At 39.4% G+C, this 258,616-nt stretch overlaps 1 protein-coding gene and 4 pseudogenes across 3 annotated transcripts; 4 read left to right on the forward strand and 1 right to left on the reverse strand.

Annotated features, from left to right (window-relative positions):
* The first annotated feature begins 12,741 nt into the window (after window positions 1-12,741).
* GLRA2 (glycine receptor alpha 2) lies at window positions 12,742-180,683 on the forward strand. 3 transcript variants are annotated; one of them, XM_016119133.2, is made up of 10 exons: window positions 12,742-12,963; window positions 13,400-13,578; window positions 15,737-15,870; window positions 54,880-54,947; window positions 62,846-63,069; window positions 79,912-79,994; window positions 82,608-82,745; window positions 84,344-84,558; window positions 143,144-143,293; window positions 180,294-180,662. In XM_016119133.2, the coding sequence occupies exons 2-10, from the start codon at window positions 13,511-13,513 to the stop codon at window positions 180,570-180,572; spliced, it is 1,359 nt and encodes a 452-aa protein (XP_015974619.1). In that variant the 5' UTR covers window positions 12,742-12,963; window positions 13,400-13,510; the 3' UTR covers window positions 180,573-180,662. The 3 variants fall into 3 exon arrangements, with proteins under 3 accessions (XP_015974619.1, XP_015974607.1, XP_015974635.1); XM_016119149.2 differs by lacking the exon at window positions 12,742-12,963 and adding an exon at window positions 14,463-14,531 and having other exon boundaries at window positions 13,286-13,578; XM_016119121.2 differs by lacking the exon at window positions 12,742-12,963 and having other exon boundaries at window positions 13,042-13,578; window positions 180,294-180,683.
* LOC118608007 lies at window positions 117,633-117,751 on the forward strand (annotated as a pseudogene).
* On the reverse strand, window positions 130,983-131,101 carry LOC118608302 (annotated as a pseudogene).
* LOC118608022 lies at window positions 178,538-178,649 on the forward strand (annotated as a pseudogene).
* Window positions 180,684-187,873: 7,190 nt separating the features above from the next.
* Window positions 187,874-211,897, forward strand: LOC107497620 (annotated as a pseudogene).
* Window positions 211,898-258,616: the final 46,719 nt, after the last annotated feature.

Here is a 258,616-nt window from a genome sequence, read left to right on the forward strand (position 1 = left end):
TATCAAATTCTCCCCCTATTCATATTTAGCAATTTATCTAAGTTAAATATACTTTTTACTATTAAAGTTAGCAACTTAAAAGTTGAATTCAGTTTTCTTTCTAGAAGCTCATATAATAATTGCCCATCTGAAAAATAATATGATCTTGTTTTCTTCATTCACATATATTTTGCATATACAATTAATCATCAGTAAAAATTACTAAATTAGATAAGACTAAATGATACTGTAAAAGTAAATCAGTTTTTTTACTTTCCTAAATAAGAAATGTTAAATTATAATCCTCTCTTTAGAAGTAAGGAAATAATTAAGGAGGCTATGACATAAATAGCCTCATATGATTGTGATAATGGAAGCATTTATTCAAGAATAACAACTTACATTTATTGGAGTCTTGGAAGTTCAGATCGCCCTGTAGCCCATGTCATTGCATCTTTGTTACAACCCAGGGTGACAGACAAGGAACGTGATATTATTTCCCATTTTACTGAAAGGGAGACTGGAGCTCAGAGCATTAAAAATCTGTCTGTTCGTGGAGCTAGAACTTGGATACACATCTTGTAAATTCTCAATTAATATCATGTACCATAGACGTAAGCCTGGAGGGGAGCAAGTGAATTTATGACAGACTCACGTGTCTTTTTAAAAAGCCTGGGTGGTAAAGATTCCATCCAGTTCTTCCTTGCCTGGTCCAATAGTCAACCACTTAGCAGGCATTCCCATCATTTACGTATTGTCGATTCATGGTGCCTATATGGTTGCCCTGAGAAGAGTTGAAGATATGCTGGCTTGGCATATTTTAGAAAACAGACTTTATATTCTTGACAGCAACAGTTCAATTGTCCTTTAACATTCTCACATCAAGTGAACTAATTCCAGCATGTTGGTCTCTGAGAAGGGGCGGGAGTTGAGAGAGCAAGAACAAGTGAGAGCGATGGAGTGAGGGGCACAGAGTTTTAAATTTTCCAGTTGGAAATGTTAATCGTATTTAACTCTTTTTTTAAGCATTTAAAAACTTCTCAGGATGCCCTTCTACTGCCTCTATTCTCTCTGCTCCTCTTCATCCATCTTCCTTGATTTTTCTTTCTGCAGATATCAGTATAGCTCTAATGAAATTGATCTGGATACTATTCCTAGCTCTCCCTAGTAAGAATTTTTTTTTTGCATTAAACCTACTTTTGTCTGAATATATACTGTTATTATTTATTCGTATTTACCTGTTTGTATAACAATTTCTATATTCACTACTTTTTCTTGCATCTTTCCTTCTAGAGTCATTTCCTTTTTCCTGAAATAGCTTTCACTCTGAGTTTTATTTTTCTTTCATTCCTTTCTTGATGTTCCATTGTTAGTAAACACTCTTAGTTTTGTTTTCCTGGAAATAGATTTATTTTACTCTTTCTTTTTTAAAGGAAATTTGGAGATATATAACCTTAGGTTGACAGTTGTATTCTGTCAGTATGTTGAATAGTAATTTATTTCATTGTCTTCTTGTTCTTTTATTAAGGCCAAGAATTCAGTTGTCCATTAATTGTTGTCATTTGGTAATTTTTAAAAAATCAATTCCTGACTGATGTCAAGTTCTTTTCCTTCTTTTTAGTTTTTTAGTTTCACTTTTGGTACAATTTATTTAAGTGGGGGTAATCTTTTTATTTATTCTGCTTGAATTTCTGATTCTGATGATTCAAGCTTTTCATCAATTCTAAAAAATTTTCTCCATTGCCTCTTTAAAAATCACTGCTCCTGAAATCTATCGTTTCTTTGAATTATCTACCTGACATGTGTTGGATGGTTCTCTCCAACCTCTGTGTTTCTTAACTTCTCTTTCATGTTTTCAAATTCTTTGTCTCTTTGTGTTCTTTTCTGGATAATGCTTTTGGCTTATTTTCCAGTTTAATAGTTATCTCATAAGTTATACCTAATATAATATTAAATCATTAATGACTTGTAAATAAAAATTATTATGCTTTTAATTTCTAGATATTCTGTTTGGTTCTTTTGAGTCATTTATTTCTTACCCATTCTTTGCTTCTATAATTGTTAAACACGATTAATACAATTATTCTAATTCTGATCATTCTAATCTCTGAAGTAGTTGAGTGTCTTATTTTACTCATTGTTTCTCATACTTGTGGGGCCCTTATTTTGTCATATGTTCTATGATTTGTGTTTGCAAATCATATCCATTATAGCTTTAGCGGAAGGAAAACTGTGAGGTGTATGTTGAAATGTTTCCTCCAAGTGGACTAGTTGCTCCCATCACAGATACAGAAGTTATCAAGTTAGAACAAGTCCAAATAAATGCTCAGTTTGCAATGTTTGCGATCCAGAGTTGGGAATGCAATTCCACATGGCGTTTTCCTGTGGTTACAAGTTCTGATATGTTTTCATTCCATTTAGAGTTAAGTTTGGAATATGCAAATACTTCTGTACTCTCTCTCCTTTTGCATGGCTTATACAGAAGGTCTCCAAATAGATCATCCCTCTGCCTGGGCTCTATGGTTTCTCTGTCATTCTCCTTGCCCCACCCAAACCGAGATGCCATTAAAACTGAAGTCAATGGTCTTGGGGATCTAAATATAGCCTATGGCATTGCTTGATTTTAGCATTTGAATTTCACTCTGGATTCACATTCTCTTGTTTTGGATCTCTGAGAATTTCTCTTAGTTCATGACCAGTTCAACTTTGCTTTTAAAAACATTTTAATGTACAAGTTTTAGGCGTTTTGTATTGAGAAGTTTTTCAGTCTATCTAATCTTCTTTATTGCTTGAATTAGAAGATGACACGATACTCCCTGTGAATATTAATACTGGAGATCCTTTGACATGGCTGTTATAGTTAATCTTCAAAAATGACTGTCCAATGAATCATACTTTCTAGTTTTTGCACCTTAGAGAAGTCCCCTTCCATACTGAAACTGAGCTGGTCATGTGTAACCAGTAAAATGCAGCATCCCTATGTCATAAGAATCCCTGTAGAAGTATCTTCCTTGTTCTCTTGTAATGCTCACTGTTGGGATATACCTTCTCAGAACCCAGGCACCATGGTGTAAGAAGTCCAAGCCCAAGGGAAAAGCTATGTGGTTGACTACCCCAGCTAAGTTCCCATCCAGTATCCACAACCAATATCAAATACCAATCATGTAAGCGAGCCATCTTGGAAGTCATAACCAATTAAGCCTTCAAATGAGCCAAGCCTTAGCATCCATATAACAGCTTGAGAGACCCCAAACAAGAATGCCCAGATGAACCCACTCAAGCTACAGGACTTCAAGAGACAGGAAAAAATTATTGTTTCAAACCATAAAATCTTTTGGATAGTTTCTTATATGCCATACATTACCAGAGCTCCAGTCAAGTCTTTTTAAAATAGAAGTCGTTTTAGCTCTTTGAAGTGACTTGGCAAATATATGTTTTAATATGCTATATTGATATTATTGGGCATTTTAATTTTCAAACCCTTAGAAGGAGAGCACCTAATTCTTGTTTTCATATATGATCTACACACATCGATTAACAATTTTTAAGTATATGACATCACATAAGTAATTAAAATAGATAATATTTACTCTAGGTATTTTTTAAATATGAATGAAATTTTAAAAACCACAAAAGGTAATCCAGGAGCACATCTTCATAATCTCAATATTAATACTTATATTACAAGACAAAAATACTTATATTACAAGACAAAAATCTAAAGGAGAAAAATTAATAAACGTGACATTAAAAATATGAATAAGAAAGTGAAAAGCCACGAACTGGGAAAAGATTTCTAGAAAACACACAACTAGCAAAGGATTGCTATAAAATCATTTTTACACGTAAATAAAGAAAAGAAAACAACCTAATTGAATACTTTTACAAAGAAATAAACAAGTATTTCTCAGGTAAAACACAAATGATCGGTAAACATATTGAAATGGTATTGAGACTCATTAGAAATTTGATAAATGCAAATAAAACAAAGAGATGCTTTTTCACATTCTCTAGACTGGCAAAAACTAAGAAGTCTGACAACACCAAGTGTCAATGGGGATAGAACAAAATTAGAAGTTTTCTACATTATGATAACAGTAAATTATTACAGCACTGTAGAAAACAACTTGGCATTATCTAATAAAACTGAAGCTGTGCATACCTTAGGACTCAATAATTCTTCCTCTAAATATGCACATGTACAGCTAGAGAAATATACAAGAATATTATGAAGAATTATTTATCATAACAACAACAACAACAAAAAACCTGGAAACAACAAAAAAAGCCCATCGTCAGTAGAATGGATGACTAAATTGTGGAATTCTCATAGATTGAAGCAATATAGTGTGAAAATGAATGAATTCTTGCCATGTGCAATGACAGGATATTGACCAAACAAAAGCAAATCAGAGAAGAACATGAACAATCTCAGTCAATTTATCTACAGTTTAAAACATGAGAAACTAAACAAATGTGTGTATTAGGATAATAAAGCAAAGCAAGAAAATGATACCAAAATAGTCAAGATCAGAAGTTAACCCAACAGATGAGATAGTGGCTTGGTCTTCAGGGGGCTTCAGATGTGCCGGTGATTTCCTGTGTTTTATGCTATATGTGGTTTCACAGAAGTTTGTTTTATTATTATTATGTATGTTTTATATATATTCCACATGTACATTTTTGTAAGTATGTAATATCTCATACACCATTTTCAAAAAGCAATGAATATGTCAATTAGCAGTGGAGGTGACTGGAAAGAGAGCACACAAAAGAGAAATCTGAAAGGTCAATCAAATCCCAATCCAAGAACCGAGTAATGAGAACAGATAAAAAATACTTCGCTTCATGAATTGGTATCATGAAGTTGGAGATGTTTCCATCACCCTATTTGAGATAGTTTCTACTTCACTTTTTTACATTTAGACCATAGAGTCAAAACCTAAAAATTGTGCACCTGAAACTCATATAATGTCATTAACCAATGTTAGCTCAATAAAATTAATTTAAACCATTTTTTTAGAAAGGATTGTGACCTTTATTTTAAAATTTACTTATTTAAAAAATTGTTTAACAAACATCGATTGAGCATTCCTATCTGAAAAGCACTGTGCTAAATGCTGGAGACTAGAGAAAGAATACCACAAAGTCGAATTAGGCGTTATCATTACTTCACAGGAGGTTATAATGAAGAGGGAAAGACATGACGGCCTGGACCCAAAAACAGAGGATGAAAGGGATGATGCTGAGTGAAGGTAGCTTCCAAATGGGACCATGGGTGTTGGGATACCTGCTACTCTAAACACGGCCCCACAGACAGAACAGAGGCGACATATTTTATAGGACATCCAGCTCTTTACTAACACATGCTGTGTGTGCTGTTTGCTCCTTATACGTACTCATGTCCCTGTGGACTCGCATGTGTCCTCAGTTGTCAGTCAACACATTTAAAGTTACGACTAATAAATAGCACACTCACCAAAAAGAAATGACCTTTCCAAAAATAACGTATTCAAACCAGCAAACTTAGAAAATACAATTTTAAAATCCTATTATTCTAATTTCATGTTTATCATGAAAGCTTTCCAGGATGTGTGTACCTAAGAAACTTATACGATGCACAGCCTACACGGGTTACTTGGCAGCCTGATAGCTATGTTTGTTCTGGTTTATATGTCAGGCTCTTAAGTATTACAAAGTTAATATGTCACATTCCTGATTAATGACTTCTTTGGGGTACTGACAAGATATTGTGAACCTGCCAAGAACCGGAGTTTAGACTCTAAAGATTACATAGGTGAATGCCACATTTTGAGATCTTGGGTGTCAGTAAGCTAATCTCCCCAGAAGATATCCTGACCTAGAGCCCCACTTCTATAATATTTATTTTTCTTATCTTAATACATTGATCATAATTCCCCGGAGGGCAGAAATGTCTTATATCACTTTGTCTCATCTTCTGAGAAATACACAGTACTTTGTATGTAGTAAATGCCCAATTAATGTTTGTCAACAGGTCGATTGGCAGAACTGTCGATTACATATGCACTATCCTGTTGGCATCTACATTACGCTTTAGAACAATAATAACAATGTCACAGGTGAATATAATGAATGGAACTCCACTTTAACTACCAAGACTAGCTTACTTGCAACCGTAAAATTATTGCTACTGTTCAAGTTAAAATAGTTCATTCTTTCAAAATCAGCTCCTTTTCAACCTTACGTGAGCCAAGAAGAGATATTTTATGGGAAGGAGGGTATAAATATTAATTAAATCAACAAAACTTTACCACCTGAGAATTCTCCAAAAGAAACTTTCAGCAAGAATATCATGATAATAAAGGTGATGTCGAGACAGTTTTCACATCAGTTGCAGAACCGAAGGTAGGAGATTCTAAGACAAGTGATACACAACAATCAATCCTATTGTTATTCATTATTTTCAATCTTAGAATTGTAGCAAAGGAGGAAGATTTCTAATACAAGCAAGTTGTATTACATTTGATTTACCATCCAAGTTAATGTTTGCCCACTTGATGTTTATGAAAAGAAATGCTGCATTTCTCACATTAACCAACAAAGAAGCAATCACTTATATAAATCATCGCTAGAAATAGAAATTTTTTCAAGTGCTGGACACACATGTGGTCTATGAACATTAAACACTAATAAACAGAAGAGTCCCAATCCTAAAATGATTTTTCTGACTTCTAAGTAATTTTTTCCAGAAATATTCTGGACAGACATTTCATTGTCTGCATGGAACTGGAGGAGCAGTGAATTCACAATTTAGATTTCGTAGCCTTGAAGTTGCCTCTCTGCATGCTGAGCATCTTTATTCATTCCGCAAGATGAAGAGAGAAGCAAACTAGATTTCTAAAAATGAAAGGAAATAAATGCAGGGTGACATCAGCTCTTTAGGCATCTTTCTCTGTGGATAATGCTGGCCATTGAAAATAGCTTTAAATTCATTAGTACTAGCGCTTGTAGCTGCCTGCAAATATCAACATGCAGGAACTATGCTTCGTTTTTCATCATCCTTTTAAAATTTTTGTCCTCCTGGCAACTTATTTAATCCAACACAGGGGGCTCTATAGTGTGCCTTTTATTTCCAATACAACCATTGCAAAGAGATAAAGGACATGTGGGCCAGTGAGCGGTCATGAAAGCTGAGAGCCATTTATTGACTCTGCAGTGGTAGCTTGGAGATTTTGGATTTATTTAAGAGATAGACTCTCCACCTGATCCCTGAGATATTATGTACACTCCAGGAATGGCAATTGCTAACCATTAATCTCACAAGCCACATATTTTAACAAATCTAACAATGACCACACATTCTCATGTCAGAGGGTTCTCTCACCCAAAGATCCATTCTAACCTCAGGCCCTACCATACAAGGAGGGTCTGTTTGAGGTAGGAGACTCTCTCCTAAAATTCAGAAGGTGGAATTTTTGAAGATGAATTTGGCTTTATTGTTCTCAGTCAGAAGCATCCTAAAGCAACTAAAGATTTAGTAAAACAACTTCTCGTCCTCTCTAATTTACCTTGAACCTCTACTTCTCAGTTGGTGTCAACCATAAATTAATAAGTTCTTTCTTAATCTTTATCTTTTCAAGTAGAGGAAAGAATGCCCATATTTTAGGAAGACAGTTTCTCTGCTAGAAGACCCATAAGAGTTCATGAGCAGACCTGATACAGGATGTTGATATCTTAGACATTTTTCAACTCTTTCCCTAAGGAAATTGACTTTGAGACTCTTAATAATAGGCTTTCTATTTATCGTTTGTGTGTATGTGGATCTCAATATAATGGAAACCAAAGTGCTATTGAGAGAGGTACTTACTGCAATGGAAATATAAACATAGTTATTAAAAAAAATACTTCTGGGTATATACTAGGTTTTCGGTGACTTAAAAATCACATCAATCATACATATGATGAGAATTAAGTCTATTTACTTAGGTAGTACACATAAAAAGTATGACTTTGTCAGTTAATAATCATGTGGGCTTAAGAAAATTGATCAACTTACATGGACTTTACATTCCTCAATGGAAAAAATATGGTGATTAATCATTGTTCTACCCACCACTTCGTGTGGGTATTTTGAAAACTGTAAAACATTATGTATATGTTAGAGGTTTATTAGTGTCAGTAAATGATACCGATGATCAAATGACACTTATGTTCATAAGAAACGTCTCTATTTGTTTATATTTAGAATTTTTTAAATGTGTAGCATCGTATTGACCAAATATTGTTTTGACCCTTATGAAATTATAGGATGGGTCAGAAGCTTCTCATTTCTGGTAAGAAGAGTACAAAACGAGGGTGCCACATGCCTCAATCAGTTGTAATTTAGTGAAGTAGAAGCACAGGTGAATTTCCCTTCAGGATTCTAGTGCATTGCATGTAAGACCTTTCCAAGCTCCTGAGACTGTATTTACCTGCAAGTGCAATTGTTCAAGAGACAACATCAAAACATGAATTTTAGCAGTCAACAGATGCTAAGAACTGACATTAAGAACCTAAAACACAAGATATGTATACCCTGATGTTCATAGCAGCATCATTCACAGCGGCCAGGACATGGAAGAAACCAGTGTCGTACGATAGATGACTGGATAAAGAAGCTGTGGTACATGAATACAATGGAATATCACACTCAGCCATAAGAAGAGATGAAATACTGCCATTTGTGACAACATGGATGGATCTTGAAATTATCATGCTAAGTGAAATAAATCAGACAGAAAAACCTGAGAACCACATGATATCACTCATATGTGGGATATAAACCTAAAAGCAACAAAAAATCATGACAAATAGAGACTCATGGACAGTGCATTAGTGGTTACCAGAGAGAAGGGGGAGTGGGGGATGGGTAGATACGGGTACAAGGGGTCAAATATGTGGTGACAGAGGGAAAACTAATTCTGGATGTTGAACACACAACGCAATATATATGACATATTGTTGAATTGTACATTTAAAACTTACTGGATTTTGTTGTTCAATGTCACCTCAATCATTTTTAATAAAAAAGAACCTCAAACATATCTTCAGCTATGATTTCACATGACTTTTAAGATTATTCCATAGAGAAGTATTTTATGTAGCAGTATTAGCATCTGTGTTCTATATATTACAAAAATGAGGTTCAGTGGGATTAAATGACTTGCCCAAGGTCACGTAATTGATCAGTGTTTGAGGTGGAATCTGAATCAAGGACATCAGTTTCATAGTCCCCTACTTGTATTTTCATCTCATGCTATAGACTCCTGAGCCGCTGAGCTTAATTTCCTTTCAAATAATCATACTTCTTAAATTGTTAATTTCCCTAACAAGTAATTTTTGACAGAAGTACACATACTTAAGCATATTCTGTTTAAGCAGCACTTCTGGGTACACTTTAGAAACTATATCCTAATCAGCGTCGATACCATTGTGATTATTGTCATTATCACTGAATGTATGCAGATATGATGGCGAACCAAAACAGATGCTGTCCCTGTCCATTACAAAGCTCATTATCTAAGCAATTAACCATACACATGTATATATGCAACGCTGACAAGCTCTTTCAATCACAGTTGCTGCGTACTAAGGGAGTGTGTCATGGGGAGAGTTGACAGAGTTGTGCAGGTCAGGGAAGGCCTTCTTGAGGAAATAACACTTGAGCAGAGAGATTTTTTTTTAAGTAAGCTAAAGACAACAAGACAAAACAGGAGGCATGGCATGTTATGGGATTAAGAAATATGGCAAGCACGAGGGATTAAGAATAGACCAATATGGCTAGAGGGGAAGGAATGAGATAAGTAGGGGATGAGATGAAGGACAACGTAGGCATGGGCCAGACCATGTGCAACTTTTAGGTGATGTTCAGTAGTTTTCTTGTTCTATCCAAAGATCAATGGAGAGTCACAGTGTTGACCAGGGAGTATGAAAGAATTAGGTTTGGATTTTTGAACAATCATTCTGGCTGCAGTGTAGAGAATGAGGTAGAGGGTGATCAGCTGTTGGTCCAGGTAGACTAGTAAAATAACCATTGATGCAATACAAGCAAGAGACAAGGATACCCCAACTGGGGTTGCGGAGGTTTAAATGGAGAGACTGGGAAATATCAGAGATAAAATCAATAGGACTTGGTGAAGAACTGAATATGGTGAGTGGTAGAAAGAGAGTCTTAGGGATGATGACTTGGGTTTTGGTTGGAAACAGGTATAGTATGACAGAAACAGGATTCGGAAGAAATATTAAAAGGTTCAATTTTGACATGTGGAGTTTGAGAAGTGTTTGAGACATCCAACAGGAATTGTTTAGGAAGCAGCTGAATGTACAGGTCTGGATAGAAATATGTATTTTTGTGTTATCTGCACAAAAGGATAATGGAAATTATGACATACATAATATTGTCTAAGTGAGTGTAGTGTGAGAAGAGAGGGCCTAGAATATAGGCTTTAGGAAATCCAACTTTTATATGCAAGGCAGAGGAGGAAATGCCTACAAAGGGGACAGAAGAAGAGACAATCCAGGAGTAGTACACTGTCACAGGGTCAAGGATGGAAAGTGCTTCAGGAGATCACAATGGTGGTTGCAAGAGACAGAGGAGAGGGGAAAGTGGGATTATTAATCATTGGATATAAAATTTCAGTGATGCAAGATAAATAAGTTCTAGAGATCTACTGTACAATATTCTGCCTATAGTTAACAATATTGTACACTTAAATATCCGTTGAGAGAGTGTATCTCATGTTGTGTTCTTATAACAATAAAATAAAAATAAAACTTTTGGAAAAAAGAGAAGAGACTGGTGATGTTCAGTGCTATGGAACTGTCAAGTAAGATGACAACAAAAAAATAACCTCAAGTCTTAGTTATAAGGAATTCATTGGCAGCCTTAGTGAGAGCTATTTCTGTGGACTGACAGAGCTGGAACCCAAATTGAGGAGAGCTGAGAAGTAAAATGAGGCTAGACTAGATCCTCTCTGAAGCCTCTTCCAACTCTAAAACAATAAATGTTATGATTTCATGCTGCTAACCAGAGTCTCCCTTAGTCACAGGTTTCCCTCCTCATCCTACTCCTGGCTAATAACAAGACTGCTGTTGAAAGAAATGATTTGCAAAGCCTGTATTAATTTAAGCAGTATTATAACCTCAAACGAATTTGGGACAAATCATTTTTTTCTACTTTTCCATATGTATTTTCTTCTTTCGGAAAGAATCTTGAGCACAAAAAATCTTGTATGATTTTCCATAGCACCAATTGAAGAAACGTATTTCTAGAAATTGATTTTATTTCGTGGGTCAGGACTGCAGGGATAAAATCAGGTCTAGAGTTTCCATGTGTACGAATCTGGAAGTGAACAGATTCAAAGCTGCAGGCCAGGGATGTCTTACACTACACTATACTCTCTTCTTTTTAAATTGAATCGCTCTATCTGGGCTTTGAAAGTTAAGAGAACATATCCAAAGAATTGATTTTGTATGTAAGCAGAATGCTTGGGCACTGCTGCTTGTCATTAAAGAGAAGTTCTTATATTCTCACCGTCTTGGTGGGGTAGAAATCCGATAAAAAGGCGTACAGACTATTGCTACTCGAAGTGTGATCAGTGGATTAGCAGCATCAACCTCGGCTACGAACTTCTTAGAAATGCAGAATCTCAAGCACCACCTCAGACCTACTAGATGCAGTTCGATAAGATTCTCAGGTGATTTATAGCAACATTAAAAGGTGAAAAGAACTTAATCTTTTTCTCAGAAAAAAAATTTTCTACTATTTAAAAACGTAGAATTCTTTGTTACTCTGCCATGATATTTAAACTGACCCAAGGGCAGATTCATCATTTATGGACTAAAAGTTAATCATATTATTTGCTTTAAAATGAAGACCTGCAGTGGTGTGCCAAGGTGACTAATAAGGTATACTGTACAAACAAAAATCCTGGTTGAACATGCATTTTTTTATTTCCCTTTACTAGAAGCTACTAATAACTCGCATTGAACTATTTACTTTTTCTTCTTTTATTCTGACTAATATTTATAGATTTAGTTAGAAATAGCAAGGTTACCTGTCATGCTTTTGTACAGGATTTATAAACTTTCACTACTTTCTATCTCTTTAGTCAATCTAGGAAAAGAACACCCACATTTATTACATGATCTTCTCTGGTGATCGACATTTAGAATGGGCAGAAGAAACTCAACCAGCAGTCTCACCCTTCCTTGCTCCATTTTTTAGTGGGAGCCCTACTCTAACCTTTAACCAGGGCAGGAAAAGATTGCTACTGCCCCCTTCTGGCCCATTGTATTTTTCTTCCTTTACAAATCTGCGCCTTGAAGAGGATGCCCAGGGATTTTGAGCCACTGAAGAAAGCTCAGCGGAAAGGGCTTTCCCTAGTAGAGAGGCAGAGAGATCCTCTGGGGACAGGAGGCTGAAATCAAACGAAAACACTCAAGGGGTGAGGAAGGCTTTATAAAGGGTTCCTAAATTAATTTATCGATACTCATGAATCTTTTCCCACACGCGGGCTTCTCTATGCTACGGAAATGTCCCCTCCTCTTCCGCACAGGACTCCCCTTTTTCCTCCAGGTCTCACTCTCTTGTTATAATGTCAGTACTCCAGATCCTGTGCTCTGCTTCTCCCAATTTCCTTTTCCCACGCCTAGACTTTATTCTCTTCTTTTTTCCGGTTCAAACTCCCGTCCCGCCCACCCACGGACAGACTTGCATTTCCAGAAGCTCAGACCCTAGACTCCTTCACCCTCTCCATCTACTCTGACCTCTGCTCTTCCCTGGTTGTCATCGCACTCACTTCGGCACCCCTGTGCTGAACGACCAGTCAACTCTTTGCCTTTGAATGGCAGGCAGGTCCCTTCCTGAATGCGTCTCCTCGACCCCCGCCCCAAGCGACTGAAAAAGGAAACATGCGCACTTCAGAGCTAGGAGCTGTCCGAGTGCTGAAATTTATAGGCTGGGTAAGATCACGTCTCCGTCTCTTTCTGTAGCCCTCGTTCCAGCACTGGATCGCAGCATTTCTGCCCTCTTCTCCCTACCCACTCCAGCGCACTGAGTCCTTTCTTGTCCCTCGTTTAAAACTTCTTTTAAAAAAACATTTTTCCTAGATAAAAGGGATTTGCTTAACAGAAAGGACTTAAAACAAAAGCCACAGCAACCCGACTTCCAGCATGGCATTGTCACCAGTCCCCTTTGCATGGTGATGCGATTAAGGTAGCAGCATTTTTATTATTCGGGAAAAGCAGCTAGGGGATCCGTCAGTTCTTAGGCTTTGTCTTTCCTGGGTTAACTGATGGTCCTGAGCCCCGGTCTGACCTGACCACGATGCCTAGAACTGGCACTTTTTGTTTTTTCTCAGCAAACTGTACAAACCCAAATCTCTTTTTGATTTTCAAGGAAACTAGATTCCTGCCAGATTTTGAATTTGGACAATAGATAGATACTTTGTCCTAGCTTCTTTCTGGAATCATTTTGGGGATATTTTCCACAAGCATCACAGAAACAGGAATGAACCGGCAGCTAGTGAACATTTTGACAGCCTTGTTTGCATTTTTCTTAGAGACCAGCCACTTCAGGTAGGTGAAAAGACTTTGCATGCTGATATTTTCCCCATGAAAACTGTTTGAAAGCGAATGTGTCGTGCAATTTTTATCTATTTTCTATACTCTGGCCACATTATTTTAATTTTATGGAGGAGAGTCAGATTTCTTTTGTTCTTTTAAAAAGCTTAATTATGGTGGGAGGGTGGTAAATTTTCACAAAGGCAAGTTTTATGATGCATAACCCAACTCTGCACTTCAACACATTTTCACAGCCAATGTAATATTAAAGTAGTCTGATGAGTTGCATGCTCTTTACATTTCTATACAATGGTGACTTTTTTTTTTTTTTTTTGCTTTCAAATTCTTCTGGAAGTCATTTAAAGGGATTATTGGATACATTGCTTTTTATATGGTGGAAGTGACTGGATTAATTTGCCAAGATCATGCTCATTTTATAAAAGATATAAAAGAGTCCTAATTCTTAGCCAACTTGGGACACCAATTGTATTTAAAAAACTAGGTGCATACTATGAGGACTATAATTTGGGAAATTTCTTGAAATATCGGAAATGTTTAAAATCTCCTTTTGCCACTATATTCTCCTGTTCAGTATATTTGGAACTTAACTGCCTATTAAAATGTAATTAATATGACATCTTTGTATTTATGTATGCATGAGAAATGGACTATACATAATTAAAATAAGTGAGAAATCATTATTAATATGCTTGCATTTTCTGCCTAATTTACAAATTGTCAAATCAATTGCTACTTCAAAATATCAGATTACCAGTATGTGGAAAAGCCATTATAATGCAATAAGTTCTAAAACAAAATAGAGATAGGAGATGTTCATATAACAAAGTAAAGGACTCTTCATTTAATTTTAACCAAATTTTATGGTATTCTTTTCACAGAACCAAGAGAAATGGAACATATAGCAGCAATGCTATGAGTACTGGGAAAACTCACTATGTTCCTTTCAGGTTCACATCTCCTACTATGATTAAGAAAAGCTGTAGGCTGGGTTTTATTAGAATCATCATCATCATCATCATCATCATCATCATCATCATCATCATCTTCACCACCACCACCACCGCCACCATCATAACTAAATGTACTTCATTATTCAGATGATACTGCATATGGGAATGTGAGTATTCCTGGATGATTTTATCAATTTTTAACTCCTACCAAATGTTTACACCATCGTTGTACTGACATTTAGTACTACTTCTTTGAAAAACTGGAAAGAATGTGGTATTTTCTTAGTTACAGAATTAAGGAGATAATTGCTAAACTATTGAAAAGAAAGCTTGTAAAATGTTTACTTTAGGAAAGAAATCAACAGTAACCACTATGTGAACAAATTCATTTTCACTACAAACTAAATATGCTCTTTTTATAAGCCCTTTAAGGAAAATAAGAACCCCCAAATTTTTCCAAGCAACATTTACTGTTTTTGATAATGAAAAAGATAAAATAATTGAGAAGTTCTTTTCCATGACTACTTTGAGTCAACTATTTAAATGCTAATCTGTAGATCACAACTGATAAAATAATAGAAGTACAGACATGCTCATTGTCGACCTATTTTAGAATGAAGTTAAATTTCCAAGTGTAGATTTTCTTTTAGACAACACATTGTAAAGTATTTATAGTTGATAGCTGGAATAAAATCTAGTGGGTGAGAAAGGAAGCAATGAGATAATTCATGTTTACTTTGTTCTGTTCATCTTACTAAATATTTCTTATAAGAAGTAGAGGACTTATATTAAAGGCTCAAGTGCTAGAAGAATTTTTTTTTAAAATTCATGGGGAAATAGTTTTAAGCCGATCACATACATTTTAGAAATTATCATCTTCATTTCTCTGATGACTCTAGAAATAGCTTTAACTATGAATCCATAAAATCTACAATCTAAAACTATGCATGTTATATCATCTTAAACACCTTATGTATGGCTGCAGTTCAAAAACTTAGAAGATATGACAGGATTTACACCTCTGATCATTTAAAGTTAACTCTAGACCATGCATAATTTCAGAAGTTGGCCAAAGAGTTTGTAATTTTTTTTTCTTTTTGCTAACATATCAAATATATTTATAAAACATGATGTCATATATTCTGTGAGCTTAGTTCTCAGGCAATTAGAATTGTTGCTAAAACACTTAATGATGTGTTTAGGTCAGCTTTCTGCAAAGACCATGACTCCAGGTCTGGAAAACAACCTTCGCAGACCCTATCGCCTTCGGATTTCTTGGACAAATTAATGGGAAGGACATCAGGATATGATGCAAGGATTAGGCCAAATTTCAAAGGTAGGTTTCAATTAAACTTATGTTAAGTTTATGTTAAGTGGGAAATCTTCTAGACATTTAAATATGCAAAAAAAAAGTTTTCAAGGCTTTTTATTATAAAGTGGAAATAAGTATAGTATTCATTTCATTTTGGCATTCTTTTGAATTGATCATTTTAATAGCTTAAATTTTACATGTTGCTTGCCACTTCTAAAAACTTGCCTCATTTGTGTTATATTCCACAAAAATACCTAATGTCAGATATTACTGTCACATTTCCTATTTTACCTGAAAGTAAGAGTGTGATTGGAAATGAGTACAAGAGAAAATGATGAGCTTCACTTGTATGAATGTCTACTAGGACTCATAGTAAGAGTCAATGGTTATGCCAGAATGGTTTGGGTTTAGAATACCTACTCGCAAAGTGAAGATTAAATTTCAATATAAAACATACTATTTTACACACTTTCAGGTTTCTCTCATTTTAAAATATTGTGAAAAGAGGCACTAGTAATACATCAGAAATTTTTGGTTTCCTGTTTAAATATTCTAATTGTTTATTTAAAGTTATTTATCTGAAATTAACAACGAATTAAAATAATAGAATTGTAAAGTGCTAATGTCAAAGATGGTGAATACTTTCTTTGTTCAATTAGAAACAAACTGAAAATTTGGTGTTTTTGTTAACATTACCAAAATGTTATTAATAGTCTGTAGAAATTAATTTTTAACCATTTGGTTTATTTTTATTCTGAATCAGAAAAATACCATAACAAGAATCAATTATTAATAATTGAATTATTTTAATGCTTTAATTTTTAAATACATATTTTAAATGACAACTGCATTTTATCTTATAATTTAATTTGATATAATGCATTGTGAAGTGTTTATAATATTTTATAAAGAGAGAAGCCTATAATATTCTAAATGTTATGTCATAATTCATGCATTGCTTTGGTTTTGCTTACTAACAATTTAATTGGATTGCTTTCCTTGAGTTTTTATTAATTTTTATTATTGACAAATATGAGCATGAAAACTAAATTCTAAATTGATTTCTTTTTTAAGTGCTACACCTCTGAATATACCCAGCTAAGGGCACATTTCATAAATAAATACATCAGAATTTTGGCAAAACAAGTTGTTTTTTTTTTTTTTGATTTACAGGGATTTCCAAAGAGACTAAAGAACTAAGTTCAGAGTTCAGTTTTCCTGAAAACAATTTTCATGTTCATCCCATTTCATAATAATTTTGTGATTATTGTTTTGGAAGTCAATAATTAAAATGAAATCTTATGAATAACAAGTCAAGAATTAGCTTTCAATGAGACTGCTCACTCATTCATACATTTATTCACTTAGCCACTCAATAACTCTGGAGTCTGAACTATATGCAAAATATTAACTACTGCATGCTTTAAGCAGTTTAAAGATGAAACAGGTTTGAGTGCTACCATCAAAAGTTTCAGTGGGGAGAAGAGATGTTACGTGAATACTTATAAAATATAATAACATATGTTATTAGATGGAAATAGTTAAGTAGTTAATAGTTAAGTAACATTAGGAAGTACGGATAAAATACTACAGGATTCCAACAAATAGAGGGAAGGTTTTCCATTAAGCTATTTATGGAAAGTGTCATAGAGAAGGTCCAGAGATAGAAAATGTTTCAAGTTTATGAGCATCTTGTTTGATAACAGCTATTATTTTCTAGACATAATTTTTCAAAAGGATATGAAACTGCAAAGAGTAATAAAATATCCATGTTGCCATTGCTACTTTTAGTGACCGCACAGAATAATTATTTCCGCACACAGTGTTTTTTTCTGGTTCTTCTCGGGATGTTGCCCTTTGGGAATGAAATTTCTCACAATTCCAAAGGATACATAAATGAGAATATTAAGTATAGTAAAGCATGGTCATGTTTTTGAGATTAATCCACTACTTAAAAAGCTGAGCACAGGATGTTTTAAAGACTTATGAAAAGGGAATGGGGTGGATATCACTTAAGACTCTAACATTAATAGATTTCCCTGAGTTTTGTCTCCCTTTCTCTTTACCACTCCACTTCAACGAATCCTGATATTTTTATACATTTTCTTTTGCACGGACCATTTACATCAGATCAATTACCTAACAGCTCCCACAATTCTCTTTACTCTGAGTATCTTGGTTTTTCCTGGATGTAAAACCTTTCCCACTATTTTAGACTAAAACAATTTTCCCTTCTTCGTGTTCCCATGAAACTTGGTATGTCTAATATGGTTCTTCTACATATTTATGTTTTATCAACCCACCCCCACACTGCATCTGACAGGGCAGTGAGTTACATTATTTATATATGTTATTTATATATTTACATATATATAGTGTAAGGAAAAGAAATTATCCTTTCCTCCAGAATGAGGAAATAAGAACTGAGTGAGGAAGGAAAATGCAGATCAGTGATGAAGATTAGTGCATCCAATTAGCTGTAGCAGAGTTTGAGAGTAAGAACGTTTGAGGGACCACTAGTGGTCGCAGTGGCTAGCAAAGGTGATCTTGCTGAGATGAAGAGAAAGAAATAAAAGAAAGAGATAGTTGGAAACTTGTAACAGTGAGGAGGCTAGGAAAAACACTATAGCACTAACTATAGTCTGTTAGCAATGTATCAAGAAGAAATTTTATATAGTAGGTGGAAATGAAGGATGATTAGGAAATATGATTATATCTGGAAGAGTGACAGGTTTCCTGTAAATACCAAAAAGCAAACTGCCTATGATAATGATAAATACAATGACAGTGATGATAATGATGTTGAAAATGACAATAATAGTGGTGAATAAGAAGGACGAGTTTTGACCACAGGAATAAAAGAGCCAAATATGGACTGTTGCGGTAAAAGAAATGGCTTTCCTAGAAGTCTTACAAATATTAGCACATTTGTCTGTTTCTTTGCTGCCGAACATTGGCGAGGGAAAAAGAAATGCATATACATAATTTTTCTTATTGGAAGGCATTTTTCCTGTGTACTTTCAAGTCAGTAAAATATTTCATGTCTATTCCATGTCCCTGATAGACTCTGAAAGATGTCATAATGGGCATATATACAAGAAAGAAGATGGACGTAAGCTAGAAAAGGGAACCAGAAATGATTCAGAGTTAGGTCTGTAATTGAGAGCCATTCTTAGAAACTACAGGGGAAAAAAAAGAGCTTTTCTGATGTGCTGAAGCACAAGTGTATAAACAAAGTCGTGAGTCAGAGTTGCCAACTGCATTCCATCTATAAAATCCAGAGAGACCTGGGTCAGATCTTGTCAAAACACAAATTTTCAAACTCTTCAGTTCAGATAAAAACACAAGCTATGTCCATTCACAAGTACCTGGGTTTGAAACCATGGTAAATGCTGATTCTATGTCAGCAAAGGAGTCTCTTTCCCCACTTGGGTGTTTTGCCTCATTGTCGGTTGATTTATCATGGTGTTAGTCCATCATTCTATCGGATATTCCTTTGTCGGTATTATTGTATCTTGAAAGTGCCACTTTAAATATTAGGCTTTTAAAGAAGCCAAATGAAATGTTCAAACCTGGGCAAAATGCATTAGTTCTAATTCTCTCTTTGAAACAAAGCCTTTATCTATTGTAATGAAATTTTCTTTGAACATAAAATTAACTTAGAGTTATAGCCTAAGTTTCATCCCAATGTGAATAAATACATTTCAACATAACATTCATTTGGGGATAGGATCTGGAATAATGCCAGAAGATAATTATTCACTCCACTTCTTTGTGCATGCCATGCACACTAATTTTTTTCCATGTCTGGAGACCTAAATTTGAAAGTGTGATATGTGACATTAAAACCTACATTTGCATGCAATATGGCTTCCCTCATTTTCTAAGGAGTTATCAGCTCAAGAGGTGTTTCAGATTAAAGTAGAAATAGATTCACTTTCAAAAAACTAGGGGTCTTCAAGTTTCTCCCCTTGGAAATCCTCTTGTCTGTAGCCCATGGAGCTCAAGCTCAAATGGTGTGCTTACTAATCCCTGTAGGGGATGGCTTGAGCACGAATGTCCAGCAAGGACACTTGGGAAGTGTGAGTTTCTCAGTTCATGATAATGCAGCCCCAACGGGATCACTTCTTTAATCACCCTGGTGGATGTGGGTAGCAGATATTACTATAAATCCTGAGAAAAACAGTAGAATGCTTGCAAGTATCAGAAGTATCCGACCCGACCTGAGTACAGAAAGCAGCAGAAGCCCTCAGGCACATGAAAGGGTACAGCCATTTTAGAACAAGACAATAGGAGATAAAAGGAGGGGGAAAGAGGTTATTGAAAGGAAAGGCCCAGGGGTGACAAAAGGAAATTTGTATGTGACAGTTTTGTTCATAGATGATACTGAGGAAGATTTTTAAACACCCTAAATCCACTACATCACAATTTAGTTTGGCTTTTGTGTGCTGTATGGACACAAATAAGCACAGTCGTATGTGCTAGGCTACTACGATGGGCCTACAAGGCACTTGTCAAGAATTTGAGGTGACATTAAGAAAAAGGCAACTACAGCATTCTAACATACCCTGGTAAAGTATAGCCCAAGAAGGTCACCTTACTGGAATATGTCTTCCATTCTACGGTGACAGCGTAGTATAGCAGAAGGAGCCCTGAACTTCGATTCAGAAAACCCAGGTTCATGTCCTTGTTAAACTCTCTATGCCTCAGGTTTTCTTCTGCCTTTGTCACCTCACTTGGGTTGTTCTGAGCATCAAATGAGATCATGCATCTGAATGATTTGTTTTCAACTGAGAAGGTTCCAAATAATTTGAATTACTACGAGTCCCCCATTTCTCTTTTATAACTGACACTGAGTATGTATTATCAAAGCTGACCCTTCATGGTGACCGGGTCTTTGTAGTAGATTGATTTCTTTTTTAATGGAAAAAAAAGTCGAAGACATTTTAGCATCTTAGAGTAACCAGAGCATAGATGCCATGTGTCACAGCTGGTTCTTCTTTTATTAGTTCATTGAGGAGATTTCCAACCTGAAAGGGCTATTTCTATTCCTAAATATGAAAGAAAGAGGAAGCCATTTGTGGGAAGGAATTTTCTTTATCCATTTAAATCCTATCCCTGATTAATTTCTTGCATTCTTTTTATATGAACTAAGTAAAAGACATAGAATCAATTATACTTGGTCCTAAAATGGACCTTAAATTTAACTGAAGATATATGATTGTCATTTCTGATGTATTTTCTTATCTGATTACTGCAGTTGCAAGGGTCACTGTACAAAAATGTTGAACTGGTTTCCTATTTTAGAATAAGTATTTTAAAAAGAACATTTGGTCTCCACAAACATGGCAGGTTAAGAGCACTGGAGATGGAAGCCTGTAATTTACTTTTTGAGAATGTATTGCATTGCCGCTTTGTTGATTTGGGGTGACTTCACAGCTTTCATTTTCAATATTGAAAGAGCCTAAACATTTTATCCCGAATGCTATAGTGCTTGCTATTCCTCCCTATCCTGAAAGACAATTCAGCTCATTCAGCTGATAATCTGAGACTTATTTTTTTTTTTTTTTTAAAAAAGATAATGGCATAGATTTCAAGGTATCTCAACATTTAATGAGTGGACATTATGATGATGTGTCCAGTTGGGGCGATCGGTTTTAGAATGACAGAAAAAGTCATTAGTTTGTTCTTGGTGGTACTGGATATTTTTCTTGGTGTGTTAGATCAGTCCCATTTGGAATAGGGTCTTAAAAATGAAAATGGAGTTGATTGAGCCTCATAACAAGGTCATCAGGAGCAATCTGGGTTCTCCTTGGAGTAAACACCCAAGAATCTGCCTTAACCATGGCATGCAGCATCTGTGCATTGACTTATTTCTTGAGAGGGCTACTTTCAAGACTTATGACTGATTGCAGACACTTTCATCTATGTGAAAGCCACCAAAGGAAGGACATGAGCAAAAGGAATAGGTCTTTAAGTGGGATTCTTAAATGTGCAAGATGTTTAAGAATTAAGTCACTAGGTCACCCTCTTGGAGTCCAGTCTGGCTAGCCAACCAAGTGTGGTCATGGGGCAAGTACCAGAGGAAAGCTGAGCATCCTTTGACTTGGGCCCAGGGTTGGACACTCACCGTTCCTTCATGAACATGAGTGGACCAGATGGTGGCTCTGTTTTATTAATACATTCATCCAAGAAGACAAAAAAAAATCTTGAATTGAGTCAAAATATGGAAAGTCAATAGGCAATTATCACAAAAGTGATAACAAGACTGGATAAGTCTTGTTTTCTATTTCTTCTTTTTTTCTGATGGGAAGAGGGTCATATTTTCTTGAGAAAAATAAGCTACATTTGCCCATGCATTATCAAAGCAATGGAATAAATTTGTGACGAGGGAGTACGTATGCGGGTAGAAAAACTACATGTAAAGAATTTACGTTTTTATATTTGAGTCTAAACACACAATTCATTTGTTTATTCCTTTATGAATAATTAGTAAACAATTACTACATGCCGAGCACCATGTTACTTGCTAAGTATATAGTGGCAAACAGAAACTTAAACTTTTAAATGTCAGTTCTCACTTCAGTAAAAACAGAAATAGAATCTCTAAGTTGAATACTGTATCATCTAGGATTCTTGAAGGTAAGAAATGGCAGATTCCAGTGGGGTGCGAGAGGAATGGAAAGCCACTCTCTGGAGGGAGAGCGTAGTCCCACCTGAAGAAGCAAAGGATAGAGCGGCCACCAGAACCAAGAGAAGGGGGCCATACAGAAAAGCCATCTAATGAGATCTGTGCAGCAGTGTAGTTGATCTGTGCTGTCCTAGCAGGGAAGAAGCTAGGGAATAAATAGCCTGATTTCACTGTCCTCCTGCTTTCCATTTCTTGTGGGAGCCTCTCATTGACCAAATCCAACCAAAAGTCAGAGGGGAAGGCGGAGGGCAAGCTGAATGATGCAAACCCAGAGGGTCCGCTTCCTCGGGGACAGTGAAGAACAGAAAGGAGAAGAGAGTATCTCTGGAGGGAAATGGAAGATAACCAACGCAAACGTGACCTATGACAAAGCCCCTGCTCAACCCTCAGGTGCTCAAGCAGACATCTCCAAAATTGACGATCGGTTTCAGAAGCCTTTCTTTAACATTCTTGGGAAAGAATGGAAGTGGGGAAGGGATATCATTTGGATATATTATCCCAATAGATAGATGACATGTCGAAAAACAGAGAGGAGAGAGGAAGGTAATGTAAAATGATAATTCTGTCTCCTAAATAGACAAGTGGAAGAGGTACAACCAATGAACTGGTGAGAGAGAGAGAGAGAACATGATAGAATGATCTTTCTATGAAGTATATGAAAACAGGTAAGGTAGTTTCCTATCTGATTTAATACGCTTATACATTTGCTAATACGGCCATACTTCCCCACAGTGGGATGTGTTGTGGGCTTACCTTTGAGCACAAGACAATGCCAAGTCCCTTTGGAGCAGCACGTCTGAGACACATTCTTTCTCTCCATGCCTTTCTGTTCTACACAGAGCTGAAGCAGTGTTAGGAGGAGAAGTGGTCAGGTAGGGGGTTAGAAGAGAGTGAAGATCTGAGCAGAGGAGTGTGCAGTTCAAGGCAGTGCCAAGTCTGAGGAACAGTTGCTTGTTTCCACTCTTGGCTGGTTTGATTACTGCACCTGAAATATAGCTACTTATACATGGCAATTCTGCTACTTTTGGAAAACTTCAGAACCACTTTACCACATAGTTTTTCTTTCATTTTTTTCTTTCATTTTTAAAACCCAAGGTACAGGGAAGATAATTTATTTTCTTCTGATTTATTTACATTTAAGTACTTCGAGATGCTGGTCTCTAAGAACTACTTCATTTCCTACAGGCAGTTGAGATTCCTTTTATCAGGCTTTCTCTTAGAAAAAGCATTCTTTGCCCCAAAAGAGAATCTGTAAAGCAAACGGTCTGTTTATTTGGCTTTGAACCTTGAAATCTCTGAAAAGTGAATCATACAGACACTTAGCAAGTCATGCTGTAACAATGAACACTGGATGATGTGATTCAGGATAATTTGTAAATATATTGTGCAAGGTTCACAATGGATTTCTTATATTCTACTTTTTCCTTTGAAATAACTCTGGCTTTAGAACTCGACCACTGTATAGAGTATGCCAAATAAAAGGACTTAGGATTTAATACTGAACCAAATTAGCAACCCACTAGATGTTTCTTAAACCACAATTTTCAGAAGACCTGCTTCATAGCCAACTGAGAGTCCTATTAAAAAAGCACATATGGGGCATAGAAAAAAAATGGCGTAGATGATAGAGGCTCTGTTCATCCCTCTGGAGACCAAATCAAAGTTGTGCTGGAAACAAGGAGCAGCAGCAGCAAGGAAAAATCGCCTGAGATCTAGATAAACAAGCCATACAACTAGGGAGAAATCTAAGAAAGCACCCTGCAACGGCAGAAGGTAGGACGGAGTGAGCACATGGGGCTGCCCAGTGCCCAGCAGCTGAGTGAGATGGAGGCTGCAGCTGCAGATTCCTCTTAAAGGGGCTGCATCCATGAATGGACTTTGGCAGTGATGGACCTGCTCGCTTTGAGCACCAGTGCCGATTCAGCTATGCAGAGAGCACCAGGGAGTTACAGACAGACATGGTCGGAGTGAGGGCCAAGGTGAGACTAGGTGTGCACAGATGTGCCGGCGCTATCCATCGTTCCCTATTGAGCCCTCCCTGTTCCGTGTGTGCGGACTCAGTGCCACCATAGCCATGATGTCATCGAACTGGATAACAGAGGTGGCTCTGCCCAGAGGATTCCCTAAAAACCCACCTCCCCTAACTCGCAGCCCCACCCAAGCCACATCCAGGTGTATCCTCAGCAAGTCAGGTGCTCCTTGCTGAGACCCACACTGGAGGCAGCTGGCCTCGGTTTCTGGCATGGCTTTTTGAGGCAACTATAAGCTCAGCATCTGTGGACTGCTTGCTGAATCTTAACAGGTGGCCCCGGAGGGGCACAGGCTGGGGCTAAACTTGGCCTGCGGTGGAACCGCTCTCAGGACTGTGCCACTGGACACCCACCATACAAAGCTGTGCTAATAAGACTGGGAGACCTAGGAGCTTTGCTTATACAGAGAAACAGACATGGAAAGGCAGCCAAAATGGGAAGACAGAGAAGCAGAATCTGTGTGAGAGAAGAGAACAGAGATCCAGGAATAATGGAGTCAAGCAATCTAACAGATGCAGAGTTCAAAACACTGGTTATAAAGATGCTCGATAAATTTAGGAAAAGCATAGATGAATTCAGTGAGAACTTTAACAAAGAGATAAACATAAAAATGGAAATGGAAATTATAAAAAGGAACCAGTCAGAAACAAAGAACATATTACCTGAGAAGTATATTAAATGGAATAAATAAAATGAATAAGAGGATCTAATAACCTACATAGAGGACAGGAAAGCCAAGAACACTCAATCAGAATGGCAAGAAAAAAGAAGCCAAGGCTATAATAATAATTTAAGGAACTTATGAGACACTATTAAAGGTAAAAATATCCATGCCATAGGGTACCTGAAGGAAAACAAAATGTTGAAGAGCTATTTGAAGAAATAATGATGAAAAACTTCCCTAGCTTGGTGAAGGAAAAAGACATAAAACCCCAGGAAGCTCAAAGAGTTTCAAAGGGTTCCAAAAACCAGAAACCCAAAGAGGCCCACGCCAAGACATATCACAATTAAAATGCTAAAGGTTAAATACAAAGAGAGAATCTTAAAAGCAGCAATAGAAAAAGCAGTTAGTTACCTACAACAGAGTACTCATAAGACTGGCAGCAGATTTCTCAAAAGAAACTATGCAGGACACAAGGGCTTGGCGAAACACATTCGACAGGATGAAGACTCAGGATCTACAACCAAGGATATTTTATCCAGCAAAGATATCATTTAGAGTTGAAGGACAGATAAAGAGCTTCCCAGACAAAAACAAGCTAAAGGAATTCATCACCACCAAGCTGGTATTACAGGAAGTGTTGGAGGGACGTCTTTAAGAAGAAAAAACATATATCCAAAACAGGAATAAAGAATGGTAATAACTACATTCCTATCAACAAGTACCTCAGATGGAAAAGAATTAAGTGCTCCAACCAAAAGACAGAGTGGATGAATGGATAGGAAAACAAGACCCCTACATATGCTGCCTACAAGAGACTCACTTCAGATTAAAAGACACACAGACTAAAAGGAAGGGGACGGGGAAAGATATCGCCTTGATGGACCTACAGGGTATTGCACTGAATGAAATGGGTCAGACAGAGAAAGACTAATTTCGCATGATTTCATGTACACGTGAAATCTAAAGAACAAAATCAACAACAACAACAAAAGTGGAAATAAACTCATAGATACAGAGAATATTTAGAGAGATACTAGATGAGGGGGAGTTGGGAGGACAAAAAAAGGCAAAGGGATTAAGAGGTACAACTAGATAGTTGCAGAATAGACATGGAAATGTAGAGTGTAGCATGGGGAAAATGGTTAATAATGTAATATATATGTAAGGGGGAAGAGGGGTACTAGATTTAGTGGGGTGATCACTTTGCAAGTTATGTCGATCTCTGGTCATTATGCTATACAGCTGAAACTAGTATATTATTGTATGCTAACTATAATTGAAAAAAAAAACCTCACTGAATTGTACAGTGTAAATACAAGCAACTAATTGTCTATTATGTTTCAATAAAGACAAAATAAAAGGCACATATCTGGGCTCCACAATTCTCCAGCTCTCCATTTCCAGAAGGGCTAAATGATGGGATCTTGAAATAGTCACTTTAACAAATTCATTACTCCCTGCAGTTTCAGAACTACAGGACTAGAATGAGAAAACGTCGCCACTGTATTTGAAAGATAGTACCTTCTTTATAGTATTTGCCCAAAGATCCAGTTGCCTTACCAAACAAAGGAGATAAAATCCACATGAGATAAATAAATCTAAACTGAAACTCATGAGAACTGGTTTTAATTCCAGTTTACCAGCTGTGATCTGGTACATACTTCTGTCTCCAAAATAAAGAACTTGGACCAATATGTCTACGTCACTTCCAACTTTGATAGTCCCCGTCTTTATCATTTAAATGAATATATTTGGGTGTACCTTTTTGTAAATTACTGAATTACCCACAGAAGAACCTGGATGTATCCAATCTTCCTATAGAATTAGTCTCTCCTCTGAGAAATTCTTAATTCTGTCCAGAATTTTTTTGCAGTTGCTCATAATTTATTTCTACTGCCAGTTTGTCAAGGATGATCATTATTCTCTGGGAAGAATTTGGAAACTTATGAGGGAATTACTAAAGAAATAGGCCATTTATAATTTTTGCCCTGCTTCTGGTCTTGAGGTAGCAAATTCAAGTTCAGACACTGTCTGGGAAAAGTAGCTACCATGTATTTTTAGTTTAGCATCTGGCTAAAGATGGTTCTCAAAACAAGAGTCCCGTGAAATGTTCTCAGATATAAAGTTTAAAATGTAAGATAAGAATGGGAAATTCTGCAAAACATCCTCTGAGAGAGTCCCGATGTTCATTAGCATATTAAAAGGTTTACAGAAAACTTGCAGTAAAAATACACAAATAAATATTTTAAAACCTCTTTTACAGAAGTGCTTATCCTGTACTTAATTGATCATAGCTTCTTTAAATGAGTAACATTCTGGGGAACTGGTGTTTTATGGAATACACTTTGGAAAATGTAGTCTTGATAAAATATATAAACCTAAAAAAATTTTGCCATTAAAATACATGATGATGGTGGGAACCTAAATATACATAAAATATGATCATCTGCTAGAAAGATAATATTCTTAAGAGAAGGCCCCTGCATTTAATAAATGAGGCTTTCATGTTGATATGTGGTCAGCATTAGCATTCCAATGCCAAAAGAGAATTACTCTATAAGTTAGATTATTATTGCAAGCTATTTACCTCCTGCTTTATTTACATGAACAAATAAGCAAACAGTGGTGCTTTAGAAAAACAAACATTGAAGAAAAGAAAATACATTAGTCAATACAGCAAAATACTTTGATCTGATAAATCACCTTCTGTTTTAGTCTTTATGATTCTTGAAAGTTGAGTGATAAATACATATTTAAACAAGTGACCTTTAACCTTGAACTAAAGACATTTCTTAACCAGAACATGACAAAGTCTTATGCCTGTATGAAGAATTTCCTTTTAGATTGCTATCTTCTCTTTCAGGCAGTTTTCCAAGATGGATAAATCTTGTGGTTGTATGATTTCCATTCAAATGTTTGTTAAAAACATTTCCCATCACTTCCTTGAAGTGAAATTTTTAAAATTTGAATCCGTACTATAAAAATCTCTCATTTAAAAATTAAAATTCTGCAATATTTATCTTAAATAACTTGTGTAGATTTAAGATTAAGGTCTTTATTTATTAGTATTAAAATATATCCTAAGTTGGTCTGCTCAAAGTTGATCATAGTTCATATGCTTAGATATATAAATTCCCAGAAAAAAAAACTACTGAAAATTGTTTTCAACGGATGGATGCAGAAAGAAAAATATCTTTGGAATACCACAAATGTCTAAGGAAAAATATCCATATATTCATATATACATCTTCTTTATTACTTCTTCTCCTATGTTTTCTCTGAGAGAGTTTGTCGAATAAGCAAGTAGGATTTTTTTCTTCCTGTTTCTTACTCCAGGGTCATCAGAAAATACAGAGAACAAAGTAAGGGGTGATAAAACATTAAAGCTACCTTAGACTTAACCAAAGGCTCATGATTCATGTCATTTATTTACTATAGTACATGAAGACACACTGATGATGGAGCCAAAACACATTTTGTATCAAACTAGCCCTTTATTTGAAACATTGCTTCACAGTATCCATAATGATGGCAGTAGTATTGCTGATATTCCACTGTACAAACCACAGATAATGGAATACCAATTTTAAAGTTTTTCTGATGATCAAAGGTTGGCAGTCTGAGATATACCAGACTCCGAAGAGGAACTGAGTGAAGATTAACCATAAAGAAGTTATTTAGCATGAGCACAGTTTGCTTACTCTGTCTTCGAATTTTGTTTTATACAGTCTGCGCGCCTGACTCACATTCCTCATTATCATTTGCTACTGATGTCGCTGCTTCTTTTCCACCTCGAGGACACAGACAGTGGCATTAGGTATGGGAGAATAGGGATACGGCTTTGCTGAATCCTCAGTTATAGAAGTCATGTAATACAAGAGGATAACGTTTGCTCCAGGATTCTGAGATTTGCTTTCAAGATGAATAGTATCTTCCCAAAATATAAAAATTTAAGAAAAGATCATCCCAGTTTGAAAGGAAGTGTCACATAGCTCAATGTCATGCCTTGTGAATAAGAAGCCCTGGTGTCCAAAATTTACTTTTTTTTTTTTTTTTGGCAGGATTTTTTTATAGATAAAATGGTACTCGGCTTGTTCTGAAAGTTTGAAGTTATAGCTTGTTAGCTGCAAAGTTGCTATTCTATTCAGTATTTATTTTCTCTGGAATATCCTTATTTCATTTTCTGGAGTTGGTGACCAACTTGTGACTGGTGGCATATTTGGCATGATCCTTACCAAAGTAAACTTATATTATCAGACATTTTTTCTAGCTGTCCAAAAATAGGGAGGAGTTATCTACCGTTTGGAATATGTGTTCCTTTATTTTCCCCAAGCACCTACATTTCCAATATTCACTTTTGTTTATTGTGCACATATGCCTCATTTAAGCTCATCCTTTATTCGACTCTTCTGAGCAAATATTCCCAGTTAAAACCCAGCAGGCGTCTTCCTGTTCCATAGATCTCCTGATGCCAACCAAGTTTATAACATGCAGGGCTTTCGGCAAAGTGTATAAATTTGTGACTTGGGGCAAATATCCCAAAGCCCATTAAAAACCAGGATTACCTCACCAAGAGAATACACTTATCTCAAGGACAAAGAAACCCACATTTCTACCTGTCAACCAGACTCTACAAACAGAATGATTACAAGCACATTTTTTATTTCCTGCCTGCTTCTGAAACTGGGTTTGCATACGGCCCCTGGGTGAAGTATCTTTTTCATAGTACCCACTCACCCCAATAGAGTTTATTTAAGAGGTATCAATGTATGGTTAACCAAAATATGGCTTGGGTGAGGGAATCTTTGTTGAGCTCAGTGGAAGTGGGTTGATATGTGAAGCTTCCATGACTGAGTGGTGAGTCCTTCACTGCGGGACCTTTCTCATTCCTCCATACGGTAGAAGAACATAATCATTATATAAGAATCTGGAAGCAGATGCTAACAATATGTGCTATAATAAACTGTGCATCCATAAAGTCTCGAGGGAGCAGGTATCCCCTCAGTGTCTAACTTTTCATATAAATGTCAGAATAAATTATATGCTTCAGCGATAGAGCAAAGCAGTTGAGGGTGTTAGCAAAGTGTCCGTCAGTGACGGCATGCAATATGCCATATAAATTGCAGAATGATACCTTTGAAAAAGTTATTGACTTCTGAGGGGTGATGTGGCAGGTGCAAAGAAGGCAAAAAAATTATATAGCGTGGATAATAAATAGATCCCAAAGGAAAGCTAAGAGCAGAAAATAAACTCCTGTACTATTTTTAGAAAATCCATAGTGCAGCTGCTCTGGAGTGCCTGTCTGGCTATGTCTTTACCCAAATGCAAAGGAAGAGCAAGCTGAGCTGTCACCCAAGGGAGTGTAGAGCTCAAAATACTAGTATCCTTGCTGCTCTAGGCCTCTCGTGACTCTTGAAACTCCTGGGACTTCTCATCATTTTCTGATAAAGTTCATACACCTGCAAATAGCTCATGGGGGTCTTCGTGGGTTGGTGTTTTTACCATATCTGTCTGAGGTTAGGTTTCTGCAAAGCAGACCTTGTGTGCCAGTGACTTACTAGGGATAAGAGAACAGGGAAGACACATGAGAGTGATGAGACGAGAAAATGCTAGAACAAGCCCAGCTAGGTGTGATCTCTGGTGAAGTCCAACAGAGGGTGGGTTGACCTATTCCCTCGGGGGAACTCTGAAGTGTAAACTACGTCCCAGAATTGCCCTAACTGTAGGCAACAGATTTGGCTTTTCATATTCCCCTCTGTCAGTTACTGAGTACAGATTGGCCTCAGGGTGTGTGTGGGTTAGTGGGGAGAGTAAACTCCCAGATGCTTCCATCTATCACCACGTGGGTAAAGCTCCAGTAGCCCCACGACAGTCCTCTGTGAAAGATGCTATGTTCTGGCTACCGGAAGCAAAAGCGCAGAGGTGAGAGGCACAAACAGGTAAATGGCATCCAAGAAACCTGGATGGAACACCAATACTGTTCACATTGACATCATCACTCCACATCTCAGCCATGCCCTCCTGCTCAGTTCTAGTGTCAACGGCCTGTTTCCTGTTTCTCAGACATTTTATTTCCGGTGCTTTGCATGTTCATTTCCCTTCACAATGCCTGCCTTTCTACCAACCTAATTCCTACTCACCCTAAAGAACTCAGCATCGATATCTTCTCCTCCGGAAAGCCTCTCTTAAACCACTAAATCCATCCTCTCCTGATACTCAGTCTACAATCTCTATTGTGATTGGCTGCTTCCCTGCCACTTTCCCTCCTAGACTAGTTCTAGGAGGCCAGAGACTGTGCTTATGTCATTCTCCATTGTACCTCCAACATCTGACAGTAGGTAGGCAGCCAATAAACATCTATCAAGTGAAGAGAAAAACATATAATACTATTTTTTCACTTTTATTGAAATAATTAACATACATCACTGTATAATTCAGCTAACATCCATCTTGTCATATAGATAAAAAGAAAAAAAATTCCTTGTGATGAGAATTCATGGGATTTACTCTTAACGACTTTTCTGTATATCAGACAGCACTGCTAGCTGTAGTCATCATGTTCTATGTTACGTCCCCAGGACTTATTTATCTAATAACTGGAAGTTTGTCCCCTTTGACCACTTTCCTCCAATTATCCTCCCCCACACCCTCCACCTCTGGTAACCCCAAGTCTGACCTCTTTTTCTATGAGTTTGAGTTTTTTTAAGATGCCACATATAAGTAAGATCATATAGTATTTGTCTTTTTCTGTCTGACTTATTTCACTTAGCATAATGCCTTCAGGGTCCAGCCATGTTGTTGCAAGTGGTACACTTTCCTCAATTTTTATGGCTGAATAATATATATCTGAATAATGTGTGTGTGTGTGTGTGTGAGATATATATGTGATATATACATACATATATATCTACCATATGATCTAGCAGTTCCACTCTGGAATATATATATATATATATATATATATCATTCATATATATATATCTCACATTTTCTTTATCCATTCATTCATCAAGGGACACTTAGGTTGGTTCCATGTCTTAGCTACTGTAAATAATGCTACTACGAACATGGGAATGCATATATATCTTCTTGAGTTAGTGTTTTCATTTCCTTTAGATATGTTCCAGAGCGGAATTGCTAGATCATATGGTAGTTATATTTTTACTTTTTTGAGGATTCTCCATCCTGTTTTTCTTGGCGACTGTACCGATTTACAATCCCACCAACAGCGCAATTAGTTTCCTTCTCTCCACATCCACCCCAGCATTTATCTATTGTCTTTTTGATGATGGCCATTCAACAGGTGTGAGGTGGTATCTTGTTAAGATATTAATTTGCATTTCTCTAATAACTAGTGATACTGAGGATCTTTTCTTGTACTTGTTGGCCTTTCATATATCTTCTTCGGAGACATGTCTATTCAGGTCCTTTGCCTATTTTTAAAATTGAGTTATTTGGGTTTTTTGCTATTGAGTCATATGAGTTCTTTATGTATATTGGATATTAACCCCCTATTAGATATATGATTTGCAAATTTTTTTCCCATTCCATAGTTTTTTTCACTTTAATGATTGTTTCTTCTGTTGTAGTCTCACTTTTTTATTTTGTTGCTTGTGCTTTAGGTTTCATATCCAAAAAAAAATCATTACTAAGACCCATGTCAAAGAGCTTTATTCTTATGTTTTCTTCTAGGAATTTCATTTTTTCAGGCCTTATATTTAACTCTATAATCCATTTTGAGTTAATTTTTGTGAGTGGTGTAAGATACGGGTCCAGTTTCATTATTTTACATGTGAATATCCAATTATCCCAGCACCATTTATTGAAAAGACTATCTTTTCTCCAATGTGTATTCTTGGGTCCCCTGTCAAATATTAGTTGACTGTATATCATGCATGGATTTATTTCTGGGTTCTCATTTCTGTTCCATTGGTCTATTTCTCTGTTTTTATGTCAGTACCATAATGTTTTGATGACTATAGCTTTATAGTATAGGTTGACATCAGGAAGTGTGATGCCTTACTTCCTTGTTCTTTTTCCAGAATTCTTTGGCTATTTGGGGGTTCCATATAAATTTTAGAAGTGTTTTTTTTTACTACTTCTGTAAAAAAAGCCATTGGAATCTTGATAGGGATTACATTGAATCTATAGATTTATTTTGGTAGTATTGACATTTCAATAATATTAGTTCTTCCAATCTATGAACACAGAGATACCTTTCCACTGATTTGTGTCTTTGATTTCTTTTATCAATATCTTACAGTTTTCAGAGTAGAGATATCTAAGTATTTTATTGTTTTTGATACTATTTTAAATGGGTTCAATTTCTTTATTTCTTAGTCAGGAAATTCATTGTTTTGTATAGAATAATACTAATTTTTGTATCTTAATTTTGTATAATACTAATCTTTAAATCCCAGAATCTGTACTAATGCAAAGTTGGATGAGTAACCAAACTAAAATAATAAATTATTAACTGCTAATATTTGTTATTCTTTGGAAATGCATGCAATCTTTTCTCACATGTTACTTCATTTGATTCCTTATAAATTTCTCAGAATGGAAAACGGCTGGAATTCTGTTTACCATTTTTGTTATTTAGGGGGAAGCAAAAGTTATTTTGCTGCCAGACAGGACTTAGATCAACTACCTCTCCAGATTTATAAAGCTTAGGATGGAGAGGAATGCAGGTCATCATTTAGAGACTGATAACAAGGACACTCATTCTCAATCTCCAATACTTTCATGAATGCATTTTTAAACATAGCTGTTGCCCTCTTTCGATTACCAAGTGAGTCTAGTTTATCTTTGAAGTCTCAGGTTTTTGTGTACTTTGCCTTTGTGGTAGCTTAATAAATATTTAATGCTGAAGGAGTGGATTCATCCACATGCAGATATATATCAAGGATTTATATAAATATGGCACTGTAGTAGGCACCAAGTAGGGGAGAATTAAAAAAAACAACTGTTTACTTAGCAACATTCTAATCTCTAACCATTCTACCCCTCTTCCTTCTATTTTACCACTATTCCAGGGCCAACATCCCAGACATAAAAAGCTTTATTTTCCATGCCCAGAGGTGTACAGTTGCATTGAACTTACCCAAATAGAATCCACTGTCCTGAGGCAACTCTCTCATTCAGTACCTTCAGTGTTGAATAAATAAAACCAATGGACTCAAATCATACTCATTGTTAATATTAGAAATACCTGAATTACCAGTAAGTTCCAACTGCTAAAGTAATGTCAGATTTACTTCATGTGCATAGCACTTAACTCCTTACAACCAATGAGCCAATGGCTGATTCTCCTCTAAAATTCTCCTTTTGAGCCTCATCTTCCAGGTTCACTAAGAATTAAAGAGTGATTGTCAAGATGCAGGATTTTCGCAGATTATGAAGCAATGGACCACAAATCTTTACAAAGCTTGGGAGGCCCAACTAAAGCACCTACTAATAACAATGAACTTTATATTTCTCTGGAGAATCCTTTATATGTGAGAGCTCAACCTACAGAGGAGAAAAAGAAGTAGCTCTGGTCTTCATAAAAGAGGTGATGTTTGAACTGGGTCTTGAGAGAGAGGTAAAGTTGTTCAATGAATGGAAAAGGGAATTTTCGGTAGAGAACTCTCCATTTCTGGAAATGATATGGCTAGTTTGGGAGATAACACAAGATGAGTCTACCTTGAAGAAGCAAAAGGAGGGAAGTCATAGAAGGCGAAGCTAGAGAATAAAGTTAGTTAGGGCGAGAATCTCCTTAATAAGGAGATTATTAAGGCATTAAGATTTAACCATAGGTTAAGTGATGTTTTGTCCTGATAGCCCTCTCTACCATCAGGACAGACCATCCAGACATTCGGAAACCTTTTATAAAATTTAAATGCATCATAATAACAGTGTTTCTACTAAAAATATACTTCTTGTTAGGCTTACTGAGTAGGGAGATTTTTGAAATGTATTTTAAAGATAAAAGTACAAGATGAAGCCAGAAGATATTATGTGTAATAGTCAGACAAAGATGAGGGGAAGTTAAAAGGGTTCAGTGTCCAAGTTATCCATCATCCGCTCTCTTGGCCAGCCTTTCACTCCTCCCTGCATCCATCCATCTATTTTATACCATTTTCATTGTAGGGGGCCAGAAAGACTTAATAACATTATTAGTTTATATTACTTGAGTCTTTACCATGTCCCATGCATTCTTCTAAGCACTTTGTAAATTAATTTATTTAATTCTCTCAACTTTATAGAGAAGTACATGCATGTAATTATTACCCCTATTTTACAGATAAGGAAACAGAAAAGAAAGCTTATGTGGTTGCTCATGGTCATGTGGCTAATAAGGTGCAGAGCTAGCATTCAATCCCAGACTCTGGTATGAGCCCACCCTGTTATCATTAGTAGGATCAGAAAGGCCTAGAGGATTTGTGTTGTCATACAAGTTCATGACTTAGACTGGTATCCATTTCTTAATTAAAACACCATGCTAAGGGCTATGAGTTCAGAGGCCTGCAAGAGCCTTTGGAGTGTTTTGCCTCAGAATCTGTTTATTATTCAACTTTGTATGCTCAGAGTTGAGCATGTTTTTAATCCTCCATAAATATTTGACAAATAATTAAATGAATGAGCAAAGCTGATTTCTCTCCTATCACCCAACAACTTTTTTCCTGGATCGTAGTAGAACTAGCTTGAAAATCATAGGGAGAAGCAGTAGTGGCTGAGGAAAGGAGACAGGACACAGTGATTGCTACCTTCTTGGGTCACACATTCTGTGATCCTGTGACTAATGAATGGTATTTTGTAGTCATTTTTTTACATCTTCTTTCAGTACAAACTTGTGATGCATTTAAATATATTCCAAGCAAATGCTGACTATGACATACCAAGCATGCCCTTCCATCTGGCATTTTCTCTAGTCCTATAGTCTATTTCCTAGAGTTGTTTACTATCTGGGCTCTGGGAATTTTTTCATTCAATAATCTCAGTCATTTGGGCATAGTGGGAGAAAACACTAAATCTGAGACTTGAAGACACAATTTGATTCCTTTTTCTGGTTACTTTCTAACCTATATGAAAAGCCCAAGTTTGAAAAGTGAATAGAGGAGAGAAGGTTTTGTGTGCCGCTTGCTAGGGTAGTATTCTTTAAGAACCAAGGAGACTGTCTCTGAAATAATGTACCTGGTCTTTTCTGGGGCAAGGGAAGCACTTACTGCTTATGTACAAAGTCAAATTTACTTCGTAGCAAGATACAAATTAATCACAAAGTATGTGAGAGAAACACTTATGATGTGCCTCACTTGTGAGGACTAAGGGAACTTGGTGAAAGCAGTAACGGACAACCCCTGTCTTCTACCAATGTGTTATCTTGCTGAGCAAATGAGATAACACATAAAACACATGAGTCAATTCCGTCTATATAAACATGTAGCTATGTATGAAATGATGTCATAGAGACTAGGAGTTCTGAGTAAGGGGAGTTGATGATGGCTGAAGCATAAGGAAGAGGTGGAAAATGATTAGGACTTGAAGTATAGATTGGTTTTATAGAAACAATGTGTCTGCCTGATGATGTGCCAGGCAACATATTAAGCGTGTTACATGTGTGATCTCATTTCTTCCCTACAGTATTGATAAGGACTAGCGTTATCAATTCCCTTTTGCGGATTCAGAAATTAATATTCAGAATCCTTACAGCTGGCACAGCTGTGAGAGGCAGAGCAGCTAGTCAAATCCAGGCTATCTAGTTGTGGAGTCCACATGCCTACTGCACTGTTTCCTGCGGTGGCCTAGGCACTCGATGAGAGTTTGTGTTTGCAAATGCCTATACGTCTTATTGGAAGGGGACTTTTGGAGAGGTAGGCATCCACCCAGGCTAATCCCCAGAAAGAAAACTCTCTTACAAAGATTCTTGCCTTTTAATGTGGTAAACTTCCTACCTCCATTACCTGAGAGTTTGGGAATGAAGCCATTTCTCATCAAAGGACATTTTTTCCTACAATGCTGCTCTGTTGTGCTTGGTACAACACACAAAATTAGAGCCCATTTACTCTTGGAGGAGAAGCTCAACTCAGCTCAGCGTCAGAGATCCTGTCACACTAAGATGGAGGTAGAAAGGTATGATATTAGAATCCAGACATAGAACAGTTCCTCCATGACTTTAAAAAATGTGTAACAATGCAAAAGTTGGGGGGATTTGAATTTCAGGGAAAATATGCAATAAAAAAAAACGGAGGTTCGACCTTCAGTTACTGATTACATTTTGGCTAGTGATACATACTTTCTATAAAATAGAGCCATATCTTCCCTCTGCTCTCTCTCTCTATATAAAAAATACTTCTACCTCCTTACAAAGAATCTGTCCTCTCCTTTCCTTTTATCCTTTTCCCATGTACAATTTGTTGCCATCTCTACTATATTCCTTTAAACTGTTAGTCTTATTATCATATACATTATAGTTAGACTAATTCATGTCTTTCTGCCATGACAGATTGAGAATGCAAGGATCAAACACATTTTGGTATTCCGGCACCTTACAGGCCCACTGTCGACACCCAGCCCACATCCCCAAGCCTTTGCATCATCTGGCTTCCAAATGCCAACAGTTGCATTTCTTTGCTTGAGGGCTTTCTCTGACCTAAGCCACCTTATCCACCCTTGTGGCAGACCAGAAATGAAGACGAATCAATGTCCCCTGAGACTATTCTCATCTCATGACTGATGGGAGTTGATATACAATACCCCAGCTTCTGCTGCCCTTGGGCAGAATAGCTCAGAAGAGTGTGTCTTGCAGAGTTGCTCATGGGATAAAGCTTCATTTGCCCCCAGGAGATGATGGACTTGCTAAAGCACCTTTTTGTGATTTCCTTCCCTACCTACCCTGTCTCTGTTCCCCAGTTCCAAATTAGTGCATCATTCACCTCCCTAATAAACTACTTTCACCTGAATCCTTGACTTGAAGGTAACCCAACCTAATTAAGCATCCAATATCCAGATGAAGTCCAGTAAATGTCCTTTTAATTAAACTGAATTACAAAGATGCATAGTGTCAGATAAGAGACAAGGAAGCACTATGCTACGTAAGTACTAGGGTCCTGTTAGTCAAATTTGAGCACATGTAAACACGACAGGCATCACGATTTCAGGGTTTCCCTCTGCAGCAGGGAAGAGGCTGTCCTAGTTGTTAGTAGAGAGAGTGCATGTCAGGAACTCTGGCTCCTATTTTTAGATCTCTTGCTGACATAGAAAACCTCTGTTTCCTAACAGTACAATGGTGACCTCCCTACCCTCAGAGAAATGGTGCAGAATGCCTAATGAGGAAACAAGTCCCCATTTGTGGAAGCCACAGAGAAACAGAGGAGGGAAATGAGAGCTTAGATACTTTTCATTGGCAGATATGGTGCTCTAAGATCTCCTCTGACAGTGAAACAAGAGCTGAGTTGCCCACCAGTGCAGTGGCCTTGAACAGGATTTAGGTCTCCAGCTTCCAAAGGCTGACTCTGAGTCTCACATTTCCAAAGGTTAATATTTTTTTTTTAAAAAAAATCTCGCATTAAAAAAGAATTAAAAAAAAAAAGGTAAAATCATGACTCATGCAGATATAAAATGAATATGTATGTGTTAAAGATTTTATTTAACTCATCAATCAATGAGGGAACTGGACAAATGGCAATAATCAGTTTTAAAAAATTCAAAGAGTCCACACATTTATAGATCAAGAATATTGAAATAAATGTGCAGATGGAGGCAAAATTAGCCTCTTCCACAGTGGGGAAAAGGAAGTCACTTGAACCTCAACAGGACAGGACAGAATTTACATTTCTCTAAGTAGGAAATATTTTACATTTCTATCAGTTATACACTTTACAGACTTGTAAAATACCTCCCATAGAACCAGAGTCAGATAACATGGAGGGATGTACTACAGACAAGGCATAGTTTTCCATTAAAGTACAATTATTCTCTACACTCGTGATTTTTAGGTTTAACACAATCCTTTGCCAGTAAAGAGATCTTTCTTATTTCCTAGAGCCAATTAATACTTTTAAAATCCAGTTCTTTTCCTTAACATTGTGAGGAGGGGCAAATGTAATAAAATGTAGGGCAGAGATATGGTGCTTGAAAAAAGTACATTTGATTGTCAAATAAAGGGGTAAATTTCAAGGTTTAGGAGGAATATCCTTTGAAAGAAGGAAATGGTAAGAGAAAAGAAATAGGTGGCATTTCATACACACTGTCACATTCAGTCTTCCCAACGAACCTGAGAGTTAGGTGAAGATATTCTTTTACAGATGAGGAAACTGGAGCCCAGAATGATTAAACAACCCATGGAGGGTCACACAAATAGTATGGAGCAGAAGCAGGAATTAAATCCGGTTCTTCTGTTTCTGAAGTTTATGATTTTTCCCATTTTCCCATGCTTCGCTGGTCAGGGATGATGTCAGGAGGGAAGACAACAGTCAAGTTTCCCAACTCCCACCTCAAAGAGGCCAGTTTAGTAGTAGTTTCGAAGGGCCATGTTGCAATGCTACTCATTGGTGACTGTCACGGTTTGCCATATTTTATCATTGTGTTGAATGCTCTGGAAAAATAAACGATTCACTTCTGATTTCACAGGCTGAGATGAGATGATTGATTTAAACGAATGACCTTTTGAATGAACCCCATTGAAACTGCAAGGATAGAGGCTGACTGATGGGGTTTCAATGCCTTGTACTGAAAGTTGCTCTGAAACGAAATAGAAGTGTAGATTTCTTAGGATGCCACTAGCATTTCCTTACCAAAGAAAGCTTATATTCTGATCAACAGCATTCACGGAGTATTTATTGTCTACTATGTGATCAGTACTATACTAAAGCATCTTGGGGAACATTACAGTGAATCGGATCTGAACCATACCCTGTCTACAGCACACTTGAAAAGATTAGACATTTTAAAAACTGACTATAATACAACATGGTAAGGATTATAGGGTTATGGAAGTGCCAAGAAAGATGATATTCAAGTGGGGGAATCATGGAAAAATTCACTGAGTAGGTACAGGTATCATCTGAACTGGATTTTGAAGGATGAGAAGATTTAAACATGAAAACATGTGTATATGTATGGATTTCACTAACCAATTCCATGATTATAAGCCCAAATATAGCACAGTTCCTTCTTTAAAAATAATTAATGCAAAAAATCTATTTCCAGTTTGTCAGAGCCTAACAAGTTGATGAACTTGCTATTCATGTTGCTATGTAGTAGAGTCTTTAATTCCACTTTTGTTATTTCCTAAAATGAAAGAAAATATCATTTGGGTTCATGAGAAATTCTCAGATCTCTTCATTTCAAAACTAATTCTAAATGGCATTTAAAATGGTCTTCTTCTAAAGTTAAATGGGCCTTTATTTATTATCCACCCAATCCCAAGATAACTAGAATTTCTTGTTTGCCAGCAATTCTCCATCTGATGACATTTTATTACAGCATCAGTAGGAATATATGTGGATTACATTTGCAAATTACTCCCAACATGAAGGTTTCCATTTACTCCCTGAGATCTTTAAAATAGGAAATGAACCTTGTCACCACCGGCAGAGTGCCTTAAATCCCCCAGAACATAAACTCCTCACTTTAAGGTTACTATGATCATGCAATGAACAAAAAAAGCAGCAGTTCACTTGTATTAGAAAGAGGCTTAACAAATATGTCTTTTCCGTGATGCTTGGTTAAGTATACATGTTTTGTTTCATTTGACATTTCCTGCAGAATGACTCATGGGCTTTTCTGCAAATTGTTTCTGACTCGTCCTTAATGACTGATTTTCTTATATTTAGTCCCACAATTCACTATCTCTTTATAAACGATAATTAGACCAAGCATAGACCAGGCACAAAATGGGTACTCAATAAATGTTTTTGACTTAATGACTGACTGAAGGTTTATAAGATGGAAATGCACAGAATTCAGCAATTACCTGCAAAGAGGGACCAAATTAAAAATTCTGATGAACATACCCAAAATAGACTATAAGTTCAATGATACTGCCATCTTTCCACCCGAAGTATGTTTAAACATTTTGTAAATCCACATTTTTCATTGAAATATATGGAACAGATGACATCGTTATGATCAAAATATTTTAATATAGTATTTAACATCATATTCATAATTTGATTGGCTAAGCAGAAAAAAGAATTTGAAGCTCATTTCTTTCTTCACACAACATGTAATCCTTGTTGAATAACCTTTCTACTCATCCTGCCATTTTTATCTCTTTTTATTAATTTAGTGGTTCTCAACTGGGAGTGACATTTTGTCCTCCAGCAGACATTTGGCAATGTATGGACATATTTGTGGTTGTCACAACAGGGGCCATAGGAAATGGAGTATTACTGGCATCTAGTGAGTAGACACTATGGATGCTGCTCAACATGTCACAATGCATAGGACAAGCTCCCACAACAAAGAATGATCTGGCTCCAAAGGCCAGTAGTCCCAAGGTTGAGAAACCCCATTTTAAATAAAGAAGCTACCAGCAATTACCTCAAACCCACGATGCTACGTGGTTGTTCAGACACAAAGAATGTTTACACATCATTTTTAGAAGAAGGTTATAAAAGGTGATTGGATCCTGCTAAAAAGTTCTACAGAGCTGAGAACAAAAAAAAAACAGTTTATAAAGAGAAGAGAAAGGAAATTCGATGAGATGCTTATTATTACAGTAAAGATGAGGATAGAAAATGTTGGGATATCTAAGTTATAGTCTCAACATTTCAGTTTATATCAAATTGTGTTTAATGATGTACCTTCTGCATAAGCATATTTTAACAATCCAAAGAACTTGTACTAATGATAGTAATACTACAACTATTACTATAAATATTTTTTATTTTTTTAAATAATTTTTTTTAAATCCACGTTCTTTGTTGAAATATATGGAACAGATGATCTTATAACTAAAATATTTTAATATAGTATTTAATATGATATTATTAATTTGGCTGAGCAACTATTATGGGCTTTCCATATATCACTACGAATTCTCACAATTAACATCAAAGTAAGCATCATCATTCTCAATCTACAGAAGAAGTAACAGGCTCAGAGAGTTTCCGTAATCTGTTTAAAGTTCACAGGTGGTCATAAGCAGAGCTAGTGGCAAAAACAAGACAGACTGACTAGTAGTTACCCTACTTCAAATACATCTTTGAGAAGTATGACCCAAAAGTCCGGGTCTTCTCAGGACAGTCCTGGTTTATGCCTGGTATTTCTGTATAATTATTAATAGCACCCACTTTCTCTCCTAAAAGTGATCCTCCTTTACCAGTTAATGGCCCCTGTCTTATCCCCTCTCTTTAAATCATGAATCCACAGCATGAATGGAAACTTGCCAGCATTCTCAAAGCTCTGTGATATGGATCTGAGCTGTGTGCACATCTGTACACTCACTCTTCCTTGTGTGAAGGCAGTAGACAACTGGGAGCCTTGGTAGGAAGGATTTTCACAGAGGCTGACATATTGTTCTCTATATTTAAGCTACCTTAGGTGCTGATTAATCCCTTTGGCAATTTTGTCATTTAATCAACATGGCTTGTCCAAAGCAAATGGTTTGCCAATCTCATCAGACGGTGGGAATCAGTAAGCATTCAATTTCTTTATTTCTCTGATTATTTTGCTCTTTGCACGGACCTAAATGTCAGCAACCAAACAGAACACAGTAGGACTGATAAAACCATTCTGACCTTGTGTTGGGAAGAAGAATCAATGATATAATTCATTTGTGGTGAATTTTCAAGAAGATTAAATTAATGCAATGGGCTAGTTGCTGTGACTACTTCTAATTACAATCATGATGTTTAGAAGAACTTTCTACATTCTTTCAGATTAGATGACTCAAATCACCCCTCACAAAGGGAGCATCACCACAAACGGCCATTCCCTCTCCTTGCAATACTCCCATTCTCCACAGTTTTCTCATTAATGGGCATCAAAGAACTGTGCAACACAGAAAGCCATCATAAGAAACAGTGCTTCCTCATGTTCAAAGAGCAGGGTTGTGACCCTGAACTATACATATTCTTGCTTCCTCCGTGTGCTTGATTTCTCCCCTTCATCTCTTGAGCTAATGGCAAGAAATCTTCATGCTAGACAAAAATCTTATTCCAAAGGAATTTAATTTGTGTATAAGTCAAACGCATATACCTAATATTCCACTCCGATCCAAGGGCCCTATACTAATGCCATTGTGCTTGAGAACATATTAAATTATTTATGAGGAATAAAATGCAAAATGAAAATGCCATTCTTGTCTATTTTTGACAAGAGAGAGAAAAAAATAACATTTTCTTCTTGGAACTCAAAGAATGCCCCCTGCTCTCAAATCCTTTGTCTTAAAATGATGTTGGAAAATAATATTAATTGAGGCCAAACTAATGAATAGTGACTAGTTGTTTTGATGTTACACAGATCCCCTGTTTTTTCCTAATGCTTATTTTTTGTTAAATCTTTGCAGCAGCCCTCATTTAAATTTTTTTCAGCTTTATTCAGATACACTCAACATACAACACTGTGTAACTTTAAGCTGTACAAAGTATTGATTAATACATTTATATATTGTAAAATGGTAGCCACCACAGCGTTAGAGAACACCTCCGTCGTGTCACATCGTTACCATTTCATTTTTGTGATAAGAACATTTAAAAACTACCCACTTAGCAATTTTCAAGTACACAACTCAGTATGATTAACTACAGTCACCATGCTGTACATTAGACCCCTAGAACTTCCTCACCTTATAACTGAAAGTTTGTGCCATTTGACCAACATCTCTCCATTTCCCACACCCCCAAACTTTTCTGTAACCACCACTCTGCTCTCTGTTTCTATGAGTTTGGCTTTTTTAGATTCCACAAATAAGCGATATCATATAATATTTGTCTCTGATACTTATTTTTTAAGCTGAATTCATCATGAAGCTTTTAAAAAATAATATTTATTGTTACTTTAGAAAGCTTTGGTCTATACATATATGCATGTGTGTGTGTGTATGCATACACACACATGTTTATTTTAATATAGTCACAATGAATAATAGATAAAATTTTCATTACTGTGATAGAAGTTGTAACAATTGGTTCCACGTTTTAAATATGCAAGATACAGAATGCTCTTACCATTGATTCATTTTTGTGAGCAACACCTGAATTATATTAAATATAACGGCTGAGTCAAATATATTAGTTATTTGTTGTTCACATTATCCGGCCTGGCCCCATTTTACTTACATATTCCTCCTAGCTCTTGTGATAACACAGTGGTCTCATTCAAATTAGGTGGCTTTCACCTGAGACCACTATAGTGAAGCTAGCTCGAAGGACATCATTTAACATCCAAATTTTCTGCTAAATTGGATTTTGTTCATGTCACAAAGCACGATATCAAACTCATTGTAGACAGTCCTACAGAAAGTCCCTATGCTCCTCCATGTTCATGACTGGTCCTTACTTCTCTGGATAGAAAGATCATGGAATTCCAGAACAACTTCTGTTGTTCTCCAACCCTCTACTCCGAAATTCCAGAGCAGAGCTCAGCAAACATGGCACATGGGAAAAATCCAGTCACTGTTTTTAAATCCACCTCCTGTTCTGTAAATAAATTTTTACCGAAACACACCCACACCTATTTGTTTACAGATTGTCCATGGCTACTTTCACTATAAAGACAGAATTTGGTAGTTGTGACAGAGACTTTGTGGCCCACAAAGCCTAAAATATTTACTATCTGGTTGTTTTCAAAAAATATTGTTGACCCATCACCTAGGGCACTAAGTTTTTAAGAGAACTTATCTAGATTTTAATACTTTTGTCAAGTCTGATTACTAGCAGAGTTCTCTATTTGCATCTGAGTTATAGCTCTAGACTACAAGATCATTACATAAATTTAGTCTTAGATAAATAACTTGGAAAGTTTAAACTGATCTTTATGATTCTTTGTTCCTCTTTCATTACCTCTCCATCTCAAGCACCTACTCTACAGTCCCTAATAAAACATTTCCTCCTTGGCAGGAGAATAGGGTTTTATAATAACCCTATGGTTGCCTTTAGTCTTATTCATAGGTCTAATATTATCATCTAACATATTTATTGTCCAACAAGAATTTATTAATCGAATTAGTAAATAATGTGGATCAGCATTTACAAAACTATGTTTTACAGAACACTTACCATCTTTGTAATGGGCTCCATGAAAAGGAATATTTTTTTTAAAAAATCTCCTATAGTCAAATAAACTTGGTAAATGACAACACATACTATGTTCTCCCCTTCAGGAGCACCATGATTCACATTAACGTTTTGGGGAGGAGGAGGCCGATGTCAACAAAATAGCAGACTAGGAAACTCTAAGCTCTTGTTCCCCAAAAGAAATATCAAAAAGTAAATATAAACTGTCAGAACTAACTTGATTAGAACTCTGAAAAACGGTCAAAAGTTTACAGGAATCAAGAGACTACTCATATAAGAAAAAGTCAAATTCAAAATAATAAAAAAGTTTTGTGATGTTTTTACATGCCCTTGCCCTATACCCTTTCAGCAGTGGTTTTGGTTTAGAATCAACAAAAGCATACATTCTCAGTGTGGAACATGGGTCCCTGGTTCCAGAGCAGGCAGAAAAAAGATTATTAGAAAATTACTTTGTCTATTGTAAGATGTCTATGTGAGTTCATTACAACTAGACCTGCCCTGCAATAAATGATCAAAGGAGTCCTTGAGGTTCCTTTTATAAATAAAAGGATGCTAGACAGTAGCCTAATGAAGAAATAAAGATCTCTGGTAAAGGTGAATACATTGGCAAATATAAAAACAGTATTATTATATTTTAGGTTTGTAACTCCACTTTTTATCTTCTACAGAACTTAAAAGACAAATATATTTAAAAAGTTATTAATCTATGCTATCGGGCACAAAATGAAAAAAGATATAATTTTTGACAACGACAACATAAAGGCAGAAGAATTTAGCTATACAGGAGTAGAGTTTCTGTAAGTTATTAAAGTTGGTATCGATTCAAGCTAGACTGTTATCATTTGAGGGTGTTAAAGCTCATCCCAATGGTAATCACAAAGAAAATATCTAAGAAACATACAAAAAAGGAAACTAAAGAGAGTCAAAATGGTGCATTGCAAAAATCAGCTACACACAAAAGAGGGTAGAAATAGAGGAAATGAGAGACAAAACCTATAAGATATACACAGATAAAATACCAAATGGCAGAAGTAAGTCATTCCTTATCGGCAAGTACTTTACGTGTAAATAGATTAAACTCCCTAATTAAAAGGCATAGATAGGAAGAATGTATAAAGCAAACTATGATCCAACTATGTGTTACCTACCAGAGACTTACTTTAGATCCAAAGACATAAGCAGAGTGACAGTGAAAGAATGGAAAAGAACATTCTTTGCAAATAGTAACCAAAATAGAGCTGAGGTAGTTATACTATCATCAGGCAAAATAAACTTTAAGTCAAAATCTCTTTTAAAAAGACAAAGAATGACATTATATATTGATAAAAGGGTCAAATCACCAAGATGATAGCAATTCTAAAAATATATACACCAAACAACAGAGCCAAAAATATATGAAGTAAAACTTGACAAAACTGATGAAAGAAATAACACTTCTATAATAATAGTTAGGGATTTTAATGTACCATTTTCAATAATGGAAAAAATGGTATATTTTTGGAGATCAGTAAGGAAATGAAGATGAACAACGCTATAAACTAGACCTAACAAACATATATAGGATGTCCCATCCAACAGTAGCAGAATACACATTCTTTCCAAGTGCACATGGAACATTCCTCAGAAAAGAGCATATATTGGATCACAAGACAAATCTTAATAAATTTTAAAAGATTAAAACCTATAAAAAGTATCTTTTCTAACCATAGCGGAATAAAGATAAAAATCAATAATAAAAGGAAAACCAGAAAATGCAAATATCTAGAAATTAACACAATTCTAAACAATCAATAGGTCAAAGAAGAAATCACAAGGGAAATTAGAAATGAATAAAAACAAAAATGCAACATGCAAAACAAAATCTATGGATACAGTGAAGGCAGTACTTGGAGGGAAATTTATAATGTAAATCCCTGCATTAGAAAAAAAAACAAACTAAAATCAATAACCTAATATTACATCTTGAGGCACTAGATATAGAAGGGCAAAACAAACCCTGAATTTCTCAGAGGAAATAAATAATAGAGATTAGAGTGGAAAAAATAAAAATAAAATATAAAACCAATAAAACCAAAAGTTGATTCTTTTAAAAGATCAAAAAAATTTACAAACCTTTAGCTAGACTGTCAAAGAAAAAAAAAGAAGATTCAAATAACTAAAATTAGAAAGTGGAGAAATTACTATTGATCTTATGAAAATAAAAGGAATTGTAAGAGAAGATTATAAACGAATTAGATAAACTAGATGAAATGGACAAATAACTAGAAAACACTCAAATTACCTTAACTCACTGAAAATGAAACATAAAAAGTTAACAGAAGTGTAGTAAGTGAAGATATTGAATGAGAAATCAAAAACCTTTCAACAAAGAAAAGTTCAGGACTTTGCTAGGGAATTCTTCCAAACATTAAAATAAGAATTATAACCAATTCTTCTCAAACTGTTCCAAGAAATAAGAGGACAGAATATTTTCTAACTCATTCTATGAAGTCAACATTATCCTGATATCAAAGCCAGATAAAGACCACAAGAAAATTACAGATCAATATTCTTTGTGAATATAGATGCAAAAATCCTCAACAAAATGTTAGCAAGACAAATCCAACAGCACAGTAAAAGAATTAGGCACCATGACAAACTGGGGTTCATCCCAGGAGTGCAAAGGTAGTTCAATATAATAAAATCAAAATAATACCCCACAATAATAGAATAAAGGAAACGAAACACACGATCATCTCAATTGATGCAGAAAAAGTAGTTGACAAAGTCAAACACCTTTTCACAATAGAAAAAATAAAACCACTCAGAAAACTAGGAATAAAAGAAACTTATTTGACCTGATAAAGGGCATTTATAAAAAATTCGAAGCTAACAACATGATTCAAATATATGCCATCTACGAGAGGCATACTCAGTGGTAAAAGACTAAAAGCTTTCTCCCTGAGATTAGAAATAAGACAAGGATGCCTCATTTCACCATTGTTATTCAACATTGTATTGGAATTTTTATCCGGAACAATTAGACAAGAAAAAGGAAAGGCATGCAAATTTGAAAAGAAGTAGTAAAACTATTTGCAGGTGACATGGTCTTCATACTCCAAATAATCCAAAGAAAACTATTAGAGCTAATAAATGAATTCAGCAAAATTGTAACACACACGATCAACACTCAAAAATCAGTTTTGTTTCTATACAACTGCAATGAACAATCTGAAAAGGAGATTAAGAAAACAATTCCATTTACAATAGCATCTACAAGAATAAAAGACCTAAGAATAAATTAAACCAAATAAGTGAAAGATTTGTACACTAAAAACTATAAGGCATGGCTGAAAGAAATTAAAGATCCAAATAAATAGAAAGACACAACATGTTCATGAGTAGAAAGACTTCATACTGGTAAGATGTCAATACTACCCACAGCAATCTATAGATTCAATGCAACCACTAGAAGAATTCCAATAGCTTTTTTTAAAGCAGAAGTGAAAAAGACAAGACTCAGCTTCATATGAAATTGCAAAAGTCCCGGAATAACCAAAACAATTCTGAAAAAAGAACAACAAAGTGGAACAATTCACGATTCCTGATTTTGAAACTTAAAGCTACAATAATCAAAACAGAGTGATACTGGCATCAGCATAATCATATTGATCAATGGAATAGATTTTATAATCCAGAAATAAACCTATATACATCTACGGCCAATTGATTTTGACAAGGATGACAAGTTCATTCAAAGAGGAAAAGACTAGTTTCTTCAACAAATAGTGCTGGGACAACTGGATTTCCACATATAAAAGAATGAAGTTGGAACTCCATCTCACACTATATACAAAAATTATCTCAAAATGAGTCGAGAGCCTAAATATAAGAGCTGAAATCATGAAACTTTAGAAAGAAAAACATGGGTAAATCTTCATGACCGTGGATTTGGTAGTTATTTCTTTATTTTTTTTTTCTCTTATTTTGATGATACCATGCCATGAGCAGCAAAAACAAAGTAGGTAAATTGGACTCCATCAAAACTAAAAATTCTAACTTCCCCTTCCATTTCTATAAATACACCTACATCTTAGCATGCAAGCCAGAGTATGTACATGGCTTGCCATGTCTACATGCACTGGGTTGCAATCCTTTCTTTTTCCTGAATAAATTCTTTCTGGTCATTAAAAAAAAAAAACTAAAAACTTTTGTGCATCAAGGGACATTATCAAGAAAAACTAAAGACAACCTATAGAATGGAAGGAATATTGCAAATCATATGTCTGATAAGGGTTTAATACCCAGGATATATAAAGAATTCCTGCAACTCAACAACAGAAAGACAATCTACCTAAAATAAAAATGTGTGAAGAACTTGAATAGACTTCCAAGGAAGATGGTCAATAATTACATGAAAAGATGCTCAATGCCATTATTCATGGGGGAAATGAGGATCAAAATCATAATGAGATACCACTTCACAGCTACTAGAATGGCTATAATCAAAAAATAGAAAATAAGTATAGGTGAAGAAGTGGAGAAATTGGATGCCTCATACTTTGCTTGCAGCAATGTAAAATGGTGCAGCTACTGTGGAAAACAGTATGGCAGTTCCTTTAGTCATTACACATAGAATTGGCTTACGATCCAGAAATTCTACTCCTAGGTACACATCCAAAAGAATTGAAAGAAGGAACTCAAACATCTCATTACAGCTTTACTCACAAAAGCCAAAACGTGAAAACAACTCAAGTGTCCACGAACAGATGAATAAATAAACAAAATACGGTACATACACATGATGGATTATTATTCAACCATAAATGGGAAGGAATTTTGATGCATGCTAAAACATGGATGGACCTTGGAAACATTATGTTAAGTAAAAGAAACCAGACACAAAGAACAAATATTTTATGATTGCACTTATATGAATTATTTTAATAGACAAAGTCATGGAGATAGGAAGTAGATTACAAGTTACCAAGGCCTGAGGGAGAAGAGAATGGGGAATTATTGATTAATGGTTACAAAGTTTCTGTCCAAAGTGATGGAAAACTTTTGGAAATAGATAGTGGTGATGGTTGCACAACTGTGGGGAAACCTGTGCCAAAGAAACTTGCCTAACCTTATCCCCAAGTGTTTTTCAAACTTGTTAGACCTGACACAAAGTACAAGTGATCTTGATCTTGAAAGAGGAAACAAATAATCTGCAGCAACAAATCCCCCTTGTTAAAGTATAGACTGCTTCAGCAGGATGCAAATGGGGCCTGAGGTTCTGCATTTCCAACAAGCTCCCAGATGGTGCTGATGCTGCTGATCCTGTCACTGCAGTCAGAGGAGCAAGAGATATAATACTCGGATGCACTGTTTATCATGAGCCTATTCCCTCTTACAGCCATCTGATCGACTGATCCACAGTGAAAATGTTAGTGGACAATAACTGATAACTCTATGATCCCTTCCAAGTAGCTTAACTGTAATTTTACCTGGGATACCAAGACAAATGCCTTGTTAGAAGGAAGATAACCTGAGAGAGTGAAACAGAGCACCAAAAGTTCAGTATGAGATGAGGATTGTCATACTTTGTGCTGGGGATCAGGGAGAAGAGCCATTCTTCCAAAGATGTTTAAAGTATTCCAAATCGAGATTTTATTGAGGTGACATTGATTTATAATATTATATAAGTTTCGGGTGTACAACATTAGAAATCGACATTTGTATGCATTACAGTATGCTCTCTACCAAAGGCCTAGTTTCTACCTATCGCCACGCAATTAATTGATCCCTTTTACCCATTTTCTCCTCCCCACATCCCCTTCTCCTCAGGTAACCACCAATCTGTTGTCTGTATCTATGAGTTTGTTTTTGTTATGTTTAGTTTGGTTTGGTTTTTATATTCCACATGTGAGTGAAATCATATGTATATCTTTTTCCATCTGACTGATGATGAGATTGTAAATTGGTGCAGCCACTGTTGAAAACAGTATGAAGGTTCCCAAAGAAACTAAGAATAGAACTACCATATGATCCAGCTAATCTACTTCTGGGTAACGATCTGAAGAAAACAAAAACATTCTTAAAAAAATATATGGACCCCAATGTTCATAGAAGCATGACTTACCACAGGCAAGATATGAAAACAACCTTAGTGTTCAATGATGGATGAATGGATAAAGAAGATATGGCACAAATACAGCTACACACACGGTAGAATGCTACTCAGACTTAAAAAAAGACAAAATCTTGCCATCTCTGACAACATGGATGAGGGTATTATGCTAAGTGAAGTAAGTCCAAATCTACTTTATTTCACTTTATATTTGAACTAGATACTTGAGTTATGGAAATACCACTCTTCCTCATAAGAATAAGGCAAAAAATAAAGTAAGGAAGAAAATGAGAGAACAACAAATGAGAAAAAGAACGAGGGAAGAAAAGAGAAAAGACAGGAGATGGAAAACAAGGAATTGGAAAAAGGACGGGGTGGATAGTGATATGAGAGATTTAATGTCTACATAATTCTTTCTCCTAGTCCAATTCTCATCCAATTCACTTTGGAATATCATAACTATGTTGATAAACCAATTAGATGAGGTTAACTAGTGTTAACTATTTCTTTCTACAGTTTACAGAACACATTCATTCACTGGCAATCACATCTAAGAATGTGTCCTTGTTAATTAGAACACATTAGTAGATTATTGGGCTAAAACACAGATGAGAGGTCGGGCTATCACATATCAGGATAACTCCGAAAAGTGAAAACACAATTCAATCATTCAACCCGAAGGTCTCACAGGCTGAGTCTCATATTTAACTAGCTCCTTTCATTAGGATAATTCTATTGGCCACAGGCCTTTTACCCCTGTAGTTAAAAAAAAAAAAAAGTGTCCTTAGAGATAGGTAATTTTTACTTCTTACAAACTTTGTGATCTTGGGAAAATTAATAAATCACCTTTATGCCTCAGTTTGTTTATCTATAAGATGGGAGACATGGTAGCACCTAATTACTGAAGAATGAAATAAGGCACTCACGGGCACACAGTGAGGTTTTCATGGGTCGGTTCTTATTATATGCATGCACTAAGCCCTCATCAAAAAACACTTTTTTTTCTTTTGATGATTTGAAATCCAAACGCAAATGAATCTTGAGACAAAGCCCAAGATTGAAGAGGTCAGACATAAAGGGTGAAATTATCCCAGAAATGTACAAAGCAATGGAAAATACCATGGTTGGCTGGTCAGGAGGGAGAGAGGATATCGTGTAAGAATGCAGCAAAGTGGTTGAAAGGTTAAGTTTCTGGAATCGGAATGATAAGACACTGTCTCAGCTTTTGTAATTACTGTGGCATGACTTTAAGCAAATTACTTCACCTCTCTAATCCCCAGTTTCCTCATCTGAAAACATTTACTGGAGCAGTAAAACAATTCTTTTGTTAGGATTAAACTAGATAAATTTTAATATGCTTAGTACAGTACGTCGATATGTGGTAGCTTAAAAGTATTTTGAGTTCTAGTAATATACTCACACTGCCAATTAATGGGAAGAAAAAAAACAAATATGTGATGGTATGACCCAGCCTTCTAAATACTTCTGAGTTAGTTGGGGAGGCCATAGAAGCAGAAAATGCACAGTACAAGACAACCTGCCTTTGAATTTTCCAATTTCTCCTATTAAGATATTTCTTTTTCCTGTTTCTTCCCCATTGCCCTCATAATGCAATTTCTATCTTGCATATAAAAAATTCATGACAGTTTTCCATCCTGAATTGGACTATCTACAAGGAAACGTTTCATTGTAAAAAGAACAAAATAAAGCAAACATACACAATTTCTCATGACTTGCCTTCTACCTTGTCTAATTCATTTCTTAGAAGCAGAAAAATATATTTGTTAGAGAATAGAATTTTATGGTCAAGAAAGACTCGTTTTTGTTTTGTTTTGTTTTGAGTAACCAAAAAAGAGAAACAGAATCAAGCAGAGTAGGAAGTGACCATGGAGAAGTCATCTTGGCAGACGCTGAAATAAGAGGAGAGGGGGTGAACTACAAGACTTAGTGGTGAAAAGTGTTTGGGTCATATAGTGGTGCCTGTAATTCCATGTTTGCAAACAGTTTTTTTTTAAATAAACACATTGAGATTCTTTCATTAAATACAGAAAAGTTATTTATATTAAAAAGAGCTTAAAATATATTTTACCAAAACTCCTTATTCCTTTTACCAAAAGTCCTTCCTGGAGATTTAATTTAGATGTTTAATCCCAGTTTCCTTTCCTTATTTTGAGAACCCAGCGTGGACTTTTAGTTAAAGACATGATGCTCAAGTGCCCACCACAGCTATGTTTTGCCACCAGCGTTTGAGGTTTGGTGGGTACAGAACCAATTGGATGCATCTTGTACCCGGTTGCTGAGCCTCTGTTGAGTGAAGAGAGACAGACTTCCACAGGGGAAAGAGGTTGAGTGAATAGATGGTTCGTGGCAGTATGTTCTTATCTCAGAAAGCATTAAGGGGAAACTACATGAGGGCAATAAACATATTTCCCAGCAAAACATAAAACCGGAAATCATCAGAGTGATTTATCTATTGTCAAGTAGCGAAGTGTCTGTGGCCATGCCTCCTGAACACACCTGATCTCATCTGATCCCTGAAGCTAAGCAGAGTCTGGCCCGATGAGTGCTTGGATGGCAGTCAAAGGGCAAGAGGGAAAAAGAGCTAGTCCCTGGGTCTCTGGAGAAAAAAAAATAGGTTATTTGCTCAAAGTATACCTAGTATTAATAACTCTCGCTGTATGCTATATTTAAACCGAGACAACAATCTGGACATTAAGTGACATTTCTGTGTTTATTTCTTAAAATGAGCTTATTTTCTTTGTTTTTGTATTTCTGTACATCATTTTTCATTGGGGTTAAAAGGATTATAGAAGGAATGGGGTAAATTCAGAGGTATCAAGAGAATCCAACTAGACCTACTGATTTTTCAAAGGGTGACATGCAGAAGGAGGTGAACGTTCCTGACCCTTCACAGTTCAAAATGCAACACCATTTGAACTCATGACCCGGGCTATTTCATCACTGTGGGGTGCCCACTGTTGATGTCTATGATGTTCCTGAGCCGAAGGTCAAGGAAAGCTACCCACCCAAAAAGCATTTATGAGAGCAACTACTGACAGTGAATTCAGTCTAACGGTCTTCAGCTTATGTATTCGAAATCCAAAATTCTTCGGGGTAAAAGTTATCATTGCTTAACTGTCATTATTCAAAATACTGGTAGGGATGTTATCGCTATGAACCTCAGGGTAAAACTTTTTTATTTTTTTGCAATCTCACATTAATTTCACAATCTCATTTTAATTTTGTTTTCATTTCTAGTCATTTGCACAGATGTTGATGAGGCTGTATTTTTGCTTCAATGTCTATTGCAATATTCTTATTGCGTTCTGCAGGTCCTCCAGTAAACGTTACTTGCAATATTTTTATCAACAGTTTTGGATCAGTCACAGAAACCACCATGGTAAGTGCTACAGTGCCACTGGCAAGAGAAAAACGTGACTTGATTATGCCATGAACACAACCTGTCAAATTTTCTATTTATTGTTCAACTTGCAGGGCCTCCTGTAAAGGTTATCTGCAACATATTTATCAACAGCTTTGGGTCAATAGCAGAAACTACAATGGTGAGTGGGACTGAGCATTGAAGCCGTGGTGTGAAGGAATGGGATGTGTGACTGAAGAGCATCACTGCATATTTGAGGGACATTTACTGAGTACCAATTTCCAAGCCCACTCACCTCTAGAAAGCAATTGTTTATACTCTTTCACTTTTAAAAGTCATTAGTCAAGTGTTCATGAGTTAAAACTCAATAGTCTTATCTATTGTGCCAGAGAAATTTTGAAAACACTTGATGTTTGGTTAGATTTAGGTAGAATTATCAGTAATGAGCAAGGGTATTTTAAAGATTTATATCTCCAATGTTGCAGAAATATAAATTTCAAAGTTTTGGAGATATTTTTTATAGCCGGTCTTTTTCATATAATGGAAGTTTTAACATAGTTAAGCCTCGGATATGCAACATTTAAGATATATGCCAAGGAGGCTGACTTTACAATAAACACACACATGCAGTTTTGTTGGCAATAAAAAGTAGTCCCAAGTCCACAGCAATTACATCACATGCATGGCTTAAAAAACATAAAAATATTAAAAGCTCGTCATAACGTACATGCAAACATATTTCATGTACATGAAAAAGATTTGAGATACTACAAAATTCACCAAGATTTTTCATCAATGTCATGGTATAATGTTGCCTGTGGCACAGCCTATTAGATAAGTAGCGTTACAGTGCTAGAATATAGTGTGACAATCACATTGTTTATTTAGATTTTTTTTTTTTTTAAAAATCCTATATTGGTTACGTTAGTTTTATGTGTACGATATAGTGATTTGACACTTTTACACCTTACAATGTAATCACCCCATTAATTCTAGTAATCATCTGTCACTACATATATTTATCACAAAATTATTGATTATATTCCCCTTTCAATCCCTTTCCCTGCTGGTAACCATCCATTTGGTCACTGTTTCTATGAGTTTGTTTTTGTTTTGTTTTTCTTAGTCCCCATATAATTTATTATAAGTCCTAAGTCAATTGCCTGGCTTTAATTTTCGTTACTATATAAAGCATATACCCATATTTTGGATGAGGTCAAAAGAAAATATAGTTGAGCTTGAGCAAGTACTGTGATTGCTGATGTCCTAGAAACACTCAAGAAGTGAAATAATGAGCATTATGCCGTTGACAAGTAAAAAATAGTGTTCCCCTGCTTTTATGAATTTTCTCTTTTAGGCTACTAGGATCATGTTTAACAAATTATTGATCTTTCTGGTGTCCTTCATGCTAGAAATAATTTCTCTTTTATCATTCCTTTCCACTGGCAAAATTAGATATAATGCAAACCTACTATACGCATTTTAATATTACTATGACACAGCAGTGTCCAGAAATGAGACTTCTGGGGCTCTGACAGGATGTAGCGCATTAACGATCTTACCCAGATAGTTTTGATAGGGTTATTAAATAACTCATAAGAAAAACTGAACATGAAAAGAATAATCTAACTCTAGGCTTGGCACTCAGTATCTGTCTCTCCCCTCTTGGTTTTACTCCAATAACAGAGGGGCAAATCTTCCAGTAGCCCAAATCACTGTCACCAGCTTTACACAATGGCATTCAATGACAATATTTGCACGACCTAATGCTGATTGCATTAATTAGACTTCTAAGTTGCTTTAATTAAATCTCTTCATTGCATTTTACCCTCAATCAAAAATGTAAATGTACACCTTTTCAATGTTCATTAATGCAAAAAAAGCTTAATAGTTAAGGAGATGAACATGGAAATTAGAGCTATTCTTGTTTTCCTATGTCTTTAATAGCTACTCAAGGTGTTTAATAAATGGGTTGCTTAGGTGCTCCCGTGGTCACTTATTAAGGTGTCCTTTGTCATGTTTTCTATGAGAAAATTTGGAAATCATTGCTCAAGTGTAATATCAATGACCTGTCAATTCTGCTGTATGAGATACTGAATTGCATGGTCAGAAGAGTACTGCATATTATGCTTCTTTTATTTCTTACCTTTTGACGTAATGACAAACTGCATCTGGCTTTTAAGTTTCTTTGATTATGGCTTTTCTATAAAACTAAAAAAATATATTTTTTGAAACACTATTATGCTTAAATCAAAGAATAGATCCTCATGCCATATAGGGCAGGGACTGGCAAATTTTTTCCTGTAGAAGGACAGACTGTGAATACTTAAGACTTTGAAGTTCAGACAGTCTCTGTCACAACTACTCAATTCTGCCCTTTTGGCATAAAAGCAGCTATAAACAATAGTAAGCAAATAGATGTGGCTGTATAAAAACAAACAAACAAACAAACTTACAAAATCATGCTGTGGCCAAATCTGGTCCTCAGGTCATAGGTTGCCAACCCCAGATCTGAGGCATTGATATTTAAATACTCAGATGCTCATAAGAACATGAGAATTGCTCCACCTTGAAAGGGTCTTATCTTCCCAGATCCCCGAGGCCCTGCCTGGTAGTCTATCTGATACAAACACAGGGTCATCACAGCCCGAGTTTCCTTTACCGAAATCCTGAAATTCTACCATCCATGAATTTACCCACACTTTCATAAAATTTGACTCAAAAAAAAGTTGAACAGAAAGAGATGCTTCCTGAACTGCCTTTGGGAGGAGTCCAAACATCAGAACTTTTCACTTTCATGTACAGGAATGTACGCACTCATTGAGAATGTTGATTAGTACTATTTTGGGGGAATAACAGTTTGGCTTTCTCTACATTTTCTAGAATGAATTTTTCCAAGAAAATTTCAGAACCCTCAGTTTCTACACATGATTTTCCTGTCTTCCCTCATGTCCCACTCTTACCCCATGACACCGATACCATTCTTGGAGACTTTAGTTTGGGGGTTTGTTTTGTTTATTTCTAAATAAGAGACAATGATGATCTGTTTTAAGAACTCAACATGGCTTTCCTAGGGTGCTATTCGATCTGCCCTTCTTATGTTTGATGAAATCTCACAAAATTATTGTTGGTACTACCTGCCTACAAAGTATAGGCTCACTTAGAGACTCAAAACGACCTCGAACTCTTTTGCTATGTGAGTGTTGAAGATGTGTGCTCACAGGACAACAGATTTGTGTTATTCTAAGAAATATTTTGATGGATCATTATGATGATATACATTATTCCAAAATACACACTTTTGTTCAGTAAGAGTCGGGGATTTGTTGAAGGTCATTGCTAACTGACCATGTATTAAGAGTATTCAGTAGTTTTTTTTTCTTTTGTGGTTCCAAAAGAGTAGGAAGGAATATATAATGAGACAGCTTATATATTGTTTTTAGAATGTCAGTTTACCATTTCCTTTTCTTTTCCCCTTTTCTTTAGTTGCTGATGGCAAATGAATTTAAAGAATGAGTGTATTTGCAATCCCTTCTTTCCTGATTTAAAGGCATAGTTTGGGAATATTAATGTCAGTAAAGTCAAGAGTATTTGCATGCCATCTGCATGCGGTTCTCCCCAGGGCTGGGCCAGCAGAAAATGGAGAAGAGTCTCCTCAAAGCGTCCTAATGACTCTTCGAAGTATGTGGGTGGATAGAGTGTGATTTGGACCTGTGCGTGCTGGAACACTGCCCACGCTACAGCGCCAGATCCTGACGCCCTCCTCATTTAAGAGATTTGGGGGGAGGGGAGGAGCAAGAGCTGAAAGTGTACAAAATTTGACCACTCAGCGAGGATCCCCAGAATATGATTCTGGCTCCCCAAACTCAGCCCCAAAAGATAAATTCCACATGCTCTGCCAGTTACTGCTGCAGAGTGAAGAGTTGTTTCATCTCTGATCTGAAATCACAGTCCTGAGGAACTGGATAAGAGGTAGACAGCTCCCTGTAAGAATACATGCTGTGCTGTAACTGCTAAAATGACACTATGGGCTCCCTTTCATTCTACAGCTGCATAAGCAACTCATAAGGAGATGCTAACTTATCGGGAATAGCAGGTAGCTACATTGCTTATTTCTGACTTTTAAAGGAAGAACCAAGGATCTACCACAAGCCTGGCATTTTGTTAAACTGCGATATAAGGTGACCTTGGTCTCTAAATTAACAATGCAATGTTAAAGCCGGAATTCGTCATAAAGTAACCGCCTCCCCATAATTTCAAATTCAAGGCTAACTTCCTGTATCAAAGCTGGCAGACTAAAGATGAAAACTGTACTGCTGTGTAACCAGAGGTTAAAGTCAAAGTGCCACACAGGCACGGCGGGGAATCAATAAAGCATTCCCTTGTCTTTGATAATTTTATAATCTAATTGGATTAAAAAATGTATACATATAAAAATAATGAGAGTAACAGGAAGGTTTAATAAGAATAGGTATGATGCAGAGTGGAACTCTGTCTACAAATATCAGACTAAATATAATAGTTCCGAAATCCTTCAATTTAAGGAAACAATCTTTGTGGCATCAACATAGTATTAGAAGACACCAGAAAAAGTGAAGCTTTAGAAATTCTAAAATTTTATAAGTAATAATAGTATGTAATGTAGGTACTTGTGTAACCTGTGTTAACAATAAAGATTGTATGACTTATATATAGGTTTTGAAAAAATAAGATGTGTGTGTGTATAAACACATATACACATATACATATTTGAATGCTTCCATTATCTAATCCAATACCCAGATAGTCAATTATAGAAGAACAAATCTTGATACGAGGAAATATTTATTTGAAGTAGAATCTGCCTCTGGAGAGAGGAGACAATGTAAAAAAAAATTCAGTCTTCATTTAAGCATGTCTCTCAATAATATTTACTTCCCCTTTAATATTTCATGAAACCTAGAAGCAAAAATTAAGACAAAGAAAAACTACAGAACGACATAACTATCTCCTGTGGTTTGGAATATCATTAGAGGATGAACCTATTTGTAAATAAAGAGATGATGAATAGATAAATCGCACATGTGAAATTTCTACCTTACATTGAAAATAAAGAACTGGAAAAAAATCACAGAGGCATAGCCTCAGAAAATCTTTTCTCCGGCTATCTACTATAGATCCTTGGGTGTCTCCTTCTACTCTAATAGGTTTTAAGGTTTCTTAATTATTTTAGAATCGTGTATATCATCATAACCGAAATTATGAAAAATTTTAATTCCTACGTATTACAGAAAATAACTCCAAGAGATCTAATAAAGACCTTATTTCATATAATTGCTGCCATTTTTTTATAAAATATATTTTCTCCTCTTAGTTTTCTACTTATCCTTGTTTACAAATAGGATTAACTTATTTTCAATTAACTGTTATGCATTTAACGGTTGTATTATGCTATGATAGATTCAGTGATCTTTTTAAAGTTCTAATACTGCGAAAATCTGTTTTATCATCTGTTTAAAATTCAAAATAGAAAACCAGGAAACACTGGAAAATACTCATGGGAAAGACTTGTTAAAAAGATATAAATTAACTGGGAAAATTTATATTGAGATTTTTTTTAAAGGTCAATGTTTTCATATTGTATGCCGCAAATGTAAATTCTCTAGAATTTCTCAATACGTATCTTTAAATCATTCTCAGGCTCAAGGGAGGATCACAGCGATGTTCTCTTGGTGATTCTGCTGCCAGATACTCTGGCTTGTCAAGGCCTCTCCCATCCTATGATTACTTGGGGGGACGGGCTTGTTTTCCTCCCAATGGTCTAAGATATTTAACCCATTCGCCTGTGTTATTTCCAGCTGTTATTACATCCCGTACTTAAGAGTTTCTCTGCCTCCAGAACTGGCTAAGGGACGAGGTCCTCTTCTCTCCTATTTCTGATTAAAACAAGCTCATAAACCTCATGCACCAAAATCTGTTACAGATAACTGGTCCTTACTTTAAGGAAAATAAAAGGAGTGGGTGTCAAACTGGAAGCTGCATTTTTTTTTCCCCATCAGGAAACCCTAAAAAAATCTCGTAGTTGATATATCCAGTTTACACTTATATGGAATTATTATATTTTTGATAGCTCCCTTTTTTTTGATTTTCCACAAATGACACATTCTTTTCTCACACAAAACTCCAAAGCTTTCAGTAACTCCTAGTGCCAGTGAAACACAGACCTGGTCATCTCTTTCCAGTTACAACCTTCTGGTCTCTTTGGACAACTCTAAAATTCATGATGGGGTGAACTTTGAGGTTCTTCATTCCCTTGGTTCACTCACGGGTTGGGGGTGGGCAGAGTGGGGAGACCCAGTGAACACAGAGGATGGGAAGGAACCACAGCTGGACTCAACAGCGCCCTCTTACATCTGAGAATGACCTGTGCAGACCCGGTATAATCCCAAATAAAAATTAGCTCATAAAATTTTCCAAGTCAGAAAGTTCTTATAGTGTACAATGGACAAACTTAAGGTTTATATGTATATATGTGTGTGTATGTATACATATTTCGGCCTTTCCAAACAAGCTGGGTTTTGATGACTGATTTTCAGAAACTAGTAACTATTTGATTATTAGTGTTCTTCAGGCCTACTATATTGGGCACTCTAAGAACTGCCACTTTCAAAACACGCTATCAGCCTGATCATCAGGATGGCTGTATTTGAAAAGAATTCGTGGGAATTTGGATAGTTTAGTAGTAGGTAGAAGGAACTGGACTGAAGCTCTTTTCCATACACCCTGATCTTTTTAACTGCCAGGGACTGAGTACGTTCCCTGAACATGGAACTTTGGGGGCTAAAACTAGGTAGTTCTCAGGCAAACTAGGACAAGTTAGTCACCATTACAGGAAAGTAAACAAGACTAAAAATCCAGGTGCCAAAGATTTGGAAATGGAGCAAATGAAGATGAAAAAGGTAAAGGAAAGAGGATAAGAAGAAATGAGCATATATTACCCCAAGTGACAACAGGCGGAAGGAAGGGACAACTATTATCTCCGAACCATAGTCCCTCCCGATTAGGGAACACTGTTTAAGCCTCTGTTGGAGTCCACTCTGTCAAGTGAACTAACAAGCTTCCATGAACCTAAAGACCTTTGAGTAGAAATCCCCAGAAAAGCAGTCACTACCCCAAGCAGATTCATTAGCACAGAAGAAAATTATCAGACCAATTGGAAATGACAGGGTGTACCTGAGGCTCCCACAGGGAGAAACACTTTCGTCAGAATGAGCTCAGATTACAAGAACATGAAAAAGATCTGTTTCGATGAAGCATTAGGTCAACTACTATAGATACGACCCATTCAGAGAACTGATAAAATATTTAGGAATTTTAAAAGTAGCTGTGAGGGAATTATTTTGTCAACATAAAGCATTTAACATTTATGTGGATAAATTTAAAAAATATTGCCCCATCATGTCAGAGTTTTATAAGATTTTCACTACCAAAAGTACAGAGTGGGTTTTCTGCTGCCAAGAACGTCTGAGCAGAATTAGAAAAGAGATCATGTCATTTCTCATTCGGAAAATGAATTAGTTCTATTTGACAATCCACCATCACAGACTGCCTTCTGTACTCATCATTAACTTTTTCTAGAACAAAATCAGCTTGAGTTAGTATTATTTCCTTCCAGAATGAATAATTTAAACATGAAAATAATTTTAAACAAGTAAACCTGTTCGATTAGTATTCTGGTTTGGTCGCGTCTTCTTCCTTTCTCCTCTCTGTTCCCACTCCTAGAACTAAGTGGTTTATTTTTGACCAAGATATATACAGCCTGGTTTACTCAGACGACAGCACTGCACCACATCAGGGAGAAGAGTGAGGGGGGATGCAAATGGGCTTCTTGGGCCAGAATGCACAATAAGTAAGTCTTATGCATGGCATTTCTGTAGGATTACCGAGTGAACATTTTTCTGAGACAACAGTGGAATGATTCACGCCTGGCATATAGCGAATACCCTGACGATTCCCTGGACCTGGACCCATCGATGTTGGACTCCATTTGGAAACCAGATTTGTTCTTTGCCAATGAGAAGGGTGCCAACTTCCACGATGTCACTACTGACAATAAACTGCTTCGGATTTCAAAAAATGGCAAAGTTCTCTACAGTATCAGGTAAGCTTCCGTTGGCTGTACCTGTTCACTTTTCCATTTTTCTCCTGGCCTACCGCTGCCTGGTTCTGCATGGCAAGATGTATGTGAACATTTGGCTTTCGTGGTCTCTTGTTTATCATTTGAATCTTACAGTTGGTGAGAGTGCTGGAGAATCCTTGGCCTCAGAAGTGTGATTCTCTATGACAAACATACATTTGGTAGGATGGTACATGGGTGATGGTGTTGTGTAAATACCTGCACACATATGTTTTTCATTGATTCAGTTAAAGGAAGGGCCCTTTAGTTCAATTATCATTGAGCATAATGTACAAATTCTCATCTCAAACTATTCTGCCATTCTATAACATTTAGGCAACTCCCCTACCCGCACATACAAATGTCAATGCCTCGGCATGGTCACTGACAGCATCATTTGGGCTGGGTTAGTGGAAAACTGGTTCTAATCCCGTATCTGCCTCTAACTAAACATGTGAACTTAATCTCTGAACTTTTCTGGGGCTTGAGCTTGGGATAGACAATTCCTGAGATCCACTTTTACTTTTATGTTCAAATACGATCGTCTCTAGAATCTTTATCACTCCACGCTCAAAATAATCTTGTTTAAATTCTAGTAACGGTTTCTCTGTGAATCTGTAAGGCTCTCATTTTTTCCTACCTCATTTCTTGACTATTTCTGTACATGAATATAGCATTAGAACGTGGATTTTTGGGATCAGACAAATCTAAAAGCAAATCCAAGCTTTGCCACTTAACTCAGTTACATAACCTATAACCCTCAGTTATTTTACTTTAAAATGGGAAACACCACATTTATCTCTGAGTATTCTTGTGAGATTGAATGATATAGAGTAGAGGTCAGCGAATATTTTCTGTAAGGGGCCAGATAATACACATTCTAGTTTCTCAGGCCAGACCGTCTCAACTGTTTCAACTACTCAACTCTGCCACTGTAGCACTGAAGTAGTCATAAGCAATACTCCAAACCATTTCAATAAAACTTTATTTACAGGCAGTGGGCTAGATTCTGTCTGTTGGGCAGTGTTTGCTGACCCCTGATATAGAGTACATAAAAGTACTAGCCATGATACATGACACAGAGTATGTGCTCAATAAATGAAATGATGCTGTCTGAATTTTAAAGTTAATACATTTTTTTTAATTAGAAAGCTCTTTAAAGGCAAGATATTTGGATTTTGCATCTTTTGTAACCCCTCCCAAAAGGCCATGCCAGTGTATCAATATGAGAGATATCTAATATATTGAATAAATACTGATATTTTAAAGATTCTTTATAAAATTCTCCCTTTCTCTACAATTTTATTACCTTCCCCCTCCCCCCAAAAAGTAGCTAGTGTCCTTGCGAGTCATTTTCACAAGTCTGCAGGCTCACCATCATTAAAACTTCATTTCACAACCCTAGATACAATTTAGTCTGTACTGCATATTCCATTCTTAACCTGGTAATTTCACAGCTCACTGATGGCTAGCAGCCCCTATTCTATGTCTTGTAGAACAAAAGAGGCACCGCATTTGTAAAAAGTAGCAGAGTCACTGCTTGCACAAAGAACCAGGAAATCCCCCTACTTTATTTTCAAGAAACTTTACTATTTAAAATAATTTTTAAGAAAACAGAATATTTCACATGGTGATGCATTTGGTGTAAGATGCAGTATTGGACGCAACCTAAGATGATGTGTGACCTGATGAAACAGGACATATGTAGAGCATGGTACAGGGATGGAGAGTTATAAAAAGCAGCACGGGCATCAGCTGCTCCAACTAACCCTCTGGGCTTTGGGTGGCATTTGCTCCAGTAAATACCTGGTATCTTGCAGTGCTGAAACAAAATCAGTTTTTTTTTTCCTTCTGTTCTCTGAAGGCGTTTTCATTCTAGAACCATGAGGAATATAATGCTCCCCAGATCTAGATGCAGAGGCAATTCTTCTATTTCGGGTAACAAGTGTAGCATATTACAGGCTCTGAAACACCATAACAACTGTTTTGGATTGAGTGGACTTTGTCCTGTGGCAGGATGGTTCAGCTTTCCCTTCACTGTGGGTATTCTATGAATTTAGAGGAAAGATCCTTGGTGTAGGAGAACCGGGCGCGTCATTTGAGGGAGACACAGCTCTTGGCATGTTTGAACTGCAGAAATCTAATTATTTGTCTGGATGGGTTTTCAATGGGCCAGACACTGTCCTGGGCCTAGAGATCCAGAGTTGAATAAGACGTGGCACCCATCCTGGAAGGGCTCCAGTCTAGCGAGGAAGGTACACGAGATAAATTAAATAGTAGGAGTAAATACAGAAGGAAAAGAAAAGTAGTTCTAACTGTAAATGAATTGTTACTTGAATATTGTTAGAATTTGGGGGTTAGCATCCACACTTCTAGTTACTTGAGTCACTAGACTCAATTTAACTAGAAGACAGCGAGTGATTAGTGCTAACATTTGCCCAGGTCAAATTCAAGTTTAAGGCAAAGCGGGCTACAGTTTCTGACATCTGAAAGGTGCTGGGAAGGCCCTTCTGACGTTCCACTGCGAAGGACTCCCTCTGCTTTCAGGTTTACAATACGAATACCCCTGGGAGAGGAAACTCATTGGCTTCGATTCATACTAAGCTGTAAAAAAAAAATTGATATGAAAATATCTTTCTGATAGTACGTTCGATAGCCATGAATAATGGTGAGGAGAGGAGAAATCAAATAGAACAAAGAGAGTGAAGAAAGATACGAGGAGGGGATATAACAACAGCACCAAAGATAAAATCATGAATTATTTCCATCCTCGCGTTTCAATAATTACTTAAACATCAGTTCACGTTTAAAAAAAATGTTCTGTGGCGATGTTTTATGTTTGCTTTTACCTGAAACCTAAAGCAAATGGCTGATAGCATTCCATCCAGAAACAATGCCATGCATTCTAGCTTTGTAGGAACAGAGGTCGAACTAGCTCTGCGTGGAAACCAAAGCCCAAGGCTTTGATGACAAAACAAAACACAGAGAGAACTATGCAGTCCGCTGACTTCATAACCAGCAAGAACACACTTCCAAGATTTTAGATATGTTTCCCAAAAGGCAGGGGTTAAAGAAAAGAGGGGGCAGTAGACCAGAATTCCATAAGTGTCCTGAAAATTCAAACTTGGGGTACTGTATAAAATTCGAACAAATCTTTCAAACAGGAACCAAAGGGCTTGGCTCAGTCGAAAATTTTCTACCCAGTGATGCAGGACAGTCTTTGCTGATCAAAATGTATCCAATCTATTACTGTCCAAACCTCTTCTCATTTCTTCTTTAATATTCACTTCCCTAACATGTTTGATCCTGCTCTGTCTTTTTTTAAAGTTTTTTGTTTGACCCACCCCATTAAGTATTGATCATCAATGCTGAAAGTGTAAACAAGGACACACATCTTGCTTTGTACAAATTCTAAATTTGAAATTTCTGTTACTTTAAATTCTAAATTCCTGTTACTTTAAAAGGCTTGAGTCCACAGTGGTATAATGAGTGAGCCTTGAGTTTCGTACATGTTATTACTCAAACGTTTTCGATTTGAATCGAAAATAATAAACTGCAGCAGAAGTCAGGGCATCTTGACATATTGTGCAACATGAAAAGAAAAAGAGAAGGTGAGCATTTTTGGAAAGAACTAGCTTGTCTCATATGGCCACGTGACAAATATTTGCTAATATTTGTTTTTTCCCCTTCGCTTCCCATGTCTTCTTAGAATTTTCTGTCGGAATTCTGATTTTTTTAAATTTGAAGGTATTGCCTTGAAAAATATGTAATCTAATGCCCCTGTTTTACTGATGAGGAAGTGGCTTCTTTCAGAAATTAGGAGAGCTAAAATAATGGAGCCCATATAAAGGAAAGGTAGGACAAGAAGCAAAGCTCTTGATTTCTATTACAGTGCTATTACTTCCTATCCCACTTTCATTCTTCATTTACTTCAACTCAAGTCCAAAGACAAAAACAAATATAAATCTGAAAGCATGCTGTTTTGGAACCAACCTTTTCGAGACTCAATTTTTAAAGGACTATCAGAGGAAAGAGATAGGATTTAAGATGAGCACATAAAGTATCCTCAAATTTTACAAATGTCTGAAAAGATTGTTTAAATTAGGTACAACAATTGACTTTCAAATAGGAAGATCTACTCGATAGTTTTATATAGCACATGTAGCTTATATAGCATATCTATTATCTGAAATTTTTTACTATGCCAGGCATGAAAGGGCTAAAGAGAATCATTAAGTCAACTCCCTACCTTCAGGCAATGTGTTGAAAAGTCATTCTATTTTTAAATATGTTCAGAGAAGGAAATTTTATGTTCTCTCTTTGGAGCCAATGTTAATAATATGACTAACATTGTGCAGAAATTCTTCCCTACATAGCTTAAATCACGTTTACTACAACTTAGTCACCTTTTCCTCCATGTAATGTGACAAACAAAATGGCTACCATTTGAGGAAGGATGTTAAGGATTACATCACTGTTTTTGTCCCATCGGAGGCAGTGGACGTACGTTTGGTCACCAGCACTGTGCCGCTGATTTCATGTTACTTACTGTGTACTCCACGTCAGCGCCAAGGTGGTCTTCATCTCACAGTTTTCAGCTTGCTGTACAGCTGGGGCCCAGACTCTGAATCTTATGATGGTCAATGTTGTCCTGGTTACTTCTGACATCATAATAGGCATGTGTTTTAAAGTCAAACACCCTTGGGCTTGAGTCTCTGGCCTCAGGACTAGCTGCGTAACCTCGGAAAATTTATCAGCTCTCTGAACCTCTATTTCCTCAGCTTTAAAAAAGAGATGAGTTTGTTAAGACTATTAGTAGAATGTAATATATGGATAGATAGTCAAAAATGGTACTGCCATTTTACTCTCGGGCCCCTTGTTATCTTCTTATAATTTAATGGCTGTACTTTCTGTTCTAGACTCTTAAGACAAAGAATAAACTGACCGAGATAGATCCTTATAAACTCCAGACATTAAGAATGGGACTGAGCCACTACTTGAGGGGTGCTTAATCTGAGGGCTAGGTGCAAACTCCAGGGGTCCTTGAGTTCCCCTGAAAGCATATGCATATTTTATGTATTACGGAATTAAATTCTTTTTTGTTTGTTTAGAGGAAAAGGTCTTATCTTTCTCAAGGAAGCTATGACCTTCCAAATGTTAACAGCTGCTGCAAGGTTTATAGCATGGCTCCAGAATGGGTATGTCTGTAGCCAAGTTAGTAAGAAAAATATTGTTCGCCTTCAGTGTCCTCTTATTTAAATGACCAGAGGGCCTTATGCCACTCTCCAACTGCAGAAAGTCCTCCAAACCATAAATATTTACGGGACTGTCACTCCACAACAGTACCCAATATCACCAAGGTATCTGCTCCCCTCATTATTAAACTGTATCTAACCTGACACTTAGTCCTTTATGGCATTTGGGGATGATCTGCTTGCAAATCCTGTTTGAGCCCATTCATCATTCCAGGTGTTGAGGATTCAGTGCTCTGCCTTCCCAGTCGTACCTGGGTTGTAATAGAGAACTCGCAAGGATTAGCATGGCTTCTCCTGCTAGTGACAGACTACAGGCAGTACTGAGAGGAGGTGGGGTGTAGATTTCTAGACAGACATCCAACAGTGCTCTCCAAATGACCCTGTCTAAGGCCCACTGCACCCGCGCACATGAAAAGCCAACTTTTCTCACACAGCCTCCCATCCTTGACTCAGCCTAAGGCCTGATGTGAGAACTTCAAAAGATTCTAACTTTAGTTATAGAATGATTTTTATGGCATAGGAAAAGAGCACATTCTCTATTTAGACGTCAGAGCCAAAAATAAAATGCACAGTGGACGAAGCCCTGCCTAAACGTTACCAATGGTGATACTTTGATTATCTTACTCTCGGTTTTGATGAGACACATAAGCCCATATTTCTGTTAGAAAGCAACTATGAAAAGCTATGATTTCTTCTCTCTCTGCTTATTTGGACCATGTTTATCTTTATATCCTATAATCCAGGCAAAATTACATTCTCATTTTCCATCTCTGTGTCCAAATCCTCATTAGTTTTGTGACTTGATTTAATGCAGTAATTAATGACTGTAACATAAGCACCCACATCAGAATTAAGCAGTGAAGCTTCAGAGAAGTGCTAGGAAATGCCATGGAAACCACAACGATTCCACTCTTCCTAGAGGCGAGCATGATCGGGAGGGTGGGAGGTGCTGGCATGCACACTCACTGCTGGATTCAGCGAGAACTGAGCTAAGTGGTGCAGAGGGGGTATTTTTGGAGAGTGGCTTTCAAAAAAGGTGTGGCTGAGGGTTAAAAGTGTTAAAGTCTAGAAAGTGTGTTCTGTACATGACAGACTCTCTTAAAGTGCTGAAAAGCTCTGGAGCTCCTGATTGGGTTCAGAAATACACATACACTCAAGGGCATAATATTGGTTCAAAAGCAAGAGAGTCAGGATCTTACCCTTGTTGAAGGATTAAAGGAAACTGCAAAGAAATAATGGCAGCTGCCATGACCACCTGTCCTTGACTGTTCACCTTATCGGTAGCAACCAGGAGGTCTGCCTCTGGTAACTTCCCACTGCATTAACATCCATCAGAGTTTGCTCTAGAAGTAATAGTGCAAAGAACAGAATACGAAGAAGGTAGCTTAAGGGCATGGGGAGGACCATATGTCCCTCCATCACTTACTGTATCTTGTGGCCTTAATGAACAGTCTCTCTAACCCCATCAAGTTTACCATTCTGAGTCTCAGCTTCCTTATCTATAAAATGAGACTGAACCAGGAGATTAGACAAAGTCTGAGGCTACGTCTAGCTATACCACATTTTAAGTCTATCAGTCTAAATGATCTCCTTCCCTAATCACACAATTCCTTTAGGATGAGGAAATAAGAATGGGTCCCTCACATCCCTTAGGGCTTGGGAATAAGTAACAGGAGACTTAAATTTAAGATGTCTAACTCAAACTACTTTTAGATCTTAGAACATTGCTCTCCCAAAGTGAATATCCAATTCCTGAGGAGAAGAACTTGATTTTGGAATAGGGTAGGGAAGACTAGACTACCTGTAGTTTAAGAGGCAGCCTTCCATTCAACATAGAGTTTACACAAGGACAAGTACTCAGTACTGAACACCCTACTGAAAAATGTCCTAATCGCAAAGTGGGTCATGTGTACCCTCTGATTCAACCAGTGGCAGTATCCATGAGATATTATTTTAGAATATGTTCATGAATTATGTGTTTATATACTTTTAGACAATTATAGAAAACTGGCTGACTAGAACTATTATTAATTAGATATGTAGGCAGATTAGAGCCGTCAGAGTCACAGGGCTAATCTATGACTTGTTACCTGAGTTTCCTTGTGGCAAGAAGCCAAAGGACATTCAGAGGTCCCAATGAGCCTGTTCAACTTATGTTGACATGGGCTCTTTCCTGGTCCATAGTGCTGCTTTTGAAAGGCTCCCTGGGTGGCTATAATCCCATAATAAAAACATAATATCACCACGGCTCTTATGAGATGCACGAATTACTTTAGTACATTCTCATAGCACATAATCCAAAGGAAAGGTGCTCCATTTTAAATGGGAAAAAACTGTCCGTCCTCAAAGCTCAGTGGTCTCTCCAACAAGTCTATCCTTGCTTGTGGCATTCGAAATTGCAAACCAACATCTGCACTGAATAGGGTACGCCATTTATCAGTGGACAGTCATTTAAAGACAATTAAGGACATATAATTATGTGACGCTCCACACGTGACACACACTCAGAGCAAGGCCATCCCATATCTCTTTGCTCATTCCTTTCAAAGGACAATAAAACAAATGTTTTATTTGATATTTCATTTCTGTAGGGATATTTTGCTAAATTTAAGCAGTTAGATGAAGGATAAGAAGCATTAAGTAAACTAAGTGAACTAGGAGATTAAAGGTAGAATGCTATAGGGGTATGGCAGATACCAGTTCAGAGGTGCGGGAAGATTGGATTCAAATGCCATCTTACTTAAGTGACCATGAGAAGACACTTGACCTTGCTTTGATCTGCAGTTTTTCTCCATTCCAATTCATACTACACATTCAATGAATGTTGAAATCACCCTGGGTTGGCTGTAGGGTAAAGAGGAGGAAAGGGAAGAAACAGTTCTCCATATTCTCCCTAATCCATACACACACAGACATTTCCTTCCTCAGTACCTGAATCACTCAGGCCTCGCTTGCCCTTCAGGCTTAGTCTCAAGTAGATGGGTTGCCTTGCTTTGGGTTTTCTCCCTTCGGGAGGCATGTAGGTCATAACAGAAGTGATGGTTGAGACTTCTTTCAGATAATGGCTTGGGTGTGACCTCTTCAGCTGCTTGTTAAGCGTAAACTAAGGACTTGTGCTTCATTTCGATGTGTTATTGAATCAAGGATGGACCATCCTAGTATCTGACCAGGACTCTGCTCTCTCTCCAACCCTTGCCACCAGAAACAGAGCCAACAACTCTCCCCCAGTTACCACAATAGAATTCTCACTGCAGCAAAATATCAGCAAAGTAACACAACTTTGCTCTTTGGCTGTCGGCAGACACAAAGTTACTTTAGTTTTCTAAAAACCACATTTGTAGTATATGAGTACTTGTTCTCTTTCTGTTTTGCCAAAAGTAAAATTATCCCAAACAAAACGTTAAGAAAATTGCTATACAGTGCTTTTCTCTCTTTTGTTGCCTCAATGCCAGGGTTAAATAACTATAAACACACAGTGCGCACGGAATGGACAAGTCCATCCTCATCGTTTTAACGTGCAGGCTAATAACAATTCACCTTCATGACCGTTTGTATATAAATACATACTAGATGTGAAATGACTTTGAAATTTAAAATGTAATGAAAATGTGGGCGGTACTGGTTATTTGAATCTCTGGTAATTTGAGCACTTGCTGGTGGTGTTAATTTAGCCCTCTCCTATTCAACACCTTCAAAACATTTTCGTTCAGGAAATATCAAAGCACTTGGAAAAGTTTTAGCTGCAGATTTATCAGCTGCGTTCCAAGTTGAACGCAATCCACATTTGGACTTAATTAACACGGGCCAACCATATGGGTGCACATTTTCTAAAGGGACCAGGCACAGATGGGAGCAGATATTGTATTTTTGTCCTTCCCAGCTAGTAGTGCTCAATGCATATGGGTATTTTCTGTGATGCCGTTATAATGTTTGGTAAACACGGACCTTCCTAGTCAGCCGCTGGCATTTCAGTCAAGGGAGAGGAATAGGACAGCTGACGAACCAGCAGCATTGCCATTCATCTCCTCCACATCCCAAGGGCAGCGGGGAAAAATAGGTCTTATACTTATTTGGAATTAACTAAGAGGACAGAGTTAAGCGCACTGCTTAGGACAAACCTAGGGTTTAGATTCAACCGTAGACGATGTTGAAGGAAATAATTCCTATCTGGTGCCATAGCCACAATGTACGGAGCCCTGTTTCCATCCAGTATCAGCCTTCTGTTTGACACTCTCAGTATCAAAGTCTGCTCTTGGGGATATTAATCGGGAATCAGGGACTCTACTAACTCAAGTACACAAAGGAAGAAATGACTGAACAGTACTTGAAACACTATTCTCTCCCTAGATTTGGATCTTAATAGTCATGGGAACCTTTAGCTAAATGTCTATTAGTTGATTATATGTAGCAGCCAAGAATTGGGAGGAGTTTGAGCCAAAGACATACATTGGGATCTTTCTGGAAGTCTAACAATTTACTCACGGGGAATTGTCAGCCTTTACTCGTGTGGGCAGCCATCCCAGGTGCAGCCACATGGATGCATGTGGGGGGCCAGGTCGGCAGCACAGGGCTGGCGTGAGTGGGACCCTCCCTATTCCTCATATGAGTTCAAAGCAGTCATTTAATTACAGGGCTTTCAGAAGATGAGTTTAAATTTTTCATTTCTTGCCTGCCCAGCCAAACCAGGCTTTTGTTCTCTGTGGATCAAGATCTTTTTGTGGGTATCTCGGGTTTTGATTTGGGAGCATCAAATGATTATTGCAAGTCATACTTCCCTGATAGACCCAAATGGCTGTTCTCTCAGGTCTTAGGTCTGCAAGGGAAGATTATCTGCTCTACCTAGTCAGTACTTATCTAGGTAGGCACCGAGGAGTAATTAAAAGTCCTTTACTTGATTCAGTTCATGTATGTCTGATTTACACAATCTGGAAGGATTCTTTAAATGGGGACTTCGAAACAACTTTTAAAAGTTGAAGAATAAATGCAGAACTATTGAGATATCATCCATTAAAAGAATATATAAAAACATATATGTCAATGATATTAAACCACAATCTCCTTCAACAGAGAAACTGTTCTTTCACATATTTCATATGCCTGGTGCCCAATTAATGCTCCCCAAAAACTGCTGAATGGACGCACTAGATGACAACTGAACTGAGCTGTGGTTTCATGTGACACTGAACCCTCCTCACCAAGGACCTGGAACAGTCCTCCTCCGCATTCTGTCCTCCTCCCTGACCAGCATCATGAGCTTCTGTAAATCTGTAGTTGACGTTCATCCAATGTATGTTTAGCTACCTCCCTGACTTCCTTTGAAATCTCTCTGCAGCTGATTTTCTAGTCAGAGATCCGAGACACTGCTCTCAAATACTGCCACCGCCCTGAGTGGAGCTCCATTACCTGCCTCTGCACATTTACTTGTATTACTGGGTATATTGATTAGGTTCCCTGTCGGCCACACCTACCAAAGTCTCGGTTCTCACTGGACTAACCGTGGTTCCACTGCTCTGACTTTCCCAGTGTGCCTCTCCACTGTGACCAAGGCTTTTGATTAACCCCCCTTATCACACTACTGCTGGTCCAGTCACTTAGAAGCCTACTTGAGCCTAATTGTCCTACCCTGGTTTCAAGTAGAAAATAATATTTCCCAAAGAGTGCTCACGCTACTGAAAAATTACGGACCCCTTTCTCAATTCTTTCCTATTTCCCTTTCACAATTTCCTCCTTTTAGTCTATCACGTTGATAACAGTTAAAGTCATCCCTTGGAGCATGCTGAAACAGTGTTTCTTAAAAAGTGTTCCTGGGCTCCTTATCCAGAGAACCTGAGAATCTGCATTCCCACCATACCCCTCGGATCACACTTATGCCCACCAGAGATTGAAACCCACTGTTAAAGGATATCTTGATCAGACATCCAGCCTGATAATGTCTTTTAATCTACTGACTCCCTCTTTCCTCCCTCTTCCCATGTGTGGGTTGTATTAACGATGCACTTTTAGCTTGACTTCTAACTTGCCCCCAGGCTAATTTCACTTAAGGTCTAGATGGGTTAAGATGACACTCTTGTTCGATACTTGATGCATCCTGTCAAATCTCTCTGACATTAAATGTCACATGGTTCAGAAATTTCAAGGTACGACTGAGCGAAAAAATTAGACAGACCTACACAGTACAGTAAGGCTGTCCTCATGTTCTTGGGGGAGAAGCGGATTGTGTTCTAGGATGTTGGCTGACCAAGTCCTATGGGGACAATAAATATCTAACCTATATACTCAGATTGCCAGAAATTTCTTAGTTTAAGGAGCATTGTTACTTGCACTTAAGGCTTTCAAAATATTCAAGAGTGCAATTTACACCCTATAAGAAATCCTTTAAATTGGTCACCTTCACTTACAGCTAGGAATCACAGACATTTTGAACGACATGGGCTTTTGGGTGGGAAATGAGGTACGGAGATTTAGTGAAGGTCAAAGAGCCCTTTATGGGTAATCTGGACAACCACCCAGTTCCCTGGATCCACAGTCAATGATTCTTCTCCTCTGCAAGGTTGCCAGGGAGATTGGAGGGTCTTCCAGGTCATGTGAAATCTGGATGCCCAGAGAAAAATGAAAGGGTATATCACTGAGCAAGTATAAAGCAACCAAGGTGTCTCTGACCCACTGTGATGGCTTCACAGACAAAAGAGGATGATAAATTAGAAACAGATTCTTTTTCTAAAGAGGAAATGTAGTAGAGTGGAAAAGAGTGAATGAACTTTGACATCAGTTAGAAAGTTGGGTTCAAATCGAACTTTGGTCACTTACTGGTTTTGTGACTTTGGGAACATGGCCTAAGCTCACTGAACTTCGATTTGCTCATCTCAAAAACATAGAGAATGTTGTATGCCAACTATAAAGGAAAATAAAAACTATTCAGGAAAAAAAAACCGGAGAGAATGCTACTTGCCTTGAGTGATGGTACTCTCCATGACTGCGCAATAACGAGAGTGCTGGATCTCCAGCAGGTGCTCAGGAATTGTGATTATTAATACTATCATCATTACATTAAAATTTTTCCTCAGTAAGTACTTTAATTCTAAAAGAGCTCCACAGGTTCTACCCTTTCTGATATATGTGTATTGCTCAGGATTGGTAGCATGCTGCAGAAGGTGCTAAATGTGGTCCTCAAACAATGAAACAACGGCAATAAACTCGAGATTCTCTTACTTCTGAAAAGCACAGAAGCTTCCCCTCGTCCTTCCTTTCCAAATAAGACAGACCATTGTAACCATTAGAATTAAATCTCTCAAAATAGTATGCTGGCAATCTTTGCTTTAGGCAAGCAGATCACTCATTAAAATTTGTATTTCCATCTGAAAATTCATTTTCTCTTCAAATGGCTATTTTTTCCCCTCGAGAATATTTCACTGGGAATAGACTCACAATTCTAATACTGCCGAATTCCTTATGAACCAGTAGTTCCTTTATGAATCAAGGTGCCGTCTGTCCACCATAACATTAAATGATTAATTTGTACCCTTCTAGCCATGTGAGAACAATTCTGGCCATGGATCCGGTCCCCTGGCTTTCCTTCAGTATCATTTGCTTCTGTCTAGTGGGAATCTGTTAGCATCTTACAGAAAGGACCAGGCAAGCTTTGCTGGCTTCTTTTGCCTGTCTTGTAACTTGGCAGCATCCTGTGGGCACTGATGAGTGGGCTGCTCTCTTCTAAACCCTTTATCCTTTCCCATTTCTGCAGGACAAAAGCCTGAAATTCTCCCACAGAGCTTTAGGGCACAGATTCATTCATTTGTTCAACAAATATTTATTGACTACCTATACTGTGCCAGGCACTGTTTTAGATGGTAAAGAACAGAGAATCCCAGGCTTTGTGGATCTTGCATTGTAAATAGGGGAGAAATAAGGAAATAAAAATATAAAGATATAAATTTGATTTCAAAAACTGTAAAAGTAACTGAAATGTCTGGATCTATCAGTCATTTGAACTTTAAGTATGATATAAACTCAAGAGCTGTTTTTACGAGCAAGATGAACCGAACAGGAGAGTATTAAGAAAGGGAAGTGAGGTTTTAGGAGACTGGCTTCCTGTGCTATGTTTTCTTCTTTTGCCTTTAAAAATTGAAATGTTTGCTCAGCCTTCTTACTCTCGGTAAAGAAGCAAGGCCTCTCTCTAAGGACATTTTATTCCTTCTCTTGTGCAAACAGGATCAGGGGCACCCTGAATGCCTGAATGTCGGCCACAGTGACAGTGGGAGAATGTGTGATAATGCTTCAGGAAATGAGTTCTTTAACAAAAATCAAATGGAAGATGGGCAGCCTCAGCTCGCTGCCTTCGGGTGCAATTGCCTTAATAGTTTAGATTGTGGGAAATGGGAGAGCAAATCTGACATGCTGTAGGCAGTGTCTGCCAGCAAACAATCTGAGTTTCAATTAAAATACTTTCTGTGAGACCCACCAAAAACAGATGGGGATCCAGAGAAAAAGAGATAAAAATCGTTCATGTTTTAGTGTAATGCTATATGTGTCAGTCTTATTTGATGCAATTTCTGCATCTCTGTAAAAAATAATAATAATAAACTCATTTTTCCCCTAAATCATATTTTTAAATCAAAAAATAGAGTTTTTTTTTTTTTTGAGAAAGAGAGAGAATAAAAGGAGTGGTGATTACTTTTGAAGGTTCTTGACTGGGAAGTGAGCACAAGGGAACATTCTGGAGCGATGGGACTATTCTAAATCTGGATCTGGGTGCTGGTTAAAGGGGTGAATACAGATGGAAAAGCCATCACGCTACAAATTAGAACTTATGTATTTTTACTCTGTCTCATAGTAACTTCAAAGAAGAAGAAAAAATAAGTAAAAGGCAAGTCTGCATTTTAGATGTGTGTTGAACTAGACATCATAAAGTACCACAAAGGGATCGATTAGATCTTTACAATCGCTTCCTTTTTGCTCAGATGATGACATAATTTAGTAAACCACGGAGCTGTCAACTTTCCTCCTCGTTAGTGGCACCCACTGGGCTCCAATACTAAACCTATCTAGAAAGGAAATTAGAAAACAAATAAGGAAGAAGGGAAATACCCGCCGAGTTCCTAGCTGAGACAAAATTCAGTGACGGTTTCACAATTGCTGGGAATTTCTCTCTGTGCAGTTTTCCATACTGGTAATGGTTTTGACCTCAAGATATCTGGGTCCCGGTATGATTGTTAGATCTGCCACAGAGGCAGAAATAATTGTAAGTGAGGCCACTGCTCCCTAAATAAATGTGAAAAGGTCACTTCACAGAAGAGTCATATTCGGCAAGCCTATGATTAAGAATATTAAAATTGAATTGTTTCTAATAGCAAACAAAATACAATTGAATTCCACGTGGCATGCGTTTGAAGTTGTATTCATTTCCACTATTACTACTTTCTAATTTCTCAAAAGCAAGAAATTTCCAGATTTTCTGGTTTTGATTCACTTAAATTATGCACATGCACACTGATTATTTTTGCATGATGAACATATTTTTGCTTGATGAAAATACTTCCTCTTTTAAAATAGGAGAGAAATAGATTCTCATTGTGTTAATAACAATTTTAAACCCATACGGCCTTTTAAGTTTGTCTCCCTTAATAAAATGTAGATTTTTAAAAATTTTATTCCTAGAGATTTTCATTTTGCCCCTTTTATTCTACCTTCATTTAAAGGGTTCATGGCATTAATCCCAATAAAATTGTGTTTTCCAAAAAAAAATAAAGCCTTTTATGCTGGGGAAAAAATCTAAATACCTATATTTATATCTGTATCTCCAAATGAATTCCATTATTGAAAATCATTTTTCCTGTCTAACGTGTTATTTTTAAGTCTGTTGTTCAGAGCTCAAAAATATTTTTTACCTTTAGAAACATGATATTTGTGTTCTTAGAACAGCCTACGGAAGCTAGGTAACATATTAATGACAAAGGTGAAATACTGCGTGTTTATGGAAAATTTTTAAAAATAAGATTATAATTATAGTAGAAGGGTGCTGAATAAAACAGAATTTTGTAATGTTACCTTTCAACTGTTGTTTGAAGGCATGTTTAATTACATGAAAGACATCTTCGAATAGCCTATACTTGGCAATACAGATCATGGAGAATAAAGAGTAAAAACAAAATATGAATCATCCCACCAACCAAAAATATCTACTCTTTAATATAGTGTCGTGCTTATTTCCAAGAATGAAAATATATTTTTACATAATTGAGATTACACTGCACTGTTTTGAATCTTGCTTTTCTTGCTCATTGTTGTATTTTAACTATTTTGAAAACTGTCGGCACAGATTCTTTGTCTAATCTCACTTCAAATCCCATTTTCTTTCTTTAAAATAAGTAGGCCGCTACTTTTTGTTTTATCTTGGCTTATATAGAATGTATAAAATGAAGCAGAGAAAGGAAAGGGAAGAGATCCAGGGAGAGGAGAGCGGAAATGACCACAACGGCAAGAGAGAATGGCAGTAGCAGTGCCAGAGTCAGAAGGGTCTTTGGAGGAAAAAAAGATTTTTCAGAGAAAATAAACAGAATTGGAGCAATGAACTTGCAAAAAACAGAGATTCCAGTACTGGAGCTAAATGGGAATAAGCATCATTTTCTCCTACCCCATCATTTGATAAGGAGATGAATGCTGATTGATTTTAAGGTCTTGCTTAGAGGACAGAGACAGTTTGAAGGAATCTGGGAAAGGAATCCACATATGCTGATTCTCAACTTCCTTCCTCAGTCTCTGAGGTATAGAAAAATTGAGGAGCAGGAGATATGGACGATCTTCTTGAGTATAAAAAAAAGAAATGGTGGAAGAGAGACAGTGGCTTAAACAAAATTCTGATCTAAAGCTTGGTTAGAGCTGGCCGGAGCTCGGAAAAGTTAAGGAAAGAGGAAAAGTTAAGCAGAGTAGCCCTTCTTGGGTGCAGGGAGGTGAAGACTATGTATAAACCACTATCCTTAAAGGTCTTCTTTTTCAGCTTAAGGATTACTTGCTCCAGATTTGTCAAAATACTAGAACGAAGGCTACAGTATATTGTTAACCCATTTATGTAGATTAGTAAATGGAAAGACAGTGAAGTTAAGCGCTTGCCCATTTAATAGAAGAAGAACCAATGCTTATTGCAACCAATTACGCTTATCACACCCTTTACTGTCCTTGAAGCAAAGTCTACCTGTCCAAAGTCTAATCTAAAACAGCACACGCTTTATGTATTTTGGGTATCAGTGTTGGGAAGAGTCCACTGTCCTCGCTACACTATTTCTCAGTGCTCTTTCTGATTCTAGAATAAACTTGGGGCTGGTGCCACTGGGAGGTGGGAGTCAGAGGCTGGGAGATGGGAAATACAGAGTAAACTTCTCCAATATTTTTTCAAGTTTACTAATGACTACTGTTCATTTGAAAAATAAAAAGCATTGCCCTAAGCGAGAACTTAGATTTCATTATCTGAATCAGCGTCACTTTGCTTTAATACTACATGTATTTTTGGTGTGTTTCTCAAGAGTCGGACCTCGCAAATTTAAAACTTACTTTTTTAATTTTTTTGTTTCTTGCTAAGACTCACCTTGACCTTATCCTGTCCCATGGACTTGAAGAATTTTCCAATGGATGTCCAGACTTGTACGATGCAGCTGGAGAGCTGTAAGTCACTACCATTAAAATGACTGCCTGCCTGTTTTAACAAATAACCTGGTTCTTTCAGTGTGTCATTAAGACTCATTCTCTACCTACTTATCAACTCGCAAGGTCCTAATGAAAAGACGAGCAAAAATGTGTGTGTGTCTCTCATACCAAACAGAGCACAATCTTTCAAAGTAAAATGCCAAATAACTTACCCTTCCTCAAAAAAGAAACCTGATTAAGTTTTCTTTGAAATGAAAATGTCTCCTGGGAAAACTGAGATTAGTCATTCAACCTCTTTGATGAATTGCTCTCTAATAATAAAATGGTATTTCTTTCTATCTAATGCTCATATAGACAATCACCTCAAAGGACTTTTGGCAAGAAGGAGCGTTAGTCAGAGGAGGATCCAAGAATGAGGGGGCATGAGATGATATGGAATAATAGGTATCTCCCTTAAATGGGCAGTGGTCACACAAAGGCATGATGAAGGGAGGAGAAAAATGCTACCTACTCTGTCCCCTTTGCCACTAGCCACAATGCCACTGAAATCTTTGACACATGCCGTAAGTTGCTGATGCCTCGCAGGTAATGGGATTCTCAGACAAGAGACATGAATTTCTTCTGGCTTGCTCTGTCAGTTTTCTCTGTTTGTAAAATATAGAGAATAATAAGTCCCAATGACCTACAGGGATGTCAGGAGATTTAATGAGGCAGGAGCAAGGAAATACTTTAAACTTCTTGGTTTAGAAAAATAATAAATAATAAATATAAAGATGCATCAACTACTATTAAAAAAGAGTCAGTGACAAGGTTTCATTCTGATCATATAAAATCACCAAAGAGTTCTCTTGAAACTTCCTAAGGAAATAAACAAAATAATACAATGTCTTTGTTTTAAGAAGTTGCCAGGGATAAAATGAGAATTTCTGATTTACAAGAAACTTTATGTATTCTTTTTCCCCCTATTACCTCTTCTCATGAGCAGAAAGTTAAGAAAAACATTTTCTTACATAATGATTCCTTCCTTGTGTCTTCTCTACTGCTCCAAACTCACACCTGTCTCAACCCAACACCTATTTTTTTCTATAAAACAGCAACCATAGCTGTCATATGAGGCTTCACCAAGGCTTAAGAAACTCCAATTAGTAAATATGGTTGGTCCTTGCAGGACCTAGAAGTCGTAAAATCAAAGCAGTAGCAATTAAGTGTTTACCAGTAACCCTGAATGTGATGGGTACAAATTACTCTTTACTTTTCTACCCTCATAATACCTCCTCCTTCCCCATCTCATTACCTTTTCTTTCTGTCCTAGTCTGGGGCTTCAGGATGGCTGACAAGGACTATTTTTATGGTAGCCACCCAGAAGCTCACCGGGCAGGGATATGGGGAGTTTGATGAGCTTCTAGTATTTGTCGGAGATACTCAAGAAGTATTCATGCAGCCTTACAGCAAAACAGATAGAGTTGGCTCTTCTCCCTGTGGAACAGCAATGCTTGTACAGGGTCCTCTTTGTAATTCCTTGCTTTCTATGTTATTTTTTGGCTTTCGATGGAAAAGGTGGTCCAAAGAAAGAAGAAAGCAGATTCCAACTAACTTTGCCATTAATTCCTGGGTAGCTTTGGTGGGTCACTAATTTGTAGTAAATAATCGCAAGACTCTACTGAGATTATTGGCCATCCAAAACCTCACATAATATCTCCCGTCTTCCTTGCTCTCATTTCTGAGTCCAAATATCACAAATAAAAGGGGAGCGGGGAGAAATGATGCCCAAAGGAAAAGTAGCTTTCATTAATGGGGTGCAACATGATCCAAAAGCCCCTGACAGATAATGGCCTAGTTAACAGGAGCCTAGAGACCGAGAGCTAACTTGGATTTGGTAAACTGATAATAATCTTATTTTAGATAGTTCAGGAGTCATATAACAATATGACCTTACGTAATAGAGATTGTTTTACTTCATATTCATCATCGTGATGAGTGGGCCCATTTAGCAAGATGAGAACGAATGAATATGCTTTATTTGCATATTCTGCAACTCCCTCTTAGGTTACCCATCTGTAGCCTTCCCCACAGGCTAAGGTAAAGGAAGGTCGACCATCAGGACATTAACATAAGCTTTCTGAAAACGAAGCTAACAGACCCTGGGGGGGGGCAAGTGGCAATGGGAATGTTTTAGGCAGGCCTGTGATGAATTCACTCTCATTAAAAATAAATGCTTTTCATTTGAAATACCAAGACTGGTGCCATGAATTGCATTGTCGTATTGGATTGCAGCAGACATCGCTCTTTGAAGTAAAGACAGTCTTCAAAGGATTTTTGTGTTTGTTTACTTGTTTGTTCTTCGGAAAGATTTAGTGAATAAAGAAGGCAGAAGAATATGAACTTTATAAATTCTATTCTCTCATTACACAGAAAAAATCATTCAGAAATAGCTTGCTGTTGTCAATTTCTTTGACTCCGATAGCATGTAGTTGTCATGATGACTGCAGTTCTTTTATTAAAAATGTTCCTGAATTGATTGAGCATGTGTCTGCTTTAGACGATTTTCTTGTTTGTCTCTTTATATGGCTAAACTTTCAAGGTTTCTTGAAAAGATGCATTCAATTTTGCACTATGATTTGCTTACTCTAGTTGGGTACACGATGAACGACCTGATATTTGAGTGGTTAAGTGATGGTCCAGTTCAAGTTGCTGAAGGGTTGACTCTACCCCAGTTTATTCTGAAGGAAGAGAAAGAACTCGGCTACTGCACAAAACACTACAACACCGGTAAGTTTTCTCTCAGTTGCTCAATCCAAATGGGCTCCATCTGCAGCTTGGGGTATATATCTCATTACCTCAATTGCTGCATGTTCACCAGGAAAGTGGAGTTAAAAGGCACAGACCTGGGCTTGGTGCCAAAGCCCCTCAACAGATGACATACCTGTATGCTCTGGAATAGGTCAGTGAGCACAAGAGAGGATTTCTCCAGAACAGAGAGAGAAGAAAAGAGATCTGGGAATATTGCTGTTCTCTTGCTGACCATCCTCTGTCAAATTAGTCTGAGGAAAGGTGTATCAGACCTTGTAAGTGGTGCAGGTTCAGTTCCTGGCATCCACTTTTGACATTGGATCCTCAGGTCGATCTACACCCTCTGACTTAGAGGAAGAGAGGAATCAACACAGGTCTTTGTAAACCCAGAAACACAGCTGTTATGCTCTTTGGTCCTGGACAGTTATAAGAGTTTGAATGAAAATCAGAGGGCAGGAATGCAGCCGACTCTAAAATGCATTGTCAGTAGTGCGAATAGACATGGAACAGGGGGAAATTTTGAGGTGATAGCAACAAGTGGGCATCTGGAAAATTATGCCCGCCCAGTAAAGTGGATGGCTTTTCCTATGAATGCCCCAGTTTTGATACCACACAGCTGGTCATAGAGAGGCAATCAAGACATGTTCGGTGACAGCTACAGGTCCCTTACTGAGCAGAATGGTCCATGAACACTTGTTTCAGCATCAACAGTGCTTCCCAAGGAAGTAACTAAAAGCCGATTCTAAGGTGCTCTTCCTCACCAAGAGGAACCAAGCCTATCTCCTGTAATCTGTGTGGGCCAAGCCAAATTACCTCCTGGGGTTCTGACTCCAAGCCAATAAAAGAGGAAAAAAATGTGGCAAGGGGAAGGGATGTCTATCTTTCAATAGCATCTTAAACACTTTAATATCTTTATATGCACTTTTGCTATACACAATGTAGCACTATAAACAGATTCTAGAAATATTCTACATGTCCTCAAGCAATTACCCAGGAGGCTAGAAACAGTGACAGGATTATATATATGGCTTGTACGAATGTGCATTTTCCCCTTGCTATTGATAACACAAAAATAGATCCACAAGTATTCAAATATTTTGAGAGCTCCAAGTGAACTCTAATGCTTTAGAGGGGATGGTTTCAACTATTACCTATTATATGTTATATATTATATGCTGTTTACTATATGCTATATATATATATGCTGTAAGTTATATTATATACTATATATTATAACCCCACGAAATGAGAATATTTTGTTTCCGCTAGTCAGTTTATGACAATCTTGCAAATCCTGAAGCTCTCTCTAAATGATCAAGCTTTAACAAGCACAGACTTAGAAAATTAAATATGCCACGTGGTTTTGGTCCAGCGACTCTTTAAATCATATTCTCACATTGTCATATACATTACTGGTTAAGTTGGCAAAGAGTTAAATTGATTACATAGGGTGAGCATTTTGTGCAGTCTTCTAAATCCATCTGCAATGCTCTTTTAAAAAAATAAAATAAAATGAGAGGCTAGAATAGGAAAGATAAAGTCAAATTGGATTGTAAATCATCATTTCATGCTTTCAGGAAAGTTTACCTGCATCGAGGTTAAGTTTCACCTGGAACGCCAGATGGGCTATTATTTGATCCAGATGTACATCCCCAGTCTATTGATAGTCATTTTGTCCTGGGTCTCCTTTTGGATAAATATGGACGCAGCCCCTGCCAGGGTCGCACTGGGCATCACCACGGTCTTAACGATGACGACCCAGAGTTCAGGTTCCAGGGCATCTCTGCCAAAGGTAAGAAATCTCCTCACTTGACAACAAATGACCTGAGAGGTTTGTCAAAGGTCTTGTGGGCTGGAGGATTCTGGGAATACAGAAATATCTGCCATCCTGTGGCATTGTTTTAGATGCAAATGCAAGAAGAGAGTGAAGAGCTGAGTCTGAGAGAATTAGAGCTCTGAGGACATGAGGCAACTTCACATCCAGATCAATTAGGGGAAAGGGAAATCAGGATTAGGAGAGAAGAGGAATGAGCAGAGGCAGAGACATCGCTCAGGAATTCTAAGAAGCCCTGCGTGCTTTTGACTTCATGTTGTTTACGAGCCATGAAGCTTGCAAGAATTAGAGTAAGATTGATGCAACCTATGCTCTACTGTCAAATATTTATTGGCGAAGCTATTGTGATTCATATGCCCAGTGAAGTCTTTTACAGAAATAAAGGTTTCAATTAACCTCCTGGAAGTTTATACAAAAAGTCATATCAATGAATATATATATATATATATATATATATATATATATATATTCATGTATAATATTAGGGTATAGCAAATCAGATATAAGAATCTTTGCTATGCCTTAATTTACCTTAATGGCTGATACTTTACTATTTTTAATGTTAGTTGACTAGAGAAGAAACTGTGAAGTCATCCAAGATGGTGAAAATTCCAGCAACTGTGGCAGGTTGACAGAGTGTGGGATGGATACTAGGGGCACACAGACATTCTGTAACAGCTCAAATAGTAATCCATAATGGCTGCATAATCTGTTTTTATGTAAGGCAAGCCCTCCGCATTTGTAAATATTGCTTAAGTAATAAGAAATGTCCTGCTTGTGAAATTCTCAGCTCCCCAGAAGTGTGCCAATGTGTGTTTCTCCCTTTCACTGAGTACATTGAGCCACTGGCTTCAATCTTGTTACAGGGGCGTGAGTTCAATTTAGTATTCAGTATACACTGTCTCATATTGGTTGAGCAGTCTCTCCAAAACCCAGTTCCAGAAAATTGAGATGTAATCCCGTATATTTGCTGGCTTGGGCTTATGTTCAGTCGTGCTGCTTTTGACATGATATGAAATGTTAAATTGTGTTTCACATTATCTCCTATGTTGGAAGATAGGATGACACACGGAGCAGGTCTGTGGCTACAATGGAGATGGACCGAATACGGGGGAAATAGTTATACAAACTTTTCGAGTTCCATGCCTCCAAATATAGATACTAGATTTTGTATGCTAATAGAGAAAGGAATAGATCTGTCTCTGACATTTTTTTTATTTTCTAGAATAACAAATAGTACAAAATACCTGTGTCATATTTCTATTGGAATACAGCTGTCAGAAACACTAATAGCTTTTTTTTCCAGCTACATAATCACAAATCAATTTTACCTACTGGAAATTCTAATCCACTCTGTGCCCCCTTCCCAAACAAGTTCACTTGCTTATTTCTCATTAGTTATTAGTTATTGCCATCACTGCATGCCATGCCGTTAAACCCCAGGTTGCACAAACACGTACTGTATAATTTAATAGACGGTTAAAGTATCGGTAACAAATTGTAAGCAGATGATGTCAAAACGTAAAACATTTAGCCTCCAATCACTTATCGCTATGAAAATGGTATTCATTTATTTTCAAAACGGGAGCTTGAGTTTTTAAAATTTTGTTATTATTATTAGCTATTATGATTCTACATCAATATTCAAAACTGTTGCTAAATAAATGGTCGTGATCTTTGTACGTAGGCACAATCAGGAACCGAAAGAGGGTATAATCATAAGTCATTTTATACTGAGCTCTGAACTCATGGTGGTTATCCTGTTACTATCAGTGGGTTTATTCCTACGTGCCTTTTTCCTAGGCTATTATTAAACATGGCTGGCTCTCAGCTGACTGTGGGGAGATGTGACTCACATGGATGACAGTGAGAAAGGAAAATGAGATAAAAAGTGAGTCACGGAAAACAAAGAAGTGACCATACACTTACACACACACACACTCACACACACACACACACACACACACTCACACTCACTCACACTCACACTCACACTCACTCACTCATTTTAATTTATAAACAATGCAGCCCTGAGCAGATACTCCACTCTGCTGGCTGTACGGTTTACTCCAGAGCCTATGGCAACAGCCTTGATAGAGAAGGCGTTAACACTGCACTTCATAAGACAGGCTTGTTGAAGCAAAGATAGAAAACACAGAAAGTATGATTAATGTTAACCATCCAGTAAATAACTCTTAACATTTTGGTGTATTTCCTTTCAGCCTTTTTTTTTTTCCTATGCATATTTATAGGCAAACCCACACTCGTGCACACATAGAAAATGGAGATCAAACTTTTACATAGTTCTATACTATGGCATTAAAGATCTATTATGAAGATAATTTGCAATGACTTAATAGTCTAGCTGATATATTTATTATTATTTGTTTTACCATCACGGACAATTAGAATTTTGTTTTTGGCTTTGTTAAGTATGATCATTATAACGTATTCATATATGATTGTTTATGTATCGCTGTGTTCTAGAAGACATGTATATATTTTTTTAAATCTTATTTTGTAATGTAAAAAAGAAAGAACTGAGTGAGGCTAGAGTGAATGAAGGATGATCTATGACAAGATGCTCAATGGGATGTACGTGCCATTCAGGTAAAAAAAACTTGGTCTTATTCATCATGTTACCTTGAGCACCTAGAAGAGTGTGTGAATCAGAGCAGATGATCAATAAATCCTCATTGCATGGATAAAGAAATTAATAAACAGCCATGTTCCCTCATGTATGACCACATAGAAGATAGAGTAGACTTGAAACAGAATCAATGGGTAAAAGTTTTACAGAAAATTATTAGAGTTTTAATATATGGAAAAATTTCATAGTAATATGTAATAACCTACAGAGAAATAAAGGGCCTTATGAGAAGATGCCATGTTCTTTGGATGATCTATATGCTTATAGTCATCTGTCAAAGAGAGAAGCCAAAGTTTATCATACAGGTGTGTGTACATGCATGTGAGTGTTTTTCACAGGTAGGCAGTTTATTGAATGGTTTAAGCTCTAGAAGGTTTGAATAAGCAATGGGTCTGTTTTTTTTCCAATGACTGCCATTAAATATTCTCATTGGTTCCATTTTCCCTGCCCTTGGAAGATACGTCAGGAAAATTCCAGAGATTCTCAGTCACTACAGGCCATGCCATTAGACCCAGAATGAACAAACACGTATGTTACAATTGAACAGACAGCTAAAGTGTCAACAATACATATGTTAGATTTTTTAAAAATCATCTATCCTGAAACAAAAATTCGATCTCACAACCATTTCAATGCCCTTTGCCTCCCTTTCCCCTGGCTCAGGCCTGACCTTTGGCTTAAAGAGACGTAGTGAGGTAGGCATTCCGTCTGTTCCGTTACAGTCCCTCCCCTTGCTTTTCTAATTCTCTTCGCCACTCCCGTTGCTGACTAGTGTTGAGGGCTGCAGATGAAAGGGTGGATGGAAAAAAATTTGGATGTGACCGACACTGTTGTAGTCTAACCCTGCCGTCTCTGATGGTAAGCCTCCAAATGCCAGTTTTCCTGTGAGTTGAACTTGAGTTCTTTTGAGATTCCTGGGGTTCCCACATATTACACCATTCCTCAATGAACAATGAACTCTCTGGCTGATGTCTTACAACCTCCTCTTAGCTATCGCCTCCTAGCAGCACATCTTCTAGCTCTAGGGTCTCCTTACTCAAGTAGACAGCCCTCCTGGTTGACATGTTTTCAAGATGATTCACATCCGGCTACCTTCCACACCATTTATTTGGCCTTCCATGAACATGCATTCTGTCCTTGCTATATAGTGTAAATGCAACTTAACTGTTAACCCTTCTGCCCTCACCCCACCATCTTGGTTATTTCAGTTAGCCCAATGCCTTCAGAATTTACCCAGGTATGAAACAAGTATTGCTGTTCATGTTTTCATACGAAACCCAAACTACTAAGGACACATGACAGGTTTTCCTAAGAACGCTTTGACTCTTTTACTCTCTGATCCAGAGCAACTTGTTGGAATTTCAGCAGCTCAGCAAATACACAACATGTGGAGGAGATGCCAGTCTCTTCTCTTACAGGGCTGAGGATAAATCACCTTCTCCCCATCTTTAGGAGAGTAGGGAAAATGCCAGGGCACTATAAACACCCACAAATTACATGACTTCGATTCATTCTTTTCAAATGTCTAGTCTTCTGTAATGATACAGGGAGTTAGGTGTAATCATGTCTAGATAGCTTTTTCTTTCTTCTAGAAAGTCCTGAATCCTATATGCGTATCTGTGGCATTTCCCTTCAGAGTGACACTTTAAGTAAAATTCTGAGACAACAAGAATATCCCATTCCCAAATAAGAGGTACAAATTGGCAATTCCAAAACAGTCACAGGGATGTACACTACAGCATAGGGAATACAGTCAGTAATATTTTAATAACTATGTATGGTTTCAGGTGGGTACTACAGTAATTGGGGCGCTCGCTTCGTAAATTATAGAAATGTCTAAGCACTATGCTGTACACCTGAAACTAATTTAAAATCTTTATCTGTTATAAACAAACACACTTAATTTTTGAGTTTCATCCCTGTGAGGACAAGGATTCCATTGCTTTTGTCCATGTTTACATACCCGCCACTAGCACAATGCCTGGCTCATAGTAGGTGCTTAGTAGAGTTTGGGTAGTAAACGAATAAACAGTGTTGAGAAGACTTGTAGTCAAGCGGAATTCCATGTGTAATTTAATTAGCAATTCAGTCATCCAGTTATTTATTCAACTAACATTTATCGAATGTCTTCTCTGAGCCATGCATTGTGCTAGGGGCTGAGGAATAAAACATAGTCCCTGCCCTCAGGTACTTGTAATCTGGTAGGCTAGAGACCAATACCTGGAATGGTGATTATTAAACAATGTTAAATGCAGCTATTAGAGTGCCACATGACAACATTTCAGTCAACGACAGACTATATATGACAATGCTCCCATAAGAAAATAATAGAGCTGAATTTCCTCTAAGAAAGGGAAAGACAAGTGGTTCGGGAGAAACTTTTTTTTTTTCTTATGGGAGCAACAGAGTCCCTCTCACTCACAACACTTCAATTTTGAGTGCACAGGTGACTTCCCAATCAGTCAGACGCTGACCCGTTTAGTGCAGAGGAGCCTGTCCCCCCAGGGCTACATATTCAGAGGGCGCTACGGCCCTCCCAGATCTAGCTTGGTGGTCTTCAGAGTACATGGCTGTAAATTCTTCATTGAGGACCTAAGATCCCGTACAAGGACACAGGCCCACAGGAGCGACCTTAACAAGTATTCAGTGCTACGGTCACTTTAGTAAATGATTTCTGCGGTATTATGGGGCCAGCCTGTACCTGTACTTTGGAAATATTTTCTAGGTTGTAAGGATGTAAAGCATAGATAAGTTCTATCTCTTCCATCAATGCCAAAGAAGCCTTTGTGCCAGAAGGGTCAATGGAACCAAATAAAATTTTCCAAAGTAAAAATATTGAGTTCTCAGTTGTACACCCTCTGTATGTTAAACACCCTTGTTTTACAAATGCCACGAAGTTCCATAATCTGACCACTGCTCCAACATGCCATAGCTAAAACTACATTGCCATGACAATCTCCCATGTTCCTTTGTCTCTCCATTCTAATTTCTTATTAGTACTGATCCTCAGGCCACCTGTCGCTCCCTCCTGACAGTCACTATTATGGTGATGTATGCCTTACCAATAACTTAAGATATGCAGATGACACCAGCTTGCTGATGATAGTAGTAGTGATCTGACATGACTTCTGATAACGGTGAAAGAAGTGCCAAAGCAGGACTGCGTTTGAACCTAAGAAGACAAAAATCATGACTACAGAAGAAACACACAACTTTAACATCAATAATGAGGACCTCTAAATCGTTGATTTTGTTTACCTTGGCCCAATCATCAATTCAAATGGAGGCAGCAGCCAAGAAATGAAGAGAAGGCTGAGACTTGTAAGGGTAGCAAAAGAAGAATTAGGAAAGATCATCGAGAGTAAGGAAGCGTCATCAGAGACCAAGGCTAAGATCACCCACAACTCTCGGATTCCCAATTACTACATGTAGAAGCCAAAGCTGGACAGCGAAGAAGGCTGATTAAAAAAAATGGAATCATTTGAAATATGGTGTTCAAGGCGAGCTCTACTGATACCCTGGACCTCCAGAAAGACACACAAGCGGGTCCTAGAGCAACTTAAGCCTAAAACATCGCTAGAGGCAAAAATAGCAAAACCGAAGCTGTCCTACGTTGGGTCTACCATGAGAAGGCAGGGTTCTTTGGAAAAAACAATAATGCTGGGAAAAACAGGTGGCAGGAAAAGAGGATGACCAAACGTGAGATGGACTGACTCCACAAAAGAAGCCCTAGGCCTGAGTCTACAGGAGCTGACCGGGGCTGTTAAGGACAGGACACAGTGAACATCATTCATTCACAGAGTCGCTGACTCAACGGTACATAAGAGCAACACACCTAACCCTGCCAGTTTCCCCTCAATATTTCCAATCAACCCAGCCCACATCCGTGTTCACGGAGCAGCACTGACAACTTTTATTACTTGTCAGAAGGAAGCAGGAGGGAGGGCTTGGAGGACAGTGTGTATAAAGTCCACAATAGTGCACGGTACTGTCCTGGGCCTTCAAATTCACTCGCAACTTGCTCAGTGGCTTGGCCAGAGCAACTTCCAGTCCTGCAAGTACCATTCATGGTAGGTGCCCTACACGGGTGTACCATTTTTTGTTTAACTTTTAGATCATATTTTCTATGTTTAGATAGACGCACAAATATTGACCATTGTGCCACAAACACCTACAGTAAGTAATATAGTAACATGCTGTACCAGTTTGTGGCCTACGAGCAATAGGCTAGACCACATAGCCTGGATGTGTAGTAGGCTAGACCACTAGGTTTGTGTAAGCACACTCTGTGATGTTCACACAAGGATGAAACTGCCTAACGGCGCACGTATCAGAGCATGTCCCCGGCATTAACACACGGATGACTGTATAAGGACATTAAGGAAGATACCTAAGCTATTAAATGGAGGAGGGAAAAATGGAAGGAGATGGAGGAAAGAGAAGGGAGCCAGAGGAGGGAGAGAAGAAATGGTGTTGGAAAAATGGCCTGAGAACGAAGGGAGCTCGTGCTGAGTCTATGAAGCAGATTAAATAGGTGGAGTAGGAGGAGGTAAAGGTCACACCCGGCAATGAGGACTTCCTACTCATAATATTTCAGCTACACTTTTAAAATAAGCTTTTCTAGAAGACAACCTGGGCAGGTTTCCAATATGCTTCACAAATTTTAAACACATTTCAAGTAAGAAACTTGTGTTTATTGATTCCAAGTTAATTTCTTGCCTTCCTGCCAACCACAGCTTTTTGTGGTTTTTGCTAAGCTTGGTCTAGTTTTGTTTGATTTGGTTTTCAGAAGTTCAATCTCCTCCCTAAATGCAGGAAAATGAAATACCAGCAAAATATATATTCCATAGGTTCCTTCCCTTTTAAAGCCGTTAAACTGGTTTTAAAAATATGTATCTCTGCCAACCTCCAAGTTCTGCTGATAAAGGTCTAACTGCTGGAGCATAAAACCCCAGTGGCAGACTAAAGGCTGGGTGTATTTCTGTCTCCTGACCTGCAGGAAAATATCAGGATGAACTGAACAGAAAGAAGGCTACGAGACGTCGCGTAGGCTTTGAGTGTGGCCAAACAGGGTTCAACAATTATTTTCCTTTCCTGTGTTTGTTATTATGGCTGAATGAGTTGCGGCCACTCCTGTGTTTTGAGTCATTTGTGACTGCAGCCCAGAGACTGCAGAGGTGAGAGTACGCATGAGTAGAGGACAGTTGGGATGACACAAGTATACAGGTGACTCTGACAGGTCCATAACCATCTCCTTGGAATAAGGATCCAGAGGCATTATCTTTAGCCATTATTAACTGAGGTGCCCTATTTCCTATATCAGGAAATTTCCCCTTACTTTTCAGCCATCTGGTCAAATAAGACCAGCTGGACCATTTCAAGCAGCTGCCAAACCCAAGACAGCTTGGAATTTAAAACAAAAGAGGCCATAGTTCTGCCACATTGGGTGTCGCTTTCTTCCCTATGACAATGTTTCTATCTAGAGACTGCAGTAAGAGAAACTACGAAAGCAGTAACACGACACCTATAGAAGTTTTGAAACAAGGTTTTGATTGGATAATTTGTTTGAACTCTAAAAAATAAAGATGATTGTTCCTTGTAGCAGATACATCCCTGGCTATCTGGAATGAATTTCCTAGATCAGATTTGAACCTCTGAAAAAGGCTGAGAAATGTTTTCTTTTGTAAAATCAGGATTTCGCTAAGTTCTTGGATAAAAGATTGAAAAGTCAGAAAGCCCAAGCTTTAGCAAATTGATCCGCAGGCCTGCTTGCTTCAGCCAGATATCTGCATGTGTGGGAGACTTCAGAAACTTTCCCTCTGACATTTCCTGAGCCACAGCAAATTGAAGAGTCACTGATGTAGTGAGCGTGCGATAAAAATATGCAAAGAGATGACGTGTGTGAATTCTCTCGGGACAGAGCTGCAGTACCACTGGCACTCCAGTTCAAGGATGCCGTTGGCAGCCTTTACAGGGAAACTGACAATCAGTGAAGCTACCCGGGCTGTGCTTCTGCTCAAGCCCTGGTGAGACTCACAAATGTGAGGGGAACAGCATTTTGAGGTTCAGGATCATTTCGAACTCTCTTTCCATTTCACTAAAATGAATAACTCTATCTGGGTCATGCTGCCTAAATGTCTTCGGTTTTTATAAATGCCACACGGTGAGGGAAAAATGAAGTATTGTGGAGCATGTACTATATACTCAGATAGAGACATGAAAAAACAGATCTTCTGTCCTTAAGAAGACTGATATATACATAAAAGAAGAGATTTTAAGTTTGTAAAGTAAGGGCAATAGAGTAGATTTTTTACTAAAATGGCTATTATAATTCTCCTCTCCTTTTGGGTAACAGCCCCCTCTCCAAGTGACTGTCAACTATGCCATATGACTTGCCCTGGCCAATGGGACAATGGCAAATATGACAGTAAGCAGAGACTTGGAAAATGCTTGCGTATTGTAGCTAGCTTTCACGTGCTGCACTTGGGACTCCTGTGAACATCGCCACATGAATAACGCCAGGCCCGCTTGTTAAATGATGAGACATACATAGCCCAGTTATTTCGGCTACGAGACGACGGCAGCTAACCACCACGTCCTTGCTCACTGCTCCAGGCACACAGGCCTCCTTGCTATTTCACGAATATGGCAGGCACACGCTGTCGTCCCTGGGCCTTTGCAATGGCTGTTCCCTGTGCCCCCAGATATTCACATGACTAGCTTCTCCTCCTTTCCCAAGTCTTTATCTAAAGCTTACCTCCTCGGTTAAGCCTGTTTTGGCCATTATCACTTCACCCATGCCCTCATCAACACGCTGACCCAACTCTTTGACTTATTTTGTTTCTCCACTGCGCTTTATCACCTTATAGCAACAGGATGATTTATATTAAACTCTATTATGGATTATGTTTATTGTATATTATCTGTTTCTCTTAGCTTGGCTATGAGCTTCATGAAGGCAAACATCTTTATCTGGCTTGCTCCCTATAACAGCACCTAGCCTATGGTATATGCTCAATAAATGTTTGTTGATTGAATGAATGAATATATACATCTCTAAAGTCTAATCGCTGAGAAAACTCCATCTCACCTTTCTCTAGATACTTAACCTGGCTATTCTTGACCACACGAAAGCCTGGTTTCCTTCATTATGTTACTCTAACATAACATTTTTATAAAGTTTCACTTCTCTGACTGTATCAAGTAGTGTTACCTCATTTTTCTTTGATAGCTATCTTTTAAATTTCATTTTATTTATTTTAGTTTCAGGTATACAGTACAATGGTTAGACATTTATACAGTTTATGAAGTGACCCCCACCTCCCGATTACTCTACACCCATCTGGCTCTACACACAGCCCTTACAATAATATAGACTATAATCCCCATACTGTACTCTATGTCCCTGTGGCTGTTTTGTAGCTACTAAGTTGTACTTCTTCATCCCTTCGCCTTTTTTATCCAAAGGCCCCGGCCCCTCTCCCCTCTGGCAAGCACCAGTTCATTCTCTATGTCTGTCTGTTTTCATTTAGTTAGTTTCTTTTGTTCCTTAGATTCCACATATAAGAGAAATCACATCTTTCTCTGACTTATTGCACTCAGCATAATACCCTCTAGGTCCATCCATGTTGTTGCAGATGGTAGGATTTCATTTCTTTTTAATGGCTGAGAAACATTCCATTATATATGTACCATGGCTTCCTTATCTAATCATCTATTGATGGGCACTTAGGCTGCTTCCATATCTTGGCTATTGTGAAAAGTGCTGCTGTGAACATAGGGGTGCATAGATCTTTATGAACTAGTGTTTTGGTTTTCTTTGGATAAACACTTGGGAGTATAATTTTTGGGTCAAAAGGTAGTTCTGGTTTTAACTTATTAAGGAAACTCCAAATTGTTTTCCCCAGGGGTTGTACTAATTTGCAGTCCCACCAACAGTATACAAGGGTTCCCTTTTCTCCACATCCTCGCCAGTACTTGTTGTTTTGGGATTTATTGATAGCCATTTTGACGAGTATGAGGTGATATCTCGTTGTGCTTTTAATTTGCATTTCTCTGATGATTAGTGACCTTGAACATCTTTTCACATGTCTATTGGCCATCCCTATGTCTTCTTTGGAGAAATGTCTATTCAGGTCCTCAGCTCACTTTTTAATGGGATTGTTTGGGTGGATTTTTTGTTGAGTTGTATGAGTTCTTTATAAATTTGGGATATTAACCCCTTATCAGGTCTATCATAGGCAGATATCTTCTCCCATTCAGTAGGTCGTCTTTTCATTTTGTTGATGGTTTCCTTTGCTGTGCAAAAGCTTTTTAGTTTGATGTAGTCCCATTTGTTTTTCTTTTCTTTCCCTTGTCCTAGGAGATACATGAGGAAAAAAATCACTAATAGCAACATCAGAGAGTTTACTGCCTATGTTTGCGTCTAGAAGTTTTATAGTTTCAGGTCTTACATTTAAGTCTTTGATCCACTTTATTCTTGTGTATGGTGTAAGAAGCTTTCATTTTTTTGCATGGATCTGTCCAGTTTTCCAAACATCATTTGTTAAAGAGACTGTCTTTACCCCATTGCATATTCTTGCCTCCTTTGTCATAGATTAAATGACCATATAGGCATGGGTTTATTTCTTGGATCGCTATTCTGTTCCATGAATCTGTGTGTCTGTTTTTATACTAGTATCATGCTGTTTTAATTACTGTAGCCTTGTAGTATAGTTTGATATCAGGTAGTGTGACACTTCTAACTTTGTTTTTCTTTCCCAAGATAGCCATAGCTTTTTGGGATCTTTTATGATTTCATATTAATTTTTGGATCTAGTTCTCTAAAAAAATGTCCTTGGTATTTTGATAGGGCTTGCATTGAATTTATAGATTGTTTTGGGTAGTATGGGTAGTATGGCCATTTTAGTGATGTTGATTCTTCCTACTCATGAGCATGATAGAGGCTTCCATTTATTTGTATTTTCTTCCATTTTTTTTCAATGACTTATAATTTTCCAAAAACAGGTCTTTCACCTCCTTGGTTAATTTGATTCCTAGGTATTTTATTGTTTCTAATGCAATCGTGCATGGGATTCTTTTCTTAATTTCTCTTTCTGATAGTTCATCATTGGTGCATAAAAATGCAACCGACTTCTGAATATTAATTTCGTATTCTCCTTGATAGCTATTTTTGACAGAGCAATCTACCCAAAAATAATAATAAAACAGCAATGGTTTAGATGAGAGGGCATCCGGACAGGCTATTTTATCTCCATTTTGCTTTCTCAGCAGTCACAACTGATTTGGAGGTTTCTCAGTGAGCCGATACACGTATCCATTTCCTCTTCTTGCTCCTCTGGTTTGTCTGAGTACAAGCATATTTTTAATTCTGATAAAGGCATCTAGGGGTCTCCATCAAACGAAAATGGCCTCTCTCCCTCCCTGGCCTCTGTGACATTTTTTTTTTGTCTTATATCAATCATCGCATTCAGACATGTAGCTTAGTGACCAGGGCCCATGTATAGTTGCCTTAATACACTATAAACCCCTTGCAGAAAGGACCAAGTATTGTTCAACTCAGCATGATGTATGTGACTTACATAGCTATTGTTGAACTACTACAAGGGGACCACGTTCGACAGTTCCGGATATTCTGTGATCGGATTAGAATTAGCATAGGAGCTTCCTTGTCCTCGTAAGGACATGTCACTGATGCTTAGAATCAGCTGAGGAGACTACAAAGCTTTCCCAGGCTCCACCCGACTCCACCACTCCGCCATAGACATATTAAATCAATTATCTGGCAGTAGGGTCCAGGCTTTTGAATTCTTTTAAAGCTGTCCAAGTGATTTAAATATGTAGCCAAGGCTGAAAACTGTGGCTCTAAATTTCATTGTTTTCTGGGGAAGTGTTTTCACTGTGTTTATCATACACCAGAATTTATATTCATTTGAACTTCACAACGGCACTATGAACTAGAGATACATTATCCTCATTTTGTAGATGAGGATACTAAGGCACAGAGGCGTTAAATAACTTGTTTGAATTCACAGAGCTAGATCTTGTTGCAGGCAGCCTGACTCTGAGTTGGTGCTGTTAATCCCTATGCCATACCCCTTTCGTAGTTAACAGTCACCAAGTTCCTTCTACATACGTGCCACTGTGCTAAACCCTTTATATAGGCTGTCTCACAGCAAACCTGTCAGGTAAGTACTATTTTGCATCACCAGTTTACAGTTAGGAAAAGGGAAACATAAAAAAAATAAGCAATTTTCCCACAGTTACGTTTCTAGGAAGTAAAAAACCAAGATTCAAACCAATGGTCAATTCAAATCCTCCTGAAGAAAGAACTAAGAATCTTAAATTCCATCACATGGCCCATGTCATGCTAATTACAGGTGGAAGCTTTGGACTGTGAGATAAGTTATTTTCCAGGCTCCGAAATCCCTTTCTTTGGCTGTACATATTGCATTCACTGTGGATCACATGCAGTTGGCACCCTTGTTCATCGTTCTGATGATGAGACAAAGCTTGCCTGATTGTCCTTTCTCTTTCATATTAATAACTTATAATGGTCCCCGAGGCTTCCATCACACATTCTGCCTCTGCAGATTTTCTCACTGAACTCAGTTACTGTTAATTGCTTTTATCAGCTATGGCCATTTTAACTATCATTTTCATCAACTCACATGTGTGATTATATCAAGAGTCCAATCAGGTACAAGTCATTATCTATCATTTAATGGCAACTAAAATGTTCAGCAAAAGCGGATTACGTGACCATCAACAATAAAATGGTTAAATTATGGTCTATTCAACAATGAAATACTCGATGGAAATGAAAATGTAAGAACTGCAGTTACACATAGCAGAGATGACTCTCTCGAATCAAATATTTATGAAAAGTTAACAAGTACAAAAAATTTTCACACAAAATTAATCTATGATGTTCAAACTAGAATTATGGTTGGATCAGGGAAGTACAGAGGTACTAGTGATTGGGAGGGCCCATGAGGTGTTGAGCTTCAGGGGGCAGGTAACGTTCTGTTTCTTGACCTGGGCTGTGGTTTTATGGATGTGTTCATTTTGTGGTGATTCGCTAAACTGTACACTTGCAATCCTGGTACTTTTCTTGCATATATGAATGGCACAATTTGTTTAGAAAAGGATGAAGAAAGTTTGTTTGGTAAAGCAATACAGGTTCCCCAAATAAGCCTACAGGAACATCATGGTACAAGTACCTCACTTTTTATCCTGGCATTTTTAAGTACTTTAATAAAGAAGTTTTAAAAAAAACCAGATTGCACCAATAATGAATAAATGATAGAGAATACTCATATAATTTAGGTGGTTTCCTCTTCTTCCCTTTTCAGAATAAAAATAACAAAAGCTGATATTTATTGACTCCGGCATTCGAGCCTTCTCCTAAGTGCTTTTTATTTATATATTATTTAATCCTCTCAACAACCATATGAGATGGGTATTATTGGTTCCATTTTCTAGTAAATAAATTGAAACTCAAGGTTATAGAACCAGTAAGTGCCAAAGTTAGAAATCAAACTTAATTGGACTCTAAACTCCATTCCTTTCTTACTATGCTACTCTCATTTTAGTCACTAATGTGCCTTCAGCCTTTAAAATAGATGTCCTTTTATGTGCCTGTTGCAGTTTATATGCTTGAGGGTTGATTGATGGAACTCGAAAGATTCTTTTACCTGAAGAATCCTTCCATATTCTTAAATTATGGCTCACAGTTTTGAGCGAACATAGTGAATCTTCCATTCAGTTCTCACTTCTCCTTGGTACAGTCTCCCCTTTATTCTGCTTCCCACTGCTCTTTCCAGCTCACTTCTTAAACAATCCTTTCTCATAGTAAGGGAAATGAACAGCTTTCTGTCATCGGAGAGAATCTGAAGGTTTAAGATGCTAAACAGAAACTGGTTCTTTAATAACGTTTCTTGTCTGACGTAATCCTAATTAAAAGATCCCCAAAAAAGGAATTAGCATTTTGTAATTGGCTCAAACGGATCATTCCCCTTTACCATAAATCTTATTATTGTTTTCAAATGACATTCATGGAGTTCTTTTTTGGTGGGATTTCATAGAAGATATGCTCTACAAACCTGGAAATATGTGTTATAGGATTAGTCTTTTCTCATCCATTTGGTTTATTTAATATTCATTGTATATCCTGTATTTTAAGACACTTTTTCCTATTTTCACGGCTCTGAGTTTGGGTAGCAGCTTAAAATTGAAGGCAAGTCAGAGTTTAATTGAAGGTGTCTTTCTTCCTTAGTGGTGTGTAAAGTAATGATGCATCTTGCAATCACTGGCATCTTACAGTTAATGAACTACTATACTGAACTTCGTTTAGAGCCAGCCGTTATGTATGGCAGTGGGGACACACAGTGAATAAAACAGACATACTCTCAGCCCTCAAAGAGCTCATATCCCATTGGAGTGACAAACACTGAGCATGTAATTAGCTGATGATGGTTATTAAGAAGTAACCCTGGGTGCCAACGAAGCACGTAACAAGGAAAAGTGGTACTTGTCGAAGGGTCAGAGGAGGTTTTCCCCAAGGAAGTGAAGTCTGAGTGGAACTTGACATGTAAGTAAGAGGTGCCTAGATGAAGGAGGCAGAAGATGACCCCAGAAGACGAAAGAGCCAGTAAACGTCAGGAAATTAGAAAGAAAACATGGCTAGAATGTAGAGAACTAAAGGGGAAGTGGCAAACGTAAAGGCACCCAGATCACACAGGGCCTTGTTAGGCTTCAGAAAAGTGTTGGACTTTAATAATAGGAACATAACGTGATCTGCTTTAACTATGTTAAAGGGCCGTCATGGCCACCGTGTGGGGTAAGATTTGAGAGGGGCCGGAGTGGGTGCCGGGAGACTAGCTGGTGAACTATAGCAGGAACGAGGAGAGGGGGCTCGGGTAGGATACTGGTCATGGGAATGAAAAGAAATGGATATGTCTGAGATAAGTTTTGGAGGTAGAATTAATGGGACATAGTGATTGACTGTGAGGAACAATGAAAGTCATCCTCTACAAAGCACTGGGAACACGAGCAGCACTGATTTATAGCTTCCATACCCCAAAATCATGTGGGGTGTCAAAGCTTACTTCCCTGTTTGGGTTTCCAGTCAGAGCACAGAGGATTGAGCAGCGCCCATCTGAGCCAGAGAAGGAGTGGGAGAGGCCATCACCTGTGGTTGCTATATCAACAGCAAATAGCAACCGCAGCTCAACTTTGGTGACACCGTCAACCTGGAGGTTCGTGATCATTAGCCATTGGCAGAAAACCCCACTCAGGAGTTTCTTAGTTAGGATGTTCAGACCATTTACATTTAATATGATTATTGATGCGGTTAGGTTTTAATCTATCATTTTCCTATTCGTCTTATTTGTCCCATCTGTTCTTTAAGCTCGCCTCTCTTTTCTACCTTCTTCCTAATTCCCTGAAGTTTACTGGCTCTTGCCACTCTCAAATGCTGTCCTGTGAACTCTAGCTTCTGTGGACTCTCCAGGTCCTCGGCTCCATCTCGTCAGTGTTGGGAGTTTCCTGGCTATGCTTAGGTTCCTCCTCAAGGCATCTCATCTTGGCCTGAAAACTCTCTCAAGGCAGTAACCTGGAGCAATAGCAGGACTGACCTTACTTGTTTCCCACGTTTCAGAGATCACTGTCCTTTTTGCCTAACGCCTTGAAAACCACTTTTTCATGTACTGTCCAGACTTTTTAGTGGATTCAGGATGGAGGGTAAATCTGGTCCCCGTCACACCATCCTGGCCTTAAGTGGAAGTCACTGCCATGGTTTTGAATCCTTGATTTCTTTTTCAAATTGGACATGGAATTTAAATAAATTGAATGTGACAATTTAGATAATTGAAATAATTATCAGAACCAGCATTAGCTTGTAAATGCTAGGGGTACCGTTGTTCTAATCAATGAAGACTGCGTTTATTAAATAAATGGTCTATGAACTCTAAGCCTGAGAACAAATGTCTTGTAAAAATTAATAATTGGTATGTATGAGCACAAATATTAATATCCTAATGGGAAAATCAGTTTGGCTCTACAGAATGTTTCATCAAAAGATTTGCTTCAAAGTGATATATTCCAACATATTGAAGCTTTTAACTGACTAATTATTCTTAATTCTTTTTTTTTTTTTTTTGTAACACACTTGGGATTGCTTTGAGAAGAAGGGACCTAAATCTGTTCGGCAACTCCTCTTCACATGTCAATTTCTCTTAAAGTTTCCTACTTGTGCCCCCTGGATGGACTCACTTAAATTGTATAGTTATTTACTTTAAGTAAATTTTATTCAACTCAGTAAATATTCAAGGATGCCTCCTGTGTTAGGCCTTAAGTAGGTCAAAAGACATTAAATAGTCCCTGCCCTTAAAGAATTTATGACCTAGTATAAGAGTCAGCAAATATTGTCTACAAAGGGCCCAGATAGGAACCATTTTAGATGCTAGGTATGGGACATTCGATCTGTTATAACTGCTCAACTCTGCAGCTATAGCAGAAAGGTAGCCACAAATAATATATAAACACATGAGTGTGGTTGTGTTCCAATAAAACCCCCGATCTAATAAGCAGCAGCAGAAAAATATATGGAATAATATATGTATTACAAAGATGACCAGATGCAAATGCTATAGATTTCGAGGAAATGAGATTCATATCTTCATACCTAGTTTACAAAAACAATGACTTAATGGAGGCAGCAATTTGAGTTGATGTAGTAAGACGACAGAATTACAATAAGCAGAAATGACAGGAGAAGACCTGAAATAAATATCAGAGATGACTAATCATTGAGGATTTGAGGGAAGAAACAGTCCTATTTAACGGGAATGCTGATTATACACCGGAGTCCTTTGATAGACTGGTCGAGCTCCTCTTTTTGGTCCTTGATCTCATTCTGCCTTATATTATAGTTATTCTTTGAACTTCTCTTTGTTCCTCTACTAGACAATCCTCGCACTCAGGGCAATGCTTATATATTGTGCATCTTTGAATCAGTGTTGTTTCTAGCAAAGATGGAACCCAGCAGCAGAGCACAGTTATTTGCAGAATTAATAAATAAACTATCCACTTCAGCCCAGTCCATTTAAGTTTACTAAGTAGACACTGAGACTCCACAGACATATACAGTTTAAAGACTAGCTGACTGACCAAGAACGTTTAGTCGTTACAAAGGTAGCGCCGTTATTTCTCAACCAGGGTTTTGGTAAGAGATCTTGCAATTGTTCATGGGTTAATTCCTTTAATTCCTCCAGCATGTAGATCTGACCATAATTAGTACCCACTTGAAACACAGCTTCTAAGTTGCAATTCTCCACAGTCTATTTCAAGGGGAAAAATCCATACTGGGGTTTTATTTTTTTAATCAAAAGGTTAATTAAGGGAATTAATCTTTGTGTTTGAATACATTTTTTGGCATGGAATTTGGAATAATTTAAATGTGTTAAAATCAAATTAATGTATTATTAAAATGAATACTAAAGCTTAGGATATAAGGGAAAATCTTATGTGCTCTATTAATTATACAAAAGCAGACAAAACTGCCTATGGCAAGTTTAACCTGAAAAAACAGGAAAGCTGATAAAGATTCTCCAATCCGCCTGCAATTGTTAGTATCTCCATACAAATCACTTTGTAAAACATATAGTGTTTCACAAAGACATAGTTTTTAAGCAGTTCTTTAAAGAAAAATCCTAGGTGGTTAGCATTTAAATAAACCTCCTGAATCGGAATGAGAGTAAATGACTGTAGGATTATAAATCGGCTTTGTCACGTCCACTGAGAAAATGGAAGACAGATAGCAAAAGTGAAATCTCGGTACACACACGTGGCGGAGAGAAGAGGAGGCCCGCCGTCATGTAATGAAGACTTTCTAGGAGCAAACAGTCACACCATCCGTCAGCAGGATCTGTTTATATCACACCTGTGTGTCTGTGAGACTACAAAGGTGGTAGCTCATAAGACATTTGGTGACATTTGTTAGAAAATGTCACCAATAAGCAAATAAGTTAAGAGAAATAAGAGGGCAGAAAATCTGTATCACTATTCAGAAGAAAAGAGACTGTATAATAAGGATAATGTCCACTTCGAAATATGAGAATGCAAGACGAGTTCTGTCATGGTCTTTGCGGGCCTCCAAAGAAGTGGTTTTTTTTCTTTATGTGAGATTAATCAGCTCATGCAAAATGGGTGTCTCATCTTATCTGTATTAGAAACAATTCCTAGGGAGGAGTTTTGACTATAACTCCCATCCCCAAATCATGGGGATCAAATACTGCCCGTCTGAAATGAGAGCAAAGAGATACTCCCCCCAAGGCCCACGTAGAATCACTGCTCCTGGTCTTCCCTTGTCATGCTGAGACTGGATTAAAAAACAAACAAACAACAACAACATAAGACGGGTGTATCAAAAGGATATAGGAACCAACTGAATGAGTTCCCAGTGGCCAAAGCTGGAACAATTTACGCAACAAAATAAAGTAGTACTGGATTATAACCTGTATCATAAAATAAATATTGGAGTCCATACTGAGGTAAATAAATAATTGGATAAAAATAGTTGGGGACCACAGACAAATCTCCTGTGCAGAAGTATTCTAAATAATTTATGTCGATATTTGACCCTCGGGGAGGTGGAGCATAATTCCCCCCTTCTTAAGTGCAGGCTGTGTATAGTGACTTCCTTCCAAAGAGGACAGAATAGACTGGAGGGAAAAGAACAACTTCACAGTGGAGAAACCTGACAAATGCTACTTCAGTCAGATGATCAAGTTCAACATCAACAGTGATGTTGATAGTTTGTCCCCTTGAGATGATGTGATGAGAAGGGAACTTTAACTCTGGAGTCTTCTTCTCCAAAACCTGTAACTCTGGTCTGGTTATGAGAAAAACATCAGACAGTTCCCAACTGAGGGGCGTTCTAGAAAATGCCTAACCAGTACTCCTCAAAATTGTCAAGGTCATAAAAAAAACAAGTCTGAGAAACTGTCACAGACAAAAAGAGCCTAAGGAGGAGAATAACTAAAGGTAATATGGTATCCTGGATGAGATCTTTGAAGAACAACAAAAATTAGGTAAAAACCAAGGCATTAATATTGGTTCATTAGGTGCAACAAATGTACCATACCAAGTTAAAATGTTAATGTTAGGGAAAACTGGATGTAGGATATATAGGAACTATCTGTGGTATCTGCAACTTTCTATATATCTAATGTTATTCTAAACTTTAAAAAATGTTTATTTTAAAAAATGATATCCAATTTAAAACAACCGAAATGTCCTACAGATTCTGAGAATTGATGTGAGCCTGGACACCCAACCTAGATTAGAGGGATGGAGAAGACTCTGGGAATCTTCTATGTTTCCGAATAAGAGACCTCATTCATTCCATTGTCACTCACTCTTCCTTGTCTCTTATCCACACAGGGTAGAAAGTCAGACCGTAGACAGTGTCGGGATATTCACATTGTAAAATTCCAGGTATCTAAAGACGAACTGCTCTTTCTTTCTGGCCCATTTCCAAATTCCCAAAAGGAATTTGGGGACAGGAGTTTACCTCTGTTCCCATCAGCAGTGATAGGCAGGGTCAAGGAAAGGACTCTGATTGTCCTAGCCCAGGCTGCTTGTTCACCCTGGACAAATCAATTGCCATCAAGGGAATAAAGTTACATGTGTATACGTGGCTGGTCAGAGGCCCTCCCTTGTGGAGATTAGGGAGCCCTGGAGAGATGGATCAAGGAAGAGGAGGGGTTTCTCACAGGGTGAAGAGTTGCAGAGAGGGCAGGGTGGATACCATCCAATAAAGAATAGCCACAAAGCATCTATGATAGAGGGGGGAAAGCGGACTTAATGTGAAACAGAATATTTAGCACTTCTGAAAATGTCAAAATCTAAAATCCCTTATCCCCGCCGGTGAGATACCTATAGCTCTGAAACCACAATGTTTTCCATAGCTCATTTGGTAGGAAACCTGTCCTGATCTGATGGGTGGCTAATTAGAGGCTCTAGGTATTTAGTATGAATAGTCATGCTATTTGCCAAAGAAATAACAATGCATTTGATTACAGAATCTTCCCTAAGCCTCTCTAGGAGTAAGTAATATGTAATCAATTATATAAGCTACCATATTACCTTAATAAAACCTGAAAAATTCGGAATCACAGTGCTTAATTGCTCCCCTGAGTTTCATATAAGAGAAACACATATAATAGACATATATTGAAGAACATAAATATCCATTTCTATGTAGCTCTGAAAACGAGAACCACAAAAATAAAAACCATACACGAAAACAAAGAAAAAAAACTGGAAAACATTGAAAGAAAAATACACACTATTTATGCTAGTTTGGAAGGATAGGCTAAGTCTATTAATACCTTACTTTTACCTAATGTTTACAGTCTTCAGATCTCTTTCTTGTTATTCTTTTAATTATTGAAACAATTCTTAGACATAAACAAGGCAAATACTATTATTGTGTTTTATGAATAAGAGAGTGGTACCTAGAAAAGGGCAAGGTCTCAGCTCATGTCTCCTAACCACTAATGCCCTTGAACTCTTGTACCGTGTGTCAGATTGCGTTTTCAGCATGTAGGTGAAAGCTACCAAAGCTACTTAATATATGATTTCTTTGAAGTTTTGAGGACTATGAAAAAGAAGGTCTGCCAAGAATCTTTGGGAAGGGTGGCGGTGAGGCAGCTTTATGCAGTAGGATCAACTATCCAGGGTTCAGATTTCCTTGGATCTGGATCCCTTCTTAGCTGTAGGTGCCGTAGGTCAAGCCAGCTATTATAATAGCTACCTCTTAAGGCTGCTGTGGGACCTTGCATAACACAGTTCATAAGTAAAGTCGTGCATGGTATAGTCCATAAAAGGTAGTTCTCATGTCTTCTCTTTCAAACACCTATCTTTCTCAGGAAGTCACCCCAACTTTCCTTCCCACGTGACTCTTAACGGAAATCACATCCCTAGTGCTGAGAAACATGACTGTAGACCACACAACTCATGAAGGCAGAGGCCCACTGTGTACCCAGCACAGCACAGAGCTGGGTTATAAAGCAACTGTTCAATATGTATTTGTCAAATGAGTAACTAGGGGAGAACTGAGAATTTCCCACTGGAGGAAATCCCACATCAGAAGCAAAGAAATCCTCAACATTTAATTAGTCAAATTAGGCGATTTAACACTCTTAGAAAAAAATTCCCTCCTTCACTGCAATTATTTATGGTTTTCTCTATTCGGTGATAATGCTTTTCTATTTCAGTATCAGTATGGGAACCCCAGGGACAATTGTTAAAACCAGCTCTTCAGTTCTGAGCCCTGTGCCTCTCTGCTTTCTGATGCCGCCCATTCATTAGCAATTCTAGAACTTGTGTTGCCTTTAAGATTCTAAATTCTTATAAACGTCTGAAAACTCCAGAAAAAGGAATAAAATCTGTCTAAACTTGAGGAATTCTATTTAAATAAATCCGCGTGTTGTTTACAATATTTGCTGTTTTTATCTTTTAATGTGAATGTTTACATGCACCTTTTTAAAAACTTGCATTACTTTGCAGAGAATTTGTAATGACGAAAAGAACTGCTGAAATGTCTAAATATTCACAGTAAAAAAAGTTTTTTCATGATGTATACAACAGGCACATTTTAAATGTGAATTTCACATAGCTGGTAATCCAATCGGTATTTTACTATTGGAACTATATTTTAGCTCTTACTTGGAAGAATATTTTGAAACTGTTTCTCTGCCATTGCATGGTTTCTTCGTCTTTGCACAACCATAGTATAGTAGTAACGTCCAACCCAAACCATGGCATAGGAATACACATTTTAAATGAATATAAATTTTAAAGCTTACTTTCCTTAAAGATTTGTGTTTGTAGTAAGCGGGAGGAGAAAGAGGGAGAGGAGGAGAGGGAGGCGGAGGAGGTCTCAAATAGCCTATTGCTTTGTAAAGAGACAGGTAATATATAGCAGGCATTTTTAAGGAAGGAAATGAGAAATGCCACAACATTTTTGTTTGGAAGACGTCTAGAATTATGTGGTAAACTCATCCTAAGAAAAATAATCAACAAGTGTACTCCTTGCACTATAAAATAAAAAGGAATATCATGCAAATAAAAGAAAATGCAAAAGAGGTAAATAAAGTATCCTGTTCAAGCACAAGTAAAAAATTTCCCAGACATGAATCTTCTTTTCCTTTTCATGAGAGTAAAACAATACATACATTAAAATGCATGAAATGTCTTAATGTTCAGAGCACTGTCCAACGAATTTTTACAGATGTGTATACTTCATATCCAGAAACAGAGCACTTCCAATACCCCAGAAAGTTTGTTTTCCCTCCATAGTCAACACCTACCCCTAGAAGTAATCACAGTTTGAACTTAAAATTTAACTATTGATTTGTTTTGCTTCTTCTTGAATTTCACAGAAATGGAATTTTACTTTTATCTTATTTTATGACTGGCTTCTTTCACAGAACCTAATTTCCTTGGGATGTTTCCGTGTTGTTTATGTAGCTGTAATTTTTTCCTTTTTTTTTCTTGTCCACATTCCTGTCAGTGGGCATAACTGTCAGATTTTAGTCTAGTATGTGTTAAACGTGCTATGAATATTCGATACATAACTTTTCATGGACATATATACTCATTTATCTTGAGACTACCTAGATGAGTGAAATTGCTGGGCCACAGGATAGGAATATGCTTGGCTCCAGTATATACTGACAGTTTTCCCAATCGATTGAAACAATTTACATTTTCCTAGCAATGAGAGTTCCAGTTGCTCTACATCTGTGTCAACATTCATCATTGTCAGTCTTTTTCATTTGGGCCATTCAAGTGGTATTTAGAAGCAGCTCACTGTGGTTTTGGCTTGCATGCCCCTAATGATTAAGCATGATTAGCACCTTTACATATCTTTAGTGGACATTTAGTTCTTTTTGTGTGTGTGAAGTGCTTGTTCCAGGTTTTTTCCCATTATGTCATTACACAAGCACAATTTTTATTGAATTCTATTATCCAAGCACACTATGGTGAGTTCTACATAATTTTAGTAAACCAATCCAATGATGTTTTTTCAGGGGTAATAATTTCTGCCTTTTTCAAAGTTCTCTGTGGTGCTTTCTAAAACAGCAGTTTCAAATGCCCTTGTTTTCAAGTGCAGAATTCTTTATGGTAGGATTCCTATCCTGCATATATTATCAGAAGTGAGATAAAATCCTTCACAGGCTCAGAGCACAGACTCTAAAGTGAAGATGTCTGGGTTCGAGCCATATGATGCTGGCTGTACTTACACGCCTCTGAGATACTTCATCTGTATAATGTGAGCCATGACAGGACTTGCCTCATAGTGTGGAGATCACTGGGGTTAACCTATACAAGGCTCTTGGAGTGGTGTGTAGTGTACAGCAAGAACTCAGTGAGTACTGGTTATTCATAAAACTACTGAGGGTGCCAGATTTGGTGCTGTGTCTGTTCAATTAAGAAAATGTTAGAATGTTATCCGATAAATTGGGGAAGTAGTCACATGTGGATCTAGACCACTCAGACAAAAACTTGGAGGTTGGGTATGGATCTCCAGAAACTGCTATGTGAAATGACAGCTAAAATGATCACCGAGGCCTGTTCAAAGTATCCTTTCTGGTCCATTTGGCTTTGAGGACCCAGCATATGCCTAATGGCTCCAATAGTGTATGACTTAGGAGGGCCCACGCCAAATTATACATATTCATGACTTGTAAATTGTACAGTCTGGTTCTGAAAAGGAACTAAAAGAATCAGGAGACAAAGAGCATCCCCCATTCCAGGCAGACCAAGACACGGGAAGGCTTTAATAAAATAAGAATGTGGGTTCCACAAGAATCATTTTGTAAAATCTAAAATACACTCTTATAAAGGTTACATATTCAAGGACATCGTGTGGCCAGAAAGCACAAGCCAAAGGTGGCAAGGGAGAAACTGCCTAAGCAAGAGCACTTCTCCTCTGTCAGTAACTTAAAGGGATCATGGGATTTTTCTCTCATTAAGTCCATCTGCCTAGGCTAGGTGCCTGGCAGTTCTTCTGCTAATGAGAATCTGCTCTTCCTAATACTGGAAGAAATAAGTCTTTATCTCTACCCCTTTACAAATGCCAGTATCACGTCAGAAACAATTTTTCCAAAGAGAGACATTTCAAGACACAACCAGGTAAGATCAGTCAGTCACCTAGCTCCTCGGTCATTTGATGCAATGAGGACAGAGGACAGTGCTGACTGTCCCTCCTCTGCTGACTCATTAGATTCAGAAAGGAGTTACATTCTTTATTATGCGACGCCACCAGGATGTTAGCTTCCCATAAATGCTCAAATAAGAATATGCAATGATTTGCACTTGGTCATAATTTTTTGCACAATTCAAGTTATGGCTACACGGATTCTTGCTATTAATAGCTTCACTGAGCAGATAATTATTTTTATTTATTAGGGTTATTTTTTTAACTTCCCACTCCTTGGATTTTAAGAAAATGATTCAATGATTCTTGAGAATTATTTGGCTCAAAGGAAACAGTCCTGGGATTTTTTTTTCATATGACCTGGTGTGGTAGGCAGAATTCTTAAAATGCCCTTCCCCCCCCCCCCCACCCCGAATCTGTAAATGTGATGAGCTATCACTACCATGACCCTAACAGAGATATGATCTGGGTGGGCCAGTTCTAATCACATGAGGCCTTAAAAGCAGAAAGCTTTTTCTTTCTAGTTGCAGAATAGTTAAGTCAGAGAGATTGGAAGCACAAGAGAGTCAACTCTGGCTTGAAGTTAGAATGGGCCAGAAGAGAAAGTGTAGGCAGCCTTGAGGAGCTGAGAGAGGCCCCTGACTGACAGTGATCAAGGAAAAAGGCATCTAAATCCTATAACTACAAGTAATTAAATTCTGCCAATAATAGAATGAGCATGGAATAGGACTCGAAGCTCCAGATGAGAACACACCTGGCCAACACCCTGACTTCAGCCTCATGAGACTCTAAGCAGAGCACTGGGGCATGCTGAGCAGATTTCTAACCTACAGAAATGAGCTAATAAATAGGTGTTTGTTTAAGCCACTAAATCTATGGTACACAAGGCAAAAGAAAACTGATACACCTGGTTTCTTCTCTTTGCATTCTTTTAAATGGCCGAGCAATAGAAGCAGATTTAGTAGAGAAAATTAAAAGGCCTTAGAAATACCCAGGGATTAGTTCAGGTTATTAGAGAGCATTGGGTCATCTCAAGAAAAGGCTCCAATTGATACCATCTTGATAGTAATTATCATAATTACAGCAAGGAAAAGAATATTGAGTCTTCCGTTGAAAGCATAAGAGACTTCACCTGGTGCTAGGTTTCACAATCATTTTTCCTCAAATTTGAATCACATCAGGAATGTCATTTTGCTTTCTGTGCTTCCCTTTCCTCCTTGGCTTCGAAGGGCTCTTTCTCACTCCTACGGCAATACGGCCAAGGTCAGGAATGTCACAACAGCTCCACGAATGAAATGGGAATATGCTGACATCATGCATCATTGTCACAAAATCCTTTATTAAAACATACACGGCATAGGTACACACAGCAAAGGTATTAGAAAAGTGGAAGGTGGGAAATGATGATAAAAATATTTTGAAATTTCCAGAATTACAAGAATGAATATGTGGATTCTGGAATCCTGGAAGGGAAAGAGGACAGGAGTATGTGTCCTGTGTGTATTTAACACAGAGCTAAAGTAGGAAGCCACTAACAGAGGAATATACCTCTCCACTCTCGACAGCACCTAGGAACAGCTCGGCGGGCCCTTCTCTCTGGTGTGGACCACTCACTCCACTGCGCTCTGCGTCCCCAGGTGTGCCACCAACTTTATTTACTGGATTTTCTCTGCACTCCTATCTCCTTTGCCCTTCTCCTTCTGTGGCCAGCAGTAGAGCACTTCTGGTATTCGGGATAGACTTTTTTTTCCAGAAAGATTTCCCATGATAGTGCCCAAATGATACCCTTCTGTCTGATTTCCAGACTTCTCTCCTCACTAAAGCTCATATTGCTTGCTTTGTTTAGTGGAAATCTGGAGTTTAGATAGACTAGTGGGATAATCAAATAGAGAGATGATTCTTTTTTTTTTCAGGAATAGAGAAATTAAGGTCACGGATTTTAGTAAACTAATAGGGCAATCTAGATATTTGGAAAATCACTCTTTGAAATAATATTGTAAGCTTTATGGGAAAAAAAAAGTGGATTCAAAGCCTGCTAGTTCAAGCAATGTAAAGAAGTATGGCATACCCTACAGCCAAAATCTCAGAAGGAAAAGCCCAGGGCAGGGGACCAAGATAATTTATTTTATTACCATAACTCACAGTGTTTCTTTTGCTGATATAAGATTTCAGAAGATGGATTTTATCTTTTTAATTAGTATGCTTAAAAAAAAAACAAAACGAGGTCTCCTTGGTCTACCAAATTTTATTGCCTGCTTAAGTGAGTAGTTCTAAATTGTTGAAAGTACTGCTCTATTCTTAAACATTCTTACTAGTCAAATTAAATGCTGATTTGAGGGAAAGAATGAACAGAAGATAATTCAGTTCAGTATTGGCTTTTGGCTTTCTAATTTGATAAAAGCAATTTCTTTCTTGCTTGTTTATCCCATACCTTTCTAGTGCTAACCTCAAGTACTAATCACAGCACTTTAATGAGTGTTGTAAATAGTGTTCATTGTTCCAGCTCCAAAAACATATTAATGCTTAAGCCTTCATCTTCATGTGAAGAATTTTGATGGCGGCATAAACAAAAACGGCTTGAACAATTTTCCTATATGGGCACTAATAAAAAATATTGATTTTATACAGCTAATAAGACTTCCGTGATCCATAGCAATGGCATAGGCAGGTAAAAGTGAAATAGCAAATTTCATGCTTGCTCTGCCCATGGTTTGATTACTTGGCTTGGGTAGATAAAAGATAATTGCAAAGTGGAGGATGTATATTTCTCTTGATTTGAGCTGCAGATGTTCTTTACCTATAGATCAAAGTGTCTAATAAATATCCTTCCTTTTCTTGCACTAGTACAGATAAACACTTAATTGATACCTTCATTTTTCTCCTCTCCATTTCTGATAGCTGTATGTGCTTCGTATCCTTATTGAGTTATATTTCCCAATGTCTTCCTCTCGGATGAGAATTAAGTTATACTTATAGCAATAGGAAACTGAGAAAAAACATGGCAAAAGGACTATAACTCTATCTTTTTGGTCTTTTCTTCTTTGAGTCCATAATTGAGACACTGTGTACAAATATGTATACAAATGGCAGAGTTATTTTTCAAAGCAAAATACTTTGAACATAGACCTGAACAGAACACAGCTCTCAATCCATTATCTTGACTCTTTGTAATTAACATAAAGGAAAGACTAGAACAAGAACTCATCATAGTTTTTGGAACAGAGTCTACCTTGGGCTTGCCAGACTTGGTGTAATATTAGATGGTAGGTTTTCCCACAGAGTGAAATAGATGTGCTTTGAAAAATAATTAAAGGGCTTTTATTTGTTGGGTTAATTAAAACTGCCCATTTGCTTGCCTGTTCCCTTGCATAATACCTCCATTGATCCTCTGTGAGTTGAGAAGTATCACAAATCTAGTCTAAGCGAAAAAAGCTCATCTACATTCCAAACGGACTTTAAGAATCTACCATTAAAGCCATCCCTCTGGAATAAGAGGAGACAATTGGACAGTGCTCCAAAAGACAATGATTAAATAGTTAGGGAGTAGAATTCCAGTAACCTAACAAATAAAAATAGCCAATTCGACCATATGCTTATTATGGACCGAGTACTATGCTGAAAGCGATTCATGCACATCATGTTATCTAATGCTTAACACAACCCTATATGGTGAAGGTACTATTATTATAGCTGAAGAAATTTGGCCTATAAAAATTAATTAACTAGACTTAGATTGCAAGGCCAGTAAGTGGCAGAGACAAGATTAGAACCTAGTGCTGACGCCATGTGCTTTATGGCTCTGTTCTAGGTTCTTTTTATTCAATTAACTGGCACACTGTACTTGGATTGACTCCTTACTTATTCCCGAGCAATGTCATAAATTCTTTATGTGCTTAACTCATTAAAACCTTTAATTAACTCATTCAATCAAACAACAAATGAAGTAGGGACTCTCAGTCGTCTATTTTATAGTTTTATAAACTGATGCAGGAAGAAGTTCAAGAACTTGTAACCATCATAAAGGGAGTATGGTGGAGCTAGAATTTGAATTCAGAAAATCCCGTACCAGAGGCTGTGCTACCATGGCCTCTCCTTGTGTCATTGAATAACTAACTTGAACCTGAGAGAGAGCTGAGAAAGTAAACTTCATCTGGGGAGCCAGATTCAGTCTCAGGCCAACCCAGAGGGCTTGAAAAGGATAACTGAGATGTGCAGGCAGACATGTGACCGAGAAGACAGAGGGTGATAGACTCCAGAGGGGAAGGTTTAACAAAGGTGGAGGGGGTTCATGAGCGGAGGAAGGTGGGCAGCCCTGTTACAGTAATCTCACAGTTTGACCTAGGGAGGCAAGACCCTTTGATGGTGTTGAAAATAGGAAGTGACTGTTGACTCTGCTTCAGCTTTCCTTTCCTGCCATCTGTATCTTGGACGCCATAAAAGACAGTGACAGCTACTTTTTGGCCAGGTTTTCACAATTGCAAAAATGTGAGTAAATGGAGAAAAACAGGCCATCGTTCCTTTGCATTAGCTGTACAAGGCCCGATATGAGGAAGTATGAACAGATGCTGGGAATTGCACAGAAGGATCCGAAGGCATCTAAACATAAAAAAAAAAAAGTGCAGGGAGGAGTGATAAGGTGGTATTTAGGGCTCACCTTGGGCATGGGGAGACTCAGGAGTCAAGAGCCATTTTGAAGAAATGCCAAGTAAATACCCGCCCGAAAACATTCCTCTCAAACACATTTGTCTTCAGCTGGGGTATTGAGAGACGCATGGATTCAAGCTAAAAGTTGATTTCAGTAATGATCATGATAGTTGTATGGCAATGTTAAATTAAAAGTGACTTCCCCGTCCACTGTATTATTTAATTCCCAGAGCAGCCTTCAAAGGCAGGCAGGACAATTAAGGGCCCAAGCCCTGCTGCTAGCATCTGACAGAGCTAGAGCTGGAATCCAGACCTCACGACTCCTGCTCTGAGGTTACTTGAGGCTGAACAGGGGAATTTGGAGGGAGGAGCAACAGGCAAGCAGTGAGAACCTGCTAATAGGAGAGAGCACACCACAGCTGGGGTGGAAGTATCAAGAGAAAAATGGTAGAAAGCAAAATGAACATTCCAGTAATTACAATTAAGTACTTGGAGGTAAATGTACATATGATGCTGAGAAACTACAGAAGAAGGGTTTGATGAACACTTCCAAGAGTCACAGAGGAAATGATATTTGAACTGAATCTCGAAGAACCGGAGATCTAAATGCAGGGGCTAAAACTACTGAACTTTGAGAAGATTACATAGGAAAATCTTTGAAACATTGGATTAGACAAAGTTTTCTCAGACAAATCACAAAAAGGACAAACTATAAAAGAAAAAAATGCCAACATGGACCTTATTGTATTTTAAATTGACTTTAAGTAAATAAAAAAGCAAGCCATGGACTAGGAGAAAATATTTGCAAGATATAAAACTGAACAGAAATCTTACATCCAAAATATGAAAAGAGCTCTTGCAAGTCAATAAGAAGAGAAACAACCCAATAAAATGATGGGTCAAAAAGTTTCAATGGGTACTACAAAGATATACGAATGGCCAAAAGGCACAAGAAAAAAACGTTCAACATGTTTAGTCATTAGGGTGATGCAAAATAAAATCTCGTTATATTCCTACTAGACTGGTTAAAGTTAAAACCACTGATTATAATCTAACGTTGGTAAGAATGTTGAGCAACTGAAATCCTCACGTATTGCTGGTAGGAATGCAAAATGTTAAAGCATATTTAGAAAAAAAATGTGGTACTACATTATAAAATTAAAGAGTCACTTATCATATAACACAACATTCTCACACCCAGATATTTATCCAAGAGAAATTAAAACATACATCCACACGGAGACTTGGATATAAATGTTCTTAGCAGTGTTATTCACAATATTCTAAAACTGAACACAACCCAAATGACCACCAACAGTTGAATGAATCAGCACACTGTAGTTTAGCTATCTATACTATGAACTTTAAGAGTATAAGGGACTGGTGGTGGTCCTTATTTATCTGTAGAATTAAAAGTAAACTACGCTATAAAGGAGAAAACAGTAAATATTGGCTTTATGCTGGACAATGTAGATACAGGACAGCTGGAAAACATTAGAAGACTATGAGAAGAATAAGTTCACTGCTCAATTATTTAAAAATACTTAAACAACTTTAAACAAACCTTATCTTTAATGATAAGATTAAAATAACTTTTAAGTAAACAAAGTCCAAGGTACAATATGTCATCTTTATCCTTAAGAGTTCTCTGACCTACCGAACCTGATTCTAAACACATTCCTGCCTAAGTCTTCCTCTCTTTTCTTATCAGGGATATACGAATTTTGATCACTTATCTAAAGAAAGGCAGCGCTAGAAATTATTAAGCAGATATAAGAAGTGATATCCTAAAAGTTGATCTTTAAAACTCTTGTTTTAAATAAGTTACTTCGCAAATATGTAATGATTGTTCAATGCAAGATTTCTAAATATGCCCAATAAAACACCAAGTTACAGATGGATATAAAAAATGATATTCTAGCCCAGGTAATATTATATTGCATATATTAAAACATAATAGGACTATTTTCATTGCTGATTATCACAGGACTGCTGCACTAATCACCTTCGAGAACTAATAAGACGTTGCTGGAAGCAAAATAAAATCCAACACACCATGATAACTACAGGGAAATCTCTGATGAAATATTATTATATATAATAAATGACAATTTTGAAAGCTTTCTCAAACTGTGTTTTAATCATGTTTGTCTCCATTAAGCCTCTAAGTTAATTAAATAGGCAAACCAACTTGAGACAAGGAAATTGATTTTCTGCGTAGGATACTCTCAACAGAGCAGCAGACATAAGAAAAGGATCAATTTTTCTTCGTGGTGTGCAAATTAAGCTCCATTCAGGAAAAAAAAAATTAACAAAATCCCTGTTCCCTTCTGTTCTTTGTTCTTTAGTGACACGTTAATCAAGTAAATATGGCAGGAAGGGAAAATACATCTGAATGTTCCTTGTTCCTTTCACCTTTGGGAAAACAAAGAAGTCTCCTGTCTCATTAGAGAGAACTCCCAACTGCTCCTTTCAGCCTCCTCCCTAATGGAGCCTGGGCATTGAGACCTAACAAGTGAGGCCCAGCTCCTTTCTCCCCATCAAGGAATTCTAGTAGCAGTCTATTCAGCATGAACCAGAAAAAAAAAGTAGCTTGTGCATTGCATTTTTTTATTATAATAAAGATAGCCTACTCCTTCGCCTTCCATTTCATCACAATCTCATCTCCACCTCAGTGCCCCAAGTGCACATTTTCATTTGCATCCCCGTAGAGAAATCAGAAGGACCCACATTCACCTGTATTTGCAAAGCTAGAGAAAGCTTACCTGTGGCATGCCTAGCTCGAGCTCTATGATGTGGGACTTTGTTCTCGTGACCTCATCAATGGCCATTTATATTTTAGAATAAGTGAATGGAGGGTTCTCTGGTATGTTACTTCACTAAAAATCAAATGAATCTCCTTTCGTGAATGTTGATGCTGAGAGGTGTGTTCTGGGATGGAAGGTGGAAAAAAGGATTTTTTTCCCTTTGCCCTTTTTCCTTATTATCTACATAATGATATCAGTAAAGCTCTCTATATTCCAGGAGATACGAGTCGACAGTTCAAATATCATAGTGTAATATCCACTGTAGAGCATTCTATCACTGAGATAATTACATGCAAACGTGAATATATTCTTTATTCTTCTCCTATTTAAACTGAATAACCAAGACCTTAATCATCTGTGAAAGTGGTATTGTTGCATGAGGGAAGAATTTGCTAATAAATGAAGTTCAAGTAGGAGCTTTTAAATAATTCCAGAAAATTGTTTTTCCCATACTTTGTAATTCTAAACCTGTGTCTAGGGAACATTGTGCTTTTTTTAAATGTAAGGATCGGAGTGCTGAGAGATTTCAAAGTAAAACTATGCCTGATATTACAATTACAATATAAAATTATGTTACATAATTAAAATATAAATTTACATTTTATATAATATATATCACCCAACTATAGATTAACTTCATGTTCTTGTATTCAGATATCGCACGGTAAAATAGAGTTTGTCGAAATGCAAAGCTCTGAAGGTCTATGGCCTTGCTGCCCTGAACAAGCCTGAGCCCGTCTGATCGTGGAAGCTAAGCAGGGTCGGGCCTGCTTAGTACTTGGATGGGAGACCAACTAGGAAGACCAGGTGCTGTAGGTGATAAAAAATTAAAAAAATAAGGGATTGTAAGCTGACAAGGTCCTTGCGATCTGTGAGGTCAACCAAGGGTTGCCTCAGCTAAAAAAAAAAAATTAAATAAAGCTCTGAGGAACACAGCCAAGTTAGAACATCTGTGACTAACCCCTTAGCATGCTTCAAGGCTGTCCTCTAGTCTTGTCGAAGAACATGGCTCTGTTCTCCCGCTTCGAGTGTTCTCTCCACACATTTAACACGTAGATGCATTTTTAGTCTTTGAAACCAGAATCCACCCCTGGTGAGCTTACAATGACATCAGTGCCCTAAGCATGATACTGAAAATATATAGGAGCACAACAGCCTGGATTTTCAAGACATTCCAAAATGGAGGCGAGTGGGAACTATCTGGATAGAGACAAATAAGTCAGGTGTGATAACCATGCTGAGCAGGGCCTGTCTGCGCGCGGACAGGTCTCTGAAGATTGGAAGTAAGGGCTTACCTTGGTAAATCCCAGAATCTTGACGTTTCATTTTGGAACTAGAAGCTGGGTAACAGCAAACCAGGCGAGATCGGAGCCAAGCTGGGCTATAGGGAGCATCTGTGGAGCAGGGAGCTGAGCGCCTGCCAGGCTCTCTATTACTCTTGCGGTGGTGGCTTCCCTTTCTCCCTTCTGTACTCTGCAAAAGGACACCTGGAACGGGCCTCACTCCATTTTTTTTTTCAGCCACCCCTGATTTACTCCCTGCTAAGGTGATGGCCAGATCAGATTCCCATGAGAAGCCTGTTATTCTTGGTGAAAATAATCTATACTGAGGGTTCCCATACAATCCCTGCCCGACCCTTTGATGACCACTGTTCCCTGTAGCTGCCCTTTTGGATTTTTTGTTTCATTCTCAGAATCAGGCCAGAGGAGGTTTCTATAGCTTGGTACTTAGTTTCAGTTCTCAGGATATTTCCTTAATTGCTTCCCTCTGCATCCTCCCAGTATTCGTGAGCTGTGTTTTATACTGGGCTCAGCTGCTTGCATTTTTGTATGATGTTGTTTTCCATTTTTTTCCCCTCAAATATCATGAAACTTCACTACAAAATATGGGGTCTATGCCATGGGTCCATCTGTGTTATGACACGGCTCTCTGCGTATTTCTTTCGTAAGTGTACGCAAATTTTATTTTCTAACAGAGATCACTTCTTACACTTGGGCACCTCCCTACTCTGGTCCAGACTCAGCAATACCTGCATCACCTGGGAGCTCGTTAGAGATGCAGGCTCTCAGGCCCCGCCCCAGCTCTGCTGCATCACAATCAGATCCCTGGGGGATTCATGTGCACCTTACAATTTGAGACACACTGGGCCGAGGCAGTGGTTTTGAAGCAGGCGTTGCACATTAGTCACATGAAGAACTTAAAAATATATATATCAAAGTTGTGTCCCGCTCCTAGAGATTCTAATTTAATTCGAGTTGGATCCCTGATATGGTTATTATTGTTAAGTTTCACATTTTAAAGGGCAGCCACCACTGCAAAACGCTTCTAGAAGAGGCAACAGTAGGTAAAATTTGTATCCTTTTAGCAGTACATGTAGTAAGGTCAATGTTAGACCGGAAGATCCAGAAATTGCCCTGTGTCAGTGCTTAGCATATGGTGGTCATTCAAATACATGTTCATAGTCGATAGGGTACTAAAGCAGAAGAGAGATGACTAGGGTTCAAGTCCTGCCTCTGCAAGGCATGACAGACATCTTTGACCTTGGGCAGACCACTGAGCTTCCTGAGAAGTCAATTTCTTTGTCAGTCAAATGTGAAAGAGTTCCTATTCTAGTAGTTATTCAGTCATTCATTCATTTAACAAATATTTATGAGCATCTCTTCTGTTCCGGATACTGTTCCAAGCACTGAGGATACAGTGGTAAATAACTAAGACAGGAAAAGCTCTTGTCCTCATAGAACTTATAATGTAATGAGACATATGAATAACAAGCAAATAAAAAATATAACGCAGAATAGAGGCGTAGGTAGTGATAAATGCCAAGAAAAGAACTGAAGTACAGTAAAGTGCTGGAGTGGTAAGCTGTTAGGGGGGAGGGCGGAAAGCTAACTCGGAGAAGACCTCTCCGAGGAGGGCACATGTGAGCAGAGACTTGAATGATGGAAGAAGCAATCCAGGTAAAGATCAGCAGAGAGTCTGCAAGGAGAAAATCCCTGGGCAGAAGCGCGCGAGGAGTGCGCAAGGGGTAGATACAGGGCAACGGTGGTTGCAGCAGGATTCTCTGCAGATGTCTCCAGCCTATGATTTAAAAGATCAGGCAGATTTCTTTAAGTTTTGAACCTCAGTGCATTTATCAGAAACATAAATTTCCTGAAGATGAAAATATCTAATATTTGAGGCAGCAGAACAATAACAGAAAACCAGAGCATCGTCATCATTGGCTCAACCTCTCTTACTTCTCAGTATAGTAATTTACTTTGGAATCTGCAGGACTGCAGCCCCGAAACACGTCCAGAGGGATTTACTACTCTAGGTAGTGCCTTGAATTCAATAGATGTACTCCTGTTCTCTTGTGGGATGAAAAGGTACATTTATTTAGGCCCTTTGCTGCATGTGCCTCTTCCCCTTTGATTTATCGAAGCTCTGTGAACTGCTCGTAAGTCCAGGATCAAGAGAAAGCCAACCCTCTGGGCCTGGTGTCCAGAGCGCTAGAGCTCGGCTCTAGTTCCAGACTGCAGGAGTCTCTAGTTCCTGTCAAGAAGCGAAATGCCGTGGTTTTATTTCTACAATTCAACGGCCAAAGTGCATCTAAGGTTCAGAGATTTGCATCCTAAGTATAGGAGTCTTGATCGCAAAATCTTGAAGTAAGAATGTAAGCCTCCAAAGAAACGATGCTTGATGATGATCCTAAGTAATGACAATTAATGTATCCATTATGGGTGTCTTTTTCACAAGCTATTTGGCTTCAGTAGTGCAGGATAAATACTCATAATAACAATAACACTAACACAAGATAAATTTAATTACATTTCATTTCTCTTCTAAGTACCTTACACAGGTTATCAGATTTGATTCCTACAATTCCCTTATACATTAGTTACTGTCGTCTTCATTCTCAGGAACATGAGTCATATAGAGATTGGGCAACTTATCCAAAGTCATACAAGAAGTGACTGGACCAGGCTTCAAAGTCCAGACTTTCTGGTTCCAAAGCCTGAGCGCACACTCATATGGCTTACCTGCTTGACAAACACGTACTTATCTTATAAAATTCAACTTGAGTCTACTCTCTATGCAGCTTTCCCGTAGCTCTCCCTCATCAGGTATAAATATTATAGTAAAAACTATATAATTACCGTTTTAAGTTCTGTGTCAGACTCTCTGCTTAGTGCTGCACTTACGTAACTCTGCCTCCAGGCCAGGCAATAAAATGATTTTATTCCAAGGCCCACACTGTAAAATTAAATTGTAGTTTTAGTCTTTATTGCATTCTCTCTAAAAACTCCAGAAGGGGAATTATATTCATAACACAGAGCAACACTTAGAAGCCCTCTCTCTCCACGTCCCACCCACCCCCTACCCCATGCAAGCTCGAACATCCCTGCGCTCCATGAAGCAATGCATGAGAGCTGCCTCTAATCCCATTGCTTCCAAACTTCTAAAACTCTCTTCCTGAAACCCATCCATGAGTGGCTTTCCCACTTTCTCCTCCTCCCTCCCTCTTCTTCCTCCTTTCTAAATCCCCTTTTTCTCTCTAGAGTAATTTGACATCCTTTCCACTATAAGTCAGTCTATTACATTTTAGGCTTCTTTCACCTTAGCCTCGGTTGCTGAATTGACTGACCTTATCACAGAGGCAGCAGCCCTAGCGACTAAGAAACCTTCTCAGAAGAAAAGGAGAAGAAAGACAATGGCCATCCATGTTTTTATTTTGCCTGTGTTATATACACTTTCTCAATTTATTATTATCACTCTGAGATGGGTTTAAATTTTTGTCATTTTAAGATTTTAAAAAATGAGGGATAACTCATTTACATGATAAGATAAGGTAAATTCATGTAGATCCAGAACTTGAATACAGTCCAAGTAAGTAAAAGCCCTGAGTTTAGCCAGATTAGACATCAAGTATATCACCTAATCCCTTCAATCCCCATTAAGGACTCTAGCATCCTCTAGAACAGGGATCCACAAGCCATGGCCCATGGGCCAAATCCAGCCCACCATCTGTTTTTATAAATAAAGCTTTATTGGAATGTAGTTACAGTCATTCATTTACATAGTGTCTATGGCTGCTTTTGCACCACAAAAGCAGAATTGAGTAGTTGTGACAGAAAATGTATGGTCCAAACCTAAAATAATTACTATGTGGCCCTTTACAGAAAGTTTGCCTTCTCTAAGAAGAAGATTCTCATAACACATACAACAGTTAACTAGAAACAGGCCAATTCACCACAAATAGTTTTAAAATAATTTGGTAATATGGTAAATTGTAAATGTGGTAAATTGGTCATTCATTGAATTTATTTGTTGCAAACTAGGTTCTGGAAAATTTTTCCAATCAACAAATTCATTCAAGAAATATTAAGAGTTTCTACTATGTGCCAGGTTCTCTTGGAATTTATGAATGAAAAAGACCCACATACTCTTATAGGTTACAGTCCAGCAGAGGGAGACAGATAATAAACAATACACATAATAATTAATGGTATTTTGAAAGGAGATATGTGTTGGGGAAAATAAAATTAAAAAGGCCAGCAAGAAATTAAGAACACAAATAGAGGGATAGAATTTTAAATAGTGTGGTCAGAGTAGACTTCATTGAGAAGATGATATTGAGCAAAACCTGAATGGAGTGAGGAGAAAGGCACATAGATACCCAGGAAAGAACATTCCAGGCACAGGTACCAGTCAGCACAAAAACTCTAAGGAAGGAGCAACGAAGAGGACACGGTGCCTAGAGTAGAGAGTGAAGGAGAAATCGGTACATGAGGTCAAAGTTATTATGGAGGATGGTCACGTAGTTCCTTGTTGACCATTGGAATGATTCTAGCAAATATTCTAAGTGAAATGTGGGCCGTGGAAGGTCCTGAACAAAGAAGTGACATGACATATGTTTTAAGAAGGTTACCGCAATTGCTCTGTTGATGACAGCCTAAGTGAACAAGGGAGGGAGCAGGAATACTAGTCAGGAGGCTACTGTAGTCATTCAAATGAGAGATGATGGAGAGTGAGACCAGTGGCTGGCAGTGCGGAGATGAGAAATGGTCAGATTCTGCTGAGTGTATATTGAAGTAGAGTCAAGAGAACATCCCGATGAACTGGATGTGAAATTTAACAAAAGAAAGGAGTTAAATTTTTTTGCAGAGCAGCTGGAATGATGGAGGTACCAACCAACATGACTATGGGAAGGAGGGCAGACAGGGCAGAGTAGTACAAATGTCCAATAGACATCAAAGTAGAGTTACTGAGGTGGCATTGGATATACAAGTGTGGAGTTAATATAAGGTTCTGGCTAGAGATGCGAATTTCATTGATTGAAATACAGCTCATGGCATTTCTTTTATCGTAAATTCTTTCATGGCAGAACGCTGTCTCGTTCATCTTTTTATCTCTAGACCTTAATATGGTGCCAGGAGTAAAATGAATAACACTGCACTTTACCAACATTCAAAGATGCTATAAGAATGAATGAATGAATGAATGAATGAACGAAAGAACAGATACTTTCATGAGATCAAATTACACACTTTGAGAAACGAATATTTTTCTTCTGTAGTTCCTACTGTAGAAGAGAGGCGACCTCAAATTGTTTCGTTTACCTTTAATAGTATTTAGGAAGCCATGTTCAAGCAGGTGTCATGGTAAAGGATCAAATATGACCATCAAACTCGCAGTGTGCTGTCTTTCCTATCGTTTTAGTTCTATGAAGAGATAATAAATACATTGGCACTCCTACTTCTTGTTATTCTTGATATAAGAGAATGATTCATATTGATCAAAGAAGAGCGGTCCATTTCTGGACAAGCTGAATGATCAGAGAAATTAAGTTCAAAAGAAAAAAGACACGAAAATTCATCCATCTGAGAAAAATTCTATTGTTGAAACTATATGCAAGAGAAAAATGATCAATTCTAGGAAGTAGATAACTTTGCTAAAACTTAATTTTAAAATAGAAAAGATTTTTCAATACCATCCAGTCTGAATTAAGTACATTTTCACAGATTGCTAATAATTTTTGAGCTGAATAATATCTCAAGCCCTTGATTTATTAAAACTTGCAACTCTGTCCAAGTGAATATAATACTTATATAAATATTTTATCACTTTTAATTTCCAGATCATATTTGTGAATGGGGATAGGATAGTTAGGATAGTAAGTCCCAGGACATCTGGGATTTATTATTTTCCAGAATAATTCCCAGTTTGTCACTATAATTCCTTTTGTTGACTTCTGATAAAAGAGGGTGAATTATACATTCTAATATCTCTATCTCCTTAGAATTCATGAAGTAGAACACCCATACATTCACACACAAAACCCTATCAATGAAAATTCACGATCGACACCACGATTTTACTTAGAGAGGCAGATATAACTTGAATTCAGAGTTCCAGAAAGCTGGGCTCATATTTATTCACATTAACTTAAGGTTATATATGACTGCACAGAAAGATGAGCAACACAATTCATCGAAGCTAACTCAATTTCAAAACTGTATTTCAGATGTGAATGATGACAAAAAATAGAGAAATTATTCTCATAAGAATACCTGGCCACAAATAAAATGCATATAAATGTTCAGGCTTTAGAGGTTTAGTTGCACTTGATTTATAAAAATGTTTATTTAATTTTCTAAACAGGTAATACATTTACATAAATACCCATACGAGGTATTTTTTAAGTCTTCTCTGGCCTCATCTTCCACAGGCCCAGTTCCTAAGTTTGTACCCCTATCAACAGGTAAACATTCCTGTTTATTTCCTGTTATATTTATCAGGAACACATTACACTTACAAATTTAACCTACAAGAGAATTAAAACATATGATATTAAACCTTCCTATGAATGTACGTGGAATGTCTTTTCATTTGTTCAAATTAACTTTTGTGTTCCTGCACATTTCGTGTTAAGTTCACTCAAATATTTTATTGTTTTCTATTGCTACTCTGATTTAGTTATTTTTATATTTCATATGAATCCGACTTTTGATTTCTATATATTAATTTGGTACTTTGCTACCTTACTGAATTCTCTTAATACCTGCAGACTTTTCAGTTGATTCTCTTGGGTTTTCCAAGTAGATTGGTATCTCATTCACAAGCAGTTATATTACCATCCCCTTTCTAATTTTTATACGTCTGGTTGTTTTATCTACTTGCCTTAATGCCTACCTCTAGCATAATGTTGCATGATACTGGTAATGTGGGCATCCCTGTCAGGTTTCAGACACTAGTTATAATTCTACTAGTGTTTTTCCATTAAACATAGTTTTTTGTTTTGCAGTCATATTTTCCATAAATTAATATTATTGACTATTTTATCAAGAATTTATGTTGAATTTTATAAATATCTCTTTAGTGTACTGGTAGATTACCCTATAGTTTTTCACATCAGATTTCCAGGCTAAGATGGTTTCACGTAGGACTTCTAGCATACCTTGAAAGAGTAAATAATTTGAATCTGTTGTGTCTATTCTAGAACCTAGTGTATGAAAAACTTCTAAATCATAAAGCAAATGTAACAGTGATACCAAAATTCCTCAAAAAGTCTAGATACACACACACATGAAAGATAATTGCAGATGAATCTTACTTAAGAAAATGGATGTAATAATTCTATGTGGCAAACAGTTCAGGACGGCGTTAAAAAATAATGTTATGACCCAGTAGGATTTATTCAAGAATGCAAGGATAATTTGCTATAAGAAAATCTATCGCTAAAATACATCATATTAATTTATCAAAGAAGAAAAATCATATGGGGAAATATGCTGAAAAAGGCAGCACTTGAAGAAATGTCTCTATTTCTTCTCGAGAAATGGTCTAAAATTTTTTTTTAATTTCTTCTGGGATCAGTTTCAGTAAATCATATTTCTTATAATACTGTCTATTTCATTCAGGTCTTGAAATATACATGTTTAAGTTGAACAAAGTAGTCTCTTGTGAGTCTTAATTTTCTTCTTCTGTTTTATTTGCTATTATTGTTTCTTATTTTATATAGTTATATTTTCTCTTTCTCAATTAGTCTAGCAATTTATCTTGTTTTATATACAAAGCTAGTTTTTCATTGTATTTATTTTTCAAATAATTTAGTTTTTATAATTCATTAATTCCTGTTTTTATCTTTATAATTCCTTCCTTCTACTTCATATAGTCTATTTTGTTGTTTACTGATAAAAATATTAAAAATAAAAGCATAAATGAATCTCTAGTATTTGAGAGAATATACAGTTTGCATCTTGTTTATCTAAAATTTCACATGAATGATTTTGCCCAGTTTTCTGAAATTAACATTTTGAGATTTAAAGGTAAGAATGAGCCATTTTAGGACAAAGGATAATTTTGAAAGAAAAACAGCAGTAGGAAAACTAGCCCTGATAGCATTGATTTCAAGATACAGCAAGCAGTTGCCCAGAATTTCTCAAGTGCTTCCATCTAGGAAGAAATCACACGAGACTGACTTCCACATTTAACTTTAATGAAGATTCTAAATTAGATTAAACCATTAATTAATCAAATTAATTTGCATTACTCAAGGCATTGACTCTAATGGCAAGATGGGAGTACAAGAGGTCAACTCTACTGTGATGACAAAAGTTAACATGTTTGAGCACTTACAAGGTACCAGGCCTATTACTTACGCACTACCCATTAATTATTTCATGTTTATCTCAATCCTACAGCAAACCTATGAGATGGGTTCTATTACTGTTCCCGTATTATAGCTGAGAAATCTGAGGCGCAGAATGATTATGTATCTTGCCCTATGTGTACAGCTAAAAAGAGGCAAGGAAAGCTACATCCTGGTGCTAATGGGTTTTATTACCATGCCAACCCAGCAGTGAGAGAGAACATGGCCATCATCACCTCTATAAAACAGGTTTCTCAAGGGAAGAAACCAAATGTTATCTTTGTGTTATCTTTCAGCATCTCACACATAGGGAACAGCTTAAAATGATTTGTTGACTGACTGCTAAAAATATACAATTCATTTTGGGATCCTATATCTGTATATACAATGGCAACAAGAAATTAAGATGATGTTTTAAGTGATTCCGGGAGGTAAAAACACATTGCAATGGAATGCTTTGGAGTATAAATTACTAGTTTTACATTCTATGTTGATCGAAATATAGAGAACATTTATTAGTTCTGATTACTTTGGCTAATGGTTAGCTTGAATTATGATATATGATTAGATCAGGAGTTCATAATTATTTTTTCTGTTAAGGGCTACATAGTAAACATATTAGGCTTTCTGGGCTATAAGATCTCTGTGGCAACTACTCAACTCTACCATTGTAAATAAAGAATAGAGAGGCGTAGACAACATGTAAATGAATGAGCATAGCTGTGTTCTAATTAAACTGTATTTACAAAAGAAGATAGCAGGACAGATTTAACCCATAGGCGGTAGTTTGCCCATCCGGTCCTCCAGCGTAGGTAAATTAATTTTGAATAGCTACTTAATACATATTCAAGCGGGGAGCCTACTTGAACGAGTAACTTGAATATATTAGGGATTCAAGATGGCATAGAAGGTAGAGGCTGTGCGCACCTCCTCTAGTGACCGCACCAAAATTATAACGAAACTACAGAGCAACCAGTACACAGAGCTGCCAGAGGTCTGGCTGAACAGGAGCCCTACAATAAGGTCACCTCAAAATGGTAGGCGGGTTGGAGACTCAATATGGCTCCATCGCACAACTCCGAGTGGTGGTTGAGAATCAGGAGGGCTATCTTGGCTACAGAGCCCCCTGCCTTACCTGAGGAGTAAGGCATCTTCAGCCCCAGGTTCCAGTGCGGAGAAGAGAAGTCCCCACAACTTCTGACTTGAAAAACCAACAGACTGTGGCTGAGTAAGACAAGGGCTACGGAATTCTCAGGCATTCCTCTTAAAGGGCCCGTGCTCAGCCTTACTCACTGACAGACTCGCTCACTCTGAGCTTTGGTGCCCGGGCAGCTGCTCAACAGGTGCTAGGGAAACACGAGGAGACGCTGAGCTGTCGGGCTTCAGGGCAAGGGCTGTAGGAGCAGCTGGCTCCTAGACAGAGGTGCAGGCAGAAGCTATTGTTCCTTTGTTGAGATCTCCCCTCTCCAAACCTGCAGACAGACACCATCAACCTGGATGACACAGGTCACTCCGCCCAGGGGATTCCCTGAGACTCCACCTCTCTCAACTTGCAGGCCCACCCAAGCCACCTACGGTGATTTGTTCCACACAAACAGGCTGTCTCGGCTCCTGCTACGGACTTTCCTAAAATCTATCAAAGGCTCACAAAACCCAAAGCAGCAGCATTTGGCCTCGGCATGCCGTGTACCTCTTGCTGAGCAGCCCCAAGTCCCACACTAGAGGCAGCCGGCCTCGGTTTCTGACTTGGCTCCTCGAGGCACCTATAAGCCCAGCAGTGGATTTCTTGGTGATTCTTAAAAGGTGGCCCTGGAGGTGCATAGGCTGTGGATGAACTGGGCCTGCATCTGGACCCCTCCAAGGTCTGTACCAAGGGACCACCCAGCCCAGCACACCTACCACATAAAGTCATTCTACTAAGACCGAGAGACTTAGGAGCCCTACCTAATACATAGAAACAGACACGGGGAGACAGTCAAAATGGGGAAACAAAGAAACATGACCCACATAAAAAAACAATACAAAGCTCTAGAAAAAGAATTCACCAAAATGGAGACAAGCAATCTACCAGATGCAGAGTTCCAAAGACTCAAGAGTTCAAGGATGCTTGAGGAACTTAGGGTAAGTATAGATGAACTCAGTGAGAACTTTAACAAAGAGATAAAAAAAAATAACAAAAATAGAGATGGAAAACATAATAGGGAGCCAGTCAGAAATAAGGAATACAATACCTGAGATGAAGAGTACACTAGAGGGAGTCAGCAGAGTGGATGAAATGGAGGATCGAATCACAGATATATAGAGGACGGGGTAGCGGAGGACACTCAATCAGAACAGCAACAGGAAGAACAAATCTAAAAAAATGAGAATAGTTTAAGGGGCCTCTGGGACAACGTCAAGCCTACGACATTCACATCATAGGGGTACCGGAAGGAGGAGAGAGCAAGGAATTGAAACCTATTTGAAGAAATAATGATGAAAAACTTCCCTAATCAAGTGAAGGAAAGAGACATACAATTCCAGGAAGTGCAGAGAGTCCCAAACAAAACGAAGCCAAAGAGGTCCACACCAAGACACATCATAATTTAAATGCCGAAGGTTAAATACAAAGAGAATCTTGAAAAGTAGCAAGAGAAAAACAGTTAGTCACCTACATATTTCTGCTCCCATAAGACTGGCAGCAGGTGTCTCAACAGAAATTTTGCAGGTTAGAAGGGATTGGCACGAAATGGTCAAAGAGATGAGATCCCAGGACCTACGATCAAGATCACCCAACAAAGTTATCATTTAGAATCAAAGGACAGATAAAAAGCTTCCCAGATAAGAAAAAGATAAAGTTCATCACCACCAATCCAGTACTACAGGAAATGTTAGAGGACTTCTTTAAGAAGAAGGTAAAACAAATATGTATCAAAAGTCTAAATAATGGCAATAACTACATATCTATTGACGAGCACTTTAAGTGAAAAAGAATTAAATGCTCCAGTCAAAAGATAGGGTGGCTGAATAGATAAGAAAACAAGACCCTTACATAGGCTGCCTACAAAAGACTCACTCCAGATTAAAAGACACAGAGAATAAAAGTAATGAGATGGAAAAAGATATTGCATGATGGACCTAGAGGGTATCGCGATGAGTGAAGTAAGTCAGAGGACGACAAATGCCATGTGACTGCATGTATTTGTGGAATCTAAAGAACAAAATAAATGAACAAAAATGTAGAAACAAACTCGTAGACACAGAACATTTTGAGGGTTACCAGATGATACAGGGGTTAGGGGGTCGGTGAAAAAGGGGGAAGGGATTAAGAAGTACAAATGGAGAGTTACAAAATAGTCATGGAGATGGAAAGTAGAGCCATAGAAAGTAAGGAATATAGCCAGTAATATTGTAATAACTACGTATGGTGTCAGAGGGACTCTATATTTATCGAGGTGATCACTTTGTGAGTTACATAGTTGTCTAACCACTAGGCTGTACACCTGAAACTAATATAGCATTGCCTGATAACTATAACTGAAAATAAATTATCATTAAAAAAGTGAATATATTATGGTTCTTATTTTCTTATACTATTTAGTTATCCTTACAGATACCTATTATTTTTCTTAACTAAACTTACCTCTTTAAAAAGTACAAAAAGAAACCATAGAATCTTACCAATCTCTGGATCTGTGAGGCCCAAAGTATACAATTCCTCTCAGCAATCTCCCTCCCTCTCCTAAAGACATCATATACCGGTTGTCTATTACTACAAAATAAATTACCCACCAACATCCCTAAACTTAGTGGCTTAAACAACATTTTAATATCACGGTTTCTACGGATCCGGAATTCAGGCATGACCTAACTGGGACGGACCTCTGTTCCAGGGTGTCCCGGGAGGCCAAAATCAAGGTGTAGCTGAGACTTCATAAGCCAACGGTATGAATAATGGGCAAAAATTGCTGAGGCCATTTTAGAAGCCTGCTTACCATGTCCTATTAAAACTAAGTCTGCACTGATCTTTTAGTGCAATGCTGTTAACATTTTAAATTGACGTCCTGTCAACAGGAGTAACTTGTACCTATAAGGATGTATTGTCTACATCCTTATAGGCTCAGTCTCCCTAACAAACTTCATACATAGCACGGAACAGATTATTCATATGATGGTTCTGTAAATAAGGTGCTCTGGTTATTTACCTGATGCCAGGAGAGTTGGTATATGCTAAATAATTCTTGCATCATAGTAGATAGGAAATACTGGCTTTTCTTATAGTTATGTAATTCTAATTTCATCGATTTAAAACTAGCTAAGAGTCGAAAGGGAAGTGAGGGGTGTTGAATTAAATGGGTAATATAGATTCCAAATTGATTTCATAGTTACTTTGTCAGATTGGTTCTTGTTTTTCATTTATTTTAATTTTTTGTTTTTTTATGCCTACAGCACTTGGTCTTCCTAGGTGGTCTCCCATCCAAGTACTAACCAGGTCTGACCCTGCTTAGCTTCTGAGATCAGACGGGATCAGCCTTGTTCAGGGTGGCATGGCCGTGGACCGGATTGGTTTTTGAACTGTGTCAGCTCGCCATACTTATTGACATGCAAACCAGCCAGACATAGGGTTTTTATCAATAGGAAATTTTCAGGAGGATGTGTGGTCTGTTTGCCATTCTGGTTCTAAATGGTGGAAGATGTGTCAGGCATCATTCTCCTGTCAGGCTTCCCTGATCTGATGTTAGGTTTGGGTCACATATTTCAGTAAACTGCAGACCCTATAACACGTATTTGAATGCAGACAGTTCATTTGAAATGTGAGAGTGTGTGGAGTGTAAAGAAGGAAAGGGGAAAAGCCAATGAACTATATTTCTCAGTTGGTTACCATGGAGGGGATCCTCTGAAAAATGGCACATAATTCGCATCCAACTTATGCCACCAAGTAACTGTAAATGTGGGGTCTTTATCCACCAACTCCCACCCCTTCGTGGCTGAGGGCTGCCCCAGGGAGTGTTCTAGGCTTCCCTGCATACAAGTTGAAAAACTTACTAAAGTGCCACAAAAATCTCTCAAGTACAAAAGCAGACGGTTGGTTCAAGGGCTTAGGGTTAGCTCCTGATGATTTATTTATACACTTTTCTACTAAATTTGCAGGGAACTCAGCGCATCCGTTACACAGTCTTACACATGCAAATATTTTTCATCAAAAAATTTGTTTCTAAGTAAGGAATTCATCACTTTAGTCAAATTCGGCCTGGCCCCCGGGGGCAATCAATGAATATGCATTATTAGATGAAACTGAAGGTGGTAAGAAGGCAGAGGGCCACGCCACAAGGCTACTACTGCCGAGACTCACCACTCTGATCCCCTCGAGATCGAGACCCCATCCTGCTATTGACTTAGTCTCCTTTCTCGTCACTTTCTCTTTCCCAGAGTCACAGAATCATAAAATAGCAGAACCCTTTTATATTTTCGAGAAGGAACCGGAGGTCCAGAAAGGAGAAATGATGTGCCCACATCTGCCAAATTAGCCAGTGTCAAAGCCAAGACCCACGACCCCGGTGTGTTCTCGCAGCTCTCTCCATTCTGCTACCTCCTCTTAGTTTATATAATCCTAAAGCATTGATTCCTACCAAGGCACCGAGATGGACCTAAACTCTCTGAAGCAGATACATGCAACTGATATATTAGAAACTGATGTGTTCAATGAGCCCAACCAAAATCTTTTCACATTTACGATTTATCTTCTTTAGCAGTGTGTATACTTCCATGTTGAAATGTAATAATGACTCCAGATGGCACGGCCTTTATTTCTTCAAATAGCTTGCACATCTATTTGTGTCATTTTATTCAAGAGGCTGTAGGATTTCTTTTTAATTAGGAACGGACTCCTGCAGGCTAATATGTATTGCAAATAAGTATGTAATTATTAGTGGGTGATTTGTGCCTCTGGTTTTTGTGGTGAGGAGAAAGGCATGGAGCTGACGCATGAAAATGCTGCTCAGCTACAGGAAATGGTCACAGTGCAGGCCAGATCTTTGGTACTTTACAGTAACAAAAAGTGAGATCACCAGCCCAGCTAGAGGCTTCTGTACCATAGTAACTCCCAGCCTGATTGACCTGTATGTAGCTCCTTTTCTTCTTTTCTCCTCCCCACATGTAACCTGGAACATGATGGGGACCTGGAATTCTTCCACTGTAGCTTTGCTCTGGATGTATGAAACAGTAGGTTGCCGATGGCCTTCCAGAGCGTAGGTCAATACGTACCAGGCTTGAGTGGCCAGGGTCTCGTGCCAAGAAGGCAAGGTTTCTGTCAAGGTGGCCCCACTGAGACATCTTCACCAACCTGCTGCCTCCGATATGAGCTCATGTTGAAGTACAAAGCTGGTACCAAGCCAGGCCACAGGCCGGGGGCTATGTGGTACAGCTTCTTGGCTACCACTGATGCTGCCATTCAATGAAATTAATATCTCACGCTATAGCCTCAGTTATGAAATACTCTTTGGCCCTCCACCAAAAGAAAACGCTTGTCCTCATCCCCAGAACGTAGCACCCTAGTGCTCGGAGGCTTCAGGTGCAGAGTGAGGAAGCTCGGCACGTGGAGAAGCCCCTTTGTACCCTGGAGTCATCACAGGATTCGAAGTGTTCTTGAAGAATGGCTTCTGTATCACTGAACTGGGCTTCTGAAGGCTGCTGCCATTTTGTGGCCCAGAATCACCCATTCCACAGCCATCTCAGGTACTGATTCTCTCAGAATCAGGCCTGCATCAGGACATACCATCGTGACAACTACAAGACGATGAGCAGCCCGCACACCCTCACTCAGCACTGGCCTACCTACCCCACTCACTCTAATAAGGTTCTCAGCTTCAGAAAGGGCAGAGGTGAGAGGTTTGGCCAGTGCTGCCTTCCTGATCTGGCCTCCTCAACCTACTCTAGGGAACAAAGCCAACTTGGAAACCATAAGCCAGTCTGGGAGGTGGAGACTCCTCAGCTTTTCCATACTCCCTCTCCCATTAAGTCCCCTCTCTGGGGACCCCCAGATGAAAAGCAGGAGAAAACTTTTGTCATCACGATAAACCCTATCCACCATTTCAAAGCCTTTCACTCAGCCTTAGTCCAAAACACAAGACCGAACTGTTTTTATTAACCTTCCCTCCTCTCCTTCCTTGCTCATAAGTATAAAATTTGAATGTAGGGTGGATGAGAGAGTAAATAAAAATAAAGAAATGGAAACAGCACTTACTGCTGACTGAGAAAGTAAATGAAGAACAGCGTGGTTGCCTGTCATGTTTAAATATTCACTTTCATAGCCGCTCCCTGGCGACAGGTGTGACTGCGCTGCTGCTTCTTACTCGCCCTCCCCACAACGTGCACTTTCTCACCCCTGGCATCAGATGCTGTCATCTAGTGAAACCACAGTCTGAGTAATTCTGACTCACTCCCCAGAGAGGGAGGTTCCCACAAGGCTCAGTGAGCCACAGAGCACAGCAGACATGAACGGCAGCTGGACCACTCTTTCTTGGTAAACGTAACGAGTAAACTCAGTTTTCATATATTTATAATGGAGAAAATTCATAGAGATGTGTTGTTCAAGCTTCGTTGATGGTGGTGGTGGTGTGTTGTTTTGTTTTGTTTTTGACAAACGAGGGGTGCTCTCGACAATGAGGTTCCATTTTATGTGAACTTAACTTTTGTGAATTTGAAATAGGGCGACATAAAAATACTAATAAAGTCTTAATGCATGCACAGAACATGAAATACAACAAATTCTACTTTACATTTTTTCCTCGAGGGAAAATTGCCTTGAATTATGCAAGTTTTGAATTATGCAATGTCTTCAAAGGCTCATCCCGGGCAAACCAATGTGACTGAGTGTCTATAATCTGCCAAAAGAGTGTTAAGATTTACATAAAGTGTCTTATTTAATCCTTCAACAATTCCAGGACACTGAAATCCTTGGGCCCTACTTCAGTATGAAGAGACTGAGAGTCCAAAAGGTTAATTTTCCCAAGTTCACTGGCCCTTCTGCCAGGATTCAAATCCAAACTGGCCGGGCTCCAAAGCTATTCATTTCCTTCCTTTCTTCCACATCTTCATATTCCCCCCAAGGTCTCCCCCACTTCATACACATATGCACGCAGATGCGCATGCGCTAACTACACAAATCTCCACTAAGTGGAGCATCATTCCATTATTCCCCAAAGCCTGTGGTTGTCTTTCCAACTGAGATGATCCAATGGGCTCTTTTCTTCACTGGGATCATTTTTACACTATTGGGCAATTGGCTCCCGACTCCCACTCTTTCCTCATTCCTGCTCTTGTTTGTTTGAGAAGCAATACAGTGACTTGTTTTGTCACTGAAGTCGCAGCTACAGAAAGTAGACTAAGGATCAGTATTCCTGCCCACCAGCTGAGAATGTGGTGACACATGGCAGACACAAGCACGGGGAGAAGATGCCCACCAGCCTGACTTCCTTCCCTTCTTCCAGATGCCACTCTCGCCTCAACCTGGTCCCTCCCGCTGATGCCTATATTTGGGGTACCTTTTTGCATATTATTCCTATGGTACCTCTAATGGTGGATACCACCTAGTATTCCCCAGGTATTCTGAGGCTGGCCGTTCTACCCGTCTCTCACTTCTCCACTCACAAAACTCATGTGGATACTGTGCTTTGGCAGGCTACTTTGAAGGTTCCTGACCACCAAAATGGAGAGAAACATTCCATTTTCAAAACGACATTGACTAATTAGGTTTGTGTGCCACCCAACACACAGTGAACTAAGTGGTCCCCGAAGGTTGCTCAGGTCCCGTCCTGATGAAAGTTTTGTGATCTAAGGAGCACCATTTGTAACTAGCAGTTTGCTGCACATACCAAGCTTGGAGGCACTGCCACCCAATGGCTGCTTCTGCAAACAGCACCTTCTTAAGAACTGTGTTTACTCAACTCTACCCAAAACCCAACAAGAGTATAAGACATGGAGAGACAATGTAGTAGGGGTGGTGACACTGGAATATGCCAAGTAGTCATTGCTGCCTGTCTCTCTCTGTCTCTCTGTCTCTCTGTCTCTCTCTCTCTCTCTGCCAAGGACATCTGAATTTCCAGCAGATGTGAGCTCTTTAATCAGGCAATAAAACTGGCAACTTGGAATCATAAAGATAAAATTGTACAACACCATGAATCTTTGGCATCAGAATTAATTAGACTATCTATATTTTTTCCTGATATTTTTACAGTGACTGAATGTAGGTAAGAGGCGAAACAGAAAATCGAAGGCAGAATTCTCATTTCTACCTTCGTTGATTACTAGCTGTGTAAGATTTAGACATGCATTTAATGTTTATTATTCTCTCCTATAAAATGAGAATGGAGAGGGTGGTAGTGGACTTCATAGTGCTCAAAACAGGGGGATTGAAGCTATCAAAGTCTTCTGTCCCATGTAGCGGAAGCACAAGTCAGGCTATTGTGACCAGAAGGTATCTTTCATTTCAACAGCTGCGTTAATCAGGGTTAATTGAAAATTTTCCTTCTAAATTAGATAAAAAGAAACTGTACTGTACAGAGCAGAAAGGCTTCTATTCTAGTGTAGCAATGGCTTACACGCATAGTGTACAAATAATTAAACATTGATTCAAGCAAGTGGGTGTGAGAGATCATTCCAACTAAAGACAGAAAAATATCTTAGTATTTTGATATTGCCTTGTATATTCCATTTTGTCATTTTCCTATTTAAAAATACTTGGTTGATCACAGTAATTTGTAATTTTTCTCCACTATAGAGAACTTCTCCCCTCTGTACGTATCCATAACCAATCTTCCTCAATCGGCTATTCAAGGAATGTCACACAGCTCTCTCAGGTCAGCCTAGGGGCTGGGAATGTGGGTATATTTTAGTTGGCACATTGTCGCTTTGGAGTGCCTTGCCCGTGAGAAACGGAGAGGGCATCGAAGCTGTAAGGTCAGGCAGGCAATTTTCATACAATGATGATCTACTCTTCTGTGCTGGGAATAAACACCAGGTAGAAAATGGCCCAACCCATAGGGAAGTTAAAAAAGAAAAGAAGAAGATAAAAAGAAAATGGCCCAACCCATGAACTGGCCTCTTGACACAGATAATAGTGCAGTTTTTGAATATAGACAAAACAAATTATGAGATTAAAGTGAGTACATTCATGGCTTGATTTTCCCTTTTGAAACTGTTCTGAGTATATAATTAAAAAGTCAACTCAAGAAAATGTGCCAAGGTTTAAAAAAAAAAAATGCCAAGACAGCGTTGAAAGAACATTAATGGAAATGTCAGCGTGATGCCAAAACAACCAAGCAATGAACTCTACTAACTTGATCTATTCGAATATCAGTTAAACATTTATTTAGTGCCACAAAAACCTAAACCACTTGACCGCCTCTACTTTTTTACCAGATGTTTGTAAACTGCATGAATTGTAAAGTCATGAAAATAATAAGCATTCTTCTTTTCCTTAGTGAAAATAAATCGAGAGTAACCTGGATAGCATCAGCTTTAAAAGACCTAAGTTAATTTTTTTTCCTTTTAGTTTTCTTTCTTTTGGGGGGGGGGGGCGGGAGGTGGGGAGAGGTAGCTGAGCCTTCAACTAAAGCAGTGACTATGAATTTATATGTGGCTTGCATAATGCATCCATCAACAGAAACTATGAGGCACTTACTATAAGTACCAAGTCTTGTCCAAAAGACATCACTGGGTCTTTATCCTCTACGTATCCTATACTTTAGTTGGGGGTATAAAACATGCACGTATGAAGCAAACACTAAACTGTATGATCCTAACTGTAAGTGCATTACAAATTCTAAAGGTGGGTAAGATTACTGTGGGCTAGAACAGGCAGAGAGAAAGCATCACTTTGGAGATAGAATTTGAGCTACTCCTTGAGTAATTCTCTGGAAATCAACAGGTATGGAAAAGGCAGGAAGAATTTCTATGCTGGGAGAAGAGTGTAGACCAGAATTCTCAACCTTAACACAATTAACGTTTGAGGCTTGGATAATTCTTCATCACGGGAGCTGCCTTATGCATTGTTGGAGTTTAGCAGTATCCCTGCCTCTACCCCACTAGAAGTCAGCAGCAAAACCCCACACCTCAGTTGGGACAACCGAAACTATTTTGACATTGCGAATGTCCTCTCAGAGCAACATCACCCCCAACTGAGAACCACTAGGGCGAACACTGATGCCTGCGCTGGGGGTAGAGGGGAGCGGTGCTTTCTCTATCTCAGAATTTATCGACCTCAGAATGATTGACATTTGGGGCCAGATAACCCTTCATTTAGCAGCATCCCCGACTTCAACGTACTAGATGCCCGTAGCATCTTCCCCTGGTTGTGACAACGAAAAATATCTCCAGACGTTGCGAAATGTCCCCTGGGGTGTGAAATAGCATCTATTAGAGAACCACTGGGATGTTCAGTAGGGGTGGACCTGGCTTGCTCAGGAGTAAGTAGAACTGCTTACACATAGTATAAGGTTTGTGTTAGGAAAGAGTGCAGTAAGATTCAATAACTGGGCGGACACACGCTGTGTGAGATCTTGGACAACAGAGCCTGTAATAGGCAGCCAGGGTAGTTCTTAAGCTGGTGTGTTGCAAAATAAAATTGCTGTTTTAAATTCAGTCTTGCAGAAGCGAAAGGATAAAGTGCCACGGGAGGAACTGAATATACGGGGATCAGTTAGGGAGTTGTTATGATAATCAGGTGTAAGTGTTGATGGTCAGAGCTGTAGTGACTTCTCTGGGATAGAGACAACAGAGTAAACCCAAGGGTGCTCTGCAGAAAGAAATGGTGAATTTTGGCAACAGATCGGATATTAGAGACAAAGGCAAGGAGAGAACCAATGGTGAAACTAGAGTTGCTAGTGGGAAGAGAGGTTCAAATGAGATGAATGGGAAGGAGGGACATTTAATGAGTTTGACTGTGCAAATGCTAACTAGACATCTCAGAATTAGCACAGGAATGCTGGTGAGAGGTCAGGCCTGAGTGGTGAATTTAGGAGTGTTGGAAACACAGAAGCCTGAAATCTCTGTGGCTTAATCTAAGTTTATCTCTCATTTGCATTACACTCCACTGTGGGGTGTGTGGCCCTGAGTCTTAGGGATTCTGGGTTTCTTCCATTGTATAGCACTGCCATCTTAAATGGGTGACATTCAAGGTGGCTAAAGCAAGGTTAAGTCCTGAAAACCTCCTGGGAGATTTTAGAGGCCCTCAGCTGCTTATATTACTTCTGCTCATATTCCACTGGGGATCCAACCAACGTGGAAAATCTAGTTTACTGTTGTCCCAGGAAGAGGAAATGGAATTCATGGGAACTTGGCCAATCTCTACTACAGGACGGATGGACGGACGGACGGATGGACACACGGACACACACACACACACACACACACACACACACGAATAAGAAGGAAACTATAGGAGTGGATGATTCACTGAGGACATAAAGAGTGAAAACTGAACAGGAAAGAGTTCAAGGAACACAAATAACGAACAGAAGATGATCAGGAAAGGATTCCTGACGTTGTTGAAAGCTTAGAAGAGAACTGGACCTGCGTAGAGTTGAAAGTGGCGAGAGGAGGGCAGGTAAATTTCTATAAGGAGGAAGAATGTCTGCTTTTGCTAAAATGGCTGCTTTTGGAGACAAAGAAAATCAGGATTATTAGAAAGTGATTTACACATCAATATCCCACCTCCAAACTATTGTTAGCTTATCTTTACAAGCAGTCTGAAACCCAAATCCCTCTGCCCAGCATTCAATGTGTTGGCCACTCCATCTGCCCACACCTCATCAAGCACTTCCCAGGTACCCAGCATGTCCTGAGCACTGGGTTGTTAAACATCCCCAAGCCCACCTACTCTCTAATATCTTTATGGCTTTGCTTTTATACCTTCTTCCACCCATCATCAAAGTTCTGGCCTTCCTCAAGCCCTAAGTCAAATGCCATGCGACCCAGGAATGAAGCCTCTTCTGATCTTCCCTGTTAATATCAACCTCCCCATTTCCCATCAGCCTTTTGATCTTTCCTGTACTTTGGCACATGGAACCATCCACCTTGTATCTGTCGTTCACTTGACTGTCTCCCTCAGTAGACCATAGGTTTCTCAAGTATCAAGAAGGGCCTCTTGGGTGTACGACCCCAGGACAAACCAGACAATACTACAGTTTAGGTCAAGAGTTGACAAACGTTTTCCGTAAAGGGCCACATCGTAAGTACTTTAGGCTTTGCAGGACATATGGTCTCTGTCACAACTACTCGATTGATCCATTTCAATGCAAAAGCAGCCACAGACAATATGTAAACCAAAAAGTATGGATGTGTTCCACTAAATCTGTATTTATAAAACATGTGGTGGGCCAGATTTGACCCACAGGCCATAATTTGCTGCTCGCTGCCACTTTCTGGAGCACAGTGTGAACGGGGTTTCCTGGAGGGAAGTCCGGAAAGTCCTAGGAAGAATCGATGTGCATTTCCATTATCCTTATTTCTTCTGTCCCATCTCCCACCAGCATCGAAGACAGTGCCTTCCACATAGTAGGCCCTCCATGTTTATCTTTCTAAATTAAATATTCCTGGAACTCAGTGAGTCATTATAGCATCTTGAGAGCTTAATTACCTCTGAAAACTATTTTGCAAGATTGTAGTAAAGCAGTTTAGGAAGGAATTATGTAAGCCTAAGAATCATAAAAAGAAAGTGACAGGGGAAGATGTGAGCTAAAAACATCTAAGGATTAGCAGCCAAAGAGAGAGGATCTGACATCGGAGCTGGGTAAAAGCAACAAAAAGACATTTTCGATCCTGAGAGACCAGCACCAAGGGACATCACACCATATGTAATAGATGTCTCACAATACCCTCTAAATCCATGTGAATAATGCATTTAATACTAGCACTTCAATGCTGGAAAGATGTTCGTGATTTGGAGGAAACTCAGAGACCAACCAAAATGATTAAGAGACTGAAAGGATTCATTTATGAGCAGCTAGAAGAAAAGCCAAATACGTGCTTGGCCTGCTGATGGCCAGAAAGATGTGAGGAAATGGTTTACAAATTACTGAATGCCGTAAACACCAGGAAGGGAAGAATGACAGCTCTATTGGACTTAGCTCTTGGTATGGTCATATCTCAGGCATTGACAAATTCCTTTCATTATTGGGTCTTAAAACTTTTATGGCCCATCTGAATAATATATAACTGGGATTGCTGTGATTGGTAATGTTCTATTATTATAATAGGACTGTTCCAGAAGAGCAAATATAAGACAAATTATTGCTTATTAAGGAAAAAACAAAAACATTCCAGGAATGCTAGGTGTACTGAGAGATTCGAAATGTATTAATAGTCCGCTCTATATCAAATATATGCAATTGTGGATAATGTGATACAGTGTAGAACTGCTGAAATTGAAGCACAAAAATGGAAACATGACCAGCTATTTCCTTCCTCCCATCATTCAATCATTTATCCATCGGTCCCACGATCTAATGCTTTTTCAGTCTAGTGACGGAGTCAGGGAAGCTGGTGGACTAAGAAGGAACAGCAGATGGCTTCAACGGAAATTGATAAGGGAGCAAAGAAAAATGGCCCCTAACCCAGATGGGAGAAAGCAAGGTTAGGGAGGCTTCCCAGGGGAGCCGGTATCAGAGCCAAGTTCTGAATGATTCTGAAGTGTCTGTCAATCAGAAAGAATGAGAATAGCATCCCAGATAGGAAGAGTTATAATTCACAGTTTTGAAGATGACAAAGTGCTGGACCACTTTGTCACAACTTACGTGGGACTGACAAGTAGTTCTGATTGAGACAAATAGTGTAAGGAAGGTGGTAGTCTTAAAATAATCATCGGAATATATTAGGGAGATTTTTTTCTCAATTTTTCTGTCTCTTCCAAAATTTCTCCATTAACAAAATCATACCCTTTATGTAGTCAAATAATTGCAAACACTTTTATAGCACTTATTCTGTGCCAGATACTAAACACTTTGTACATATTAAGTGATTTTACCCACATAACTCTATAAGACAAGTACTATTATTGCTCTGTATACAGATGAGGAAGGAGGCCAGAGGGAGCTTAAACCACCTGACAAAGTTATGGAGACCGTCAGGAACACAGTGGTGTTTCCTATTGGAGCATCTCGTTCTAGAGTCAGCTTCTATAACCTCTGTGCTGCTACTACCTTTCTCAGTCAAGAGTCTATTTTCCTATCATTTATTATAATCCCAGTCTAGAAACTGATTTAACAAATAGTCATAGATACGATAAAATATTTGGGGAGAAGAATGTTCGTAGCTCCAAAATTTATAGTAGCAAAAATAAAACTAAAAATCACCTAAATGTCTTATAATTGACTGATTGATCACGATATGGGCCATTATGCAAGCATTGAAAAGCATAATTTAGAAGAAAGGTAAAAGATGCAGGAAATGCTCACTATAAAGGTCAAAGGGAAATGCAAGATAAAGACTGTATAATCCTACTAGTGCATCTGAGTGTATTCGGAAGGGAAATCCACTAGTTAGACTGGGTTCCAATTCCCACTTTAGCTCTCTGTCACTTATTACACCTTTGTGACCTTGCGTAATAATTTAACCCCTCTGTCTCCTGGTTTCCTGACCAGAAAATGGGGGTAATACAGTTGTTGTGTTGGTTAGAAAATACACATAAAATACTTAAAATATTTGGCAAGCTCTCGGTGTTGGCGATCAAAAAAATAGGTCACCCTATTTAAAAATTAGGACTAGAGAGTACACATTCAGCTGGCAGTTTGATAAGGACCCTTTGTAGTTTGGGGTCCAATATAGTACAACTTTGTGTAATTATTTCCCCCCATATATTAAAAAATAATTGGAAGTTGAGTGAGATGAGGTATATTTTCTACTCCAAGTAAAAAGTATTTGCTTTCAGAATCTGCTTTATCAAATTACAAGATGTACTAAGTACTCAACCAACCACTGAAGGGTTATAAAAGCTTCCTTTTTAACAAATACCCTCCCAAGGTGAGAGCTCTGATATTTTATTTTGGTTGAATATTCTTTTTTGTCGTTGTTGAATATTCTTGAATTGTAAGAGTTTAAAACTACTTATGAAATGTGTTTTTCATGCCAGTTAGGATCGATAGACTGATGAACATTCCAAATTGGTTTTTGAAGGGCCCAAGACCATACATAGTTTATTTCTCATCCAAGTTATGGAATTCTCTTAATTCTATTAGTTTTTAAATGTTATGAAAAAATATATATATATAAAGATGAGCAGTTTCAAAAATAGTGTACACTCCATTTTACCTCAAGAAAAAAAATTATTTTCATGAAGGCAATTTTTGTAGTCATCTTTGGAGCTGTTCCCAGGGGTGAGGCTGCTGGAGCAGGTGGCCTACACTGAGAGAGACAGAACGGGGCGCAGGGCGGTGAGCTTGGTGGTGGGTGGAAGGCGGGGAAGGGGGCGGGGGCTGGGGATAGGAGGATGGGTGTAGCCTGCACTGCTCTGCCCATGATCTGCAAAGGAAGTTATCCCGCTGCTCATAACATTCGGGACCTGGCCTCCCCGCGAGTTTCATGGCGCCTCTCTCTCCCTCTCTCAGGTCTCCTATGTCAAAGCGATTGACATCTGGATGGCAGTGTGCCTTCTGTTTGTGTTTGCCGCCCTCCTGGAATATGCGGCGGTGAACTTTGTCTCCAGGCAGCACAAGGAGTTCCTGCGGCTCCGGAGAAGACAGAAGAGGCAGAATAAGGTACGATGACCCCTGGTGCAGATAGGCGGGTAGAGCTTGAGGCGGTTGACCAGGCAATGCCATTCAGAAAACAGAAGAACACAGAATGAACAAGAAGCTAAGGCTAACTTTTGTCCCAATCCATTCTACTATACTGAATTACTGCTCAGGTTAGTCCCTTAAAATTGGAGCAGGATTGTCACACTTAAAAGTACAGGACATGCAGTTAAACTTGAATTTCAGATAAACAATAAACAGTATTTAGTATATGTATGTCCCAAATAGTGCATGGGACACATTTATATTAATAAACTACTCATTGTTTATGTAAAATTCAAATTTAACTGGGAGCCCTGTGTTTTATCTGGCAACTCTAATCAGAGATATATACTCAATCTGATAAAACTGCTTTAAAATCCTATTGTTTTGAACTCTGATCATTTGTGTGTGTGACTTTGGATATACAACCGCTTTAACTTTCTCATCAATTGCTCTGGCATTATGGTAATAAGGTTCCTATCCATGTTGATCACAACTTGATAAGTCCAATCAGATGGATCTGTCTCGAACCTAAACTTTAATGCAGAAACCCAAGCTTTTCACTCTCAGTAGTTCCCAGACTTGCCTGCACATTAGAATACCCAGGGGATTTTTCAAAAGTCCCAGTGCTCCATCAGGTGATTCTGGTGTGTGGACGTTTGAGAAGCACTGTGGCTTTATATGCCAGTTCCTTATAGGAAACCAGGCTTGCCCTTGTTTACAGTTTCAGATTCTGGGAGAAAAACATGCCCTTTGATATGGAGAATACTAGTACCTGTAACAGTATCACCAGAAAACTGAAATTAAAATTGTATATACAGGAGATAAGAAATAGTTTTCAAAATCTCCCCTGCCCCCAATTCGATCAATTAAACCTGCTGGTAGGGCCATAGTTATACATTATCCTGTCAGAGCAGAAACAAAAATGTGTCGCTATGAAGCTTCATACATCCAGATACCTAGATGTAAAGCTACACATTTGTTGTAATTTAGATGCTGCTTACGCTAGAAGCTTGCATGTGTATGAGCTGAGTCCCGACTACATCTACAAAACATCTCCTGCTCTTACTCTAGGGTGGTACCCTGCTACCTGCCCTGTCTTCTCCCTGTTGGTGATAAACAACCTTGTCCACGGGAATCTAGCACAAAGTGGCACAAGTTTGAGGTCACTTGTGCCACCCAGGTAATCTTACTAGAATGTGAGGGTATTTCAGCATATAAATCATCTTCCCAGAATTCCCTGGCTTAGCATACTAGGTGGCCAAAGACTGCATCCATACTCTCCTACACCAGAAATGGAAAATGGGTTTCTTTTGACTTCTCAATCCTGAATAATTAGAATGCTGTGGGTAGGATTCTCAGGCTTTATCTGTATCTAATCTTATCATAAGAATCACCTGAAGTGCTTGTTAAAAGTATAGATTCTCGTGTTCCACCCTCAGCTTTATGAATCCGTTTACAGGGGGATCATTGTGAATTGCAGTAGTACTTTTCACAAGGGTCCCTGTGAGTCTTATTATGATAAGCTTGGAGAAATCCGAGCAGTATTAGAACAGGTGGTAATGGATGAGAAAGACAAAGTAGTAGAAAATGAGGTGGAAGGAACAGCTAATTTCAGTTCATCTAGGACTTTGCAGACCGGTATAAAGGAACAGATTTTATTCCGATTAAAATCGCCCCCCGCCCAATTTTTTTTTTAATTCACCAGTTAATTTCAACAGAGTAAATATCAGGCTATGGTATGGACAGTCTGTGGGGTCGAGTGTAGCAGCAGCAGATCAGTTAGGAGGCCACTGCAGAAATATGGGTGAGAGATGTTGGTGGCTTAGACCATGGTACTGGTCACGGGAATAGAGCGAAGTGGTCCGATTTAAGATTCATTCATTCCACAAATATTCGCTTCCTACTATATGCCAGTCACTGTCTGCATCCTTAGAATGCATGTGGAACAGGACAAAACACAATCCCTTGATGAAACTCACACTGCAGTGGTTTATTCTTTGGAGGTAAAACCAGTCGGTCACGCTGATGCATCTAATGTGAGGAAAAGTTGAATATGGCTCCGATTTTTGGCTTAAGCAACTGGATAGGCAGTGTGTCACTATTTAAGATAGGGACTATGGTGACAGAAGCAGATCTGAGGTAGAACTCAAAAGCTATATTGATGCTGTTAAATTTCGATGCCTATGAGACATGCCAGTGGAGCTGGCGAGGAATCAGACATACATGGCACCTCGAAAGAGTGTCCCTTTGATGCGCACCACTAGTAGCCACCTCAGGTGTCCTCCCTGCTCCTCACTGAGATGCCCCAATTATCTTGTTTTCCTCCCGCCTCAAACCCAGCTCCTTTGGAGCCTCTGAAGTTCGGGTTATTCAGCTTCGTCACTTATTTCCCTTGTCACTGCTGTGATCTGCCAGCTGCCAGCCACACCCCTTAGTGACTTTAGCACTTCTTTCACTATAAACCCACCACTCTTATTAACGTCACCTTTCCTGAAGGGTCTTCAATATCCATGTGGAGAACTGACCCTGTCCTTGGCCTGCAGGTTTTTAGACTGCCCTACTGTCAATTTTTCCTCTGTTCAACCTTAGCTACATACTCACGTGCTTCGTTTTCTTTAAAAAAAATTTGAAGAAATCCAAGCTTACATGTTTCCTAAGATGTTCCTGAGTCTGTGCAACTCAAAATGGCTATACGAAGTACAAAGTTCAATTAACAAAGTTAAAACTGGAGGGGGAGGTGGGGAGCAAAAGAAATCAGCCTTGACCTTTGCAGTCAAGGCTGTTATTGTCATTGACAATTGAATTTTGAAAAAAGAGCAGGAGACATTTCCGATGATCTGTCCCTTAGGAAATGGCATCTTTCTCTCTAAGGCAGCATTTTTCAAGTTTTCTCGGTCTGAACCCTGGTAAGGAAAAAAACTGGTAACAAGAGCTAACACTGCTGAGTGCTTACTATATACCAGGAGCTGTTCCAGGCACTCCCCCTACAATAACTGATTTAACCCCCACAGCAACTGTTCGCGGTGTGATCATGCGGCCCAATTTACCATGGAAAGTCCTGGTTTTGCCTCTTCCTGATTCCTTGTGTGATTCAACACGTGTTCTGGATTATCCATTTTAAACAAAACTCTTATTAATAATAGCATACTGAGGTAGGTTTGGTTGACCTCCACTTTCTACATCCCGTTTCTGTCGCGGTATGACCTTCTGGGGTTGGGGCTATCTATACAAGCACGGTGCACAAGTTCTCACTTGAACATGTGGTGAAATCTAAAAAATAACCATCGCGGTCCCCAGCCTCTCTTCTTGGTCCTTTTCAGAAGCAATGTCGTAACTTTCTCTTTGCAGGATAGTTCGAAGGGAGCTAGTGCTAAAACGAAGTGTACTCAGTCAGATACAAGAGGCTGGGGATAAGTGATTCTTTCTCTTGGCCTCTGTCAGTGGTGGGACTCTGCTGTCCTCCTGGCCACTTGGGTACCAGCTTTGGTCTGCGTACGACATGTCATGCAAAATCCACGAAGCCACTGGGCCACCACTTGGCAGAGTCAGTGAAAAATATGCCAAAATCATAGGTTCAGTGAACAGGAAACGAACAAAATAGAGACTAAGCAGTCCTGCTTTAGAACATTTAAATGTTTGGCCATGACTAGATCCTTTTGTGATTTTTTTGCATGATATAATTCTGTAACTGTTTTATTGCTTGATAATGCTTTCTTATTTTGCGATAATTAACATTACAAAGCTGTATTTTCTGTTAGTGCCACTTTCCACTATCAAAATCATCCTCGTTTGGGTAAATTAAGTGGTCATCCTACCAATAATGGAGTCAGTGTTCTTAACTCCATCTTACAGGGAAGGAAATTAAAGCAAAGAGAAGTAAAAGGCCCAAAGTGTCCCTGACCCTAACTGCTGCTGCTAAGTTCAAATTTTATATTTTACATTATGATCCATTATCTCCTTCTCTCATCTTCTCTCTCTCTCTCTCTCTCTCTCTCTCTCTCACACACACACACACACACACACACATCTCTAATACACTCTAATATTTTCTATTTTTTTTTTTAATGCTGGTCATCAGGGATGGAATTAATTAGGATGCGGCAAGTGAAGTAAGTCATACAGTGTAGGGTCAGACTCTGTTTTTATTTAAAATCGATATTTTGTTCACCATGGATTTTTTTTTTTGGCATTAATAATGAATTTTTAAAGTACTGGAGTTTTGACACCGCCTTAAATTTTGCACCAGAGGCCTCACTCACCTTGCCAGAGTTCTGGTCCAGCTAGTCATGAACCACTAAATTTTCACACAACCTAGGTTGGAAGCTGAGTTTAAAAAAAAAAAAAAAAAAAAACTTTTTAAAATGTTCAATATTTTCCAGCAAAAAAAAGTCATCTCTTTATTTTTCCACTGGGAAATTGACCTCCACCGCACGATACTAGCTGATTGTTTAGAAGGTATTAGAAAAACCAAGAGCAGATCATTTCCCAAAGTGACATTGAGATTCAGATTTATTCGAGCAAGACATTGAGAAAACTCCTGAGATTTCACTTACTGGCATGGGAAGAAAGCCTGGTATTTACTGAACAATCAAATTATGAAATGGGGTCACTCTCAAGGAGGGGCCAGGCGATTCTCAACCTGGATACTTGCTTTGATTATCTTTTCTCCATCTCGAGAAGCAGCCACCATCAGTTTTATCGAAGCAGTTTCTAAGGAACAAGCAAACCCAGATCTTCACAGACAGAACTTGCAAATCCCTATGGGTGGGTCAACCCCAGTTTATTAGAAGCTGATGCCCCAGGTCTATGCGATAAAATCCTATTTTTATGTTATCTCCTCGGCTCCCGCAAGAAGTTTTCTCACCATGTGGTTATAACAACTTGCCCACCGTAAGTTTAAAGCCTCACACGTATCTCTCTCCTTTTTGTATCTGGCCACACTGCATCTGACTTCTGGCACTGTGCCCGATTTCAGATGTTTCCAGTTGCCACACAGCCCTTCTTTATTTTCAGTGACAACACAGAAATTGTAGTGTCTTGAGAACATGGTGATGGCTTTTAGGCCACCTAATAATAAGCTACCTTTAAAAAGGAATGATGTTGACTTACTGTTTAGATTTCAACCTCTCCAGGAAGAAAATATGGGGCCTCTTAACCTGATAGAAAACAGGATAAAGAAAGGGAGGCCCTAACCAAAATGTCTCAAATGGCGATAACTTGGGAAAGTCAAAATTCAGACCTCATTTTCTTGTGTGTGATTTCTCTCTCCCTTCCCCCTCCTTTATCTACCCTTTAAGTCTTAGGTAAATTGCTAATTCCTGATCCTACATGGGGCTGAAATAATCCCACTCTTTCAAGTACACATAGTATCCAATTCGTTCCTTTTCATAACATGTCATTTCTACCCATTTGTTGTACATAGTTAATGAAAGAATAGAAAATTGAAATAGTATTGGGAGATATTTAGGACACTCTACCGATATCTGATTCCTCCTGCTTTCAACCTATCATCTACCCATGGACATACTGGAGGGAAATAAACCTATGAGAACAAGGAACTACTTTCTTTTTACCCAGGCTTTAGCCTCAACCCCCAACACGATGCCCCCAGAGGGGAGCAACTTAGAAGAAGCCCTTGTCTCCCCACTCAGGAGATCCAGAAGCCTTCCACTATTTCTTCTCCAACATTCCAAGGGCCTTAGATCTTCCCATTCCAAGGGGACACCAGGCCCCACTGATGAAAGGCACAAGACAAGGACCCAGAGCAAACGGGTCACCTGGGAGTGGCTTAATTAAACCCATGGGGCCCTGGAATGTCCCCAATAGGACCGGCATTCCTCCTCTTTAGGGCTGAAAGTCTTCCCCTCTCTTCCTGGAGACATCTATCAAACATTTCAGGATGGTGAGCTAGCACGTCTTCCCGTCTTCTGAGAAAAATAGACCTAGTCCTTCCCATGATATGGCGTACAGTCTCAGTATCTTGAAGGATGAGTCACAGAATTTGAAAGAATATGATCAACACATAACACAGAAGAGCAAGCAATATCCCCTCTCTTTATCTGCACTTTTTGGCAGAGCATTAAATTATAGCAGCGCTCTTAAGGAGTCATATCCCACGATTGCTCATTTTGACAGAGCTCATGCCTGTTAACTTCCCAAGTCTTTTTTCCCTGTTATTAATATGAACAGCTATCAAGTTATTGCCTCTTGGTTATACGCTTTTTTATGTTTTTTTTTTCTAAAGAAAGGACTTTGTATTTATTCCCGTAAATTTTGACCTCATTGGATTTGGTCCATTTTCTAGATAGTATTAATCTTTTTGAAACTGATTTAGAAAATCAGCTACCTCTTTTAGCCTTATAACATTGACAAATAGGTGTTGATGCCCTTCATCCAAAGGCCCCTAGGAACAAGCCTGTAGTTAAACAAGTTGGGCTTACTCCTCTTTGCAAGGAGGGAGCATACATAGCACAATGGAACCAGGGATGGAGAGTCTGTCAGCGGGGTGGTTAGAGGAAAGTCTAAGGAAGCAGGGCTTTACTCCGGATTGGGTGCTGTCAGAAAGAGGGGGAAATTCTACAACTGGGTATCTCAGTACATCTCATCTGTAGGGCAGACAAGATAGAGTGACAGTAAAACTGTAATTGGTGAAGAAGCAGCAGTCACTCATTTTAACCAAGAGAAAGGTGTTTAGTATTTTATGGATGGCACAGGGGCCTTGTTTTTGCTTGTGCTTAAACAAAATGATGATGTGGCTTTGTCGTTTCTCACTTTATGGTCTCAGAGCAACCTTGTCTGAGACTGATTTCTGTGATGGCTTGAATTTTTGGACTTGAGGGCTTCGCCTCCTAAAATGATAGATTAAGTTGCAAACATTCAAATGGAGGCTCCATAATCTACCAGTTCTGTGACCTTGGCAGGTTGCTTAACAAAAAAATCCTCTCTGTTCCTCAGTTTTCTCATATGGTAAATGGAATTAACAGTATTCACTTCATATGGCTGTGGTGAGAATCAAATGAGTCCCATGTGTAAAGCTTATAAAACGGGCCCTAGCACATGGTGAGCTTTGTTTAGTGATAGCTCATTGCAGTATCCGTTTTCTCCCCACAAAGGTCTGTAGCAGAATCTGGGTCATAAAGCTTTCACTCGATTTATTGGGAAACGTGTTCCACAAATTAAAATCAAGTACCTTAAAATAGCTGCAATAGGCTGCCAACATACCCCCCCCCATTCCACTCCTCTTTCTTCCACAAAGGGGAATTAGATGCACAGTAAGATGTGACCCAGGTACAGCTATTTTTATAATCGTAGGATTAAAATAACGAGTCCACGCATTTACTCTACAGTGTCTACACACAAGAAGTGGAAAGAATTAGGGGCAAGCGGAATTCTTCCATTTTACCTCCCCCTGATTCGGGCTGTGTGGCTAATCTACATCTCAAGTACTAGTGCACTTTTCCCAAAGGCAGAGAACCCATTAAGACCCTTCCAACCCAAGTGGAATGTAAACCAACTTTGAAAGAAGCCTGCTGGAATGCAGATGTGTCTGCCACTAAGCCTAATCAACCAAACAAACTTAAGCAAATGAGGAACCCGCTGAACTATAATCAAAGAAGAGTCAACCTTCATGAATCTTACTTAAGGCCTCTCACCTTTTCCACCTTCTCTCCAAAGGCTTGGAGAACCGCTTGTCCACCTGGGCGATTTGGCCTCCCAGATATAATTTAGCAGTCACATGTAAGGGAGGGGTACTACTGGCACCTAATGGATAGAAGCCAGGAATGTTGCTAAACGTCCTAAATGCGCAGGACAGCCCCCACCGCAAAGAATTATCCAGCCCTAAATGCTGACAGTGCTACTGTGGAGAAAACCCTGGTTTAGAACAATGTTAGGCTACACTTCTCAATATGAAACTGTCTTAATTATTTTGTTTCTCATATGTAAACTGTCTCCCTGGCAAACATCTGCCCACTGAGCCAGGAGAGCACTTTGTTCTGCTAACGTCAATCAGAGTCGATTCCTGCATAATTCATATATAGGTGGAGCCCACTGGGCGATGGCCAATTGTCTTTCTCTTACATTAGAAAAAGGCGAATTCTATCCGGCAGTCTGTCTTTGAAATTTTGATTTATTTATTCATATGCACACTCAAGGATGAAGGTAAACTAAATCTGATTCACTTCATTTATTAAGTAGACATAAGTCACGTGGTTCCACGCACCACACGCTCTACCCAAGATCTATGATGCTATACATAGTTTCATGCATGCAGTAGGCAGGGCCAACATCTAGAAAATATCAGGCTCAGACTCCAAATTAACATCCAGATTCTGGGAGATGAAGATGCCTGTGTGTGGGCAAGTACAGTGGTGTGAAGAGTCCTAATGAAAGCTTACTGTTAGGATTAACACCTATACGTATGTGGTTCAGTGGGTGCGACCAACGATGTTTAGCATTAAAGAAAAAGGGAAAGCTGTAGGACAGTGTTTAACAAAGAAAACAATGATTTCATCCATCCTAGAAAGAATCCAGTGGGAATTTTTACACTGGATTTGTTACTGAAAGTGGGAGAATGCATGTAAGAATCCTCGCTAGTTAGACCGGCCATAAGCACAGAACCTGAGAACAACCAGTAACAAACACGTTTGTCCAGCTGCAGACAGCAAAGAAGAGTTCGCAGACTGGTGCTGGTATATGGACTACATCTTGATCTTTCTACTCTAGATCAGTACGTTTTGGTGCATGTGAGAATCCCCGGGGAGGCCGAGGTGAAACACAGATTCCTGGGCCTCAGCCCAAGAGAGTCTGACTGAGCAGGTCAGAGCGTGGGACTTTTCCAACAAGTAGGTGCCGGGTGATGCTGATGCCGCTGGTCCAAAGGACCACACTCCGCGCAGTGAGGGTCCAGAGGACTCCTAAAATGGTTTTTAGTAATAACGGGGCTGTAATTACTTCATACCTGTGCAACTAATGCGTCCACGGTCGTGGCAAGGACATTAACCCCAGTGAGTGCATGTTGAGAAACTACCATTAAAGATTAACATGAGAAACTACCATTAAAGATTAACAAACAGAAAAGACAGTACTTTATAATGATACATTTCGAATGGAAATCCCTACGGATTTCTTTTTCTTGTCTTTGTTAAGAAAACTCCATAATCTTAGCTTTTTATTTTCTCTTAGCTTTTGGAGAAGAACACAGTGAAACAGTGTTCTCTTTTGTCATTTAGCATTTTTTTCATATTCTGGCACATGTTTGCACAAGGTGTTTAAAGGGGATTTCATAGATCATTAATTAAGGTAACAACTGCTTCCTTAGCAGGCAAAATGCCGAAGAAGTTGTAACTGCTTCCCCTGGGAAAGCAAAGGCATGTTTGTTTTTTTCTCTTAAAGGTTGAGGGGTTTACATGAGGCTTTAACAGACCAGTGTGGATTAGGAATTTGGACATAATTGCGAAAGCCAGCAAGAATAAATAAATGTCATGGTATTTTAATTCCCCTCTACCACCAGGCTAGAGAGCTGGTGCTTGTCAGGGACATAGAGGCCTGAAATACTTTTAAGGTGTTTTTCTTCCAAGCTTGTTCCATTTTGCTAGGTATTATGACAGACTGTTATTTTAGGGCTGGCGATATGTAATTCTCTTTTGCAAGATGCAAAGTGATTTGTAGAAGCAGCCCTGCAATTGAAATCCCTGTCTTTTTAGTGTCTCTCCAATTCTTCCTTTCATCTCAGGCTATGTCCCATTATCTCTACTTTCTTTACTACCTTCCTTCCTACTAGATGATAGTTTTCTGCTTCTGATAGTCTTTTCACAGTTTTTTCTTTCCCTTACTCTCAATCTCATCTCTTCAGACTATCTCTAGTGATTCGTTCATTCATATACTCAGTGTAAATGCATCGCACACCTACTGCAAGCCATTCACAAAGTCCCACACACTCGACCCTTGGGATGCTCCCAGGCCAGGGGGAGACACACGAATAAACAGACATGTTTTCTAGGTACATTTGACATGCACTGTGATAGAGGCCATAGGAAGAGTGCTATGGGAACACACCGGAAGAACCCTGTTTACAGTAAACGCTGTCGGTGCCCCACGTCACCAAGGCACTGTTTCTATATACGATGATGGCTTCCTACCACGAGCTCCGCTAGCCCTTGGTGTGAGGAGGAGGGTGTCTTACTCGGGCCCCAGAAGCATGCTCAAACTTTAAAGGCAAGCTGAAAATACTGAGGATTTACCCTGGGACTGCCCTTCACCAATAACGGTTGGGGGCTGTGGATAAATATTCCAGCTTCCCTGTCCTTCTGAGGCCTGCTCTGTACTGGCTCCCAGTGGGACTGAGCCTGAGGCGCCCGCACCGTCACCTGCTTACCAATGCACCTTGAGTGGACGTTTTCCTCCTCCGCCTCATTTTCTCACTCCTCTACTGGTGCCCGGAGCCTTTTAGAAAAAGCCAACTAAGACAAGCACCAGGCCAACACCTGGCTCCTCAAAACTGAATAACAAGACAGGAGGCTGGAGAGCTGGGCAAAGAAAGGCTCCGCCGCACGCTAAGAAGGCTGGACTTCCTTTTCAAGGCAATGGGAGATACAACTAAGGGATTTTAAACGGAGGGGTGTCATGGTCAAATTTGAATTGCGGAAAAAAGAAATCAATCCAGTTGGGTGCAGTGCAGAGGGCTTCAAAAAGAGCAGGACGGGAGGCAGAAAAAAGAGAGAGTTCTGCTGGAATAAAAACCAGAAATGAGGGGGGCCTGAGAGGTAGCAAGAGATTAAATGATTTCTAAAAATTTAAGAAAGCAAAACAGGGTACGTACTAATTGAATAGAGGGAACGTAAACAGGAAGAAGCTTAAGATGACTTCTAGGAAAATGGCTTTATCAAGATGGAGGACGTGGTATTATAGGATGAAGATTGGTGGAGAGGCGCAGATAGTTCAGAGTGGGACGAACTAAGACGTGGGACATAGAGGTGGACATGTCCATACGTTGGGATAGAGCTCAGGAGAGGGGACTGGCTGGACATACATGCTGAGGACTCATTGGCATATAGATGGAGGTTGACGCTATGGATGTGGAGATTACCCAGGAGCGTGAGAAGCAAGCAGAGGGAAGAGGTGGGGTGGGGAAGGGAAGGAGACTGAGGACAAAGCCCTGTGAGCACCAGCATGGCAGAGACAGGCAGGAAGAAGGAGCCTTCGAGGAGGCAGAAAAGGAACAGCCAAGGAGGTCAGAATGAAACCAGGAGTGTACGATCTGTCAAAAGCCAGGAGAAAGACACCCGGGAAGAAAGTTCCTAGTGTCTGAAGATGCAGAGCTCAAACGAGACCAGAGCTAAGAAGCTGCTGTGGGTTTTAGAAACTCACAGGATGCTGGCGATCTCAACAACAGCAGGGTCGGTGGAGAGAGAGGGTGGCAGACACAAGACGCCAGGGGGTACAGTAGGGAAGGCACCGGCGAGGCAGTGAGGACACTGCGCACAGCCAACTTTTCCAAGAAGAAGAGAAGTGACCGAAGAGGTACACAGACCGCGAGTCTGTTTTATGTTGGTTTTGAATGAGCCTGGAAGAGCACTGAAATGTTGATGAGAGAGTTGCTCAGGGAGCAAATACTCTCAGGAGTTTCCTGGGAAGGTGAGACGGCGTGCTGGAGCTGAGCCGCCGGCCCCTCCCTGCGTCCATGATCCTTTGTATTGCTGGAATCGTCAAAAGTAGTTGAAGTTCTAGTTTTGTGCATACGCCATTTTTGCCATACAAAAATTTTAAGGGGAATTCAACATTCAACTGAGAAGGAACACTTGTATCAAGTAGTCTTTTTCTACTGTTTGGGGGTGGGGGTTGTTTTGTTTTAGTTTTTTGTTGTTGTTGCTAGGATGGACTCGCGAATGATTTAATTACAGAATGTTCTGTGCTACATGAGAGGTTTAACTGCAAGTGTTTTGGTGATGAACAAGGCCGGAGCACCTCCTCCACTTAGTAGCACCTGAAAATTGGCCACTCATCTGGGTTTTGACACAGGAGTAGGAATTTAATAGATGAAAAGGGGGTGAGGAGAATGTTTAGGTCGAGGGAACAGTTAAGGAAAGGCTCAGGGGCAAGAAACGACACGGTACTTTCAGGTAAACATAAAGAGCTGGTACTGCTGACTTGGGCAATGGGGCCTGAGAGGAAGGAAGTTCAATTGCTCATGAAGTGGGGGCCAGCAAAGGCCATTTAGTAAAGTTCTACCATCAGAATGGAGCTGTAGAACTATCAGTCTGTATAGAAAAGGGTCAGATTGGAAATGAGGCACAAGATCAGGAAAATGCTGCTTCAGCATTTCTATTTAAACACACTTTTAATTGTGTAATTTAGTCTACTAATTACATAATTAATCTATTACTCACCTGAAAGCCCCTCACTAGAGACACAAATCATTATGAGTACACGTTAGCTCATCTTTTTTGTAATTCTGCTGGAATTCCCTTTCCAAATCTGGGATATATACTATGACCTTAGCATAGTTTGTCAAACAAATGTAAATACAAAAACGGCTTTGTGGTTTGAATTATTTGCAGTAACAAATGCTTATCATTGCTGTAACATCGCCATAAACTTAGCGCCTTAAAAACGAGACAGTGTTATTATCCATGATTTGGACATCAGAAATGCAACACAAGACTCGGCAAAAATTAAGGTGTTGGCACATGACATAGCTTCTGGAGGCTTGTGGGGGTTTAGGAGTCATCAGGGAAAAAGAGGCGCCCACCACAAGCTGTATGGGAGGGGCTTGGGCAGGCTTGCATGAGGGAGAAGTCCCTCACAGCGTAAGATGGCGCAAAGACTTATGACAAGGAGCTACCACCCAGAAGAGAAGAGGGCATCAGAGAGGTGACTTACTTGTCTAGGTGACATCGTTCCACAGTATGCGGGGAGTGTCTGTGCCAGACAGTTCCGAAGGGCAGCAGCAGTGGCTTGGGGTTTTATAACCACAAGGCTCTATCTAGTCCTTGGCTGGCTGATGCTCAGCATGGTTTCATAACTTATGCAAAGCAGGCAGGCTCTAGATGGCTAAAAATCTGCTTCTTTTGGCCATTTGAAAAATTATTCAATATTTAAAATTTGAGTTTGGCACCAGCAGGCTTTTGAGCTAACAGGTCTCGGCCCATAGTGAAGAAATAAACAACCTAGAGGCCAATACACAGAGGTCGTCTTTGTCTCACTTCTGTAACAACATTCTAGGAGATACTCTCATTTCTTGCACCTTTTCCAACTTCTAGGAGCCAACCACACCCACATTCCTTGACTTCCAGCCCCCTTCCTCTGTCTTCAAAGCCCGCAAGGCTGCCTCTCTCTGACCCTTCCTCCAGGGTCGCGGCTCCCTCTGCTCACAGCTGAGACCGGTTCCTCACTTCAAGAGCCCTGTGGTTAAATTGGGCCCACGTGGATAATCCAGGCTCACTCTCCCTCTCTAGCACCTTAAGCACACCTACAAACTCCCTTTGCCCTGAGGCAGCGGTCCCCAACCTTTGTGGCACCAGGGGCCGGTGCTCCTATGAGAATCTAATGCCTGATGATCTGAGGTGGAGCTGAGGCGGTGATGCTGGCGCTGGGGAGCGGCTGCAGATACCGATGGAGCTTCGCTCACTGGCTCGCCGCTCACCTCCTGTGTGCGGCCTGGTTCCTAACAGGCCACGGACCAGTACAGTCTGTAGCCTAGGGGTTGGGGATCCCTACCCTAAAGAGTGACATACAGGTTCCAAGGACTAGGACACGGGCATCTTTGGGTGCCATTATTCTGACTACCACACACAACAATGGTTTCCATGTATACTCAAGGCAGGCCAAAGTGCTGGGACGTGAATGCCTCATGAGTGGCCCTCAACCAATGAGGGCTGCGGGGGGGGGGGCCTTAATGCTCAGCTCTTACCCGTCGGTAGGTCAATTCTCAGTCTGTCAGAGGTTTGAACCCTGTTTGCCAACAGCAGTAGGTCATCCACACAGCCTTTACCAACTCTCCTCCTTCCCCTGTCCCCAAGCCCTACTCCGTCATCGCACTTGTGACACTACCTCCCAAGTAAACTACTTGCACACCAATCCTCCTCTCAGGGTTGCTTTAGAGAGAAGAAAAGCAAACTAAGGCACAATGCCTCCTGGGCCAGAGTCCTGATGATAACCGCAGACCCATTTAACCCCTTCCTCTGCCTCCTCGCTGAACACCAAGCAGATCCTAGAGCACCTTTTGTGCCCAAAGAGTGAAAAGAAGGGGTTAAGGGTCCCGAAGATGCAGGGAGAGCCATCCCTGAAGGCAGAACAGTTTTTTCCAAATTACAGATAAACAATTGCAGTTCCTCTATGGCAACTTCCAGCTGGCAGCATTAAAATATTTTTTGCTACTGGGTTTTCCAAACAACTTGACAGGTTTCATAATACGATTCTATTTCTTTATGTCCCTGAAATCAAGCCTGCGCCTTCAGCTCTATTACTAGAAAGGCTATGATGGCAGATATCTTAAACCTTTTACTGTCCGGCTCTTAATTGTTGTCAAATTCTTCATGGTGCCACAAGCTGTAGTTATTTGAACATAACTGAACTCATAAAAAGATCAAACTGAGTAAGAATCTGGTGCTGCCCTGACATGTTAAAGAGATGTGGGTTGGCCTAATCACGATATTAATTTATCTTCCATCATTATTATTCTAATTTGTAAAAAGTTCATTTGGGGACTAAATGTTTAAGCAAAGCTAGAGTTATTTCGCACCTAACTGATGAATTATCAGAAGCAAGTGTAACCATTTAGGAAATAAATGATCTTGGCTCTGTGCAGAAGTGGGTATAAAGAAATGCCCCCTATTTTCTTGGTTTTCACTGTTATTGGACAACCGTGAATTCGTTTGTTCAACAAATATTTTGCAAGACGCTTGCTTTGTACAGTTATGCTTTAGATAAGAAAGAGTGAGCATATGAAAACTGCTTGAAATCTGTTTTCATGCAGCTTTAGAAATCAATAAGTGCAAAACTTTTCTAATATGGGGTAGAGAATGTTAACGGTAATAGTTACAGTCGGAGCTGCAGCAATTCCCGGGGGAGGGGCCGCACCTCCAGCTGAGGAGGAAGTGGCGTCTGTAAACTTTATTTCATCTTGGAATGATAACTGTAGATTATTCTGACCTCATCTTGTTATTGTGAGTAAATAAAATAGAATTACATAATTAAATAGGCGATGAAAATTCCACTCTTTAAGGTGGCATTCAGGGCTCACCAGAAAATAACCTCATCCTACCTTGCTGATGTACCTCTCCTTTACATCAGATGAATGAACCTGGAGAGCTTCTCATACTGAGACTCGCAAGATGAAAGTGAGAGTCAGTGCCGTGGAAACCTCCTTTGGTCTAAGGCAGTGGTTTGCAAGCAGTGGCTAGTTCTCCCCTGCCCCAGGGGACATTTGGCAAAGTCTGGAGGCATTCTTGGTTCGCAGGACGTGGGAGGCCGGGAGATTGTGTGCGCTACTGGCCTTGAATGGGTAGAGACTTGGTAGCATCCCACAGTGCACAGGACGCAGCACCCTCGGCAAACAGTACCAAGGCTGAGGAAAACTCATCTAAGGGACAGAGACATGCTGTACGCACAGACGACTAAGCTTCTTGAGAGAAAAAAAAATCGAAAACCTTAGCTTCATAATTACAACCTACTTACGAACAAAGATATCACTCCTGTCAGGAGTCATTAATTAGAGCTAGTAGAACCCCAAAAATGATACAGCCAGAAAAACGTTTTCATCAGAAATTTCCTCTTTAGTCAATTAGCTCTTTATACAAAGCTTCTTTTATTTACACCAGAGAGTAAATAATGGATCCTAAGTCTAGTTCTTTGCACTAATTGATAATTGAATTGGTTTTCAAGAAGTTGGCATGGATGTTAACATTAGTAGGCTAAGTTTCTCAATGTTCCCACTTCATTCCACTCTGTCCAAAGCTAGATTTATTCAAGAGCAACAAAAGTCACACCAGAAACGAGCCCTCATATTTTCTCAAGACAAAGTAGCCTACCAGAGCAAGGTTCTCAATCCTGGGTACACCTGGGAACTTGTTAAGAGTCCCCAGCCCAGACTCCACCCACACCAATTAAGTCAGAATGCCTTTGGGGATTAAAAAAATTAAGGCAACTTGATTTTTTAGGGCTTCCCAGGTGATTCCAATGCGCAGCCAAGTTTGAAAACTACTGCTTTAGATCCTCGCTTCTTCGTGAACTGTTGACCAGCATGACCAGCAGCACCTGGAGCTTGTGAGAAATAGTCTCAGGTGCCACCCCAGACCTATGGGATCGGAATCTGCATTATAACAGGATCCCTGGGGGATTCGCAAGCACACTGAAGCTTGAGAAGTGCTGAGCTAGTACGTAATGCAAATAGTCCATTTAAAAAATGTACACACATTGCAATATGCACAGTCTAAAACGAGGCACACTATTAAGGCATGGAAAGATGCCCCAGAGCTGTAAATAAAATTAACTTTCATTGGATGGGAAATGTTAAGTTCATCGCTATGGCTGCTTGTGTGTGGGGGGGGGAGTGGGGGTTAAGCACTAAGTAAATCTGATTTTTAATTATGAAATCTCATGGAATAATTTAATCCCATGTTGCTTGTCGTTGCGTTGTTTTTCTTAAGAGCAGCACTAGCCATTCAGGGGCCTAGGATGGTCATTCTGACATTGGCAGCCAAGTGGAAACCCTTGACAACACCTTTTCCTGTAACTGAGCAGGTGCCTTCTCAGCTCCGTGTTCCCATACACGAGGGGGAAGGAGACGACCTGAAACGACCTCCACTAGAATCCAGACCAGAGGGAGAAGTTAGTTTCACCTTAGTAACAGATTGAACTGTGCACGCAAGTTATCATAATAAAAGAATTGTTCTAAATCGTCATACGGCTTTACTCAGGAAAGCACGAAATGCTCCCAATTAAGGTCGTTTGGCAGCGTTATCTCCAGAGGGAGCTTATGTGGTTTGTGAAATGTCATACAGCCAGTGCCTGGCAGCCAGACCTTAGATGCCTTAATTCATCATAGAATCATCGAATGCTCTTTCACACTTTCTGTGATGAAAGAAAAAAAAAAAAAAACTTACAAAAATCCCGATCATAAAGCCAGCTTTCTCCACCCCAGCCAAGTACCCCGTCAACATGTTTCATTATAGTACCCTTTTCTAGAATAATTCTGCCATGTGAATTCCTGTCCTCGTAAAGTAAATCCTTCTTCTCTTCAAACCGTACAAATAAAGAGATGAGAGAGAAGCATGGCAGAGTGAAATGAGCTTCAGCCAGGAGTCCGGCCGGCTGAATTCAAATCCTGGCTGGTACTGTTGGGTGATTTGGACCCATGGTCTAACTACTCTGGCTCTTAGTGTCTTCGTCTGTAAAAGGGTCTAACAAAGCCTTCGCTCACTGCATTACTAGCAAGAGGAAGCAAGATCACGCATGTGAACAACGGCACCCTGCACACGGCCCACGCTCATCAGATACTTTCTTTCTCTTCCCTTCTCCTGTTTTTTAAAAACCCTCAGGGAAATCTCAGAAATCTTCTAAACAGCGGAGGCTATTATTCATCTTTCAATCTGACGAGCCTGTCACATTGTCTGGTACATCCTAGGTACTTGAGGAATGTTTGCTGAATGAATTGCTGGTTCCTACTCAGGGCTCACAGCTCAGTAGTCTGAAAGTGAAAAACCAGCCAGCATGAAGCCATCAGAAGTCATGCCATTTCTTATATGGAGCACTTTAAATATAGATAGCAATGCCTTCTTATGAATCGAGCCCACTGGCATCTAACTTCCAGCCCAACGCGCAAATCTGTGGGGGAAAGGAATGGACAGCTACCTGGAATAGTATAACTGAGCTCTTTATGTAAGCTTATCTTCTCGGGCTCATGTAAAATGTCCTCTGACTCTTTATAATGAACCTACATATTACTTTAATCGCCTATGGTTTTAGCGCATAAGAAATTCACAACTATATCATTAAAATCCAACCTAATAAATGCAAGCATTTAGGAGAGAATGGAAAAAAGGTGTGGCTACTGCTAAACAGGTGGCAGCAATCAGGAGGAAAGAGCATCCTGGCGGGAGCTATAATTGGAGCTAAGGATGCAGGGAGTCTCTGGGGCATAGCACAAGGCCTGGTCCATTGCAGGCCGTTTCCCAGATGCCCTGTGAAATCCCAGCACGTTCTCGCGCATGACGGATGACAGCCGCAAGGAGTTTACACAGAGCATCTGACTCTTCATCAGGACTCTTCTGTGTACTTGGAAGCCTCTCTTAGATTTTCCCATGACTAGCACATGCCTATCACATGGCAAAGGCTCAGTAAATATTTGATGAATGCATCCTGACGGCGAAGAAATCAATCAAGACCATTACACATAGTACTTTTCAAATTGTGGGGTGTGATTGACTCATGGGTCATAAAGTCAGTTCAGTGGCTTACCACCGGCTTTTCTGAAAAATGAATTTTAGGAGGGGGAAAAGATTTCAGAGTGCACTCTGCTTTGGAAAAGTAAATATCACTTTGTGAAACTTTTGTTTCTGTTAGACATTTATGTAGGGGGGAGTGTGTGTGCGTGACTTGAATGGTAATGGAAAATACATTTTCTTCTTTGGGTCACGGCAAAATCATGCTTTGGGGGGTGTATAAGGCCACCTGAGCTTCTATGGCTTAAACCTTCTTAGATTCCCTGAGTGTCAGTGACAGGTCCAGTAGCAGGGGTCCGTATTTGGTTGCCATGATGACAAGGACAGGAGGTGTACCTTGCACTAACCATTGCACTGCACTGAAACTCAGAGCCCCCTGCCCGTGTCTTACTAGGCCACGCCCATACCCCACATGAGGGCTGTGATGCCCGTGACCCCATGAGCTCATCATACAGTGATCTACACCTGCAGTGTAGAAACTGTGCCAACTTCAGCCAGGCATGAAATCTGCCTTATAAGGACACATACAAGAAGGGACACTGACCAAGGACTTAAGTCTGTTTTCTATGAAAATATATCTTTTTGTAACCACATAAGGTTCTCGGCCCCTGATTATAACTATAGCATTGAGATCTTTGAAAAGGAAAAAGAGGCAGAATCCCCATTAAGTGCTCAGTACTGTGCTGTGTACCTTCATATACATTCTAAACTAGAAAGTCGGTCAACAATTAGATCAACAGATACGGTATTATTTTCAAACTGTGCCCAATCTCCGTCTTCTGTGTTAACTTAATCAATCTTCCCCGTGGGCCTACAGACAAGTTTCTGTCTCAAATCTGGTAACCATAGTAATGCAGCAGAGAGAATGGGGGGATCTTGGACATGCACTGCAGATGTTAAAAAACAGAACCTCATTTTCTCCATTATTTTCCCTTCTCTGATTTTTTTGCGAGAGTTGTTTACAAGAAGCTATCGTTGAAATGCTAGCGAACAAACAGTTTCAGGGTAAGGAGGAGAACGCAAGGGCACAGTCGATCTGCAAAACCGAATAATAAACCAGAATAATGAAGCGTGGACGGCTTCTGGTTCACTTAGCTGCTGCGAACGTCCTTGGGAGAAGCAATAGGAAAGCACCTCCTGATGATTTTCAGTGTTCGCCTGCTTCGGTAACTGCTAATTTTAAAGCAGAACTAACGGTCCATATTCATTAGAGAAGACCTAACTTACAAGGATCATTCAAATTCAGAAGGAAATAAGACTGGCCAGAGAAAGCAGGTTTATAGTTTTCCACCTGTAGAAAACGTGGAAAGCAGAGAAGTGACAGCCCACAGACATCTCTTTCCTCGGGATACGCCTCCAGTGCCCCTGTCAAACCCTTCGAATGCTTCTCCAAGTCACACTTGGGTGATCTCATCATGACGTTAACCTGTCTCTTCAAAGTTGATAGAAAGGGATTAAGAACAAGACCCATGATCTAAACTTATTGATTGAATTCTCAGTTCTTGAGTTTATTGAAAGAAACAGCTCATCAAACTTTGATGGCCAACAGCACTGACTCTTCTCCCTCTGAGCTCCTATCAGCAGAAATTGAACAGGGGGAGGGAAGAGGAGAAAGAAAGAAATGGCTATTTGGAAGGTTGATATTATTGCTTGGAGTCTCTAGGCTGTCAAAACTGAATATAATAAAGACAGGCCTCCACAAACATGGTATGCTGACCTCTAAAAATACATCCAGTCAGTGCCCAATTCTTTACATAATGTAAGGTTACACTCTGAGGGTTTTTATTATTCTGTATTATATAGTTTATATAGTCTTCAAAATTATAACAGCAGCAAGAGATTTGCTGCTTAAATGAAACCTTTAGAAATGATGAAATAAAGTATTTTGCAAGTCAAAGATAATTGAAAGAGAAAACACACTGGAACCCAGCTATTGCTGTGGGGTCAAATGTATTAGAGCGGGGTTTCTCCAAATGGGATCAGAATGACTTGGAACTTCCAGGAGGTCAAGGAGGGCCGTGGCAGGGCACAGCTCGCTGAATATATCATTCCAGCGCTTGGGTCAGCAGCTTCAATGTGGTTTGCCCTTCCGGACTTCTTACCTTAGCAATTTTCAGACGCAATCGGAGACTCCCACAATATGAAGGTACGGAAGTGGTCATCTATTCCCCTAACCCACATGTTACATGATACTCAACATCTGCAACAAATGATTAAACACTTGATTATCTCTAGTAACAAGAAATTCATTACCTTCCAAGGTGCCGCACTCCATGTCCAGTCACAGAGCTGCTAGAAGGTCTTCCTCCTATGGAGTTCAGTTCTGGCTCCCTGTAACATCAGCCAATGGTTTCTGATTAGCAACCTTGGAGCCATTAAGACTGATGCTCTTCAGTCTTTTGAAAACACCTGTCATAGGAGTCAGGCTCATCTGTTTTCAAGGCCAGCCTCTCTTGTTCCTTCTATGGTTCCTCCTGTGATATGCTTTCAGGAACATTCACCATCCTGGAAGAAGTCCCTTGCCCCTCACCCCACTAACTCAAGCTATCCTGATTGTATCTCCTACTCCTTTTCCTATCCAATGACCCAAGGATATCAATGAAATTCTCTCTTTTAAGAATTTAGAAGAAGAGTTTCTCTTACTCTAATTAGGTGATAGGAAGGACTTGAGTTGAAAAGGTTCCCATAGCACTGAGGTTGGAGTGGCCCAGTTGGAATATGCTTAAGTAAAGGAAGCTGAAAGGGGGAAAGCAAAACTAGGAGAGAATAACAACCCTGAGAGATTGGAAGAATCTCATTTTTCTGACTTGTTCATTGCAGTTCCTGAGCTGGGTGGCCCTGCTTATACCATCCCCAATACCATCATCATCGTTAACATTGACTGAGCATCTACTATATACCAGGCATTGTTGTAAGCCTTTACCGTGCATTACCTCACTGACTCCTTTCAAAGACGCTATAAGGCATGTATCATTTTTTCCCACTTTTACTGCAGAAGAAATTAAGGCATGCAGAGGTTTCAGTGACTTACCCAGTTCCCACACAGTTAATGCCAGAGCCAAGTTTCAAAACCAGGAGTTCTGGATCCAGAACCCAGGCTTCTTACCTGAACAGGGCACTGCTTCCCTAACCTTAGAGACTCACACGATTCTCTTACAATAATTTTTATAGTAATTTCTTTTTTTAATACTTCATTTTTCAATTACAGTTGACATACAATAGTATATTGGTTTCGGGTGCACAACAGTGATTAGACATTTATATCACTTATGAAGTGATCACCCTGACAAATCTAGTGCCCATCTGACACCATGGTTATTACAATATAGTAATTCTTATATAGAAACTACTATATAGTAACTTCTTAAAGACATTTATTTAAGCTATCATGAGTAGGTTTGTGTTCTTTATAATAAACTGTCCCTGAATAAGCTATGGGAAGATTAAAAGATACTAATTCTTCGCCAAATGACACAGGTAAGTGCCTTCGGGTTGCTCTGTAGTTCCCCTAAAAAGCAGGCTCAGTTAAAATGAAGCTGCTTTTACATAGGTCACTTTTCTGTACCATATGCATAATATTCGAATGTATCTTCCAGAAGTCGTACACTCCATGATGTTATTACAGAAAGAATGCCATCTAGCTTTCCTTTAACTTCTCTGGCATAACGTGGCCTCTTCCACAGTATCCGGTGGCCTATGGACCCCTTTACCATAACAAATATCACATTATATTGGAATAACTTGTCTGCGTCAGGGTTTTCCAACCTCAGCACTATTGACATTTGAGGCTAGACAATTCATGCTTACTTGTGGCGCTGTCTTGTGCATTGTAGGATGTTTAGCAGTATCCTGGTCTCCACCCACGAGATGCCAATAGCATCCTCTCCCCGGTTATGACCACAAAAATGTCCTCTGACATTGCCACGTATCTCCTGGGGGTCGAAATCACTCTTGGTTGAGAGCCACTGGTCTACATGTTCTAGATCACCTCCCCTAATCCTACACAGACTTCGAAAGGAGGTTTCTGTCTTTTTTACCCTTATTTCTTTCCAGTGCTTGGTACACATAAGTCTTAACTGAAGAAAACTACAGTAACTTGAGTTAAATGGTGTTTTGTTGTTAAAACCTGGAGTACCTGTATGCCTGTATCTTTCTGGGTTTAGTCAGGAAAATAGAGACACTAAACATACTCCCAGAATAAGGGGTTTAATATAGAAAATAGTGTTTACATAAGAGTAACTAGGGGAATGGAAGGCTGTAGTCGGAAAATGGAACTTGAACCTGAAGCTCTGGGTGGAAAAGCAGGTGTTCACAGGGAGTTCTTAGATGCCACCATGTCCAGAAAATGGGATCACACAGAAAGGTCTGGAATGCCTCTGTGTCTAACAAAGCAGCCTAATCGGAACCCCACATACTCCTAAAAATAATCGCCTCTGCTTCCCTTCCACCTTCCAAACTTCCCAAGTTCCTCTCCCCAACAAACCATAACCCAGAACCAATCAGAAGGGAACTCTGGGAAATGTAGTTCTTCCCAGCCTTAGGCGAGCACCTCCACAGGAGTGCTGGTGCCAGGCAAACAACGGGTAATCCCGCGCATTAACCACTTGTTGACACCAAGCGTGTACATATATCTATGGATTGAAGAACACTGGTGGTCTGGAGAATTTGGCAGTCACGATTACACAAGTCAGAAAGCAAATAAATGCTTGCTTTGATTTGTTGTTGCTGCTACCATTATTATTGTTTTTAGCTTGGCCATGGGCTCATCCTTGATCACCTGTCCCACCAGTGTGTGCTGCGTAGACAGTCTTAACATTCACTTTGCACCCTGAACAGATGGCAAACGACATTAATAATCGAATGGCTCATATTCCAGATGGAAGATGTTCACCTTCATGCTTAGAATTTACTGTCTTCTGAGCACTCCAGCTACACTAGAATTGACAGACTACTAGGAAAAAATTTCCATATGCAAGGTATTGCTTCTCTCTTGAGGAATCAAATCATCGCAACCATGTAATCAATTTCTAAACTACTTTCTAAAACTATAGCTGACATTAAGTGAAAATATTTTTGCTTTATAGTTTGAGGCAAAAGTCAAACAATTCTTTGTAAATGATTACTTCCAGTCCATTAAAAATACGGTGCTGTAGGCGAAGTATGGTCCAAAGTATATATTTCACTTTAAAAAATTAAAATTCAAAATATACGTGGAAAAGATGTATTTGTCAAAGATTACATGGCCCATGAAGTCTGAGATATTTATTATCTGACACCTGGGCTAGTAAGGGAGCAGCAGGAAGTGAGGTCTGAGAGGTAAAGGGGACATCACAAGGATGTGTCCTTTACTAAATGAGAGAGCCATTGGAGAGATTTGAGCTGATGCAGATCTAACATGGCACACATTTTAAGAGGATCCCTTTAGTAGCTGTGCTGAGAACAGACATTACTGTTGGGAAAAAGGGTCTAGAAGCCCGGGGATCAGGTAGGAGACTACCAGAATTCTGGTGGGAATAACTTGCTCGGACCAGCATATAATGTCAGGGGTGGTGAGAAGTGACTAAGTTCTGGTTTGGAGATTGAGCTGACCGGACTTCCTGACACCAGGTGTGTTGCATAGCCCCACATAGATGCAGAAAGGCTAGAAAATGGTCTGCCCACGTGCATGTGTGTGACCGGCTAAAGCAGGGCTTCTTAAGTAGGGGCGATTTTGTTCCCTGAGAAGCATTAGGCAATGTCTGGAGACATTTTTCATTGTGACAACTGCAGAGCAGGGAAAGGTGCTACTCGTATCTAGTGGGTAGAGGCCAGAGATGCTGCCGGAGCTAAAGGGAGATCCACCACAGGAAGAAAAAAGATGGGTTTTTGTGGATAATTAGGAGTCCTGGCCAACTTAACTTCCTGTGTCCCAACCCTTGCAAGCTATGTGTAGGCTGTGGTAACTTCAGTTGTGGGATCCCTGCTCATACCACAGCAGAATTGTTTGTCCTCCCTTGTCTGCATACTTTCTCCCTGTTATTGGGGGTGAGCTTTGTCCCAAAAATACACTCTGCGGGCTTAAAAAAAAAAAATTTAACTTTACTTAACATGTGTGATCAAGGCAATGAAGATTATTTTATATAATTGATAGCTAAATTGTAAACAGAACCAGGTATTAATTTCATTTTAAGAGATTTGTGAGAGGGGGGGGGAAATGCTTTATTAATTAGAATTTCAAGACTTAAAACTGATGTTTGGCGATAACCATAGGTTTATGGGAATTGTACTTTCTTTACCGAACCAAAATAGATGGCCTACGATTCAAAGACTCTTAATGTTATGCGAACACCCTTAGTCTTTTGCTATGGGTAAGAAAAGGTCTAATTTATTAGGTGGAATATTTGAATATATCTAAAACATACTGGCTTTTCATTTACCTAGCTTTATTATTTTTTTGTCAATAGCTACATAAATGGCAAAAATATTTCTTTGTATTCTGGAGTGTTTATTACATTTATTTTCTTTGCAAAGCAGCATACATTCTTTACCAAGCTTGTTAATAAGGTGTATCTAATTTAAATATTTTTACATTATCTGGGCTGCTCACTAGCTTAACACCAGGCCAAAAAACTGGACAGTGTTTCACATATAGATCATAAATACCTCAGTTCCTGAGCCACATTGTTTAGGTTTGCCCTAATATCACGTAAATTCAATATGTGAAAATAAGCCACAGAAGAAATAAGCAAGAAAAGGATTTTTCATATTACAAAATATTTTTCCTACCATTCATTTAAGAAGAATTTATATATTCATTTATATATTCAACATAAGAAGCTTCAGCCAAGTACTGTTCTAGGTACTGGGGCTGTCAAGAAATGCAAAACTATCTATTTGCACTTGAAGATCATGTAAAAGAAGCCAACATGTAAACAAGTGATTTTAATATGATGCAGCAGACTTCCTTAAGGAGGAATGTGCCAGGTGCTACAGGAGCTGAGGAGAAAGCCATGGCCCAGGCTTGGGGTCAAGAAAAAGCATCATGAATACAATGATGGCAGAGTCGAGTCTTGAAGGACATGTAGGAATTGGCCGGGTGAGATGTGAGGAGCATTCTATGCAAATGGAAGCAGTTGACTAAAGTCAAAGATCCTGAAACCCCAAGAGAGAAGCAGGTATAAGGTAGGACATAAGGGTCCTTAAATGTCACACGCAGGAGCTTGAGAAGGGTCATTAAGGAGATGACAAAACTGTTGAAAAGTATCAAGGCTGGGAATGGAAGCAATGGGCCAATGGCATCCCATCGATTCTACATCCCATCAATTTCTACTACAACAGAAAGCAGGACCGGCTTCACAACCTGTGGGGCCCAACGCAATATATAAATGTGGGGCCCTTGTTCAAAAATTACTATGAATTTCAAGATGGCTATGACAGAACATTGAAACAAGCATAGGACCCTTCTAAGCATCAGGCCCCGTGCGGCTGCACAGGTAGATGGTATCGGGGCAGAACTATGGCCAAAGTGTTAAGGCCCCAACTGGCATGCTGTCTACTCTATGGTTGGGAAGAAAAGTCTTAAACATATCAACCAGCTAGAGAGTAGCCTCAAGGCAATATGCTAGCCAGCACTATAGTCCTATACTCCAACTCAGAAAATGGCCAAATGGCTAATCTCTTCATTTCAAAGATGAGGAAATAGTAAAAAATGTTGAGGAACTGTCCTAAACTCACAAATCTAGGGGACAGTAAAGATGTGAAATCAATCCAAGCCTTTCAGATTCTATCCCCGTGTTTTTCTCTGCTCCTCTACCATATCAAGGCTCTTGAGTCTGTCACGAGAGCAACAGAATGGAAATTCTTCAGGGAAGACTGATTTATAGGCTGTAAAAAGGCCTGCAGTTGACAGAGGGAAAACGGCTAGGAGATCATCGACTGCTCCTCTCCCACAGGGAGCACGACCTTGCTGAACCCTTAGCGAGGATCAAGAGGATCATTCCAAGCACAGTTACTGAATAACTAACTACCAGGGGCCCCGCACTGTACTAGGAAATAGGGTTACTGAAAGGACTTCGGCAAACTGCCAGCAGTTCCCCCTCCAGTGAGTGAAGATAACAGTGGAAAACAGCTATCAAAACCCAGAGTCCCTGACTACCTACTTTTTAATATGATCGGGAAGCAAACATTTAAAAATAATGCTATAAAGCAAAATTAGAAATGAATACTAAAAACCAGTAGGTAGCTACAGAGTCTTTTTCAGATTAGGGGAATCAGATGATTCGAGCATCTCAGCTGTATTACCTCGCCAACTCTGGAGGCTTGAGGCTCATCTGAACTCTGATAAACCTTTGTACATAACTCAAGAATCTCTCTCATGTTATACTCTATTTAGTTCTCCATCCCCCACCCCCACCCCCAATACCCAAGGTCTTATTCATTTTTTCCTTCCCTTGGTTCCTAAAATAAAGCTCCTAACAGGCAGATGGCTTGCAAGGCCCTACGCAATCTAGCCCCTGGTCACTTTTGAAACTTTGTCTCACCCCACACTCCTCCTGCATTTCAGGGACCACCCTACCATCTCTCAATTACAGCCAACCCTCAACCTCAGGCATCTCCCAATTCTGCTTTCACCTCTGTAATGCCTCACATTTTTCACATCTTTAATGAAATATCACTTCCCAGGGAAAAGCTTCCAAATGGCAGATTAAACCAGGACTCCCATTAATAAGCTCTCGTAGCACCCTATAATTTTCCTTCAGAGCCCTTAGCATAGTTAGTAGCTATGTATTCATGTGATTATTTTATGTTTGTCTTCATTTATTTTGTCAGACTCCTTGAAGGCAAGAATCTGATCTATCTTGCTCACTCCTGGGTCCCCAGCACATGGCATAGTGCCGGGTATAGTCTCTGGCTTTTCCAGATCACGTGATCTAACACATCCACTTCCCTGCCACTCACCTGTCTCGAATGTCTTAGTTTTTCTTCAAAGTATCCATCATTATCTGTGTGTGTGTGTGTATCTGTGTCAGTGGGTGGAAGTGTCCTGTGCATACATATATACATGTATGTATGTGTGTGTGTGTGTATGCGTTTGCATGTATATGTAATTTCTCGTCACTGTCTGTTTTCCCCACTAGAATGTAAGCTCCAAAAAGGCAGAGACTTTGTCTTCTTGTTCACTGTTGTATCTCTACCACATACCTGGCACATAATAGGTAACCAATGAATATCTGTTAGAAATATAAATACATGAATGGCAAGTGCTCAAGAAATGAATATAGAAGTTTCTTCTTCAAAAATCAATAATAATTATACCCTTCCCTGAAAAGAAGATGATCCAATGATATGGTTTTCTTTTGGAAAAACTGCCTTCCCTGTTTTCCCAAAAATGACACTTTGACAGTTTTAATTCATTTTGCCACATGTCATATTAAGCAACGAGGGGTTATATTTGGCTTACTTAATTTCAATTTTGTTGTTCTGCAAAGTTCAGTCAGATTCTTCATCCATAATTTTGAATGCAAGCCATTTTAGATTTTATAGGGATAAATTCATAAAAATCAAAGACTTCCAGTCTTTGGAATTAGGTGAACCTGGATTTGAATCTCAGCTTCAAAATTTATTAGCAATATAACTTTAAAAAGCCACATAACTCCTGTCAGCCTCAATTTTCCCAGGAAGCTTGTGATTTGCAGAGTCAGTTTGGTGATAGAATTGACTATAGCTTTAAATGCATGGTGTATAGTCATAATCAATAAATGCTACCTATTTATTATTCACATCTATTCCTAAATCCTTGTGATACAGTTGAGGAAACTGAGGTTACAAGAACCACGCACTTCTCAAACCTATCCCTCTTTCTCAAGTCCAGACGATAGAAATTGGCAGACCTACGATTAAGCATCATTGCTCAGGGTATTTTGTGTGTGTGTGTGAAAACTTGCTATATTTGGACTCATACTGTTTCGTAAAGAGGGCTGGAGATCCCGGTATGCCCTTGCATTGATTGAGGCTCACTACAACCTTAGCTCCAAATGAGCAATTTCCTATTCCAACAGAAGGGAGACTCAATCCAATCAAAAAATCTGGGTGAGAAATATGATGGAAAGAATTTTCGCTTAGCCCAGTTTTTCTTTCTCTCGGGGGCATAAAAGAATAATTAAAACTGTGGGCTCCGCTAAAATTTTTCATTTTATAAGTACCATGTTCTTTAATTATATCAAAATCCTTTTCTTATAATAAACGATTCACTACAATGCAATTCTGGTGCTGTTTGAGGTCCAATTTCACATCTAGACAAGTTATTCCACACACAGGAATGTGTAAATTTTACAATAAGTAAAACTGATGCCTAAAATAAAATTTTAAGAATGTCTCAAATGCATTGCATAGTGTCATGACAGTGCCTCATACAGCAGACAAGATTTAAAATTTTAGCAAAGTGGGATATAGAAGTTTTATGTATTGAAACTCTGACTGGATAATTTTCCGTGGGAATTTAATCAGTGAATAACAAAACAGAGTAAGCTAGAAAGTGTTTTCTGCACAAAGTTACTGAGGTTGGCTGGTCAGAAGCAATAATTAACTAATTAGTTTCCTGACTAATTAGAAGAAATGGATAATATATGCTTAAGATTCTATTCTCACTGAGAAGATATAGCTGACTCTCCCAGTAAATACATTCAACTAAGATGTGCCTACAGACTGTTCTTTATTTAGCTTCAGTTTATCCATGACTCAAGCTCATCTTCATTTTGCCCTCATAGAGGAATCTTGCCATATAACCATAACATTTTATTCTGAACCCGCTATAAAGGCAATTAGTCATTCTTTAACACAAAAATTCAAATTGGTTGTAATTACATTTTCTGAATCAAAACCATACCCTTTGATGTGGATAATTTAAGGTTCTATATTTAAAAGGCAGTGAATGAGTCACAGCAGTAAATAAGAGGACCCTTAAAGTCACATTCATCTTTTCTATATGAAACATTAAATGGATAATTTCTACCTGTGACGGATTTATTTTTGTGGCGGAGAGTTTTAAAGAATTGATTTAATTAGCTGTAACTATGCTAAGAAGCATAATTTGAAATAATGTTGAATGAACGAGGAAATTATATTCGAGCATAGAGAAAACCTTTTAAATTCCCTTTTGTTCATTAGTCCACAAATATTTATTAAAACCCATAGCTTGCATGGAAATAGACAACATAATGATAGCCTAACCTGGCATCATTCTATTCTGGCTCTGGTAGTTAAGTGAATGAGTTAACTGGTTCAGCTATTAACTGTATGCGAGGAAAGACTATGGAAATTAAATGAATGAATAACAGGCCCATTTCCTCAAGTTGAATATCCCATGTTTCACTACTTTAACTCTTTGTTATATAACCTACAGTATTGCTTACTTATGTATAGCAGGTTAAATGTACGGAACGTTTATAACAGCATTGTTCAGAATAACTCCAACTGGAAATAAACCAAGTGTTTGGTAGAAGTGTGGTTCAATAAGTTAGGGCAGATCTATACAATGTTATAAGTACAAGAGGAAAATTTTGAATATATATATCTACAGTAATATGAATAAAATTTAAAAACATAATTTTGTCACTAAAAGCCTGGAAAAAGCAAAACACGACCACATATGAAATAAATCTATTTATGTACAGTTTAAAAAATAGCATTAAACGTTATTGATTTTTGAAGGATAATACATAGGTGTTAGAACTATCCAGAAAAGCATGGATGTGATTATCATAAATGTCATAGTGGCAACCTCTAGAAAAGAGAAAAGAAACTGTGATCAGGAAAACACACATGTGGGCTTTCTGAAGGTGCTGGCAAGATTCTATTTCCTTACCCAAATAATTGCTACACGAGTATTGGTTTTATAATAAACTGTGCATTTATGTTTTGCGTATTTTTACGTTATATTCCACAACAAAATGTTATAAATTGAAAAAATAAAATGAATGGTTCAGTCTGTAAAGAAACATGGAGTCTATGGCCATGCCACCCCGAATGTGTTTATCTTTCTCAGTCTGACTTAAATACCCTCTGGGTCCATCGAAGCAATATCTTTTCCCATCCACTTCCTTTTAGTCTGTGTGTCTTTTAATCTGAAGTGAGTCTCTTATAGGCAACATGTAGGGGTCTTGTTTTCTTATCCATTCATCTGCTCCTTTAGTTGGAGCACTTACTTCTTTTCCATTTGAGGTATTTATTGATAGGAATGTAGTTGTTACCATTCTTTATTCCTGTTTCAGATACATGTTTTTTCTTCTTAAAGAAAACATTTCCTATACTACTGGTTTTGTGGTGATAAATTCCTTTAGCTTATTTTTGTCTGGGAAGCTCTTTATCTGTCCTTCAACTCTAAATGATAGCATTGCTGGATGAATTATTCTTGGTTATAGATCCTGGGCCTTTATCCTGTCAAATATTTTTTGCCAAGCCCTTCTCTCCTGCAAAGTGTTTTTTGAGAAATCAGCTGCCAGTCTTACGGGTGTTCCCTTATAAGTAACTATCTGTTTTTCTCTTGCTGCTTTTAATATTCTTTCTTTGTATTTAACTTTTGGCATTTTAATGATGATGTGTCTTGGTGTGGGCTTCTTTGGATCCCTGTTTTTTTTAATTCTCTGAGCTTCCTGGGGTTTTATGTCCATTTCCTTCACCAGGTCAGGGAAGTTTTCCATCATTATTTCTTCAAATAGCAGTTCAACATTTTCATTTTCTTCAGTTACACCATCAGATGAATATTTAGACCCTTAATAGTGTCCCATATGCTCCTGAGATTATTTTTATAGTCTTGGCATCTTTTTTCTTGCCATTCTGATTCAGTGTCCTTGGCTTCCTGTCCTCTAGATAGGGCATTTGATCCTTTACTTTGTTCAATCTGTTTATTCTTTTGTTTAATCCATTTAATATACTTCTCATCTCAGATGTCTTCATTTCAGACTGATTCCCTTTTATAATTTCCATTTCCATTTTTATGTTTTTTTATCTCTTTGTTGCAGTTCTCACTGAATTTAACCAAAAGTTCATTGAGCATCTTTATAGCCAGTGTTTTGAACTCTGCATCTATTAGATTACTTGACTCTATTATATCTGGATCTCTGTTCTGTTCTCTTATATGGTTTCTGCTTCTTTGTCTTCCCATTTTGGCTGCCTTTCCATGCCTGTTTCTATGTATTAAGCAAATCTCCTAAGTCTCCCGGTCTTATTAGTGTGGATTTGTGAAGTAGGTGTCTGTCCAGTAGCACAGTTCTAAGAGGGGTTCAGCTGCAGGTCAAACTTAACCCAAGCCTCTGCCCCTCTGGGGCTACCTGGTAAGATTCAGCAAGCAATCAACAGATGCTGTGCTTATAGTTGCCTCAAAAGGCCACACCAGAAACGCAGGCCAGCCGCCTCCAGTGTGAGTCTAGGCACTGCTCAGCAAGGAGCACCTGACTCACTGAGGATATACCTGGATGTGGCTTGGGTGGAACTGTGAGTTGGGGGAGGCGGGGTTTCAGGGGATCCTCAGGGTGGAGTGACCTCTGTTATCTAGTTTGATGACTCCACGGCTGTTGTGGCCCTGTGTCTGCACCCTGGGGGCGGGGATGGCTCAACAGGGAACAATGGATACTGCTGGCACTTTTGCACAGAGTGAGTCTCGCCTGGGCCCTCACTCCGACAACGTCTCCCTGTAAGTCCCTGGTGCTCCCTGCATGCGGCCTAATCGGCACTGGTGCCCAGAGCAAGCAGGTCCGTCACTGCGAAAATCCGCTCGAGGATGCGGCACCTTTAAGAGGTATCTGCTGCTGCTGCTACCGCAGCCTCCGTCTCTTTCAGTCACTCGGGACCAGGCAGCCCTGTGTCCTAGCCCTATCCTACCGTCTGCCAGTGCAGGGTGCTTTCTTGGATTTCTCCCTAGTTGTATGGCTTATTCACCCCAGGCAATTTTCCTTGCTGCTGCTCCTTGTTTCCATCACAACTTTAATTTGGTCGCCAGAGGGATGAACAGAGCCTCTATCATCTATGCCATTTTTCAAAATCTGAAGTTCTTACCATGGCTCAGAAAGCCTTCATGATACCCCTCTGATTCCATCTCCTACTTCCTCACCCTTACTCATTTTGCTTAAGTCATCTCGTCACCCTTATTGTACTGAAACATACCTGGAGTGCTGCAGACTAATGTATTTTGTTTTCCTCTGTCTAAAATTCTCTCCCTTAGGTATCTATCTACAGGGCTCCACTCAACCCTTCTAGAAAGTCAGAACTGCACTTTCTAAAGTAAAGCCTTGTCCCGATTACTTTTGATTCCTTTGTCCTTTTTTCCTCCCTGTTCCTCCAGGCTAGACTATAAGCCGTGCAAGAGAGGACTTTTCGCCCATATCTAGAGCATTGCATGGTACATAGTAGATGTTGAATAAATGACTGTGAAAGGGTAACCAAATAAAGAGACAGACGCAGGTTTGGCTGGGCAAGGAGGGGCAAACAACTGTTTTATTACTTGGAAAAGACTTCAAACACAAAGCAGGCTATCAGGAACTATCAGAGTTGGGTAAAAAGGAAATGCGACATGAGCCAGGAAGCAGAAGAGATGGTTCAGAAGTATGAGATATTGAACATCCCCTGGGAGAAAGTTCAGATCAGTAAACAAAGCTTTACATTGAATATAAGCTGAGAGGTTGCATTGACTCTTGACTGGTTTTTTGGGTTTTACTAAACATCTCAGGGTACTTGTAATTCGACTGAAATGTTGCTAAGATGCATGTTATGTGTGTGTAGCGCGCGCATATGTTTAATTGGCTTTTCTTAGCTCAAACATGAGCTCTAATTATGAACTTGGTCTTTATAATAACCCCTTTCCCTGTAGCCTGAAAATTGATTTTATAATGGAAGCCTGTGCAGAAATGTGGCTGGCAAAACTTAGGTCGAAAAAGTTTCCTGTGTTTCCTACTACTCACAAGGGACTCGAATTTTATGCTGAGAGGTGGAATGCGAGGGCGGGGGCGGGACCGCGAGGGAAGGGGCGGGTCCTCGAGAGTGGTACAGCAAGAGCAGGACCTCGAGGGCGGGGGCGAGGGCGGGACCTCGAGGGTGAGGGCGGGATCGTGAGGGTGGGGGCGGGACCTGAGGGCGGGACCTCGAGGGCAGGGGCGGGACCTCGAGAGGGGGTGGGCAGAATCGCGAGCAGGGGCGAGACCTCGAGGGTGAGGGCGGGACCTCGAGGGTGGGACAGCCGGGGTGGGACCTCGAAGGCGGGGGCAGGATCTCTAGGGCGGGGCTGCGAGGGCGGAGGCGGGACCTCACCACGGGAGCGGGACCACGAGGGCGGGATCACGAGGGCAGAGGCGAGACCTCGAAAGTGGGGGTGGGACGGCTAGGGCGAGGGCGGGACCTCGAGAGCGAGGGCGGAATCGCGAGAGAATTTAAGCCCATGGTGAAAAATAGGAGTAATAAATCGAGGATGAAATGAGTAAAATATATAAAATCATATAAAATAAGCACGGTCTTACAAAGTTGCAATTTTACAGAAAAATAATTTTTTTCCACTTTACAATATCACATAAGTTTCAATAAGGCTGAGTCCATGCACGATTATAAAGTAGTTTGCCTCCATCTTCCCAGAGCTATTAAGGTGACCTGATAAGGTCAAATCAAATAGGAAATCAAAGAAGTTAATGAAATAATTTCTACCAAACATTCTCTCTTGGGATGTTTTGTCCTACAAAGAAAACATTGCTGTTTTGCTTTATTGTTTGTTCATTCACACTTATTTGTCTTTGAGTCAATAATACATGCACATGATAGAAAATTCAAAAGGTACAAAATAGTGGAATGAAAAAGCAGACTGCCTTGCACGGTCACCCGCACCCCTCCCCGCGACCTAACCCCCAGTCCTGCTCCCTGGAGACAGCTCTCATTATTACTCAGTATGCACATAACCTTGCTCTTTTTTTTTTTTAACTTACTTTGGAGATAATTCCATATTAGAACATATAGAATTGTCTTTCTTTTAAGGATTGCATATTGAGATTATAAATTTTAATGGGAAAATTTTGTCTTTCTTCATCTCAGAAAGAGATCAGTGTGTAGCTTAATAATGATGAAACCACAAATAGGAATTAAAATCTCACAAGATGAGATTTTTAAGTGAGCGAATTTCTTGGGAGCCTTCCAAATACCTTCTAGAAATAGGGTGTCAGATAAAATACAGGACGTCCAGTTAAATTTGAATTTTAGATAAACAATATTTTTTAGTGTAAATATGTGCCATGCGTATTTTGAAAATACACAAAAATTCATTGTTGTTGATCTGAAATTCAGTGGATATACTTAGACCAAGTAATGATTCATCTTTATCTGAAATTCAAATTTAACTGGACTTCACATATTTTATTCGCTAAATCTAACAACACTGTCTAGAAACCACTCACCTACTCATTTGTGAATCGAGCTGTTTTTAATCTTCAACTGCGCAATGATGAGTTGATGTCTAGTAGAGCAGGAAAATATTGTCATTAAAACAACCACAAACTTCAGGCTTCAACATTTCTTCTAATTGCTTCTCATAAGCCACAAGAAGAGCAATGTCTTCTTTAATTAAGTGTTTTTAGATAACATTTTGAACTGAGACTGTTTAGCACATTGCTTTCAGTATCAAAAAACTATAATATATTTAAGATGTATCTCAAATATTATAATTATACACTTGAACTTTGAGATTAATTAAATTTCAAGGGAATTTTATTTATATTGCTTACATGACATTCCTTCAAAATAAAATATTGCTGTTAAAAAAAATTAGATTGTAGTCTACAGCCATACCACTCTGAACAAGCCTGATCCCGTCGGAAGCTAAGCAGGGTCAGGCCTGGTTAGTACTTGGATGAGAGGTCACCTTGGAATACCAGGTGCTGTAGGCATTTTTTGAAAAATGAGAAGAAACATGGACCTGTGTATTTAGGCTTCCTTTTGTTTTATGTGCTAAAATCAGGTTACCAGCTAACTAACCTTTCAAAAGCAGCCCAGGAAGTTTAAAATAATTTTATTTCACTCACGCAGTAAACTATATACTTAATCATGAGTTTCTAAATGTTTATATAGAAGTGAGAATTCTACAGCTATGGAAAGGATAAACAGCATGGTGAATTTAGGCAGATAAGGGGAAATGTATAATGAGGGAGGGATTGTTTCCCTTTCAAAAGTCATTTTAGACTCAATAATATGGAACAGGTTCTGCATTTTAGAGCCGGACATGAGAGCTCATCTAGGCCACTGGTTTCCAAACTTGCGTTAGAGTCACTGGATATTTAAAGATACAGATTCTCAGTTCTCATTCCTAGAGATTCTCATTCAGTTGGTCTGGAAGGGGCTGAGAGGGGGGAGGAGGCAGGCATACATATAAAAGTTCCCCAGCAGCCAAAGCTGAAACACAGAGATCTAGACCAGCCTCAACATTTTTATCATTAAATTCCTGAGGTCTTTAAAGAATAAATATCTTACCTAAGAGCAATACAGTTTATAACGCTTGGAGCCAGGCCTAGACCCCAAATACCCAAATTCCTAATCTGGCTCTCTTTACTAAACCAACTGGCACAGCTTCTACTTCTCTCCCACACTGGTTGAGATCTAATTACCAATTAGCCATAGGATGTCCAAGAAGGCCTATAACCCATGTGATAAGCGGGTGTCCTCCCCCCAATGACCATTTTTACCCAACCTCACACCCATATGCCATACATTTATCTCTACTAAGGCTATTTATTCTTTACTCCCAGGAATAAATACGATTTTTCAGTCTTTTATCTAATTCATGTAGAAATAACACAAAATACCATTGACATCAACCAAAATGACACATTTAAATAAAGAGATAACTAACTTGCCAAAGATTAAATGTTAAAAACTGACACTGGAAAAATTAGCCATGGTAGAAATATTCAATACCAAACAATGAATATTTAATCTCTGCCATATAACTGAAGTGAACTAGAAGGCTAGAGGGGATGTGTATATATTTAAGGGGTTAGTCTCAGATCTAATATTAACATTAAAGTCAATATTAATAGAAGGATCTGGGCTGCGAATGGGCCACACTAGGAGAAGCTCCTAGCTCACTGCCAGGTACAAAGCAGGTGTTCAGTAAATGCTTTTATGAATGAATGAATGAATGAATGAGTAAATGAATGAATAGCCCTCGATAGATTTAGAGTATACTATTGGGATTTGAAGACTTGGCGTTAAAATAGTATATTCAAAGCTATGGATTAATAAACTAGATTTTAGAAAAGTTGGTGTTGAATATAATGTAGGTGTTTCTGTTTGTTAACGAATTAAAATGACTACAGTCATTATTCTTATCCTTAATTTCCCAGCCTGAAAAGCTAATGAACTGTATCTGTTCCATGAATAATTGAGTTAAACTTGAAAGAGAACTACCCATTCCAAAAGCCACCCACGCTACCAGTTAACTGTGATTTATCCTTTTATTTCTGAAGAATTTTAAGGATCTTCCATCTAATTTGACAGACAACCAATCTGTGCTTCCTCTGCCTTTATTTTCCCAGGAAGAAGATGTTACTCGTGAAAGTCGTTTTAATTTCAGTGGTTATGGGATGGGTCACTGCCTCCAAGTGAAGGATGGAACAGCTGTCAAGGCCACACCTGCCAACCCGCTACCACAACCCCCAAAAGATGCAGATGCCATCAAGAAGAAGTTTGTGGACCGGGCAAAAAGGATTGACACGATATCTCGAGCTGCCTTCCCATTGGCCTTCCTCATTTTCAACATCTTTTACTGGATCACATACAAGATCATTCGGCATGAAGATGTCCACAAGAAATAGATGTGCCCTTCAGACCCTGGGACCTTCTTGCCTAAGTGTTGTGCTTGTAAATACACAGTGAAATTGTCTTTATATCACATTGACAAAGGAGAAGATTGGGGGAGGGGGGAGGGAGGATCATGGGGTGGGTTTCCTGGCACCTGCGTGAATAAAGATAAGTTAATCAGATATGAAGGAAAATGTTTGCACAAGATTAAGGTGCCGCAGAACCATGTGAGCATAATTCTCTTCATAGTCTTTAGCATTGTTCTATCAGATGATGCATCAATTAGACGTGATAGTCAAGGTCAAGTTCGCGAGGGCAATTTGTCTTTTGGTTTAGTTTTGACTAATTCTGGTACTGAAAAATTGGGTTAAAACACATCAAACACACACACACACACACACACACACACACACACACACACACGGAAAATGCTGACCATCTGACCACAGTGACTAGCCTATAGTGAGTTGAGGACCAAACTTTTTTCAGGAAAATGCTGCCTCATTTTTAAAACAAGACTCCTGAGCTATGTTCTTTACAATGTCTGTAATTAGTGTTTCACCTGAGAAATCCTTTTGTGGGTCATAAATTATTTCTACTTACCGAAAAAAACAACAAAAAATAAATACCAATCACAAAGAACAGATTTGTACTTTACTGTCTGTGTGGGTGCGCATTTTAATATTCTGTTTCTTTCCCAAGTGTAATTTTGGGGTTTAAATTGTGTCTTGTGTAACTGATTCTCGAATACCCTCTTAAAAATAAATACCCATTTTATTTTAGATCCAAGTTAGCGCACTATATATTTTGTTCGCTCTGGCTATATTTACATGTGAAGTGTTCAAGTGTGACTTAGCCATTGCAACCTGTCAGCCACAGTGTTTATGGAGATGGTGTGTCCTGAATGGTGTAGCTCATATTAGCCTGAACTTCCCATTTCTGCTCTCATTGTAGGTGTAACTACTAGTCCCAATGTCAACTGACCCATGATTTCTACTGTCAATCCAAGTGAATATCGTTTTAAATATCCTTAATTTAAAGAATTTTAAAATTGTACTGTGATTTTCATAACCCGTTGCCTTTTTGGTACCAGAGCTACGTGGTTTGAATCCTGGCTACATGTTTTAAGTAAGAAAAAAAAAATTAAAGATGTATTTTTGCTTACTCAGATAAAAGACAACCTGTAAAAATATACTGAAAAAATTAAATTTTACATGTGCTGTAAAAGGGGTTATTTAAAAAAAAAAAGTACTTGTTCAATTTCAATAAAGCTAAGTGTGCCACAGAACTTCTCTAAGAGTCTCTGTTTTTGCACTGTAATTGTGAATAATTTAGATGGTGATGGTAACGAGTTCTTGTTTCTGGTCTTCCTCATAGGGCTGAAAACACTTATGTAGCTATTATAAGAATAGCTTGTAACATCCCCATAAAGAAAGAAAAAAGATGTTATTCTCATTGTAGAAATAAGGAAATGGAGATGTGGAAGCATTTGTCACCACTGTGAGCAGAATCTAATACTGGATACTTCATATGAGATATGGAAATGTTCCAAGAACACTGAGGACTCGTAAAATTTCCAAGTGAAAAGAAATACAAAGGACCAACCTGTCCGTCGACCTGTTTTTGTCAGAAATGGAGGAGTTCCAAGACGAAAAAAAATTCTGAAAACCCCAGTGAAGTAGAGATAACTCATCTTGACCTACGTTTTCCTTAACCACAGACATCCATCATAACATTTTCAGGAAGATGGGAATTGATAAGTCAATATTTATGACCTTTTAAGCCTATTCAAATATTGAATCATTTCCATAGAGAAGGATATTGCAAAATGGCTAAACACATGAACTTTGGAGACAGAAAGACTAGCTCAGCCACCTATCAACAGTATGATCTCAGATAAGTTACCTGACTTTTCTAAGTAGTTCCTGTTTCATAGTTTTAAGAGGATAAACTGAAAAAAAATACAAGTAAAGCCATTAATATGGAGTCTAAAACATAGATAGTAAATTCTCAATAACAAATACATAATGATAAAATTACTATTCTTAAGAATAGTATCAGTTATCCCCTGGGTTAAAAGCTTCAGTGTCTAACCTTGGCAAGCTTAATGGCAGGCTTTGTTGCACCATTTCGGAAACACTAGTTCTGTCTTATCGCTCTTTCCTTCCCACCCCCCCAAAAAAAAATAAAACAATGCCTTTGGTCTCAATTCCTTTCCTCCCACTGCGAAACAGTAAAATGGAGGATAAAATGCATCCCAAAGATGAGCCTGATCCCGTAAGTGCTCTAGGAAGAGCCTTGATCTTGTATATGGCAGGATGGGGAAGCCCCTTGGGGAAAAATCTCCAGCTAAATGATCATTTCTAATCAATGTGTGTACCATGAACTTTCTGGGGAGCATAGACCCCACATTAGAAAATGAAAAACAGGTTCACCTTTCAACATATCTGCCAGCCATTTAAGTAGGCAAAGACATCCTGTATGACAAGAGGAATTCTTGGCTTTTCTCTAATTCTAGTTCACATTCAGGGAAAAGAACTCTTGACTGTACCAATCTGGGTTCTATAATTAAGATAAAATCTCAGTGAAAGGATTTTGAGTGCTATATATTCTAGTGAAATAGATAATTCCCCTGTAATGTTATTGGAGATTTTCTTTAGGACATTTTCTTTCATAATAGTATTTGAAGTAAAATAGCCCAAGAATAAAATCATGGCTCTGAGGAAGAGAACTTACTGTTTTTATGAGATTGGAAGCTTCTGAAAGAAAGTGGCTGTTTTCATGGACCCTCAGGCAATGCCTGCCAAAGCTCAAATGTCCAGTGAATATTATTACTATCACTAGGAAAAGTTGGTGAAGGAGGATATGCTGTGCTTGCTGACAAAATTATGTTTTTCTCTCTTAAGCAATGCTATGAGGTAACCATCTATTGCCATCATTTTTCAGATAATGGGTTATTGGAGAATTTGTTTTATACACATTTTTCAATTCCTACCACTTGATTTCAAAAACACATCAAGCTGACGTGAGGCTTAATACTCTATGATATTTTCAAACACCTTGGCCTAAAACAGATGCTAAAACCAGACTCGCTGTAGATTTTTTAAAATCCTTCCAAACAGTGTTAGCATTAAGCTACTCATCTAGGCCACTGAACAGAACTGCCAAATTCTGAAAGCAAAACTTTCGATAAAGATTAAATGAAATTCATTTTACATTTTGCTTACCCCATTACCATCAAGTAAGAAAGTTCTAACCAAAACACAGCACAAAATCCATATCATATGATTCACAGCTTTGGATAATTAAAATAAATTATAATCTAATTGGAATTTTTTTTAATCTATGCATTGCATAGTTTAATCCTAAAGACAACTTGTGGGATGAATAAAAGTCATAAGTCTGCGAGATATTCCTTTTCAATCTTTCAACCTCTGCTTTAATCTTTTCTTTATTTTTACCATTTAGTTTTTTCTTTAAGTATAATTTGAATGATTCAATAATACATGCTCTTCATAGATCACAAACTAGAACTAAAGATAACACCACAACTCCGTATCAATACAGTGCTTCCCACATATCGACATGTTTTGATGTCAACAACAGCATTCAATTCTAATAATAATCCAAGGTGGCCAGATCACAAAGAGTTAATATCCATCCTTTGATCAATAAATAAACAGAAGCTCTACGCTTTAACACCTCACCCAAAGTCGGCTATTGTGCTAGAGACTGAATATTCCGCAAGGTTTACTTCCTACAGCCTTTCACTGTATCCAGTGTCTAGGAAAATAAAAGTCTGGAGAGTGGAAAGTCATGGTACCACTGACCCACCCTCATGGATGACAAAATAAATTGGTGAAGGAGGGCGTAGAAGAGAACGTTTCTGTTGAAAATGCCTACGAGAAATAGCTCAAAATCGTGTATACGGCATTGAGAACATCTTCACAGAGTCAGTATCTTGTGTGACTGAATGGCCTCAAAGATACTGGGATTGAAAAAAAAAAGACACAAAATTCAATTTAGAAGGTGTTTATTTCAATTTTTAAAGGAGGGAAAATGACCTTCACATTGTCAAACATTGCCTCACAGAAGAAAAAATGCAAAATTCCTACTTTGGTGCAAATGCACTTTAAAAATAACAAGTAATACAGTTTCCTTCAAGCTGAGGGTAGTGTGTATTAGATGTTTTTAGACCATGGGCCAGCATTTAAAAGTGCATTAACACTTTGGCGCAAATGATTTATAGATAGGTGAATGCATCTTCAAAGAGGAGAGCAAAGGTCACGGGTGCTCTTGTGAAGCATGCAATCCCACTGGCCTTCAACTCCGAGGACCTGGGGCTGGTTATGCAATGGGCAGCTTGCTCAGTCCTCTGGGAGACTCCAGGTCCTCAAAAATGATAAAACAAAGGGCTAAGAGACCCTTTGTGTACAAGGATCAGAACTAACCAAGGCTTCATCAAATTCAATGGATGATCACTGCATAAGCTACCCCTGCTTTCTGAGGAGAAAGACTTGGGGACAAGTTAGTGAGGAAGGGAGAAGAGATAAAAGGAAGACTGTAGCCAGAAAGTTCCTTTCAAGGCATAAATCAGATCATGTCACTCTGCTTTAAACCTCCAACTGCTTCCCATCTTAATTACAGAATAACCCAGAGTCCTCATCATGGCCACATGACTTAACCTCCCCATCACCCACCTTCTGTCAACCCCTGTCCCCTCAGGCACAACGGCCAGTGTTTAAACATGCTGACCACACTTCTACCTCAGGACTTTTGTATTTGCTGTTTCCTCTACCTGGCACCTTCTTTCCCTAGACCAGGAACTGTCAAACACTTTAAGGCCAGGAAATTAAGGCTTCCCAGGCCACACAGTCTGAGGCCAACTACTCAACTCTGCTCTTGTGGTACAAAAGCAGTCCGAGGCAATATGTAAACAAGTGAGTATGGTTGTGTTCCAATACTACTTTATTTACAAAAGCTAGTGGCAGGCCAGATTTGGCCCATGGGCAGTACTTTGCCAACCCCAGCTCTAGTTAGCTACAGGGCTTACTCGCTCATTTAATTCAGGACTCTGTTTGAATGTCTTATCAGAGAAGCCTCCTCTGACCACATTATATAAATTAGTACCCTCTTACCATTATACTTTATTTCCCATTCCTGCCTTGTATTTTGCATAGCATTTGTCACTTTCTAATTGATGCTTTTTAGTGTTTATTGTCACACACACACACTCTACCTTGAAGGACAGCCTCACGTGAGAAAGTGAAAACATAAATTGACTGTTATATTCCCAGGGATTAGATCTGAGCCTGGCACTTAGTAGGTATTTGATCAATACAGTATTTGTTCAATGACTACTGAATGGTTAATACTTATTAAGGAGTTAATTGAGGGTTTGCACATAAGACTTAAGAGATAGAACTAAGGAACCTAATACTACCGAGTTAGATCAAAATTGCTGTCAAAACTTAAGCAGGTTTTGGGTTTACAAGAATGAAGGAATTACACTAGATTAGCATTTTCTAAAGCATGTTCTGAAAACCCCCAATTCTACAGATCTTTAAGGGCCTGGGACATTAGCAATCCTGTCTGGATGAAATTTTTGTTGTTTCTCATTGACTTTTATCAGAATACACAGGCCTTCTAAGACATGGAGGTTCTGAGAGGTATCCCGGGGGTCTCTTGCATTTTAAACATATTTCTCTTTACCGCCATTATGCAGTAGCAGCTCAATTTCCCTTTGATAGTCAGGACCCATCACCTTAGCTTATACGGTAACCATCTTCTTTGCCTGCTGACTCCCTGGCATGAGGAGCCCAAAGTGCCAGGTAGCAATTTCGACTTCCAGTTCCACTGTTGTGTCACTTGGAGGAAGGAGAGACAGAGATTCCAAAATGGTTGTAGATTTGAAGCTTTCTATCAAAATATTCTTAAAGCATAATTTTCCAAAAGAGAAAATCATGACTCACGCAAATACAAAATTAACATGTCAAAATTGTATTTATCTTATGGATTTTAAAAACAGGAAAATGCTAAAACAAATCCAAAAAGCATTTGAGAAATTAGGTGTTTCTAAGCAATGTTAGGGTAAGTTTCCTGAGTTAGAAACAAATCTGGGCGATGTCCAATAAGGCCATAAACAGTAACCTTTGGGATTATCTCTTCTTTGGACAGAAGTTATTTGCATTTCTGCTGGACACAATTCTACAAGTTCTCTGCCTTTACAGAATGGTAAATAGCCCAGACAATACAATGTCAAGCCCAGCACTGCATTGAAAGAGCACCTGTAACAACCCCCCCCCCTTTTTGGCCTATTTCCAAGTTTCAGATTATTTTTCCGACAATCACCATCGAAGTTAATGTTTTAAGAGCTAATACCCAATGGTTGACATCACACCTTCACAGGACCAAGGCCCAGAACACTTACATGACACACCCCATGTCACACAGCACGAAAATGAAACTTTGGGAACCCAAATCCCCTGGTTCCTTCTAACTACTCCCATGAGCTTTGTTCTAGGTATCCCAGGTAGAGTAAGTTAGAAAGAGCAGTTTTTCTCCTTTAAATTATCGTACCTCCACATGATCATTCACCTGTTCGTTTAGAAGGCAGGTGGCATGGTTGTAAAGGCATGAGATTAGATCTGAGTTCAAATTCTCCCTCTGTCTCGTAATTTGCAGGGTGTCCTTGGGCAATGCTTTAATGCCACAGGACTGAAGATATTGTAAAATGTAACATAATAATATTTACCTCCTACAATCACAGATGAGGACTGAACTGACTGGTACCTCCAACATAATGGATACTGAATAAATAGTCTCTCGTTTCCCTTCCTAATCACCTTTAATTAATGACACTATTCACACATGAATGGTGTCATTTCCTGTGTGGTCTACTGTAAGTACTGTAATTTTAAATCATCATCTAAATATTAAAAGGCTAAAAGTAAAAAAGACCACATCTAGAGACAGTCTGAACATGCTTCTTTGGTAAAAGGGGACAACAGAGTTTTAATTGTTTCTCTCTGAATTAACATAGAAAGAAAAACACTGTTTTAATTTTAATGTTGAAAAAGTTTAAGTTAGCCTCACCAGGGCAAGTAAGAGGAAGTTATTAGAAGGACTTTAGCTATATGTAACTAATATGGGAACGACACTGGTATAGTTTACAAATTGCTTGCACATAAATTCAGCCAAGTCCAGGAATGATGAATTTGGGCAAGTTTCTCTCTCAGCCTCAGTTTATTCTCCTGTAAAATGGAGAATAACAATTTCCCATCAGAGAGCCTAGCGTGGAGAAGGTCTTTAGCACATGAGAGTCATCATCATCATCACCATCACTACCAACAGCAAAAGCATCACCACCACCACCATGACCATGATCATGATCATCACCAGCAGCAGCCACAGCATTCTGATCATCATTTTACAGATAAGGACAATGAAACAGAACACAGTGAAGGGACTGGTCTGCCGTCACGGAGGTACGTCCAGCCATCAGGTATTAGCGTTGTGATGCTAGGTAACATCTGCAGAATGAGAATGACGTCTGCCCTACCTCTCCATCTTTGAAGGCTGCTATGACAATACAATGCAATCGTGAATGTTAAAGGTACCTGAAAACTATTTTATGGTTGAAGAAAGTGGCACGCATGGAGGTAAAGTAAGTTGCCAAGGGCGCACAGCCACGCTTCAAACTCGGGCAGTCTTTTTGCACAACCAGTGCTCTTAGTCGCCCATGATATTGCTTCTTCAATCAATCTCAAAAAACTGTCATGATGGGCATACGCTTATATACAATTGTATATATCCAATATATATATCACTATGGACATACAAAATATACATTTTATATGTTGATTTTGTAGGTTTTATCACATCATTTTAATTATTCATTTCTATATCCATATTCCCTACCAGCCTATGAGACTTTCAAGGGCACTATATTAGTTTCCTAGGGCTGCTGTAACGAATTATCACAACTTGGGTAGCTTAAAGCAACAGGAATTTATTCTGTCACAGTTCCAGAGGTTAGAAACATGAAAATCAAGGTGTCAATAGGGCCATGTTTTCCCCGAAGGCTCTAGATCCTTGCCTCTCCCCAGCTTCTGGTAGTTGCTGACAGTCCTTGGCATTCCTTGACTTGCAGCTGCATCACTCTGATTTCCGCCTCCATCGTTACATGGCCATCTCCCCTCTGTATATCTTTTCTATTTCCAAATGTCCCTCTCCTTATAAGGACACTTTATAGGGCCCATCTTAACCCAATATGACCTCATCTTAACTCATTATATTTGCAAAGAGCCTATTTTCAAATACGGTTACATTCTGAGGTTCCAAGTGGACCTGTATTTGTGGGAAATACTATTTAATCCAATATAGGTATCAATTGTGTCTAATTTGTTTCTAGCTTTCCAGGCACTTAGCCCAGTGTAAGGTACATACAGATTCAGTCAGATACAGGTTAGAGGTTGAACATGCACTTGCTGGTGTGAGACTGTCTGGGATCAAATCTCAGTTCTGCCTTTACTAGCTGTGAGCCTATGGGCAAAGGTTCCAAACTCTCTATGCATTGGAGTTCTGATTTGTAAACTCCACCTAGTTCACAGAATTCTAATGAAATTTGGAGTCGATTCATGTCAAATGCTTAGAACAATCACTAGTCCATAACAAGTGTTCAACAAATCTTATTAGCATTATATTATCTTAGCAAAATATTATTTTTAGACAACAAACACAATGTTTGTTAAATAAAGTAACGAAAGCAAAGAGTGTCAGAAAGCACTGCAAACGGCTTATATTCACGCTGTTAATATTATAAAATATTTTCACATCTGCCCTTTCTCTGTGCCTGGTCTTTTGAGAGCATCAATGAACATTCAGTTTAGGAGAGAGAAGAGCCATAGGAGCAAAGGAGGTGAAAAGGTAAAAGCTTGCCTCTCTTCCTCCTTTGAGGGAAAATTTTTGAGAGAGCCCTGGAGAAGCAGTGTTATTTCTAAGAGACCATGCTAGGAAAATGGAATTGCTTTTCTGAAACAAAGCAGAAGACTAATACCTGGAAGGTCTAAAATGTAATTATGATATTGATCTTAGGAAAGCCTTGGATGGATCCAACTTTCTGTTTCTTTTTTGCTCTGCAATATTGTTAAAATGGGCTCACACATAAGGGTTTGCAGACTGTAAATATCTGAACATCACATATCAAAATAGGCAAAAAGGTCCTGTTAGTGGTTCCTGGGAGATATCTCAAGGAAACATTCAATACACGCTCACATTAGTTCCCTCTTAACAGGAATTTTCTTATTGGCTTTGGACACTGATTTACCAAGCTGTCGACGAAGTAGAAGGCAACACTAGGTTGTAAATCGCCCCGGAGGTACTATATCCTAGCTCCATCCAGCCTGGGGGTCGACTGCAGGGGCGAGAGGACCTCAAACCTCAGATTACCAACAACTTAGGGCCGATTTTACATCATTCCTCTCTAGCCCCACTGAGGAAATGACTCTTTTTGATTCTAGCTATACCTCCTCAGCTTCTATCCCTTCCAAATTGTTCAGAATCCTACAACAAGAAGTCACCTTTCTCACTTATTTGAACGAACACACAATCCAATGTTTTGCTGGGAGCCTCTGTTTGCCTCCAAACCCAATGACAGCCTTAAGATTCCGTCTTCTTTTCATGGAGGACTCCAGGTGACGCGTGTCCATGAGGACCATCCAGAAACAACTGAGGGTCCTGGCCCTGACTATCTACAGTGGACTCTGAAGGTTTCCGCCCAGCTTCTCTCAGCCCACCCACCTGTTAGGGCATCACTTTGGTAGGGCCGCTTCTGTGGCTGTTGTCTTCTCTTTCCCATGATACCCTGTCCTCTCCGATGTGATGGTCCAAGGCCTCCCCCATCTGACCTCCTCCAGCAACCATGTTCATGGTCCACTGACGCCAAACCTCCATCGCATTCAGGGTAAGAGATATGGACACTACTCAGTACCAGACTGCACTGGCTTCTAAGGGACTCCTCCTTTCCTGACTTGCTAGGGCATTTGTTGAACCCCATCGAGCCCTTCTTAAGGCCCTGAAGGATAGATGATCATGTCCTCAGCGCTGCTGTGGGAATATCTGCTGTTTCTGCCAGGCTTTCAAAACCTGTATATGTTATGACGTTTGCTCCTTTCATCAGTTAGAACTCAGGCTCCAATTCCTAAGGCCCGAATATCTTGCCCGCCTCCTAGGTCACCTATCCTCTTTCCAGGGGTCTCAGGATATCCTGGCAGAAAATTTCTGGAACTTGTTTTTCCTAAAGGGCCCCACTGACCTTCACAAATCTACCTGGAATGTGGAACCAACTACTTTTCCCTCTCTGGAAGATTATTTACAAGCTAAAACTGTCCTTCCATCCCCTCTCCCATAGTCTGACCCTTATCTCAGTCATCCAGTTTCTAGTTCATACTAAAGATTGGTTTAAGTTCTGTTTGGAGAATTTCATAAATGCCAAAAGGCGAGAACTACATCCTTCTACCACCCAACACCTAATTGCTGGCCACCGATCTTATTGACCAGATCTCAGTCAATTCAAAAAGGGATAAAGGGATCCACCACATGGACACATAGTGGCAGGCCACAGGGGTATGGGTGGCAGGCCAGGTAAGTGCAACTACTCCTGGTGACGCATGACTCCTCGGTTGCTGGCGTCTAATTGCGTAGAGCGCCAGAATCTACAAGTCTAGGAGATGCCCTAGGACTCTGTGGCAGAAGGAAGGGACAGTAAGGGACGCTTTCTTCTCTTCCACCCTTTTCAGATGGGCAACAAACCCTAAACCGCTTGCACCCTTTTGAGATGTATCCTGAAACACTGGGACCAGTTTGATCCCCAGTCCCTAAGGAAACGGCGCCTGATCTTCTGTTCAGATGCGTGGCCCAAGTACACACCAGATGGTGGGGAGGTCTGACCATCGCAGGGAAGTATAAATTAAAATACCATCTTACAATTAGGCCTTTTCTGCCGATGGGAGGGCAAATGGTCAGAGGTACCCCATGTGCAAACTTTTTCAGCTTTAAGATAACCCTGACTTATGTACAATTGTGAAATTGACCCAAGTCTTCTGACTGTCATCTCCTGCCCTCCTTGCCAAACAAATCCTGCCACAAGCCAACTGCAAAGATCCAGAAAACTCTGATCCAAAACACTTAACCTTCCCTTCAAATGCCCTGCTGGCTTCGCCAACCTGTCCCCCTTAATCAAGGTTCCTTATTCTGTGGTCACCTAATAGCGAACCTCCTAAATACAGACAGAACCTACTCCCACTATAAGAGATGCCTAGTGAATCTGACCCAATGAGGGTCCAAGTCCCCTTTTCTCTTCAAGATCTTCGAGGGGATCTAGGCAAGTTTCTAGACGACCCAGACCAGACAAATATATTGAAGCCTTCCAAGATCTGACTCTGTTATTCAAACTTTCTTGGAAATATATTACATTACTTCTGAACCAGACTTTGACTACTTCCAAGAAACGAGCTGTTCTGCAAGCCGCTGAAAGTCTGGAGATGGCCTACACTTAGCATACTATGATAAGAACTCTAGAGCAGATGATCTCTCTGAATAATTCCCCATGGATGAACAGGCTGTGCCTGTAGATGGTCCCCAATGGGATTCCAACAGCCCTGTGGGCAGATGGCAAAGGAGACATTTCCAGGCAAGTATCTTAGAGGACTGAAGAGGACTAGGGTCAAACCCCTTCATTATTCTAAGCCGTCGACCATTAGTCAACAGCCAGGTGAAAATCCCTCGGGATTTTTAGAAAGGTTGAGAGGAGCCTTAGTCAAACACACTGCTCTTTTGCCAGAAACCTTAGAAGATGAACTAATTTTAAAGAATAAATTTGTTACTCAATCCACCTGTGACATTCGACGAACATTACAGAAGTGGGCTGTAGGACCTGAAGAACTCTAGGTCGACTCCTTAAGGTCGCCATCACGGTCCTTTATAATAGAGATCAAGAGGAGGCATGGGACCAGGAAAAGAAAATTAAGGAAAAGATAGAGATATTAGTAGTGGCCTTACAAATGGCTTGGCCTCAGGGTACCCAGGACCAAAATACCAGCTGTTATAGCTATGGACAACCAGGCCACTGGAAAAGAGATTGCCCACAAAAGCAAGGACCAAAGAGGAGACCCCCTGGGCCCTGTCCTATCTGCAGAAGTAGTCACTGGAGAGCAGATTGTCCTTGAAGGCTTCTACCCTTGGACCCAATTCTGGCAGCCCAGCAGACCCAACAGGACCGAAGAGGCCCAGGGTGCCTCACTGTGGCTCCTTTACGTCAGCTGTCCAGAGGAACACGGGAGTCCCAGGTGATCCTAGAGGTCAAAGGAAAGCCCATCGATTTCCTTCTGGATACAGGAGCCACTTTCTCTGTCCTCCTCTCTAATCCTGGAACCCCCTCCACCCGCTGTATGACTGTACGAGGAGTCTCTGGGAAGCCAACTACCACATTCTTTTCTCAGCCTTTAGGCTGTATATGGGGAGACTTTAGATTCTCACTCCTTCCCGAACATGCTGGAAAGCCCTACCCCATTATTAGGGAGAGACATTATGACTGAATGAGGAAACATTGTTTTAGTGGCCCCAGGACAGACCCAAAACTGTCTTGCTTTAGTTGAAAGGGTTGTTAGCCCTGAGGTATGGGCCACTCAAGGGTCCTTCTGTCCAGCTTTGATGGCCACACCCATTCGTGTTCATTTGAAGGACCCCACCGTTTCTCCCTCCGAAAACAAATACCCTTTAAAACCTGAGGCACTGGAAGATCCCATTAAAATAATAGAAAATTTAAAAGGATAGAATCTTCTCAAGGAATGCAGTAGTCCATGTAATACTCCCATTTAGGCGTACGGGAACCTAATGGGGAATGGAGACTCATTCAAGATCTCTATATTATTAACGAGGCAGTAGCTCCTATACACCCAGTAGTGCCCAGTCCTTATACCCTACTTATCCAAATTCCTCAGAGAGCCAAATGGCTTACAGTACTAGGTCTTAAGGATGCCTTTTTCTGCATTCCAGTACACCCAGAATCACAATTTTATTTGCATTTGAAGATCCAACCAATCTAACCTCTTAGCTTACATGGACAGGAACCCGCAGCCTAGTTTATCTGGCCCCTGAAGTAAACATAGCTCCCAACAATCAGTCTTTGACCGGCCCTTTAGTGCTCACCAGCGCCAAACGAGCAATACAGCTCATTCCCCTTCTTGCAGGCCTTGGTGTCGCTGCAGGGGTGGGCACTGCCACAGCCCGATTATCCACCTCCCTCTCTTATTACCAGAATATGTATAAAGGTCTATCTGACAGTTTAGATGACATATCCAAAAGCACCGTTACTCTACAAAATCAATTTGACTCTTTAGTGGGGGTAGTTCTTCAAAACCGCAGGGGACTTGACCGTCTAACAGCTGAAAGAGGGGGACTCTGTTTATTTTTAGAGGAAGGTTGTTGTTTTTATGTTAATCAGTCCAGCTTAGTCAGGGATGCAGCCAAAAAGCTCACTGACAGGGTCTCAAGGATCCGCCAATAATTGAGTGGATCATGGGGGTCCTGGTCTAAGACCAGGAGCTGGGCATCCTGGCTTCTTCCCTTTGCAGGACTCATACTGATGATTATCATAGTCCTAGCGTCTTGGCCCTATTAAATCTTTTAATAAAGCTTGTTTCTTCTCACCTAGATGCCATCAAACTGCAAATGGTCCTCAATATAGAATACTGAATGAACACATCGTTCTACCGTGGACCCTTAGATAGACCCTTGACTGCCCCTGACTACTGTTCCTTTCGATACCCCTCCTCAGCATGAAGCAGCCAGAGGGGTCGTCATCCCCAACGGCAGTTAAGGTTATGTGTTCCAAGGTGTAGATCGAGATAGAAAAGTTAGTAAATGTTAAGCAGAACAGGGTCGTCTATGGTGGGAACGCCTAGTTTGAGGCTGCATGCAGTCACGGGGCCCAAATCAACACCCTGGAGCAAGGAGTGGAAACATGCCAACCAATCAGAAAAAAACAAAACAAAACAAAGCACAGAGACCTTTAAACAAACCAATCAGAAAGAGGCTTGCGTCTCCTCAGACCACAACAGGGAAGGAGTAGCATAGAGACCTATAAAAGAAGAAGCTTTTTTCTCCTCGGAGGCATCCCACTTTCAGGTACCCCCATTTGCAAGAAAGCTGTAACCCTGCGCTTCAACAAATCTTACCGCTCTACCTCTTAAAAAGAAAAAGATCTTGGGATTTCTCTCGTAAGTAATGCTATGTCATTAGAAGGTTTTAAGCTGGGAAAGGACAAGATCGATTTTGCATTTCTGAACGTAATTCTGGCTACAGAGGATAGAGGAGATCAGAGGAAGATGAGAGAGGGGTAATCTCTAAAGTTTTGAAATTAAATATTCCTGTTAAAACCTGACAAGATCCATCTACTGTTGAACGTAACTTAAGCAAAGGAAAAGAATTCTAGCCTGGACAAAGACAGGAACAACATGGATCCTATAAACATGGATAAAATGTTTACCAGGAAAAGTTCGTCAGAATTCACCAGGTTACTAGCTAAAAATTCAGCGACACTTCACTTCCGGTTATAATCAAGAGTAAGCATGATACCCAAACAGTAAGGTATCATCACTCTGTGGTTAAGAACACAGGCTTTAGCGTTGGACAGGCCTGGGTTCGAGTCTCAAATGTCTCACTTTCTGTTCCTGTTCCTTTGATATGTTGCTTAATAATCTCTCAAACTCTCAGATTCCTCATTTGTAATGGCAAAAAGGACAGCAGCACCTGACTGGCAATGCCATTGTCAGATTAGTGCACGTAAAGTGATAGAAACCTCATTGCAAGGTTTGGGGCAAGGGTCACGTCTCCCAGACTGGGCAGTGTCTTTCCACGCGGAGGGAGCTCCCTAGGAACTCCTCCTGATCAACCTCAGCCCCTCGCTGGCAAGGAAGAGTGAGTGAATCTGACAGTGGAGTCTGAAGGTGTTTCCCTGCCTCCTCCACTTTCTTTTTCTTGGGCGGTTGCCGAGCCTCCAGACTTTCTTGTTGTGCTCTGGTTCGGCCATGTGTTTTTACCAAAATGGAAATGTTTTCAACATTTCCTTTCAGGGAAAGCCCACAGTTCTCCAGCACAATCTGTGACTCAACAGATAAGTCTGACTAATTCTACAGCATAGAATTTTAGAGCCAGCTTGCCCACAGCTGTAAAATCACATTCTCCAATCTCAGTACTATTGACAATAAAAGTGACACATGTATACCACATAGAATGTGTCCTCAGCTAATATTTACTCAGGAAAAGTCCTCTTGGTTTTTTAATATCCAAACTTCGTCTCAGTAATTTTCAGGTGAATGAAGGATGTATTCAAAAATTACATTTATGCCTTAAAAAAATCAATACGACCTTTTTAACAAAGGAGTGTGCGGGAAACATCACAAGTTTCACTCCTAATATAATTGGCACTTGGAATAAATCAAGTTTAAATGGATCAGAAGCATATGCACAGATATTTTTTAGTGCTCCAGAGCATCGAGAGAGGCAAGGATGTTGCTGGCACTAAGAAAGATATGACTGTACACAAAGCAACTGCTTAGTAACAACCATATTCATTATTTGGCATCAAGGAAGCAATGTTTTAACCATTTCACCTAGTGATATAACAGTTTGTTCTTTACATATGGATATTTTAACGTGTTTTAGTTGGTTGGGGGTTTAGGGTTGATTTGTAATGCACAGTAATTTTCTCCTATTTAAAATAACTGGAAAAGGGCTCCTTTAGCATTTTCCTGCAGAACAACTGCTTTCATTAAGAGAAAATGAACACTAAGTAAGAGATGTCTGCATTTTAGGCCTCCCATCTGCCTCACCTAGTTGTCTGATTTTTTTCAATTAGTTCACAACTCAATGGAAAAAGCACATGGCTATTTGTTGGTCTCCACTAATAAATGGAATACAGCAAAAGTGACAAGATGTCGCTGCTGAGATGAGGTTACAAAAGACTGTGACTTCTGCCTTGCTCTCTCTCTGGCTCTTATTGTCTGCTTACTCTGAAGATGCAAACTGCCGTATTTTGAACTGCCCTATGATGATGCCTATGTAGCAAGGAACTGAGGGAGTCTCTGGCCAACACCCAGCGCGTAACTGAGGCTCTCAGACCTATGAGACCTACGAGGACCCGGATCAACCAATAGTCACACAGATGAGCTTGGAACAAACCCTCCACCAGTACTGTGCCTTTAGTTGACTGCAGTCCTGGTCAACACTTTGATTTCAGCCTTGTAAGATACTCTATACCAGGGGACCCAGCTAAGCTATGCATAGATTCCTGACCACAGAAACTGTGCAATAATGAATATCTTGTATTAAGCCACTAAATTCTAAGGCAATTTGCTGTGCAACAATAGATAATACATTCAGTAAATGTATGGTAGTGAAAGAATAAATGCATGATTTAATTATTCCCCAAAAGTTTCAATTGATTTGGGTCTTTAGGTACTTACTGCCAAGAAATGGACCAAAGCTATCTGAATGTGCTCTGGTGTTTGGGGAAAACTCAAACACCAGAGCATATTCAGATAGTTTTGGTCCATTTCCTGGCGGTAAGTACCTGTGCCAAAAACTTAGTTGAATCCCATCAGTTTAAATCAAGCCTAATTTAAGAGAATTGCTGTCTAGAAAGAAACTTTGAAGTCATTGGCCAAATGCTCTCATTTTGCAGAAACGGAAACTGAGGCTCAGAGAGCCAAGTGACTTGCCCAGGGCCACGGTGTCCATGGAACTGTCATGCTAGGACCACAGATTCTGATTCCCAGTCCAGGGCTCTTCCCCAGCATCCACGGCCGTGTTTAGAGGACAGGAAGATCAGACGGGCTGGAGGCACCCCGAACATAGAGTAAGGCTCAAGCAGGGCTCGGATGAGTGGGTGCGGTTAGGGAGGGTATTCCACAAGAGGGATCTATGCGACAAAAAAAAAAACAGCGATGAGGTGCAGCTTGTGTGATGAGTACTAAGGATCAAAATCTCCATGGTTTGGTCGATCACCTTGAAGCTCGTATGAAAGCTGATGGGGAGGCCTTGGAAAGAAATGGTACCTACAAGGAAGAGAGGTCAGCAGAGAAAGGAGGACAAATCTTATTCGACAGGCAAACCAAGGAAAGAACATTTACATATGACTTTATGGCAGGTATCCAGAGTAAATCTGGAAAGAAGGAAACTGGGCACACAGGAAGAGATGGTAGGCATCAGAATTTGGGAAACTTGCTAGTTTCATAATCTCGAAGCAGAATGAAAGAGGAAGGGCTTACACTTCTTGATACAGGACTCAGATCTGTGCTTAGAATGTGCCAAAACCCTTACCTGGGTCTCGTGGCATTTGTATTGTCCATGATCTGACTGTATGAGCTGACAGACGTGGTTATGGACTGTTCAGTCTACACAGCTGTACGTCACAGCCATGTGATAAGTTCATAAAGTTTGGGGAACTAATGTAAAATTAGTCTACAAGAAGCCAACTTTAAAGAAATTATTGAGAAATTACTGATTTCTTTAAATTACTTATTCCTCAGACCGAGACTGAAGAATCCCAAATGTAACAGCCTGTTATAATGTGGTTTGGGAAATTCTGTGATAATTCCCCGAATCTTGACATAGACACTGGGGCGTCAAAGAGGAGCCAAAAGGACAATGGGCTGGAGTCACAAGTCTGGTTTCCAGTCCAGCATGACAGAACCTCTCTGCACTTCATTTTCTTCAGCTGCCCAATAAAGATAATAAAAGCTGCCTGTCCTGTGTCACAAAGCTTCAGCAAGGCTTGACATTTGAAAAAAAAGCACAAAAGACTTGTACGAATGCAAGGCTATGTATAAAAAGAGGTTCCAGTAAATTTTCCATTGTTGCCATAAAAAGGCCTTTTTCCATTCTGTAATGGCTTCCTTCACAAAGAAAAAAGAGGTTCAAAGGCTAAATTACATAAAATTACATCACATTGTCACAGCGCACACAATAAATGATGGGGCTAAGGATGATTCACAAAGATAATCGGATCAAGGCCCTGCAAAGTAGAGCATTTAATTCCTATGATCCTGGCCAGTAAGGAGAGGCGGAGAAGTAAGTCTTCAAGGTTTCAGCCACGGAAGAAGTAGCAGAATCCAAATGATGAAAGCAGGTGGGAATGGTGGGGTCAGTATGGAGACTTCTCTGGTATGTTAGTTAAGGTAACGCAAGCTGCTATAATAGATAAGCCCCCACATCTCAGAGGCTTAGCACAACAGAAGTTTAGCATTCACTCATGCAAGGTCCAAATAGGCATTTCAGATTAGCAGTCAGCTCTCCTCTCTTCCAAGCAGTGATTTGGGGCACAGGCTACCTCCATGGCTCCAGCATCACTATGGATTCAAAGGCCCATGCTAAATCCTCTGTACCTGTCCGATGTGCAAAAAAAAAAAAAAGAAACAGAGAAGAAGGAACATCTGCTTTCAACTACTTATGCCTGAAAATGACACACATCACTATTATCCATGTTCCTGTGGTGAGAACCTATCACATGGTCCCACTAGATAAAGGGGAATAGTCCCGGTTTGCCAGCAACAGCTCAACACTATAGAAAGGGCAGCTCAGATCTTGAGGGGACAAGTAAGTATCTCTGCCTCACCTGCAAACAGAGAGAGTACAGATCTCTACCAATTTGCATCTTTTCCTTGTGCCAGTATTTCTAGGCAATACAAACATCAAAGGTTTTTATAATAGAACATTACCAATAAAACAGACAGCACTCCTTAGAAAGCCACTGTCATTTATCCTTAAATCATATGAAAATAGCCCAGCATGGTTGTGAGTCAGTGATCAGGAGGTTATGAGAAAACATCATAAAAAACAAATAAATAAAATAAAATAAAATAAACAGGCTTTGAAGTCAAGTCAGACTCAGTTTTAATCTTTGTTCCAGTCCAAACAATAAGGGACCTTGCATAGTTTATTTAACCCTTCTTAACCTCCAAGTCTTCAGCAGCAGCATAAGCTCGATAAGATCCTGAAAGGATTTTGTGAAGCCTCATTGAGAAGGCATGGCAAGTCTTGGCCTATAAAAGGCGCTCACGAAATAGTGTCCTCACAACAGCTACTGAAGTTCAGCACATCCATCTCCGACAGCCCAGCAATTCCACTCCCTGGCATATACCCAACACATACATGTATTTACCTAAAGTCGAGAACCGGAATATTCAGACAGCACTGTTCATAAGAGATACGATGCAAAAACAATACATACGCCTACCAAGAACGGAGTGGACAAATAGATTGTGGTGTATCTTACATGCAATACTGAACAGCAATAAAAATGAAGAAACTACAGCTACGTGCACCAGTATGGATGAATCTCACACATACTGAGCAAAAAGATAACGTTTCACTTGGACGGAATTAATCTAGGCTCTTAGGAGCTGGAATGGTGGTTAGGTACCTTTGGAGGGAGCAAGTGAATGTGAACAGACATTGAAAACAGTTGATGGGATGCAGGTAAAGTCTTCCGGAGTGGCGGTGCTGCTTACAAAGTACATTCGGTTTGTGAAGATTCATCAAGCCGAATAATTACATCGATGAAAAGTTTTGGTAAATGGTGACCTTCTCTCGAGAAACTCCTAAAGCGATTAAATATTGATCGTGATGGCCGCCAGCCTTCAGAAAGGGAACGAAAAGAGTAAAAGCAACAGGAGGGAAGAAATGTGAAAGTAAGCCATAAAGAGAAAAGAAGGATGGCGAGGATGCAGAACAAGGTCACAGGGTATTAAGAGCCAGAGATATCTGATCACTTTTCTTTAAAAAAAAAAAAAAAAGTCATTTTGCGCCATGTGCCCCAAATCCTTGGCAACAACAAAAGGGTCCAGGACATTTTTTCACAATCACACTGGCATTCTTATTTGGGCTAAATTTTAGTACTGCTAAAAATACAAGTCTTCCCTATGGGCAATCCACTGCATGTCTTCCAGATTATAATGTGTCTTTCTGTTCCATATGCCACCCTGTCATTTCTGTCATTGTGATTCTTCTTTCCTGTGTCATTTAGGGGAGCTAAGGTTATATGTATGTGTGTGTATGGGGGGTGGTGTCCTTACCAGTCTCAATCCTTGCAATCTGTATCACTTTCCCTGATCATCAATGAGGGCTTCACTATTATGATTATGAAAAAAATCATTCTCTGCTAATAGCAACCCCAGATAGTCTACCTTCTACAGGGGCCACCAAGTAATGACTCAAGCCTACGCCCACTATACCTCTATTATCCTTCTACTTAACAAGGTACCAATCTATAGCCATAAATATAGTTCATTTAACAACGAAGAGTCATTAAGATCCTAACACTAGATATTGATTATCAACATATTTGGTTTAATTTTATAAGTATTTTATAAATGTGTTAGCATCAATAGGAACCTTAAGACATTACCTTCTTATTTAATCTAGGAAGAAAACTGAATCCAGGAGAATTGAATAATTTGCTTTAACACATAAAAAACAGCTGTAGCAGAACCAAGACAAAATTTCAGATTTTCTGCTCCCTGTCCAGCACTCTCTCCACTACCCAATACCTTTAAAGGGCTTCTGTTTATATCTCCACATGTATTTGACATCGAATGAACATGATTCCATTTCCCAATTCACTCATAAGCCTCCAGGTCCGATGTCTACATAAATAAGTGTCTCGGCTTTCGCGTAAGACAACTGCATTGAGATAATGTTCTTAGGATAACTGGGGTGATACCAGTTAATTTTTTATTTCAATTGTCAAGGTTTTCCTTTTTACTTTATTTGAAATATTTTTAAATTTAAAGTAAAGATTCGAGAATAGTATAACGAACCCCCATATATAACTTTACCCAGACCTATCATTTTTAAAAATTTGCCACAGTTGCGAGAAAATATAATTTTGTTATTTTTCTCAGAGAGTAGGTTGCATAAATCCTGCCACTTTACCTCATGACACTTCAGCATATATTTCCTAAGGACAAGGATATTTTCTTACATAACCACAATATAATTATCAAATTCAGAAAGTTAATATTATCACAATACTATTATCTATTCAACAGTCCATATTCCATTTTTTCCAATTGCCCCATCAACGTCTTTTAGAGTATTTCCCCAACCGGTCAAAGACCCAATCCAGTATAACATATTACATAGGATTTTCATGCCTCTTTACTTTCCTCCAATCTGGAATAGTTCTTTGGTCTTCCTTTTCTTTCATGATACTGACATTTTTTCAAAAATTCAGGTCTTTTTTTGCACTATATTATTCTTAAATTTGGGTTGTATCAGTTAATTTTTGCTGCATAATAAACTACCCCCCAATATAGTAGCTTTAAATAAAAATTTATTACAATAAAAATGTATCACTTCTCACAATTCGGTGGGTCACCTAAATGATCCTCCTGGTTTGGGCCAGGTTGGTCTAGGATGGTCTAGAATGTCTGGCAGTTGGCTGGCAAGAGCTGGGGTGATAAGGACGACTTAACCATGTGTCTCTCATCATCTGGCGGGCTGACCCGGGCGCATCCACGTGGTGGTAGTCACAGTTCTGAAGCTCAGCAAGCTCAGCAAGCTTCGGAACTGAGATTAAGCCCCAATGCAAAACGCTTTCCAAGTCTTTGCTTGCAACATGTTTGTTCAGGTCTCACTGGCCACGGGAAGCCACAAGGCCAGCCCAGAATCAGCATGGGGGAGTATGCCCGGAGATCACAGAGAGGGGAAGGAGAATAACCGTGGCCATTTTTACAATTTACCACAGGAAAAAAAAAAAAAAAAGGCAGGGCGTGAAATCTTTTTTAAAAGAAGGAAGATTACGCTATTAATGGAAGAAGTGAGGAGAAAAGATGAAAGCCTCCAAAAATAGTGAGGTATAAACACTTAAATGTTTAGCCTTGAAAGAATCTGAAATCAAGATGTCACACCAGTGAGGGAAAAGGACTTGTAATATAAGCTGACTGGTAAAGGCTTTGTCATTCTGTTTTTGTTTTTTTTTTTCAAATTGGTCAAAAGGGTCAAGTTTAAAAGCCTATAAATGAACTCAGTCTCTGAAACTATACTGCAGTCAATGCAAACAATTAAATGACAGGGAATTCTGTACAGAGTAGCAGGTCTCTATTATAAGAAAAACAACGATGAGAGAAAGATAAACAGAAATTGCTTATCTTTGTGCCTCTTGGGGCAATGACAGGAATGCTGAGGCTGGGGTGGACAGCATGCATCCCCTTGAAAGGCAGCACCAGCAGCTCCTTCCTTACTGCTGAGTGTGAGGCCCTGGAACGCCACAGTTACCATTTTTTCCAAGAAAACATAAAAATCTAGATGTACACGTGAAATTTTCATATTTCTAGATTCGGTTTAACTATTGTTAAAAGCACACTCACAGGCTGAATAGACTCAGGGACCATGAATTTGAAAACTCAACTTTTCTAACCCCCACTAAATAAATAAATACATACATACATACATACATACATACATACATACATACATACTATGAGTTTAAAAATTGAATAAATGAAATGCTGATCCAATCCCTTTTGATATAACACCTTTCTTAAACTGTAACTATGTAAAATATACCTTCATTTATGCTCGATAACTATAAGACTCAACATCACATAATAGCGTGGATACACTGTTATGCTTGATAACTATCATCTTTAGTATCATATCATATATCATATATAAGCACAAATGATTAAACTTTGCAATACTGGGATATACAGACATTCAAGAGGTAATGGAAAACTGACAGAGGATAAGACCATCACACAATTTCTGAAATCAAAAGCCTGAATTTCTTACTCAAGTAAGGGAGAGTTTTGCTGGGCAGACAGAATCTCCTCGAGCAAAGCAAATTACTGATTTAGGGAACGGACTTGTTTTGAGGTTACATTTGTCTACGAGATAGGCGTGGTCAGCCTCAGAAACATGTTCAGAGTCAGCAGCTTCCAATCAGCTGACTGTCACTGATGAGTTGGCTTTCAAAGAGTAACAGTGCGGGATAAGAAAGCTTTAGATCCTCTTCTGGGCTCTCGTTGTTACTATGGCTAGGGAATGGGCTGCCTTTCCCTAGGAGTGTGGGGGCTATTTGTGAATTCTCAGAACTAATTGTGTAGGACTAATGGGGGACACTGCAAAGGTTACAATATCATGGCTTCACATGGGCAAAGGTGCTATTTCACAGTGGGCTGTGAGCTCACGGGGTGTGGCCTTTCTATGAAGTCATGACCACCCAGGTGCAAAGTCAGGGCCACTTCTCATCTCAACTTAAGAAAGGCTCTGTTCATGTAGACAGATGCACCTGGCTCCTCTGAAAGGTAATCTTCCCACCCTCATGAACTACAAAAAACATAAGTATAAGAAACGGTATTCTACTGAAAGCATAGTCCCTCTTATTTCTCTAATACAAGGACAAAAGGGGAGAATAAGAGAAAGCATGAGATACGCTGGAGAAGAACCGAGGGGAAAAAAAGAAGTAACCAAGGTAAAGGTTGTCTTTGGAATCGGATAACAGATTAAAATTCACATAGCTGGGTAGCATTCATTTTTCATATACTTCTATGGAAGAATTCCTAACTGCCATGACTGACTTTTTCCCTTATTAGTAGCATGTCCCTAGTCTTAAATAAAATAGGATGTGGGGTATCTCTTTAGAAATATGAAGCCCAAGTTAGGCCTTGTGTGAGATTCCCTTCCCCTGACTTCTGACGCAAAGAGGGTCACGGCTGCCTCAGAGAATTGGAAGGTCTCCAAAAAAAGCCACAGGGAGTAGATGAGACACGACACATCTCGCTGGGTGTTCAGTACCGAATGGCAATGCCATGTGTTTCGATCACTCTCACACCTATATGACCCTTGCAGTGGGAAATCTATCTCCCTTCTCCACAACACTGATGAGATACAAGGAGTGGCTTTAAAGCTATATGACAAGAGAACGTGTGGCTTCTCATAATCACTCATGCATTCATCCATCCCACAAGCATTGAGCATTTACTAAAGGCATAGGCTTCAGAGCAAAATAAAATTCATTTCTGTGTTCAAAGCACCACAATCTTAAAAGGAGAGAAGACACAGATAAATCTATATGCCAGGGTGAGTACAGAGATAGGATCAGTGCCTGAAGGAGGGAGGTATTTGAGTAAATGACACTCCCTATGGGTTTAGAGAATGTGCCAAGGTGATATTTGATTTGGATCTGAAAGGAAGGGAAGAGGGTTGTTAGGTAAAGGAAATGGCATGTCCAGGGGCTCATTCACTTTTGTGTAAACCACAGATGAAGGCTCATATGAAGTGGGAAGTGGAAATCTGAAAGTAGACCTGGCCTTGGATTTGGCAATAGATTCTTGGTTATAACTGACACCAAACACACAAGCAACAAAAGGAAAGATAAATTGGACTTCATCATAATTAAAAACTTTTGTACATCAAAGGACATTATAAAGAAAGTGAAAAGAAAATATACAGAATGGGAAAAAATATTTGCAAGTCATGTATCTGAGAAGGGTCTCCTATCTAGAATATATAGAGAATGCTTAGAACATTATAACAACAAACACACGCGCGCGCACACACACACACACACACACAACCCTACAGGCAAAAGGGCAAAGGGATTCAATAGACGCTTCTCCAAAAAAGATACACAAATGGCCAAAAAGCACATGAAAAGACGCTCAACATCATTAGCCACGAAGGAAATGCAAGTCAAACCACAAGATACCACTTCTCATGCACCAGGATGGCTGTAATATTAAAAAAAAAAAAAGGAAGGAAGGAAGGAAGGAAGGAAGGAAGGAAGGAAGGAAGGAAGGAAGGAAGGAGGGAAGGAAGGAAGGAAGGAAGGAAAAAGAATAAAGAAGAAGAAAAAAACAAGTGTTGACAAGGACGTAGAAATACTAGAACCCTCATACATTGCTGGTAGGAGTGTAAAATGGCGCAGTCCCTGTGTAAAAGAGTGTGGCAGTTACTCAAAAAGTGAAACATAGAGTTACTACATGCTGCAGCAATTCCACTCCTCAGTGTACACCGAAAGAACTAAAAACCAGGTATGCAAATAAAAACTTGTGCATGAATATTCATAGCAACACTAAACATAATCTCTAAAGCTAGAAACAACTGAAATGATATGAAATGAGATGATATGAAATGAAATGTGTTTGTTGTTATAATGTTCACTGATAAATGGATAAACAAAATATATCCGTATTATTGAATATTATTAAATAGCCATAAAATATATGTCCTTATGGAGGTAATCTTAAAAGGGTTTTGAGTAACACGGCAGTATAGTATTTGAGGAGGAATCTGGATAGTTGTAAATAAATCACAGAAGGGGAGATGGTAACAGGGAAGTTAGTTACGGATAATTCCAGAGATGCCGAGAGTTTGAATTAAGGCATGGCAGGAGACGTAGAGAGAAGAGACCGGCATGAGATGGGTTTGGGGTAAGAGGTCAGTAGGAGCTGGGGACCCAACGCTGGTAGAAGTAGATGGTTACATGGTATACCAAGAACGGCTCTGAGGGGAGTCCTAATCCTCGAGCCTCTGCAGATTGGGGCAGGGTGTGTAGACAATGGATGAGCAGTGTGCAAGTGAGATCTGGGCAATGACTGAGCTTTTAGAGGGCTAAGAAATAATTGCCTCTTTTTACCATTACCAAGGAATGTGGGTCTATTCTGGGCCCATGCATCTCATTACTTTCCAGAACGGTGATCATATGTTTTATAGAATGGGCAGCAACAGTCTCAGAAGCTCTAAGACTGAAACCCTGATCGGGGCTGTAGGTGGAAGGGAAGTGTCGAAGAGACACTAGTTTCTGGACATAGTGAAAAAAATTAAGTAGAGCAGGGAGAGTGGGCAAGGAGATCAGTTGTGGGGTCATTCGAGAAATGCTGAGTATGCGAAACGGGAGTAGAAAATCAGCAGTAAGTGTGGAAAGGAAAATCTGGTTCTGAGAAGGTTTTCTAGATAGAACAGATGGGACTTAGCAAATGGATACAGAGTGGTGAGAAAGATTATGACAGGCTGGCATACTGAGCGGGGGGGTATAAGAGTGGACGGGGGACACATGGGGAAGAGACATGAACCAGGCTTCAGGCAGGTACAACTCTTACTGGTGAGGATGAGTATAAACCTATTTGGAGAGCTAGCCTTCTATAAAGCGAAGCAGGGAACACAATGAAGATGAGCATGGTGTGGACACTTAGCTTAAGCCTGGGTAAGGATGGATAAAGACAGCATGATGAACAGCTTAGAAGCAGGAGTCAGTGAGGGGAAGCCTAGTCATAACATGGGGAGAGGGCCATTCTGGATGGAACTGGCTCAGTGTATGGAAGGAGAATTGACTACACATGTCCAGCCAGAGAGAACCAATGGCGCCCACTCAACTCGAGCTTAGAATCGCGCTTCTCTCCACAGGTCACAATGTACTATGGTCAAAGGACACTGGCCCTCGTGCATGACTACTACAGGAATGCATTACAGCCAAAGAAAATGCACCAGCAGCTCCATCACCCTCCGCATTTCTTCTGTGAAAAATGCCAGTTAGGTCCTCTCTTTGATCCAGGAAAAACAAACGAACAAACAAAAAACAATGATTAAATACAGGCCCTTCAGAAAACATCAGCACCGGACTCGATAACCCTTTACAAAATATTTTTGTAGTTCACAACTACTGAAATAGCAGTCAACTTGTCTCCCTGCAAGAGGATTGCCTCCTTTCAATTCATTCTCCAATACGTAAGTAGCCAGGAAGATATATTTTTCATGTATTTTGATCTTCACTTACTTTATCTCTTTAATGGCTCCCAATGATAAACTCCAAATTCAAGGGCACTGGCAAGGCAGTGAGCAACCTAGCACTGGCCCACCCTTCTGAGATCTGTTTAGACCACCGTCTCCTTCTTATATTTCGAAACCAAGTTTGAAAAGGCAGGCTGGTGCTAGATTGCTTAGTCCCCTGTAAACCACATTAGATGTCCCCTCCTTGACTTCAAAAGTCCAATGCCTTTATCCTATGACTCAATTCCACTCCTGGGTAGCTACTCAATGTATGCTGTTCACCAAAGCCATGGACAAGGATGTTCATAGCAGCGGTATACATAGTCGCTCCAAATAGGAAACATCCCAGATCGCCCACGCTAGCATGCATAAACACGATATCTTCTAAAAAGGGAACACTATCCATCCATAAGACAAAAGGAACTTCAGCTGTATGCGACATGAATGAGTCTTGCTAACATAATATTGAAGACAAAAGGCCAGCTACAGAAGAGCACATACTATATTAGTCCAAGTATATAAAGTACAAAAATAGTCTAAACTACGGTGTTATAAGTCAGGACAAAGAGGGAGGGTGGGTTACACTCTGGAATGGGGTGCAGAGAGGCTTTGGGGAGGCAGATAATAGTTGCGTGGGTGTTTGCTTTGTGAAAACTTTTCAAGCTGCACACTTAGAATTTATGCACTTTTTGGTAAGTTATACCATGGTAGTTTGTACTTTTTAAAAATTGTTTTCATACTCTGTGCCTCTCTTTTTTGCTTAAATAACAAATAACTCTGGCTCTTCCGACTTTCAATATCGCTTCCTCCAGAAGCCCTTTCCTGAATTCCTAGGCTAAGTTAGCGCATCTTGCTGTGTGCTCAAAGTCCCCTGCTGTTCACCAATCTGAACTTCTTCTCCACATTTAATTATGACTATTTGTTGAATCAAGTTTTGCAAGTTCGCTTTATTTCTCTTTTCAGGCACACTGTGAAAGTGTATAAATTTTAATTGAAGGCGTGTGAAGAGAATTAAGATTTAATAATACTCTCCCAAGATTAGAATACCGGCCCCAATGCAGTGGAAAATGTAGAGGTGTGAACTAGTTATATATTGCTTCATAACGAATTACCGATAGTTTAGCATCTCAAAACAACACATATTAAGATTCCATGCAGCACAAGTCGAGGTACAGATTAGCTGGGTCCTCTGCTTTAGGGTCTCACAAGACCACAATCAAGGCGTCACCAGGGTGGCATTCCTTTCAGGAGTCTCAGGGTCCTCTCCCAAGCTCACGAGGTTGTTGGTCAAATTTAGTTCCTTGTCACTGTAAAACTGAGACACACACCCCTTTCCTGTTGATTGTCAGCCAAGGGCCACTACCTGCTCCTGAAGTCTACCTACCTTCCTTATCACAGGCTACAGGCCTCTCAACATGACAGCTTTTTCAAGGCCGGCAAGGGAGGTTCTCTGGCTCCACTAGGCTAAGAGGGATTTAGATAACATAATTATGAAAATGAAATCCCATCAATTTTGCCAAATAATACAAACTAATAAAGGGAGTGACATCTCATCACCCTGGTCATATTCTGTTAGCCACAAGCAAGTCCCAGGTTCTGCCATATTTAAGGGGGAGGGTATTACACAAGATGCAACTCATTAGGGGTTACCTTAGAATTCTGCCTGCCATGGAGTGTAACACTTAGAGACTGAGGAAGACTTTCCCAGCAGCCCTCAAATCCCAAAATACAAATGTGGGAACGAGCCTCCAAGATGACACCCTGTGAGCACACCCTACAGTCTATCAGATTTTGTCTATATGACCAAGAGAAATTGACAGAAATGATGGCATGGGACTTCTGAAGCTAGACCATAAAAGACGATGCAGTTTCCACCGCTCTGTCACTTGTTCTCAGGGAAGCTGGCCATCATGCCATGATGACATGAAAACAGCCCTTCGGATGGGTCCTACACAACAGAGAACTGAGACCTACTGCCAATAAGGTAATCAGATTAAAAAAACAACTTGAATGCCAGTTAAGTCTGAATTTCAGATAACCAATAATTTTAATATAATAAGTATGTCACAAATATTGCATGTGACATACTAAAAAGGTATTCCTTGTTTTCTGAAATTCAAATTTAACTGGGTATCCTGGGTTTTGTGTGTTTGTTTTGTGAAATCTGGTAATCCTACGTGCAGCGGCCACACGAGTGAACGGACGCCCCATCCCAGCTCCTGACTAAGCTGCTCCCCAATTCCTGACCACAAACTGAGATCATATACGCTTGTTATTTAAAGCCACGAAGTTTGGCCAGTGATTTGTTACACAGTAAGTAATGACTAATACAACAGATACTCGTCAACTCATTATCTAGTCTCATTTATGAGACACAATAATCAAGAATGCTTGCATAATTTAAGAAGCGAACCCCCTTCTGTAGTTGAAGAGTACGAAGACATCTCAGAAATGGCAGTTCTAGTCGTCATTTATTAATGAAATAATGCCTCGGAATCAATTTGATTGAATTAAATCTGTCAACCGGGACTCTTTGTTAGGGAAGTCAGAAGGCATTTTTTGTTGTTCTTGCTTACTCGACTCGGCAACGGCAGCTTCAACATAACAAAGTCTGACAGCTTGATTCGGCCCGAAAATGCTGGTGACAGGCAAGTGATGTCTGCTATAAATATAAGGTCCTACAGTTCCTCAAGCAAAGATGGGAAAGGCAAACGTGCATCAGACACCCGAGAGATCTGCCGGCGTCCACTGTGCCGCTGGAGGAACACAGAGACGTTTAAAAATGATTTACACGTTATTAAACAAGTAGCTGGAGAGAAGAGAAGAAATGGGGAACCAAAGGATCTTTAGAGCTGCGGTCCTCAACTAAGGGTGAGCTTGCCCCCAGGGGACACTTGGCAATGTCTGGAGACATCTTTGGTTGCCGAAATAAGGCAGAGGAAGTGGCGTCTTGGGGTCAATGACAGGAATGCGGCTAAACATCCTACAATGCACAAGACAGCCTCCAAATCAAAGAATTATCTGACCTAAAATGGCGTCAGTGCCAGGGCTGAGAAATCCTGGGCAAGAGAGAGAGAAATGAACTATTCGTTATACCAACGAGTCAGATTGCTATAATTCTCCGGTATTTAAAAAATCTTTTGCTCTTTCCCTCTGGTGCAAAACCGAAGGTGTCACCATGGCTCACCGACCCACCCGATGATGCCAAGATCCAAATCTTTGACCTGAGGCGGAAGAAGATAAAAGTGGGCAAGTTCCCTGTGTGGCCACGTGGTATCAGATGGATATGAGTAGCTCTCTTCCAAGGCCCTGAGGTTGCCCGTGTTTGTGCCAATAAGTACACGGCGAAAAGCCGTGGCAAAGATGGTTTCACATCTGAGTGCGGCTCCACCCCTCCCATGTCGTCTGCATCAAGATGCTGTCCTGTGCTAGGGTTGACAGATTCCAGATGGGTAAGCAGAGTGCCTTTGGAAAGCCCCAGGGCACGGTGGCCAGGGTCCACCTTGGCCAAGTACCCATATCCATCCCTACCGAGCTGAAGAACAAGGAGCCTATAATTGAAACTCTACACAGGGCCAAGTTCAAGTTCCCTGGCCATCAAAAGACCCACATTTCCCAGAAGTGGGGCTCTAGTGAGTTTAATGTGGATGCGTTTCAAGACATGGGAGCTGAAAAGCAGCTCATCCCAGATGGCTGCAGGGTCAAATCCATCCCTAATCGCGGCCCCCTCCTTATACTCTTCCACCAAGAAATCCTACCTCCGTCCAAAAAATTCTGTTACTTTGAAAACGTTTAGTTTATTGATCCATTCTACACTGTTTCATTTATTGTATGTATGTTCATTTATATATTCATGTATGTTTTGCTTATTTTGTTTATTGAGTGCTTCACTATGCCAGATGCTTTACAAAAAAAACTAATGTGTATAAGACGTGTATTCAGCCATTAAATAAATTAGTAAGCACTTGGAAGTGATACGGGGGATAAATGAAATGTGTCTTCTTCCTCAAAAAACAGGAAAAAGTTTAAGTTAATGCTAAACATAAATAGGAAAAAACGGGAAAAAAAATGAAACAACCCTGCTGAGTGAATAATCAAAGCTTTGTGTAATTCTAATAACGGGTTAACTTTCTTGCAGCAAACATTTACCGAGCAGGTGTCATAAGACCACTGGCCAGGTGAAGGATGCACAATGGGGCTAACGTGCGAAGCCAGCTGCTCATGTGTGTTCTCATTGCTTCACCTTCATTTTTCTTTAACCTAATACAGCACACAGGAGTTCATGGAGAGATGTTTTTAAAAGGTGCTTGTGAAAAACAGTAATCACGTGAAAGCTAAAGCTTCAGAGATGATTGAAGAGTTAGCTCTAGGATGCACACATGCCTTGTACAAAACTTTGGCTCAGAAGAAATTCTAAACAAACATTTCAAGTTAGCAAAGGTGTCTATGAGGGCTCTCATAAGAACATACTTCTTATGAATGGCGAAGTGTCATGAGTGCTATTTGAATCGGAAAATAGGAGGATCTGTGAGTCTTGGGAGAGGTTTCAAAGGCACGAAAGGCAAAGGTGCAGTCGTAAAGCAGCCTGGCTGACATGCAGGGGGAACGGCACAAAGAACGTTGGGAGAAGGGCCAAGATACTCACTGCTCAATAGGATTCTTGCATCTAAACAAGGGTGAAGGAAGGAGCAAAAGAGACAGAAAATCCTATATATTGTTCAGTACTGCTTCAATTAAAACCACCTTTCACCTGTTAGAATGGTTAGTACCAAAAAGATGAACTACTAAGGGCTGGCGAGGATGTGGAGAAAAGGGAACCCTCCTGCACTGTTGGTGGGAATGCAACTTAGCACAGCCAATATGGAAAACAGTATGGAGGTGCCTCAAAAAATTAAAGCTAGAACTACCTTATGACCCAGCAATTTCTCTTCTGGGTATTTATTTATCCAAAGGAAATGAAACAGGATCTCAAAGAGATATCTGCACTGCCCTGTTCACTGCAGCATTTTTCACGATAGCCAAAAGATGGAAGACTACCTAAGCTTGTGGGTTAAATAAAGAAAATATGTTATATATACACAACGGAATATTACCTAGCCATAAAAAGAAAATCCTGCCACACAAATTTGCGACAGCATGGATGAACCTGGAGGACATTATTCTAAATTAAATAAGCCTGAAACGGAAAGAGAAATACTGTATTCTCACTTATATGCAGAATTTAAAAATGTCAAACTCATAGAAACAGAGAGTAGAACTGGGTGGGGGTGGGGGAAATGGGGAGATGTTGGTCAAAGAGTAGAATCTTTCGGTTATACGATGAATGAGTTCTAGGGATCTAATGTACCGCATGGCGACAACAGTTAACAATACTGTAGTGTATACTTGAAATTTCCTGAGAGAAATCTTAAGTGTTCTCACCACACACAAAAAAATGGTAACTATATGAAGTGATGGATGTGCTAATTGATTATGAATCATCTCACAATAGATATGTATATTAAATCATCACATTGTATGTCCTACATATACACAATTTATTTGTCAAATCTCAATATAGTTGGGGGAGGAGGGTAAACCATGTTTAGCAAAATAAGATTTCTTGGCTCTCATAACGAGCAAGAGTGTGATTCTAGTTCGAGATACCTGAAGTAGGAGGGCCGTGTTACCAGAACATTCTATAAGTGTCAGCTTTCTTCATTCTTGCTGTGTTGTCCATGCAGTGAAACCCTCCTTGCTTACAACTCTAGGCTCACAAGCTCACATCTCTACACTCAGTGAGATTCCCAATTCCAAGACATCCCAGGGAAAGCATCTGACTGGCCCGGGCTGAGCCACAGATCCACCTATTGAATCCACTGTCAGCACATGATGAGGGAGTTTAACAGCTGTTACCCAAACTGGATGATTAGACTGGGAAAGGGGCAATAGCCCAAAAGAAGGAGGGCAAATAAAGATCTGACGAAACAATAAACGCCTACGACCTAAATGTCCAAAAAGAGCATAATGGTTATATTAAAGTATATCAGTATGAAAGAATGTAAAGCTGCCATATAAAAAAAATGTTTTATAAATTCAATGAGATTTCAATGATTTCCCATAATTTTTGCCCAATAATTTCCTATGATTCATGAGAAGTACGTAACTCAGAGGAAACGCACAAATGTTCCAATGCACATTTTCTTTGCTACCCTTTCACCGGTACTTAAGGATCAGATTCCTATAGCCGTGGCCATGTCTCTTCTGTAAGCTAGAACATTTCCTTTGGCGGACCTTCACTATTTCTGCCGTGTTACTGCCATTCCTCTAATCCAATCTTTTTATTTTGGTATCGTAATTATGACTTTGCATTTTTCTTTTAACATGGGAGATCCTTCTCTTTACTTCCCAGCTCCCTCTCCTCTTTTTTTATTCATTTGCTTTCTGATGTGAATCCTCTTTTTAAAACATTTGAAAGATTATGAAAATAGAATATGCAGAAATTACCTGAGGCTGATGAAACAGAAATAGAAAATCAGAACAAAATGAAAAAAAAAAAAAAAAGGAAAAAGTACTCTAACTATAAAGGTTGACATAATAGCTATAAATATTCATTACGTGAGAACCCGAAGTTCCTAGAAGCCAGGGCACGGAGGAAGCAACGAGGTTACATCTATTTGGTTTTCATTAACGGGAGTGACTACCAGTTCCTCTGAGCACATAGAGCGTTTCCCTGGTACTATATTTTCAAAGAAGTCGAAACCTTATAAGGAAAACGATGCCCAACTCCCAGGGTTGCTATGTGTATTAAGTATATATAAAATCCTTTATAAATTGCAAAACTATTATTCGACACTAATTAATATGTAACTCTCTTTTCTACACTTGCAGATTTTCTTACTGCTAATCCTTCCTCTTGCCCTCTTTATCTTTCACTATGATCAGTGTTTGGCCGGTCAGTGTGGAACAGGGGAACCTTGGAACTAGGCTGAGTCTGAAGATGAGGATACTTGAGAATCCTGGTGCTGATAAGAAGGCGCAATGGAAGAGAGCTGCCTATTCCGGACCAGCTCAGTGGCTAGAAAAGAGTCCAGTTTGTAGACGAATCCTGAACTGCAGGAATTACTTTTTACAGCATAGTGAAGTCTCAGCTTCAGCTGTCACTGGGTCACCAAAGGGAATTGAGACTGTCTGGGCATATCTGGTGGCCCAGTGGATTGAACCTGTCAGGAATTTCTTTTTGTTGCTGTCGTTTGAGGAATTCAGAGGCCCCTTGGGACAGAACTTACTAAAACAAAATGAAAAGTTCTGCACAAGCAGGTTGGCCCAGTGTGAATACCACATAGAACCAGTTATTCAGTTATTTTCTGTTCTTTCTCTATCCGGCATCTACTATTGGACAATTGTCTGTGGCTTGTGGACAGTTCCTGACGACATTCATTAAAAACTATGTAAAGCTCCAGGACACAAGAAGCTGCTATACAGAGGATGACAGAGAAAAGATTCTCCGTCCACTTCACACCAGATCTCCAAGCAAGAGCAACAGTACACAGAGGACAGGTCATCGTTGGCCACAAACTCAGCTAGGAGAATGCAGATTCAGACCAGGGGGCCTGCCGGGGATCATCGAGAGAATGGGAATATAATTCGTGATTTGTTTGTGGGCACATTTTATATCCCCTGATAGCTCTCTGGTGGGGCAGAGAGGTATCAAGGGCTCTGCAATTGCAGGAAAGGTGGAAATGAGGAAAAAAGAGGTTTCCTCTTAGAAACTATACACCATCAGCTTGGATGGAACATCTTTTTGGTTCACCAAATGATAAAACAAGTAGTTCAGACTGATCTTAGGGAAGATGCCTACCTGCTTCAAGTTGTCCAAAACACCTGCTGGACATCTGGTCAGGAAGGTTGGGAGGGCTGCTGGCAAAAGCGCTGGACCAGTTTAAATCTTGGCTCTGTTGAAAATGAGCAAAGAAACTTTGAACTTATTCCTGTACCTCTCTGGCCCTAAGTTCCTTGTTTGTAAAATAAGAAGATTAAACTGTTAATCATTTGCTAATAGTATTGAACGGCATGCTCCAGTCAACAGAATACCCAAGCTGAGAAGGGAGTCATAAAGATGGGCTGAGATAGCTCCAGACCCCAGCCCCACTCACTCTTCCAGGTGCAATGGTTCATGTGTTCAATGGCTGCTCCCCAAACACTGGATTGAGCAAGGCAGTCTGCAGTCAAATCCTGGCCCCTTCAGAGACTCGAGATGGGGTTCTCTGGGTCTCTGAGACCTACATGCTGCTACAAGCCTGGCTCCTCAAACTCTTGCATTGGGAATATGTGAGGTTCCTGCCTCTCACCTTCCCCAATGTCAAAACAATGATAAAAACAAACAAACAGAAAACCATGCATGAACAATTCTGTTATTTAAAGTGGGAAAGGAGGAAAATATTGCTGGTATTTAAAAGGTGCTACTGTCAATCAACCTACATGGTTTCCAAATTGAAATCAACACTACACAGCTCCTGGGAATGTCTTTAATCCAGTGGCTCTCTAAGGGGACATTTGGCAATGTCTGGAGACATTTTTGCTTTTCGCAGCTTGGGAGAGTGCTACCACAAAGTAGTGAGTAGAGATCAATGATGCTGCTAAATGACCTACAGTACACAGAATATCCTCCCATTACAAAGAATTATCTAGTCCAAAATTCCAAGAGAGGTTGAGAAGTCTTGCTTAACCCGACTAGAGCATGATGAGTCTTTGTAATGGTGTTTAACTATACTAAATAGAGAAGTTCATAACTCATTCCATTGTTCCACATAACATAGAATAACTCTAGATTATGACCAGGAGACCAAGGGGTTGTCAGAAACTGGAAAAGGGGGACAGTTCCAGATATGACACGTGTAGAAGACCAACCATGTGCTAGTTTCCCAGGTATCTTCTTTAATCTGCAGAGTAATCCTCTGAGGGACAGAGAACTATGCTCATTTAAAGAAGCGCAATCTAAGAGACTAAGAAAAGTTTAGGTAGATGACCATAGTCCCTTGGTTGGGTGGCGAGCCAAGATTCACTCCCAGAGCTCTCTCCTTCCAATGATATTTGAAAGTAGGTGGTACATGCCACACGGCAAGCATGTACCAAAGGAAATGATGTGGCAGAAACTGAGATGCCTCTCATCACTTTTATGCACCCTTCCCTAGTTTCAGTGTGCTTGTGCTTGTAACAGCTTGTACCCGTGACTTTGTTCAGAGATGCCTTTAAGATGCCTAGAGCCACGTTGCCCGCATGCACGGAAAGCCCACAGTGGCTAGGAGTCTATGAGCCCCTGAGCAGCCCTGAGAACATAAAAGCTAAGGTCCCATTCCTCAAGGCAAAAAAAAAAAAAAAGGCGGAAAAGGAACTTAATCCAGAGTTCCGCTGCAGAATCAGGGTGAAATCTCCTTTACAGGATTTCACCCACAATCGCACTCTTTCCCAACCTTCTTCTCCCACTCCCGCACCATTTTCTCCTGAGAGCATTTCCTGAAGAAATGAGTTGCACACGAATCCTTGTCTCCAGATCTGCTTCTAAGGAACCTAATGCGTAGGAAGAGACAATTTGGGAGGCCAGAGAGGTTGGGGATGCTTCTCAGTAAGAGGACATTTAACTGGAGGACAGTGGGAGATGAAGTCAGAGAAACAGGCTGCACACAGAACGAGTCTAACTAAGGAATTTGGATGTAGCCTGTGAGCACTGGAAAACTATTAAGGATTATTTTAGTAAAGGAGAGCATTCTACATGAATAGAATCAGATACATTAAACCTTAGTTGACACTAAATGTAATATATTGGACACTTTCCAAGTGTATTATTAAGTAATAAGGAACTTGCAAGTAAAGCAAAATGTAATAAAGGAAAATGAAAAACACTTAGGTGTTGATTACTTTCGATGTGCAAAGGGGCTTCATTCTCCAAAAATACATGAATGGATCGTATGACTTTGAACTGTGATTATGGCCAACTATAAAAAGGAGGCTTGTTTCCCTGTGGCCCAGGACCATTTGTTTTATAAAATGAAACACTTGTCTCTGTAACAAGCTAATTTTCTAACATGAAGCAGGAGAACTACTTGGTATCAAAAAAGTAAAGTCATTTTGTATTTTTTTATTATTAAATATTCCCTATCTGCCTACTGCATGCCAAGCACTAAATATATTATTTAAGAAGTAAACATTAAAGTTAAATATTGAAATAATTTTCTGGGGTTTTAAACTTTACGTCCTATACATATAACCAGAAGGGAGTTGACGGCATTAAATCTTAGTTTGAGGTCTAAAAAGTAAGTTAGTAATAATAATCAGGAAGAAATTCTGCTAATCTTTAAGTGTCTAAAATAGCCTTAAAGAAATGATTTTGATGTAACACAGGTTAGAGTTCAATATTGATAGATCATGTTACAAGTCAATTTTAATGTAACATCTATTGCCTAGATCATGGGTAAGAACACTTTTATTATGAAGAATAATTATTTTAGGCTTTGTGGGCCAGATGATTTCTGTGACATTACTCAACCCTGCATTGTACTACAAAAGCCGCCATAGATAATATATAAACTAATGGGTACAGTTGTGTTCCAGTAAAACTTTGTTGACACTGGAATTTGATTTTCATATAATTCTCATGTGTCACAAAATCTTTTGATTTTTTCCAACCATTTAAAAATGTTAGAATCATTCTTGGCTCATGAGCAAGCTATATAAAACAGGTGGTAGGGTGAATTTGGTCCAAGAACCTGGTATCCCAGGGCTTGAGGTTGCAGATAGTTTATTTGGGAGGTGACACTAGGAAGTAGGAATGAAGAAGTATTGCAGGGGGGACAGAGAGAGAGAGAGAGAGAGAGAGGGAGGGAGGGAGGGAGGGAGGGAGGGAGGGAGGGACGGACAGAGAGAGAGAGAGAGATTGAGATTTTCACTGGAAAAAAAGGCCAGCAAAGGGTGTTATTGTGTCGGTTACTAAGTGTAGCTAGGCTCTACCAAACTGAGGACCCTCTGAGAAACTGGTAGAACATGCCTCAGAAATGAACCTCTGAAGGATGAAAGGTTAGGGCCATTATTTACAGACTACTGTCTCTTCACTTCAAGTTGCCCTACCTGTGGGACAATAAAAGCTCTCTCCGCTTTGGCAAAAGCTGAGACAGAAAAGTGAAGAAGTGGTACAAGAACTCTTGACGGTATGCTGCTGGCCAGCCGAGGAGCTTCCCGCCAGACTGGCATACGCCATCACAGGTAGGCTGAGGGAATGTGGCACAGGTAATAAAAAGTGTTCACTAACATGGCAATAACCTTTATTTGTGTGATATTGTTTCTATGGGAGACAAAAATCACATATATGAGGGGATTAATATTTTAAAAGCTAGCCTACTCATAGGCTACAAAGTTAAAACCCAGAAAAAGCCATCATCTTGGGGACTTTAATTGGTTATATATCAGGAAAGGAATGTCTGTCATAAATTGGAAAGCAAACCCCTGAAATAAAAAACTATAACTGTAGGTCTAAGTAGACCAATGTAGAATGTTCCTGAGAAGTTCCTGTGTGTACGTGGTTCTGTGGGTTTGTAGATGAGGTCACCAGCAGTAAAGAGGGAACTATTTATGCAATAAAAGGTAAGTCCAAACAATGCATTCTGGGCAGAAGGACAATAAGAGAGAGTGCCAGCCAGCCTTCACGCAGAAGAAGATGAGGGGAGATGTCACTGTCAAAATTGAGCTGGGCAGTGGGGACAGTCAGCGACGGGGCAGAGCCTACCTGAGAAACCACTCTCAGTGGGAGCCATCAAGAAAACTCAAAAATGATACATTCAATAAAGGCATAATAGCCAAAATATGCAAAGAACTCATATAATGCCCAAAATCAAACAATACAATTAAAAAATGGCCAGAGGACCCGAATAGGCATTTCTCCAAAGAGGACATACAGATGGCCAACAGTCATATGAAAAGATGCTCAACATCACTAATCATCAGGTAAAGGCAAGTTAAAACCACAATGAGATTCCACACTAATTTAAAAAGATATATGCACCTCTATGTTCACTACAGCATTACTAGTAATAGCCAAGATGTAGAAGCAACCTAGATGTTCATCAATATAAACACAATGGAAAATTATGTATATAAAAAAAATGGAATCTTACCATTTGTCATATAAATGGACCTAGAGGGTATTATGCTAAATGAAATAAATCGGACAGAGAAAATACAAATACTATATGATCTCACATATGTGCAATATAAAGGAAAACAAAATAAATGAACAAACAAAACAGAAACAGACCCATAGATATAGAGAACAAGCTAAAGGGAATGAGATCGGAAGATGGGAAAAAAAAATTAAACTCAATGGGAAATGCATAGTAAACTACTGCTGTTTTGTTAGCCTTTATTCACCTTTCTGAGAAAACGATACTTGTCAAGTCCCCAGATGTACTCTTGGGACATACCATCAGCCACTCTTGGACAATGTTTGCTGGGCATTTCCGACTGGACCACACCTTTGTTATAGCCTTGGAGCCTCTGACCACGGTCAGTGCATCTATCTCATTGCTCTGGCCCACGTGATTGGTTCAGGAATAACGTGTGACCTAGTTGGAACTATTGAGAGACAATCTGCTTTTCTAGGGCTCCTTGGAGAAAAGGTGGCCTAAATCTGAGAGGATATAGAACATGTTGAGGCTAGGGCCAGCACTTGAAGCCACAAATTGAAAACCACAGGGAATGCAGAGCCAAGAGATGGTGACAAGCAAAATTCTGGATCCAGCCATTTTTACTTGGCCAAGGCAGTGGGTAAAGTACTTCTCAGACTTTAAGGTGCATATGAGTGTCCTGGGGAGTCCTGTTAAAATGCAAGCCTGATTCAGCCCGAGATGCTACATTTCTAACAAGCTCCTAGGGGTGTCCATGCTGCTGGTCTGCAGACTGTACTTGGTATCGCAAGGATGGAAAATGCATAGGAGCCCAGCAGTCCAAACTAGGCAGGGCTAAAACAGCTAATTAAGTTGATGACTGCTCCTGATGGTAGTGCAGAACTTAAAGTGTAGAGAACAAAAATCACATGTGCCTAAGCTTTCACCTCGAGGCATTGATTAAAATCAAAGATTTTTTTATGACACGCTTTAAAATTTTTCTCTCTTATAGCAGTAGGAATAAAATATCCAAAAATCTAACTCGCACTTTGAGTCTGATCAAATTCAGGTTTACTTGCTGAATTACAGCATCAGTTGGATTCCTAGCCCTGCCAGGTCTTTGATGTAGTAAAGGCAGTGACCTGGAAAGAGTGTGATTCCAGCAATTGGAGTGGCAATATCTGAAACGCTTTGAGGAATACCCTAAATCCCCAGTCCCTGTGAAGTGCCTCCCACTGGGCCTCCTGTGTCTGCAGACGGCTCTCCTATCCTTGCTTAGAGAAACTGTTACCTCCCGGCCTGAGTGTGCGCCCTTGCAGAACGAAGTTAATATTTTGTACCCCGCCAGTCGGTGTCACTCAATCCAAAACCATAATCAGATTCCGGCATCTCCTGGGAGGGGGGCTGAGTGTGGAATCAAACTCAGAAAGAGAAGATTTATATAATGGAAGACCTTTACAAATGTATTAAACTATAAGAAGCAAAAATCAGGGGGATATTTGTAGGAACAGATCTTGAAGATTTTAAACTCAAACGAAAGATGAACAGAAGAACAAAAAAGAATATGACAATAAAACAATACATATGTCGGTATGGAAATGCTGGGGCACAACTCCCAGAGAAGACAACCCGACCAGATTGTCACCCTGATTACCATGAATACAACAGCTACAAATGCCCAAATGCCAATGGCTGCAGGTGCGATATGTTAGCAGCACGTGCTTGTATTAGTATTAGCTTCCTACTGTTGCTGTAATAAATTACCGCAAACTCAGTAGCTTTAAAAAAAAAAAAACACAAATGTATTCTTTTCCAATCCTGGAGGTCAGAAGTCTGAAATGGGTCTCAGTGGGCTAAGATCCAGGGGCAGCGAGGTTGGATTCCTTTCTGGAAGCTCCAGGGGAGAATTAATTTCCTCGCCTTTTCCAGCTTCCAGAAGCTGCTGCATTTCTCAGCTCAGGAGCCCATTGGCCATCTTCAAAGCCAGCGATGATATTGTTTGAACCTCTGCTCCTGTCATCACATCTCCTTCTTCAACTTTCTTGCCTCCCTCTGTCCCTTATTAAGACCATTCCGATTAAATTGGACCCGCCCATGTAACCTATATCAAAATCCTTAATTTAATCACACTGCAAAGTCCCTTTTGCCATGGACGGTAACATAGTGACATGTTCCGGGAAACAGGAGTATAACCAACTGTCAGGTTTTCCAGTCTTACACAGTACATCCAGGCTAGAGTGTCCATTTCTTTGAGCCTTTTGGCTCCTTCTTACACCATCGGCTTTGACAATGCTGTCAGTTTTTACTTGACTTGGTACAAGCCACTGTTTTCTCCAAGTTTCCAAGAGCCATCATAATTGTGTGCCCGCACGGTCTCCTTGTAACTTCGCCAGGGTGTCAAATTCTACATCACAGGAAAGTGCTCCCAAATCGGCACACTCTCTTCGAACCTTTTGCCTCCTGCCCCTTAATCAGGCACTCTCAAGATCTTGCACCATGGTTCTCTGAGGGACCCTGATAGGATATGTTGGCTAGATCCTACTCCTTCTCCCTCAGAGAGCCGGCACTTCCCCGGCAGTTATGTTGTGAAAGAACCCCGGTTTATCACCCTAGTTAGCTGCCACTTTTTAAGGTTTTAATAATCCCAGGGCTTTGGAACGACAGAGAGTGTTTGTGCTTCACCTCCCCGCAGTTATTGGGTCTGGACTGCCAGCTAAAGGGTGGGTGATCCGCCCTCTAAATCCCATTTTAAAGGGAGCTTCCTCAGATCACCCCGGCACCAAATCTCTTAGGTGTAACAATGCTCTTGGGACACCTATAAAGATGTGAGGAAAGCAGGTTTGGGTACAGAAATGAAGTGCAATGTATTCACAACGATGGCCTCAGCTGAGCCCAAGCAGAGACCTCTGAAGCTGAGATGGCCTTTTAAATTGTCCTGCCTTGAGGCAAGGAGGCGGGGCCTTTCTACTCCAGCATCAGCTAGTCAATGGCTGTGGCTGTCCCTGGGGAAGGGGTGTGCCTCTTGCCAGGTGGCTCTCTTCGACCAAAGGCAATTCCCAAAGAGGAACTCCACTGAGAGCTGTCAGCCACCAGCACCCAGCAGGTGGGAGAGGGCACTTCAGTCCAAAAGGATGCGCAGAAGCACCTACTATGAGAACAATGGAAAAGCATTGTTAAAAGCCTTGTCCAGCAGCTTTGATAGGCTGAGAGGACTTGTCCTGACCCCCAAGTGGGGACTGTGGCATCTTGGACCTATTATCTTAAAGTAATGGAGTCTGGTCCTCCTCCTTATCATCAGTTGCCAAGAATGGAACCTGACAAATCAAAGAACCTCCCCAAAAGGAAATAAACAATTTTCAAACTCCTATTTGTGATAATGCCTATTTCACCCAGTCTCTCTTAGGCCTTGGTGGCAAGAGCAAGGAGTTGAGGAAAAGTGTACCTCAAACGAGCATTTCCATGTCCCTGATAAAAGGTGAACAGAAAGAGCCTCATAATTAGTCGGCAGGTAGCATATAGGGGTAAAACTGTCCAAGAAGTGGCAACATAATCTCTCATTGGGCCTCCATCGGTACTGAGAAGTTCATTACCACCTGAGAACACCATGCGATCATCCTCGCCTTGGCTGCTACCTCCCTGCTGCCAAGATCTCCAGGTTTGTGACACCAGAAGGATTTACCTAGAATTCAATGATAATATATTTCATAGACCATGGATTTAGAGTGCAATGAGTTGAATGATATGAAATGTCAGCATGCAGAAGTGTTCCGGTGAGAAAAATGGGCCAAAGCAAAATGGAGATTAGGACTCTGAGGTGAGGTAACTTACTATGGCTTTGGTCACTACGTGATGAATTTCTTGGGAGAACATGCCTCACCTAGGCTGAGGGGTCCCTTTTGGGAAGTCAGAGAAGTAGATTAGAAGAAGCAAGGAGGAGGAAAACCTCCAATGTCCTCAGTGTTTGAAGTATTCTCTCATCAGTACCCTTCGGGACTCATTCAGTTCTTGCTGTCCTTATGAAAACTCATTTAAAACACATGATGCATGCCCATATTGATAAGCAGTGTTATTCGCAACAGCGAAAATGCGGAATCAACCCACATGTCCATTGACAAATAAACGGATAAGCAAAATGTGGTATGTATGTACATGTATGTGTGTATGTATACACACACACACATACGCACACAATGGAATATTATTCGACCTTAAAAAAGACAGAAATTCCGCAACATGTGACAACATGGATGAATCCTGAAGACATTATGCTAAGTGAAAGAAGCCAGTCACAAAAGGACAAGTACTGTATGATTTCACTTACATGAGGTACTTAGAATAGTCAAAATCATAAAGACAGAAAGTAGGATGATGGTTGCCAAGGGCTTGAAGGGCTTGGGGGAGGTGGGGATGGAGAGTTATTGTTTAATGGGGACAGAGTTTCCGTTTTATAAGACGAAAAGAGTTACAGGGAAGGATGGTTGTGATGTTTGCACAATGCAAATGTATTTAATACCATTAAACTGTGCATTTAAAATGGTTAAGATGGTAAATTTTATGTTAAGTGTGTTTTACTACGATTTAAAAATAACTTTAAAGTACATATGAAACAGAACAAAGAAAAAGCAGAGACTTAAATCTAGAAATTAAACATTTAAAAAGCTAAAGTGTTCATTTAAAAATTTTTATAAACCCACCCAATATAAATAACAGAAAGAAAAAAATAAATGAAACAGATGAGATTTTAAATGAGAAGACCAAGAAGACAAAACTAAAAGACAAAACAAATGTAGTAACAATCAAATACCCAATTTAAAGAAAAATGGAAAATTAATATGACATTTTAAAAAACTGAAATCCAGTGGGAAAAGCAATAGAAACAGAAGTTGAGGAAGACATGGTTAAAATACAACTTAAACCTTTCTAGTTTAAAGGGAAGATTAAGAATTAGCAGAAAGAAAGGAAAAATCTGGCTAGACTGTGTCAGAGGCGAAGTCCTAGGTAAGTGAGGTCGTGGGGCTGGAGCTGCACTTGGTTGAAGCAGGGGGAACCTGCCCACATGGCCTGAGATCGCAGCAAGCCTGTATCCAGGTCCAAGCAGGAAAACGGACACCGTGCCAGGTATTTTAACAGAAGAGATTTAACCTGGAGAACTAGTGAACTGATGAAAGACAAGAAGAGGAAACTGAAGCGGTACCCACTCCTATGTAAGAGGTCAAGGTTATGAGAAGTTAAAGGTTTGGAAGACCCCGCAGAATTGGGACCCAGACCAGGGGGCGTGGTGGGAGATCAGGGGCTACTCATCCAGTCTTGATATCTCTGAGGGGTATCGTGGGGCTAGTTCAGGGAGTATAGCAAGTACTGCAACCGACTGCCTCTGAAAGAGTGAAGAACCATTGCTGCGATGATACTCAACGACAGGAACAGAAGTGGACAGGGAGGAACAAGTCCCCCTCCTCCCATCCCCATCTCTGTCTAGTGCTCCCTACTTGCAGAGCCTAACAGAGCATCAGCTGGCAAAGGTTTGCAAAATCCCATCCCCAGCATGACAAAGCACAGTGCTGTCCAGTCTGCTTGTCACTAGCCACAGGTAGCTATTAAGTTTCAAACACATGAAAATTAAGTAAAATTAAAACCAGTTCCTCAGCTACACTAGCTGCATTTGGAGTGCTCAAGAGCCGGGCATGGCTAGTGGCTACCTTGTTGGACAGCACAGCTATAAGGGATGTTTGGGCCCTAAATCACATAAGGAACACAAATCATCTCAGCAAGTTTAACCTTCCATGTTATGTCTGCAGGCCGAGAGAAACCACCCCTACCACAGCAAAGGCAACCTTTCTTCAAACAAATAACACTATTATGCCATTTACAAAAGCATACATTTAGAGTTGGGTCCTGTGCAAAGCATTTTGACGTCAGCATTTCGTTGAATGCCACAGTACTATGAGCTAAGTACTTTTTGATTCCACCTCACAGATGTAGAACATGGAATTTAAAGTGGGTAAGAAAATTGTCAAAAGCACAGTTGACTGCACAGCCCTTGACTTAACCTCTGGGATCTACTTGTCTCAGACTGTCAAAAGGAGCTGACATTTCACAAGGAGGAGATTTTATTTGATTGTCATTGTTCGGTATAACATTATTTTCTCAGAAAGAATAAACCGGACAAAGAAAATCAACAATTAATAATGGCACTTAGTAGCATAAGGAATTATGACAAAGAAAGTCATTTCAGTTTAGCAAAATTCAGTCCCAGCAGACTTGCGACAACCCAACAGGGGGAAATAAAAAAGTTCGTTCTGGTTTATGATGAGTCGTCACACTATCAGAGTCAATGTTCAGAAAGAGCTTGGAGTGAGTGATTTACCTTTTGGTTTATGATGTCTGCAACATGACTGCTTCATTTATGGGTAGACACTAGAGCTCCTTGTGCCCTCATTCTGTATATACAGCATTAACACCAAAAGTCATCTAAGTTATGCTAATCAGAGGAAACATGGTCAAGACATGATTGGATCAATCATTAGCTCTGTGGTATTGGAATAGTTATGAAATTCCTCTAAGCCTCGGTTTCCTTACCTTATAGAGATATTGTCATGATTAGATTAGATCATGGATATATGTAAACAATCTAGAACATTCTTTGACATGTAAAATCGTACTATTATTAATGGAATTAAGTAGCCCTCCAATAAAAGGAAAAAGAGACAGAAACAATTATTGCTTGCCTTTTAGGCGTGTATACATTCATTTGTTCACTCAACAAATGTTTGCTGAAATCATGCTACGTGCCAGACACTATTCTAGTTTCTTGATATACATTAGTGAACATACCTGACAAAAACCTGTGCTATTATGGAGCTAACATTATATCTATTTAGCACCCATTCTAGAAAAGGCATTAACCTCATTTGTCACAAATATAAATTGGATCTTCCCTGTCTTTAGGTTTATATTCCATTACCTTAAAAGCTTGTAACACACTCCCTGAAAGGAACTGTATTTATTAACATATGAAGCATTCCTGGCAAGAGGAATTAAATGTATAACGGGAAAAAAATGTTAATTTAGCTATCAGAAAATCTAGGTTCTACCCTGTCTTTGCTTTTATCTTCTTGTATTATCAATTACACTCTCTGAGCTTCAGTTTTCTCACGTGCCAAAATGGGAATATGGTTCCAAAGGTATTTTCACTTTTTCCATGTCTATACCAATCGCTCTAGCAACATGGACCATGTCTACAGAGACTAGAAAAATAGACTTCTTCAGAGTTAATATCATACCCACGGGTACTGCTATTATGTACAACTTAAATTGAAATGTAACCTGATGGAGGATTACTCAGTTTTCCGACTGAAGATAGCAAAAGTTGCTGTTTAGATTGTCTGAGAAGCAAAGTCTGAGACAAGGAGATCGTCTCAGCAGAGTGTTGGTAATCCATTTGAGGGAGGATTCCAGAAAGTCGTAGTAAAAGAAAGAGACAATGAGACAGGGCAGACAATGTCCGGTTACTGAAAATGCTATTACTGTAGCAATTAGAAGTCCCATCAGGAATTCTGAGAAAAGACAAGATGTCTGCCAAAATATGGCAATGACTCCTTTATTTACATCTCTAGCTTAACACTCTGAGCTCCGGATTTATATACTTTGTTTTACACATTATGGCAAACTATACATAACAGAAAATTTAAAGTTTTAACTAAAGTGTACCGTTCGGTAACATTAATGCGTTCACACTGTCGCGCAGCTATCACTAGCATCCATCTCCAGAGCTTTTTGATCTTCCCAAACTGAAACTCCATACCCACTAAACAGTAACTCCCATTACCCTCTCTCCAGCCCCGGCAGCACCCTTCTGCTTTCTGTTTCTATGCATTTGCCTACGCTAGGTACTTCATATAAGTGGAGTTACATAACATTTGTCCTTTTGTGTCTGTCCCACCTCACTTAGCATAATGTTTTCAAAGTTCATCCATGTCGGAGCATGTATCAGAATTTCATTCATTTTTAAGGTTGAATTCTATTGCATATATACACCACATTTTGTGGATCTATTCATCCATCGATGGACAGTTGTGTTGTTCCACCTTTTAGCTATTACAATGTGGCCATGAAGGAGCCGAACCCCACTTTTACCTAGCCTGCTATGATGCCAGTCTTCTTTTCTTTGAAGTATTCTGGCAGTCAGCAGGTGGGCGCTCCCTTGCCTGTGGTGAGCCCTCCCTCCCCCGCAAGGCCAATTCCAATCCTATATTGGCTGGTGAGATCAGCCCGCCCCACCCCATGTCTCCCTGGGACCCGGACCCCCACCTCACCCACAAATTGCCCACCATGGGCCTGTTGCCAAGCAACCAGCCCCGTCCTGCCTCTTTCCGGGACTGCGCATTCATGGGCAGGCAGCGGCCTTCACCTCACATAGCCTGTGTGTGGCCCACGCATTTCAGGGGAGACTTGGTGGTGGACCACTGGTGCCAGCCAAGCTGCAGTATCTCTTGGGCAGATCTCTAGGGTCTGCAGGCCCGAGGCAGACAGAAACTGGCCTTGCTATGATATGGGACTGTTGGGAGAGCCCATGGGCTCAGCATGGGCAACAATTCTGTATCTGCTCGCCGATACAGAGGACAACCTGGTGATGGCCGGGGTAGAGGGTAGGTCGGGGGGCTAGGCGAAAAAGATGAAGGGATGAAGAAGTACAAATTGGTAGTTTCGAAATAGTCACAGGGACGTAGAGTACAGTATATGGAATATAGTCAATAGTAGTGTAACGGCTGTTGTAATCTCATGTTTTTGGATTCTTTTTTTTCTTTTTGCTGTTCTGATTGCAGAGGGGTACAGAGTAATCAGGGGATAACTTCACAAACTGTATAAATGTCTAACTAATGTACTTTATACCTGAAATTAATACAAAATAAAATAAAATAAACTCGACGTCAGCAAATGTTATTGCAGAATAAGACTTGCGTTTAATATATTTTCTTAAAGACCTCAGGAATTCTTTTCACCATTCGATATTTAAAAATGATCACCCTGAGTCTCTTTACCAATAAATACATTACATTTTGAAATGCCTTTCGGAGTTAAGTTACCAAGTAATAACGCTTCGGATGTGTGTATGTGGGGCGGGCCAGCAGGTGGGGGCAGAAGAGCATTTGAGAGAAGAAACGTCTGCCAAGTTTTTTGGGGGGAGCGAGGGGTTCATCACAGAGACATCGGTAAAGTTAAAATAAGAAAAACTGAAGCGTCGGAAGTAAAAATCTAGCACATTTCTGGCTTCAAACACCATGGGTGTTTTTCTTCCATAGCACGTGGAGATAAAGATACAATTCTGATGATGTGGGCTACGATTTCATCCTCTTTTCCAAGCTCATTACTCACCTCGATCTCTTTGCAGATTGTTAAAGAGCTACCTGCCTCTGCCAATTTTGACAGGATACCTTGCAGAAAGTAGAGCAGACTCAAAATGCTACGGTCTGCTTCTCAGCTCCACTCCGCCTAACGGACCTAAGAAATCAAAGGCTGCAGTTTGGCAAAATAGACAAGACTTCTGTTTCCCTAACTGACAGCTCCACTCCTAATGCTACCCAAGGTTCGGTCCTGACTTTTTATGGCTTTTGCATGTCTCTCTGTCCGCTCAAACTCAATACACTTAACTTGTATTTACCTTCTCCTCCTTCTCGCCCTACAAAGCACCACTTTTCCCTTTTGTCTCTGAGTCCATTCTTTTTGAATTCTCCCAATTCCCCAGAAAACTAGACATATGAGTCTCACTCAGAGGCTACATGAGTCATTCTTAAACACCAACTTTTCGTCTCTTGATTTACATTAGTGTTTTAGCAAGGTCATGACCCTCAAGAGCATTCAAAACCAAGTGTGCTAAATCTGTGGACGCCGGAGTCTGTGGGTAAACAGCTGCCTCTTTGATATCTTCATGATGGCGTCAATAATACCTCAAGCGGACCGTGGGCATAACTGAATCTATGGTTTCCTCTACCCTCTCCCAAAGTGCTCATTCTTCCTTGTTCCGTTATCTCAGAGAGTGTACCATCGCCCCTCTACTGCTCAAGCCAGTTTCTTCCGCTCGTGGACTCACCAGTCCACCCCGCTGTCAAGGCCCCTCAATCTCACCTACTCTATAGCTCTCAAATCCATCTCATTCCATTACCCCTGCTCTGCCTCAGCCCAGGGAGCTTATTTTTCCTTTTGGAGTAAAAGTCTTATAACTGATCTCCCTGACTCTACTCTGACTGTGGCCCTCTGACTGAAACCAGAGTGCTCTTTCTAAAATGTAGTTTTGAACATAACATTCTGTTCCTTTGCATCTTTCTGCCCACATGATACTTCCCGTGAGCCCCCACTACATGGCCCATCCTGACCACTCTGATCCCATCAGCTACAGCTTAAGAACTCTATACTCTCACACGCATCTCCTTCTGTGCGTGAAGTTGTCCACTCTTTGCTATGCTTCTCGAATACCTTGATCCTTATATTGCTTCCTCATCATTCTAGAAATTAGGAACTCTCATCCCTAACAATGTTATCAGATTAAAGAAAACATTAATCCAGAAGCATATGTTACTACAGGGGACCGGTCAAGATGGCATAGAAGGCAGAGGCTGTGCATGGCTCCTCTCGCGACCACACCAAAATTATGACAAAACTACCGAGCAATCAGTACACAGTCCCCTGAGGTCTTGCTGAACAGAAGCCCTATAACTAGGGACAAAAATAAGAGGTGAAATCAAAACGGTAGGTGGCGCAGGGACACCATACTGTCTGGTCCCACGACCAAGTGGCCGGGCGAGAATCGAAAGGGCTATCTTGGCTGCAGAGCCAAAGAGCAAGGGGTCCCGGCCCCACACCGGGTTCCCCAGCCCCAGTTTCCAGCACCAGGAAGAGAAGTCCCCACAACTTCTGATTGAAAACCAGCAGACATGGTGGCTGAGTGAGATGGAGGCTGCAGGAGGCGGAGGAGACCTTCGTCTTAAAGGTCCCACATCCAGCCTTACTCGCTGATGGACTCACTCGCTCTGAGCTCCAGCGCCAGGGCAGCAGCTTGAGGAATGCCAGGGACACTGAATTGTCCAACTTCAAGACAAGGGCTAGAAGAATGGCTTCCTTCCAGAAAGGAGGGCTGGCAGAGTAGATTTTTCCTTAATTAAGCTCCCCCGCTCCTGGCATGCAGACACAGGCAGCCACCATATCTGAGTCACCATCGACCTAGATGACATAGGTCGCTCTGTCCAGGAGAGTCCCTGAGACTCTGCCTCTCCCAACTTGTGGGCCCACCCAAGCTGCTTCCAGTGGGTTATTCCATATAAATGGCCTGTCTTCTTCTGTGGACCTTCCTAGAATCTCTCAAAGGCTCACAAAACCCAAAGCAGCAGCATCTGGCCTCGGCGTGCCCCGTACCTCTTGCTGAGCAGCCCCAAGCCCCGCCCTAGTGGCAGCCAGCCTCGGTTTCTGATTTGGCTCCTCGAGGCACCTATAAGCCCAGGACGGGTGGCAGCCATCTGTGGATTGCTTGGTGACTCTTACCAGGTGGCCTCAGAGGTACACAGGCTGTGGATTAACTTGGCCTGTAGCTGGACCCCTCCCAGGTCAGTGCCAACATAAAGCCACTCTACCAAGACTGAGAGACTAGGGAGCCCTACCTAATACATAGAAACAGACCCAGGGAGGCAGCCAAAATGGGGAGACAAAGAAACATGACCCACATGAAAGAACGGAACAAAGCTCCAGAAAAAGAACTCATCAAAATGGAGACAAGCAATCTACTAGATGCAGAGTTCAAAACACTGGTTATAAGGATGCTCAAGGAACTTAGGGTAAGTATAGATGAACTCAGTGAGAACTTTAACAAAGAGATTAAAAAAAAAAACATAAAAATAGAGATGGAAAACATAATAGGGAGCCAGTCAGAAATAAGGAATACAATACCTGAGATGAAGAGGACACTAGAGGGAGTCAGCAGAGTGGATGAAATGGAGGATCGAATCACAGATACATAGAGGACAGGGTAGCGGAGGACACCCAATCAGAACAGCAACAGGAAGAACGAATCTAAAAAAATGAGAATAGTTTAAGGGGCCTCTGGGACGACGTCAAGCCTACAACGTTCACATCATAGGGGTACCGGAAGGAGGAGAGAGAGAGCAAGGAATTGAAACCTATTTGAAGAAATAACAATGGAAAACTTCCCTAATGAGTGTGGGAAATAGACATACAAGGCCAGACAGTTCAGAGACTCCTAAATAGGATGAATCTAAAGAGGCCCACAACCAAGACACATCATAATTAAAACACCAAAGGTTAAATTCAAGGAGAGAATCTTAAAAGGAGCAAGAGAAAGCAATTAATGACCTACAAGGGAGCTCCCATAAGACTGGCAGCTGATCTCTCAAAAGAAGCTTTGCAGGACAGAAGGGGCTGGCACAAAATACTCAAAGTGATAAAATCCTAGGACCTAGGACCAAGATGACCCAGCAAAGTTATCATTTAGAATCAAAGGACAGATAAAGAGCTTCTCAGATAAGAAAAAGCTAAAGTTCATCACCTTCAAGGCAGTATTACAGGAAATGTTGAAGGCACTTCTTTAAGAAGAAGAAAAAAAAAAAGATTAAAAAATACGAATAATAAAATGACAACAACAACATATCTAGCAACAATGATTTTAAAGGTAAATGAATTAAATACTCCAGTCAAAAGACACGGGGTGGCTGAATAAATAAGAAAACACAACCCTTACATAGGCTGCCTACAAAAGACTCACTTCAGATCAAAAGACACAGACGTAAAGCGAAGAGATAGAAAAAGACATTTCATGATGGACCTAGAAAGTACTGTGCTGAGTGGAGTAAGTCAGATAGAGGAAGACAAATGCCGTATGATTTCATATACATGTGGAATCTAGAGAACAAAATAACCTCTCCCCACCCCACCTCCCCCCCAAAAAAACAGAAATAAACTCATAGATACAGAGAATATTTTGAGGGTTACTAGATGGGAGGGGGGTTGAGAGTGGTCAGTGAAAAAGGCATTAAGAAGTGCAAATGGGTAGTTACAAAAGCATCATGGAGGTATAAAGTGTGGCATAAGGAATATAGTCAATAGTTTAACAATTAAGTTCAGTGTCAGAGGGGCAGGTGATCACTTTCTAAGTTATATAAATGTCTAACCACTAGGTTGTATACCTGAAACTAATATGATATTGTACGGCAACTATAACTGAAAAATAAAAAATTTCCAAAAAAGTAAATACATAAAAGCCTATATTTCTAAAGGATTTGTATCCAGAATATATGCCTTTTGGCAGAATGTCTGGCTAAAGCTTATAAAATAAAAAAAGCAAGACCAGGGATTAGTTAAAGATTAGGAAAGTCAAATTGTAGTGCATACTAGAGCCAGGGGAATTATGGGTGTCAAGGGAGTGGGGTGAAGAAAGTTTGGTAAAGAGAAAATGAGGGCCCCGAGAAGGGAGGGAGGGTAGGGTATATGTGAGAAGAGTGTGAAAATGAAAAGGAGCCCAGTATCATGGTGACGTGTGGCCTAAGAAGAAAAATGACCACCGAGCAATTCCCAGTGATGAGGACGGCCAAGGGATTCTCAAGCACTGGAGTGCCTGTGATTCGATTGTATATGGTTTGTCTGGACTTTCCGAGTTGTGATCCCCCTCGATTACCCCTAGACCTTCCATAAAAATGTGTTACAACAGCAGTCCATGCTAGCGTGGAGCGCTGCTCCGAGCCAGAGGGGACGCGGGCATGGAGAGAGTACCGCTGCTGTGCAGAGACGACGGCAGCTGCCAGGGTTCGTGGGTAACAGGGAAACGGGCTATGGCGTGGACTAACCACGAGAAATCAGATGCGCACAACTGCCCGGACATCCTGGTCAGCTTGGTAGACTTGCTGCCGCCTGAGGGGCTCTGTCTCATGGCAGTTTATTTGACATCAGAGGGAAAGGAGATGTAACTCCCATAAGGCAGAAAGAACTGGGGACTTCCAGGCAGCTGACCATTGGGTTACAGTTAGAGCTCATACAACGAAGTTATAGAATTGCTACAAAGTACATAAATACTTTTGAGTAAGTCAACTTTTGCAATGATAAATATGCTAGATATAAGTTAAAATAGATATACTTAAAGAAGGGGTTTGGTAAAAAAAATCACATTGGCTTGTAGATATAAAGTAATCTTATAAGAGTACTAATAAGAACTTTAAAAGATTGATCTTTAATCTTTGGATTCTTTACGTATAAAAAGAAAAAGGTGTACTGTTTCCAACAGGTCAGAGAAACAACATGGTTTCGCTGCAAATTAGGGAGAAAGAGAGTGAAGTGTGCAGAAGAGGAGGAGAAGCTGATTGCCATTGTCCTGGAATCTTCACGATTTCCAATTTAGAAATTCAGGAAACAAAGTAATATTTACATTATATCTTACATAATGGAACTTATATAATAAGCAGGTAAAAGTCATCAAGCTTGGGATGTCACAATTCAGGACATATTTTAATGCCGACAGAAATCATTTCAGACATATAGTGTATTCCCAAAGCCTAAAGAAATATTCCTTCACACATAGCCCCGGCGAGCGTATGTGAGAACATTGGTGCTTACTGCAGTCACTGCAGCTTTAAGAGATGAGCATCTCCCTAGGATCTCAATGCTTATCAGAATTGGAGAAAGCAGTGTGAAGAATACGTATGTGAACTATTAATATCTCCTGATTCCCGAGGCAGAAGCAACACCCCAGAAATTTGAGGGTTCGAGAATTCCAGAATACTTGCTAATTAACTTGGTTGGATTAGTCAGGCTAAGTTAAAATACACTACAGTGATAATTCTGAAATTCCCAGCGGTGTAGCATAACAAAAGATGATTTCTTACTCAGACAATATCTTCAACAGATCTGGGGGACTCAGCAGGGATGCTTGATCGCCATGCGCTGCCGCATTCCCATACTGCTTTGATTTGACAATTTCTCCAAACCAGCATATGCCCGCATGGTTGCCGTGGCCTGGGAAGAAAGCGTGGAAAATCATGAACTGCCTTTCACCCATAACTCACATTTCAGTCACATGACTATGCTTAACTTCAAGAGGGCATGTGCCCCACCCCCACCCCCCAAGAAGGATCAGAAATCTTGGTAGCAAACAATAATGTCTACTACAGATATGTAGGAAATCTTTAGGTTTTACTTGTATTCCCATAGGAAAGAAAAACGAAAATGTCTCCAGATATTTTCAAGCATCAGAAGCTTTTTTCCACCTTCCTCCTACTTGTTTCTTGTTTTGGGATGGTGTGACCAAGAAAAAAATTGACTTCAAATACAATATTTATGTAAATCCAATCTACATTACGAGTAAGAGACTAAAAGCTTTCTTTTATCGAATGCAAGGTTTCTCAACCTTGGTATTACTGACATTTGGGGCTGGCCTATTTTGGGGGGCCGTGCTGTTTCACAAGATATTTAGTAACATCCCTGGTCTCCACTCACTAGAAGCCAAAAGCATCCCTCCCACTCTGGCTGTGACAACCAAAAACGTCTCTAGACATTTTACCGTGGAAAGGAGTAAAATTATTCCTGGTCGGGAACGACTTTTCTATTCACCTCCTTTGACTACTAGGAAGGGTTCAGATCATCTAACACGTGAAGTGATCCAGTATTGAGGATGGGTAGAAATAGACCAAAGATAATATATTTTCCCCCAGATCTACTAGTGAGACTTTGGGCACATCTCTGACTCTCTCTTTAACTAATCTCTAAAATGGGGAGAATAATATTACCTGGCTCACGAGCTCGTTGTAAGAATTAAATGAGACACTGAATCTTCCATCCCTTTCCCTCTGTTTTGGGAAACTACCTCTGTATATACCCAGTTCCTATACACACAGGGAGTCTATTTTTGGACTTTCTGTTGTGTTCTACTTGTCCCTTCATATGTTCCTGTAAGAGTTCCTCTCTGCGTTTGTTAACCATTGTTATTAAACCCTCTATTATCTATAGGTGACTTGTCTGCAAAACTTGGCCATCAGGAAAGAAACAGGAAGCTAAAGTGAAGAAAAATACCTGCCGAAGGCCGGCACTAAAGTTCAGATACTTTTCAAATTATGAAGTTCCCCCCACGTTACTAAGATGGCTTATAAATTATTTCTTCTTCAGCCCCTGCACCGCCTTGCGCCTCACGCACAGGTGCAGGCACCCAATAAATGGTTGCTAAGGGACTAAATGACCAATTTCAGACATAAGTCAAGCAAGCAAATTACTGGACTGTCCCACATCACCTTAGGTTAGAAATCCTAAATTAGGAGAGAGGAGGGCTGGGAGGGTATTAATATAGGCAGGACTAGTGTCAGCAATAAGTGGCAGATGACAGCCTTACGACATTAAAAGAGGAAATTAAAGGGTAGATATTAATTAAAAAATAAAAATGAGTGCTCCGGAGAGTAAGCAGCTGCACACATCACAATAACCCCTTAGCTGTATTACAACGTCGGTGCATAATAACTGACATCCCTAATAATGACTCTGACATTTTTAAAAATGCTAATTTCTGCTCAGAGTGTTCTATTTTTTAAAATTCAGAGTGGTGCGTAAGGCATTTAAGAAAGGTTTCCATTATAGACTTATAAAATATGTGATTTGCAATAGACCTCAGAGATTACCTAGTCTGTTTCCTGGATGCAGAAAGTCAGTCCTGGAAAGGTGAAGTGCATTTGTCCAAGGTCAGGTGACCAGAGAGGCAGCCCTGGAACTAAAGCCTTAGTTTGCTGACTCCATGGCAAGTTCTTTTTCCGCAACAGCACATCTCCCAAAATATAAATATATTTCCTTAATTTAAATTGCCAAATTTAATATCTGGCAACTCAATAAGGGGATACACTTGAACTATATGGAATTTTCTTGCACTGAGCTATTAATTAACTGATACTTATTGAGCCTTTGTGTTGCTCAAAAGTAAATAGTAGTTTAGATCTGGTAAACGTGTCAAAGAAGGGAGAAAGCATGATGCTTGATTCAAGCGACTAAACTTTTTAGAAAGGAAAGGGAAATTTGCATGTAAGAAGCCAGAGCGTGGCACAATCGTACAGAGTGTTGCAATAAGTCTGAGTGTGTGGAAATTAACTCTAGGTGCTCTGGGAATTGAGAGATAGGAAACATCAACCCACGCCAAGTGGTCAAGGAATGGGGTAGGATGGGTCACCTGAGCTGGACCCAGAGTATATGCAGACTTTGGAAAGAAAACAAGGATGTTCTAAATGTGAACAACATTAGAAAACACTGGAAGCAGGTAGAAGCCTGGATCACATTTTCTAAGCCACTCATTCAAACAGGTTATCTAAAAAGTGTGAGTTATTTATGAAGACGGGGGAGGGGGTATGGGAAATATTAAAAATTTAGGCTGCCCTGGAAAAATCTAAGTTGAAAGGAGAATAAGGAAAATGGCCTGATTGTCCTAGAAAAGCACTAATAGGAATATAATTATATTATATTTAATGTAATTTAAAATCTTATAGTAGCCCTATTTACAAAACCAAAAGCAACAGATTAAATTCATTTAAAAATGCATTTTATCTAACTCAACGTATTCAAAATGTTATTTCAGTATGTACTCAATATACAAAATTATTGATATTTCACTTTTAATCATACTAAGTCTCTGAAATCTAATGTGTATTTCACACTTACAGCATATCTTAATTTGAATGCTAAATTCATCAGAGATATTTGATCTGAATTTAGATATCATAAAATTTACAACTAAAAAGATGATTTCACATACCTAAGTAGTTCCAAAAATACCTAAAGGTTTTCCAGTAACTAAATTAAATACCAAAAAACACTTTCTATTAATATTCACATCCACATTGACAAAGCTGCTTCAGTTTTTAAATTGAAATGCCAATCAATTAAAATTAAAAGTTCAACTCCTCAGGCCTACATGACAAAGGTCCGATCATACATGTGGCTAGTGACTACGCGTTAGGCTGCACAGGTCTAGAGGTGGGCTTTAGGGATGGGAAGCAGTGTTGTCACTGACATAAGGCCCGTGGATGGCAGATATGAGTGCCTGGAGGGTGACTGCTTATGAGCTGGTACACAAAGTGGAGCTACTCTGTACTGCCCACACCAAGAAGGAAGGAGACATCAAGACAAAAACAGATTTCTAGGAAGAGTAATCTGCAACAAAAGAGAAGCGAAAAAGAAGTCAGGGAGACTAAGAGTAAAATAAAATGTGAAATAATAAGGATTGGAACTGAAGGGGGGAGGGGGGAACGAGGGAGAGTTGATGATTCAAGAGGCCGTTTGTTGGATGGAAGAACCGATCAGACTGAAGAATAGACAGGACACATAACAAGAGCCACCAGCTGAAGACCTAAGAAGGACTTGATTTTTCTTTGTTTTGTTTCGTTTAGGTTTTCGTTTTGTGTTTGTTTATTCCCTCTTCTACATGCATTTAATAGGGGAAATTAAATTCCATAGCGATGTCGGAAGTTCAAAAATTATTAAGGTAACTCTTCTTGGGAATGTAAAGGGACTATTGTTATGGAGAACAAGAACAGAGAAATGGAGGGGATGGGAGGGTAGGGGAGAAAAAGATGGAGAGAAAAGCTATAAATTTTCAATTTAGTATTTACCAATAAGTAGACAGTAAATCAAACCATTTCAGTGAGTGAGATCACCTTGGAAGGTATGCAGAGGGAGAAGACAGGGGCCACCCCAGGGACAATACATTTCTAGGGACAGAGAAGTCTTCATAGGAATGCTTCCAAAGTACAAAGACACAACCAGACAGGTTAGGCATTTGCTCCCTGGCCTCATTCACTCAACCAACAATTACGGAGACAAAGACCTAGATGTTCACATTCCAGATGCAAGCCAGGTGGGCCGCCCTGGAAGAGTGCACTGCTCGGGTCGCAGCCAGGACTAAATCCCAGATAGCCTCTGCCTGTAGCACGGTCTCTGTCCTATACCACAACAGAGTAGGAGTGTCACTGGCAGGATTCCGCCTTTGACATAGGTCAGTCTAAATCGTATTCTGTTCCCTTGAAGTTTCATTCGCCATTTCTAAAAATGCTCTTCAAAACAGATCTTACTTTTAGTAACAACAACAGTGATTAGCGTCATATCTTAAAGGGGGAAAAAAATGGGGCTGTACGGAGCTGCAATGATGGAGAGAAATATTCCCCTTTACAGTAGTGACGGTGCTGGAGGCAGAATAGGGTTTTGGGTACAGAAGTTCGTGTTGGTTTGCCACCTTGTAGCTACCGCAATGAGACAGGTATGAAGGTACAAAAAAAATAAAAAATTTGAAGAAAATTCAGAGGACATTCAGTTCAGTATGAACTAATGATATATTATACCATTTAACTTTGAAAGTAGCGCTCAAATCGAATTAGGATACAAAGGTCCAACTTTTTAACTTCTATTTCCATAAAGATGTCACAATATTTTCCATTAAAGACCAAAAGGACCACCATATTTTCACCTGCTCTAACAACAGATTTTTATGCTACCCTGGTGAACAATTACGATTTTACATTTGTTAGTTATGAAACTTCTATTTCTCTAGCTTTGTAATGTGGAGAGGAATGTTTAGTATTCTGGGTTCAAACTTTGAAACACAATGGAGAAAATTACCCATCTTAGAAGCGTAATTCCTTTTATTGAATAGTTGACTTTTTAAAAAAAGACCTTTAAAGGAAGCATTTATTCATTAAATCTAACCATTTGCATAAAACAATGGTCTCCCTCAATTCGATCCTTATTTTTTTTTCTTCCCAAATTTGCAATAAAAAGGTAAAACTCCATGTCATTAACATTACATTTCTCTTGGTGGCATTCAAGATTCTGAAATCAGAGAACTATGGAAAATACAAGAAGAAAAAGTGAGTTTCCTGGTGTGTCTTTCTGCCCCATCCACACATCTCCTACACATCATCCATGTGCCAGTTGAAACATCACCTCCAGGAAAATGGAGCTGGACCACATGGACTCCTCCGGCCCTTACAATACTCTGCTCTCTTGGAGAAATCTGCTGACATTTTTCTCACATGTGGATACACCTGTCTGTGCAATCCTACAGAGAAGGAACAGGACCATGTGCATCTTTTTATCTCTGGAGATTAGCCCAGTAACTAATCTAGAAAGTACCCAGTAAATACACGTGTAAGAAATAAAGAATGGATATGTAAATGAACAAACAAATGACTGGATTCAGAACTGGAATTCTATTAGCTGTATTACTTTGAACAACTTACTTCAGCTCTTTGAGTTTCAATTTCCTTATCAGAAAAAAGAGAAATCGTGGACCGCCTACTGGACTTCTCGGGGCTTTAGAAAGCATCACATGTGATAATATGTGTGAACGCTCTAGATAAATGGTAAAGTGCTATGCAAATATTAGTCATTGTCTGCAACTGGATAGAGACAGAAAGCCTAGCCAAATGGAGGACAGAGATAGGAAACTAATTCCACACATCTGGGAATGGTGTCGCTGTTGACCCAGCTCCCCTCAAAAAATCCTGAGAAACATCCAATTTGAACAGAGTATCCCGTTTCACCATCACTGAGAACAATAAACACATGAACAATGATACATTCAAGCCTCTACCCTGTTCAGCAACCCCGTTTCGTCAGTCACTGTATTTATAGGATCTCACTGCCCATCTCTACCACCAGTTTTCAGAATAGGTCTTTCTAGCCTATGTTCACGGGTCTCCCTAACCATGAATCTTGGGAAGCCGGTATGGACTTTCAATTTCTCATCCCATACTGAATAACGGGAGTCGCCTCCTCTTATACGTACATAACCAAAGGAGTTCAGTAGCTTTTATAGGACAAGGAAGATCACGTTCAAGGACACCACCTGCCACAGGCACTCCATTCAACACCTGCCTAGACAGGCCGTCTAGCACACAAGCGATCACAAAGTTCTCACTTCCGTCCATTTGCTTTGCCACTACCTTGTTCAGGCCACAGCTTTCACCTGGGTCATCGGGGCAGCTTCCCAATGCTGCCTGCTTCCTATTGCTCCCCTCCAGTCCTCTCTCCAAACGTAGCCAGAGCACTCTTTCCAAACACTAATCAGATCATATCCACGTTGGTACCTCCCTGTCTGAAACAATTCAGACGCTCCCTATTGGCCTCCTGGTGACCGACCCCCTTAACATGATTTTACAAGACCTTCACGATCAGGCCCCTACTTACTTCTCCATCTTCCCACGTCAGCTTCCCCTGCCTCCCCCACCACTCACTTTCCCTCTTACCTAGTCCTGTCCTCCCACCTCCGCAAAGGTGTTTCTTGCTGTCCCTTTGGCTCCCTTGACCTAATTTGAAGGAAGAGAGAATGTCCCCGTGAGGAGTAAAACAAGAATGTCAGGATGCTCTCATTTCTTCTCACTTTGGGAAATAACTTCTTTTCTAATTTTTTTTCTAATAAATCTCTGGGTTTCTCCTAAATAATCTGGAGATAGGTGGTGGTCACTGAACCAGTCACTTAGGTGACTAAATTGTCACCTGTCTTTAAAATGACTAGACACTTGAATCCCACTGACCTCAGTTCTAGGCTCTCCAGATAATAAGAAAAGCTCCATTTAATATAACTTTATATTAGTTTAGCATATCCCGGATATGCGAATATATATGCATTCATTCGTAGCAGAGTAAAAGAGAACTAGAATAATTTAATCATGTATTTAAATAAGGTTATATATACCATAAATAGTATTAAATGTTTCATTCTGTTATGTTATATGTCATGTCATATGTCATAACTATTTGTCAGCTGTATGACAGAGGGTTAGTTTGTTAGAGGGCAACATTTGCTGAATACATATCTTAAAATATAGTGAAAACATAATTAAATAGACACTTTTTTCCCTGCTTTACTGGTTTTTATCAAGCGTATACCCTCAGCATGAGGCTTCACTTTTCATATTATTTTTTTTCTCTCTCTAAAGGGTTTTCTGTAATTGAGACCTGAAACCTATTACTGAACTGTGGTACAATTGCAGTGTATTTCAGCTAAATTGATGTGGCAATTTCTCACCTAAAAATGAGATTTTAGCCATTGTAGGCATTATGTAATTTTGAGAATCAAAGCTGTTAATGGTTAAATCTCTTAATTTTCTCTATTTGTTTTTATAGCAAGAAATCACAGTTGAAATAGACCAAACGCATTATGATACTTTTAGTAATGAAATGAATAGACTATTTTAGGCACTTGGAATATATATCTGAAATCCTTGATCAGTATTAATTTCGAGAAATGTTCAGATTCTCATCTCTTTTGGCTCGACATGTTGTGGAATTCCTTTTTTGAAGGGGATTACATGGCTAGGAAGGACAGAATGCACATAAAAAAGCATTTAAGAAAACTTTTAAATTAGAAATCATTTTAGAATTCTGAAGGGCTACAAAAATAGTATAGAATTCCTGTATACTATTCCCCCTTCTTCTCATGTTAAAATCTTGTATAACTATAGTGAAATGTATTTTAATAGTTAAAATACCATTTTCTTTTTTTCCTTGCTATTTCTTTAAACAATTTTTTTTTCATTAAAAATTATTGGGGTGACACTGATTAATAAAATCAAGTAAGTTTCAAGTGTACCATTGAACAGCATGTTGTATATATATTGCATTGTGTGTTCACCTCTCAAAATTAGATTTCCTTACATCATCAAATATTTGACCCTTTTTACCCCTATCTACCTCCTTTTTCCCTCCTTTTCTCTGGTAACCACTTATCATATAAAAATCTGGACAACTGAGATTATTGCCACCTAGCTTCCTCAGTTATCATTTTTAGATTTATACTTAGAGAAGATAAAATCCAGGTCTAATTGGGTTTGTACCCTAACAAAGGCTGTTTGCGACCGCTGCTCTGCGTTTAATAGTTCACTTATTCTGGACATTAAATTTTGTTAGGTTTTATTCATTTATGTGACACATTTTTATTCTGTACCTTCGAAAGTCCCTGCTCTCAGTGAGCTTCCCTTCTATTGGGAAACAAGACTGAACAAACAAGATGAAAAGTCGCAGTACCAACATGGATATTACAGTACAGTGAAGTTAGTTCACTAGTTGTGCGAGCATATAATACATGACTCTGACATAATCTTGGGAGATCAGGAAAGACTTTTCCAATGAAGTAGCTTTAAATAGTGAGATAAAGGAGAAGTAGGAAGCATACCAGCAAAGAATGGAGGGAAGACTTACTTCAGGCTGGGGAACAAGAAGGGAAAAGGCTGTAAGGTGAGAATTGAGGTGGAGAGAGAGGGGTAGAGAGGGAGAGGGGGATATTCACTGATTAGTGTTTGCCAGAAGGAGAGAATAAATCAGGGAGATAGGACTAGGTAAGAAGGAAAGGGACTGGTGAGTGGTGGGGGAGGCAGGGGAAGCTGACGTGGGAAGATGGAGAAGTAAGTAGAGATCCGATCATGAAGGTCTTGTAAAATCGTGTTAAAGGGGTTGCCGGGAGGCCAATAGGGAGCGTCTGAATTGTTTCAGACAGGGAGGTACCAACGTGGATATGATCTGATTAGTGTTTGGAAAGAGTGCTCTGGCTACGTTTGGAGAGAGGACTGGAGGGGAGCAATAGGAAGCAGGCAGCATTGGGAAGCTGCCCCGATGACCCAGGTGAAAGCTGTGGCCTGAACAAGGTAGTGGCAAAGCAAATGGACGGAAGTGAGAACTTTGTGATCGCTTGTGTGCTAGACGGCCTGTCTAGGCAGGTGTTGAATGGAGTGCCTGTGGCAGGTGGTGTCCTTGAACGTGATCTTCCTTGTCCTATAAAAGCTACTGAACTCCTTTGGTTACGTACGTATAAGAGGAGGCGACTCCCGTTATTCAGTATGGGATGAGAAATTGAAAGTCCATACCGGCTTCCCAAGATTCAAAGGGTGGGAGTTAAAGGGGAGTTATAAGAAATAGTTTCTCACCATGGTCATGAAATGCAGCAGTGACAAGGCCTTCATGAGGATCTCTGAAAAACACCAACAAGCCATGAGATAAAGAGCCTGCTGTTGGGCACTTGCTGCTGTGACAGAGGTGCCAACAGCTAGACCACGCCACGGCCAATCCAGAGGGATTGCTCTTTGCCTCCATCTCCACGTCGGGGGGCGGCCACGAGTGGAGGTCCAGAACACAGTCCGGCCTCCTTCCTCACGCTGATCTACAGAACTGAGGGCCAGACCTGAGCACAGGAGAAAAGTTTTTAACTACACGAGATTAATTTTTTAAGTTTCCATTTTAAAATGTAAATGTATTTCATGTTCCAAAAACAAAAACCACTACGAATAGATCATCAGTGAAACAAAATTGCTCCCACCTCTGTGTTTCAATTACCTAATTCTCCCTAAGAAGTAATTACTTTTAATAGTTTCTGAATTAGTTTTTTATGGCTACTATAAGAAATTACCACAAACTTGATTTGGTGGCTTGAAACGACTGAAATTTACTGTCTCAAACTTCTGGGGGCCAGAAGTCTGGACTCGGTGTCACTAAGGAAATCAAGGCCCATGCTCACTCCAGAGGCTCTAAGGGAGACTGTTTCTTGCCTCCTCCAGCTTCTGATGGCTGCTGGCATCCCCTGGCTTGTGGCTGCCACACTCTGTTCTCTGCCTTCATGCTCACATTCCCTTGTTCTCTTTGTGTGTAATCACTCTCTGCCTCTCTCTTCTAAGGCTACTTGTGATGGCATTTAGAGCCCACCTGCATAATCCCGGATCATCTCCTTAACTTAATCACATCTTTTGCCACATAAGGTAATAGTCATAGTTTCCCCAGAGATTAGGAAGTAGATATAGCTTTAGGGGTCATTATTTAGCCTACCACAGTTTCTTATGCTTCTCTCCAGATAGAAACAAATGCAAGCACATAGGAAAATAGATTCAAACTTCTTTTCACTTACTAACACAAAAAGTAATACCGTACCCTTCTGTACATTGCTTTACTGACTGAACAATATATGTTGAGATCTTTCCATATTATCACATGAAAAACATTCTCTATTTTTACAGATGTACAGAATACTACTGAATGGGTATATGCAATTTATTTAACCAGTGCCTTTCCATTTTTTTTTTGCCATTACGATGACAAAGTAAACAACTTTGTATGTGTGTGTTCACACATGCATACACATACATACATATTTTCAAATATATTTTAGGATAAATTTCTAAAAGTAGGATTTCTTTGTCAAAGGGTATATGCATTTGTCATTTTGTTTAGGTATCACCAAATTGCCTGGTTAGGAGATATATCCATTTGCACTCCAATCTATAAAATGTAAGAGTGGCTGTTTCTCCGTGCCCTTCTGGAAAAAGGAAATGATACAAATCCAAAAGAACATTTGGATTTGTGTCAATCTAATCAATGAAAAATGTTATCTCGGTGAATAGCTTGTGTATATGTGAACATGATTCTTTAAAGTTGGAGAATATTCCATCTTGTGAATGAAACGAATTCTAAAACCACTTTTCCTATTGCTAGACTCTTCATTTTTTATTGTTTGAAACAGTGCTATCTCTGAGCATCTATTTTTTTCCATATACTGTACTGCTTCCTTAAAATAAATTTCTAACAATGCACATGCTTAGAGTTTGAGTATCTAAGGTCCTTGATACATTGCAAAATGGCTTTGTAGAAAAGTTTTAGCTGTTTTATTTTCACCAGTAGCATATGAAGGAGAGATATCAGAATCAATTGCAATTATCTATAGGAATTGCTTACTTGTAAGCAATTGTAAATCCTTTGGGTTCCCGGACCTAATTTCAACATGTGAGGGTGTGCGTTTCCCCGCACCTCCAAGAAGCAATTTCTTGGACACCAACGGGTATCACACAAGTCAACTCAATTCTGACACTATTTACCAGGAAACAGCATGAGATCCCACAGGTGAAGGGGTCAGCCCTGCAAGACCTCCTCACATCCCTCCACTTCAAACAGCAGTCACAAGCCCAGGCTGTCACTTGTACTTCTGACCAACCAGTTATAAATCAGAGACTCCCATGACCCCCTTGGCATTCCATTAACTGGCTATAGCAGCTCACAGAACTCAGAAAGACTGTTTACTCACTAGATTATTAGTGTCTTAAATCAAAGGATATACCCCAGGAACAGTTGGATAGAAGGAATGCATAGGACAAGGTATGGGGAAGTGGTACAGAACTTCCGTGCCTTCTCCAGCCATGCCATTTTCCCCAAATCCCCTTACATTCGCTAACCTGTTTGCTCTCCAAACACAGTCCTTTTGAGGTTTTATAGAGGCTTCATTACATACACACTATTGATTAAATCATTGGCTGTTGGTGATTGATTCAACCAACCCCCAGACTCTCTCCCCTCCAGGTCTTGGAGTAGGAATGAAGGTTCTAACCCTCTAATCACATGGTCGGCTCCACTGACAACCAGCCCTCATCCTCAGGTGTGGTGTAATTGGCACCTCATTAACAAAACAAAAGATAGGATCAGACTGCCCCATTGGCCTGACCCCTTCAGGATCAGGCTGTTGCCACGGGAACAGTACTGGCATTAGGCCTTTGCTCTAGAAGAAAAACAACTGTAAGAAGTGGGACCTCAATTAGCTAAATACTTTGAGGGCACCCCCACCGCCACACAGGCAGCACCCGGCTAATTTTAGGTTTAAAAACCATGATCCCTCTTTATGCACATTTCTAACTAAATGGACCAATTTGACCCAAAGTAATTTAGAGCACCAATGGTGATTAGGGGGAATTCTCAAAATCCCCAAAACTTATTTTTCTTAAAACCAAATTAGACAATCATAGTTCTGAAATTGGCAAAACTGAGTGGAATGCCTATTTCAATTGGTATTTTGAGGCTCCCAAACGTTACCAGGAATCTAAAATCACCTCTTGGCAAAATAAAACTTTAAGATTAACTGATGAAAACCAACATAAAAGACAAAATGGCTTCTGAACCTAGTTGTACTTCTTTGGAGCTATCATGTTCCTCTCTCCTGGCTTCTTCATCTCAGGAACCACCTCTGATGCCATCTTCGTCCTCTTCTGAAGCATCAGTACCTATCTCTTTAAAGTTAAGCCTTCTGAGGCTCCTAATAAAGCCTTAATTTCTTCTGTTCCCTAGACAAAAGCTGAACTGAGATCCATATTCAAAAATTTTCCCAAAATAACTGAGGATCCTCATAGATTTGCTGAGGAATTTAATATAATCATTTAGACTTATCAGCCTGGTTTCTCTGACTTACATCAGCTAGTTCATATGCTCGTCAGTGAAAGCCAGGTTCAGCATTGGATGAAAACTGCTAACAGAAAATCCGGAAAGGTCCTTATAATTACAGTCCGAGACTACTCTAATAATTTATTACATGATCAGGCTTCTTGCAATTGCTAAATGCCTTCATCCACAATTTGGAGGGCTTTCCTGAAGCCTGTTGATTAGAATAAAATTCAGGCTTGCTCACAAAAGTCTAATGAACCTTTCTGTTTTAGTTAAAGGGACCAGGATGGAGTGGGAGACCATGTGCACTCTGAATCTGGTCATTTTGGCAAGTCGGATTACTCACAACCCACATGAAAAAAAAAATCCTGAAAGAAAACTGCTAAAATTCTTCATTGTCAACTCCAGTAAATAAAGGTCCCTATACAAAATCAAAAACCTCCCAATTTCTACTATTGTTGGCAAATGGCAAAGAGCCAGGACATTGGAAAAGAGAGCGTCACAAATTCAAGTGCTTCAAGCACCTTCGGCCTTTTAAGTAGCCCTTCCAATGTCCTCCTGAGTCCTAATGTCAGGACTCCGAGGAACTGCATGGGCTCTTCCCAAGCCTCCCCCTTAATAGGCCCCAAGAACACACTCTCCAGGCTGGGAATTAATCTGTGTGTTCTTACTGTGCTCAACCCCACTGCAATAAAGCAGCCCCTGACTTGAAGGACGAAAACAGTTCAATAGTGGGGATCTCTAACTCAACAGGTTCCTGTCTCGAAACTTACTTAGCCTTTTGCTCCTTAGTTACTCCACCCACCCCTTATCATCAGGCTGAAACTTCTTAGAAAAGTTGCATGCCTTTTTCTCAAAAGGAGGAAATGATTCTAGAATTTTATAGTAGCCATCAAAATAACCAATCAGGTAAATTAAATGATCCTTCAACATCTTTTATTTGCTCTATTTCTGACAGCTCTATAGCTGAACCTGGGAGCCCTGACCAATTTTCCCTGTTGGGTCAGCTGCCATCCTCCTTATGGGCAAAATCTTCCATAGATATTGGCAGAACCCACAGTGCATCTCCCATCAAGATTCAAACAGACTCCTCAAAGTCTCTTCCCAGAATCAATCAATACCCCATAAGTAAAGAAGCCATTCAAGGTATAAAGCCCATATCAGAAGATTACAAGACTCGGGGCCTCATTACCCCTTGCACTAGTCCCTGTGAGAAAACCCAAGGGCTGAGGGTGGAGATTTATCCAGGACCTTGAAGCAATAACCAACAATGATATCCCTAGACACTCCATACACAACCCAACCCTCATCCACCACCACGCCCGTCCAAACTGAAAGTATCCTCTTTACTGCAAGTGCTTTATGAAGTGCATTCTTCAGTATTCCAGTCGATAAAGTAGCCAATTTTGGAAAACAAAGGAACAGACAAACAATTCACCGGACAGTAATGCCTCAGGGTTATTGAGAGTCCTTCTTAGTTCTCAGAAATCCTGAGGGCTGATCTGGATTATATAACATTTCCTGGGGGTTCTGCTTTATTGTAACATGTAGATGATTGCTTCTTTGCTTCCTCCCTACCCCCACCCCAAGCTGCCTCACAGGAAAGACAGTATCCACTTGCTAAAGCTTTTATTCTTTAAAGGGATCAAAGGTCATCAAGAAAAACACTGCAGTTTTGCCAAACCCAAGTTCAATATTTAGGGCATCTGATATCAAAACAAGGGCTGCACGCAGATCCAGGTGGGCTTCATGGTGTCCTAAATTTCTATTCCCAAAACCTGAAACTAAGCATCAACTGCAAGTTTTTCTCAGGCTGATTTGATTACTGCCGAAATTGGATCTCAAATCTCTCCCTCATGGCCAAACCTCTAAATGTTTTACTAAAGAACAAGAACCCCAACCCAAATTTATAGGAAAAACAGGACACGGCCATTAAAGTCTTAAAGTAGAGTTTAATGAACCCATCTGTCCTTGGACACCAACGATCAAATTCCCTTTTTCCTTTTTGTATATGGAAAGGGAATGCGCCCTTGGAGTACTCATCCAAAACTGGGGGATCGCCATGGACCCTGAGGATGCTATAGTCAGCGACTGAACCTGGTGACTCAGGGGTCCTCCCCTTGCCTTAACATCACTGCTGCCACTGTCTTTTTTAGTTAAAGTCACAGAGGAAATTGGTGTGGGATCCCCTCTAACCATCGTACCCCATGCACTAAAGCTCTCCTGAATTCTCAACTCACTCGACACTTTTCAATTAGTTAGCCACCCTCACCTCTTACGAAATCCTTGTTAGCTGCTTCTCATATAACTCTCTCACGCTGTGCTAACTTTAACCCTGCTTCTCTTCTCCCCTGTTACAAAAGGCCCCTCATGACTGCTTTGCACTGACGGATCACCTCTGGGCACCGTGCTCATCTACAAGAAACGACTGTAAGGCTAACTTCTCAGGGTTCATTGTTCTTATTTAAAATGTGAAATTGGAAAATATGATTCTGGATATGCATTATCAACAGCTTTGACATAACTAAGTGGCACCTTTGCCTTTGGCCACAACTAACAGTAGGGAGGAGGCAAGAGAATTAAACATGTTAATCAAGCCACAATCAGAGACTGTAATGTGCTGATCAGCCCTGAAGCCAGGCCAGGAGGACACCTGTAGAACAAAGGACGATTTCTGCTGGGATTGCTAAAAATAGTTCCCCACACTTGTGAAGGGGAAACAAGAACAAAAGAGTTCCTTAAGTTCCTGTCCTACGAAAATAAAACCGTTCATTCCTTAGGGCTAAAACCATGGGGAACCTATGGATTAAAGGCTGGAAAGTGCCAGCAGGGCTTTCACTCTACATATCCACACCTTTTCATACTTCATACTCTCGCTCTTCCTCACTGTATGTCCACGTCAAAGAAAATGGGTTAACAAAGTCTTTCAAACTGTAACTCACAGGTTCCGAAGAATCATACATAAACTGAATCCCTCAAACACTCAGGGTCCCTTCTCAGTGCCTTTACTCTGTCTCTCCCACTGTCCCTCTCTCTGCCTCTGAGAGGAGACCACAGTCTGTCTGTGGAGTGTTACTGTTAAGGGTGGGGTTCTAGGCAAAGATATGCTAAAGGCCAACTTCTGCTTCTGTAATCTGCTTGCTTGTTTGATGTTAACCAGGGTGTGGTTAATCTGCTTGCTTGTTTGATGTTAACCAGGGTGTGGTTCTAGGCTTTATAAACTGCCTCTTTTGGGAGCTTGGGGCTGATCTCCTCTAACCCTGCATGGTAGTGAGTCAGTAGCCCGCCGGCTAATAAAGGCTCATAATTCATCTCAACTGGCTCCCTGAGTCTTAATGTTGATGGCACCACAACATTACCCCTTCTTTAATAAATTTTCCTTTGACTCTAACTTTGGCGTGCATTTTTTCTATTAGGTGAGATGTTCTGTATGTGTATGTTAGGTCCATTTGGACCAAAGTATAAGTGCCACCTCAATGCTTTCTTATTCATTTTCTGAAAATCAGTTGTTCAAAGTGGGGTACTTACATCCTCTACTATTGTATTACTATTTCTCCCTATAGATCTGTAAATAATAGCTTTATATATTTAGGTGCTCTGACGTTAGGTGCATATATATTATTTCCTCCTGATGAATTAGCCCCTTTATCATTATATAATGACCTTCTATGTCTTTTATTACTTTGTTTAAATTCTCTTTTGTCTAAGTATAGCGATCCCTGTTCTTTTGTTTTCCATTTGCAATAAGTATCTTTTCCATCCCTTTACTTTGAACCTAGGTATGTCCTTAGCTAAAGTGTGTCTCTTATAGGCAGTATATAGTTGGGTCTTTTTAAAAGATCCACTCGGCCACGCTATTTCCTTTGATTGGACAATTTAATCTATTTACATTTAATTATTGATAGGTAAGGACTTGCTAATGCCATTTGAATTGTTTTCTGGGAGTTTTGTAGATCTGTTGTTCCTTTCTTGCTTTCTTTCCATGTGACTTAATGATTTTTCTGTTATGGTATGTTTTGATTCCTTCTTTTTCTGAATCTAATATAGGCTTCTGCTTTTTGGTTACCATGAGGCTTACATAAAATATCTTACAAATCTATTTTAAGCTAATAACAATTCTGCACAGAAAAGCTCAACACTTTCTTTCCCTCCTAATTTATATTTCTGGTGTCACAATTAACATCTTTTTATAGTTTATCCATTAACCAACCAATTACTTTAGCTATAGTTATTTTAAATGCTTCTGTTATTTAACTTTTACACTAAAGTTATAAGTGCCAAAGTTATATGCCACCATAACAAGGCTAGTGTGCCGTGAATTTGAGTATATATTTACCTTTACCAGTATGTTTTATACTTTTAACTTTTATACATTTATGATTTCATGTTACTAGTGTCCTTTCTTTTCAGCTTAAACTCTCTTTAACATTTCTTGTAAGGCAGACCTAGTAGTGATGAACCCCATCACCCTTATTATGTGGGAGGGGTTCCCTGGTATGTGATGAGCTTCTCTTAATGCTTTCAAGATGCTGTCCTTGATTTTTGGCAGTTTCATTATAATGTGAAATAGCAAAGTCTTCATTGAATTGAACCTGATTGGAAACCTTTGAGCTTCATGTACCTGGATGTCAATACCCTTCCCTGGATTTGGGAAATTTTCAGCCATTATTTCTTCAAATAAGCTTTCTGCGCCTTTCTCTTCTCCTCCTAGGATTCTTATAATACAGATATTGTTTCCCACAGCCCTGTAGGCGTTCTTTATTCCTTTTGATTCTTCTTATTCTCCTCTAGATAATTTCAAATAACCCATATTCTAGATCACTCTTTCTTCTGCTTGATCAAGTTTGTTGTTGGTCTCTATTGAATTTCTTAGTTCAGTCTTTGTATTCCTCAGCTCCAAAATTTGATTGTTCAACATTTTCTTTGTTGGACTCATTTTTATTATGTTAAAATGTTAATCGGTATTGTATTCTCTTGTGGCTTTCTTTAGAATAATTATTTTGAATTATTTGTCACACAATTGGTGAATCTCCATTTCTTTTGTGACAGATACTGGAAGTTTGTTTCTTTGGTGGTGACATGTTGCCCTGACTCATGCATCTGCACATGTAAAGAAGCAATCACCTCTTCCAGATCTTATGTACTGACTTTAGTAAGAAAAAACCTTCACTTGTGGGTCAGGGCATGCTGGAGCATTCTGTGGTCTTTGGTCTAGTGGTGTAGGGTGTCAATCGTGGAGGCAGGTGGTACCTTCAGGTCTGGAGGGCCAGGGACTTTGTCTCATTGGCTCAGGAAGCCGTTTTCCACAACACTGACAACTGCACAATCCTTTGTAGTAAGAGCTGCAGGTTGTTTGTAGTGTTTGCAATAGGTGTCAGGGTCCTTAGCGGTACCACCAGGCGAGGAACCGGGGCTGATGGTAGTTCTGGCCAGAGCTGGTGGTGTGCACATGCTTGGCTGTGGGTGCTGCTGTAGGTACCAGAGGCATTCAGATACATAATTTGTAGGGGCTAGCTGTGGGAGCGTGCATGGCAATGGAGTCCTGTGACAGGAGTCGAGTTGTATTCAGATATACAAGCAGGTGTTGGGGCCTGGAATTTTGGCAAACACTCATGCATCTACAGAAGGTAGCTGCAGGTGTCAGCATGGTAGTGGGGGGGGGGGCACACAAACCTAAGAAGGCATGATGACCCCACACAGCAAAAGGCAGTGGCTGGTTGTCAGTGCAGATCATGAGGCCTGAGCACCCTGCGGCAAGGTGGCTTGGGGTAGGGATAGAGGAGAGGGGAGGTAATCAGACAGCTAGTGTCTGCAAATGCAAAACCTATAGGGCTATTGGATTCCTAGGTGGCAAAATCTGCTAGGATCCTCTGTGGAGCAGGTTGTTGGGGTCAATGATACAGTATTCAGTGATGAAAGATGCAGGAGTCCACAGCATCTCCAAGGACTGTTGAGGTCCTCTGCTGAACACACCACTAGAAAGCACACCCACTCCCACCACATGGCCAATACCGGTAGCCTCTTTCTTCCTTGTTCCTAGCCATTTCTAGATGTCTCAGCAATGCTGGACTCTGGGTGGGGTGAAGGTGAAGTGGGTCTTTTGAAAGGCTGGGGAAGCTGGTCGCTCATCCCGTTTTCCTTTTCCCAGCAAGGGGAATTTGGGCCAGGGAGCTCCTCCTTGGCACTGAGCAGTGCCGACCAGGAACTAGGATGATGTAGGCAAAACGAAACTATGCTTCCTTTTTTGGTGCAGTTATCCTCGGGTTGTTTTTTCACCCACTGTGCTGCTAAAGCTTCTGAAATGGACTCCTGAGTTCTCGCGGAGCTATTTTCATTTGTGGATAGCTAATCGTTTGTGGGGGGAAAGCGGCTTGCGTCTCCTGCTCCACTATCTTGGTGATATCATTCCCCTGCCCCCATCATCGTGCATTTTAATTCAACAAATAATTTAAACTCAAGACTTGATAATGACTGTTTTGTACAATATTTATTCGTGTGTATTTACTGACTATATCTTCTCATATGTTCTCCATTCCTTCCAGCATTTTTATGTTTCCATACATCATTGTTTTGATCCTGCCTGAAGAAATCTCTTTAATGTGTTTCAAACAGGCTTGTTGACAATGAATTTCCTCAGTCTTTCTCTGAAAATGTCTTTATTTTTGAACCATATCTTTGCTACATATAGAATTTTAGGCTCAGTTCTTTTTTATAAGATGTTAAAGATGAATTCCATCGCTTTCTGGTTCCAATTATTTCTGGTAAGATACTGGCTGTCACACTGTTGCTCTTTTGGGGGCAATGTATCTTCTCTTACCATTTTTAAGCTTTTCTAACTTTATCTTTAGCAGCTGTTTTTTCCATGATGCACATTGGTGTGGTTTCCTACTTTTTCTTGCTTGGAGTTTTCTGAGTTTCTTGAACCTCTAGGTTGATGTCTTTCATCATTTTTGAACAAATTCTTCAACTATTACCTCTTCGCATATTGTTTTTACCTCCTTCTCCTTTTTCTCTAGGATTTCAGTAACATAAATGTTAAGCCATTTGAGTATGCCTCATATAGCTCGTATATTATTTCCCACATTCTCTCTGCTTCAGTTTAAGTACTTTTCATTGATCCGTACCCCAATTCACTAATCCTACATTCTGCTATGTCCCCTCTCTGCTAAACTCATATACTGAGTTTTTAATGTCAGATATTACATTTTTCAGTTCTAAACTTTCTATTTGATTATTGTTTAGATTGTAATTGTTTTTACTTTTTCACCTTTAATAGTTTTGTCCTTTTCCTCTATTTTGAGTATATTACATGACATCTTTTAGAGTTCTCTGCTTAACTCCCATAACAGCAACATCTGTAGGTCCACATCTTATTTTTTTTCCTCTTAATCACCAGCCACAGTCTTGCCTCTTTGCATATCTAGAAATCATTTTTTTGTGTGTGCCAAACAGTGTGTATAAAATAGAAATTCCATAGAAAAGTTTCCTTGTTTTATTAGTCAATTAAGATGAGTAGCTAATCAACTCAATCTAATGCAACTGATCAGGGATCTATTGCAAGTTTAGTAAGGTTCAGTCTACTTCTGGTATGGTCCTGTTCCTAGTTACTTTAAGTGCAGATCTCAGCCCTAGGAGCTTACAGAAAGATAGATATGACCTTCAGAAGTTTTCATCTCCTCCCTTTAGCCTCCTATTTCACTCAGTTTCAAAACTTGGCAAAGGTCTTGAGGGAAAACCAGCCATGTTTGAAGCAGATTTCCTCCATGGTAGCACTGCGTAATTGAAAGAGATTGCAGTATGCCTTTTAGAAGTTTTCGTGCTAGCTCCCCTGTTTCCTGTGCAGCCACAGAACTATGAAAATGTCCCAAGGTGAAAACTGGATGCATTTAAGTTCCTTAATGTTTCAATTTGTCACTACGGCACGATGCAACTACTAAAAGGTTGCTGACTTCTGTCCCCAGGCAGAAGCCCTTTGCTCGGACCAAGCCTGATCCAAAGCCTGCCCCAAGATAAACAAAAGGCTGGCAATTATCAAGTCCCTTTGGAACAATTTTCCTTTTTCTGTAATTTGAGTCCATTCAGTCCTTGTTTCCACAGCTCTCTGAATCCTCTGAAATGTGGTTTTTGTAACGTATCCTGTTTGGTCTAGCGGGAGTGTGGGTCTGTGACGACCTACTCCATTTCACTGTTACAGAAAATGCCACTTTTCTCAATGCAATTTTAATTTCATTTTGCTTACTGTTTGAAGTTGTACGCGTTGTTAAATGTTTATTTGCATATCCTTTTCCATTAATTTTTTTGGTTTCATTGCCCCATTTTCTTTTCTATTATTTTCAAGACACTTCCTCTGTATTGTGGAGATTAAGTCAAAATGTTTTCCCAGTGTTATCTTGTCCTTTGATTTATATACTTTTTAAATGAAGACATTTTGACTTTTTTTCTTTTAATGTGACTGAATTGTATGGCTTCTAGATTTTGTGAAATAGATTGATAAGTCTTCCTCACTCCAAATTAACGTGAAAGTTATTCCTTATTTTCATTTAATATTTTTCTTTTTTTATACTTGAAATTTTGATCCCTATCAAATTGATCCTGGTAATAGGTATTTTCTCCTTTTCCTCCCCTCTATGGCTACTTAGATCCCTTAAGACCATCCTTTCCTCAATAAAGTAGAACATCTCGAGTATAATATAGTAATTCTCACATGTAGTAGGGTCCTATTTCTGAATTTCTATTCTATTCCATTGTGGTGTGTGTCTATTGGTACATACTCTTACTCACTGATATTTTATTATGTATCTTAATATCCAGTAGGGTGAATCTCCATTTCCCACCATGCTTTCTTTTTCACAGTTTTCATGCTTTTCTTTTTCACAGTTTTCGTGGCTTTTCTGGCATATGGATTTTTCCACAGGAACTTTAGAATCAGCTGGACTTGTTCCAAAGTCTATTGATATTTTTATTAGTATTGGGCTAAATCTAGAAACTATCATAAAGAAAACTGACATCTTAATGACACAGTCTTATCTAAGAATGATATGTATTACTAATTTTTAGTGTATTTTTTGGATCCTTAAGTAGTATTTAAATATTTTCTTCATTCAGATCTTACACATTTCTTGTTATGGGTACTTTTTTGTTGTTACTGTAATTATGATATATTTGCTTGCTTAGTCTCATTTTGAAGATCACAGAGTGAACTGAACTTTACAATATTTGAAAATGAGATTGTTCTTCAGTACCTAAATGTACCAGAAAAGCTACAGGGGTGTGCTAGAAATACTGTTTGAGAGCAGGAAAAGAAGATTGCTTTCATTGAGTTCAGCTCATTCAATAAAAAACTGTTTTCATAAAATAAGATAGATTAATTGAAGAAGTTCAAACTACTCTGCTCCCTAAATTCTCTCCATCATTCACCTAAAATAAAAACTTGGGAATCCTCCTTAACTACTCCCCCTCTCTCCTTCCACTGACCATCTATCCATAGTTTTTAACTAATGAAGTGCATCGAAATCACATTTGTAGCTTTTTAAAATACATATAGCCAGGCACTACTCTTGATCATTCTAGTCTACCTTTGATCATTCTGGTTCAAGCTAAGGCAAATCTAGGCATGTACGTGTGTCTCTGTGTGTAAACACACACATTCGACTCTGTGATTCTGATTTCCTGCTTTTTAAGAATCATTAATAAGTTACAAACAAAGTCCTGTTGCCCAACATCCTAAATATCTCTACAATACACTTCTTCATTTTTATATTTGCCAATTTAAATCAATACTTCGTTATCTATCACCTAGACCACTCTAGCAATCTCCTCCGTTGCTACTCTTTGTTCCTTCCAAAGCAGCATCTAAAAAGCTAACGAGGTCATCTATGTAAAATAAAAACCAGACCATTCCACTTGCCAACATAAATTCCTTTAAAACTTCCCATCTATGATTCTTAGACATACGCCCACTGGCTCGTGCTAGTCCATAAGTTGCCCTTGACGTGTTGTATGATGAGACTGAGAAAAATAAAGCCAATGTGATTTTCTTCACAAAACCAAATTTATTAAGCTTACATTATCTGTATTCTATGATTATTTCAAGTCGATATATTGTTTTATGAAAATGATAGTGGCATGAGTGCCACTTTTATACATACTTACATGGCGAAACAAAAAGCTGTCAAATCTACGCTGGCCTCCCAATTTTTAAAATTATACCTGCACACATGATCAAAGTCTGGGAACCAGTGATTGAAAAATGAAGGACGAGCTCATTAATGGGACACATGATGTGGAAATTCTGCCCCCTGCCACCCACCCACACACACACACACACACACACACCAGGTTAGCTCTTTAACTTCTTAAAACTACATTTCATTCATCGGTTTTTCCTTTTTTAAAAATTTACACCAATATTACTAAAGCAGCAATTATGTGCAAAGTACTATGCTAGATGGGATACACAGGTAATGAACGCAGAAAATGGGCCCTGCCCATGAGGAAGTTAAGAGTTTTACATTTTGGAGTCAAGAGTGCTGATTTCGAACTGGAGTTAACTACTGTACCTGTCTATAATTAGTTAGCTTTTAAATGATAATTATAGTCACTGGAAAAAAGTATGATGTACTACAAAAGTGTACACTAGGGGAACCTTGCCCTGCTCTCGGAAGGTCAGAGGTTTCCATGAGGAAGTGAATTCAGGACTGAGATATGAAGGATGTACAGGCATGACACTAGGTGAACGAGGAGGAGGACTGGAGAGCAGCACAGTTCAGGAGGACAGCACGTGCAGAGCTGGAGGTAGGAAGCAAACTGTCCTTGAAGAACTGACGGGATATTAGTGACTAAGACCCATAGGGGCAAAAGTAGAATCCTGGCTAGGCTCACGAGGCAGGCTAGATGACGCCATACCCTCCATGCCACATATGGATTTTATCTTTATTTAATCTAAAACTGATAGGAAGTCGCTGAATGAACACTGAAACAACGGAAAGATGATGAATGCAGATCAGATTTGGACTCCGACGACTATGGCCGCTGTTTGGAGACGAGGACTAAGAAAGCAAGAGTAAAAAAACATGGTGATCAGTTGGGAAGCTGCTGAAATAGTGTATTTAAGAAATAATGGTAGCATAGAATAGGGAGGGAGATAGCGATGAAAATGGAAGAAAGCTTGATAAAATCAAGATATTTAGGAGGATGGATTGACAGTATCTTCTATTTTAATGCTAACAGTCATCTGCTTTATACTTGTATGCAAACATCATGTTGTTTTACTTTTCGATGTCTTTACAACGACCTATCCTCCTCCCTCCTCTAAAATACCCTTGATTTTTTAATTTTTAAAACTAATGCAATGGATAATAAATGTTGTATCAGTTTCCTATGGCTGCCAAAACAAAATGCCACAAGTTGTGTGGCTTAAAACAACAGAAATGTATTGCTTCACAGTTCCGGAGTTTAGAAGTCTGAAATCAAGATGCAGGCACAGCCATGATCACTCTGAAAACCGGTATGGGAGCTCTCGCCTGCTCCCTCTGGCTTCTGGTGGTTTACTAGTTATCTTTGGCATTCCTCGGCTTGCAGCTACATAACTCCAATCTCCGCCTACATTGTCGCCATGCATTCTCCCTGTTGTCACATATTCTTAAAAGGACACCACTTCATATACTACTGATATCTTGAAAGAGATGAAATGTTTTCTATAAGTACATTATTTGGAAGGATTAGAGCACACAAAGGGTGAAAAAAGTCCACTCTTGTTCTTTTCGAGCGATGGAGCACACACATATAGAATGAAGATGAAAGTTTTGTAGGCTAGGCAGTTTACGAGTGTTCTTCGAATTCCAACCTCTACCTCAGTGATTTCCAGACAATGATAAATACTTCAGACAATC

Source organism: Rousettus aegyptiacus, unplaced genomic scaffold (assembly GCF_014176215.1).
Source record: "Rousettus aegyptiacus isolate mRouAeg1 unplaced genomic scaffold, mRouAeg1.p scaffold_m13_p_9, whole genome shotgun sequence".
Lineage (NCBI taxonomy): Eukaryota > Metazoa > Chordata > Mammalia > Chiroptera > Pteropodidae > Rousettus > Rousettus aegyptiacus.

Bases quoted from the DNA above. Each gene is read 5' to 3' on its own strand.
- GLRA2 (XM_016119149.2), top strand. From the start codon at position 13,511: ATGAACCGGCAGCTAGTGAACATTTTGACAGCCTTGTTTGCATTTTTC. The intron at 54,948-62,845 runs GTAAGTGCTACA...GCATTTCTGTAG, and splicing joins CAGTCACAGAAACCACCATG to GATTACCGAGTGAACATTTT. The intron at 79,995-82,607 runs GTAAGTCACTAC...TGCTTACTCTAG, and splicing joins TACGATGCAGCTGGAGAGCT to TTGGGTACACGATGAACGAC.